At 39.9% G+C, this 288,358-nt stretch overlaps 1 protein-coding gene across 2 annotated transcripts; it reads right to left on the bottom strand.

Annotated features, from left to right (window-relative positions):
* Positions 1-91,678: 91,678 nt before the first annotated feature.
* Positions 91,679-285,740, bottom strand: NRP2 (neuropilin 2; the record flags this gene model as incomplete). 2 transcript variants are annotated; one of them, XM_083350768.1, is made up of 17 exons in its annotated part: positions 285,533-285,740; positions 241,626-241,803; positions 202,126-202,307; positions 197,596-197,826; positions 196,405-196,560; positions 194,648-194,817; positions 192,573-192,728; positions 179,331-179,475; positions 175,653-176,002; positions 170,930-171,074; positions 163,226-163,342; positions 159,813-159,965; positions 136,782-137,047; positions 133,464-133,560; positions 128,441-128,485; positions 93,404-93,472; positions 91,679-91,983 (listed from the first exon to the last, which is right to left on the bottom strand). In XM_083350768.1, the coding sequence occupies exons 1-17, from the start codon at positions 285,609-285,611 to the stop codon at positions 91,679-91,681; spliced, it is 2,844 nt and encodes a 947-aa protein (XP_083206894.1). In that variant the 5' UTR covers positions 285,612-285,740. The 2 variants fall into 2 exon arrangements, with proteins under 2 accessions (XP_083206894.1, XP_083206895.1); XM_083350769.1 differs by having other exon boundaries at positions 136,782-137,044.
* Positions 285,741-288,358: the final 2,618 nt, after the last annotated feature.

Here is a 288,358-nt window from a genome sequence, read left to right as displayed (position 1 = left end):
TCATTGTGTCTTTGTAGCTTGTCAACTTCTGTGTCATCTTCAGGGTCTTCTGCATGTTTGGCGTCCTCGTGGTGGTTGGCTTCCTCATCCTGTGTTGTTTTGGCAGGCCACATGGCTCGTATTGCCCCGCCGGTGGCTTCGTCTGCCATGATTTCTTTCAACGCATCTGGGAATGATAGAGTCTCTTTGGCAAAGAGTTTTTGCTGTAACTCTCGATTCTGGAGACTGCAGACAAGCCAGTCTTGTAGCCTCTCCTTGACGTCAGAGAACTGGCACAGTCGTGCGGCCTGCCTCAATGCCACAATGAATTCAGACGCTGTTTCACCCGGTTGTTGAACTCTCTGTTCGAATGCATGGCGCCAAGTGATTACCGACAGCTTGGGCTGGAAGTGGTCTCCAAGTCTCTTCTTCAAGTCCGTGAACGTTACGGACTCCAATGGCGTTGGTGCAAACAAGTTCTCCGCGATGTTGAATGTGGCTGGGCCACACACATACAGAAGTGTAGGGGCAACTTGATTCGTGCGTAGATAGTTCTCGACCCTAGATAGATACGAAGACCATCTTTCTGGGTGAGCTTTGTCAAATTCTTCTAGCTTTCTGACCTTTGCCATTTCTGCTGGTCTTCGCAGCTGGGGCTCATTGTCTTTTTGTCCTGCTCCTCCGTTCCCCGGGGACTGGTCCTCTGGGTGTGTGGCCACTAGCATGGCTGTGCTAGGCCGACCATAGGGGTGGGAATTGCCAGGCATGTTCGGCCTCTCCCCTAGTGACTCTTCAGCTCAGATGGAGAAGCAGGATGCAACCTTTGTCGCCAGTGTTAGATACTGGGTACATTGCTTGATTGATGAGACGAGGTGAGTGAGTTCAGCAAAGAACATTGTTTATTTGATTGCAGGAACTGAACTGAGAAACAGGGCTGCAAATGCAGCAATTTATACCCTGGCCTCTAGGCAGCGGCCAATAGGTTTAAAGCAACCTATTGCCGCCCTAGAGGCAGCCAATGGTGGCGCTGGAGATGGGTTGTTTGAGGAGCTGGGAGCCATTAGCCACCTTCCCTGCTTGAGCAACCTTCCGGCAATTAACCCCATGTGATATTCCTTTAGCAAGACAAAGCCCAATACATTACAATCACCACTACTATTTGTTACTGCACTGTTTCCTCTGTCAACAATACTGAATAATTCAGGACATAGCTATCAAACATCAAAAACATTTGCCAGACTATCTCACCTCCTTTACATGGATGACCTGAAGCTGTATGGAAAAATATCATCTGAATTGCTACTCAACACTGTCCATATATATAGCCAAGATATTGCAATAGAGTTTGGCTTGGACAAATGTGCCACACTTACTATCAAACAAGGAAAAATAGTAAAAACTGAAGAAATCAAAATGCCCCATGAAAATAACATTAAGAGTCTGGATGAGGAAGATTACTATAAATACTTGGGTATCCTTCAAACTGACAACATCAAGCACACTGAAGTCAAGTAAAAGATTAGAGGTGAATACATCAAGAGAGTGAAGAAGATCTTAAAATCCAAACTGAATGGAGGAAATACCATGAAGGCAATCATGGGCAATCATGACTGCGCAATTCTGGTCATTAGATACACAGCTGAAATAGTGGACTGGACTCAAGCAGAATTAAAAGCAATGGATAGGAAGGCCAGAAAAATACTGACAATGAATCATGCCCTTCATCCACACAGTGACATTGACAGGTTCTATCTATCAAGGCAAATAGGTGGGTGTGGAATGTTGCAAGTACATCAGATGGTTGAAGAATTAAAAATGGCTTTGGAAGAATATCTGAAGGACAATGATGAAGATGCACTGGAGTTTGTATATCAGGAAGGCTTACTGACTACTGGAGAGACCAAACTGGCCTACAAGAAAGACCAAATGAAGAACAGAATGGAGGCATGGAAAGACAAAGCACTACGTGGCCAATACATTAAAAAATAATTGGGAAAGCAGATAATAACAAGACCTGGCAATGGCTAAGAGCAGGAAAGTTGAAGAAAGAGACTGAGGGACTAATTCTGTCTGGACAAGACCAGGCCTTAAGGACAAATGCATATAAAGTCAAAATTGAGAAGATAGCAAAAGACAGTAAGTGCCACCTATGGAAAGAAGCTGAAGAAACAGTGGACCACCTGGTAAGCTGCTGCAAGAAGATCACATAGATTGACTACAAGCAGCAGCATGACAAAGTAGCAACAATGGTGCATGGGAAGATTTGCAAGAAATATCATTTGCCTGCAAGTAAGAACTGGTGGAATCATAAAATAGAGAAAGTCATAGAAAATGATAAAGTTAAATTGCTCTGGGACTTTAGAATTCAAACAGACAAGCACCTGCCACATAACATCCAAGTCTTAACAATTGTCAATAAGAAAGACAAAAAGTCTGGATAGTGGAGACAGCAGAATAGATGAGAAAGAACTGGAGAAGATAACAAAATACAAAGACCTAAAAATAGAAATATAATGACTGTGGCAAAGGCAAGCAAGGGTAATACCAATAGTAATTAGGTGCCTTGGGTGCAATCCCAAAACAACTGGAGCACCACTTGAACACCATTGGCATTGACAAATTCACCATTAGTCAATTGCAAAAGATGGCCTTACTAGGAACTGCTTCCATTCTGCAATGATATCTGTAATATAATCAAACATCCACATCTGCCTATCCCAGGTCTTTGGTAAGAACTCGATAGGTAGACAAAAACGTCGAATCCAGTCTGAACATCTGGCTGACAGTGCGATTAACAACAACAACAACAACAACAACAACAACAACAATAATATCATCTACACAGAGACAATTGGAGTAAGCATAAAGTTGCATTGTTCCTTAGCTCCTATAAAGGAGTATGCATATTTAGTAACAGAATTTTCTCTATTTTGTATTCTTTTTATATGCTACATTGTTCAAAGTCATGGGAGCTGGATGGCTTAGAAGATGGATGGATGGATAAATGATAGAAAATAGATAGATAGATAGATAGATAGATAGATAGATAGATAGATAGATAGATAGATAGATAGATGATTTGTTGTTGTTGTTGTTAGTTGCGAAGTCGTGTCCGACCCATCGCGACCCTATGGACAACGTTCCTCCAGGCTTTCCTGTTCTCTACCATCTTCTGGAGTCCATTTAAGCTCACGCCTACTGCTTCAGTGACTCCATCCAGCCACCTCATTCCTTCTTCTATTGCCCTCAATCTTTCCCAGCATTAGGCTCTTCTCCAGTGAGTCCTTCCTCCTCATTAGGTGGCCAAAGTATTTGATAGATAGATGATAGATAGATAATAAAGGGATGGATCCTCTCTCCCTTTCCTTCCTTCCTTCCTTTCTTCCTTCCTTCCTTCCTTCCTTCCTTCCTTCCTTCCTTCCTTCCTTCAAGGCAATGTACATAAGTCTCACATTTCCTATTTTTTCATAACCAAAACTCTGTGAGGTAGGTTGTACTGAGAGTTGTCTCAAAGTCACTCAAGGATCTTCCGTGGCAGAGGGTGAACTAGGAGTTTCTCTACTCCCAGTCCAATGTCTTACTCTCTATAAATAGAATTTTGTGAACTTCCAATGGTGCTTAGGAGCAGATAAGCCAGCTATTAGATTAAAAGGTGCCATCTTAAGCTAAACAGGTTTTTCAACCTCTATGAAAAATACCTGAAGAATTCCAAGTGACATGATGTTTGAGGAAATGTTCTTTTGTGCCCACATGTTATGATATCTCTGAAACTAATCTTGAATTCAGTACAAAGTCTTCACAGTTGGAGTCTTGCTTTTTCATAGACTACATCTAAGTTTTCTTCACTTATCTCCAGGCATCATGGAAACCAATCTTATCCATGTGAATAAGGGAGTTTTTAAGATATTAGTCATCATTTTTGACCTATGTGGAAATAAAGCTAAATATTTATTCTCTTGAAGATTAAACATTTGTATTAGCTTTTCGCTTAGACTATTTCCCTGACTCTAATATTTCAAGCCCATGGAATCTTGCTGAGTTTATGTGACATATTCAGCTCAGTTATAAAGCAACGTTCTAGGTTCTTGTAGAACATTGAACTACAAACAAACCAAACAGATTGACGTCATGCATAACTCAGCAAAAAAGCAAAACCAAAAATATTAAAAACAACTAAGCATTTTATGCAAATGCATCCGTTAGGACTTTCACTGACCCAAATCAAATATATTTTATAAATGCAGCCTTTGTGCGACAATCTCTTAACTATGCATCATGGTTTGGCAAAGGGACAGTGATTTTCCTGATTTTGCAGCAGATTGAAGGCTGAGAAAGCAAGTCGTTTGCTAAGTGATAATGCATGATTGGTGAACAGAGAAAGATATTCCAACACTTGATTGGAATAGAAAAGTCACTTTCCCACATAGGAAGTCAAATTAAAGCCTTGGAATGTGTGGCTGCCATAAAATACACACTGTGATTTTATTCAGCTCAGTTCTGAAAACGGCTGACATTCAAACTCAAACAATGTCTTTTGGAAGCAGTATCTGAATTTCCACTCTTCCCTTTTTTCTCTGGCCCAATCAATCCTAGGCTGATGCAGAATCTTCAGTTTGGCACACAATACTCTAACCACATTGAAAATGCACAACAGCTGGCACTGTGTCAGAAGGGACAGCGAGAGGGAAGCAAAATCTCAGACAGATGGATGAAATGCTTTGAACAATCTTATAAAAAAAGGTGCCAAACTAGCTTTCCTCAACATTATCTGGTTGTTGGGAAACATGTTTGCACCTCTTTATATGGCAAAGTGCATGGGCTGCTATGTATCTGACATGGCCTTTTGATAAGGAATTAAATGAAACAATTTTTTTTAGCTGAGGTTCTGTGAAAAAGAAAAAAAAAGAAAAAATTTACTACTACTTTTTAATTCGCTAGCTTTCTTCCTATCTCAAAAAGACTTCACAGATTGAAAACAGCCATGTCACAGGAAAAAAAAGAGTCTTAATGGCTAATCTGCTATATTACTCTTGGTAGCAAATGTTGATATGAAAAAGCACGCTAATATGAAAAGTCCCATCTGTATTTTGAATGCTTTTTCACAGCATATCTTCCTGAACATTTAAATTAGCTATAGGTATAAATTTGCAGATTATCTACTGTAGATATATAGCTGGGGCCAACTGATGTGTCTTTGAGATGTTCAGAGACAGTGATTTGTCCATCCTCAGGAGAGACTAGTTCAAATGATGAGTTTAAAGGAGGGCAATATTTTCCAGGGGAGAAAGCAACCCTGATATCTGTTTTAACAGATAAGCAAAAAATCAAATAGTGTATTAACACAGATATTCCCATATGGACAATGCTCCAAATGATATGGTATGCAGGGAAGGCTGGCTAATGTTATATAAGGACAATAACAGCATCACTTTGTGTTGTGGTATCTTTGGACTAGATCACTTTGTTCATTGCCTCATAGATGTATAAGTTAGAACTTATTCACATATACACCCCTAGACACCATTGCTTAAATGGGTTGTCCCGTTCACATTCAACATTCATTCAGATAAAATAGCACAGATTCATCAGTCTCCCTTGTTTTCCCACAGAACACTGGAGAAATCAGTGGGACCACCATTTGCAGTACATCCACCTATGAAATGTTAAAATAAAGACTGTCAGGAAAAATCATCTAAAAAACTATACTTAATTTATTAATTATTTAAAAAATCTAAGAGAAACTAAGAGAAACACCCTGATTTCTGTAATGCATAGTTTGTTGTAAAAGTCTGAGTAAGCATGCCCTATTCTGAAGGATTCAATTGAACACCCTCATGTATTCTTCAGGATCTACTGCTAGGGTAGGGTAGTAGGGTAGTAGTGGCTTAGTTCCTGCTAACCATAGACTTCATCAGGAATGGGGCTGGTGGTAATCTGAAGAAACTAGATACATTCAAAGGACCAATTAGAGAACACCCAGAGAAACATCAGTAACATTTTTAAAGGAATCCAGTTTACTAGAGAAGAAGACAACAACAACTCATTACCCTTCCTGGACATTCTGATCAGCAGAGACCACAATGACAAACTAGAAACACAAGTCTACAGAAAAACCACCAGGTGCTCCACCAACAAAACAACAACCCAACCTCCCACAAGAGAAGCTTTATTTAAATGAGCCCAAACACACTGAAGCAACCCAGAACAGCAGAAAAAGGAAATGGAGCATCTATACAACATATTCCAACAAAATGGATACCCACGCAACTTCATGAAAAAGTCCCTGACCACCCAATCCAATACAGCACAACCAATACAAACTGTAAAAAGAATTAGGTAAAGGTAAATGTTCCCCCACACATGCGTGCTAGTCGTTTCCAACTCTAGGGGCCGGTGCTCATCTCCATTTCAAAGCCGAAGAGCCAGCGCTTGTCCGAGGATGTCTCTGTGGTCATGTGGCCGGCATGACTAGACGCCAAAGGTGCACGGAACGCTGTTAACTTCCCACCGTAGTGGTCCCTATTTTTCTACTTGCATTTTTACGTGCTTTCGAACTGCTAGGTTGGCAGAAGCTGGGACGAGTAACAGGCGCTCACTCTGTTATGCGGCACTTGGGATTTGACCTGCCAAACTGCCGACCTTCTGATCGACAAGCTCAGAGTCCTAAACCACTGAGCCACCGCGTCCCTTTTGTAAAAAGAATTACATTGATATATATCAAGAATAGCTCAGAAACTGCAAATAGACTACTACAACCACATGGAATCAGCATAGCACACAAAGCCCTTCAAAATATCCTAAGCAAACCAAAAGACCTAGCAAACCCAGAAGAAAAAACAGGAATCATCTACAACATGCAATTTAAGAACTGCAACAAATAAATAAATATCTAGGACAAACAGGCAGAAGACTGGCAGAATACATCCATGAATACCAACTGGCAGTCAAAAGGCATGATGAAAATTCTTTAATTTCACAACATATAGACAAATTTAACCATAGTTTCAATTGGGAAAATGTGACAACCCTAGAACCGGCCAAATCCAAAAATGCTAGGGAATTTCTAGAAGACTGGCACTTTGAGAAATCACCTACCAATAGACACATAGATGCTAACATCTATAGATTATGGAAAAGAGACAATCAACCAACCCAAAAGAGAAGAAGACTCCACTAGTAATCAGCACTCAGATCAGCATAGATTAGCTCCAAGGTCACTTTCAGAAGCAATACCCCAATGAGGAAACTGCCAAAGAGCCATTAATAAACAGCCCAACGAAAGAATCCCTAAAACGCCCCAATCCACACAGACAGGCCACACACCTGAATATAAACTGACAGCAAACAGAACTCCTTACTAGCCCCGATGATGTTACCTAGTTAGGGTAAAGAAACTTCTGCAAGAAAACAAGCAAACTCAGAGAGCACAAAGGACCCCTCATTTCAACCTCATTTTACAAATATTCTCCTTCGTTGGTACATTCATAGCTTCTTTTAACAGAAATATTATTATGATTCAAAATTTTATCTCATGCAAGGGACAATTTTGTGTATGGCCTACTCATACAGCCCAATGTGCAAGGGGCACTTTTAGTGCATAAAGATAGTCCTTGACTTACAACAGATCATTTAGTGACCGTTCAAAGTTACAACGACACTGAAAATAGTGACTTATGACTGTTTTTCACACTTGCAACTGTTACAGCATGGGTGTCAAATTCGATTGCATCATGTGATGTATAATGTAATTGTGGCGGTTTTTTGCCTTTGCGGAGCTGGGGTGGGTGTGGCCTGCACGTGACACATCCATCCCATGGGTTGCCAGTTTGCATCATGTTACAGCATCCTCAAGTTCAACATGATCAAAACTGAGATGTTTGGCAACTGATTTCCATTTATGATGGTTGCAGTTGTTGAAGGAAAAGTCTTCATCATGGTTCAGTCCAAGCTGGGAATAAACAACATGACAACTGTTTTAGAAAGAAGGTTACAGCTCTGGAAAAAAAGAAGAGTGGGCACATGTAGGGAGTGGGTTTTTATACCCTTTGGGGCTCTTGAGGTTGTTTCCTATTCCTGTTTGAGGCTTTGTATTTCCTGTGTCATGTATTTTGACCTGTGTGCCTTACTGGTATTCTGATGGTGGTGGGTTAATCCGATTATGTCCCAAGGGTCATATCCTGCTTCCCTGGGGCTGGGGCTGATGACTCTTAGATTTTTGGTGTTGATTCTAGGGATCTTTCTTCCTAACCCCAGTTTCCTGATTCCAGTCTTTCTGACAAGATTATCATCTGCAGTTCTGCAGACTTGGTTTCTGCTTGGGACAGAGAGACCTGGGGGCAGGGTTGATTTCTGCTTTACAGAAATATATTCTACCTTTTAAATATTTCCAAAAATGTTTCTCTGGGGGGTGGAGGGGGGCTGACTTCCCACACAGTGTTCCAGGGAATGTGATCACCTTTTGCAACCTTCTGACAAGGAAAGGCAATGGGGAAGCCAGATTCCCTTAGCAACCGTGTTACCAACTTAACAACTGTGGCAAGAAAGATTGTAAACTGGGGCAAAACTCACTTAACAAATGTCTCACTTAGCACCAGAAATTTTGGGCTCAATTGTGGTTGTAAGATGAGGACTACATGTATAAGTGAGAGTGGGAAGTGCAGAAAGAGAAAGTCAAAATGACTCTATAGGCCTTCATAGATGGAAATGGAACATTTCTCCTAATTTTTTAATAAACATATTTTGTTTTCTTGAGACTCCTGTTTCTTTTCTAAGTAAGCAGTGTTGATATTGACAAATTGCAACAGATGATCAGGGATTTAGTTGATTGTGAGTAGCTGCCTATCACTTTTTTTTTAAGGATAAAGCAGATTCATGAAAGTTAGTTGTTCACTGCAGTAAATGATATGGTCCTTGACCATTGTAAAAAGGTAAAGGTAAAGGTTCCCCCGCACATGCGTGCCAGTCGTTTCCTACTCTAGGGGATGGTGCTCATCTCCATTTCAAAGCCGAAGAGCCAGCGCTTGTCCGAGGACGTCTCCGTGGTCATGTGGCCGACATTGACCATTGTAGCTGGTAGTAATTGTATCTTACAATTACACTCACATATAGTTAGATCATGTGACAAATTCTGAAATTAGGCTCAACCATTCTTTCATTCTAGCATTCATATTGACTCACCTTGTTGCACATTAGCTGGAATGTGAGACTGAAATCTGAAACCTGTCAAATTGCTATCATACGGTTTAATCAAAGTACAAATTTGATAAGTGACGAAAACACATTATAATCCGGTCTTCATTAGTAAAACAATAAATCAATAGAAAGTCCTGAAAGGAAGTTAAAGCACTTTTTATTTTTGGAAAAAAAAATCATCCCTTTAAAAGGGCAACCTCCCATCTTAGAGGGAACATGATTGCACAAGCTTCAAAAGTGATTTGAAAGAAGTGCTATAGCTCTCATGTGAACTGAGAATTTTCTGCTTTTCAGGTCGTGTTTTGTCAAGGTTTTGCATGATGACATCCAAAATGGACACGGCTGTTTGAAGATTCAGTGTCAAAAATCAGCTCCATAAAGCAACTCCTTTGTGGCAGGCTGGGTGTGGCTGCATTAACTAGGAGCAGAAAGATGTTGTGCTTGCACAAGAGCTGAAGAATGTCTTCCAAATAATTTTTCAAAACTATATAGCCTTTTAAGATCTGAGTTTAATCTACAGGTAAGAGGTGGCACCTTGTGGGAAAATTTTGTTGCAAAAATTATCCCCTGCCCCTGCACTCTATCCTACCGCTCTAGCAGGAAGTTCCAAGTGAGCAAAATTGGGGCTGGCAAGCAAGAGAATTTCCTAATCTAGTGTTCTTATCTCAGCTCTTTAACTTGCAGACACACAACGTAAACTCCAAAATAAGGGCAATGCAAGGTAATGGTCATTGGATTAATTCTGATTGCGCACAACAATAACTTGATGTAAGTGGATTGTCTCCATGGGGTTGTGGGATGTACTTGAACCTATTACAATGACACCTACCCTTCATTACAAGAAAGAAAACATGCCCTGAAAGCCAGCATTTGAAGAAGAAACAGTCTGAGAAATAAATAAAAAATACCTAAAAAAGGATTTTCCCCCCCCACAAAAATTGCAAACATGCACTCCCAGAATGTACCTTTTAATTAAGAAATGTGAACAGATGAACATTTGATACTCAATCTCTCTGTGCATAGAAGGTGGGCCAGTCAAAAGGCAAGTTAAATGAATAAGAACGATTTTGCCACAAATCAAGCAGGATCCCCTCTGCATTACACAAGAGCAAGAATGCACATTTTATCAGAAAAGATGTAGAAAGTCAGAGAACAAGTATACCGATCTCAGCATTGCACAGTGGAGCTCCACAATGGCTTTTCAGAGTATTCCCTTTCAGAGCAGTATGCCAAGCACTGAAAAGGACTTAAGTAAATAAACTAAGCCTCAAAATAAAATCTATATCAGACTATTCCTCAAAACCATCCTTGCTTCCGCTGTACACCACTCCATATACTGCCTTTTGTTCTTTCAGCTTCTCCCCTTTCTTTCGGAAATCTTTTCAGCTTCATCGGCCCATGACGCCCTTGCCCTTTCCTTCCTCTTTACCCATGCAGTCTTCCATCGTATATTTGTTTTACGATTTGATCCTGCACAGTCTTTTTTTCACTTCCCCATTCCGACAAGTGTCCTTTTTCATACTTCTGTTAGCATAATTCCGCCCCGTTCCTGTGGCATAATTCTTTCCAATCTGTTCCAACCAGCGTCCACATCCTCTGTCACCGAAGTTATTTTCCACGCATTCTGTAAGGAAATAATCTAGCTTCTAATACTTTTTCAAATGGGGCTCATCCCTACTTTTTCTGCAGTTGTTTTACTTGCATGCTAGTTTTTTATGTTTCTTTTATTTCTTCCATCTTAAGTTTTTTTTCTAACATCCACTTTTAACCCTACTAAATAAGCATCTTTCCCACATTTGGAATCTCTTGTCAGCTTTGTATTCTTGACTAACTTTCTTAATCTTTCATCACAAACGATCAAATGAAGCAAGTTTTTCAGTTTATTCATTTCCCTTGTTTATGCATAAAAACGTCCACCTAATCCACATACTTGAATCAGACTTTTTTTTTCTAATTCACCAATCACCACTCTGATTTATTCATCTCATTCCCACCTATCCATTTGTGTCACCTAACAGAATAAATTTTCCCTTGATTTGCATTGATTCAGAATGCTGAACAGTTTTTCCCAAACTCATTCCTTGCTTTTTCATTATCACCATTCACTAGAGCGTAATATGCAACCATCATCAACTTATGCATTCCTTCTTTCACACAAAAACAACAACATTCTGAGTAACACCAATTCCTATTTGGGGGCATATATTATAGTCCTGTCATTCATAATTAAATCTGCACTTTCACTTCTCTGCATGTATTTATCAGTTTCATTCCGCAAGATCAGACCTCTTTAGTTTTATTTCATTCTTTCCTTTTTGCTTAGCTTCACAGAGATAAACTATTATTTAAATTTTCTTTCTTTCATCTAATTTTTAATTCATATTCTTAAATACTTACTCCTCTTACGTTCCAAGCCATAATCTTCCATGGACATCCCCTCATTTGATCCACAGAAACTGACCTTCACTCACCTACCGTGGCTTTACAGGCAATCCTCAGATTACATTCATTTTTTCAGTGACTGTTGAAAGTCACAAGGACACTAAATGAGTAGGACTTAGAACTGGATCCTTGGAGTTCCAGCCATAACAGCATACATATGTGGTCACATAACAGAGAGCCATCTGCTTAGCGCCTGGCTTACAATTATGACATTGCAGTCAGATACAGCCATGTGCTTGTGAGTTCCAGCCTTCCTTGCTGGCTTCCCACAAACAAAGTCAATAGGAAATCTGGCAGCAATTCAGAAGTTGTGATTTAATTTTAATTTTAATTCCATTTATATCCTGCCCTTCTCCGAAGACTCAGGGCAGCTTACAAGCTTAGCAGTGATCACGAGAGAACCTCATTTAATAATCCAAATGGTCCTCATTTAACAACAGCAATTGGGATTGCTAAAACTTCTGTCATTAAACAACATCACATGAACGTCACGCTTTATCATCAATTTTTCTTTAGTGATGGCAATTCTGGTTCTAATTTCTGTCATAAGTTGAGGAACTGCCTGTAGTCAGTGGAGATTTTTGCACAATGCTTTTTAGTTAGACACAGATTGTGTAAATTATCAAACATTGCAGTGCTTCCTCCTTTTGACACACACAGTACCACTCAGTTGTGGCCTACTTGAGTAATGTATCACAGGTACAACAAAATACCAGTTGTGTGAGTTGCATGCAAGCTATGATATCTAATAAGGAGATGGATTTGCAAGCCAACTTAGTGTTGCCCTCAGGTTGCCAGCTACCATAGGACGCATGACCAGCATATCGATATGCATTCAGGTTGGTCTACCAATTCTGGTGCAATAGTCCTCATAATGTTTTCTATGTAATATCTCCACTGCTGTAATAGAGTAATCTTCTACAGTAGTTTATGCAATTTGTCAAGGCAAACAGTATTCTTTAAGATGTATCCATAATAGAGTTTTAGGACCGACGGACAATATCCTTTCATGGCTACAGAAAATGCCACCTAAAGTGGAACCTGAAGCTCTACCTTTAATGGCTGGATAGAGTTTTGAATGTGACTTCTCTGCTCATATTCCTAACTGTAAAAGAAGCAGCATCTGCTGCAGTTCACTTTCTGCCCACTTAAGCTGGCTGCCCTAGTATCAGGCAGACATTGGCCAGAAAACAAGCCTCTGAAGCACTTAACAGCAGGCATTAAGCTAATCTCCAGGTGGAGTAGCTATTAACTTTGGTGCAGACTCTTTTTGCCCCGTGCCAACTGTTGGTTAATAGAAATGCCCTATTTAGCAGCTCTCCAGGTCGGCTACAGCAGAATGGCCGAAGGAAAGCAGACGACTGGAATATTTTATTTTGCTAGCTAGAATACACTTGGGTTACTATGGTGACCAAGGGATGATGCTCCTTGGAGTTTGCTACATAATTCTTCAGAAGAAGGATTTAGGGATGCAGAACAAAACATAGCAGGGAAGCATCAGCCTAATAGGTTGTGGGTTGAAAGGAGGCCAGGTTGCTGTTTAGACTCCATGGTGTTTGTCCATGTTGGGGGCCTAAAAAATATTCCTGCACTGAACCAGGGGCCTGTTCATTATACCTTGGCTTGTTCTTTCAAAGAGCCCTTTACAAATAGGACTCTTTTCTCACCTGGGTTGAAAATGAACTTTCTGTCCTTTGAAAAGACGTATAAAAGGGGAAGATTTCGTTCTCTACCCCTCTTTAAACAACCCCGCTTTCTAGCTTCTTCATTATAACATTGATGGAAAACAGCATGAATATTGAAAAAGATGCCAGAAAGATCTTAAACTACCCCACCGTGTTTTTATTGAGCTGTCTGAATAGCCACTAAAGAGATAGGCTCGTTAATCAAAGGAACAAGTGTCCAAGGGGGGGATTGCTGAAAAAGATGTAACTTGAGGTTTTTCCCTCTCTCCCCACCACTAATATCTTCAAATAATTGTCTTCTCCCCTACATGATTGCTTAAACTTCCTTTGGATATGTGACGTTGAAGCCGGTTCTTTTCTTCTTCTTCAGCAAACCAAAGTTCTATTGATAGTAGGGGGAGTATGGGAGGAGGAGCTCCTTTAAAAACAGAAGGAGGAGGAGGAAGAGAGCAGCAATATTTGCCATTACAAGAAAGCACAGCCCATGGTTAGTGTGGAGTGCAGAAAAATATCTCATGCAGAGATTGATTACACGTGCTGCAATTGGCAGCTAGATCACATCTCCTGGCATGCAGCTGAAGTTAAGAAGGAGCAATTTATATGTGGTCCAATTTCTAGCATGTCTGAAAGCCTATCATTGACACTGAAGCCTATTTGACTATGTGATATATTTGAAATGGGTGCTGCATCCCAGAGCACATTATGTGACATCTAATGCAGAATTGGTTGAGAAGGCTGACTCTCGCACAAATTGCCTAGAAAGGATGTATTTATATTCCACACACAGAGGTCTATCAGGGTTCCAAAATCTCTGATCCATGAAAAAAATAAAAATAAAATTAGAATATCCTCATTTGGAGCCCCTCATCCACCATGTCAAAACATGCACCTTAGAGGAAATCTGCCATCACAAATGAAGGACTGGTGTGCTCAGCTAAATTTATTTACATGTAAATCAAGCAGAAAAGAATTGCTGGTTGACAAAATTAGATGCTAGCAGTGTTAACGTGTCCACTCAGGCTAAATGCAAAATGATTTTAAAAAGTGACCTGTGCTTGTAGGTTTTATTTTTTTTCTGGTACAGTGATAATCGTGTATGTGCTCTATGCACAATGTGGTTATGTTTTCAAGATGTGCTAGAAATGGGTATGGATGCAGAGAGTGTCTTTGTCTAGGAGGAAGACGACGGAGAGTTGCGTCTGTCAAGAAGCTCACAGTGCCAATTACTCTTTCACAAGGTTGTTCTGGAAACAAACAGCGGAGAGACAGAGTAGGGATTGCAGAAGTTAAAAAAAAATTAAAAGACATATTGCATCTCTGGAGGCCTAAGGAACATTTCTTGACTGAATAACAAGCCTAAGAATATTTCTATGGCCTTCAGAGCTCTGATGTTAACCTTTAAAAAGTCCTCTGCTGGGCCAGCTGAGAGGGAAAGAGACCTAGAAAACAAACCATAACCTTTTGATTGCTTTTTTTCAAACTCTTTGATTGAGAAATACAGGAAGCACTATTGTATGGAAAAGATTATGTTGTGGTTAGAATGAAATCAGTGTAAAAACAGTGAAGCCACTAAATGTGCATTAACTCTTCTTTTCAGTAGCTGTGAGAAACAAAGATCCTCCACGCATTATACCTTTGTTTAGGTTTTCATACATAGTTGCCTAACTAGCAAAAGTTAAAAACTCCCCGACATTCAGCTCAACTTCTGTGGACTACGTCGAGGTATCCATGTATTTTATAGGAAAAATATGGAAATGATTTGTCATTTTTTTTTCTTTTTAAAATTCCAGGTCTGGTTTTAGCCCAGGTTTTCCTTGTCTCCCATATAAATTTTAAGTATTATGCAACCTTCTTTAATGATTATAGAAAGGCCTTTGATTCTGTTGATTGCGTCAAGCTGTGACATGTACTTAGAAAACTGGGAGTCTCAAAACATCACTTTCGTCATGAGAAACCTACATACAGGTTAGAAAGCCACAGTATGGACAGAACTTAGCAACAGAAATGAGACAAGACTATATATTCTCCCTTTATTTATTAAACCTATATAATGAAACTGGATTGGAAGTAGATGAGTGTGGTTTTAAGGTAGATGGTAGGTAGCCAAGGTAGATGGATTCAGTTACATTGGCAATGCATGCACATATGGAAAATCTGAAAGACTAAGTTGTTATGGAGAAGATATATTATATGTCTGTGGTCACCAAAATTTGACAATGAATTGATGGCTTATTATCATTACCATCATTAATCTTCTGTAAACTTTGATGACTTCTTGGAAATTTATTATGGAATCTAACTCTGTCTGAGACAGTTTGGACTAATAAATTCTGTGAAGAATACACTATCTCAAGAATGATACACATAGCTTTATATAATGGTAGAAGTATATTGTCAGCAGTGTGTGTGGGGATGGAGTGGGGAGCAAAAGAATCAATATGATTATTGCAGAAGTATGATTAAAGTCTTGTCCCTTTTGAATATGCATTGACCCCTTTTTTATGTGCATTGACCTCATTGTCACCACTGTGTTGACCTTTTGCCCCATAGGTGTGTTGCTATAGTAGTAATAGTATTACTAGTACAGCATATGCTTTGCAGGCAGGAGGCCCCATTTTTGGTCATGGGCGCTACAAAGCACAGCTGAGAAAGCTCTTTCTTAAACTCCAGACAATTGCCTCCAACCAGCATAGGCAACTTTAAGTTCTCTGGCTCCAGAAATTTCTGGTGGAGATAGGGCAAATTGAAGACTGCTCCAGAAAATCTAAACTGATAACCACAGCAAAGACCAAATAAATAAATAAACAAGTAGACCCATTTCTTGGAACCTCTCTGGATAAGGAGAGGATGACACATCACCCACATGTGCTTTGGAAAGCTGCTTCTCACAGGTAGATCACAGGACAGTGGTTTTCTGTGGATCTGAATGACAGGAGTTGGCAAAAAAACAGTCTTCTTGCTTGTAATTGCAGCAAACCTTTTTAAAGGACACTAAGTTCGCAAACCTCACTTTCTAATCATTTTTGGAAATTGCCTAATAATCATCTCAAAGCTACTAGAGATCTTCATAACAGAAAGTTTTAAAAACTTCATTAGTTGAATTATCTTCAACTCTGGACAAAAATATTATAAGCTTAACTATTAAAGAATTTGAAATAAATATCAAAAAACTAAGCTAGATTTTTATATAAGAAAATTTTAAATGGACTAAGAATCCAGATAAATTTGGAATATGGACTTTTAATATAGGATCTTGGAATTAAATATAAACAGCATCTTATTTGAAACAAACTTGTTTAGGCTATCCTGGCTTTTGTAAATCAGAAAAAAGATAAATTAGGATTTCAGAAACTGAACTCTACAGGGGACTAAGGATTCTAAGCAAAAGATAAACATAAGCATGTTCTTTATGTCACCTAATATTGAGACTTACAGAATGACATAAAACATTATTGTCATGACAATTATAATGTCAGAAATATTAAAGGAGATCTTTGAAGACTGGAGCCAGAAATTAGTAACTACAGTATCAACACTGTCAACGATGATATCTGTTTCTATGGATAGGCAATGTCTAAAAGAAGAAATGTCAGATGTGGAACAATATTTTTTTTGACAAGACAGAGAAAATAGTGAAAGTGGAACTACAAATGACAGACCAAGAGAATGATTTGGAAAAAAGGGTGCTTTAATGGATATAAAAAAAATGCTGAAGTTTTAAAAATTTAAGGAGAAGTGCAAATAATAAGCCAAGAAAATGACTTGTAAAATGTTTTCTTTCTGAAAAATGTTGGATCTACAAAAGAGGATTATTAAATTCTTGAAAAAGTCTTTTCAATGGGATAAAGTAGATGTCAAAGCTGACTCAGATTCTATCCCTACCTGCAGTTTTCCTCACAGCTTGACAACAGAAATGGAAGAGAGGGGGTGGAATCCTTTTGGGAGAATTGAGAGGAGCTGAGGAATCAAGCAAGCCAGGTGGGCCTTATGAAAGTTCCTTCACTTCAAGGTCATGTTATGGGAACTCTTCAAATGGCACAGACTGTTTTCCAAAACACAAAGAAAGTGTTGGATTGGTGAACAATGGACAGTGGGAGGCCTAAAAGGGAAAGGGGAACTTTACCTATGTAGCCGTCTATGGAAACCTTTAGAATAGGCTTTACTTCATCTGTACCTATATGGATCTATCAGTAAAATTATACTCTTGGTAAAATCATTTCTTTTCCTACATATGCTAATAGAACAGTTGACAAGAAAATTCAAGAGAAATCAAATTCTATGACAATATTTGATTGAATTGAAGACTGTTAGAGATAAAAAGAAAGGATGTGAAGTTGGTTTATTTGATTAAGGTTAAAATACAACTTTTTCCCCCTGCAAAATTCTGGCAACCCTGTATGAACTTTTTGCAGATATCAGAACTGAAGAGCTGATGTTTCATGGATTTGCTTATAGATAAGGAATGGGATATGGGACAAAGAGATATCTGTTTGTAACTTTGTGGGGATAAAAAGTTATTAAATTTGTCTATACATGTGATGATGTTTGGAAATCATGTCTTTATATATTTCTTTTCTTTTTCTTTATTATGTTTTTTTCTTTTTCTTTGTTTCCTGCACTTTTTCTTTTTTCTTTTCTATTTTCTTTCTCTACAAAAGAAAATACTTTGCTTTGCATTTGTTTTTACCATTGTAATTAAAATTATCAACAATAATAATATTTTTTTAAAAGCTCACTGGTTCCAGATTCTCACTCAAGATGGGAGAGCTTCTGAAGTACATACAAAACAAAAAAAATAATAATCTGTCCTTGAGCCTCTCTCACAGCCTGGAAGTCTTATGGACACACGATACATGCAATTCAAAACATGGAAGAGAGCTCTGGCTATCTAAAGGCCAGTGAAGGATTCTCCTAACGTTCCCCTATTCAAGCCACACAAACCAAGATACCCTGATTGTGCAGATTAGAGTTCTTTGACCCAGGTTTAATTGCAGGCACAATCATGGTTTTTTAAAAAAACACTTTGTGCCATTTAAAGCTTTTTAGCTGAGTGTGAATGATTCACATAATTTAAATGAGCACTTCCAGTGAATCAGCCATCACAGGATGCTCTGGGGTCAGATTTTAACAAAGAGGTGCTTCCTGGGTAACTGCAAGGATGTTGTCAGGGCTGCCCCCTCGTTGAAGGACACTATCTCTCCCAGCTCCATTAAGAGACTGCACAACAGGTAGAAATGAACAGGTGCCCTCTGTGCATCGCCCCCTCACAGGAAGGGTCACCGGTTAGCTTTTATGCATGGAGTAATGAAGGCTTCGGTGCATAAAAAGTCAGACCATAAAACTTGTCATTGTGACCTTTTCAGATGGGAGATTTCCCCATTAATCAAGCCACTCATCTTTGTGACCAGACATTTCTTCTGTCGAGGTTTACTGTTGCTGTATTTAATGCCATGTTTAGATTTGGATGGTTTGCTTGTTCGGGTAGTATCTTACTTCAGAAATGATGATCACATCTTGGTACTTTGGGGGGGGAGCCATAAAGTGCCTTATAGGGATGACAACTCCCGGCATTTAATTGAGTGTGGCTGAAGACATTCCCAGCTGGCGATTGAAAACTGGAGCTAACTTCACTTTGCACTAGTCTGTTTCTTTTGCCAGTGGCCTGTAAGGCATGTCCTATATCAGTAAGATTCTTTGATTTTGTTTTGTTATTGATTTATGTAGTACGTGACTTCAGCAACAATATCCCAAGAGACCATATAATAAAATGTAGATCCCCTCAAAGAACAACAAAGTATTTATTGGTCTTGTCAATATTATCTGGGAGGAGTTTGATTCTGTGACTCTGGAGGAAGTGGACAGGATTATGGGGCAACTGAGCTCCACCACAAGTTTATTGGACCCGTGCCCTTCCTGGCTGGTTTATGCGGCCCAGGAGGGGACACGAGGCTGGTTCCAGGCGGTTATATCTGCTTCTTTGAGTGAGGGTAGTTTTCTCACCGTCTTGAAAGAGGCGGTGGTGAGACCTCTCCTCAAGAAGCCTGCCTTGGACCCAGCTGTGTTGAATAACTTTCGTCCGGTCTCCAACCTTCGCTTTCTTGTTGAGAGTGTGGTGGCGCATCAGCTCCCTCTGGTCCTGGATGAAGCGGATTATCTAGACCCATACCAATCGGGTTTCAGGCCTGGGCACAGCACGGAGACGGCATTGGTCGCTCTGGTGAATGATCTCTGGAGGGCTCGGGACAGGGGACATTCCTCTGTCCTAGTCCTATTAGACCTCTCAGCGGCGTTCGATACCATCGACCATGGTATCCTGCTGCGGCGTCTCAGAGGATTGGGAGTGGGAGGCACGGTTTTGCAGTGGTTCTCCTCCTATCTCCAGTCGGTGTTGGCAGGGGGGCAGAGGTCGACCTCGAGGTCTCTCGTTTGTGGAGTTCCTCAGGAGTTGGTCCTCTCGCCTCTCCTCTCGACCCCAAACCACCCCAGTGATGCCCTCGACGTGATGTCCCGTTGCCTGGAGGCGGTTCGGGTCTGGATGGGGAGGAACAGACTTCAACTCAACCCCGACTGAGTGGCTGTGCATACCGGCATCCCGGGATATTCAGAACATTCCATCTCTTTCCATGGGGGGTGAACTATTACCCCCCGTAGATAGGGCTCGCAACTTGGGAGTCCTTCTAGATTCACGGCTCACTTTGGAAGACCATATAGTAGCTGTGACTAGGGGGGGCCTTCACCCAGGTTCTCCTGGTGCACCAGTTGCGGCCCTATCAAGACCGGGATGCTTTATGTACGGATCACTCACGCGCTCGTGACCTCTCGTCTGGACTACTGCAACACTCTCTACATGGGGCTACCCTTGAGGACCACTCGGAGGCTCCAGCTGGTACAGAATGCAGCCGCGAGAGTTGTGTTGGGAGTCTCCCGATACTCCCATGTCACACCTCTGCTCCGTGAGCTGCATTGGTTACCAGTTGTCTTCCGGGTGAGATTCAAGGTACTGGTAATGGTGCTTAAGGCCCTACATGGCATGGGTCCAGAGTACCTTAGGGAGCACCTGCTGCCGGCATCAACTTCCCTCCACCCTGTGCGTTCCCACAGAGAGGGCCTCCTCAGGGTGCCACCGATCAGAGAATGTCGATTGGTGGCCCCCAGGGGGAGGTCCTTCTCTGTGGGCACCCCGGAGCTATGGAATCGGCTGCCGGTTGAGCTCCGGATGGCGCCTGACCTCCGCTCCTTCCGTCGCGATCTGAAGACATTCTTATTTGAACAAGCCGGCCTGGCCTGATGGGGGATGGGTTGGGTTTTATGGTTTTTCTTAATATTTGTATTTACTGTTTTTAGTCGGGCATATGTTTAATTTTCTTTTAACTTTTGTATTTTTGTATTTTTTATATATTTGCCCTGTTCACCACCCTGAGTCCTTCGGGAGAAGGGCGGTATATAAATAAAATTATTATTATTATTATTATTATTATTATTATTATTATTATTATTATTATTATTATTATTATTATTATTATTATTATTATTATTATTATTATTATTACATTTGGAATAAACATTGTTTTGAAGACCTAACATCTCTCTCTCACTCACTCACTCACACACACACACACACACATACACAACCATCTTAACAATATCCTTTACTGTAACTGTAGATTTAAAATGTCATGAATTTAGAATCACCCTGCATTAGACAGAGCTAATACACTTGAACCATGCTGTGAAACCAAAAGTTGTTTGAGCATATTGCCAAATAAGCAAACATATTAAGTAATAGTAGTACAGTTCCTGTGAATCAATACAAAAGTAAAAATGGATCTTCAGTGAATTACAATTTCTGGACTACAGATTCCAGCCAGTGACAGAACAACCTGTTAGCTCCTCTTAAACAAGGAGAACTTTGGCTTGACAACCTTGACATTCAGACAGCTAAGTGGCAGAAGGCTGGGCTGCCAGCTGGAGTAGACTCATTGACCCTTTTGTACAATCTATCAGGACAGAACAGTCTTCTCTTGAAATCTTCATATAAAAGATTATATAACTTGCCCTTTAAAAACCGAGTCTTCTCCACCACTTAAAAGACACAATACAATGCCATATGCTTTGCTGTTCAAAAAAAGTAAGCTTTACTGTTTGGGAGAAGTCACTTTTGCAGAAGCACAGAAAGAGGGAGGGATGGGTCAAAGGAGGCACATAGAAGTTTTGGGAAACTCCTTCTGTGATGGTCTCAATACTCTGTGTTCCAGAAAAAGACTGAAACAGCTTGGAAACAAAGGCTGTCAAATCAGATCTGACTTTTTTGTTCAGTGGCTCTCTTGTTAGTTAGAATTCAAGGCTGAGAATCCACACCCACCCCACCATCCCAAAAATTGTAGAAAACTTTCTCAGCATCGGAAACAGGAGCATGGAAGAAATTCTTAGCTCTGCTACTTTTCATATACTTTTGTTGAATGAGTTCATTCCTTATACTTCAAATGAGAGATTCTCCTGGGAATTTCTGTCCTAGAAGAAGAGATTCTTTTTAAACAATGGGTTTTATTAAAAGATTTTATACTGATAATTAGAAATACACTAAAAATAGTAAATGTGAAAAAGAAAAATCGAAAGGAAAAATAGAGAGTAAAGAAGATAGAAAAAAAGAAAATGAAAATAGGTAACAGAACATATTGCATGCATTTACCTGATTATAGATTGTCTACTTTGGCAGCCAACTCAAACTTAAATAGGAAAGACAGTGACATGCAAACCAGCTAGCAACTTTGTTAATAGGGTACAACTTTGTTTCATTGATAACATATTAACATTAGAAGGCGTAGGTGTCTTGTCCTCAAGAGTCTATATTGCTGCTGGAGGAAAATAGCCAACTTTGACTCAGTTGCACTTAAAATAAGTTTGAGTATGGAAAGCCAAATTCTAATCCCAACATACACTTTTGTCTTGATTTGTTTTACATTTAAAAACAATATATTGCATCACTTTTAAAAAAAATAATGTGTTACTATGGTGCAGTGATCCAGGATTAATGATCTGCTTGAAGTGTCACTAAAAGATTCTTAATGACAGTGTTCACATAATAGGAGCATGGGCACTGGTAAGTTGCTTTCAAGCTGTTTATTGTTTATCAGTACTACTGTTTATTAGAAAGAAAAATTCATTAGATGCTATTTGATGAGTACTTCAAGCTGTCCTGAAATCTCTGTTCCATACAGATTTAGTTATTACAGCTAACTGATATCATCCATATGGATGCTGCAGCCTCTCGCCACTTATTCCAGAATATCTTTCCAGAAAGCTTGGTTGTCTTGAACCCTTAATTTTATGTATGTTGAAATCAACCAGCTCATCCTGTCACGATATGATTTCCTCTGAGAAAATTAATTAAATAGGTACTTATGTAACAATTGGAAAAGGCATATACATTATCCTTCATAATCAATGTCTAGCCAAACTGAAAGCCTACATGAGCAACAGGATGCAAATGAGACATTTTAAGAGTAATACAGGAGGAAATCACTGTAATTAATTATGTTATGTGGTTGGTCTTGAGAGACCCCCAGCTGACTGCAACAGATATCACAGGCCCCTGTGAAAAATGGTAGGGGATGTTTGCATCATCTGTGTGTGCAGTTGGATTACACAACTATCGGCACTGTTACTTCTGGTCATGGCTTGGTTTGTTTGAATTTGGTCCACTTGGATCCCAGAGTGAGATACCTTTATGCTGCCTCATTGGATTATGAAGATAAAATTGTACAAGGATTGAAGTCTACAATCATCTCACACTCTATGCACCATTGCACTTGCTGTGGTACACCACTATTACACAAAATCCCGAACCCTCTGTATAAATACTGATGGACTCTAAGCTATTGGGACTGATCAGAAAAGAAACTTTAGGGGTGAGTTCATCATGACACTGCAGGGAAAATGCTAACTTCATGTTAGGGTTATTAAGAAGGAATTACAACTAACATTGCTGGTGTCATGACAGCTGTATGCAAAGCTATATAGCACTGTAACGTTTGGAATACAGTCTGCAGTATTAATCATCAGATTTCAAAATAATGAAAATATATTGCTACTCTTGAAAAGGTGTAGAAAATGATCAGATGGTGATTAAATGGTGGAACAACTCTTACATTACAAAATACAAGGTATATAAATGACAACCTCAAAGCTTACCCTCACAATCAATGAACCCTAATAATGTTTTCTATACAATTTGTCCTCATGAAATTGCCCAGCTCATGGAGTTAACAGTTAAGTGAATCTGGGTGAGTGTCAATGACATGTCATGGCTCTTGATGCCGTATCTTTCCTAATGTACCATCTGAAATATGGCTGCAGGACAATGCCCTGAAGTGATGAGAGAGGAGAAATGATGAAATAGGCCTGAATGCAGCCAATTCACTTCTCAGCTTTTTCCACTGGCATCATTCTAGGCATCCTTTCAGTCACTTCAACTGCCTCAAGCTCTCAATAAGCCAAGGAACAATCCAGAATTGGCCAACATAGGTCACTTGTGGCTGATTTTTCAAAGGCCTGGGTCATCTCACAATGCCAACAACAAGCCAGGCCCTCCACAGATTCACCTACTCGGTTGTCAGTAAACTCTGTGAAATGCCACATGGAAGCCATACAGAACCATGAATAAACTGTTCAAATAAGTCCAGCCCTAGAGAGATGCTGGGTGGCCATCAGTCCCATTTGGATTATGAAGTGAGCCAACTTGGAAAATTAATTGTGGTAATGGCCCCTACATCCAAATCACATATCAATTGCCTTGAAGCAAAGGCAAGGTTTAAAGTGTGTCTATATATATTGGGCCTGGGATCACCTGAGACAAGTCGATGGTTTCTATGAACTCTTGGGCCCAACTCAACCCATCATCCATAACTTGAAGGTTGAAGTCCTCCAACGCCAAAAGTTGGGGTGTTTTTTACCACCAATCCAGCAATCAGGTCCAGAAGCCCCTGGAGGAATCCTGCTGGAAGCAGAGCAGCCACCACATCAACAGGCGCCCTAGCTTATATCTCCAAACACAACTTAGCATACACTCACACCCTGCCACTTGCAGGAGAAGAAACGACGATCACCAAGAAGTTCTGCCAATATCACTGCCACTGCATTCTAGGATGGTTCTCTGATTATAGAATTATTGATATAGTCACAGGCTGAGATCCAGCTCCAATTAGCTACCTTAGATTGCTGTGAACAGACCCTGTACCCTCTGGTCTCTGCATTCTATCACCATTCTGGCTTTGGTTGTAGGATGGACTGTACATCTACTTTTGCCTATGTAACACTTGAATTCTGCTTTCCAAAGCACTTGCCCAGTCTTACAGGGACTCCTTATATACACAGATTTAGTGCTCTTTTGAAAGAGTGCTAGACCTGTTTTTCTAGTACTAAGGTTGGGCATTTTCCTTCACTTCAATTGATCCTTCCTTCATGACTGCTTCCTGGCAGCTGATGATTGTGTTAAAAAAATAGCCCTACTGGTCAGACACAGAACATCTTCATGCTTATGATTTGGCAATATGATTTGCGGGTAGTCTTGGCATTCATCTAGTCCTGTTACACTCTGCTTTAAGAAGACTGACTGGTGTTTCCTTCTCCTAAGAGCAGATGATGCTTAATGGGAAGGGGACAGGAAACCAGAGAATTATTTTTCCCTGAATCTGTCCTGCATTAAACCTGTAAACAGCATCACTTATTGGCCTTATTATTGAGTCAAAATAGAGCTTAGTGATTGGGGAGCAATTCTTATGCTGGCGCATTTTTCTGCCAGCTCAGGAACTTGCAGATAGCGCTTTATTGCAGCCACCTTGTTGTGCTCATATAACAACTACAGAAGCTAGGTGGCACCAAACATAACAAATTGTATTATATCTCTATGCCTTGTGGCAAACACATTTCACCAATTTTCAGTGAAACAGAATGATTGTTATGGCAATACTTTTCTTTCCCACCCCATATGTGCTTTCTATATCTGATATCTATATACTGCTACCGGTACCAGAGGAAGTATGTTTTTAACTTTATTTATATCCAACCTATATTAATTTTATAAATAATTCAAGATGGTGAACATATCTAATACTCCTTCCCCTTCCTATTTTCCCCACAACAACCCTATGAGGTGGGTTGAGCTGAAAGATAGTGACTGGGCCCAAATCATCCAGCTGACTTGATATAAAGTTATAACAAGTTATAAAGTATGTACTGTTATAGGGGTGATATGAAAACAGCTTAAGATCTATGAGGCTGCCACAAAGAAGAGGGGGTTAACCTATTCTCCAGAGCACCTGAAGACAGAACAAGAAGCAACGGATGGAAACTAATCAAGGAGAGAACCAGCCTTGGAGAAATTTCCTGCCAGTGAGAACAATTAATCAATGGAACAGCTTGCCTTTAGAAGCAGTGGTTGCTCCATCACTGGAGGCTTTTAAGAAGAGATTGGATAGCCATTTGTCTGAAATGGTATAGGATCTCTTCCTTGAATAGTGGGTTGGTCTAAAAGACCTCCAATGTCCCTTCCAACTCTGTTATTCTATTATTATAGGAATAGAAAGCTGGGATAAATCAGCCTTTGGTATGTTTCCACCATTAAAACATGTAAAAGGTATGAAGGATAACTGTTTTTATGATATATTTAGCAATCTGTGTTTGACATTTACAATTGATATGATCAAAGCATCAAACACAATTTTACTATGGATCATGCCAGAATTTGGGACCATTATGGTTTGGCCGGCACAAACTACATTAGTTGTCTCTTGCTATTTTTATAAAATGCTAATGATAGCATTGTTCTCGTGCAAGGCTTTTTTCTTTATTGATATTGCATGTTGCAAAGAAGGAGGGGGAGGAGAAAATAGTCCTATGTTATAGAGCCAAAATGCAGTCAGTCTGATATGGATTTTATAAGCAGATTTGAAGAAAACTTTTGGGCTGCTTGATTGGCCCTTCATTTTGCAATAGACATACTAGATGGCTTGCTGTTTTCTTCCAGTTCTCTGGGGTTTTCCATGGATCAGGAACCACCACCCAGAGAACACCAAAACTTTTATCCATCTTGCATTATCTTTGCATATGCTGATGGAATGCCAATTGCAGAACATCTGAATCCCTCTCTCTAAGAAATATTAATAAATTAAATTAAATTAAATTAATGGAGCATGTAAAATTTCTTGCTTGCTGTAGGAAATCCTGCTGACAGACTACTGTACACCAGATGATCCAAGTGCTTTTATTTATTCATTATCTGACCTAGATAATTGACCTGATTTAAACCCACTTTTAACTGCAGAAAGTCCTTGGCTTGCGACCTCAATTGAGCCCAACATTTTTGTTTCTAAGTGAGACATTTGTTAAGTGATTTTGCCCCATTTTATGACCTTTCTTGCCACATTTGTTAAGTGAATCACTGGAGTTGTTATATTAGTAACACGGTTGTTAAGTGAATCTGGCTTCCCCATTGACTTTGCTTGTCAGAAGATTACAAAAGGGGAGCCTGTGACCCCTGGACACTGCGTCTGTCACAAATGTGAGTCAGTTGCCAAGAATCCGAATTTTGAGCACATGACTTTGGGGATGCCACAATGGTTGTAAATGTGAAAAATGGTCATAGATGCTTTTCAATGCTGTGGTAACTTTGAACGGTCACTAAATGAACTGTTGCAAGTCAAGGATTTAAAATTATATTTTTAAGAAGCTAAAAATGAAGAAAGGAATAGCATGTTACCCAATATTCAGTCCCCCCCCTGAAAATATTAAATATTGGGAATGGTGCGGGCGGAGAAGTATTTGCCTTGAGACAAGTGGGCTACTTTTCAGTGATACAGGGGATAGCTTCAAAATAGTTATGTTAACCTATGTCCAGTTGAAAATATATATTAAAAATAGGTCAAACGACCTGTTTTTGAAGTGCAAACCCATAAATACTAAAGACTAAGCAATAGGTATAAATTGTTACAGGTTTCCAAGCAACATGGCTGCCGCTTCTTCAGCAGAAGGCAGTTGTCAGTCAGCAGCCTGATCTCCACTGTCCAGGGCTCTTATCCTGCAAAGAAATCAACCACTCTAATCCTTAGTGGAAGTGCATGGAAATTATCAATTCCATAACTGTAGTTTAGTTCTACGGCATTCCGCAGGGCACGCCTTGCTGTTCCACAAGCTGAAAACATTCACATCCCTTTGGAACCATTAAGCATGCATATGACTGGCAATCATATTATTCTAATTTGTTTAAATACTCCTCAGAAGATACAACCTTCAGTTGGCTTCTCCCTATCTATCCTGGCAGGACCCAATAGATAGTAGCACCTTCTTCTGCAATCACGGTCTGGTTGCCCAAAGAAGCTGAAAGGAAGCCTTGAATTGAAGTAGAAAAAAGGAAGGATAAAGATCTAACTTTTTTCTTCTTCTTAAAAAAGACAGTGATTTGCATCAGCCTCACAGGAACAAAGACGTTTTCTCAATGCGTACAATCTTTTCTTTTCCCAGAAGGAAGACATGCCTCCTCTCTTGAGGGTGACTAGATGCACAGGCTGTTTCTTTTTGGGATTGGAAAATGGGTTCATTTCCTCCTTATCTGTTCCTAACCTCTTCCTTTACTCTTTGCCCTCTCCTTTAAATTTGTGGCAGGGCAACAATGGCAACTGGCGGCACTCTTTTCCAAAGTTATTTCAGCCTTTGCAAAGATTCCAAATGAGGGGGAGGTGAGGTGAATTCAATTAGCATCCACACTTTTCTTTCCTCCCTCTGGCTTATCGGCTCAGTGGCTATATGGAATATACAAGCGGTCCTAGCGAAAATGAATACAACCAACGCTTCTTACTTAGATCTCTGCTACTAAACTGAAATGTTTATCTTACCACCGTGCGAAATGTATAGTGTGCTAGCCCTTTACCTGACAACATGCGTTCAGAAAATGATGCGCCAACTTGGACTGCAAGACTCATGAAGGGCAGGGCAGGGTGACCTAAGCAGCAGGCTAACCAGATACAGCAGCTCTTCTTACCGCAGCATAATTCCTAGCGGAGATGGCTGACTGAGGAGCATCTCAATGTGGTTAGATAACAACTTGAGGCCAACTACTTATCCCAGCTCTGTAACTGGAGAAGCTGGTGTTTGAAAAATACTCCCCCCCCATCTCTCCAAACCAACAGGCCATCTGTAAGAGTTCTGTCCAATGTGCAATTGAACCCTTCCTCTTGCACACACAACCAAATGTATCATGCTGGCACAAGCAGCCAGCGGCTTCCTTCAATAAGAAAGATGCTGCTTTTGGAAAGTTAATTATTTGCTCTGGACCCAGTAGCACTACCTAACTGTTGTATTTTACTCAGTGTCCCACCCCTGTGGCTTTCAGAATTAAGCTGTTGGTTAAGAGGCAGAAGACCCTCAGACTGGCCAGACCCAGCCAACAGCACAAGGTAAAGGGAGTCAAGGCTGCAAATCTTTGGTTAATAATGTCGAAGAGTTGGTGTTCAAGAGCTGTTTCCTCCCCCAAGCAATATTAAGGAAATAAATGTCCGGACAGAAAGAAGCACGAGTATGGGACACTTCTGCCAAACGGCTAGGGTGCTCTCAGCCTTGGGCAGATAGTTTTTGAGGAATAGTCACCAACTGGGCTGTTGGGAAGCTGCCTCTCAGGAATCTTACAACAGTGCCCAGGTCCAAGTTTCATCATTCGACAGGAAGAAGATACAACTAAAGATGTAAATGTTTTCCCAGGTACCTAGGAATGAACAGATAGGAAATCTAGGGTGGCTTCTCCTTTTTCTTTCTTTTCTTTTCATCATTTGCCACTGTGGAGTGACACAACTGAGCACCTGCGGGTAAAGGTATGATATTATTTATAGACCTGAGAGTCAATTTGGTCTAATGGTGAAGGCTAGAAAGCAGAAGATGGTGAGTTCTTGTCCCTCCCTAGGCATGAAAGCCGGCTAGGTGACTTTGGACCAATTCCTTTCCCTTGGGCCCACAATGTCAGGCTTGGGTGATGAGCCAGTTGGTTGGTTCTGTTGCTACCAATGGGTCAACATTCAGCTGAAAAAACAGACCCTGCACCAATGGAAAACATGCTAGGAATTAAGAATAAATTCCCTGCTCCAAGCTCAGAAAGAAGCATGATCTCTCAATACCTTCCCATTACTATATATTCACAAGGCAGCCTGATAACCTACTGAAACTGCTCAACTAGACAAAAGAAAAGAAATACTCTCCTTCTTACCAGTCTTCTTGTCTTCTTTATCTCTTCCTCTTAGGCAAGCTCTTCTGCCTCCCTTCTTTATTCCTCACTGAGATCAGCTTCAGTTTGTTCCAAAATTACATTTGAGGATCATAAATATATTAGGAGCACCCCTACACTCATTGACAGACGCAGCACATTAGAAACGAATCAGAATTTTCCCAATAAACGCCAAGGATATGCCTATGATTTATTATGCAATAGTCCATTCCAACTGGATTCTCAGTATGTTGGCAGAGCCTTGAACCCAGAGTAATGTTGCAGCATCTGCTTCATAATTAGTAATATTTGCTCAGAATTCTAGCCATGGGGTAATTAACCAGAGCCCAAAGTCTTCTTCCATGTATCACAGAAAGGGAATTGGGAGTTTTCATGTCATTTGATACCCGGCTGATGGATTAACCCTAAGGTCTACCTTGGTTTCAAGATGCATACTCTATGGATTTGCTCCTCATTTGGTTTGCAGTCGGCAGGTCTACACCAGCCAACTGGAATCTAAATCAATTAGCTTCACAGGTATACTTACATCGTTCTTTTCTCCTGCCTGCTCTGAGTGGTCCACCACAAGAACTGGCAACCTCCTGTTTTTGCATAATGTCATGGAATGCACTGCCTGATGAGTCATACCTGAACTGATTGCTTTACACAGCAGCATTTTGGCATAAGTCAAGATTTCCTATAGCATCGCAGACTCAATAGAACCATTTGACATATGGAACCTGGGAAGCAGCCAGACTTTTTTTAAAAAAAATTCAGGATGGAGGATGTGCATTCATGATCAATTATAAAGAACCTCACGGGGCTGATGCTGAGCTGGCAGGTGGGCAGGGGGTGTTCACAGGGAAGGAAGACAATTGGCTGGTCTCCAGTGCTGATGGTTCTTGTACTAATGTTTAACCTCACCAGCGTCATCAGAAGGAATTGATTATTCTGACAACAGATCCAAGCTGGAACTCCCAAGTTATTTTTCATCCATGAAACAACATTAAAATAAATACAATAAAAGTGATAATGGAAACTAATAACAGATTTTTATGTTCTGGAGAGGTTTGCAGGGGAAAGTTGTTAATTCTCTCTCTTCTGATAATAGCTGTAGCAGCAACAAAGAGTGGATTAACACTTGCACTATGTACCATCAAAAGCGGAAATTGGGGGCAGTTTCAAACCTCTGTATAATCTCTTGATTTTTTTTGTTTTGTTTCTGATGATCTGTAGCTGTCTATGGGAATGGGCTCTGACTGAAAGAAGACATGGGAATCCTATCAGCATTCATAGATCTGTATGGCATATTCACACATCTTTATTTGATTGCTACAATCAGAGCCTATCTGCACGTTATGTTTTTGAGGGGGATTTCTTTGTTGCTAATGTACCAATTTCCCTTTATTTATCAATTTCAGTCACACATTCCCCACCCCAAGCAGTTCCTACTCTTGGACTCCACAGAACCAGCTAGTTAACACAACCATGGCTGGATCTGCCTGATAGAGGAGGAGGGGCAGTCATATCAGCCCAAGGAACTGTGGCTGCTCCATTTCTGCAGCAATGTCCAGATTGATGGATGTTTTCCCCCTCAGAAAGGAAGTAGCAGTGCACAAAAGCTGGCAGTCTTCACATTGGTGGAGGAGAATATGTTGTCATTATCTCTCCCAAACTTGACTTGGACAGATATTCCTCCCCTTTGCAACTCACTTTCAAGCTAATTCTTTCTACCTGGCAAGTCTTCTTCCAATAGCAACACAATGCAGCAGATATAGTACACTAGATGGTCACCTCCCTGATAATATGCATACTGTACTTTTCCTTTCAAACTATAGTAATTACTTCCACATTTTCATCAGTCAACTAAACTGGCACTTTTAAAATTTGGTGTGAATTGCCATCTTTTTTCCTCCTCCCTGCAATGCATAAATGCATAAGTCTGACATACCTTCCCATTCGCCATACGAATTCGCCGTCCATAAGAATTTTTGTGTTCAATGGGTTCTGCTTATCCTGTGAATGTTGAAAAAAGGACAAGCCCCACTTTGGAATGCCCAGCACTGGGAGCAAGACTGACATGCAAAGAAGACGTTTAGATCATGATAGTCTTGTCTGCCCTGGCATAGAAAAGCAAGAAGATTTCTGGTGCCCAAGCTGATCAACTGCAGGACTGTGTCATGTCAGTGTATCTCTGACAGTATATTCAGATCATAAGAATTATATATACTAAGTATGTAGTATATTCCGCACCCTTGCCTTTTACCCTCTCTCTCCCCCTTAGAGCATGGCTTTTACCATCCAATGTGGCTGGCATGAACCTTTTTAAAAAGATGTCCATATTCACCGAAAGGAGTAGAGTCCTGCCTAGCTACCCACTTTATTATTATTTTTTAAACATTATTTGCATACCTGAGAGCAGTTAATTCCAGGAAATCCTCATACAAAAAAACCTCCATCTCAGCGGTGGAGATGATTTAGCCAGTGTCAATGACATGAGCACCTCATTGAGAATTAATGAAAAGTCCTTACATTTGCTCACGATGATCAGGTTTGAAGTTTTGGTGATTAGATGTGATTGTGCACTTGGCCTTTCGCTTCAGCTCTGAGAGAGAATGACACTTTTTCTAAATTATTTGAAAATTTTTCATCCGTTACTGCAAAAGCCAACCTGATTGCATTCCTTTAATTGTCTTAGATGAAACTCTTACGAATTCTAGGACTCCACTGGAATGCTATTGTGCATTCAAGCAAGCACTGAACTCTCAGAGCGAGCTCTAATCTTGCTTATGACCCAAATTGACTTGATGGCTGTGGGCAAACCACCCCTTCTTCAATCCTCTGCTGGCAGCAATTGAGGTTGTACTCTTAGACCCAGGCCCATTTTGCAGAATGATGCAAGGATTGTTAAACCGATATCCATGAACTGAAATGCTAAAAACAATTATAAATTAAGATTAAGAGGAAACCAGATAATACTGGAAGTTTTTTTAAAAAACAGATATTTCAGCTTCCCCTTTCCCAAGCCTTCTGTAACACACTCAAGATTTAAAAGGGCTGTTTTGAACATGCTCGGGTCTGTCTGGACATCAAAACGTTGCATGCATACCATATTCGCATATTCAAGAGTTTTCTAGATTCACAGACACTTTCCGCTCTGTATTCTGCATATACAAAGGGTGCTTGCTTGACAGTCCTTCTACCCACTCAGATTCATAGGCAATCGCACATACTTGTTTTCCCCCAAATAAAAAGAATATATAGCTAGATGTACCCTATATTTCTATACTTTCCTTGATAGCATCATTCTGTTCCCTTCAAAGCTCCTAATGCTAAGTGCCAGCAGTTCTGCATTTTGGCTTGTCAGTATAGCGGTAAGCCAGGAGCCAGGAATTGGAAGGCAGGGAAACCAAAATGCCTCTCTGAAAAGAGATAACCACCCTTTCAACTCAGACGGCAAAGATCTGATGTTGTTTGGTACCATTTTTCCAACTACGGATAGATATGCTATTGGCCCTGGTTACAATATCACGTAGTTGGCAAAAGACTCCGTCTTCATCTAGAAGTCAGGTTACAATGTGTTACAGATAACCTTGAGTAGGAAAAAACTGAAATAGACAGTTGTGCTTGAACTTTTCCAAATACAGCCTATATGTTGGTGACATCAGAGATCTTTAGTGTGTGGATTGTCTTTACCATATTGGTATGCATTTTCTCAGTATTGATTTTAGATGTTAGAGGTTTATGCACACAATTTATGCACACAAGTGGGATTGGAATTTCTGTTGTAAGTCATTGTGCCATAAATCAAGCCAGACTGGATTTTACAACAATTTTTACAGTCATTAAGCAAATCATGTAGCTGTTAAGCAAAGCCAGCTTCTCCAATGGGCATGTTTTGCTTTTTTTTTTTTTGACAAGAAATGTTGCAGATTGCCACTCAACTGGTCATAAATTGCAATCATATGCCTCCGGGAGTAACATAATTGCAAATACAAGTTACACATTATTTTTTTCCAAAACCACTGTAACTTTGAACCATTGTTAAACAATCATAAGATGAGGACTATCTGTATTTATTCTGTAGAGTACTCAGACCCAGCCCAGGGTATGTTTATGAAAGGTAGCCAGCAGGTCAGATTATCTTTCCACACAATGCTTACCACAGTAAGGGTAAAGGTAAAGGTTCCCCTGCACATGTGTGCTAGTCATTTCTGACTCTAGGGGCCGGTGCTCATCTCCGTTTCAAAGCCAAAGAGCCAGCGCTTGTCCGAGGACGTCTCCGTGGTCATGTGGCCGGCATGACTAGACACCAAAGGCGCACGGAACGCTGTTACCTTCCCACCGTAGTGGTCCCTATTTTTCTACTTGCATTTTTACGTGCTTTCGAACTGCTAGGTTGGCAGAAGCTAGGACGAGTAACAAGCACTCACTCTGTTACACGGCACTCAGGATTCGACCCGCCAAACTGCCGACCATCTGATTGACAAGCTCAGCGTCCTAACCCACCACAAAACACCCAATTGTAAGAAGGCTCTGGTGAGATTCCCTCTTCCCACCCACCCCCACCCCGTTGCTTTTTCTCAATCCAGCCTGCCTTGTATTGATTCTTTGTTTCTTTATCTAGACAAAGGCCTGAATTGTGAGCATGCATGAATCTTATTTTCTAAGAATGTCCACAGGGTCTGGGTGGATCCAGAGAAATTCTTTTTTTAAAATGATGCTAAGCCTGAAGCTTTGTACGGTAGCATGCCATTTATTTTCTTTTTTAAATTAAAACAATCTCATTAAAATAATCAAGCAAAGGACGGAGCTTGGTAGATGTTAAAGGACATACCATATCTATGGACACAATGGTGGCCCTGTTGGTATACTTTACTGCCTATTCTCTGAGCTTACTCTCAGCAGGCAATTTTCTGAATCGAATTCAGTATTTCTGATCCAGCAAAGCTAATCTATATTCAGCAAGAAGAAGCTTTTCCATGCAGACATTCTTCTAGATAGGGCCTGTTCGCAAGCATGCAAAAGGATTCCGCATCGCTGATTCTTGCTTTTGGGTCACAGCCGCTTCTACAACTGGAAACAGATGTCCAGCATGTTCCGCTCAGCTAGAGCCAATCAAAAGGGACTCCTTCTAGTCCAGTGCTCAGAGTGATCCCTATCTTCCGAAATATTGTGCTAAATTAGAAAGGCTGCAAAGTATGTTGGGAAAACCAGCAAGCAAAATAAGTTACCGCTAACAAAACAATGTTTTAATCCTCTAGCAGAGCCTGTTGACTGCCTGGGATTATATGAAGACCCAAATTGCCACTAGACCTTGTAAAATGAGTTATCAATATGTTACGTCTCATGGAACAAATTTTTAATCTGATTAAATGGATTTTTTAAAAAGTCCTACTTCTTTTCTCCATTACCAACATTCCAACACAGAAGAAAGTTAGAGAAGATGTGCTTTTTTTTTAAAAGCACATAGCCAAAATATATTCCTATATTCTGAAACTCTTATGGTGTAATGTAATCCATCACTTGTAGTAAGCAATTTTTTTTATCCCACCACTAATCTTTGTGTTATATTTTATCCAGATCTTGTCCTAGATCCCGATTTGCTTTTCCTATTTCTATGCTCTCAGCTCTGAGTTTTCTTATTTTGAAATGTATTTCATTTGGCAGCTTGTCATTTAATTTCATTTCTACCCTTTCTTAGTTATCAACCATTACCAACCCCTTTTAAGTAGGATCAGGGTTGGTTCAGCCTCGGCTTCTTTTTCAGAGATGAGCGGAAGCATCCAAGACATCTTTTTCCTTTCCCAAGCCTTGGTCTCAGGCACTTCCCTTGGCATTGGCTTTCCTGTGGGAGCCCTGGTGCTCTCTCACCCTGTCACAAGGACTACCCTGCCGTTTGGTAGCATATCCACATTATGCTGGCATAAGCAGTGTCGTTGGGCTCACTTGCTACATTTCCTTCAGTTGTAGGCAAAGGCCTCCACTCCAACTGGCCACTGTGGCAGGATAATTAAAAGAGAACAAAGTTCAGGGGCCTGGGTGTAATGTCTGCGGTGGGTTCCCGGTAAAGAGGACAGTAGGCTTGGGTATGATCAGCTGTTTATTACCTCCACAGGAACAAGCAAGCATGTTTTGAACCCCCTTATATAGTGGTGCCAGTGAGCCTCTGGCCAATCCCCACTTGCAGATTCTCCCGCCATTTCGGTGTTATCCAATCCTTGCAGACCACGTGCGCAGCTGTCAGTTTCAGCTGTCAGCGGTAGCCGCGTGTGGAGCTGTCAGCGGTAGCCACGTGTGGAGCTGTCAACGGTATCCGCATGTGGAGCTGTCAGCTGTCAAGAAGCTGTCACTTGCGTTTCTTTAAGTTTAAAAGTGTTTAACTCACATATATTACACTGGGCAAGCAGCCTAGAGGCTGCAACCAGTAACCAGTGAGGACCTGAACCCTCCCCCCCTCCCTCTTGTTGTTGTTGTTAGTTGTGAAGTTGTGTCCGACCCATCTCGACCCCATGGACAATGTTCCTCCAGGCCTTCCTGTCCTCTATCATCTTCTGGAGTCCATTTAAGCTCATGCCTACTGCTTCAGTGACTCCATCCAGCCACCTCATTCTCTGTCGTCCACTTCTTCTCTTGCCCTCAATCTTTCCCAGCATTAGGCTCTTCTCCAGTGACTCCTTCCTTCTCATTAGGTGGCCAAAGTATTTGAGTTTTAGCTTCAGGATCTGGCCTTCTAAAGAGCAGTCAGGGTTGATCTCCTCTAGGACTGACCGGTTTGATCGCCTTGCAGTCCAAGGGACTCACAGGAGTCTTCTCCAGCACCACAGTTCAAAGGCCTCAATTCTTTGGCGCTCGGCCTTTCTTATGGTCCAACTTTCACTGTCATACGTTGCAACTGGGAAGACCATAGCCTTGACTATACACACTTTTGTTGTCAGGGTGATGTCTCTGCTTTTTAGTGTGCTGTCTAGATTTGCCATGGCTTTCCTTCCCTCTCTCTTATTATCCCACAATTGCCCCTTCTTTGCTTGCCTCTCCCTCTCGTGTCTGCTGCCCTTGGTCACTTGCTTGCTATGTGTTTGGATCCCCTGCAATTAATAATGAAAAGGACTGAGAGGGAACAAGCTGGGCTGTGGGCTTTATAAAATCATTTTTCTTTCTACAGGTCCATCATAGAAAATAGAAATAGTGGACTTTAAATAAAAATAAAAATATGAAAGTGACAAGAGTTCTGCCAGTTTTTCTTCCTAGTCCAAGAGACAGAAATAAAGGTCCAAGATGGTGTTTACTTTTTCTTTAAAAAAGAACAGCCCATCAATGGACTCATCAGATGGGAAGATAAAGTGGCCACCAAAGCAAGTTCATACCAAAGGTCTCTCTATGGGAAATTGCATATTGTTAGAGACTCACCCCTGGAAAGGAAAACTGTTGGCGTTTTAAAGATCTAAAGTACCAAGTTCTAGATAAGACAGTTATTTACTCATGACGAACTTAGCACAGAGTTTCTCTTTCTTACTTAAAACAGCCCAGAGCCCAAAAGTGAAGTTGTATACATTTCTTAGATGCTTAGATAGATATAACCAAAGTAAAAGGGGGTGACCCATGATTATATCTCCAAAGCAAAAATAAAAGAACTGAATTTTGAGCACATTCTGAAGCAGTTTGAACTGGGAAACAAAGTAGTTTAAGAGGCTGAGGGTGCCTTCTTCCTTCAGCAGTGGAGGTACTCACAGGTACGTCATTGCCCATTAACTCTAGCAGGGAGAAAAACTTTAAAATAGTCAGGAAAGGAACAGTAATTACATGGAGCACTTTTCTTATGAAACATTGAGAAGGGATGGAGGGATAAACAGGGCTTTTTAGAAACCTCCTCCCCAAAAAGAAAGTATTCATTTTAAAACTTGTTTCATCAGCATAGGCCAAAGTGTAAATAATCAGGGAACCCACCAACTGGAGGCCATGGAAAATGTAACCACCACAACCAAAGTAGAAACAAGAGTTGAAATCCAGAAATAGATCTCTTAAGACATTTTCGTTTCCAGCCACTTTACATACAGATGTCAAACAATTTGAGGCTATTGGGCAGAAAACTTCAAATTCTGCAAGGCTGCCGCATTGCAAATGGGGGGAAAAATAGATTTGCTTCAGCGTCTAGTAAGTCAACTCACCTCTCCAGAAGAACTGCCACCATGAGATCAAACAATTGATCACAAATAATTTATGAACAGGTTGAGGCCTTCCCACAGGTGCCCTAATGTCCAGTGTTTTTTTAAAGTGATTTCCCAAGGCAAGGATCCTTTTTAAAACGCTTCCTCCATTCAAGGAAGATATGAAACTATGGGCTCGTCTTCTGATCCCTCTGACCACATCTGAAGTTGCCAAACAACAGTAAAAGAAAGCACTGTTGCAAATTCAAGGCTTGTCATAAAATAACAATAGGTAGCTTAGAATAGGTACGTAGCATATTACACACTGATCTTGTAGTGTACAAATATAGGGCGATCCATCTTTCTTATTGTACTGCAACATTTAAAACTGTTAATTTTTTAACCAATGCTAAATCTGGATCCAAACTAGTGTCATAAGATGGCACTGAGACTACAAAGAATTGAGGTTGCCAGGGAGACTGTTTCCACTCTTCATGCAAGTCAAACCAGGAAGACCTCCCTCCCTTTTGCTAAGAAGATAGCTGATTAAGTAACCCATGCATGCCTTCGCAACAGCGAGGAGGTAGCTGAAGGTCTTTGATTGCCCTGCACGAGCAATCTTTCTCTCACTGGCATATCTGAGGCTAGGGATGATCTCATTTAGATCTGAGATATGTGAGTAAATAGAGTTCTGAGCTCTTGTGCGATAAAAGAATAAGAAGATGGACAGATGCCTTTCTCTGTGGATCTGAAATAAGAAATGTATAATTTTTTTAATGGGACTATGCAAGGCTATCCTGAATGCAGTGTCCCCGAATAACATTGGCGTAGTACACACAACTACAGAGTGTCAGGTAGTACGTATCAGGGAGGAGGAGTACCTTCACTTTCACTTTTAGCAGAGAGGAGCTTTGTAGTTGACTAAGCCTGTAGTGGCAGCCATTTTGTGAATGAGTAAGCCTCCCAGGTATGAGCACATGTTCTGCAACTTCTAAACATCAGCTCCAAAAAGTGTGGCTGATTTCTCTTGCAGCATAGGTAGCTGCAAAACAAGACAGGGCTAGTGCCATTTACATAACTTTTTTGTTTAGTTTTTAACATTGTGTCCTTTTATCCATTAGCAACAAAGATTGCAGCATATAAATAGAAATTTGGAAAAAATGAAAATGCATGTCAATTAAAATATAATTAAAAACTCATTAGTTAAAGCACCCTAATTAGAATTAAAATTAAAATGCATTAAAAAGAAAGAAATAACCAGCACACATCAGATTAAACATTTTTTCCCCCAGAAATAAGTCAAATGCCCAAAGAAAGTTTGATGAAATTCAAACAAGTTTGTTCACCAACAAAGGCCAATCAAGATGGAGTCAGTTTGGCTTCTTTTGGCAGATTGTTCCAGGGGCTGAGAACAGGTATCGCTTGTTGAATTCACAGCTAATGTGCATCTGAAATGCAAACCTTTCCACCCTTTTGCTCTATTTTGAGAAAAAGACTCAGAGTTTAACTATTGAGTGTGGAGCTAAAGCTCCTGAGCCTAGGTTGGAGAGCCACAGACTCCTTCCAGTGTGGCAATGTTTGAAGGCATTGCTGCCTATTATTCAGCAGGTAGTGATGTCATCACTATTAGCAGCCAAACGATTGATTGGTACCCCATACACCAGACCAACCTTCTCAAAAAAAGCCCCATCCAAACCAGCTGACTCCTTCTACTTTATCTGAATCACCCCACATTTCCTTTCAGTGGATGATCGTGCAGATAATGGTTTCCTTGAAACCCTCTGTCCAAGTGAAAGTTGGACCTTGAAATAGTAGGATAGAAAGTTTGACACCTTTTAACTGTGATGCTGGAGAAAACCCTTGAGAATACCAGGATACCCAAGAAAACAAACAGATGGATCACAGAACAAATCAATTCAGAATTCTCACTTGCGACACAAATGACCAGGGTTAAATTGTCATATTCTGGTCCTTTCTTGAGAAGTCTATAACGATGGGAAAGGTAAACATGAGAAAGAAGATGACGAGAACCAACTGGAGGGATCCTATTACAGTCATGATGGATTCCCCAGTGAAAGATTTGAAGGACCAGCAGGGGGAACAGCTCATCCTGGAGAAGGTATATCTGTCTGGTTGCTAAAAGTTGACTCTAGCGTGAAGACGTATGATCAATAAATAATAGGAAGGAAATAAATCTATCAAATGAATAAAATAAAAATAAATGTAATTTCGCATAGGCCCTGAGCAACACAAGCTCCTTTTCCTATTTCACAGGATAGGTACTATACTTAAACAAAATTGGTATAGGTGTTTTAACATCGGTACATGAGGGTTTATTTTCTAAAACTGTTGAAAATATTAACAATCAGGTCAGATAAATTTTTTTATATATATATTTGGTGGCAATGTTGCAAAGCTGAACAATTACAGAAAATGGTTTACATTAAAATAAAAAAAATAAGTTGAATTTCCTTTTCAACTTACAATATTCTTATTACATTTGATCAAATCCCATAGTTTCATAAAACATGCTGAATTAATTTTGTGCATGTGAACTGCTTATTTCTCTTTAAAACTTTTAATATTTTTTTAAAAAAATACAAATGATAGTAAACATATGGGGCGCAAAATATCTAGTGGCTGCATCTCATTATGAAGTGATTATTAATTGTCTGCTGTGCTAATGAGATCATGGCCTGCAATAATGCCGGCTTATAAGAGTTTCAGCAGTTTGGGTTAGTAAACAATTTGGTAAGGGAGGGGAGTGCTGCGGACAGGATATGTAAAGATTCTTGACCCAGAGTTTCATTGACATCTCAGGGAGATGCATGTCTTGGAATTAAATAGAACCCACTTTTTCATATATTTTTTTCTCATCACTTCCAGGCATTTGGCCAATATGTTCTGCTTTCTATGCAGTCTCTACTTCCTGGTTCCTTCCCAGGCAATGTTTAATACTCAGTTCCTCCCCTGTTCCCAGAGGATCATTATTTCATGTATATTGCTGGGCAGACATCAAAGCTTTAAACTCTTTGGGCCCAGATTGTGACATGTCTGCTACTTCAGGTGAATGGCTGGCTTTGTAAGATCCACTAGGCCAAAAGAAAACTTAGTTCCCAAACACTACTAACATGTTGCTTCTCTTGCAGCTGCATTATATATATATATATAAGTCTGCTCTTCCTTTTGACACTTCCAACACCGATTTGATATTCTTTGATATTATACCTTTTAGCTAGTTTTGCCAGTGTCATATACCATTGATACATCATTTTCTAACATTCTCTTTTAAACTATGACAGAATGTAAATGTAACACCGGTTTCCCACAGTTTCTCCCATCGATCCATACTTATATTATAACTAAAGTTTACAGCCCATTTCACCATACAGTCTTTAAGCTACCCATTCTCTGTTTCAAACCTTAACAACTGGTATATTCGCAGGATGCATGTTTTGGAGCTTACTATCTGGTCCAAATTTGAAATGGATCCCATTTTGGATTTGCACAAACTGGCCTACACTATCCAGAAAAAAATCCTAGATTATGAAGTCTGGACTATGCAAATCCCCAACAACAGCCGTTTTTGTTTTGGATAGCAAGATAATATAGTGGGGAAATGGCATTAAGAGCTCATTAACTGAGTTTTTGGGTTTAATGTGTTATATAAACTATCTTTTGTCCTTATCTGAAACCACATTGAGAGATATCCACAGCAGATCTTGGTTTTGGTGGCTAGCCAGTAAATTTCTTTGTATATTGACAATATTTGGCCTTTTCTTTGTTGCACCCTTGCATTAAAAAATCTTTCATGTGTAGCCTTTTTGCTTGGTGGTTATCTGTTGCTGCCATAAAGTGTTTGTGTTTAAATTTTAATGTTTTTAAACCTACAAAAATAGAATAAAACAAATAAATCCATTCAAACAGATTCCTGGCTTCAGTTTTATATCTGCACACACTGTATTGCCTTGATATTATTCACAATCAGTCCAAATGTACATTACATTTTTGCTGTTTGTGATTACTTCCCACAGGGATTTAAGCACTAAAAAAGCGCATATACATTATGGGATGCAAAGAAAATATGTACACATTTTACCACTCGGCATATTCCAAAGTACCTATTCCTGAAATGTGTCTATTTCTGTTCCTGGTAGTGACTGAAGCCTTATGTGCCAGTAGCCGGACAAATCATTCTGGGCATCGGAGGGCAGCCTGGCACACAATCAGCTGTGAAGGAAGAGCTCTGAGTCAATGCTGAGTGATCTGGGGTGACCTGAATTAAGAGATTGGGAGTTACTGATCCCAAACATTATTTGGCCGATTCACAAGTCCTTTTTAGCATGACATCTTGAGCCACCTAGTGGACAATGAAGTCCTCTTGCAGCACTTGCTCTGTTGTGTATGAAGAGTGCAAAGCCAATGTGATAGACGTACTAATTAAAATTAAATAACAAACCAGAAGAAGCTGAGATGGAAATGCTCCAAGCATAAGTCAATATGAGGCCTGACTCAGCATTCTTTCCACTTAGAAATTTATAACTATAACCTTGAAAGACAACAGTTAATCTGACAGAAGCATGGGTGTTTAGGATGTCTTTTTTTTTTACCAACCATTACTGTTTCCAAGAATAACTTAGAGTTCAATCTTACACATATCTATTTGGCACTGAAGGATGGCTGCCTTAATGAGCCAAATTAGATTTCAGCCCCAGACAGTATCAGGAACAGAGCTGCAAATATGAACTTAATAATTATTGTCCAAACACACATGTATTGGGAATTCATCACATATCCTCTGCACAGGCTTGTAATTTTAAAACAGCTCACAATATACAATAACAACACATCTCAAGACTTAATTCCTGGATGTATTTAAAACTGCTTTTGTAAAATACGTGTAGAGATAAACCAGCCAGTCCAAAGTTCATGGCATAAACCCATATATGTTTTTGCAAGCTGAAAAACACTTTTGGTTGGCCAAACAATATTGGGGCCATTTCCCCAGTTGATTGCAATCTAACATCAGCTATCATTCCAGGTGATCCAATTGCTAGAAGCATTTAGTCCATGGGTGTCAAACATGCCACATCATGTGGCCTGTTGTGACGTATTGCAACTCTTTTTGCATTGCTGGCAATGGGGTAGGCACGGCTTTGGTATGATGAAACCGGCCCAAGGGACGGCAGTTTGACACCCCTGATCTAGTGGGAGGAATTACACTTATCTGTATTTGGGTCCTATTAAAAAGAGGTAAAAAGACACTGATTGTCCCTATCTCTCTCCTTAGTTAGTATGACATTAAGGGACGAGATGAGATGAAGTACCGGTTCTTGATATCAAGGAAGGAAAGCCAAATATTCCTTTCTCTTCTCTTTTTTTTTAAATTTTCTTCGATGCCTTCAAATCAGTCTTGACTACTTCTGGTAACTGTCTGGACAAGTCCTTGCAGTTTTTTTGGCAAGTTTTTTGGACGTGGTTTGCCATTGTCTCTTTCCTAGTGTGTGAGAGAGTAACTGGCACAAGGCAGGACTAGAACTAGCTGTTTCCTAGCCTCTAGCCCGATACCTTAATTATTACACCAAACTAGCTTCTTGCTATTCTGGCTTAGGATAACAGCAATAGCATCACTTAAGTTGAACAAGCACAGACTGCAATACTGATTCTCTACCATTTGGTTATGAAAAGGTAACTGGTTTAAATCATCCACAGTGCAGCTATAAACCAAAAGCATTAAATTGTCAATCTGGCGAGGAACATGATGAGGGAATTTGCATCAGGGAAATAAGAAGATGAGGAGCACTTGCATTGCAGAGCCTGATCCCCACTTTGTCAACACTTTGTATAGACTCTGTCTTTTTGGTTAACAGTTCAGTTTCAGCTATTCAAATCTATACAGCAGACCAAGATGAAATGCTGTTTACTTCGTTCTGGTGGGCTGTTGGCACAAAGGGATCAGCTCTGCAATTATCCATGGCTTTTGGTTACACATCTTGTGGGAAGGACATAAATTCAAGTCCAGGACAGACCCTGGGGAGAACCTTGTTTAAACTTGTTAAAATATTTTCCTAAGCTTCTGAATCACAGAGGCAGTTGTAAATGAATCTGTGTCTTTCCTAGGTGTGAGTTTTATCAGCATTATCTCTGCTTCCCAGGGAATCATCATTCATTCCAGAATCAGGATACTGAATCTGTTCAATTCCAGCAGCATTCATAATTTTGTCACTATCTAGAAGATGAGAGCCCAAGGTAGAGAGGTCCAGTTTTTAGGAGGTACCTTTCAAAAACCTCATGGCCTGTTCTTTTTTAAAAGCCACTCTTCAGAATATTTCTAAAAGAGTGGATCCCAGAAATTACAGATGAAGTGGTTTTAATGCTCCAGAATTTGAAACCAGCCTCTCTCCCTTCCTGTTTCCCACCCTGTTCTCTGGATGATCTTGGTCTGTTTTAATGAACTTTGTAAATTAGATCAGTGATGTGAAGTTGAATGTTTAAAAATCAGTGAGCAAGGCTAATTAATCTGGTCTGTTTACAGAGCACATTGCTGATTTTGAGTTCTTTCTGGATTAGCTTCAGTATTATTCTTGGATGTCAGTCAGGATCAGAAATTGTTAGCATTCTCCAGTACTAGATAAGACTTACATTTTTTTGGCCAGAAAAATAGGAACATAAATGACTCATGGGTTTTGGCCTCAAATATTATTTGATATATACTCCTCCCCATCCCACCTCACTCCCCATCACGCCAGATGGAGTTAGACTTTAACTTGATAATCAGGACATAAAATTAAAATTAAAGTTGAGGATCACATCTATCTTAACTTAACAATAAATCTCCCCCTGCCCTGGTTGGTGGGAGAGGGCTGCTCTTCATTTGTCTGATCTTGATCCTCAACAGCCAGAGGCACAAACTATTAATAAATTATTAAGGTCAGACTGATGGAGAATGATGAAATTGCTGGTTGCATTATTTGTTTTTTATTACTGAATGAAGCCTAAAAGGCAGGTGTAGCCTTGCAGGCTATCTAGACAGGAACCACCTGGTGGTTCATTTGTATGGTAAACTCTTCTCTTCTTTGGAGAAAGTTTAGAGTATTAATAGATGTAATAAATCAGAGCTTGAGGATGTGCCCTCAGTGATCTACCAGTGAATATATTGCTCTATCTGACCCAGCTGCAGCTTGTGAAAGAAATAAAGGGAACTGATATGCATAAAGTCAGATTTGTTTTTCAAGAAAAAAAAATGCATGGGGTCAGTACAATAATATTTTTTCATTAGGATGAATAAATTTCAGTATTCAAACTTCAGTTTCCTCAAGCTAGGTGATCAAAAAAGAAGCCTCCTTTAAAAAAAAACCCCAATCTTTGTGGAGATCTTCTATGTCTCTGTTGCTCAATTCTTTTCAGCCTTGACCTGGAAATGGAGTAAGTTCACTAATATGATATGCACTGACCTAGGGTAAATCTCATTCAATGCAGCAAGGCTGGCTTTGGATTAGATTGCCCCATAAAGGTGTCAGAGCCAGGCCATCCTTCAAATCAGGCAGGGCCATACTAGAGGGAATATTTTTTCCCCTTCCTCTCTCCAAGGACTGCTACCCTCATCAAAACATCTTGCAAATTAATTCAGGCTGAGAAAGCTCAAGGCTAACCAATTAGCTCCATTGGAAACTCCTCTCTCTGCCTGGGTGATTGCATTCTGGTTCAGGCCAAAGTATGGGTGCTTTGGGGTGGGGGGACTGACCAGAAGAACCTATAGTACAAAGCAGTCAGAGATGTAAGGCTGGTGGTTTTGCTTACTCCTCTTTGAAAGTCACCTGAAGTAAAGACTTTGAAAAGGCACAATAGTGTTTTTAATGCCTTCCCACATAAGCAGAGGATGCTTAAGTGTAGTAAAGTAAAATATATGCACACTTTAGTATGTTTTGGAGATGCTTTATGTTAAAGGCCATGTTTGATTCATCAATGTCAACAGTAGATTGATTCTCCTACCTTGGAGATGAGCCCAATCCACTAGTTTGGGTCTCTTCTAGTCAGCAGATTCCTCCAGAAGGAGACTGATCCTGTGGAATGAACTGCTGAATTTATTCATTGTACACATTTTCAGCCAGTTTCCTTCTACTGCCCTTTGTTGTTATTATTCCAGTTAGCCTTACATAGGACCAAATTGCCTGTTTCTAGTGAGCTGTGCTATGAATATCTAACATGTCCCGTTATCTTTGTAGCCTCTAAAAAATGCCAGCAAGCTGGGGAATTCCATCATGCAACATTGTTTTAAGGGAAGTACACCTAGCTAAGAAACAGGGATTTCTATATGCATGGCCATCTGGGAACTGAAGAAATGATGATTTTTTTTTGCATATCGACATCTTGGGAATCTATAGATCTATTTGGCATTCTTTCTATTAGGTGGGACTTTTACATACTGTAACATTTGAAAGTCCAGTTTAGGGACAGATCACCATGGACAATATCTATGTGATCAGTAGGCACTGAAAAATGACATGATGGCATATGATCAATTTTAAAAACCAGTTGAAACACATTTTCATCATCAATGGGGGGTTTATTGTTTATTTAAATTTTATTTTCAAATGTAAGGGAACGAAGAGATGGGTTTTAATTATTGATGTAGCAAGTAGAATAGAGAGGTCTCTAACAAATTTATCTTTGTTCCTACAGGTAGTACAATATCAAGACAGTATTTTCAAGGGAGATACTCTTCTGCAAAATATTAGCATTAGGAGGGATTAGCTGGAGGGTCAGACATTGGAAACCAGCCTGCCATAACCAAACCATAAACTTCAGCTGTGAGAATCCTGGCCAAGCATATGCATTGTATAAAAATAGTCTAATAGTCTATTTAAAGGATCATATAGCAAGTCTGATATATAAAATGGAGCAAGAAATATAGCAGTGGGAATTAAAAGAGTTGAAGATACAACTCTTGGGACTAGTGCTGTGGTAGGAAGAGCCCAGTCTGGGAGCCAAACTTTGGCTGTGGTTTGTCCCTGCAGTCTTGGCAGGTCACCTCAGACATATTTATAGGGTCAACCCTGCTGTGATCTAATTCTATGGATACAATTGTGCAGCATTTATTGGTTATTTGCTCTTTCAAAAACATCCTAGGGTGCATTGTCATGCAGAGTCGTAACATTTGTGATCTTCTGAGTGGGGTTAATAGAGCTGTAGAAGCTTTCTTCCCCCTTCTTCTCCCTAGACTTTTTTTTAAACTGATTTTCCCCTTCTAAAGTTTGTTTATGCTGCTCTATCCAAAAATTGAACAAACTTGTGGAAAAGCGGAGGTGTTTGTATATTTGAAGTTTAAAAATTCAGGATTCAGTTCTAAATGTTTTCTTTCCCAATAACCTTAATCCAGGGACTTATTCTATTTGTTTAAAATGTGGGTGTTGAAGGAAAGGTCCTTCTTTTTCAGAACATATCATACAGAAGGTTAAGTTTTCTCTTTGCTCAGTTCATAAATTCAAATGGGAAAGGACCAAACCACAGTTAGTTTTATTCCATCTGAGCTGTGGTTTTGAATGGCTTATTGTTATGTTGTTGACTGATAATTATATTGGCCTACATGCTATTGGTAACATTAAAAAAACAAAATTTAGTTTGCTAATCAGCATATTGTGGGAACTTTTTCAAATTCTTTGCTAATATCAAGATAAATTATGTCTACAACATTCCCCAAATCTATTAAGGATTTTTTAAAAAAGGAGATAGCACTAGTCTAGCAAAATTTATATTTGACAAATCCATTTTAAGTTCTGTAATTATCACATAGATCAGTACATAAATATCTGTAAAGCACTTTGGAAACAATATGCTTTACAGACATTTCTTTATGAACTGCTCTATAAACTTTTCAGGTATTGATATCAAATAAACTTGCCTGTATTTTAATAGATCTTTTTCTTTTCTCTCTTCCCCACCCATTTTTGAAGATACAAATGACATTTGTTCTCTGGCCACCTGGCACTTCACCAATTCTCCATGATTTCCCAAGAATAATATATAAAGTTTCAGCCAGTCCATTAACTGCCCACAAGACAATCTGTGCTCCTTCCAACAGACCAAAGAACATATTGTATCTGGGTCATTACATTTAATGCCCTATCCTTTGAGTTGCCCTAGGTCTTGGACAAACAAGTCTCCCCTACTCAATCAGAAAAGAAAAGAAAACAAAGAAACCACCTTCTCACATATTTATTGCTGTCCTGCAAGCTATGTAAAGGATAGTGGTTTGTAACAAAAAGAAAGGAACCACCCAAGCCTTCTTGTTCCTTCTTTATATTGCATGAAAAAGCACCTGAAGATGAAAGGATTGTCAGCCTTTTTGCAACCAGGTGCTTTCCCCAATACTGTATCTGTAACCAAGGATGCATGTTGCTATAGCAGCCGGAAGAGAGGAGAGGGAGAGAAATGCCCTAAACAGTGCAAGGGGGTTCCAGGAGGTTAACTTTAAAATGCAGCTGAAATTCAAGACTGAATGAGATGAACCTAGGAACCAAAGATAGGCAAGAGGAGTAGTCCTTTTTTCTCAATAGAAGTGTCTACTTACAACTCTAGTACTTCTAAAGAAATAAGTGGTTGTGTTTCAGGGGTTGTTTTTTTTTAAAAAAAAGATCAGTGTAATGTAAGTGCAAAGTGCTAGCAGTATTTCATCCAATAGGCCCAGCATTAATTCTGAACTAGAGTAAAATGCTCGTATAGAAATGCCCAAAGTACAAAAGTCCTGGTGAGATTTTCCTATTCATGCCTTAATATCTGTAGCCTTGTCAGCATTTTTTTTTAAATAAAGGAATTCCAGAACCACTGGTTAGGGGACAAAGCACTATTGATAGAAATTTGGGTTTGTTTGAAAACATTTTTCTGCCTTAGTCTAGTCCTTACAGAATCTTAGGGTTCCATGGAATGTAGATAAAGCCTGCCTTTAATCTCCCCCATTACATTTTTACTACTTACGTCTGATCAGCGAGAAAATGATCCATTGGTACATACCTGCAATGAGGAACTGGGAAAGAAAGTGAAATGATGAGTCCTTGGTGCCTGCTGAGCCTGGCTGTATGCTTGCAAATGTTTCATTACCTAACTATGTAAATAGCTTTTTTGTAAATTCTTTGGCTATGTTGTATATTAGGGTCTCTGGTAATAATACAATTGGTTGAAGAGGTATGTTGTGCTTGTGTACTTTGGGGGGGGGGTCCATAGAAGCATGGCAGGACAGTTCCACTGCTTTTCATCTCCTTTTGCTTGATTTTTCTTGGTTAGGTCACTGAGGATTCTTTTGATCAGGTTCTGCATTGAGTTTACTGGGATATAGGTTTGTTTGTCCTCCAGTAGTTCTTTGGCTTTTTTGCCTATATTGTGTTCTGTCCATCAAAACTGTGGTTCAGTGTTTGTCTTCTGGATGAATGGTGATGGCTCGGTCCTTCTTTAGATTTTTGAGGGCTTCTCTGTCCTTGTTTTGAGTTTACACTTCTTCTGTAGTCTTTTATTTACCATATTTACATACTATTCAAAGAGACAATAAAAAAGCTAAGAAGGAAGCCAAAAGACCAGAACACATCTCTCCAGCAGTCAACACCCAGATAAGTAGGATTAACACCAGGTAAACAAGCAGAAAACAATACCCTAATCAAGAAACTACTAAGGAGAAAACCACACCCATGTCAGGGCAATCTATTATGTAAACAGAGAGCAAACCCCACATTTACTAGCACTGATGATATTGCCTAGTTGGGTAAATGAAATGTCAGCAATCAAAAAAGCCACGTTTTGAGAGCACCAAGGACTCCACCCTAACCCTCAGCTATTAGAAAGTGAAATGTGTGCTGTCTGACTCCCATCCACTGTATTTTGGCTTAAAATGACCTTCCCACCTTTACAAGTGTTTTGCAATGACCGATCACTGAAAATCTCAATTTCTCATGATCGCACAGAGTTCCATGTCCTTTGAGGCTCAGCTTGCTCAACCCAGAACTCACTTGCTTCCTGGGCCAACCTTTGCAGATGTTTTGTCCAAATACACACTTCAATTCAATTCAGACATTTCATTTTATATTGTGGCTTTCTTTGCAAATAGCTGTCTTTTTTCTAGTAATCAAATGTACTGCCAATATTTTCTCCAGCTATGTATACCAGCAAAGAGAACCAGATGCTCTTTGTTTTCCTTCAAAATATATTTCAGTGTTGGTTTTGTTTAGTATTTCAGAGAATTGGCTAAAATACAGTTTTTAATAAACCTGGCCCACATTGCATTGGTTCTCTCAACATACTAACAGTTTTGGCTGCCGCTCCAGATCTTGATTTAAAATCTGTCCTCATCTTTCATACAAATGAGCCTCTTGAAAAATAAAAAAAACAGGCCAGTTTAATTCATCTCACGTGTTCAACTTCATCTTCATTCAAATATTGTTCCATTTTTAAACAGGAAAGGGATGTGGAAAGTTTCAGCATATTTCTCACACACATTAGCCAATCAGTGAAAGAGAAGAGAATTCTTACCCCTTATGGACTTTTTGTTATGAAACAGGAAAAAATGAACCTATAATTTATGGTTTTGATGATTAAACAGAACAGTTTATAGAAAGAAGAGAGTTACGCTGTAACTATAGAGTAAAAGGTACATTTATAATTGCACTTATAACTGCTGTAAAGAAGATTGGAACCTGGAAGTATCTTTTTCTTTCTTTAACTTCCTTCCCCAACATGATTAGTTTTTTCTTTGATTTCTTTCTTCTTTTCACTATATTTGTTTGTATTAGTTTTTAATCTTTTCTAAAGATATTTTTAATAAAATTATTCAAAAAAGTGAAAGAAGAATTGTTTTTCCTCCTTATAGAGTGAATGTTTACTTGAGAGGGCATGGAGAAGAACTACAAAATTATTTAAAGAACCTTGCAAGATACAAGATCACATATTCATCATGGGGATTAATAAATTTTATTTTACCATTTTGTCTTCATCCTAAAAAGTCCTCTCTTGAACTGATGATGTCTTTCATTCATATCCTTAATAAAAATGATGAACTGAGGCTGAGAGATCAATTAACAAGCTATGTTTTGAACTCAAGTTTATACTCCATTGAGTCTCACTTATATTATTGACTCCCAGGAATCCATGGTTATAATATATCTTGTAGTTACTTGATATTCGTCATGACTTGAGTTCATTTAATGATGAAACCTCTTGAAAATATTGGCTCATTTCCTGGATGACCAATCCCTCTTGCTTACTAGTCGTCTTCTTGCAGTCTGCCTTGCAGAAATGTTTGAAAATCTGCAATTGGTAACAAAATATGCTATTCTATGGTTGGGGGAGCAATTCCCCAAAACATTTGCATTATTGAGTTTCTTCATTCTGTGATTAGTCTCTGTTTTGCAAAATAATGTGAGTACACTCCTCTAGAACCCCAGATCCTGATTAGACATTCTCTATTCTCCTGCTGCTGTCCACTGGGCATCTCAATAAACTGCTCTCTCTTGCGTCCAAGAGGCAGGAATAAGTACTTCCTAAGTATTTCCTAATTTCTAAGGAGTACTTGCTGGAGTTAAGGATGATCAAGTCATAGGGCGTATAGTAGCCTTAACAAGGATTGTAGTACTATGTATATTCCTCAGTTTGTTTGTTACTTTTATCTCCTTAACCTTGTTATATCCCTCCTTCTAAATAAAGTTTTATTAGGAATTCTTGAGGTTTCCACATTAGTATTAGTAGTTTCCCCAGGACATTTCACTAATTCTGGGTAGATTGCTAAATTTCATGGAATTGATTCAAGGGTGCATAAATAAAATGAGAATTGGTGTTTCCTGTTGTGTAGTGGGTTCTGGAGAGCAGGAAGGATGCCAGGACGATGAGTACAGCATAGCAGCTCTTTATTAGGTGAAGGGACTGTACTGGGGAATAGGGGCTACCTGCACTCTTGTATATACCTGGCCAGTACCTGGCCAGGTACTCAACCAACCAATCGGTTTGAACCTCTACTTCCCGCAGAAATGCTTCCCGCCAAAACAGTTACAGTTCAACGCCTCCTGGTGGTGACTCTTATACACAGCTTTAGGTGTTGCAATAAAGCTTAATACATAACATTTCCTATGTCTAACATTTCAATCGTGTACTAATTTTAATGTTATACTTTTCTTGTAGGGGGAAAAAGCACTAAAGTATAGATGGTTGACCTGCTAATTTGCTGATTAACTGGCTTAAAATTATGATCTCAGTTAAGGAAGAGACAAGACTATTTAAAAAAAAACAACAGAAGCTATCTGTCCTTTTTCTGTAAAATAAAGATACAGCATACATCTTCTTGCTATACATACAACATAAGGATCTACTGCCTTTTAATTGGTTTTAGCTACTTTTTAGGCTGTGAAAGAAAGAAGTAGGACAGGAAGAGCAATTCATAACCACAAAATGTGCAAACTCCACTTTTCAAAAACCATTCTATTCTCAGAAAGCAGGAATATATTATTGACTTGTTCATAATCAAGTACATAAGAACAGTTAAGTTCAGTGCCTGATCTCTCCACTAAGACCTGGCATTTGTACCTAGCCCACCCAGAGAGAGAATAAAGAAGGAGATTAAGTAGATTAACAGCAAACTCTCTCATATTCTATGAGAAATATAGGCTATTTTCTCCCAAACGTGTCAGTTCCTATTGATTCTATATGGAGTTCTAAGCTCTATGCTTAGCTTAAGCTTGTCTGGGAGAATCATGAATTGTGGTCCATGGCTTTTACATCTAAGGGGTTTGTGAAACAGGATTCAGCTCCTGTAATATAAAACCAGTTTTCAGGGAAAGTGTTGGTGTAGCTTGCCACTTCTCAGGCCCAATGTCTTTATCAGCTGTCTTTCTCTGGCTAATGGGGATGTTGTCCAAATACACATTTACATGCCAACCCAGAATCTGAGTATGTTCCCCCCCAACTTCAATTTGTCTACAGAGCAGAGGCATACTTTCTGCTTGACCTGTACGGGCCCTATAATAGACAACACCACCTTCAGATGTCTCTGAAGCTAGCTGACAAACCATACTCAGTGAGTAGTCCTCAATGGTACTACATCCACATGGAGAGAAGTAAGCAGTGGGGTACCATAAGGCTCCATCTTAAGCCCAGTACTCTTCAATGTCTTAATTAATGACTTAGATGAGGGAATAGAAGGGGAACTCATCAAATTTGCAGATGACACCAAACTGGCAGGAATAGCCAACATCCCAGAAGACAAGCTCAGGATCCAAAAAGATTTTGACAAACTTGAACAATAGGCCCTATCCAACAAAATGAGTTTTAATGTGGAAAAAAGCAAAGTTTTACATGTAGGCAGGAAAAAAAATCAAAGGTTTAAGTACAGATTAGGCAAGACCTGGCTCAAAAACAGCAACTGTGAGAGGGATCTTGGATTCCTAGTGGATGATCACTTGACTATGAGCCACCAGTGTGCAGCAGCAGCCAAAAAAGCTAATACAATCCTGGGTTGCATAAACAGAGGCATAAGAATCATGATCACGCAAGGTATTAGTACCACTTCATAAAACCCTAGTAAGACCACACCTGGAATACTGCAGTTGGTCACCATATCACAAAAAAGATGTTGAGAGTTTGGAAATACTGTTCCATTTCAAAACAGCAGTTGTCTCTAAAGGCCTTCAAATACACTATATTGAGAATTCAATTAATCAAATGACCATAATACCAGCTACTACTTTCTACCCAACCCAGATAGAATTGGAAGAACAAAAAGATTTGACTGATCTAATGACAACTATATTATATCAACCATCAAAAACTGAATTATCAAAACAAAAATACAATGGTTACAAATGGGACATCTTCCTTGCAAAACTGACATTTGGATAAGCTCCCCGGATTCAAATAAGGGGTATAGGAAGAAAGGAAGATACATTTGAGAATTTAAAGATGCCAAGAGGGAAGCATGATTGGCACAAAGGAAGGCAAGAGTTAGATTTTAAAAAACTGAACTTGTTTCTCTTTTGGGATTCCTAAAGATAGATTATAAAAATATCTTTCTATGGATTAAGGGGAATCTCTAAAAAATATAACTGATTTTACATTTAGCTTTTAGATCTGTAAAGGAAAACAAAAGTAAGCTTTTAGAATATAACTCCGAACTATATTATAGAACTTGGAATGACATATCAAAAGATAGTATTTTAATAATTGATGTACGGTCAAGATGACTTATAGAATATTCAGTGGTTACTTTTGAACTATAGTATAGAATCTAGAATTTTATATATAAAAGATAGTATTTTTTATTATTAATTTTATTTATATACCGCCCTTCTCCAGAAGGACTCAGGGCGGTGAACAGGGCAAGCATAAAAAATACAGAGTTACAAAAGTTAAAAAAGGATTAAATATATGCCCACTAAAAACAGTAAATACAAATATTAAAATAACAATAAAAAACCCCACCTATCCCCCATCAGGCCAGGCCGGCTTGTTCAAATAAGAATGTCTTTAGATCGCGACGGAAGGAGTGAAGATCGGGCGCCATCCGGAGCTCAACCGGTAACTGATTCCATAGCTCTGGGGCGCCCACAGAGAAGGATCTCCCCCTGGGGGCCACCAATTGACATTCTCTGATCGGTGGCACCCTGAGGAGGTCCTCTCTGTGGGAACGCACAGGGCGAAGGGAAGTTGATGCCGGCAGCAGGTGTTCCCTAAGGTACTCCGGACCCATGCCATGTAGGGCCTTAAACACCATTACTAGTACTTGAATCTCAATTTTAATAATTGTTGAACGGTTAAGACAAAAAATATATTTCTAATAACTGGTGATTTGTTAAGATGAAAACTAGACTTTAATGGTAAAACATAAGAATGTTTTGTAATGAACAATGTAAGTTTTGTAGACAAAAGAATTACTCTTTATTGAAATAGGGAATTGTGGGTTACCCCCAAATTAAGCTTTTTCCTATATACCATAGGCTATTCTAGAATATCCTATTGCAATTAGATAAAATTTAAAAACAGGATATTGATATGTATTAGTGAAAATATATTTTGAATTTTATTAATTGACTAGGTTACAACTAGAAGTGTACTAACTTGCTTATTTTGACTATGGAATAACTAAAGGAATTAGAGAGGGCATCTCTTTTGATGTAACCTGAACTATTTACAACTGGTTATTTCTTATTTTAACTACCCAACCACCATATTGTTTCACAAATACATGTATATGTAAATATTTAAAAAATCAATAAAACATATATATATATAAAAAAACAGCAGTTGTCTGTCCAAAGCCACTTTTGGCCATTCTGATAAGTCTGCAGAGTTTCCTTCCAATCTTGTGACAACATAGCTGATTGGCTGTAATGCCTAGCATGCCCCTCACCTCAGGTGGCTGATTACTATCTTCAGTAGCCATTTCTTTCCCTTAGGTACTCTCAGATACTACATTCTCAGATAGTCAACAGTTATAATTTTCAGAGTTATTTTATGAACGATCCAACAATGAGCCATTAAGTCAATGAACTTTCCTTGCTTTATAGTCCCCACTCCCCACCCCAAAACTCACTACACTATTCATGCAATGTACAAAGAGGGAACTTTCTGCCTGGGTTTAATGAAGGATGCTCTCCTTGCTTTTCACCCAGAAACACATCTGCAAAGCTTCCCTTCCCTTCATGTTTTCAAAGACTGCAAGATGGGCACATTAGAAGGAAGTTGAAAAGTTTCAGGTGAATGTTACTTTACTTCTGTGAAGATGAACTATGCCTGAAGGAACAACATGTTCACTTTCCTTTAATTATTACAGCACCAAAACAATGAAGAGGGAGGGAGGGAGGGAGGGAGGGAGGGAGGGAGGAAGGAAGGAAGGAAGGAAGGAAGGAAGGAAGGAAGGAAGGAAGGAAGGAGAATTGAGTATCTAAGAGAGAAGGGGAAGGATGAATGAAGGCAATCATGGGTGCAAGCATATGGGAAAGCAAAGGGGAAAAAATGGGATCTTGTGACAAGAGAATAACTCCTAAAATAAAAAAAGGGCACAGTCAGACCCACCCATTTAGGAAGTAGCCAATAAATTTTTTCTTCCTTATCTGGATAGGAAAAGCAAAAAAAAAAAAAAAAAAGAAACAGCCAATTAAGACCTGCATGGCTGTTATCCAGGCTGAGCACCAACATGGCCTCATTGCCAACCCAAGATAGTCTTAATGTTTTTAATGTTGGCTTCAGAAACAACTTAGATTGCTGTGTGACATTGCCTTGGGATTGATTGTCACATAGAAAGCATGAGTGAAGAATATGCATTGCCTTTTTAGTGTCTCACAACTACTAGCAAGGCCACAAGTCAGTACACATAACAGAAAGAACTTAGCTATCTGGCCTTTTTTAAAAACTAGCATTAGAACTTTTTCCCACTTATTGAAGAGAATTTGATTGGACTTTATTTCAATTTGACATTTATGCATATTGTCAAGTATTCCAGTTGTTCATTTCTGTTGATGACAGGCCTCCAGTTTAGATTCATTGCAGTTCTTAAGATGATCTTAATATTTTAATGCAGAAAATGATAAATTTTGTTTTTCTAAGCTTCTCCCCCTCAGAAGACAAGTGATGCTCAACTGGCTTGCTCATCTCTTTGAATGGTGGCTACTTTTCATAAACCATTTTGCAGTGGATTTGTTCCCTGTCTGTTTGGACAAGAGCAGGAACAATAGGCTTTAAAAAAAACACCATATACCCATACTCAATATTACAAATGAATTTAATTTTCTATGACCTTAGACAGTTCTTCATAACTTGACGGGATGACATTCCTTTTTTTCAAAGCCAGAATCCTCCATGGCCTTGTTGTGCTTTCTATTAAAATACTCTCACAACTGTACTTGAAAAATCTGGCTTTGCAGATGCTAACTTCTTTTAGTGAACTGTGATTTATGCTTATAATTTTCCCTCTGATGTGTCACTTGAAAGACATGTACACATATACCACACCCTCTGTCTCTGTGTGTGTGTGTGTGTGGGTGGGTGGGCACACGTGTGTGTGTGTGTGTGCTATGTCTTGAATATTAGAGTCTTTGCTGAAATTGTCCTCATTTTTATCTGGGAGAAGAAATCACTTTACTTTTTATAAATTTTTCATGTGGTAAGTTCATAAAGCTTGCCTACTGGAAAAGGTCTAGAAAGGCATTTTATCCCACAATAGTAGATTACTGCTGAGCTGTAAAGGTCCAGTTAAGTAAGTCTGCTGTCTTTCTAAAATAGGACCTTGAAGTCTGCTTTGCTATCCCTGCCCTTGAAGAAAATGAAAGGACATCATCAACACTATTTTCTTATGTAGCTTTGCTGAGAGTACAAGGCTGGGTTTCTTTCTAGGCTCTTTTCCAGAGTCTCCAGCAACCTGAAATGTTGAATCACGTGGCAGAGATCTAGGTTTTATAGATGACTACACATAAAATTCAATCAGAATTACAGTTTCCCAAATCAACCCTCTCCAATCCTCAGCATGGCTTGTGAATAACCTAGGTTTTCTCATGGTGAGAATTGGGCCTGCTTCATGATGGAATCCATGAATGGAATGCAAAATATCTGCCTTGGCAGAATCAGTGGCATCAAAAGGAAAGTGTTATTTTATGCAATGCTTCATGCATTACATTCCACTTATACTGAGAGCAGCCTTTAAAAGACACACACACACACACACACACACACACACACACACGTTATTTGCCAGCATGACAAAAAAAAGGTGTTCCAAAGGCTGCCTTTTATTTTGAAATTGTCTTCCATGATCTCACAAAGCTTAAGCCTCTTTCACAATCAGAAGAAAAGATGGGTGCAATTGCACCCATAGATCCATATATGGGGAAACTGGAGTTAGGAAATATTAGGAGGAGCATTTTAGAGACTTGTACAAGTTATAGTGATATGTTGGAGCTGAACTGAAATCAATACTGCAGACGTTAGTATCTAAGAAAAAGTGATGAAAATGAAATCATAAATGGTGTGTGAATATTGAAATATGGTAAGGATCTTTGTAGAGATGGTGTGACTGGAGAAATGTGACTTGTTTCTTCTTCTTTTTTTAATATTTTATTAATTTTCCATTTTTACAATCAAGTGCCTAATACACAACCTGATGACTGAGTCCATTAGTAATTCTGTGGTACATGTAAACTTCTTCAAACTAAATCCAATATTACACCCTCCAATACATTCTCTCTTCTTCTGGTAATAAACATTTTTACACACTAAGCAAATACAATTCTTATTGTTGTTAGTAAATAAACAATTGCAAATCAACATTTGTAACATTTTTCTAGTAGTGTCAATAATATCAGTTTATAATATCTTTTCTAACCAAAACGTATCTTAATTGCATTTGCACTCAATATTTATTCAGTCCATACCCTATTTTTGCTTTTTTCAATTTTAATTTCCCATCCAAGTTCAAAATATCCCAATCATTTATAATTTCAGAACAAGTTATATAAGCTTCCCTTATTCAAAGTTCTTAGCGTATTCTTATTTCCATACCATATTTTTCATACCGAAATATGATATTCTGGTTACAAATCTTATCTATCTAGTTATAATAATACTTCTATTTCTAACAATCTATTCTTAACTATATGCAAACATCTAATTACGGTAGTAATATAACATCCCCTCTAATAGGTCAAAGCTTCTGTTTCCTTAAGTCTTACTCTAGCTTTCCTCCTTTGGCAATTAAGTTTCCAAGTCAGTGCATTTGGATCATCAAATAATTCTTCCTCTATTTTTGTGTATGTTGTTTGAAAAAAGAGAAACAATTTAGTTAAAGTATTTTTGGAAGAACTAGCCCATTGTTATTCATTAAACAGCCTCCCTCCTTCTCCAGTTCCCCACAGTTCTGTTAATGGCTCTATCTTCCATTCCATCAGCTCTCCTTCCTTATCTTCCAGTATGTACTGAAATCTTGGTTTGTAGAATGTCTTTTCCATTTCCAATATTATCATTGTGTTTTCTAATTCTTCATTTGTCTGAGTCTGGTCATTAGTTTCTTCCTTTAGATCCTCAAATTTTGTGTCAGCATCCTCTACCTTTCCTTCTATTTTCTGGGTTGTTAGTTCCTTCTCTGTAGTTATTTTCTAAGTTTGTAGGTTTAAATTAGAAAATTGTTCTTTTATCTCCTTTGTGTTATTTTTAATCTCATCACGAGCTAAGGCAATTCTTTCTTGTATTAATTTCAACATGGAGAGAATTTCTTTCTGTGGTTCATCAGTATTTTCTTGGTGGTATGTCAAATTGAGGCTTCTGGAGACAGATGTTAAGGATGGGGTTTTTTTTACCATTTAGAGCTAAGTATGGAACATCCATTTTATTTTTTTGTAAGTGGCCTTTATAAATTATCCAACCAACTAGTCGTTCTTAAACCTCCCCTAAGAAAATATAAGTAAAATTCAATTTTTCTGTCCAATGAGAAATATATCCTTTCTGTCCAGGGAGAAGAAAGAACCATTAAAAGTTGTTTATCAGTCAAGATTTATAATCCAAAATGTTCCATCACATCAGACAATAGTCTATGTTTCTTCTACAGGAAAATAGTTCCACAATACAGTTCTGAAAATCAGTATTTGTTTTCATAGTTCAGACAGGCCAATTTTAGAGTAGTATTATCATCTCTGCCACACAGATAACCAGCCCCCAAGTCTGTTCCTATTTCTCGGCTGCAATTCTCAAGGCCAGCCAGAGTCTTATCTAATTCTGGGCTTCAAGCCAGGTTTCTTTTAGGCATAATAAATTGTAGTGCCATAATTCATCTTCACCGCTTTTCTTTTCCTGAGAGAATGGGGTGGAAATTCCCCTTTCCTCCTCATTGATGAGAGTGCTTTGGGCAGTTTTTCGGAAGAGGTCTTAAAATCATAAAGAGAGGTGAAGGGTCTCACCCAGTTTCATCCACGTTGCTGAAAAATTGCTTATTAGTGTTTGTTGTCTTCCATTGACAGCAGCTTCTGACAGGCTACGCAAATGTAGCCAGTCTTTCCCCCACCAGTTTGGAGGGCTTCCTTGGATCAAACAGGAGGGCTGCCACCACCACCATGCAATCAATGCTTTTTGCCTCTACAGGGTGACTTTTGACCCTTTCCAGGGTCCCCCAGAGGGGTGAAATCGAACACAGAAGACAGAGTACTGTCTTCCTGCATCCGTGTCACCATGATGTCAAAACCAGAAGCCATGATTTGTTTCTGGAATGCCTGTAGAATGTATTTAATCTGTGAGTCTACAGCCTACTTTGAACAGTTGTACAAATAAAGCATGCATGAGAATAAACAGATTGCTTCATCAATAGTTCAACACTGACTAGAGAGTAGGACATGAATATAAGATGTTTAACATATTTATGGACAAGTGTATATGGATAAGGAATACCTGTGATGATATTAGAGGTGTGCTGTTTTAGGACATGCATGTGTGTGTGTTTATTTATTTATTTATTTGTTTTTATAAACCGCCCTTCTCCCGAGGGACTCGGGGCGGTGTACAGAGTAAGGTAGGCAAACATAATGAACAGTACTGAAAAACAATAAACAAAACAAAACAAACTGGGACCCCAATTAGAGCTATCAGGCCAGGCCGGACTGCTGGAATAGGAAAGTCTTCAAGTCGCGCCGGAAGGTGCGGAGGTCGGGGGCCATCCGGATTTCAGTTGGTAAGCAGTTCCAGAGGGCTGGCGCACCCACTGAGAATGCCCTCCCCCTGGGGGCCACCAACCGACATTCCTTGAGCGGTGGCACCCTGAGGAGGCCCTCTCTGTGGGAGCGCACAGGGCGGTGGGGTGTTGACATTGGCAGAAGGTGCTCCCGTAGGTAGTCCGGACCCATGCCATGTAGGGCTTTGTATGTCATTGTTAGCACCTTGAACTTCACCCGGAAGGCAACTGGAAGCCAGTGCAGCGCACGGAGGAGAGGTGTGATATGGGAGTATCGGGAGGCTCCCAAAAGTGTCCGTGCCGCTGCACTTTGCACCAGTTGAAGCTTCCGAGTGGATCTCAAGGGCAGCCCCATGTAGAGAGCGTTACAGTAGCCTAGGCGAGAGGTCACAAGGGCATGGGTGACTGTACGTAAGGCATCAAGGTCCAGATAAGGCCGTAGTTGGCACACCAGTCGAACCCGGGAGAAGGCCCCCTTGGTCACAGCTCCTATGTGATCTTCCAGGGAGAGCTGTGAGTCTAGGAGGACACCCAGGTTGCGGGCCCTATCAACAGGGGATAGTAACTCATCCCCGATGTTAAGGGATGGGATGCTCTGAGTAACCTGGCTTGCCGGTACGTACAGCCATTCAGTCTTGTCCGGGTTCAGTTGAAGCCTGTTCCTCCCCATCCATTCCCGGACCGCTTTCAGGCAGCGGGACATCACGTCGAGGGCATCACTGATGTTGTTTGGAGTTGAGATGAAAAGCTGGGTGTCATCAGCATACTGATGGTACCCTACTCCAAAGGTACAAATGATCTCACCCAGCAGTTTCATGTAGATGTTGAACAGGAGAGGCGAGAGGACCGACCCCTGAGGGACTCCGCAAACGAGAGGCCTCGGAGTCGACCTCTGTCCCCCTGCCAGCACCGACTGCGAGCGACCCTGGAGAAAGGAGGAGAACCAACGCAGAACCGTGCCTCCCACTCCCAGTCCCCTGAGGCGCCGCAGCAAGATACCATGGTCGATGGTATCGAAAGCCGCCGAAAGGTCTAATAAGACTAGGACAGAGGAATGGCCCCTGTCCCGGGCTCTCCAGAGATCATTCATCAGAGCGACCAATGCTGTGTTATGGACTGAGTGCCTATATTATTTGGAGTGAATGTAAGATAGATTGTATGATAGAACGAATATTAACATGTAAAACACCAATTAATGGACTGAACTATTATCGAAAAATGAATTGCTATATTTTGGTAGAATGAGAAAGTATGGGAAACTGGATTGGAAAAAAAAAGTGCAAACGTACTGGTAGAAAAATAGTGTCTGTTGTGAGGAATGAATGTCCATGAGATATACAAGTAGTGGTGTATAACAGCGTCCTTCTGCCCAGTTCTGCACACACTCCAGATCCCTTCCCTGGAGTACTGCCATCTAGTTGGACCTAGGAAGCATGTCTATCTTATAGAATACACTCAACCCAGCAGTTTGGCAGGGCCCTGCCCTCTTAGCCTTCTAGGTCATTAAAACCTTACTCTTTACCCAGGCACTGGGGTAGAGTGGTAGAGTCTTCAGGTGGTTATTGGGACAACTTGGTAGATTGTTCAAACACCAGGTTTTAGTTTTCTATATGTTTTATAGATTAATTGTTGTGAGCTGCCTAAAGTTGTTTTAAGATGGGCAAACATATAACTCTTTTAAAATAATAATAATTATAGGACGTCATTCAAGGAAAGTTCTTGAAAACAAGGATGAATATATAGGAAAAAAATTGAAAATTGATTTGTTAATTGGATGATCAAGCCAATTCATGATCAATACTTGAAGGAGATAGAAGTAAAAGCTGATAAAAAAAGCCACATGGATTTGGTTCCGATCAGGTGTGTTAAAAAAAGAAGTGGGAGGCTTTATTCAAATGGCTCAAGAACAAGCTTTGCCAATTAATTGCATGAAGGCAAATATTCAACGTGTAACATACAGCAAATGTTGCCTTTGTAGAAAAAGGATGAAACAATTGACCATTTGATTAGTGGCTGCAACAAAATTTTATAAACTGACTACAGGCAGCATCATAACTGAGCTGTCAGATTTATTCATTGGAAACTTTGCCAGAGATTTGGATCTGAACATAGTAAAAACTACTGAGACCATCAAGTTGAGAAGGTTTTATAAAAGGAGTGATAATAAATGAACAAAATAAGATCTTATGGGACTTTACGATCCAGACAGCCATTTTGTTCATAACATGTCTGACATAACAGTTATTAAAAAAGAAGAAAATCTGTTTCGTTAATGTTGCTATTCCACTGATGCTAGGATTGAGGAAAAACACTTGGAAAAAAACAATGGAATACTAGGACTTGCAGATCAAAGCCAAATGCTTATAGAAAAAGAAATCCATTGTTATACCAATTGTTGGAGCCATCAGATTGACACCTAAAGGACTTCTTTGATATCTGGAAATATTGAATTTATCAGACCTGAATACCCTAATTTTACAAAAAGAAAAAAGAAAAGAAAAAAGAGACACTGCTTAGAACTTTCTATATTTTTATATGCTACCTTAATAATCCTTAGGTCCTTGCTTAGGACTTAAATTATTAAGCTTCCACCACTCTTCGACTGTAAATCTAACTGTAGATTGTCCATACATAATAATAATAACAACCTCCTGCAAATAATCACATACCTTTTACCTTTTGCATATCCTTTACATGAATGACCTGAAGCGGTATGGAAAAACATCATCTGCAATAGCGATGCTACTCAACACTGTCCATGTATATAGCCAAGATATTGCAGTAGAGTTTCAATTAACCAAATTCACCCATCTTATCATCAACAGGGAAAAAATAATGAAAACTGAAGGAATAAAGATGCCTTATGGAAATTGCATGAAGAGTCTGGATGAAGATGATCACCACAAATACCTTCAAGCTGACAACATCAGGTACACTGAAGTCAAGAAGAAGGTTAAAAGAACATCATGAGAGTAAATAAAATCTCAAAATCCAAATTCAGTGGAGCAAATACTATCACAGCAATTAACATCTTGGCAATTCCAATCACTAGATACATAGCTAGAATAGTAGGATGAACTCAAGCAGAAGTGAAAGCCCTGGATAGGAAGAGCAGAAAAATAAAGTCAATGGATCATGTACTTCATCCATACAGTGATGTTGACAGATCCTAGTTACCAAGGCAAATAGATGGGCATGGAATGTTGCATTTGCATCAAACATCTAAAGAAGGAAAAAAGGCATTGGAAGAATAGTTGAATGACAGTGAAGAAGATGCACTGTCATGCAACATACCATACAATGAAAGCCTACTGAATACTGGAAAGATCAAATTGTCCTATAAGAAAGACCAAATGAAAAATACTGTAGAAAACAGGCATGGCAAGGCAAAGTATTACATAGTACATAAAAAATCTAAGCAAGCAAAGCAGATAACAAGTCCCGGTATTCCTGAGAGCAGGAAAATTGAAGAAAGAGACAGAGAGGCTCTGGCTGCACAAAACCAAGCCTTAAGAACAAATGCATGCAATGTAGAATTGAGAAGACAGCAACAGAAAGCAAGAAGAAGCTGAAGAAACAGTGGGCCATCTAGTTAGCTGCCACAGGAAGTTTTCACAAACTGACTACAAATAACATCCCAAAGATACTTTTCCACGAGGCAACTGGACTTTCTTGTTTTTCTTTGAAGACATTTCACTTCTCATCCAAGAAGCTCCTTCAGCTCTGATTGGATGGTGGGGAATGGAAAGATCTATGACTACAAACAACAGCATGATAAAATAGCAACCACGGTACATTGGAATATCTGCAAGAAACACTATTTGCCTGCAAGCAAGAACTGGTGGGACCACAAACTACACAAAGTAATAGAAAATGAAGAAGCTAAAGTACTGTGGGACCTTAGAATACAAACAGACAAGTGCCCACCACATAATACCCCAGACTTAACAATTATTGATAAGAAAGACAAAACAAGTCTGGATAGTGGACTTGGCAGTACTAGGGGTATCAATAGTAATAATGCCTTGATGCAATCCCCAAACATCTGGAGCATCACATAAACACCTTTGGCAGTGATAGAATTGTCATCAGTCAGTTACAAAAGGCTGCTTTACTTGGAACAGCTTACATCCTACAATATTGCTTATCCTACCTAGATCCTTGATATGTAGATAAAAATGCCAAATCTGGCTGGTTGTGCGGCCAACCATAATAATTAGTTTTATGGCTGTAAGAGTTTGGTATGTCAGGAACAACATCAAAGTAAATTGAGTACAGTGGAAATGGGACATGTAAGGTTTGCATATGGTGAAACAAGAGAAGATGGGGTCAAGAAGGATGAAGAAATCAGAATGAAAACAAAGGTGAATGACCACTGGATTGGCCATATAGAGAGAATTAAGGAGGATCAAATTGCAAAAGAATAGCTGAAGAAAGAAAAAGGGAAATTAATAGTTGGATATACTTGATGAGATTCTTGGGACAAAAACCGTACTTTACAGAACAAAAAGCAATATGTGAATCAGTATATTGACTTGGGAGCCAAAGATGGTTTGTAAGGACAGAAATGTCTGGAGAAAAATTTAGTGAATGGTGTTGGTGTAAATTAGATTTTGTTTTCATTTTCTTTTTTCCTATCTCTTCCATTTCTTTTGGGTACCATTTTATATTTATTCTGTTGCTCTTTGTAAAACGTGACTGTGTTTGTGTACGTATGCCTTTGTGTTTGAGTAGTTTTATGTAAACCAATGTGATGGCTCTGGGGATTCTGGGGGACATGGATGATCTGGATTTTTGCTAGTCTGATCTCAGGCCAGGGCCTGGAACAGAAATGTACTGATGGATCTTGTGGATTATTCACAATGACGCTTATATTAAAAAACTAAGATTTTTACTCATTATTTCATCAGCTGCCTAGCTGAAATGGATTCAGAATAATTTTTATAAGGTTAAATATACATATTTTCTAAGTTTGGACTATACAAGAAATATTTGGGTGAATTTGGACTAGTCCCTCTCTCTGTTCCACAGAGTTGTTGTGGGGATAAAATGTGAAACATCTGCATTTCTATCACATTGATCTCCTTAAAGAAAGGTGGGATATATACATCTAGCAGATAAAGAAGAAACAGGGTTTTTTTTACTGCAATGATTTGCACTTCTGAAACTTGCTGGGAAATCAGAAGTGCTTGATAAATCATTGGTATTAACTGTATTATATTTGGTTGTACTTAAAAGATAATTTAGTGAGAGTTTGGGGTGGGAATGGGTTGAAAACATTGAAATTCAAAATAGATCCAGAGATGGTTTTGTTACTGAATCTACAATAACAACTTGTAAGACCAGCTCACTGCTTACTAATGATAAATCTGCATACTCATAGCTGTCTAGTGCTTAATTAGTATTACAAATGTCAATGGCAGGATGAATAACGTTTTTAATTGAATCTCATTGTAGTTTCTGCAGTATTTCACACAAGGCTTAAACGGAGAAGAGAAAATATGCATCTTCAAATATCAATTCTTAAATGCTTTTAGCTAGTAATGCACCATATACATCATGTTTGTAAGAGGTGCTCCATTAATTAACACTAAAGTGGTATTAGTATGAGTTAAAATTTCAGAATCTAGGCAAATGAGAAAACGGTTTATACCCACAGCTCCCCTTATTCTTCCACAGTCTGCTGCTTTCTTCCCTCTTCTTGCTGTTGATGCATGAAAACTTTAAAACAAGAAAGAAATTGAAACAATTAGAGATCAAGGAAAACAAATGAAAACGTGGCAGATCAAGAGATGGCTGAACTAAAGCAGGCTTCCCCCACTTCACTCTAACTGAAACATTAGTAGGAATGGAAGGCATCAGATCCCATGACAAGGTGGAGAAAAGAGGAAGCCATGGAAGGGAAAGCTTGTTTTGTTCTCCAAAGCCCAGGATGCTCAACAACCGCCTCATTTGCCTCCATGGCCCTGTCAAAAAACAGCCAGATCAGAGAGGTGGGTCAAGCCACAGCACAATCCCCACAGCAGCCACCACTGTGGATGCTACGAGGGGAGCCAGTAAACATCTGAAAGGCCCATAGCACCAAGGAGCTAGGCAGCTGCTAAGCCTGTCAAACCATCAACTTTCTTTCATCTACCCTGTACTTCCTCCTGGCTACAGAATTAGGGGTATCCCAAACCAATGAAGGGGCCCCTTTACATCAAGTAGACTCTTATGGCCACAATTTGCTACTCACAAAATTATCATTCACACGAAATGCTTTTTAAATTACATGTTGTTGACGCTACTGTGTAGAAGCAGTGGCTGTTTATGAAACATCCTACACAGCAGCTGGGACTTAATTTATTCTTGTTCCACCATTCCTTGTTTCTGTACACTTATGTACTATTTATTTCTCTTCTCTATTGAACTCACTTTGATGCTATTTTTCCTCGGGCAACTTCTGTTTCCATTCCAGACTTAGTTTAGGAATCTGCCGCTATATCCCCAGATATCATAGCCCTTCAGAATTGGTGACTCTTAGAAGCTACGAATCGGAGATTTCTCCAGAGATAGGGTGCAGGCCAATGGATTTGGCTTATTTTTGGTCCTTTTAAGCTGTGACTTCCCTATTCTTAACTTTTACATTTGCAAACAAATCCTACTGTTATGAAATTCCAGAGACCTCTATTGACCTTCTTCCAAGAGAAATTAAATTTCTGTAAATATTGTATTGTGCCTCAGAACCTTCATCCTGTTCAAAAAAGTGAGACAAAGTAATAACAACCTGAACTGGAAATAAATATTACATTGTTGTTGATAGCAATTGTGCAACACATTTGTTAAGAAGTAAATAATGATCATGAGGGCATCAAAGTCCTGTTCACATCTTCCTGTCCCAAACTGTATTTAAAATAACGAACAAAATCACTTCATGAATTGCATCAGGTCCTGTCAAATTTGGCTTGTAGGGATAAGTCTTTTCTGGGCCTGTACCTTAGGAATTGTTCCACATAAAAGATTGGGGCAATCTTTACCAACACAGGATGCTTCAAAAGGATTGGGTTTCATCTCATATAATTCTCAACATGTCAACTGGATGCTTAGGAAATCAACTCAACTAGGGATACATTGAGAATAATAAAGAAGTTAGTTGCATTACAGATTCCCCCCACCTGATGCTGTCCAGATGTATTGGATATTGGTTCCCATAACTCCTAACCACTCCAAAGTTCAATGGCACAAAGCCATGGGAACTGAAATTTATTACATCTCAACAGTATCAGGTTTGAGAAGGCTGTGGATTTCATGCACTATATAAATTTAGAGTGGTTTTTTTTAAAAAAACTGCTGATGACTCTGGATAATCTTCTGCTCTGCAAGACAGCTTTCCATGTGGTGCACTAGATGGATGCAACTTGGTGCCTTAACAGGAAGATGCAAGGTCCATGCTGAATGGCATTTTCTCATATAAAACACTAGAAAGATAAATGGCTAAACCACAGTCACAAACAGGAGACCTATAGGCTTCCAAGCCAGGTTCGAGACCAGCATGGAAAGGAACGTTCATATGAAAAATAAGCATGTTTCTTTATGATAACATGAGAAGGATCCTTTGAAGGTTTGGACTTTCTGCCCCTTAAGGACAGTGGATCCAAAATGGAAAACACAAGATGGAAAACACAGCACAATGCCTCTAATTGTCAAAGAACGGTAATTTTTGGGAGCAAAAGCCAAGCTTTGACATGATTTCAATTGTTTGAATATCTGATTAGAGCCTTTGACAAGAAATTAATTAAAAATGGGTCTGTGTCTAGATCTTGGGAAAGGTGAGGACAATGGACAGCAAAAAGTCGTAGCCTAGACTATCTGTGCATCCGCAAGCCATTAATTAGTAATTCATTGAGATTTCACCCATCTTCTCGTTAGGTAGTCTTCCAGCATTTATTTGAAGTTGTTGCTGTAAGAGACAAACATGTCTCTAATTTTTCATAGCTATGCGTCTGGGCCATTAAAATGGAATAATATGTTTGTTCGGTTATAATTAGTTCTCGAAGATGCTTTGCAGGTGTTCTTGGTCTCCGAGACATCTGAATAAATGCAGAGCAATGGTGTTCATTAAAACTTTACGGCTTTAATCACTGTTGAATTGTCTCAGATCCACTCCTATCTTTTGGCAGGTCACCCTGGGAGACAAAGAAGGCCCACCCATTTACCTCCCCCCCAAGTCAATTACAGAAGGGCCCTCATATAGGTAGTTTTCCTTTTCTTCATTTTGCCTTTCCCTTGCAGGAAAATAAGAAGGTAGCTCAGGCCGTTCTATTTCCAAGCAAAAGGGAAGCTTCATGGAATGCACAACCCGAGCCACATCCCAGGTTTTAGACTCCAGTGAGGGCAGCTACTTTACCTCTTGTTTGCTGATCAGTTGCTTTGGAACTGTTTGCTACAGCAGAGGATGAATCTGGAGCTGAAATGATTTATAGACTGTTCTAGAAGGACAGGTCTAACACTGATGGAGTCACCTATCTCCTGATTGTGGCTGCCCTGGTGACAGCCTTTCCCTCAGGTATCAATCAGCCCACCTCAGTGAGGGAAAGAGCTGTCAGGAGGATCACATTGGGACTGCCATCTCCAGTGACACTGCCGGCTGCCCCTGTGCCTTCAAAAGCCTCCATTTTAGCCTCACCAGGCATGAAAGTCAGCACCAAGGGAGACATAGCACAGCTTCCCGCAACAGCCCCATTAACTTGGGTGCGTCTGGTTCCAATGTTTCCATGATGTCCCTAAGTTAACATAAATTTTCCCCTCTGCTGCATCAACTTGTCACTGCACTCTTAAAAACCCATATTACTAATTTGCACAAATTGGATGTGATGGGTGATGATATTACAGCTAGGAGAAGGGGAAAGAGAGACAGAGAGAGAGAGAAAAGGGAGAGGGAGAGAGAGATACAGGAGCCAGGGAGGGGGGAGTTCTTGTTTACAAGGAAATATCTGTAAAGCAAGCACCCAAGATGTTTAAAATATTAACAAGCCAGCATTTACTCTGGCTGATATTGAAGATGAGGCTGGAGGAGGGGAGAGAGGGGGCCATAGGAAAGGATGTGAAATGCTGAAGCCCAGACTAGATGCCATTTGCTCTTTATGCCTTGGGAAAAATGATACCAAGTATCAGTAGTAAGTCGGCCACAGGAATGGCTTTGTGACAAACTGTATTTTTAGAGACTTTAGTACTGACAACACATTACAAATTACTTCAGAACCAACGAGAGGTGATCTCAAGACAGGAAGCCTCACAGTTAGGAGAGTGTGTGTACATAGCATTTTACTGTGGGATGCTTTTGTGAGAACAAAGGCAGCCAAGACCTAGGAAGTATTAGTAAGTAGAGACATCAGTTTCTACTTTTATTATTTTATTTATTCTATGCATATAAAGCAGTGGGTGGGCTTTGACTCAAGGCACACTTTAACGGCCTTACTAACTTTGTCCTGAACATGCTTGGCTCAGACATGGTTTTGCCAATGACCCTGGGGACCCCAGAGTGATATGGAGCCTATAAAATGGTTGGTTCAACTGTTGTCACAAGGGGGGGAGGGGTTTATTGAGTTTTGTATTGAGGTTTTATTTCTGTAAGGCTCCTGCAGTCACCGAGTTGGGTGACCACATACATTTTCTAAATAAATAAATATAATAATAAACTGGTTCATTGGATACACCTATGTACAGAGACAGAACTGAAAAGGAAGCTGCAAATCTGCCACAGGCTGACTGAGCAGGATTTAGCCAAACAAGGGTCAGTTGCCTTGTGTTTGATTTCAGCACCAGAACCAGTTAAAGCAGGGAAAGGAGAGAGGATGCTCTTTGAAGGACTTTATGCTTCATCTCCCCATCTGTCAGTAGTTGGCCAGCGCTTTCTGAAGTTACCATCCAGGGCTATCGATCCTTTGAAGAATAATCTGGGGAAATGCTAATGCATGGCTACACTTAGCTTGCCTGCCATCCAGGGAACGAAGCACTTGACATTAGAAGCTAAGCTGAAATCGCAAGCTCTTCAGGCATACCCAAGATGAAGGGCTGTTTGGAGGACAGTCAGAACCTCTACAGAAGGGAGGGAGATCATGAATGGCTCTGTGCATGTGGACTGCAGTTCTAAAGGCACATTGTGGAGCAAAACAGCATTTTCGGTATTAATTTATGAACAAGTGCAAAACATAAACAGGCACACTTTTGGAACACCTGAAATTAGTTTCCTTAATGCAGACAAGCAGGGCTTTTTCTCATAGAACGCTCAGTTCCGGCACCTTTTTTGGATGGAACCTTGTACCTTTTACTAAAAAAGCACTGCAGACAAGTATTTACCAAGGAAAACATCTTGAAGCAGAACAGAAGCAACCCATATTTAACATAGGTAAAAATGCAAACAAAACCGCACACCTATGGGCCCAGGCATTATCTTCCCCTATTTGTTTATTTCATTTATAAAGCTGGGGTTTTCTATTGCTCATAGGCCATATTGTTTTCTTTGCATCATTGGATCTTAAAGGAGATTAACCAACCCTGGCCTCCTTTCCCAACTGCAGATCTGACGTTCCTCAGAAGCCTTTTTGAAAGGAGTGAAAAACCACTTCCCTTGGACATATAAGAACAGAAATTTGTTTTGTCTTACTTTGTTTTGTTGGTTTTTTTGGCTCTAGAAAACTTGCTTGACTTGACAACAAGCAGAAAGTTTTCCAACCATCAAGACTCTTAGGTGGTTTGTGAGGAAAATATGCCCTCAATCACATTTTGGGCTTCAGTCCTTGGCTCTGAAGATGACCTGAGTGGTCCTTGCTTGTGACTGATCCCCACTTAATGCTTGTTATTGCCCAGCAGCTTTTGCTGTCAGATGACCTCCTCACAGGTATGTGCCAGCACCAATTCCATTGCAAATATTCCAGAAAGCATCAGATGGTAACAAGTGACAAACTTTGTAGAAGCAGAATAGCAGCAGATACTAGTTAAACTGTTGGGAAATATGAACTGATTTTTGCTGTTGCACAGAGGGAGCGAAGGAGCATGGGAGAGATTTCTACATCTCTTATGCATTCCTATCATCAGTTTTGCCATAATAATAATAATAACAATAATAATAACAATAATAATAACAATAATAATAATAATAATAATAATAATAATAATAATAATAATAATAATAATAATAATAATAATAATAATAATAATAATAATAATACCTTGGAGGTCATCTAGTTCAACCCCCTGCTCAGGCAGGAAACCCTATACCATTTAAGACAAATGGCTGTCCAGTCTTTTCACAAAAACTTCCAGTCTTGGAGCATTCACAGCTTCTGGAGGCAAGTTGTTCCACTTATTAATTGTTCTAACTGTCAGGAAGTTTCTCCTTAGTTCTAGGTTGCTTCTCTCTTTGGTTAGTTTCCATCTGTTACTTTTTGTCCTGCCTTCAGGTGCTTTGGAGAATAGCTTGACTGCCTCTTCTTTGTGGTAGCCCCTGAAATATTGGAATAATGCTATCATGTCCCCCCTTGTCCTTCTCTTCATTAAACTAGACATACCCAATTCCAGCAGCCATTCCTTATATGTTTTAGCCTCCAGTCCCCTAATCATCTTTGTTGCTCTTCACTGTACTCTTTCTAGAGTCTCAACACCAAAGAATTGAGGCCTTTGAGCTATGGTGCTGGAGAAGACTCCTGCGAGTCCCTTGGACTGCAAGGCGATCAAACCGGTCAGTCCTAGAGGAGATCAACCCTGACTGCTCTTTAGAAGGCCAGATCGTGAAGTTGAAACTCAAATACTTTGGCCACCTAATGAGAAGGAAGGAGTCACTGGAGAAGAGCCTAATGCTGGGAAAGGTTGAGGGCAATAGAAGAAGGGAACGACAGAGAATGAGGTGGCTGGATGGAGTCACTGAAGCAGTAGGCGTGAGCTTAAATGGACTCCAGAAGATGGTAGAGGACAGGAAGGCCTGGAGGAACATTGTCCATAGGATCGCAATGGGTCAGACATGACTTCGCAGCTAACAACAACAGGGTAGACAGATGCTCACTTACCATTTTCTTGCCTATCTTGTGTTTCTAATCTGTTTTTAATGGTACTATTTTTGATAGGTTGGACTGTTTTTTCTCTTTGTGTAAAGACGGATGCAAAAAAACAAGTTAAGTAGTTCTGCTTTCTCCCTGCTGCTTGTCACCTTCTTGCCACTTTCTCCCCCTAATGGTCCAATCAGTTCCTTAATTTTGTTTTGTTTTTTATATGTTGAAAGAAGCTTTTTTTTGGTTATTTTTTACTTTTGTTGCAAGCCTTAGTTTATTTTGAGCCTTAGCTTTCCTCACTTCATCTTTGCAGACTTGAGCTATTTGATGATATTCTGCCTTAGTTATGTACCCCTCTTTCCACTTTCTATACTTGTCCTTTTTCTCTTTCAATTTATCAGAGAGTTCTTTATGCAGCCATGATGGTTTCTTTTGAGAGCTGTTATTTTTTTTCTTCGTTGGTATTGTGCTAGACTGGGCTTTTATAATCTCACTTTTCAAAATTTCCCAAGCTTCTTGAGTTGTTTTCCCCTTGAGAATTCTCATCCATGGAATCCTTCCAAAGCTCTGTCTAAGTTTGTTGAAATTAGTTCTCTTAAAGTCCAAGAATCTAGTTTGACTGTGTCTATTGCTTGTGCTTGCATAATGTTGAATTTCAATATTGCATAATCACTCCCCGCACCAAGGTTCCTCTGGCTTCAACACCTTTTATCATTTCATCTCTGTTAGTTAGAATTAAGTCCAATATGGCTGATACCCTAGTTCCCTTCTCTACTTTTTGGGAGACAAAGTTGTCTGCTAGGCTTGTCTGGAATCTGTTTGATCTTCCACTTGGTGCAGTTATTTCCCAGTTGATGTCAGGGTAATTAAAGTCCCCCATTACTATTGTGATCTGCTTCCCACATAGCTTAGTTAACTGACTAGCAAAAAGTTCATCTATTTCCTCTGTTTGGTTTGGTGGCCTATAGTATAGACCTATGGCAATGTCGATTCCCCCCATTTTATATTGACCAAATGCATTCAAGACAATTTTCATCATTGTTGTGCTCTATTTCTGTAGAGATATACAGTAGTTATTTCTTATATAGAGAGCAAATCCACCTCCTCTTTTATTTGGTCTGTTTCTTTTAAATAATTTAAATCTCTCTGTGTGTTCCATTTGTGGGTTTCATCCCACCAAGTTTCTGTAATGGCAACAATATAACCACAAAAGGAATGGTGGGAGGGAAGGGGAGACTATCCCTTTCCTAAAGTTTATCAGGCCTCCAGATGTTCCACCTTAAGTGGAATATAGGGATTTTCTCCAGTGCTGAGCTGAAGTGTTGAAGTCAGCAAGATCTCTAGTGATAAGAACTCTGCTGTCCATATTGTTGTTCCCCAACCTGCTTTATTAACACCATTCCCAATTATTGTTACTTAGCTACTTCCCTCCAAGGTAGTGGGTGACAAATATATTTTATGATCACTTGCTGCCTTTGGTTGCTGTCAGACTCAGGAGAAAATACTACTTTAATATCAAAACACCAAAAGACAGCTTAATCCCAACTAAGGCTGGAAACAAAATGAAAGCATGGGGACATGGCAGAAAATCATGTTGCCAGGGCATGTATGAGCTATGTTTAAATATAAGTGGGGATAAGATCTTTGGAAGAGATTGAACCAGTTCGTGCCTGCTTTCAAATGCATCCATCTTCTGTGGGGAGATGGCCTTGATTTTTGCATTAACTTGCTTGCTAGGGAGAACATTGAGGGCATAGCAGTCAATCTGCTTGATTTATGGCCCTTTTGGAGTTGAGGGCTGGTATCTTAACTCTACAATAATTAAATAAAAGATTCCATCAGTATTTCTTTTTCCTGGAGTGTTGCCCTCGATTGAGGGTTTTTGTTTTGAATCAATAATCCTTATTCTAATAAAAAGTCCTGACCCTGCTTAGGCTCTCCTTATGAGATGCAGAGGCTGGGACAGTTTTTGCATTTTGCAGAGGCTGGGTCAGATGTTCTTCTTTTCTTATAGCATTCTTTTTGGACTTTCCAGTCTACCTTGCAACACCAATATTTCCACAAGTGAGTGAGTTGGTTGTCTGACCAAATCCTAACCTGGCAAAGGCATCTGTTGTGTGTGTTGGGGGGGGGGGGGACACAGGAATGCTGCTGCTGCATACCTCACTCTTTATATATACGTGGATGTTATGACATCACCTCCAGGTACCAAGGAGCAGCACTTATGGATCAACAGTACAATAATCTCTCATCATTTTGATAAAATCCTCAGATTCTGCAGGTGCTTCTGTCACCAGCTCCATCCCTGATTAGCTTCTAAAGCCAGATTAGGTGAGCCACTTGATGCCATCTGCTCAGACATTTATGTGGTAAAGTAATTCCCATTACAAATGGGTGATGGCTGTTTTTCCTTGATTGAGAAAGTGTTTTTCTTGAACTGTTGAATTCGTAGCTAAACTTTCCAATAGCAATTTTTTTATGCGTTTAATTGCTACACCACACCAGCAAATTAAAGTTTAGGGGCCATAGCACAATATATCTGTCTGTGAGTGGGAGTGTTGTTGATGATGATAAGGATGATGATGATGATGATGATTTACATTAGCCTCACTTTCATATCACAATCCTGGCACAGCTACTTGCTACATTGAGCCATGGAAGAAAAGTTTCCATTTTAGTTGCAGAATTGCATTTTCTACAGTTCTGAAAACCCCATTAAAGATGTAACAGTGGAGCAGTTTGCTTGCTTGCTTCTTTGTTAGATATCAATCCTCTGGGTGCTTCAGGCAGCATACCAAATGCTCCCTCCTCCAGATTGTTCCCCATAACAACAGCTTAATGGGCTAAGCTGGGATGAGACACAACGACTGGCCTGAAGTCTTTCTGCAGACTCTTGTAGTTATTCCATAACTACATTACTGTGTTTCAGTGACTGAAGAAGGCAGTTGGTGGGCAATAAATGCTGGTAATGTCTTTACAGTGAAGTTGGAGTGGCTGGTGATGGACAAAGATGATCCATCTTTTTATTCTCAGAAGTCAAGAAGATGGGGGTGAATGAGGTACGGATGTATAGGAAAAGAACAGCTTATAGTAAAACAGGAAATGGGAAACAGGTATTTTTGGCTTTTGTAAACTGCTCTGAATTTCCAGAAATCTGATCTGATTTGGCAAGCTATTGGAATTTTAATGTTCCAAACTCTTCCATCTATACATCTATATAAATAATTTTTTGTCATTAAAAATGCTACTTTAACTTATTTTTTTCTGTGCGAAGTAGCAAAGTACTAATTTGGAAATTAATACAATAAAAACCAATGGGTATGTTAATTCACTGGTAACCAATAGGTATGCTAACTCAGTGTTGCTCATACATGCACAAATGCTATTGTTTGGGTCCTTTACATGTTTGCATTGAGTATTTAGGGTTGGTTAACATCATACCCATCATATCTACAAATGATTTTCGTGTGTGAATGGAAATCATGTTAGCCCTGTTTAGAGAATGCTGTTGTTTCTAGGTCTCAATGCATACAGAGTAGGAAAGCAGATCCAGTTGTCACAGGTCCGGCCATTCTTTCTCTCCTTGTCCCATACATTTGGCTATTTTTACTTCATTGAAATCAATAGTGCAGTAAGTAGGGATGACTGGATTGAAATAACCCATTTCAACCTAGGAGCTTTGTAGCCTTTAATTAAACCATACACATTCCTTGTATCTACCCAACAGGACTGGCAGTCCCAACCGTTGCTTCATTCTGCAAGGCCCTGCAAGATCCATAGCCATTGAAAGTAGACCATTTTGAACTATATAGCAAGCCAAACATCAGGAAATGACCATGGAAAATATTTTCTGATATTTTGTATTACTGTATGTCATAAGATGCTTTATGATCATTTTCAATGTCATAAAATGTTTTACAAAATTTGCCAAATTTCAATTCCACAGCAATCATGGGTCCTGGATTTTGGAAGCATTCTGTAAGTTATCCCATATGAAGTACCTTGGTTGAAAAGGTTTTGCCTTATGATTTACCATTTTGCCCAATTAAAGGTTACAGACATGAGACTTTAGACTAGACAACCAATGCCCATTAGGTTATCATTTCAGAGATATTTTCTTACCTAAACAAAGCAGCAGCAATCTTCCTTCCTTCCTCTCCTCTCCTCTCCTCTCCTCTCCTCTCCTCTCCTCTCCTCTCCTCTCCTCTCCTTTCCTTTCCTTTCCTTTCCTTCCTCCACCCGCCCCTCCCTCACTTCCTCCCTTCCTTCTTTCCTCTCTCCTTCCCTTCCTCCCTCCCTTCCCCTCCACTCCCCAGCAGATAGGTACATACTGGCTGCTGCTGTATGGGGGACCAAGGGAGGATTGAGAGACTGGCTGGGAAGCTGTCACAGAATGTTAAAAATACAGATCATGTGACTGCAGCAGCAGCAGCAGCCTGTATCACTGAAGCAGCCATAAATTTCATGTGAACATTTTCAAATGCGGTACCATAACATAATGCGTCCAAAAAATCAGTTTCAGCTTATTCACGGATGAACTTACCTGTGAGTATACTGTATATGGTAATACTTTTGAAAAGTACCTATATTTCCGATAAATGTCTGTGGTTAAGTCAATCCTTGACTTTTTCCAAGAAACTAGTATTTCATACATATTGTATGCCTGGACCACATTTGAATACTCGTGTTTATACCATATGGGATAAAAATGTTAATTTTCTGTGAGAGTCTTGTTAGTAAGATGGGATGATAGGCAGAGAAGGCAGAGTCTCTTGATCTGACTTGTATTTGAGATGCCTTGTCTAATGAGGCACTGATTTTATTCTGAGCATCTAGTTAATAAGGTGTTTGGGGTTTGTTTTTACTGTTTTGTTTCCATTTTAAAAAACTTGATTCCTGATGAGCTCCAAAGGGTTTCACTCACAGAGTTTTGTGCAGCTTGTTAAGGGTCTATCTCCAATCAAGAAACTGTTGATTGTTTATTCTGAATGCTCTTTAAATGTGGGAACCAGCTACCAATACTGGGAGTTCACATCTGAGTTCAAAGTATTCTCATCTGTCTGTGAGGTTGGGACTTAATTAGCCAGTCTGAGAAATATTGACCCTTTGCTTAAAGGCAGCATTCAAAGCCTACATCCAAGGCTTCTGCATGTTGGACCTAAACCAGCAGAGATGGCATCCTCCTGATTATCTTTGTTTACAATTATTTATTTATTTATTTATTTATTTATTTATTTATTTCCCACCTTTTTTATATAACTAACTCAAGGCAGCAAACATACAATACCTAATACTCCTTCCTTCTCCTATTTTCTCCATAACAATGAGGTGCTTTGGTCTGAGAGAATGACTAGCCCCAAATCACTCAGCCAGTGTCCATGCCTAAATAATATTTTTATTAATCTCATATTGATTGTTCAAAAGTCATCACTTAGTCACAGGTAACCCTACGGAAGAACTCTGATAGCCAGGCTCTCAATTGCTGTGGGCTTAATTAAATAAGTCAAGCGCCTGTGTTCCTTAGGTCAGTGTTTTTCAACCTTTTTTGGGCAAAGGCACACTTGTTTCATGAAAAAAATCACGAGGCACTCCACCATTAGAAAATGTTAAAAAATTTAACTCTGTGCCTATATTGACTATATATAAAGTAATTCTCTTGAATAGGAATCAAATAAACACAAAGAAAGTATTTTATAATTACTTTTCAATTTTTCCCACGGCACACCAGGCAACATCTCGCGGCACACTAGTGTGCCGCGGAACAGTGGTTGAAAAACACTGCCTTAGGTTACCTTCAGGCTTAAGTTATAGGATATTGTTTGTTTGTTTGGTCCCTTCAAGTCCGCCTTGGCTCTTGGCCTGAACTAGTCCCTGCAGTTTTCTTGGAAAGATTTTGGAAGTGGTGTGTCATTGCATTCCTGGTTTCTAACCTCCTATCTCAACCACTATACCAAACTGGCCCTTAAAATACTATCTCTCTTGAAATCAGTGGTGTTTACAGATGATAAATGTAAGTGCAGCTGAATTGAATGTGCCTATTCTCTCACCATAGTAGGGACGCGGTGGCTCAGTGGGTTAGGACGCTGAGCTTGTCGATCAGATGGTCGGCAGTTTGGCAGGTCGAATCCCGAGTGCCGCATAACAGAGTGAGCGCCTGTTACTTGTCCCAGCTTCTGCCAACCTAGCAGTTCGAAAGCACGTAAAAATGCAAGTAGAAAAATAGGGACCACTCCAGTGGGAAGGTAACAGCGTTCCGTGCACCTTTGGCGTCTAGTCATGCCGGCCACATGACCACGGAGACATCCTCAGACAAGCGCTGGCTCCTCGGCTTTGAATCGGAGATGAGCACCAGCCCCTAGAGTTGGAAACGACTAGCACGCATGTGTGGGGGAACCTTTACCTTTAATCTGACCATAGGCACTTCCACCCAGCAGTTTTTATTCTGTTTCAGTTCCCAATAAATCAGTGCATGCATTGCCCGCTGATGTTAAAAAGCTACGAGGAGTCAGGGCACCTCATGAGCCAGTCAGTTTCTCCTCTGGCCGATCATTTACTTTTGTTTTTAAAAGGGGATTCAAACAATGTTCCTATCTCAAGTTGCCACAGCAATGGAGTAAAAAAAAATCCTCTTAGATCCTTAGTTGATGAAGGAAAAATGCAAAAAGTATGTATGAAGGGGTGTTCACCCTGGATTCTCCAATTATATTTAATTTTGAAGATAAAACCTATTAGGGCAACATGACAAAGAAGTAAATGAAAATGTAAAATAATCTCTCTTGCTTAGCAACACCAATCAGTATTAAGTGCTTGTGCTTCCTTTCTACTTCTCTGAATTATATAGACATTTTTCTGCCTGGTAACGGTCAAGAGGGGGATTTCTAAGTGATTGTTTACAGAAATCCTGCTGAAAAGGACTTTTTGCATCAGAACTGAATCCTGAGTTTGCAAAGGGGTTCAGTAAATGAAGCCTGGGTTTAGATTAAGAACCCTGATCTAAACCTTGGCAATGAAACAAGGTCTGTAGCCCTAGCAAAGCTCCTGGGTTCCAGCACAGAGCCAAGTTAGGGTTTTATCTTCTTCTTCCGGTCCCCATTCAGATAAATTCAAACAGGCAGCTATGCATGCCAAGCAAACAAGGGATGGTTCACTCTTGCAAGAGACCAAAGAGGTTCTCACTCAAACCAGATTGTTCTGGGTGGGGATGGTGAATCTTTTAGCAATCGCGGGGCTCAAAGTTAGAATAATAATAATAGAATAGAATAATATAACTTTATTGTCACTTTGAATGTACACTAATCGGCATACATTAAAATGAGATTTTGTTGCATTCAGCTCTCAAAGGATCACCACTTCCGATATACACCACATAAAGTAAAATAAAATAAACAAACAAACAAACTAAATAAATAAATAAAGTTCAAGAAGAATATTGAACTGTCATGAGGTTTGACAATATTTTGGCTCTCTCTATCATTGGCATCCATGCATGTGTGTAAGAAGGTCCATGTGGAAAAGATCAGGACTTAGATCACAGTTGCTACCTTGTGGGTTTTTGTTTTTTTTAATCTCTCCTGCAGACACTGCTTCCATCTAGTTATATCACAGAATAATTAAATTTGAAGAAATCTATTAAAGATTTAAATAATAATCTTTCAAGCAATTCATTTAATTCAGAATTTACTCTCAGTGCTATTAGGGGTGTTGCATTTCTTTTGCAATACGTGATCTTGTTCCCTTGGTATACTTTGAACTGATTTATAGTAGAATGGCTTGAAATTCCAAAATAGGCTGCTATTTTAAAATTGGAATGTATATTCTCCAAAGGACCTGGAAGAATAGATGGCAGACTGAATACCAACAGAATCTACCAAGTGCTCCACCTGCAAAAAAGGTAAATGTAACTCTAGGCTGCCAGCTTTATATGTTTTTCAATTGCTAGGAAGAAATCTTTGGAACTCATGTATTTCATGAGCAATACTTCCTTTGTATATCCTTTTTTCTGCTTCTGCATGAGCTTGAATGAAAATATGGCTGCTTTAAGGGACCCATTAAAGATGCAGCTGTTTTAATGAAATGGTGTCAACTACCTCTTTTTTCAGATTCTGTGGAAGAAAAGAGGCAAGGGTGCTTTATTCTACGGCATAGTACTACTGCACTCATTAGAATTCCAAAGCATTCTCTTTTTGAAGCATGCATAGTCCATCAGTTAGTGCAGTGATGATCCTCCCTTTACTGGATGTGTTCCAGTAAGGTCTAGAGAAACATCTCACTGGGATTCTTTGGTTTAGATTCTGCACTAAATTGGATTCCAGGTGTAAATGACTCTTCCCAACTCTGTGATTTTATTCTGTCATTATCTTATAATGATAGTAATGGCGGAAGCTGCCATTCATGAGTAAACTTCTTATATTTGCAGATATCTTCTCCAAGCATATACTGAAATATGTGAGCTGCTTGTAAAAGTCATTATGTTCCCACAGTAGGATGTATAAGAAACAGCATGATACTGAAGTGTGACAGGGATAAAAGATGGTTCTCCAAAAGGTAGACTGAATTCAAGCATAGCAGACAAACAAGGCATATTCTGTTGCAGGACATCTCATCCCCAAAACACAGTCATCCCACTAGATTTGATTTGCTTCCAGCTATAATAAATCTGTCCAAAAGATATGAGAATGGAAAGCCAAGCATCACTTTTAAATGGAACAATAGTTTTAGTGGCCCCAGGCTCCAGATGTTTCCTCTCAGTCACTGCTGCCTCTTGACAACTTTTGCCATGGCTAAATCTGGTACCATTTTCCACAGTGTTGTGTAAACATTTGTAGAGAGAAGGAATATAAGGAAATGCCCCCTGCAAATAAGAGATTAACCGATGCTGGTAGGCACTATAAATGCATTAGAAATACCCAATATTTGCCTGAAGGATACTGAGCCAAATAAAGAATAAGGAAATAAGAGCATTTGAAGTCATTTTTTTGAATCTAATCATAGTGCTCACACTCATAACAGGGAGCAAAATGAAATGAGTCCAAATCTATAACTTTTTGAGAATTTAATCTTGGAAATTAATATATGTAACATTGAGAGGTCATTGTTCTGGAAATTCTGAACATTATGTAGAAGAAATTAAAAACTCTAAGATACCAAATATAATGCACTATTTGCTTTGGTTGATTGAACTATTGTAATGTGTCCTTCCTGGCATTGTCCTTGAAGACCACTTGGAACTTACAGTTGGTCTAGAATGCAGAGGCATTGGCGGAGCTTTGTGAGTTGCTTCTGATGCAATTTAAAACATATAGAGCGCTTCAATTTCACAGGGCCTGGTTAGTTGAGAGATTACCTGTTTCCTTATGTTTCTGCTCATTGTCCTCTTACAAGACCTAGGAAGCATGAATGATATTCCCAAGGAGAGTTATACTGCTCCCACCTTTCTGACTTTTTGCAACCTGCTTAAGATCTGATGACTTTCCCAGGATGAAAGCCCCTTTGGTTGTTTATTGGCAGCTTAGCTTGGGGGTGGGGGGAGTGTTGCTTCTGGCCAGTTCTTTTTGTCTTTTAATGTCTTTTAACTTTTATACATATGCAAGGTGCCCTGAGTCACTATGGATTCAAGTGGCCTGCCCTTCCCAAACAGACTGTGCCCTAGTGAAAATAAATGATAAGAAGGAGAAATTTAAAGTTCATAGGGAATAAATTGGTTAACAGAGAAGCTGGCTGTGCAGCACATATGTTTTACTCTGTGCACAAAAAAATACAGAATGAATGTAATCTCAGGTGCAAATGTGACCCCATGAAAATTTTCCTTTTCTGACTTCTGGGTTAGATGTCGTGTTGTTACAGGCACAGGAAAACGGGGCTCCATTTTCCATGTCTGATTTTGTTCTGCTGGGAGAGGCGACGAAGAAGAATGGGACTTTTGTCAATTGCAGAGGGGAGGTGGCCCTTCTGTTTGATCTGATGAAACCCTTCAAACCTGCAGAAGAAAGACTGGCCAGTTTGGTCCAGACTGTGGGGTTGTTAATTTAACTGGGTTTTAGATTTACTCTTGGGGCTTGAATTTAATTGTTTTAATTGTTTTTAATTTTTTGTATTCATGGTTTTAACTGCCCTGTAAACCGCCCTGAGTCCTACGGGAATAGAGCAGTATACAAATCCAATAAAATAAATAAATAAATAAATAAATAAATAAATAAATATAAGCTAGAAGCCACCAACAACCCAAGATAAGCACTAATTAGCAACCTCTGAACAACGCAGATGGAACTGGGTGAGAACGTAATCCTCTGTTTATAACTTTAAAACTTCTTCCTGGAAAAAAGAATTCCCAAAGCAAAGAATACTCCCAGATGATAGAGAGAAGGGGAATTTCTGCTCCATTCTCTCAAGAAAATAGAAGCAGCGAATAACTTTCTTTGGGGGAAAATTAGAGAAAACTACAAGATTAATTTGGATTTAATATAGAGACATAACTCTGACAAATTTGGGGACTAAAAGTATTTTTAAGATATTTTTTTTAAGATATTTGGAAAGTTGGTGAAATAAGTTTGGACTTAAAATTTGGCATTAAAATTTATTATGCTTAAAGAAAATTTGGCATGAAGCCCGGACATAGATAAGGCTCTTTGTTTTTCCTGGAAACTCATTTTTGCAAACTGCAGCTGGGAAAAGGGGAAAAAAACATCCTTGGGCTTTTATCTGTATGAAGGAGACAATAAACCATTCTGAATTGGCCAGCCTGGATTACAAATATTGACTGACTTTTAGCGTCAAGAATTATCAAGAAATATTAAGAAAGTTGCTTCTGGACTATTTCTCTTTGGAAGAAACATGGATAATCAGCAAGAAAATGTGACTTCCGGTGGCTCCGCGGCGACGGAGGGAGCCTTCCCGGGCTGCCCGCGGCTCAGCTGGTGTTTTTTCGCCCGAAACAGCGCCGATCAGCTGTTCGGGCGAATCTGAAGCCCCCTCCTCGGGAGAAGAGGAGGGGATGAGCCCCCAGGTGGGGGTTGAGTTCTCCGGGGCCGCCTGAGCTTGGAGCTTGGGCGGCTGAAGGATTGAACTCCCCCGTAGCCTGGGCTGTTCCCAGCTGGCTAGCGTCTCTGCTCCGGACTTCATGGAGCAGAGCCAGGCGTCTGCGACCATCCCTGCTTGAAGGAGAGACTATGAAAGGGAAAGAGCAGGCAGAGCAGTACAAGAGGGAAAGATGAAGAGATGAAGAAGATTTTATTTTACTCTCAAGCTTGATGGACTTTGCTTAAAACTTAAAGTGAAAGTGCGTCACAATTGTAAGTAAAAGATGGCGGCTAAACCTCCCCCTAGAACTTTTCGGAGTGCTGGAAATTCTCCGGTGCAACAACAATCATTGCTGCAGGCGTTGCATTCTCCTGATGTATTGACATCGAAGGATCTTGAAAAACATACCCAGTTAATTTTGGAGTCAATGGGTGTTAAATTTCTACAGATGGAGGAGAAATTGGAGAAATTGGAGCAGAGAATGGAAAAAAGGATGGAACAGAAACTTAGAGAAATGAAGGTAGACATTTTGTCCTCAGTGCAAAAAGTTGCTAAATGTGTGGAGGTGCTGGATGATCAAGTGCAAGATTTGATTCAAAAGAATGCTTTATTAGAAGCAAAAGTATTGGAAATTGAAGATCTAAAAGACAAAATCGACAGTGAACAGAGCTTGGCCCAATTTTACCAGATGCAGTTTGCTGTGAGAATTAGAGGCCTAAAAGAGAATATTAAGGAAGATTTAAAGCAGCTGGTTTCTGAGGCTTTTGAGGGAGTATTGAACCATCCAGCATCTGAATTAAAACAAGGTATGGACAAAGTGTTTCGTGTGAATTCGTGGATTGCTAAACAGAGAAAGTTGCCTAGAGATGTGGTGGTTTATTTTGTAAAAAGGGAAATTAGAGATGAAGTTATACAAGCTGCCTACGATACTAAAGTTGTGATTGCTGGTCAACAAGTTTTGGTTCTAAAAGAAATTCCTCCAAAGATTTTAAAGAGAAGGAAGGATTTTATATTTCTTGTGCAAGAGCTCAAGCAAAGAGATATAAGGTTCAGATGGGAGATCCCAGCTGGGTTGAGCTTCATGTATGATGGCAAAAGGTACTGTTTGAGTAATGTGAAGCAAGCGCATGATTTTTATAATAATGTCTTGAAAGTAACCCCATCAACACTTCTGGAAGCTGCAGAGGGATCTGGAGAAGGAGAACATCAAGAGGATGAAGATGCACAGATAGACGAGAAGGGTACAGGAGGAGTTCAAGCTGCAACTCTTTTGGATGATCTTAGAGAACAGAGAGTGACGCGTGCTGCCTTAAAACGCTCAAAAAAGGAAAAAAAATAAGACCAGTAGAAATCTATGGAACTTCCACAAAATATTTATAGTTAAGTGGTAGTTGTGTTTTAAAAAAAAAAAAAAAAAAAAAAAAAGTTTTGGGATGCTATGTATGGTAATAGATTTTTTTTTTTTTAATTTGGAATTAATGGACAACTTACTACAGAGGAAGAGGAAGAAAGTTTTGTGGGTTAATGTGGGTTAATTTGTGTAAGAACTATCTATGAGAATATGTTAAGGTAATAGTGAATTGTGGAAGAACATAGATGGGAATGATGCTAGTTTTCTTTTATTTTAGTTTTTTATATATATTTAGTATTATTAAGGATTGGTTTACTATATACAAGCTAGAGAGTGATGGATTTTAGAGTTTATAATTGTTAGTATATGATTGTTTATGATTGCCTTTTAGATATATACCTTGTATTTTGCTCTGGGAAGTCGGGGGGGGGGAGGGGGGAGGAGGGGAAGTGGAGGGGGGGAGGTAGGGGAGGGAGGAGGGGGAGGGGGAGGGGGGGAGATAGGGGGGAGGTAGGGAGGGGAGGAGGGAGGGGGAAGGGGGGTTTTTTTAAAGGAAAATTGTATTTTATAAAACTTTTCAATAAAATAAAAAAAAAAAATCAGCAAGAAAATGTAAATGGACTTCAGAAAGAAATTCTTTCCATGTTGAAATCAATTCAAGAGACAATTGTTTTAAATTATGAGACTAAAAATAATTTAAATAACATAAATGAACAACTCACCAACTTAAACTTACAAGCAAAAAACGTTCAGAAAATGAGTATAAAGAATGAACTAGCAACTCAGAAACCAGAAGAAAAAATAGAGGAAACTGATATAAAGATAGAGGATTCAAAAGAAGAAAACAACAGGCAAGTACAGATAAATAAAAATTTGGAAGACTCAGATATAACACTGGAAATGGGAAAGACATTTTACTTTTCAAGACTTCAGATCATATTTGAGGACAAGGAAGAAGAATTGATAGAATGGATGACAGAGCTGTTAGGAGAAATGCTGAAAACTGGGGAACAAGAAGCTAAAAGAGAAATTGAAGGAGAAAGAAAATGGAGGCTGTTTAATGAATATAAATGGATTAAACGTTTTTACAAAAACACTTTAAATAAATTGTCCTTTTTGTTCCAAATAATATATACAGAAACAGAGGAAGAAATACTTGGTGACCTAAATACACTGATTTGCAAATTTATTTGGCAAAGGAAGAAAGCTAGAATAAGATTGAAGAAAATAGAGGTCCTGACTAACTAGATGAGGTATTATACAATCTAATGAATGTTTGAATATGATTAAAAGAATAGACAATTGTTAGAAATAAAAGGACCATTATAAATTAGAAGGATGTGATTTGTAACTAGGATAACATAATTTTTTATAAGAGGGGAAATATGAAAATACTAAAAGTTGGTATAAGGGAAGATTTTAGTTACCCAAATGTAATTAATTATGAGAAAAATGATAATTAATAAAGTTATTTTGAATATTGATGGGAAATTAAAATTGAAAAAAAGAGAAAAAACAGGATATGGATTGAATAAGGGAACTTTGATTGCAAATACATTTGAGATATGTTTTGGCTAGAGAAGACATTATAAAGTGATATTATTGACACTATGTATAACATTAGAAACACGTGATGAAAATGTTTATATTTAATTGTATAGGTATTAATAGCAGTAAGAATTATATTTGCATAATGTGGAAAAATTATTATTATTGGAAGAAGAGAGAGACAAGGAAATACTGGCTGGTATAGTATTGGATATTTTGAGTGAAAGTTAATATGTACCACTGAATGATAAAGGAACCCAGACATTGAGTTGTTTATCAAGTACTTATGATTGTAAAACTTGAAATTAATGAAATATTTATAAAAAGAAAAATTTCCTTTTCCTTTCCCCTCTACCCAATAACTGTACAGGCTAGAACAAAATTTCATACTATGCCACTTTCCTTTACCATATGTTCCAATCTGTAGAGGCTGGCTGAATAAAGTATCCATGGATTTCCATAATTCCTGCTCATTATAAAATGCAGAAGAATGCAGTATGCAAAATGGCAAGAATGTTCACATTTCATGCATATGTGGAAGTCAGACAATTCAGCTCTTTGTAAATAATGTGGACTTATTTTACCACAGAATTTTTATTTGTTTCCTGGTAATTTCAGATGATATTATAAACAAGTCTAATCTAGTTAATGGTAGTGCTTGTCCAAGACCAAAACACTTGGTACATTTATTGAGAATAAACCACACGGAGCAATGTGGTAATAACTTCCAATAAAGACACCTAGCTGTGGGCTATGAATTCTGCTGAAAGCTCTGGGCACTTCAGCCATTACCAATTTGTTACTCTGATTTTAATGGGGCAGTCACAATAGCTTTCTTGGACTGTAGCCAAGACTTCACATACCAAGTGTTTTCAAAATTACAAACTGCCATGGAAATTTTAAGAAATTGCAATTATATGTAATCATACCTTAATCCACCTCTCACTGTATGTAACTTGTTAGGTAGCACAATTAGTACCCCTGGGTGAAAAAGCCCATTGCCATCTGCATAAAAGACTAATCCAGTCAGTGCCATGGACAACAAAGGCAAAGTCACACTGGCTGCAGGTGGGAGAATTGGTTTTGGCAGGGAGACCGCCCTCGAAGTATCAGAAATGTTAAAGACTCACTTTTCTTTTCCAGCTACAAAATAAGCGGACTCAGAAAAGTTATCTACTATAATGTTTATTAAATAGTACTTTTAAAAGGCTTTTATACAAATCATAGAAACACAGTTTGGGTTTTCTTTAAACACTGAAGAATCACAGTAAAAGCTTTAAAGTCCACATGATCTGGCACAGCCAGTAAAATAATCAAACTACCTTGAGCTGGTAAGATATGCAAAATCCTGTTTCCTGCATTCCCCCCCCCCCGCTCCACGCCCTTACCCCCCATGCTTTCTTGTTGACATCTCCCTAGAAAGCAAAGGCCAAGTGTACTGCAGTGCTCCTACTGGCCATGGTGAAGCTGGCCATTGGAGGCAGGAAGGCAGGCAGGCCGGCAGGCAGGGAGCGGGCAAGCAATATTTCAGCAAAGGTACTGGTAACACTAGGCTGCATTTCTCTGTCCGTTTGGAAAAGAGGGAGGTTACTAAAGAACATGGATCATCAAGCACAACATACCGGTACATTTGCAGATGACAACATACTGACATGAAAATATGCACTTTTTCTTTTCTTTTTTCTTTCACCCTATGAAAAATACAATCAAACACCATTTTCTGCATTAGAACATTAGTAAAGCACCCAGCACGGAGGTAGGTGAGGTATCAGCTATGCAGCATTATGGCCGGTTTCTGCTCACTGAGTGCACACACAACAAAGCCCCTGTACCTGCCAACATAGAATACAAAGTGTGTGGGACTCTTCAATTGCATGCCATTTGCTCTGCCCTCCTGGCTGAACCTATGCCGAGGGCCTCCATTAAAGATACAAGAAACCCCACATAGCCACTCACATATATAACACATACAGAGAACTCACAAGCACGCGCAAACACATATACATTGTAATATATGTATACACGAACTCTCACTCTCTGTATGTCTACTACAGACAGCAACACTACCTTTTAATATATCTATATCATCTCTGAGGTCTTCCTGGCTCGTGGACCTTTCTTCAACATTGGTAGCAATAATCAGGAAGGAGCCCCTTTAAAATTGGATGATTCACTCTACACTTCAGTTTAAAGTGGGCTGAAGTGTATCTGTATATGGTATACCTGGATAGATACAGTCATTATTCTGTTAGAGCAAGGCTGCTTTTAAGGCAGTGCTTTTGAAATGTCCTACTACCAGGGTACTTTCTCTATGCTGACTTCTGCAATGGAAACCCAGAAGCACATAAAACTAAACTCTTATATAGAATCGGAGGGAATATTCCAAAGTATTCTCCAGGACATGAACCACTGGCTAGCCAGCTGTTTGCTCTGTGTGAACAGTGGCTATTCCAAAACTCCTGATGCTGCTATTCATTTTAGGAATGATGGATGGCATCTTGCCCGTGCTGCTTTTCAAGGACATATATTTTTATAGGTAGTCCTCAATTTACAGCCATTCATTTATTGATTGTTCAAAGTTACAACGGCACTGAAAAAAAATGACTTCTGATCACTGCAGCATCTCCAGAGTCATGTGATCAAAATTTGGAGGCTTGGCAACTGGCATGTACTTCAGCATTGGCTGAAGAGTCCTGGGATTGCCATTTGCGACCTTCCCAGCCAGCTTTTGGCAAGCAAAGTCAATGGGAAAAGCTGGATTTGCTTAACAACCACGGCAAAAAAGGATGCAAAATCAGATGTGACTCACTTAATAATCACATTGCTTAGCACTGGAAATTCTGGTCCCAATTGTGATCAAGGACTACCAGTAATATTATTTCTTTCAATTAGTTGCTCCTGCTGGTCGTTTGCGGAACGGAGAAAATAGTGCGAAAATCAATGCTGTAACATCCTAGTCTATCACAGAATTAAATGCACCCAAATGAGCTGCACTAAGCACACCTAAACCTGTACAGAATTGTGACTTCAGTGTGTTAAAGTGAAAGTAAGTGCCTGTTCATATCCTTGCACACAGGTGGTTATTACCACACAGACCAAACATTCTAGACATTCAGCTTGGTAAGCATGCATATAAAACTGTTTAGAGGAGCATTTCATAGTTTGCATGACAGTAGATCCTGTATAAATAGGATAACCATGCAAATCCTCATTTCAATACATGTGTACATATGTGATACATGTGTACCCAAAGGTGTACCATTACATTCACAAGTAGCAGTTTAGAAATGCATTCCTGCGAAGAGTAGCCAGTGAAATGTCTTTAACAATTACTGACAATTAGGTACATTCCTAGAAAAGAGCTTTGCCAGGACAACATCACAAAGATGAAGCTATATCAGCATCATAATATTGTCATTGAATATCACACTATCATACTAAGCTATCAGGTGTCATTCCTCCAATTACCACTTTTTTTTAAAAAAAACTGCTTATCCAATCTGTTTAATTTGGAAAACTTTCCACACCTCAGTCACTATGATTTTTCCAAAAAAAAATAATAATTGTGGCTTGAAGATTGCTGCCAAGAGCTGAACAAAACGCATTGGAAACTTGGAAGTTGGTACGTAAACTGGTCTGCAACACACTTCAAGCATGGCACAGCACCCATGGAAACATTAGATATATATCTGACTATCTGAAAAGACAAAACTCTACCCAGTAGAGATCTGATGGTAATGAAGAAGTGAAGGAGGAAGAGGGACAAGGAGTAACATTGAATGCCTCAGTTATATTTTGTTACATCACACATCTCTAAGGGAAAAATATTTTTCTAAGGCACTTTATTAAAAAAAAGTCAAATACATAGTAACACAAAGCCCTCCAAAAATAAACAAGTTGCTATGCAAACCACAACAAGCAAATTGCATTTTTCTGAAGGAAGGTGGTGGTGATAGAAGATTGCTCCAGATCCATTTATTCAACATCCATACTAGAATATCAGCTTAATTTTGATACCCTGCAATGTTGCCATAACCTTAGGTTTCCAATGGCTGGGTCCTCCCGAAAGGACCTGAATCTGTGAAGGACCGATGCCTTTGCCAGACAGCACCACAATTATGAATCTGCTCAAAAGGTACATTAGTTTAGAATCCTTTGCAGAAAAATTAAGTCCTTCTTATTAACTAATGATGACATTAAATCATATCTTTCAGTTAGAGGTATCATCGCCACTCTGTGATGGACTGAATAACATCTGCATTTACTCCACGAGCCTTTGAATACTTTTTTTTTTCCTCATCAGAGCAGACACAGCATTAACAAAATATATTTATCTTTCTATCTATCTAGCAGCCCGTCTTCCTCTTTGAAGTATATAAAAAGCCATCTCCTGAGTTCTTGGGCACCTTTATAATTGTGTCTTTTGTTTGCTGCAATTTTCTTACACTAAAAAAAAAAAACAAGATTAAAAAAGAGGGTCAGAAAGAAAAAGAGAGGAAAGAGCCCTTTGTGATGAAGGCCTCTGCTGTTTCAGTCCAAGATCTGGATTTAATAAATGGCTCTTATTCACAAACCACTTTAAGGCTCTTCAGCTTCTCTGGAGGAGGTGCTTCTGTCAACTTTCACACCTCAGGCTGCCTGTTTCTTTTGTTGGTAATTCGGAAAGAAAGCGCTTTTCCTGCTGACCCATGAGCCAAATCCTCCCCCCCTCCCCCCCGTCCCCAATCCCTGCCACTCCTCTTCCGATTGGTGAAAGGGAGCCACATGGTTTTGTCGGATGGGGGGGAGATGGGGGGGCACTGGAGGCGGCTGCAGCTTCCTGCTCGTTTCACACACACACCCCAACACCGAGACAGTCCTTTTCAATCAAGCACCATTTCTGACAGGTGATCTACTGGCTGGGGCACGCGGGAACCTGTGTGCGCGAGCAAGCGTGAGATTATAATTCCTAAGACTAGAAAGGGGAAGGGGCCATTTAGCAATCTCATCCGAAGAAGGAAATGGCAAACAATTATCCACATTTTGTCCCTCGCTTCCTCAAAATCAAGTGGATCTTTTGCCTTCCTCAGATGGGATTGAGTCATAGAAGAAACAAAATGGAGAGATGGCGGCTCCTTCGTTTGAGCCTACCAAGGTCTTCCTGCAAGAGCAATTGCCCATATTTCTTACAACATCCTCTTCCAACTTTCTTCCTGCTGCTGCTTTCTTCTTCTTCTTCTTCTTCTAAACAACAGCAACCCCCACCCCCACCCCTTCAGCATTCCAGCGTGGGCTTGTGTAAAATTATGGCATTCAGTTCCCATAGAAAAAGTAATCTTCCCCAGCCACGACTGCTGGAATGAAATGTCAAATGTGATTTCAGTGCAATCAGTCATGCCTCAGAGCAACACTTTTGGTGGTTCATTTTGACCTTGTGTTTGATGCCATCATAAAGCTCAAAGTTATAATTCTCCAGAGTGGTAGAGCTCCGGGAAGAGAGGCTACTGTAGTAACAGGTGCAGTACAGTAGTAGCCCAGCACAAATTGCCCCTAGAAGGACTCCTAGAGAACTCATGGCTATGATTGTAACCAGGATGGGGTCCAGAGTATATAGCCAGTTCTTCTCTGTGTCCACCAGTGGAGTCAATGGGGAGTTTGTAGAAAGCATGGTGTGGTTTCTGTCCAGGTTTATGGCATCTGAAATGCAATGGGAAGCGAGAGGTTATCAGAAAAGCAGTCTTGGGTGGGGCTAGTGAAGAAAATGCCCTTGAGGGAGAAGGACCCCCATGAAGGGGCCAGCTTCTAGAACAGCTTTGCTGGCTGAGGAATTCTGGGAGTTGAAGTCCACAAGTCTTAAAAGTTGCCAAGGTTGAGGACCCCTGTTCTGGAATATCTGTCTTTATCTGAGTCTAGCTGGAGGACAGGCCTCACGTGTCCTTTAACCAAATTGTCACCGGGATTGTAGGAGACTTTCTGTATGAACCAGACCTTCATTTGTAAACTTATAGGAAGGTTAAAATGTCTGAAGCTAAAGGGTCTAAAATATTTTTAATTAAACACTGTTGCTTTGGTAAATACACTGTAATTCTTTTAAAACTTATCCTCACAACTTCCTTTACTAGTGGGACTCTTGCTGGCGTTCTTAACTTTCTCAAGCAGCATGCAACAGGGAGCTTCTGTCTCCTACATGGAGACATAAGGTCAATATTCACAGTTTCAGCCTGACCTCCAATTTACATCACTTTATAATATTTTCCCTTCCCATGTTTTCTGCCTGCTGTTTCAAAGAAATGCTCTGTGGTTTTACTTTAGCGAAAAAGAGCATGATTTTGTTTGCATCCCTAGTGACACAAATTGTATCTTTTAGTTGCCAAATGTTTCTGCTGCCTAATTTGTCCCCAATTCATGCTCCAGTTAAAGCTTTACATTTCTCTTCCTCTCTAGATCTATCACATCTGAAGGATGCCAATTTTGTAATGGTGAGAAAATACCAGAATGCTGGCAGGGAAGCACAGGGAGCATATATGTTTAGTAACAATTATAGAATAACTTCTCCAGGTCTTGAGGAAGGAGTATCTAGATATTAACTTGCTGTATTCCAACTTGCTTTTGTTCTATATCTGAGAAAAGATATACTAGATGTTTTTGCTAAAGTAGTGTGTGTGTGTGTGTGTGTTTGGGGGGGGGGAAGGATCCTTCCTCAATTTGCTCTTCTCCCTGATTGTCAGAATTCTCTTATCTTGCACTTGACACATGCAACTGTGCCAGCATCCGCCCACCAATTGATAGACTGAGTTCTTGCAATTAACAAGCCCTATTTTGTGTAGTGCAGATGCTAATTAGTATTATGCAATGTGAAGGTAAAACTTACCCTGAATATGGGACCAACTACTATTAAAATACTGTACTTTGTTCCTATACCCTAAACATGACTTGTATAGCTAGAGGTAAGGACTCACATACACATCCGTACCAATTCTAAAGTAAACTGATTTAATCCACTTACATCAGATTCATGAATGGCTTACTTGTGGCTAAGCAATAATTTGCTTTTCAGAGAATCATAGAAAGCAGAATTGAAACTTGAATACTGAAGCAGGGAACATCTGCTACTCACCGTCTTCAGAGTCTTCTCCAAAGTCTTCCCCATGAATTGAAACCTCATCCTCCAATGCTGGGAAATCCACTGTAATGAAAAAGATGTTGCAAAATGTCTAATTCAAAAACCAGGAACAAGATACACTTTCCCTTAAATAAATACGGTACACACTTTTTAAAAATTCAAGGCCAAAACTAGTATCCATTCATATTAATTAGCATACTATGGGAATTACATGCATCAATGTAACTTTTTATATTATAGTAAGTTCTATTTTTCTACCACTTGCAGGGAAAATGAGAATTGGGAGGAATAAAACCCGATAAGACTGATTATTACTGAAGGAAGCTTCTTTATAATTGCTATGCTTCATTAATAGCATGATCACATTTCCTTAGTGCCCATTGTTAGTCACCATCAATGAGGCATCCATGTCATCATCTGACATACATCTCAGTAGAAATAAAGAACAAATGACCACTTTCAATATGTGTATCAAATGCTGTATATGGAAGTTGTATATCATCATTACATGTATGATTGTAAAAGCCAAATTAAGTTAGTAAAACAAGAATTCAATGAATGCCTTCAGATATTCATGCAAATCATTCTTATAAGCCTAACTCTTTCTTATAGAAAAGCTTTCTTTAGATTTCTAGAAACAGGCTGAAAAATAAGTCTAGAGATGTTGTAGAGTGTGCTAAGATGCTATCACAGTATGTATTTTGTTATACCTCTCCTTGTCTGTGAAAAGCTTTGAATAAATGTTTCAATAAATAAGTGTAGTAGCTATAAAGAAATATAGTAGATACAGTTGAAAATGTACGTGCCACTTCCACAATTTTTTTCTTCTCACTGCTACTTCCTTTTCATTGTGCCCTCTGAGGGGTCCTTGGTGCTCTCTGAGCTTGCTTGTTTTCTTGCAGACGTTTCATTACCCTATCACCAGTGCTAGTAAGGAGTGCAGTTTGTTGTCAGTTTATATTGTGGTGTCTTGACTGTGTGGTGGTCTTAGGGATTCTTTGGTTGGACTGTTTACAAATGGCTCCTTGGCATTCTCCTTCATTGATGCCCTTTGTCATCCTCAAACATCACCTTCATTGTCCCACACATTCTTCTCCCTTCTTATTTTATTTATTTATTTATTTGGTCCTTCCATATCGCCCACTTCTGACTGCTTCCCTCTCTTAGCAGTTGTTTCCATGCTACCTGCTTCAGGCTATTTACTCTGAGTCTGGAAAAATCAGGATGGTGACAGTCAAAATGGATTTCTCTGGCAGTTTCCCTTTTTCCTTGGTTTCATTTTTCTGCTTCCCCGATTTCCATGCCACTTGCTCATTGTTTATGTAATCTGCTCAGATTTTTCTCACTTTCCTCTTGGAAGTAGGGACAGAGGATTTTGTATGTGCCTCTGCCCACAGGTACGTGTATGCTTGAGAGAGAAGTAATGTTTGTACATCCAGCTTCTTTTTTGGAAGGCAGAGTGTGCAAGTTAACATTTTTATATCTACCTACCTATCTAATTTGATCAGGTGACAGTCAGACATATACATATATGTAACATTAACTTAATAAATGGGGCACTATTAATTTTATAGATAGGATGAACTGTCTCAGGGGGTTTTATGGAAATTATATGATTTTTCAAACTAATTTGACATACATGTCTATTTTTAGTAATTACAGTTCCTTGGGAATTTATATATTAAAAAGAGAATTGCCCCATTTTAAAAAATAATCTTATGTCTGCAATGGGGGAGGGAGGACATTAAACATTCTAATATATTTTAAAAGTTGACTTTTATACCTGGATTGTTTGTGGGTGGGCATTAAATAAAATAAGTTGGCATGGAGGGGAAATTGAGTTATACTTCCTTATTAATTTTCTACTCTTTTGTCATTGCAGGGATTCAATAAGCATGATTTATACATTTGTATATCAATTAATTTTATTCAATTTTCTTAATAGGCCAGTTTTTGGACCTGGCATCATCCATTTTGGCAGTCAGGCCCCAAGCATTTTTAGCATAGAATATTTGGGGCCTTTGGCCCTATGAAGATGTAAGGATTAACTGTAGTCGTATAGTAGATGTTTTGTTTTGTTTTGTTTTACTTTTATATCTCACATTTTTAAGGATAACAAAGCTTAGGCATGAACATACATGTAATCATTGGCGCACTCAATACTTGATGGCTCACAACTGATGACAGCAATTCTATCTGTTTAATTACAGTCCTTTGGAACTGACCTAGGTTGCAATAATTAGTGATTATCTTCCTTCCATTCTTCTTGAAGTAGAGGGAGTGTTCTTCATCCCTGTAAGAGTTCTCTCTCAGCTAATAAAAACAGACAGCCCTCCCCTTCTTACAGAATTAGTATAACTTAAACAAATGTCAATCTATACGTGGCCAGTTAGGAGTTACATGTGAAGATTGCTGCCACCACAGTGACAGTGTTAGAAATGAGGAAGCAACTATTGTAGCATCTGATTTGTGGGCACTTTCCCCTAGATTAATCTTTGGTTGATGTTGAATCATCAGACATTGAAGTTGTGTGTGTGAACACAACTGAAGCTCAACTGCCTTCATGAATAAATCCAATCAACAAATGTGCTACATTTTTATTCTTTAGTGTCAGAAATGAAATCACGCAACACTGTCCCTATCATTTTAGGGGGAAAAGTATTCTGCTGTTCAGCATGTTTCACACAAGTTGAAACACAAACAAAAAACAATCAGCTGACAATTTGTAAGGCCAATGAAGTGAAACATGAATATGTGCTTGACAAGCATGGCACAAACAAATGCCTCCCACAGAAGGTGATGATACAACATTTGGGAATTACAAGCAATTATTAAAACTACAAATGTACTTTCCACGAGAAAACTAAACCTGAACTGCTATGCAGAAATGTGTGAGGGGCTCTGTTACTGGTACAGGCCTTGCTAAGTATGCCTGAAAAACAAAACAATCCCAAGCAGGAGCAAAACAAACAAACAAACAAAAACAGCAGTAGTACAACAACAGCTTGGAGGACGGAGTTTTCAAATCACCCTCAAGGCCATATGGAGACATTTTGCTGCCTCAAGCAGAGTTCGGAGGGCACCCTCCTTTGCCACAGCCAATGTTTGGCTGTGCTGCATCATTTAAAGTGGAGCTAGGTTGAAAATTTATTTTGCTTTCCCCCCACCCCCTTTCTTTCTACCAGTTGTCATTCAACAAAGTAAAAGAATTAGGAATTCTTTTTAAACATCAGCATGAAACAGGATCAAATTCTCTTGCATTTAGTGATGAGGTGGGTAAGGGGTGTGTGTGGTGGACAGTGTTTCACTGGATCACCATTTCTGCAATGACCCACAGCCATTTTGATTTCAAACAATTCCAGTAAGGGAGAAACTATGAGAGAACTCCCTACTGTTCTCTAGGGCTTTTTCTGAAGACTTCCCAGAGTGTGCCATTCCTCTGAGAAATATCAGTGAACAACACAAACAGCACCCTCCACATCACCAGCAATGAAGCTCAAAACAACCACCAAGTGCCATTTGAAAGAATGTCTCAAAGCCTAAAAATAGCATAGAATAAAAAAAAAGATTCCTTTGCCTCAAGGGTGGGGAGGAAACTTCTAAGACATCAAATTTTATAGAGCATTCATGTAGAACACAACTCTTGTATTACATCTCTGGGGTTGTTGGCAGCAGAATCACTTTGTCCCACTGAACAATCAGCACTGTTTCCATTGTAATATGTTCTGTCAAATGCTTGGCCCCAAGATTTTGAAACTGCAGTGCTGGTGCAGTCCCTCAGCTCCTGAGCCTCGCTCTTGCGCAGAGCCGTCTGGTGAGGGAAGTGACACTTGGCAGCCCACTAAAAGAGCCTTAGCACTGAATGGAAAATCTATAGCTGACTATGGAGCAGGATCCTAACAAAGGCACTATCCAGCTGTGAATGTTTTGTGTTCTGATTGTGTGTTTTTCCCCTCTTTCTGAATATTTATCCTTTTGTTCTGTTACAGTGTTAGAATGCCTGTTAATACTGTATGCTACCCAAGGTTGTTCAGGAGACTAGTAGCCTTCAAAATCTGGTAAAAAAACAGGCCAACAGTCAGTATTAGCAGCCACTGATCACCTGAATTTTCCATGAACCCGTCCAATCCCATTTTTAAACCAGCCAGATTGGCTCCCATTGTCACAACTGCTGGCAGCAAATTCTATCAATTACCTTTGCACTGTTTGAAAAAAAAAAACCTTCTTGTGTCTCATGAATCTTCCAGAATTTACTTTTAGGGGGCGACCTTTTGTGATGCAAAAGTTCTTTTTAATCACATTCTCCATGCCCAGCATGATCTTAAATAGAGTATTACCTCCCTTATGTCTCTCCTTTTTTCAAAGTGAACACCCCCAACATCTATGCAGATAGTCTTTGCTTAGTACCACTCTTTCAGTGACCACTCAAAACTGTGATGTTGCTGAAGTTACGACTGTTCCTTGAAGTTCTGGTGATACCACCCTGCAGTCATGTGATTGAAATTAGGGTGTTGGGTAATCAGCTCAAACTTACAATTGTTGCAGTGCTCCATAGTCACACAATTGCCATTTGTGCTTTCTTTTCTGGCTTTCCACACACAAAGCCAATGGGGAAGCAGACAAAGGATGTCACAAATTACTCAAGTAATTCCCTCCTCCCCAATCTCCCTGCACTCATGCAGTGTGCCTTCTATTCCCTGGCTCCCGTTCTCACAATGCCATGCCACAGCACCCCCTTCCACAACTTGTGTGTGTGGCCTGTGGTTAGCCCCCTAGGATCTAGCTACTTTCAGTTTGATGGACAAATATACCAACAAATCAGAGGAACACCAATGGGATCACTACTCTCAGGACCCACAGCAGAAACCATAATGCAATACCTAGAAACTGTAGCATTCATGAATACAACCCAAAGTATGGATCTGATATGTAGTTTACACTTTTGTCATAAGGAAAAAGGAACAACTAGAGAAGACACATGAAGCTATCAATAACATCTTCAATGGAATAAAATTTACAAGGTAAAAGGAAAACAACAGCACACAAAACTTTTTCTGGATATCCTTATCAGCAGAGGCAATGATGGCAAATTAAAAAGGTAAAGGTTCCCCCGCACATGCGTGCTAGTCGTTTCCGACTCTAGGGGCCGGTGCTCATCTCCGTTTCATAGCCGAAGAGCCAGTGCTTGTCCGAGGATGTCTCCGTGGTCATGTGGCCGGCATGACTAGACGTCAAAGACGCACGGAACGCTGTTACCTTCCCACCGGAGTGGTCCCTATTTTTCTACTTGCATTTTTACGTGCTTTCGAACTGCTAGGTGGGCAGAAGCTGGGACGAGTAACAGGCGCTCACTCTGCTACGCGGCACTCGGGATTCGACCCGCCAAACTGCCGACCTTCCAATCGACAAGCTCAGCGTCCTAACCCACTGAGCCACCGCGTCCCTCGATGGCAAATTAGAAACATGTTTATTGTAAAACCACCCACACTAAGTACTTCACCACAAAAGTAACAATCTAAGAGACGCTATATAAGAACATTAGATTAGCACAAACACACTGCAGCAACCCTGAACATCAGGAAAAGGAAACAGATCATCTCTACAACATCTTCCAACAAAATGAATACCCACACAACTTTATCCAAAAATGTGTGCTCACTGAACTCACTACTGCACAATCAACACAAGCTGTCATTTATTTAACATATGGTTGTTAAAAGGCTAAATTGCCATATATCAAAAACATTTCAGAAACAACCAATAGACTATTACAATCTCCGTAGCACACAAATCAATGGAAGCCCTACAAAACATCTTAAGTAAACCAAAAGACCCAATAGCCCCAGAAGAAAAAAAAAGGAGTAATCTATAACAGGGTTACCCAACCCCCAATCCATGGACTGGCACCGGGGCTGCAGCATGACAGCAACTGGGCTGCGCAAACAAGCATCTGTGGGATGCAGGCAGTACGCAAAATCACGTCCCCTCCAGTCTGTGGGAAAAACATTTTTCATGGAACCAGTCCTGGTGCCCAAAAGATTGGGGGCTGCTGATCTATAATATATAGTTTAAGGACTGTAGCAGCCACTATGTGTGACAAAGGCAGAAGACTAGCAGAGTACATCCATGAACCCATGTAGCAGTCAGAGGACATGATGAAAATTCCTTAATTACAGAACATAAGCACAGACTTCACCATAGCTTCATCAGAGAAACTGTGAGCATCTTAGAACAAGTCAAAAAATGATAGAGAATTCCTGGAAGCCTGGCTCTCGACAAATCAGCCATCAACAGGCACATAGAGATAAGCAACATTTACATAGCATTCAAAAGAGACAATAAAAAACTAAAAGACCATAACATTTCCTTGCCAGCAACCAATACCCAGATTAATATCAAGGTTAATACCAGACCAACAGTCAAGCAGTATATAATACTGCAATCAAGAAACTTACTAACTCAGACAAAGAGTAAACAACAGCTTAATCAAGGAACCACCAGTATCTTCTAGCTTCAATGTGTAAAATCAGTATATCAAAAGAAGTTTTTAATCTAGACAGAAGGGTTTTAGTTGACTTCATAAGGGCCCCTTAGCTCTAAGAACTGCAGGTCAAGGACATTTACTGGGAAACAACATCTACTGAAACTGGTGACTCTCTATATAATTTTTATTAAGAATTTTCACGTAAGTATAAAGCAAATGTAAAGAAAAATATGAAGAAAAAAGAGAAACAAGGATGAAAAAGAAAGCAGAACTGAATTGAAAGAAAGAAAAACAGTGAAACCAGAAAAAATAGGAAGCTTTTTTTTTCAACAGTTACAAACAAACTTATCATCCCCTTTCCCTCTTGGTATTACAAAAATTTCTTCCACTACTTATTTAATCTCTTTTCAGTCATTTAAATCATCAATGATCACTTCACTTTCTTCCATTTTCAGCAAGAAGTCCATATAAGGTTTTCAGTCATTTATAAAAGTACTTGTAGTTTTACCCTGGCTAAACAGGTCAATTTTGCCATTTCTGCCTGTTGTGACATTTTTACAATCCATTTTACCATTATGGGAATTTTAGTATTTCTCCATCATTGTGCATATACAGTAATAATGTTTCTGTGCTCTGCTTAGTATCCCTTTTGTCTCAAAAAGTAAAGACTAAACTTTCTTTTTCTTTTCTTTCTCAACTTATCTTACTGTTTAATCAAGTCAGGCAGCCATTTTCTTTGTAAATAACTTTTTCTCCTATGGAGGTATATTTTGATTAATTAATTCAAAAGTACTTTGTTAATAAAACAATATTCCAGATTTAACTTTTCCCTTAGTTGATATTTTTAGTTTTCATAATTGAGAGTCTCAGCAAGCTTTTTACTTTTAAATCTTCTTAGATCCCTACAGTTATTTTCTTTTTTGTATGGCAATCCTCCCAGTGGGTCGATGATACAGTTACCCAGATGGCTTTGACTGCTTTACTGTCTTGAATTTCATAAAAGGGCTTTAGAAAGTGAGTTGGACAAACCCACTATTGTTTAAGCAGGCTTTGCCTGAGGCTGTGAGCATGCTGTATCACCCTTCTCTCTCCCCCACTCCAGCTACTTGTGAATTATTGACAGATTCCCGCCAAATCCTATAGGCTTCCTAATGAGGAACCACACTATGGAGCTTATGTAGGTGATCTTGTGGTTTTCCTCTTGACTGAAGAAGCTCCATTAGCTCCAGCAAGGCATTCGGCTGTTGGTCTTTGCCTCGGTGTTATCCCTGCATTCCAGAGACTGGCGATTATGCCATGCTTGCATCCAGAAGTCAAAAACCATGGCACAATAAACTACTTCAGGTAACTGGCCTTCTTATCAATGGCCCCTCATTTATTGAACCCCCTCTTTGAAGATTTGCAGATGGCCCCATCGGTTACAATACTGACAAAAGCTCTGAATATCCAATTGTATTTTGTTGGTCATCTATTATTTTATTGATTTTTAAAATAAACTTGCTAAATTACTTATACTGGCTGCAGTTCACTATAGTGGGCTAATTCTTAAAGTTTTATTACAATGCTATGCTGCTGCAGGTTTGTTTTTATGCTTTATTTTGTTTGCTGAGAACAAATAATGTAATATTATGACAGAAACTTCCACTGTTTCACTGAAAGCACTAGATGGCACCAGTTCTTATATACTTCCGTACTCAATTACAGAAAGTCGTCACTAAACTACCAGAAATTTAATTATTACACAGCATGAAAACTTCTTTCCTTCCAATGAGTCAGAATTAGAAATCAAACATTACTGCCCCCATAAGAGGAACAACAGACAGCTGAGCCAAGAATATGGTGACATAGTGACTTTCCTTGTGACAAATGCTCTTTTTGCAAGGCTTCTCTTAGGGAAATGCCCTGTTTAGCTTTAGGGATCCCATCAGAGTTTATTATTAAATAACATGTAAGCTAAAGACTGAAAATAGAAATATGCACTTTACAATGAAATCTGTAGTAAACTTTGTAAAGTTCTTTCCAAAAATTATAGAATGCAAAGATAGTCTTTCAGAAAGTAATTCTGCTCTCCTTAGACACAGATGGAACCCGAACAGAGTGATGAAAGAAAATTATTTTTATTTTTAACCAACAAAACAAAACTCAAGCTATATAACATTTACAGGAAGTAGTTACTTGAAAAGTGAGCTCAGACTTCTCGACCTTCTACAGGACCAGCAGATTAGATCCACACATCTGGCATCAAGCTGAACAGTTGCCAAGATGCCTCTTGGAAACAGAATCAATCTATCCAGTCTTACTGATTAGGGAGAGAATTGACAAAATGGACCCATGAATATCTGATGTGCTTGTTATGCATCAAGAAATGATGGCATTGAACCCAGAAGCACCTTAAATGTTGCCTCTGACATGAACGGGAATGATGGCATTACTCTTGCAACCAAGATCTCCTGCTCACATTCCTATTACTTTGAAATGGATATATCACTGTTTTTAAAGAACGTATCTTCACAACGGGTTTTGGGTTGACCTGCATGAGAGGCTGGATACCTGGCTTGTACAGTCCTTTAATTTGACATGGGAATCTACCAGAGCTTTCCAAACAAATACCACTGCTGAAAATTGATAAACCAATGTTAAAGCCTACAGAAAACAAAACAAAAATCATGTGACAAGTTGGGAAGGTAACATTGGAAGGAATGGAAGATGCAGCCACAAGGAGATTTGTTGATTTCTCTGCTAGTTGTATTTCAACTCACAGATTGTGTTCTTGACTCCTGGAAAATTACTTCCTGGAAGATCAGTATTTATTTGTTTTACACAGGAATATGGGTCTCACATCCTCTCATTGGGCACTGCCCTCCATACCCCTTTTGGCTTGGGTGAAAAAGAGAGTGGATACTTGGCTTGCACAGAATAGTTTTTTTTAAAAAATCAAGTTTATCAGTTTCCCAAGTGATCAAGTTCTATGCAAAAAACTCCAAAGACAAGAGCCTTGGTGGAGCAGCGGGCTAATGCCTCCTTAAGTAACACCAGCTGCCTGCAATTAGTGCAGGTTCGCATCCCACCAGGCTCAAGGTTGACTCAGCCTTCCATCCTTCCGAGGTAGGTAAAAATGAGGACCCAGTTTGTTGGGGGCAATAAGCTGACTTTGTAATAATGCCGCTTGGGGTTTGTGTGAAAGCCCTAATAAGCAGTCATATACATAGAATGAAGGCTACTGCTAAGCTTGTAAGCCGCCCTGAGTCTTCGGAGAAGGGCGGGATATAAATGGAATTAAAATAAATAAAAAAGCTAGAAATATCTTCTATTTGACTGGTTGATGTGATGCAGAGGAAGACAACTGTAGCCCTGCGCCCATCTGTATTACTGAAAATGAATGGTGTTTCATTTTCCTGCTGGCTACTGGTTCTGGAGAAATATTGGTAATTGCTTTTCCTACAGTATTGGCAGGTAGGACTATAGGTATATAGGAGGGGAATGGAATTCAGGGAATCCACCAATTGCTACCCTGAAAATATTAATTTATAAGGGCAGTACCACTCTCTGCCTTGTTGCCAAAGGAACAAAATGCTTGGTTGTGGGGACAAGGCAAAATAAGTTAATGTAGTTTTATACCAACTCAAAGATCAGAGGAGTGCACATTAAGCATGGCCAAGAGGAAGTGCCTATGTGAAAGAAATTAGCAGAAAGAATAGCTTATCTCTAAAATTAACATTTTTGAGGTTTAATGGAACAGGACTTTGTATACTCAGTATTCCTCCCCCATAGGTTAATGGGGATTAAAACATGCTCATCCTTTCCCTCTTCCATCTTCTGAGGGACACTGAAGGAAAATGGAACCTAGTTTGTATGTATATATTGCCCTTCTATATATATATTTATCAGGACAGCAACTTTTCAATACATCTCTGCTATGTCTATTCCAATCAGACAAGCACAAGTCACTTGATGGCTTGACATGCCAGCAGACAAGGGTCAACTAACCGTATGGAAGGTATCAATCATGTCACTGTTAGGCTGAGCAAATGCATTCTTTCCATTGCTTACGTCTCCTTTGGTTTAGTTTTAAATGTAAACCTGTTGCCGAAATAAGACGCAATATATATCTCAGATTTCTCGGTTATTCCAAAAAGAATAACTTTTCCAGAAGGGAGGGAGGGAGGGAGGGAGGGAGGGAGGAAGGAAGGAAGGAAGGAAGGAAGGAAGGAAGGAAGGAAGGAAGGAAGGAAGGAAGGAAGGAAGGCCCAAAAGCGCAAGGGATAATTTGGAAAAAGCTTTTTGCCAAGAGACCTCTCATGCTCCCAAATGGAACTCCAGGCTTTGTTCACTGCAGAAAGAATGTTATACAGTGTTGACTTGTTGATTCACTAGAGGAGAGGAGCCCCTCTCCTGTCAGCCTAGATTTCTTCTATCCTTTGTGGTCTTTAGGTGCAGCCATGCAAAAATCTGTAGACCGGGACAGCTGATTATCATACTGTAATTTTCTTTTGTCTCTCTGATTTGTTGGGGATGCATCAAAAACTACTTTTTTAAAAAATCCCATTTATATCCCGCCCTTCTCCGAAGACTCAGGGCAGCTTACAACTTACAAATCAATGTGCTTAACAATAGCCTTCATTCTATGTATATGCCTGCTTATTAGGGCTCCCCCCCCCAGCGGCATTATTACAAAGTCAGCTTATTGCTCACAACAATCTGGGTCCTCATTTTACCTACCTCGGAAAGATGAAAGGCTGAGTCAACCTTGAACCTGGTGGGACTCGAACCTGCACTAATTGCAGGCAGCTGATGTTACTTATGGAGGCATTAGCCCACTGCTCCACCAAGAGCAGTATTGAGTATTGAATAGTCTTCAAGCCTTCTAGGAAGAAATCTGCCCTTGAATAAAGACAACATTTGTACAAGCATTTATTTACACTTGCTAGATGTTCATGCTTTACTGATACTGTTGGGGTTTTTGTTTGATCAAAATCTTTATTCTTCATATCCCTACTTCCTTTCCTGTATAGTCTATGAATCATGTAATGAGAACTTTAGAGTGCTTGGGCAAAGGCAGGAATAGAATAGAACTGGAAGGGACCTTGGAGGTCTTCTAGTCCAGTCCCACATTCAAGCAGAAGAACCTATACCATCTCAGACAAGTGAGTGAGTGCCAACCCTTTTTCCAATAAATATATGTTATAATTTAATATTGCCACTTACCATTGTTAAATATGGCATCCCTTCTTCACTGTGATAATAGTCTGCAACTTTTCATTTAAGTGTGCAAATGATAGTTATTTGACAAGAACTACAGTGGGTATTCCAAAGGTGGTGGTTGTATTTTTCACTCCAGTGGTCTTTCTGTATTAATCTTATTGACAAACCAATACCATGAACTAAACACAATGAGGAAACTGATCATTGGAGAACAAAGGCAGGGAGGGGCAGGATCAAATTCACTTCTGGTGCATGTATTTCCATTACTGCCTTACTGCATGGCTATCTTTCTAAATAAAAGAATGTCTCCTTCTCTCAGCATGATCCAGAAGCCAGAAAGGGAAGAATGCTTGACAGAAAGGCATTTTAATCTGACTGGCTTTAGAGGAGCTGGTAGGTCAGTTTGTAGTCTTGACAGGAGGAGCTACGGTATATTGCTTCCATTGGCCTCAACACAGCTACCAATATATACTGTATGTACACAGTGATTCCAAAGTGAAGGCAGGTGTTATTACATGGGTAAACATGCTACCTAGGGAAATATTTACTTACTGGCTTCTTTCAGAATTTGGAAACTATATAAAGTTGTTATAGTTTGGACAGCAATTCTATAGGCAGATACCTTCCTAAATACAGGCTGAAATCTAACTGAGAATGTAAAACCTTGGGGAAAATTAATGACATAAAAGCTATTGTAAGCAGTGTCTTAAAACTGGCAGATTGCCTATTTTATCATTTTTGCTCAGTCCATTAGAAGGATAGCACAGAGCCAGAAAAGAACTATTGGGTTTGAATCAAAAGGCATGATGACACATCTTCAGCCCTATACATCCAGCTGCTGAAGATGACTGCAAAAATTAGGAATAAGAGATAGCATCTTTTCAGTGGAAGAGTGTCTTCCAACCTGGGATCCTATAAAGGTTTTCCTCGGCTGCTCCCGTCCAAACTCTGTTCTGACTGGTCATTCTAACTGCTGCAGATTGTGGAAGGCTAGTTGCTAATTGCTCCAGTCTTTAAAAATGTTAGTGTGAGAGATGGGTTGTCCAGAGCCACTATATTGATTCTTTATGCTGCCTCCTTCCTAAATCAGAAATGAGACTGTTATTGATTGTAAAGGCAAAGTGAGTATCTCTGGGTACCATAGAGGATTGTTTCACTAAAAGAATCTGATTTTCAATCCACAGAAATGAGACAAAAAAGAATAATAAATCCTTTCTTCTACTCCCCCCCCTAAAACATCTGCAGAGAAGCTCTGCTTTTCTACATAGCAACCTTCTAAAAGAGGCAGCATATGCAGTAGTTGTCTCTATTTACATTCCATTTACAGAGCCTGCATTAGTTTTGGGGGTCATGGAGAGACAGGTACATGCAGGCATCCAGGTTTTGCCCAACACAGAGGCAAAAACGTGCTGCTCTGGAGCCCTTCTTTGCAACTCCTAGCATCTCCTCTGTGTCTTATCACTGAAAATCAGTGAAACTATTTTTAACATGTTGTGGCAGGAATCAAGATGGAAAGGGTTAATGTAACTCCCACAGTAGCCTTAATAACTTTTTTGAAAAACTAAGAAATTCCCCCCCAGCCAAGGAAAAAATAGCTCTACACCTTTTTTGTCCTTGTCCCACCTATATTGCCTCTTGGAGTCTCAAAACAATGTCAATTATGGCAGTGAGCCAGTAAAAACTGACCATCCTGCCCTACATCTAACAGCTGAAATATAGGCTGAGAAGTAAGGACAGGAGTTAAATGTGCTGTGGGCTGGCACTGGATTCAAACATAAATACAATTTGAATTCATTTGGATTCAAATAGAAACTCCTGGCAGCTGCTTTAAGTAAGAAGGAGCAAAGATTACTTCAGATTATGATTCTGTTACATTGCAACACGTCCTTACACACTATGCAGTTTCACTGAAAAGCTTTCCTTCTGGGCCCAAAGGAACTGCTTGCCCTCCTCCCCCACCATTACCAATCTGGTTTAGGGTTAAAGTAAGTCTAAGGTAGATCTAGATACCACCTATGGGCTGCCAGCAGGCCATCCTTCATTTGGAGAAACACAAAGTTGGGTTTTATATTTATTTATCAGGGCTGAGTTCTGAGCTACAGAATAACAGCTATGATAAAACACTATTTTGTAAACAATAGGTTTTATTGAAGATGATTCCAAAGAAATATAATCGTGCCAATCCGCTTTCTACTATCTCATGGAGACAGTGAATATGATTTATAGCCTGTTCACATCATAGTGGGACAGAAAACCCATAGTCAATTTCCTTTATCCAGCATGCTCCAGGATATTTGCCCTGACACAATATTTGTGCATTGCCCTGAAATGGGAGTCCAAAGCTATCAGTGCAACTGTGGCTGTGCAAGAGTTGTGACATGAACCTAATTAGTTTTGCGACCTGCTGTATTGCCAAACTGAGCAGTGATGTCACAGGATGAACATGCGCTTTGTTGACCACATGGTCTAGTGTAATGTGGTTGTGTCTTCTCTTTCTGGTTATTTGGTCAGCCTAAACTTCAGAACAAATGAGAAGTTCAAGTGAAAAGTAAAACTGAAGCAGTTAAGTTTCCTTTAGCACTTCAGTTCTGCTTGCGGAACATTCTAGTTTGAACCACATGCCTTTATAATATGACCTGTTCATTGGAGAAAAAGATTGGATTAAGCCAATATAGGTAAATACCCTTATTTATGCTTATTAAACCTTATGGTGTTTCTGATTAGCACTGTGCACTACTCAGTCTACTATTATTGGAACAGTATACAGAAACTATAAATTTAAAAAATGGTATATAAAATAAATAGCCAACAGTGTTTGTAAGAGCTGCAAAAAGTATTTTTAATGCAGAATGCTACATCTCCTAATATTTAAACTCATAATCTAAAAGCAAGCTAAGTAGTAAATATACCATTACTGGGCCAATGGGGGGGGCGGTATGTGAAAAGTGTTTAAATCTATACTATTACTTTAATAAAACATACTAAGGTTCTAGAGAAAGATTATTTGAAAGATTTACAGCAAAGCTTTAAGCAAGACAATTTTGCATTAGCAGAGGAACAAATATTTGGCAGCAGCCTTCCTTCCACTAGGAAAGCAAGGGACTCTTGTCATTTCCTAAGAGTATCTTATGGCATAAAAACCTGAAGGAAATTATCTTGCATTATGGAAGCAGAAGAAAAAAAAGCTGACACACTATCCCTATCCTCCAGAGCTGCTAATTACAGATATTTACTTTGTAGATTGCATTGGAGTTCAGAGGAACAAGGATGCACACATTTTTTAAAATACCAGGCCAACACTAGAATTTTAGCAGCATCTGCAAGTAACTTTGTTTCCCACTACCTGGTGTCAATTGATCCTGCTCCTGAAGCTTTACTATTGGTATAGCAGGTAGACATTTGAAAAGCCAAAGATTTTCCACACATCCAGATACAGAGACAACAATAACACCAATAAGCAATAATTGCCTGCAGCCTGTTTGTCTGTTATTATGGTATTAAGACTCTAACTCCATCAGGATATATGGAGAGATAGAATTCAGGGATTAGGTGCCCTCCCTTTTACCACCAATTTTTCCAAAGAATTCCAGATTTACAGATACAACTACCGTATTTTCCGGCGTATAAGACGACTGGGCGTATAAGACGACCCCCTACATTTCCTGTTAAATTATAGGGTTTGGGCTATACTTGCCGTATAAGACTACCCCTCTTCCAACGCACACCAAATAAAAATTAAAAAACATCAGATTTGATTTTAATATGGTAATTTTAATTCAAATGCTTATGACATGCAGGTACTTAGTAGGAAAACTGTCACTTATAAACATAAGGCTGTTTGTCATCAAACATGTAAACATAAAACAGTGCAAGTGGATTAAACATAATAATAATAATAATAATAATAATAATAATAATAATAATAATAATAATAATAAGAAGAAGAAGAAGAAGAAGAAGAAGTAGAAGTTGGAAGGGACCTTGGAGGTCATCTAGTCCAACCCCCTGCTAAGGCAGGAAACCCTATACCATTTCAGACAAATGGCTGTCCAGTCTCTTCTCAAAAACTTCCAGTGTTGGAGCATTCACCACTTCTGGAGGCAGGTTGTTCCACTGGTTAATTGTTCTGTCAGGAAGTTTCTCCTTAGTTCTAGGTTGCTTCTCTCCTTGACTAGTTTCCATCCATTGCTTCTTGTCCTGCTTTCAGGTGCTTTGGAGAATAGCTTGGCTCCCTCTTCTTTGTGGCAGCCCCTGAGATATTGGATCACTGCTATCATGTCACCCCTCACCCTTCTCTTCGTTAAACTACACATACCCAATTCCAGCAACCGTTTCCTATTTTCCTAATTCACTTTTTCACTTTTCCTAATTCACTCTAAAGCTTTCCCTGGCAGAGCCTTAACTAACACCAGCTGCCTGCAATTAGTGCAGGTTCGCATCCCACCAGGCTCAAGGTTGAGTCAGCCTTCCATCCTTCCGAGGTAGGTAAAATGAGGACTCAGATTGTTGGGAGCAATAAGCTGACTTTATAATAATGCTGCTTGTGGTGTGTGTGTGTGAAAGCTCTAATAAGCAGGCATATACATAGAATGAAGGCTATTGCTAAGCACATTGATTTGTGCTTTAAATTGTAAGCCGCCCTCAGTCTTCGGAGAAGGGCGGGATATAAATGGGATTAAAAAAAAAAGACCAAATGGGAGATCCGCTCCAGGTTTTCCAGCCAGCCCGCCCAGTTCCTGAGTCAAATGTGTCCTTAGAGCTAAGCAGCTGCTCTGGCTATGGCATTCCCCACCTGCCTTTCAAGTTGCTCTTGCATTCCCCACCTGCCTACAGCTGCTCTTTCAACTTTAGAAGGAAAGACGCCCAGACCCCAGCCTGTAAAAAATCACAGACTGCAGCTTCTACTCCAATTGGTCCCGCTTTCCCTGCGCAGACTAAATGGAAGATCGGCTCCAGGTTTTCCAGCCAGCCCTGTCCCTAAAGTTTCAGCACCCAGTATATAAGATGACCCCTGACTTTTGAGAAGATTTTCATGGGTTAAAAAGTCGTCTTATACACCGGAAACTACGGTATACACTTTTCTAGAAATTCAGCACATAGTATCTCCGGTGGCATCTTAAATTAGGTGGGAGACTGAAAGCTATCAACTCCAAAAATGGGAACATTTCACATACATACATACATACGTACATACATACAGTCAACTAGATTAGACAAAGAAAGCTAAATAATTTCAAGGCATGACTGAGACCCTGGTCCCAGGAAAGGGACTTAGATTTCCTAGCTTCTAAATGATCTTTTGGAGAAAAAGGAATCTGTAGAAAAAGGAATTTTTCCCCTGAATCAAAATAGAGTTAGATTACTGGCACTCAGTGTCCAAAAGTTAATAAGATGTCTTTTAAACTGAATCTTAGGAAAAGCCAACAAAATCTGGAAGGCTTCCAGAACAGGTTGAATCATTCTTGGGCAGAGAGAGTGAAAGTAGTTTTGACTGCCAAAGTGCAAGAGAAAGGAAAGAAGCCAAGAAAATATAGTAAACCAAGACAAATCAGGCAAAGAGGCAAAAATACAAGGGGAAAAGCACCAGTGGGACACACTAAGAGGAGTATATTGATTAGATGGATGTTGAGTTAGGTGTTAGATGGGTTGGAATATACAGTCTAAGCCAAGATGGAGGAACAGGACAGAATGCAGAAAGCTGTGGAATGTTAGAAACAACTAGACAACCCATGCCCCATTGGATCATTGTTTCAGAGATATTTCTTTACCTAAACAGAGAAATAGAATGACTAAGGCTAGGCAAAAAAGCAATGGGAGCAGTGTGATTTCTGACTTCCTCACTTTCCCTTCGAGGAATCAGGTAGGGAGCATAGGAAATCTCCCTTCCTTTCCCTTCCCTGCAGGCAAGTAAGCGGCTTCTGCTGGGTAGAGGAGGGAGCAAGGGATTGTGAGACTGGCTGGGAAATTGTTATGGAACATTGAAAATGAAGATCACATGACTGCAGCAGCCGCCCAGAATCAGCCTGTAGCACTGAAGCAGTAACAATTTTCCTAAATTCCATATCCCAGATTTGGAATTTGGGTCCCAGATTTTGGATGCATTCTGTAAGTTAGCCCATAGTTAGCAGCTTAGTTTAAAAACTGTTGCCCTATGATGCACCGTTTCACCCAGTTAGAGGTCATGACAACAAGAGTTTTAATAGTATATAGATAGATGAAGGATCCATAGTGCTCTCTAAGCTTGCTTGTTTTCTTGCAGATGTTTCATTACCCAAACTAGGTAACATCATCAGTGTTGGAATACAATCTTCTCCATATATTTTCTTGGTGGCCTGATTTAACACGTAATACAAAGACAATTTTTATTCAGTTGAACTTAATAGCTTGACATATGGCCAAATATACTTTATAAAGTATGGAACAACTTTATAGCTCAGACAGAATTCTAAAATATAAAAGACAGGTTTATGCATCTTGTGCCAACTCAAAAGCAAGCAAGCCACACTCTACCTTAGCCGTTTGAAGCAGGCATATAGGAGAGATTGAGGTGTTAGATTGAGGTTCAGATGGCAAAGAGCTCAATTTAAGCAAGCTAGAAATCTTAAGGTGAAAATTCCTTCACAGTATTACTGAGTAAACATATCAGACTACCAAATAAATTATAATTGTGGACAGGCTATTATTATTTTATAATCAAATGTCAAGGATGAGTTTGAGATGAGAATTCAAAGTTGAAAGATTTTCTTAAGGCTTACCATCACAATATCAATTTTATGTATAGCAGAAATGTCTGTGAGACACAAAAAGCAGGGTGACTATTCATGGCTAATTCTTGGTACTTAAGTGGTGCTATGAAAATCATGTCTGAAACTTTCAGGAGCTGCTGTCTGGTTGCCTGTGTTCTGAGTTTATGCCCAAAAGATGCAACTGGCCAATGTTGACTTCATGATTCTACTCCAGGTGCTTTACAGATGAATTGCATAACACTGCTGCTATGTTTGAGTGTATATGTGTGTATGTGTGTGCAAGCATGTATGTACATGTACATGTATATGCTAGGATTAGTATTTCAGTACTTGAATGATCAGGTCAATGACAGAAGCTTCCCCCATGGCCAGCATGATTTAGTAAGTACATCTGCCAAATGGAAATGCTTTCAACAGTCTCACACAAAACTTCTGATTTCAGCTTGCCAGCTTCTTGGTTGGACACACAAAAGTTCTGCTGCATACTGAAACAATCCACACTGAATAATCTTTTCTGATGATTAGCATTTTCATTTTGGACCCCAAAATGCCACCCACTGGCAAGGAGGTTGAGTGTCCATTAAGCACAAGGGTTGCAGATTGGAAGAAGAACCAAATCCTGGGAAGCAACTGTCTTTTATTGCCCAGGCTTCCCTATCTATCTCTATCTCTTTCAGATGGATGAGATGATAGAGCCTACCGTTTGGGAAGGCTGATTTACCCCCAAATTTGTCTTTTTAAAAAATTTCTTGCTCTCAAGCAAAGTCTTTGTCTCCAGTTCCTCTCTGCATTCAATTAACTGAAGATATTTATTGCTAATAGGCATTTATTGTGGCCAAAATGCTCATTTACATTACAAATTCTGTCCTCGTTTTCTGTTTTACACAGAAAACATAAGCTGCATTAAAATGAGCTATCTAGTGATTTAAGACTTATGTGGAAAAGTCCTCAGAATCCTGAGAGTGAGAAGACTTGGTTTATCAATTATGTTTTATATTATTATTATTATTATTATTATTATTATTATTATTATTATTATTATTATTATTATTATTATTATTATTATTATTATTATTATTCCACACTTAAAGCCAGGAGGAAGTATTAGAGCTGCTTCATGTGTGACATTTTGGATATATGCCTGTATTCTTACATGCTGAAAAAGGGAACATTTGGTGTATTAAAACATGTGTTTGGCACCACAGGGAACTCCTGATCGGTTGTGACTCCCTGCAGTGTATACCCAGTAATGTCTGCTGTTTTTGCAATAGCTTCTCCTGCCTCCCTCCTTCTTGGCTCTGGCCCATCTGCTGGAGCCAAAGTTCTTATTTTGCCTCCCAGCACAGAGGAAGGGGGTGTGAGGGAGGGGGGAGATGACATGTGGGCCTAAAGAGCGGGATGGAAGGCCTGGATACCTCCATTTTCTCATATTACAATAATATGAAGCAGGCAGGCACCAATCTAACATCCTTATATTTCAACAAGCATATTCCTTTCCTCTACGAAGCCCGCTAACTACAGATTATGTTCTTTGGGGCAGTGAACCCTCCAATCATTTCTCCTTCTATCTTACTTCAGATACGAACTGAAGCCATTGTCTGCTGAGGTTATAGTGGCATAGGCTATCAAATGGGAAACAATGCAGTTGAATGCTATAGGTGTTTTCGAACAGATGTTCTGGGAGGAAGTGAATGGAATGGGTAGTTTGAGTGCTTTCGGTACCAGCCATTGACATTTTTTATTTTGGGTTTTTTCTATTGTTTTTTTTAAATTAATATTTATGTCTGGTAGGTGAGAACCAGTGTGGTCTAGTGGTTAAAGGTGTAGGAAAACCTGAAGTACAGAAGCTCTGGGTCAGCCACTCTCTTTCAGGCCTAGGAAGAAGGCAACGGCGAACCACTTCTGAAAAAAGTTGAGTAAATGTTGTTGAGTAAACTGCAGGGGCTTGCTCAGGAACTCACTGGGAATCCAGTCTGACTTAATGGCACAATGCATCTGATTTCTCCAGTTAATCCTACTTGCTATGAAAAACCTAACATGTAGCCTACCTGGCTCAAATTTTATTTTGCTTCAGTTTCTAGAGGACTAGCCACAATCCTCTTTGAAGACAAGTCCATTTATTATTGCAGAAAGATCCTTGGCTCACAGTATGTTTAATCACAAACACAGAGGACAGTGCTGGGAAAGGCAACTACTCTGGGTGTACAGAATACTTCTTTTTCAAAGTCATATTCTGGGCATCTGACTAAGTGTTCTGTGCTCCAGGAAAGTATATCCAAAAATAATCTTTGCCATTGTGTAAAATGGAAATTGCTCACTCTTTTCCAATTACTTACCATTTCAGTGTTTGATCTTCAGTCCCCCCCTCCCTTCAGTATCTTCAACTAAAACCAGGCCATCATTTTTATCCAAATGTCACCTGGGTAGATATTTGCAGCCATGAACTTGGCTATCTAAAAACAAGAGCTATTGGGCCTCTGATCCCAGTATGGCTTAGGATGCTAATTTCTTCAAGATCCTCTATTTTCATTTGTTCCTCTGGGCTGTCTTCATCTCCAGTGTAACTAGTCATATTGTTTGGGTTAATTCTGCATGAGGTGCTTAAAGACCCACCCACCCCCAAAACCCCATGCAGATAAATACCTTCTGAAAAAGACCATTTGCATTCCCCTTTGCTACTTTATCCAGCTGAGGACAATACTAAAGATCAAACTTTCACTTTGATCACTTGATTACAATCTGAAGAATGTAAAAAAAATTTAAAAGAAGACTTTGGCGCATTGTTACGAATTATTTAGATGCATTCACGGGGTTCAGACAACACATTCAAGATAATTTTTCAGTTAGACATTTGCCAATGGAAAGATATAGCACATTTATATGAATAAAGCCTTCCTGAATTGCTACTTATGCAGTTAGTCCTGAAGTGTGAAGTTTGGAACAAAGTTATTCTTAGAAATAAAATAAAGTTTCAGAATAGTTGGGCTTTAAATAATCCTTTTTAAATTCATGGCTAAAGCTGCAAATATTTCCCAATCATGATGAATTTAAACCTCTAGGGATTATTGATAGAATATGTGATGGGTTAGCACAGTAATGCCCCTAAACTTTTTTCTTGGGATGGATCCCTTTCCTGAGCTGAGTATTTCTTGTCTGTACTAATGCTACTTGAAGCATTATCTGATTTCATATAATTGAGTTACTGTAAATAAATTAAATATTTTTCTTTAAAAAAATATCCCAATGCTTTTAATGAACTCACAACTCTATGTGAATGGCTAGCCATGTGAAATATTACTCTGAAATAATGGTACCGTACACAGTCTGACGGCCCGGAAGAGTTTACAGGTGCTCAAATGTTAAATGCTGCTCCCCTCTAAATATTCCTGCCAAGTTTTTAAAGTAACAAAAGATGTTAATAAGTACAAATGGAGTAATGATATTTTTTGTAATTAATTCATGTCAAGTTGAATTATAATTAAATTGAGTTCAGGTTTTTTTTAAAAAATATTCCATTGGGTTGAATGTGGACCCTTGGTATGATTATATTTAAATTATATTTAAGATATTTATTTATTTATTTATTTTTACTTTAATCCCATTTATATCCCGCCCTTCTCCGAAGACTCAGGGCGGCTTACACTCTAAGCACAAATCAATGTGCTTAGCAATAGCCTTCATTCTATGTATATGCCTGCTTATTAGGGCTTTCGCCCCCCCCCAAGCGGCATTATTACAAAGTCAGCTTAATTGCCCCCAACAATCTGGGTCCTCAGAAGGACGGAAGGCTGAGTCAACCTTGAGCCTGGTGGGATGCGAACCTGCACTAATTGCAGGCAGCTGGTGTTACTTAAGGAGGCATTAGCCCACTGCTCCACCAAGGATATACACCAGAGCTATTGATGCTGGAATCAAATGTTTGGCTAGAACGCATGAAGATTCTCTACTTTATCATGTAGATGTCTTTCACCAAAATAAAATTTGACTGACTATTCTATCATCCTTCTATATGAAAATATCTGAAATGGGCTAGTTCCTCAAAGAAATAGAACCAGATTTACTAAAAGTATTCTGCATTCTCTTGAAATTCCTCTGGGATTTTTTTTCTTGGCTTTGATATGGTAGCTCAGATTAACTTTAACTTAAATTTCAGTTGCAAATATCCCACCATAGTGACCTTTCTTTGAAGTGTGAGTTTTATTCCACTATTCTGAGACTGCACAGTGCATTAAATAATTTCTTAAAATTGAGACAGCACCGCATGTCTCAATATTAATCTATTTAGATCTGTGCACATTTTCAAGTGGCCAAATGCCGGATATTATAGTGAAGCTTTTATCATCATTATTATTTTTTTTTTAAAAAAAATCTTCTGATGGACAAGCTGGCCTGATACCCAACCTAATTAGCAAAGATTTTTCAAGTGTGCTTTTGGAAAGGCAGCTCCATGCCTTATTTTGAAACCGCAATCCCATGAGACAATTTGAAATGATGTGTCTCATCTCCTGGGCATCTTCTCCAGGGAAATCTAGTATAATCATAATCAGCAACTAAACACTCTTAGCAAATCCCAAATGAATCTTATGAATTGGCTCAGTTGATCAAGATGACTACATTCCTAACAAGCAATGACAGGGGAAAAAAACTACACAGGAATCTTTCATTAAAGCCTCAGTCCTCTACATAAATGGGGTGTGATCTTATTTTAAGATTATGCAGCACAAGATCCTATAAATAATGGCTCAATCTGGAATACCTCGTTTTTTCCTTTGCAGATGGTGTGATGGTGAATATAATTACTCATCAGCAATATACAATCACAGCCATGCACTTTCAGAAATTAATGTCAGTTCAGTGATCCAATATTGAAAAACAGGATCCAATCTCAATTTCAAATGAAGTCAGGCAGTTAAAAGAGTGAAGATCCAATCTCATGTCAATTTGGATTTCCTCATCCTAAGGAAGTTACAAAAGTAATAGCAATTCATGGCAGGCATTCATAATGACTAGTTATTATCAATATTCACTACATTGCATCTTAGGTTGCATAAGAAAGGAACTTGATAAAATCAAATCCTGTATTTGGGCATAAAGCTATACCATATTTTACAAATGGGAGAAGTGGTACTACTCTCCAAACAACATATTCATATACAGATCTGCAGTCTGTTCTTTCTCAGATACACTGCTCACACGAACAGCTCTTAAAAATGAGACCTAATGAAGAAACCTGCCTTAAAATGGTAATGGTGGTGGGTAATGAAAGTTCATACGGCACCAGTTTTACTAAGAGATTCACCTGCTGAAGAATTGTAGACAGAACCAAAGGCATCATTTATGCCACAATGAAATCATATCATTTAGCTTTTTGGTAGGGAGAAAATTAAACTTGAACAAAATTGAGTATAATTTCAAGCATATAAAATCAACCCGAACAATCTTTCCTTCATTTCATATCATTGGTTTTAATCTATTTAAGTCTCAGGTCTCCAAAGTAGGGCATTTGAAATCTTCCTATGGAGATAAGAGCTCTATGCTGATCCAAAAGGAGATGGAGATCTGTAGCCAGTTTTTCCTGTATTCCTGATAATCCTATGAGGCTTCCTGTCTTACTTTTCCATAAGGTCAGAGTCCATAATAACTTCAGACATGGCTGCAATAATACAGGAAATTTAAGGAGCTACAATTTCTCTTGATTTGTCTTAAACATTTGTGATACTATTTTACCTTCTGCCACTTCCTTCAAGGTGAGGGGACTACAGATAGATACATATACGTATATACATATACATCAGAAATTAGGAACATAGCTGGTTCAACTACATTATTCATAAGATTCAAAAGCGAGAAAAAGAAGAAAACAGATCTATGTATAAAAATATCATTTTATTACATTCCACACAATACATTGTCAAGAATTTCAAAATTCCACAAGATATTTTCACACACAGGCAACTGAGTGATGCTGACAGTGTCACAGCTGTAAGGGGAGGAGTGAAAGGTGATGGTAAGTATTTGGGGTGGGCAGGTGAATCTTTGGTGAAATTTTAAAATGGGGTATCTCAATCAGGTTAAATATATCCAGACTGGGCATATTTTACTCAAGGTGAAATACAGAATCCTCATGGACATATTGCACTTGATTGCTGAGGGCAGGTTGGGGGCAAAATCAAGAAAACCATTGGGATGAAACAATTTAAATAGACAATTATTCTGCATTGGAGATTTCCTATGACAAGTACCAGAGTTACAGAACGTCAAAGATACTTGCTAACATATGACTTCCATTCTGGAAGATATTTTCCTGGGTCTTACAAAACCAAAGGACTAAAAAGTAAAAAAAAAAGAGCAAGCACATCTTAAGAGGAGATACTGAATGCTTTCTGAAATATGAGCTTTCCTTGTTCCATGGCCCTCCTTGAAGACTGTCCACCCCTTCCCCATTTTGAGATATCTGATGTGTGATCACTTTTTGCTCTCATATGTCCCTCCTAATCTAGGTAAAGCTTATCAGCACACACCCTCCTTCATTTTATTTTTCACTATGCACTTTGAAGAGCAATTTCTGCATTAAAAAGCACTGTGTGGCATTAGCCCAGCTTAAGCAAGCATCTTGGCAGAATCCATCTGCTACATGCATCAGAGCATGCTACCTGAATAATGGGGTGGGAGGATACGACAAACATCTCTAGATAAAGGGTTCCTCTGACAGAGGATCCCCAGCTGCTGCTTTCATGATCTACGCTAATCCCACATAAATGTGGGGAATCTCTCCTGCACAATTCAATCGATGGGAGTTGTTCAAGGCAGCACCTGTGTTATTACACAAGTCTCACTGATTTCTTGAGGGCTTGCACAACAGGTACCCTCCCCCCCCAATGCTCCCACAGCCTTAAACCCCCAGTACAATAATATTTCTTCTATATATTTCTGTTACCATGAAGGCAAAAAGATGAATGGCAATTTGAAGAAAGATGCAGCAACTGGATGTTTTTCAAAAAAGCAAAAACCATTGGAAAGCAGGATTCCATGGAGATGTATTTTGCTTGAAAATATATCTGATGGAACAGTTCCAACCACCTTTGTGTAGTGTAACATGTTAGTCTATATAAGGCATTTCCATTGCATTATTTCAGAGCAAATCAATAAAGAGAGGCTTACTAAGAATTCCTTTATGCCTTTTTCATTAAAAGATGCAAAGATATCTGGATTTCAGCACACCCTAATTTTGGGAGCTTTAGTTGACAGGTGTTACTACCAATATTTCAAGAAGCAACATGACAACAAATACAAACTCAGCCATTAATGTGAAGTTGGAGAGAGAAAACAGGGGAAACAGTTGTCTAATATTGTGAAGCATTAGTAGATTTCAAGAAAAAATCCTTATTCTCACCAAAAAAAAAAAATAATCCCAGATGAAGTATCGCTAGGAGCGAAGTTCACTAATCAAACTAAATAAACCTCCATTTTATGGAGCTTCCAAATGCTTTGATGGGCTGATATCTATGCATTACTCTAAGACTGGGTTTGACAGATACTGAACATTCATTATGAGCTTCTCTTTTATAAGGCAACTTTAAAAAAAATGTTTTGTTGAGGGATTAATTCCACTACCAAAACAATGGCTATGTTTTCTTGATGTCTGGGAATGCAACACTGTACAATCTGAGTTTTGACCATCACCAAACCTTTCTGGGCTCTTCCCTTTCCCCCGTAGTGATTTCTCTTTTCCTTTTTTTAGCTTGCCACATTTAATTTGTCTTGGGCCAAGCCTTTCTGTTTTTCACCAGCCTGAGCTAGCTGACATTGTGAAAGGATCTCAGTCATAAACCCAGCCAGAGTTAGATAAGGCAACAAAAAACATTGCTCGCTTTGCCAAGGAAACAAATCGGCATCTTCGGCTTTAAAAAGGTATTCCAGGAAGAAAGCCAGAATGGTACACGCAAGTCCTAAGTAATCTTCCCAGGGAGCCATCCAGTCAATAGCACACACATGCACACTTACACACATATATAGATATAGATATACAAGCACACAAACCTATTCTCTTGCATACCCCTCATGACTTGCTCTTGAGTTTCCTTGCAAGGTGTCTACTGGATAAAACCCAAAATCAAGTCTTTGAAAATAGAAATGAAGGAGCATTCGCTTCCAAAGAGACAGGGGAACTGAGTCTCTTCCAAGATGCAGCATTATAGTTTAAGAGTTTGTCAAAGAACAAAAGGTCGGGGGAAGAGATATCTTGAGTTCACATATATGCTGGGCAAGGAGAAAAGTGCAAAATTGAGGCAACATATCTGAAGTCTGGTTTTGTTATGTTTAAAATGATTGTGTTCCTGTTCCATTCTCAGCAATGCGAGCTGCGATCTTGCTCTAGTTTTATTGTTAAAGTTGGCTCCACAGCCAGAGGGGCCCCGTTGGCATAGTGGGAGGTTTTGTAGGTGATGGAGTGATCACTCTTCTTGGCCGCATAGCGGAACCGGTGGTAGTGGAGCACAAGGGCCAGCGCGACGGAGACCAGCACCAGAACAGCACCTCCCGCGGCCATAACGTAATACCAGTAGGCTGGAATGGGCTGCACTGACACCGTGTCCACTGTGGGCTCGCTCCCTGGCAGAAGGGTGCCCCCTGGGGGAGAGACAGAAGAATGATGCTAGGTGGGAGGCATGCAGGTGGATTAAAAACAACAAGCACACATATACACACACATACACATGCTCTGAGAAATTCTGTGCAATTTAAACAAGGTCTTGCATGACCGAGCTATGTAGGAACATTACTTGGATTTTGACAAGCAGGCAAATTAAAGCATTTCATTAATAGGCGAAGAGGGGTATGGTGTAAATTTTGTTAATAGCCATTATACTTGATAGGAACAGACCTTCCCCCACCCCCTCTCCAATCAGTCCCGTCTAGCAGCAATATGGTATTTGTTTGTCAAGCAATGACAAAACATATCACCGTTTTAAACAAGTGACAAGAGTTTAATTGCAAAGTATGAAGAAGATTGTGACAGGATTAGAGAAAAGATACCAGAGAGGAGAAGCATGCTTCATTCCTATAGGAAAAGAAAAGGGAAAAGAAGCTGTGCTTTCACAGGCCATCATGCTCCCAGATTTCCCCAAGCCAGCTCCAGCAGAGCAGAACACAGAACATTCTACTACTACTATGATTTTTATGATCTCTCATCCGACTTTCCTAATTCATAGCTAATTAAGAGTGAACTTATGGCACAATTTAATGAATACCCACTCAGAAATAAATTCTATTGTACATTCCAAAAGGGCTTACTCCATAACAAGTGTGTCTAGGACTACACATTAAGTATTACCTAAAAATATTACCTTTCCACTGATAACTGCTTGCAAACTCTGTATTTAGACTATAGTCTTCCCTCAGAATCTTTGACTTTCTCAAGTCTCCCTTTTTTCTGGAATGCCTGAATGACCCACCGTTAGATTAATTGATTCCCCTCCATCTAAGTCCCTCTTCTCTGTCACTCCTTAGATAGATTCCCATGCTTGGATAGTTCAAAGCACTGCAATTCACACTGTTACTGCATAGCTCATACACCATCCCCATTGAACATCAGTTCTGTTCTATAGGCTAGAAATGCTACAAATGGTGACACAGTTGGGTTTTCTTCTGCCTTTTATCTATCTTGTCTTTCACAAGATCAAAAACTAAGCGTCGGCTAATTTGGGGGGCTATTATCTGTTCCACATGTCATAAATATGTGGTAAAAGGTGAATTACTGCTCAAATAAAAGATAGGTGTAAGATAATACTGTATTCATTAACTGTATATTATTAATCAAGTAATCAATTAAACTTAAATAAATGGCTATATAAACCAACTTTTTAATATAAATGCTTATGTTAGATAAAATTTATCTATATATAAGTGAAACCAAGCATTTATTAGAAGAAAAATCTTTCTTCTTCATTTCTTACAGACATAATGATATAATACATATGGAGCTGAGCAGAAATTCTCACCAATTAACATTTTCATCACTAATTAATTTCATTTCCAGTTGATCCACTCAGTTTAAATTGACTAGATATACAAATTAAACCAGTCAGAACTTACTTATGCTGGTATATCTAGATGTATTGTTCAAAAAGCTCATGTAATCAGGACTCTTTGGTATGAATCAATGTGCATATAAAAAACCCCATTTTGCTAGAATCATTGCCCAAAGTGCTGAACAGCACAATGGAACTTAGTCTAAATAAACCAATCTTAGCAGTCCCTAAGATACTATTTCAGAAATGTCAGCTAAGTTTTAGCTGACATTACCCCTTATCCCATCTGAATGGGTGACAATACTTCTCCTCAGTCAGACATTGGCATTGGAAAACCAAGCACCATCATAGTTAACAATCTGGGAGGCAACCTAGGACTGGGATCTTCAGTGTGCTACCAGTGCACATCTCTTCCTCTGTGTTCAACATCTCCCCCTCCCAGCTCATTCTATATTTTTATTAAATAATAGTTAAAACAAACAAAAAAGAAAGCAGGGACATTTTCCCTTCCTCAAAATTTTTAGCTGCCAGCTTTTTAAGCAGCCTCATAAAGGCTCTGGATACTCAGTCCTAATTTTAATACAAGGTACTTGTTAACATATTGTTTTATGGTTAGGTTGTTTCCAACCTACAGCTATACCAGGATGGGATTTAAAACAACATTCAGAAGACAGATATTTCCAGAAACAGAAAATGACCAATCATCCAGACATTTGTAATAGAAATGTATAGTCTAACACACACACACACACACACACACACACACACACACACACACACACAGAGAGAGAGAGAGAGAGAGAGAGAGAGAGAGAGAGAGAGAGAGAGAGAGAGAGAGAGAGAGATAGATCAGCATAATCATCAGCAAATGACCTTCCATCTCTGCTGAAAAGCTATTTATTGGAAGGGGTAATGAAAGGAGACCTTTCTGATTACCCTCCATCCCAACAAAGAATAGAATCAATCAGGGGAAGAACATGCAACAAAGATTCCACTGAGCCTGTTCCAGCCATTGCTAGAGAGCCCTGAAAGTCAAGACTCTCCAAAGAGGGTATCACCTTGCATGATCCTCTTCCCCAGCCCACCAAATTAAAAAAAGGTGGTTTAGGAGAGCTCCTTGCCTGGGATATCCTTCCTTTTCCCCAGCCTGGGAAAATTTAAGCTACTGCTGATCCTTGCCCAACTTCTCTAGTTCTCTCTTTCATAAACGATATATCTCCAAAGTTTCTTTACTTTTCTAATGGTTATTATGCTTTGCTTCAGATACCAAGGCGAGGTTTAGAAAGAACACCACTAAAACAAACCTAAGCAATAAAGCTGCCCATCTCTATTGGAAGGATGAACAAGGGGACACTTATTCTGCTGTGTGCTAAACAATATAAACATATCCACTCAATCTCCTTGCCTTACCATCCACGTAGCACAAGAACAAAAGTATAAATGACAGTTTCATCACTAGTCACTTGTAATCGGTTTGTTAGTACTTGACTGCTAATTTTAAGTTTAGATGCAGCAAGTTTCTGCCACCCCGAAAGTCAGAAATTCATATTCATTCAAGACAAAGCCTGCCTTTCTCTCTCAAACCTAAGCAGGGCTCTATTCTACTGGAGAGTCCATATATTCTTCTCTGTTCTACTGAAATACCTTTGATGTTTCATCTGTTTTCACCTTAGACGTGGCAAAAACCAAGGAAAGAGAAAAATGGAATCTACAGTATATTCAGTGGATTGAGGGCTGGATGTGTAATGGTCTTCTTTTGTTCAAAAGGAAGGGCATTAAAACGTCTCGTAAAAACAGAATAACAGAGGTGGAAGCGAACTTGGAAGTCTTCTAATCCAACTCCTGCCCAAGCAGGAGCCCTATACCGTTTTAGACAAATGGTTGTCCAATCTCTTCTTAAAAACCTCCCGTCATGGAGCACCTACAGCTTCTGAAGGCAAGCCATTCCAGTAATTGATCATTCTCACTGTTAGGAAATCTCTCCTTTATTTCTATGGTTGGTTCCCTTCTTGATTAGTTTCCATCCATTTCTTCTTGTCCTGCCTTTGGAGAATAGGTTTACTCCCCTCTTCCTTTTGAGTTGCATGTGCATAATTTGTACAGTGAAAACCGAGTGGAAATAAAGCTGCGTAGGGATTTTTTAAAAAATTGTCTGTTCTAGATGACAGTGCTGCTTTGGATGGTATCATTTGTATTTTTATTATGCTTCAAGTTAAATGTATCTTCTTAAAATGGGGCAATGCCGCAATCTTCTTAGATTGGATCAAGCCCCCACCCATCTTCTGTAATATACAGAAGGATAAATATACTGTAGTTTATGAACATCTGAAGCCACTATTTTTTCTTTCAATCCCTTTCTGTTCTCTAATAGAGCTAATTTGAAACAATAGGTTTTAGTCTACTTATCTTGCTGCTATTTTCAACTAAACAAGAGTAGTATGTTATGGAACATCATATTCTATTCTACCCTGAGTAAAGAAGGAACGTCTCCTCCATGGTTTTCCTTTAATTCTGCCACTTACAACTTTGAATAGGAACAAACACGATGGATTATGACTGAAAATAGCAGATCCCTGTTATAACATGAAGACTTGGTTAAGAAGACCTCACCACAAGGGTGTAAAATAGCAAGACTAGCATATAGAACAGGTGAAAGCTTGGGAATTACTACTAGTTGCATTTCTCAGCACTTGGGGTGATAAGAGTGCTGTCCTGTATCAGCAGAAAACAGTCTCTCCTTTAAGAGGGTGAGTATTTTCTCTCAGCCTAAGAGGAAAGTGGGACCCTAGCAGCAGTAGGCAGAAATAGGAAAAAAAATAGAAAATCTGTAGTGCTAAATAGAAAGCATCCATATAAGTAGCTCAAGCTGTTGGCAGGTTTCCTATGGAATGTAATTATTTACACATTATATTTTCAAGATGGGCACTTTATATTTTTCTATTTAAAGCATATACCTAAATATGTCAAAAACAGATAGGATGAGCAGGTATTTAAAAATACATGCCTCTTCTTGTGTACATATAAGAGCAAACACAGATTTGTTGTTAAGCAATGTATAAACTGAAAATGCCAGGTTTCCACTTGGAAACTCATAGTGTCAGTGGTGTGAGAAATTAGAAAACTGAGACTTTTTTTCCATTGGTTTTCCCTGTGCTCAGCTTAGTAGCAGATCTGGCAGAAAAGAATAGAATATGAAAGGCTGGGAGAAGGGAACTCCTTGCTTGCTTGTATGTGTATGAAACAACATGGTTTTGCTTCCTCTTGCACAGGCAAGTTTAAAGACATTAGGGGAAATCTTTTCCAGTCTCTCAAAAGATTTGCAAATCCTTTCTCAAAAGAGAAACAATTTGTCTAGAAGAGAGACAATCTGTAAAAGTCTTCCTATCTTCTTCCATGGGACTACATCCAGATTGTGATGCTGAAGGAGAGAACATTCTGTTTTTCGGATTAAGGGGCTTCATGTAGGAAACAAGCAATCTGTGTCCAGCTATTCTCTTAACATCTGTCCTTCAGGATTTCAATTGCAACTGCAGTATATATTTTCAACAAAATTATTTTTAGATCAGCACTATTTTCACTAAGCATAGAGGTAGTTCCCCCTGCCTCCACCCCCACCCCCCATTTTCTGGAATAGCTAGGAATTTTAACTTGGCTGAGTTTTTGCACAAAACATCTGGAGAATCCAATACGTATTTGGAAATCAGACTCACAATCATTCAAAATTTAAAAAGGCTAAATAAAGCAAGTTCACACACACACACCGAAGATTATCAAGGAAAATATAGGGTTGGACTTATTTCATAACATCCAAGCTTTTAAGCAATATGGAATAAGTGTTTACATAGAAAAGCATTTATCCATCTGAATCCTCACCTGTAGCCCAAGGAAGTACAGTCCAGACTTCTCCTAGAAAATGGGGAAGTCTTGGGAGTTAGACCTCAGGCCTCGTCTCAGTTTTTCTCCAATTGGAAAGAGAAGTTATCAATAGCTCTGGACTCCAATGTATCCCATTCAAGAAATGAAAAGCTATTCTTCCTGCCTTTACTTTAAGTATTCAAAATGAAAGTTCATCACACGTTTGTATTTCTAGCCAGATACACGGCATTCTAAACCAAGATGGATAAGTAGTTCTACTCCAACAGACTTTTAAATCAGTCCTGTTTCAAACATAGCACAATACCAAATCTTCTAATAAAATATGGAGTGGTTTGAGCCAAAATGTTAATGCTAATAAATGCCATACTACATATATGCAACCTTTTTGTAATTATCTCTCACCAATCAATAAACATGTCGATGGATCATGTCACTTCATTTTGCCTTACAGCATCTATATAGCATCTTTGCAACAGTCACAACTGCTATGCACAAAACAAAATTTGAGATTAGATGGTCTAATAGACCGCTTTCCATTGGGAAAATAATAAATAAGCCAACAAAATCCTGAGCATTGCAACAACCATGCCAAGATTGCTTAAAAAAAATCTCTTCTTTAACTTAAGACCTAAATAAAAAGTTTTGAAGGTCAATATACCTCTCATCCTTGGCTATAGCAGAATTTCTACTAAGGCTCTAAATCTTAATATACAAGGACTCTCCATACTGTTTTTTCAGAACCAAGCCAGCTTCTCCCAACTACTCAAAATACATCTCTTCTGGAAGTCACAGCCAGCAATGTCTGGCAATATGTTGCCAATAGCCTGAAATTGCTCAAGGAAGGACTATCTATCCATTAATCAATGCAACAAAAATGATTTAATCTACACTGAAAGCTTTTGGAAACGAATTCTCCTTCTTTTTGGCCACACTAGAGTTTTGCATTTAACAGGAGAAAGGCAAAAAGCCCTGTGAAACAAAACAAAATAAAAAATTTCCCCAGATTAAAAAAGAGATGTTTGGCTTCCTCCCCGCACCCTTCCCGACAGACACAGAACAGTACATGTCCACTGATTCAGAATCAAGTTTAACGAGCAGGACAATCTCCCTGCATTCCTTTCCCCTTTTGCTTCCTTCTACAAGTTTTATCAATCTAAGCCATCCCATTTTCTTTTCTTCAGGCCAGCATTAAGCTATTAAATGCACCATTTCACACTTCTTCTCTCTGACTAAAAATGTCAGCCTTCAAACTCGGGGTGACAGTTGTTCTTCTACTGCAGTTCCCTCCTCCCCTACCTGCTATGGTCCCTGCCTTGACACTTGTTGGCTAAAAACACAATGCTAAATATTCATCACTGCCACCTCACTGCACTTCTAATTCACTCTGATTTGGAGGTTAAGCCTCTCTGTGGTGGCCATTTATTCCCCCCACCGTCTTATATCTTAAAGCTTCACTGCTTCTTACTTGGTGTGCAGACAGAGAGGAGTTCATTTGCATCTTTCTGATCTCTATTATTAGATGGTCTGATTCCTAGTGCAGCTAGATGTAACTTCTGTACTAGTAGCCCTGCAATGCAGCTTTAGCACTCTTACAATTCAGGTCTGGGCAACTTTACAATGACGATCTTTAATTTTAATCCATGTTTACTAGTGGCGAGTGTAGGATTACCATATCCAGGCTGCAAAAATCTATACGGCTACTAGTTGGGAGCAAAAAGATACTGTCCTTTAATGGTCATCTGGATTTCTGTAGCCACCAGCTACCAGCTTCCCTCCCCACTTTATTATTTTGTTTTTAAAACGTGAAAAATCTACCCAAAACCTTTCCCCCCCCCACTTACTGGCAGGAAACTGAGCTCCTGCAACTTGAGCTACCCATAACTACAGTATTAGATATCCTTTTCAAGGCAGTATTCCTAGAAGATTTTCAATTAAGCTATTCACAGTATTCAGGGAAGATTTTCAATTAAGCTACCCAATGTAGTTAAACAGTTTTTGTTGTCATCACTTCTGAACCATAGATAGAAGACAGAAAATATGCCTCAACTCCCATTCCTCTATGTGACCATCTTCCAAATAACCAGTGCAAGATCTGTACTCTGTACAAGCTGTTACCTTTTTAGGTATATGAAAGAGAGAAATTCAGTAGAAGAAGCATTTGCTACCCTAATAAGCTGAACTTAAGCAGAATTCTTAAAGAGAGCGAGAGCAGTAAGTTGCAAAGTGCGGGTTGAACTTCGGAGGATCTTGTCCAAGAAAAAGCTTGCTTGCTCTTTCCCAAAGAGATATTCCAGCTGACATGAGGTGAGGATGACATAGACAGGAGGACACACACCCATTATTTTTATTTATTGAATTTACAAACTCGGAAAATGATCCATTAGGGTGCTAATACATACTAGCCAGCAGATCTGTACAACTTTAAAAACATTCTGCAAGCATTCTTATAACTGAAACTGGCCCAAGGTAATTTTTAGAATTAATTCTGCATTTTATTGGGTAAAATGTTATACTCTTTTTAAATCCTCTCACTTAGGAGCTATCATACTTAAAAACTTTTTATTTGCATAGCAACTTTGTGTTAGTTTTGTTTGGTTGCATCTCACTTTCTGCACACACATTCAATTTTAAGTATTAAAAAAAATCAGAAAATAAACCATGCAGTAAAAAAAGGCAAGAAGGAGTGCATTTTTACCTGAAATTTCAAACGTGTGTTCTCCAGGGAAAGCTGCAATGGGTTCTGTAAATAAAAAGAAGAGTGGAAAGTGAGTTAGCAAATTATAGATCCTGAAGATAGTAACCCATAAGATCTTAAAACCTCTAATTTTGAAGAACCTCTTTTTTCAATTTATACAAGTGGTAGCCAATCCTTTATCCTTTTTAGGGGGTGGGGTAAAATCTTCTGTATTCACTCTCTAAAATTGTGTTTGTGATAGCAGGCTTTCCACTAGGCCTGCCATAATAGGATGTGTTCTAGCAGTAGAAACACAATTGCAATTGTATTTTCTTTTAATTTTTGGCCTAGGAGATAGAATGCCAGGTGATAACAAAACTGATAAACTCAAGGACTGAAACAGTGTTGATTGCAAAGCACACAAAGTATCTGAGAGAATGCCTACATCTCTCATCCTCTTCCAACTCACAAGCTGGTTGGTTGAAGGATGAAATGGATTAATCCTATGGATACCACCAGGGGCTCCTCAAGAACTTGTCAAACTTGCAATTTCACGTGACGTGTTGTGATGTATCGCAACTTTTTTCCCATTGCCGGCAATGGGGTGGCCGTGTTTTTGCCATGATGCATCTGGCCTGTGGGCTGGCAGTTTGACACCCCTGCCATACAGTAAAGATTAACATGCTATATTGATTCATAACTTGGTCCCATTTGATACGGTGAACATTTGTAATAACTCCTATAACACAGTACATGCTAAATGCCACTGACAATAGTGTTGTGCCTTTTTGAGGAATAACACAAGCCATAGGCATAGAAGCAAAGAAAATCTGTCTTCCTCTCTCCATGCATCTCTCTTGTTTTGGAAACTGCAGGTAAGTGGTTCCTTCAGGTTTTAAAAATGAGGGAATAAAATTAGGTTCCCCCGCACATGTGCGCTAGTCGTTTCCGACTCTAGGGGCCGGTGCTCATCTCCGTTTCAAAGCCGAAGAGCCAGCGCTTGTCCGAGGACGTCTCCGTGGTCATGTGGCCAGCATGACTAGACGCCAAAGGCGCACGGAACGCTGTTACCTTCCCACCGTAGTGGTCCCTATTTTTCTACTTGCATTTTTTACGTGCTTTCGAACTGCTAGGTTGGCAGAAGCTGGGACGAGTAACAGGCGCTCACTCTGCTACGCGGCACTCGAGATTTCACCCGCCAAACTGCTGACCTTCTGATCGACAAGCTCAGCGTCCTAACCCACTGAGCCACCGCGTCCCTTATGGAATAAAATTACTGGAGTGGTAATTCTATTCTATTCTATTCTATTCTATTCTATTCTATTCTATTCTATTCTATTCTATTCTATTCTATTCTATTCTATTCTATTCTATTCTATCCTAAAGATAGACACCTGGGAAAGAAACTTAAGATGTCATTTATAATGGGTATCAGGAAGTAGTTTCTCAAGCACAATCTATTACTGGTATGTATGGCAATGTCTGTTTATGAAGGTTCAAATGGGGATCCTAATTATAACTTAGAGATGGTTAAAAATATTAAAGTTAAAGATATATGCAGTTTTTTTAAAAATCAGTTTAATCATTCAAGGCCATCCATCTCACTTTAGTGATTCTGGGTAGCAAACAGCAAATACGAACAATTTTTAAAAAAATATGCAACAATAAATACAATTGTTTGGCTCCAAATCCAGCATATATGGATTGAATTTAGCTTACAGATATAGACAGTAGGTTTGACAAGTTTAAAAGGGGAGGAGGGATTGCAGTTCCTTCCATCTAACCTTTCCTCAGCCTCATCCTTTCTCTTTTTTAGTTCTCCCCTATAGGATTCCACAGTCTGAAAGAATTTCACAATACTGAAACAGAAACAGATACTTAGCAAAAATAATATGTTACTAGTCCCTGGGGAGGAGAAAGTGGGCAAAAACAACCAATGTGTTTCACTGATTATTTTCCCAAAGCATAAAGAAAAGGGCTTTTTTATTATTATTTTTAGATTACTTTTGTATTACATTTGGAAATGGAGTCCCTTGGTTTAACTATGGTTTCAATGGAGTGCTATGAAATACTCAGCCAATCTAAAAAAGAAAGTGACAGGTCTCTGAAAAAAGAAAAAACAGTAATATTGTGAGCTATTAGATGCTTTCCTCAAGTTGAAAGGAATTTGATTACTTCTCTGGATTTACAATTTTAAAGCAGAAGCTTGTCAGTTCCTTTTTACAGTTCTGTGGGGTGTCTCTCTGTGTGATTATGCATGCACACGTATGCTTCAAATACTAAATGATTTAACAGAAACCTCAGTCAAACATTTGAGCTTGTTGTTGTTGTTGTGTTTTTTTTTACTACATATTGACTTTAAAAACTATTATGAGAGGAAAAGCCCTGAGACGAATGGGAGTATTAGTTGAGAAACGTTACAATTAAAAATGGTGCAAAGAAAAGGATTAAACACTCATCATCTCAGACCCAAGACCCCATCTCAAACCTTCCCACTACTTTTATTCCTTTAGAAATGCTGCAATTCGTGGAACTGCAGTCTCTTCGAGCAGCTCCCCACATTACTCAACAAATCGAACAGCGATGGGAACAGCAATCCAATGCTAAATCTCTGGGGAGCAAGCATGTCAGTAATTCTACAGAACCAGGTTCCCAAAAGCTGGCAAGGACATGCGGTTTTCCTTTTTTTTTATTATTGTAAACATGGAAATTGCACCTGGCACGTAACTGCGTAGAAGATTTCCAAGTCATTACCTGCAATGGTAACAAACATTTACTTGCATGCAATACTTAACTCCCAAGGAATACAATTGTGAACCAGTTTTGTCTATTGGTTAAGGTGCCAGGATCCAACTAAAGATCTGAAAGGTTGCTTTTTTTTAAGCTACATGTGGAATTGATTTTCTTGTCTGGTCTACCTAGTAGGGGTGTCAAACTGCTGGCCTGCGGACTGGTTTCATCATACCGCAGCCGCACCCACCCCATTGCCGGCAATGCAAAAAGAGTTGCTATATGTTGCGCTACATCACGTGACATGGCGAGTTTGACACCCATGAATGACCTAGTGGGACTGAATTAGGAAGGTATCTACTTGACCATCTCCAAATGTTATATTGTTCTGGACTTTTAAAATCTCTCAGCTCCTTTTGCTTAGGTAACAGGTCATTCAGCTGGCTATTACAATATATGCCATCTTTCCCAGGACTTCATCTACAACTACCAAACCTGGGCTGCAAACCTCCAAACAACCATTTGCCAGCAGCCAAGAAAAACACAAAAAATGAACTGGAGTTTTGCAGCCAAGATAAGATAACCTTTCTTCAACTGATGATGCCAAAGAAAGGACCTGCCACTCCTAAGGTGCTCCACTATTGTCTTACTTCAGTGGTTGATAGCACAAGTCACAATCATACCAAAGATTGCAACATGCATAGAATGTCTTACCATAAATTCTGTTATTTGTATTTGCTTTCATTAGCACTTGGGCATTTATATCTGGTACAAATATTTGTCTGATGGCATCATTAATGCAGCTGCCATTATTGCCTCCATTCAGGTGCCCATGATAGCAGTACAACTGGCATATTTTTAGGAGTTAACAATATTGCAAATTTTGTGAATGTGATTTCTCATTATTTCCTATTAATAAGGATTTCTATTGATCTCCTCAGCGCTTTCTATGTATACGGTGCTGACTGATGACTAATTTTGGCTCCTGGATATTTTTCTTTGGTAACAACCTAATTATTATTATAAGTAATCCATGCCATTGCAGAGGCATGCATTAATCTCTCAGTGTGTTGATAGGAAAACCATCAGTACCGGCCTTCCCCAGCTATTCCTTCTCCCTGACTTCCTCCAGGAGAGAGTAGGCTAAATGAATGGGTGAGGCTTGCTTTAATGCAGCCAGGGTTCTGTCTGCTTAACAACCTTAAGATAAGATTGCCTGCAAAGATGATTGCTATGTGACCTCTTGGCCACAACTGTAGAAGAATCATTTGCACATAGCTATTGAACCAAGATGCTATTTGCTGGAGGGTAACCCATTCCTATTAATTTTGCCCCACTGCTCCTTGCTAGTCTCTTTCTGGAGTTTAGTAATATCCATATTGCCAGGGGGGAGATTCAGGCTGTCCTACATGGGGCCATCATCCCACAACCACCTTTCTGCACAACAATTGGCCTTCTGACTGTTTCTGGCCTATTCCACACTGTTGGAAAGGATCATGGGATTCTTAAAGCAAAAAATAAAAAATAAAAATAAAAACTTCCTGTCATTCAGAAAAGTTTAATAAAGAAACCTTTCAGAGAGGAGTTATTCAAGCCTAGTGTTACCTTTCATACACTGATTATATGAGCAAGACTTTCTGTCCATATGATAAGATGCATTTTTTTTACCCATCTTATTCAGTTCAGAGTTTTTATAAACTAGGCCTGAGCAATTTTTCTTCGGGGAAAAACAAATGGAGATGGCACTCAGCAAAGCCGTAGCCAATGCTTCTACATCCCTACTGAAAGCCAAGATCAACTGGTTTGCTTTGGGGTTAATTGGTAGATTGAATCCATGGCTTAGGAATTATATAAAGGCTGCTTCTCATGAAATAGGCACCCTAGAAAGGCCGCTTGGAATTGGATCTGTACTAAGTTAAAATACTCACTTCCTATTTCTACACATACTTCAGCTAGCATTTGTTATAACAGTGGAAAGTGAGTATCAGTGGCTAATTTGCATACACATTATCAACTTACCATCTGGAACAGTCATCACAGAGATGCAACTACAAGCAGCCCACAAATACTACTATTTTTGTGTGAACTATAAGGTGGGGTGTGGTGGGGAACCCTACAATGTATACAGTATCATCACAGCAGAACTGCTGTGGTTCAGATGGATGGCTTTATACCCTTTATAGTTCAGTACTTGTTATGTGGGGCAAGGAGAACTGCATCAGAAATAAGAGTTCTCCCTCCTTCAACTGTCCAATTCTATTGTTTGCAGATGAGTTTTTGCTTCTTATTACAGATTAGATTTATCCTTACATACCCATGCAGTTCTCCAAAGAAGTATCAGTGCCTATTCGGACATCATCAATGGCAATGTCTCCTGAATGCCCATTGCTTATGGTGCCTTCAAATACAATCTAGGAGTGAATAAAGACAGAATAATAAATCCACAAACAGCCCTTTCATATGTCAAAGAAAGGGATTAAAGTTATCAGATTCTCTTAGTATTTAGACATTTCCAACAGACAAAAAAGGCGGTAAAGCTCAAGGGAATCCTAGAAATGTGTCCATTATACTAACTCCCCAAAAGTTAAATAGCTGCTGTTGTTTTTCTTTTACTTTAAAAGTTACTTGTAGTGGAAATAAATATTGGCTGCCCACCATTCTTTTTGATCAAGCCAGAGGCTCAGCAATCTTCAGATTCTCCTAATCCATTCTAGCTCTCCTCACCTTTCTCCGGCTTTTGACACCATACAGAAATTTAGTGCCTTATTTAAATTATTTAAATCAGTGCCTTAATTAAATTTTACATTATTTCCCTAACATAATCTTCTATTTGGTTCTAAAATTACTGTAGTTTTAACAATTTCATATCATGTATTATTTATTCACTTATAGTTTAATATCTGCAAACTGCCTAGAGTCCAGTAGATCTGAATAGTGGGTAAATGGCATTCAACAAATCAACAAATAAATTTCAGTTGTGGATTTGGAACTACCTAACTTAAGCATAAGACTCAAATATATACCAGTGGGCAAACACCAGAGAACATAATTTGCTCTTCATCTTGGCTCTCCTCTCAGGTCCACCTTGATTAATCTTCCAGTAAAGTAGCACGGGATTGGGACTGTGATGAGATGAAATCTGTGCCCAGTTTCCATTAAGTTGGTGCAGTGATAAGACTCATGGCAGGACTCTAGCAAAGAAGCAGGAACTCCCAATTGTCAACAAAGACCCCAAATTGCCTGGACTCTGGACCATAACCAAGTACTGTTTTCCTACTGACTGCGAATGAGTTGTTTGAACCCCATGCTAAATTTTGGTACAAGAAAATACAAGGAGAAGAAAGAAAACCAAGCAAGCAAACAAAGAACTTCATTCTGTATTCCAGCTAATTTTGCAATATAGGCAAATATGCCTGTCAGGTTTAATCTCCACGCTTTATTTTAAAACTGAGACTAGCATTTTCACCAAAATGCTTCAGTGTGGTGAAGGGAAACAGAACGTTGATTAGTGAAAAGCAATAGAGTGGGCAGGGAAGGCTTGTTAATTGTTGGAACCAGCAGCAAATACACATAGAAAAGAAGTTTCTGACCTCATATTCGTATCAAATTTAAACTGCTTTAATTATTATTTCTCTTCCTAAGAAATCCTGGGCTCTGCTGCATATCTGTCAAGGTTAGACTATTAATCTCTAACAAAGAATTTTAAACATCCTACAAAGCAAAAATAGTAGGAGTTTTCAGAGGGAGGGAACTCGGTGGTTAAACAGTACAGATAGTCCTCGACTTACAATCACAACCGAGTAGAATTTCCATTGTTAAGCAAGACAGGTATTAAGTGAGTCATGCCCGATTTTTTTGCCATGGTGTTAAGCCGATCACTGCAATTGTTAAGTGAATCATGTAGTCACTAAGTGAATCTGGCTTCCCTATTGACTTTGCTTGTCAGAAGTTGAATAGGAGTGTTGCAAATGGGGATCACGTGATCCTTCACCGCAGGTGTCATAAATATATTTTGTTTGCCAAGCACCCGAATTTTGATTTTTGTGCCTGTAGGGATGCTGCAATGGTTGTACATGTGGGGACCACTCATGAATCACTTTTTTCGGTGCCATCGTAACTTTAAACGGTTGTTAAATGAATGGTTGTAAGTCAAGGACTATCTGTAAAAAGAAATTTCAGTTTAAAATGCAAGCTTTCGTCATTACTAGCATTCTTCCTCAAACAAGCAATTGGGGTAAGTTTCAATGCTGGAACGCAAAATTGATTAAAGCATCAGGCTAGAAACCGGGAGACCACGTGTGCCCTTGTGCTGTTTTAGGCATGAAGCCAGCAGGGCCAGTCCCTCTCTCTCAGCCCTAGGAAGAAGGCAAGGGCAAACCTCAAAAGGCCTTGCCAAAAAGCTGCAGGGAGTCAGAAACTTACTCTCTAAGGCAGTGATTCTCAACCTGTGGTCTGTGGACCCAGTGGTGGGATTCAGCTGGTTCGCACCACTTTGGCAGAACCGGAAGCTAATTTTTTGTTGCCCAGGCCCAGAATGGACTTCCAGAAGCAGCATCCACACAGAGAACCAGTTGTTCAGATATTTGAATCCCACCACTGTGTGGAGCCCTGGGGGTGGGCTGCAATGTTGTCACAGGGGGGTCCATGAAGGCTTGATGCAGTCTAGTGCTTTAAATCTTGAGTTAAGTCTTGGTGGTCTGTGGCCACAAAAGGTATTTAACAGGGGTCTGTGATGATGAAAAGGTTGAGAATCACTTGCTCAAAGGCATTTATCTTTCTATTTATCTATCTGCCTGCCTGCCTACTGCATCTACCTATTCCAAGGGCATCTGCACGGTGCTGTTAAAGAAGCCAGCATATTGGCCATGACTACATGATGCATGTTAAAAAGGAGTGGGGCATTGATCAAATGTTTTGACTGCCATTTTGACTTTTTTGACCCATTCCTGTGGTGTATTCAGAATTTACACACAGCTGTCCTCTACTGATTAAAGTATCTGAAAACATGTGATCCACTTGGAGCTCTAGTCATAATCGCTCCCTGCCCCCTACAAGTAATGTGCAATTTCTTTCAGTGTTTCTCCAGTGTGGACTCCAGGCTCTTAAACAATTATAAGCACCAACAATCTAGGCAAACTCTTAAATTCCTGCTGCCTTCAATATGCACTCACATTCTTACATGTTTGCTTCACAAGCTACATGTTCTTCATCCAAGAGAAAATAGAGGAGGAAAAAACAGTCACAAAAGGCAGAGCTACCAGAGTTGAGTTGCAAACAACTCAATGACCTCAAAAGCAGGAAATACATAGAGAAAATTCTACTTTTTATTGCCTTCTGCCCGTGATCTTGATTGTTGCAGTCCACATTTATCAAAAGAGAATCTTTTAAGGGTGTAAATGACAATAAAATAAGCCCAAAGCTAAGCTATATATAAAATAGGCAAAATCCAAGTAGCAAATACAATGTTATTTAGTCACTATAGCAACATGGAAAACAAAATGAAAGAGGGAAAGCTCTTATGAACAGTGTTTTCTTTTTCTTTTTTTAACGATGAACAAAACATGGTCTCTTGAAATCTGGGAGATGAATGTGTAGCAATGCTCAATCTCAATCCACACTTTAACATGCTCACCTGATATTCTGTATCATAACTAGGTAGAAGAATCCGGCCTTCCCTCCACTCCTCTCCTTGGTCTTCCCTGATGCTCCACAGTGGTTTGTTCTCATGCGTTGCCTCCCGCCGTACCTGCAGCATAGTCCCACTCCCTCCAGAGAGTTGGTACCAAAACATCAGGCACACAGCACTCCTGGGCAAGAAGACAGTGGGACTGATCAGCCGAGCATGTTGTCCTTCTCTTCTTGCGCTGCTTTGCAACCTCAAATAACTCTTGCCATCTGCTGAAGAAGATTAATCCTAATTAGAATTTTCAATAGATACGGCAATCTATGGTTATTAGCTCTAGCTAATGAGAAATTCAACCATGAATAGCAAGAAAGTGCATGGTTCATAATTTCAGCACCATGTAGAAAAAGAGGTCACTCATTTCCTGTCCTGCTCCACACTGCGATAACATGAGGAGTAAACACTTAAATGTCAGATGAAGGAAGTATGCGTATTAAATAAAGCATTGGGGATGCTCCAAAAATCACTAGGGTTCAGACTACTAGAAGAAGCTGCTTCCACAGGAACCTGCTTACAATGTAAGATCTCCTAGAAAAACATATTTTTGCATCCTACTATTTAATTTATTCATTTCTTAGTGATAGCACCAATTTTTGGGAGTTCTGTTTGGCTCTTAGCTTTTTTGCAGGTCTTTAAGACCATCTTGTTTCAAAAGACATCATTTGTAAAAAAAGAGAATAGTGTTAATTTTGAAAGATCTACAACCCCTTCCCCACTCCTCCACCCCACCCTACCCCATATTTTAGTTAATATTGAACTGTCCGATATCATTTGATCTTGGCAGTACAAAAATACTTGTAACAATACAAAATGTTTATTTGTGTCCCTGAAAAGTTTAGTTTTTCTTCTATATCATTTACATATTTTTGTTAGGGTCAGAGTTAGAAAACTCTACATAATCTTGTATTTCATATTCTCTCAATGCAACACTGAAAGTTTACTACTAAAAAGTCTATCAATTAATGAAAGCATTACAAATAAAAGAGGTAACAGACAATAATTCCTCCAAAACTACCAATATATGTGATGGACTGATGCCATGTAAAGCATCTTAACTGACTTCTTGCTTGGGAAAAAGGCTGCTACAAAGCCTGCTTGATTATTCATCCCAGTCCTGCAAAGTTATTTACATTTTTGCTGAATCACAAGCATATTTTCATGGGATTTACACACTGGGAAAACTTCATTGGGTAAATATATTTGCTTCTCATATGCAAATCTTTAAAAATATATGCTATCAATCTTCTACAGAGAAAGGTTTGATCACATGTGTAGGCCTATGACAGTTATATTTGTAGAATATTGATAATGGAGTATATGCTAAAGCTTGAATCCCACACATATTTTCTTAGGAAAATGCCCCAATGTGTACAACTGGCTACACTATTTAGAACATACTTATAAGAGAAAAAATATCTGAGAAACAATAGCCCTGTACTTGAAGATTAAAGAAAAGAAAATAATATGGAGCTGTGCAGCCTTTCGGATATGAAACCGAAAAAGTACCTCAGAGCATGTGGAGATATGACTGTAACTTTCCTGAAGCAAGTCCTTCAGACAAATTTGTTGCACATCCCTACTAAACTACACACACATCATTGTTAGGAAGACTAATCTTAAGAAGAGAGGCATCCACCAGATGGATAGAAAGATAGGACATTGCCTTGACTGAGACAGAGAAATAAGGTGGCCATCTATTTCACCAACAGCCACAGGCACAAAAACCTCCTGATCAAAACACTTGAGAAGCTTAAGATAAATGATTGACATAATTAGGACAAGTGAAAGTGCTATAATTGGCAAGGAAAATTGATTCTATAATCATGACATTCTGTTTGTGCATGAGCATGCACATGTTCATATTTATTCTGTCTTTTATTTGCTACTCTGTTTTTAAGGTAGACACTAATGGACACCTGCTTGCCATTCACTAAGCTGACATTACAACCAGGGGAAAGAGTTTCGCCCCTGTCTACTATAATAAGCAATAAATACTTCACAATCTGGACTAGCAGACAATTTAACTGATGATTCTGCTCCTGCTTCCTCCTCTTCTTTATATTTGCAAAGATTAATCCCTCAACTTCAAATAGCAAGTGAAGCTGCTATTGGGTTTCTAAGCAAAATGATTCAAACATGGTAACAGATGCCAAGAGCAAAGGTGACTAATTTGAGTTGAAAGAAAAAAATCGATCTCTCGGGGCCCTTCCCAAATTCTACCTACATAAGCAGAGCAGGAACATGCCCTAGCAAAAAAAGAAATTCTTCCAAGCCCACATGACATTGCTTTCATCTTGATCCCAGACTTTGACTGTTACAAGCTTAAGATGCCCTTAGCTATATCAGTATTAAAAATAAAAAATAAAAAGTATGTTCCCCTTATTCTGTTTCCAAGGTTAGTATACTACTGGGCTTTGCTACCCATTATTTTGAAAAGAAATACAGTGACCTGAAACAGAGGCAGGTTAAGAATCAGCAGTAAGGTCTGAAAATTTAATACTGGTATCATTTTCGGTCAACTCAAGAATGGATGGACTGCACCAACTCAGTAATGGACTGCACCAACTCAGTAATGGGGAAAGAACCTCCAGTAGCATTGTGGAAATTAGTAATGTCGTGTGTTATCTGTGAGGCTACCATTGTTTTCTCCAAAAACTCTACCACCTGCTCAATAGACAGAAATTAGAGTAATGGAGAATAATTAGCTTATTTATGTTTGGTTGCCTGAGGCAAATCCTCAACCTTCTTACCCCATGTTAATAAAAGTGGGCTGCTTTGGGATTTTAGTTTTAAAATAATGGTTAGAATGCGAAGAAAAAAGAAAGAAAGCTGGGTTGGTTTGCTGATGTTTTAGAGTGAGAGTAAGCTTTCACATTACCCAGTACAAACAGCCTGGTAATAATGCTAAGCCTAAAACAAAATTAATGGAAGAGAGTAGCTTCTAGCTGTTTGCCCTGTAGAGGCAGGAGAAAGGCAATATTGTTTTCACTATAAATAGAACTCACATTTGATACACAGTACTCACTGGAACTATTTCATAATGGTTTTAAAGCTTTTCTACAATAAACCTACTTATCTGAGCTTTTGTGTTTTTGGACAGGCAGTCTTGAACTTCTGACCTTGCTGTTGAAGAAAGCCTGCCAGTTACCATATTGTGTATGAATGCTGTATCCTCCTGTGCCATGCTAATGTTTATCTCAGGATGTACTTAACAAACCAAAAAGCTATTTGTGTGAATTTTGTTTCTACTTTATAGGAAGAGTACTGACTTATGTGTTTTATTTATTTATGTAATCAATGTGTATCGTCACCCATTCACCACACTTCAGTACAGTGTACATAATTATACATTTAACTATAATAATTTAATTAAAACTTATAATAAAAGAAGGCATAAAAACACAGACAAAGCCAGAAAATACTATATAATACCTAAAGTGCCAAGAAAAAATGATCCAATGGTTAAGGGTTAAGGTCTGGGCTATTCCCAGGCCATTCCAGCAGTGGAATATGAGTATCTTGAAACTACTTTTTGCACACAACAGCAACATGACATGGAGCTAAATCCTGTTGAAATATAAATGTTTCATTGTCTTGGAAAAGATCATGTGTGGAAGGCTTCAGTTTGGGCTCAAGTATTTCATTAATGTATTTTTGGCCATTTATATTCCCATTAATCACACAAATTCTGCCCATACTTTTTGATGTCATACAACCCAGATGATAATACTGATTGGGTGTTTCACGGTACGTGAATGCAATCAGGATGCAAATCTTCTCCGATTCTTCTCCTTACGTATTTTATGCCATCACTACCAAACAGGGAGATCTTGGTCTCATCACTCCAAATGACACTGTCCCATTGTTCCTCTGTTCAGGTAACATGGGTTTTAGCCCAGTTTAGTCTTTTCAACCTTTGTTTGAGAGATAAAAGTGGCTTTTTTCGTAGAATTCTAGATTTTAGGCAAAATTTCTGCAGTCTGACCTGAACAGTCTTTGCATTCAACTTCACATTGCATTGCGCCATTTCACCTTGTATACACCCAGATGATTTTCTTCTGTCATGTAGGCACTGTCTCTTAATTCTTCTATCATCACTTGCTGTTGTGCATCTTTCCTGCCTTTACCAGTGTGGTTTTGTAGTGACTGAGTCTCCTTATACCTCTTCAAAAAATTAGAAATGCCACCTTTAAGTTTCCACCAATTTTCTTCTAATTTATTTATAACTGTAGCCTTGTTCACCTAATAATACTATTAATAATAATAATAATAAGTTGGAAGGGACCTTGGAGGTCATCTAGTCCAACCCCCTGCTAAGGCAGGAAATCCTATACCATTTCAGACAAATGGCTGTCCAGTCTCTTCTTAAAAACTTCCAGTGTTGGAGCATTCACCACTTCTGGAGGCAGGTTGTTCCACTGATTAATTGTTCTAACTGTCAGGAAATTTCTCCTTAGTTCTAGGTTGCTTCTCTCCTTGACTAGTTTCCATCCATTGCTTCTTGTCCTGCTCTCAGGTGCTCTGGAGAACAGCCTGGCTCCCTCTTCTTTGTTGCAGCCCCTGAGATATTGGAACACTGCTATCATGTCACCCCCTCACCCTTCTCTTCGTTAAACTACACATACCCAATTCCAGCAACCGTTCCCTATATGTTTTAACCTCCAGTCCCCCAATCATCTTTGTTGCTCTTCTCTGTACTCTTTCTAGAGTCTCAACATCTTTTTTACATTGTGGTGACCAAAACTGGATGCAGTATTCCAAGTGTGGTCTTACCAAGGCATTGTAAATTGGTATTAGTACTTCACGTGATCTTGATTCTATCCCTCTGTTAATGCAGCCTAGCACTGTGTTGGCTTTTTTGACAGCTGCAGCACACTGCTGGCTCATATTTAAGTGATTGTCCACTAGGATTCTGAGATCCCTCTCACAGTTACTACTATCGAGCAAGGTACCACCTATACTATACCTGTGCATTTGATTTTTCCTGCCTAAATGCAGAACCTTACTTTTTTCACAATTGAATTTCATTTTGTTAGATAGTGCCCAGTGTTCGAGTCTGTCCAGATCCTCCTGTACCTTAAGCCTATCTTCTGGAGTATTGGCTATTCCTGCCAGCTTGGTGTCATCTGCAAATTTGATGAGTTCCCCATCTATCCCCTCATCCAAATCGTTGATGAAGATGTTGAAGAGCACTGGGCCCAGAACAGAGCCCTGGGGCACCCCACTACACACTTCCTTCCATGTAGATACAGTTCCATTGAGGACCACACACTGAGTACGGCCTGTCAGCCAGCTACAAATCCATCTGGTGGTGATGCTATCTAACCCACATTTTTCTATCTTATCAAGTAGTAGGTTGTGATCTACTTTATCAAATGCCTTACTGAAATCCAAGTAAATTATATCTACACCATTCCTCTGGTCCACTAGTTTTGTCACTTGGTCAAAGAATGCAATAAGGTTTGTCTGGCACGATCTGTTTTTGACAAACCCATGTTGGCTTTTAGTGATAACTTTGTTCGCATCAAGGTGTTCGCTGAGTTGTTGTTTTACAACAAATTTTACATTGCTTTCTGGGTAACCAGTCAATTCTTTGCACCATTACTTTAATTTTATTACATTTTACAAGCTCACTAAATGAAAGAACACAAAAAACACAACCAACACAGAGCAAATTCCACATTCCTACGACTGATGATGTTAACTAGTTGGGTAATGAAATGTCTGAAAGCAAACTACCAACCTCAGAGAACACCCAGAACTACATAAAGTATCTCTGACCAACTTCAGAGAATTTCCAAGGCATTTCACAAAGGCTAAGTATTTATTTTTGTTTGTTTATATATCAAACTTCTTAACTGTCCATCTCCCTCAGAGAAGGGCTCTATTTAAAATATACAAATAGCTCAGATCTTGGGCAAAGGCAAATTCTTTGAACATAAACATTCATTTTTACTTGTCAATCAGATCATTTTAAGGTCTTGTATTTCAATGGCATTTTTGCAGCCTGTACACGATAGAGGCTCACATGACTGAATACTCTTCTAAACATACATATACCCAGGGCTTTTTTTTTGTCATAGAACGCTCAGAACAGAGTTCCGGCACCTTTTTTGGATGGAACCTTGTAGGGTAGGCAAGGTGGGTTGTATGACATGTGTGAGTTCCGGCACCTTTTTCTTTTACAAAAAAAGCACTGCATATACCAAATCACACTACAAAAAGCAAACTAAGCCTAAAAACCCACAACAAACTAGATATTAGGGAAGACAGTTCCAACACTGTTATTGTCCTTTTAGAAGCTCATTTTTCATGTACGAGGAACATTTAAATTTAAACTGCCACTGTCTATTGTACACTAATACAAAACAAAGATATTTAAAAATACATCAGAAAGGAGTGAAAATTCCTCAATTTTCCTGGGTAACTGTATTATCCAAACACTAAAAGATGCTGCCAAGGTTTACTGAACTTTACATATACCACATTAGAAACAAGACAATGCCAATATGGAAGCCTGTTGAAAACAGTAAGAGTCATTGCAGTATATACAACCAGCCATGTCCTGGATTGTAGCTATTTCCACTAACAATCAACGGCATTCTTACTAAATTAGTACTGAACCTTGGAAAGTTATTCTTCCATAAATGCAACTGCTCAATAGACATCTGATAAGGATGAGTCTGCCTACTGGGATGAGGTGGAGCGATTGCTCTTGTGGTGCAGAGACAATAATTTGGTTCTCAACACCACTAAGACCAAGCAGCTTAGTAGATTACAGGAGGAATAGATCAGACATTCAGCCCCTGATCATCAGCGGAGACCGTGTGGAGCGGGTGGCCAGCTTTAGGTTTCTGGGTGTTACCGTAAAGGAGGACCTGACCCGGAGTGCTCATGTTATAGCATTGGTTAAGAAGGCCCAGCAGAGATTATATTTCTTGAGACTTCTCAGGAAACAACAACTGAATGAAAAACTGCTGGTGACCTTCTACCTTTTCTCCCTAGAGAGCATTTTAACCTACTGCATTTGTGTGTGGTTTGCCAACTGCACAGTAGCAGATAGGAAAGCTCTCCAGAGGGTCATTACCATTGCCCAGAGGATTATTGGCTGCCGTCTCCTCCCCACCCTGGACGAACTGTACAGTTACCAGTGTCTTAGGAAAGCTCAAAACATTCTTAAAGATTCATCTCATCCCGGACATTCTTCTTTTTTTTTGAACTATTAACATCTGGCAGACAGTACAGGATAATGAAAAGAAAGATAAATAGGCTGAAAAATAGTATTTATCCCAGACCTGTAACCATAATAAATACTACTGTATAGTGCAACATTGAAGTGCAATATTAGGGGCAGCGCAATGGTGAATAGAATGTGAAGGATGTATGTATATGATCTATGTTTTTATTTGTGGTTCTTACTTATGTGAAGTGTGCACTGTGGACAACACTTAATTTTGTTGTGAGTTACACAATGACAATAAAGATATTCTATTCTATCATAAATATTTCCTTATCTTAATTGACCTGATACATGTTACAGTGGCCAAATTCAAAATGATGACAGCTATTTTTACGTAATGTTATCTTTTTAAATACCTGAAAATTATTATCCTTTCTTCTTTTATTTTCTTTATAAGACAATATTTAACTTCTTCAAATTATCCTTTACAGGAATATCCTATGTTCTAAATGCTATTGTATCTCTCCAGTTATCTCAATTATTCATTTACTTTGCTTGTCTATGGTGAATTTGGGACAAGCCTAGCAGCGAAGACTTTATATATTCCTGCAATTATTGCCTAATGTGCAGAAATGTATAGTGAAGATGCTGAAGGGTCTAGAATTTCTAAGTAGTCTACATCCATTGAGCAAATTATATTTTCAGCAAAACTCACCTGGATGGTACCACAAAAATTATGTGGAAAAATATTTATTCATCTAAATGTTCTACATTCTACTAAATGATCTATTAAATGTACAGTGCTTAAACTGGAATCATTTCAAGATGCAAGTGATACCACATAATTATACCTACTTGAGTTAGCTGGATACCTCACACTGGCCTTTCTATCACCCTGCTTTCCATAATTCCCTGCCTTCAAAAGTGAGTGACAGCCACAGTGATAAGATCTCAGTTTCTAAGAAGTACATTTTTCAAAAGCAAAATTGCTCCTGGGCACTTATCCTCTATTGAAATTAATAGATGTCAAGTTCTCAAGTGTCACTCCGGCATCAAAATCGCCACATCCACACAACCCATATAATAATGCAGACTTCTTCATTAAAAACATAGCATCACAGTGTCTCTGGATTTAAAGGAAGTATATCAAGAGCACCAAGTCAAATTTGTCCAGACAATCTGCTATTCTTCTGACTTTCCTGCCAATATGGCCAATACAAGAAAAATATTTTAAAGTATAGAGCACAACACTGAGTTGAAAGCATCACTGGAGGTGGAAATCAGCAGCCAGGGCTGGACCCATCTGACCTTGTGAACCTTTGGATATCTGTCCAACCAAAATGATCTCTGTCATCCAGGCTGTTCTAATAAAACAGGCATCCCTCTTCATTCAGAGACACATCAGAAGTGAGCTCTGGCTCGTTAAAAATCAAACACAGCTTTTAAGCATACTGGAAATTTAACATGCAACCAATAAACATATAATTAAACTGAAATATTTAAGTTTTTTTTAAAAAAAAACCTATTTAAATTAGTTTTGAGCTTGGCATTAAAAAGAAAGTGTCCCATGGAACTCATTCTTAAGGCCGGATACTTTTTATAGTTTGTAAAAAAAAAAATCTCCCATAGAAAGAACAGAGAGAAAGATCTCCTCCAGTGATTTTAATACAAGGGCAGATTATACTGGATGACCCAATTATAAAAAAAATGAAACAGGTTTTTTTTTCTTCCAATTTCCACTTTCCCAACAAAATGCATTATTTCAAAAATAGCATTTTTATGCAAAATATCCCTAAATAAGATGTTCTTTATTCACCGTAGTTTTGTTTCTCTGTACTGTTTCTAGTTCAAGAATACCATTTTGATGCTCAATGTCCAAAATTAGACATAGCTTTCAAGATTATACCCTACATTATTGTAAAGCCATAATAAACTGGCAGTTTTTATTTTGATGCCTTTCTCAACAAATTCCAGCTAATTAAGGCCTATAGAGTAAGAGAATTGAAAATGACTAGCTGCTGGGCAACCCTTCTCCTCACTTTAGGGGAGTGGGGCAGTGATTGGAACTGACATATATAGGGCAAATGGCAAAGAAGCAAGAAAGACCTCATTCAGTCTCTCTCATCATTTTCTGGATGCTGCAATGAAAGGGGGAAAAAACATGGTGATTGTATTAAAGATAGATACTATCACAGAATACTGCAAACATGGCCCCATTTTCCCCCCAAATAAAATTCTGCTCCCCTTTCATTTTTCTTGTTACAAGCCTGGAGAGAACTTCATGGAAAAAACAATGGTGAGGAGAATTGATGTCCCCGGAAAAAAACACCCACATATTAATGGTAAAGAAATAAAAGCAAGAGTGGCTGACTAGAAACCAAGGAAAAGGGGAAAGCGCCTGTGTATTCCAACACTCGGCAAATGCATTACTGATCATACCCACCGGTCACCTGACTTCAATTCCAAACTAATAAATGGCCAAATATCTCGAAACTTCGGCGAAATGGGGTCAGTTTAAGGAGGCTTTCACGTCTCATGACAACTTAAGCCTGTCTCATTCATGGGTTGGAGAGGAGATGAAGACAGGACAGCATGACCGGGAAGAGAGGCCACAATAACCATGGGCGAGTGCAAGAGGAGACAGGGCCTAAGTAAATGGTAATGGGCACACCATGTGGCTTTGGGGATAAAGAAAAGCAGCATTAGTGGGAGTTTACAAGAGCCAGACTGCTATCCATTGCTTTTCCACATGGATAGATATAATGTTAGTGCCCCTTCATGAAACCCTGACAAGGAGGTATACTAACATTTAAAAGAAAATTATCTATTGAGAGATGCTTGTTGCTTTATGTTGTTATCAAACATCCCTTCAACATATAGCAATGCAGTCCCCTCTGCATCTGAATTTCCATACTCCCCACTCTGTAGCTGTTAAATGAGGCAAGTAGAGTTTGAAACTGGCAATATATCTATCATAAGAGAGAAAAAGGGCTCTGAAATAAGCAGCCTTAATCAGAAATGTAGACAAGACCTTATACGAATGAAGGCAACTATACATGTCCCAGGATAATGACATGAGACTGAATTTGGATTGGTCACAGGGACCAGAGATAGCAGACCTTATACAATATTCTCACTAGACCATATTCCTACCCTTCTTCTGTTCACCCCTGGATCTGTGGCAGTGGTGGGATTCAAACACGTGAACAACCGGTTCTCTGTGTGGATGCCGCTTCTGGAAGTCCATTCTGGGCCTGGGCAACAAAAAATTAGCTACTGGTTCTGCTGAAGTGGTGCGAACTGGCTGAATCCCACCAATGATCTGTGGGCATATAATTATATTAACACATAATATCCAAACATATTCTTTGGGCAGAACATTAAGAGCTATCTGCACACAGCCAAATCTTGTTCCATATGCTGAGCCACAGAGTACTTTTGGAGAGATTATAAAGAAGGCAGCAGGCATTACTTGTTTCTATGTGAATTTAGAATGAGTCAGTGGCTCACTCTAATGCAGGGGTCTTCAATGCACGCTGGCTGAGGAATTCTGGGAGTTGAAGTCCACAAATCATAAAAGGGCCAGGTTTGAAGACCCCTGCTCTAATGGATGAAGGAATATAGTGAAGACCTTGGTGGCCAAATAAGCAAGATCCATTGAAAAACTGATTGGGTCTGTCAGGAATTTATATTTTTTGATGTAGTTAATCGGAAAGGAAACAATCAGTACCGAAGAAAAGGAGGCCTCTGAAGTGTATGGAAAATTAAAAATCTCTCAGGCGCTGAACCGCTTGAGGAAAGAGTTTTAGTAGAAGGTTCTAATCAATGTCTTTACTATCAGTGGCATTGTTAACTCCCTCACCAGCTCTTTGATTTTAGCAAAAGGATCTGTTCTTAGTAAAGAGACAAGAGATAAAGCTGGAGCTGAACTGGCAGCAAATGTTCAAAAGGAGGGATCAGTTCTGGCATTTCTGCTTCCTGCTGCCACCTTTGGAGTGCCTGCTTTGAATGGAGATTTATGAGAGCATCTGGATTCAACTGAGCTAGGACAATAAGAACATGCAAATCAGTGTTGCTCAGCAAACAGCAGCATAACTTAAATTTCTTGATAAATTATGAGTTGATCTTCCTAAGCAGCCTTCTGGAAAGACAAACAATTTGGCCAATACAGATATCTGTTTTCTGCCAGTGAGGTGTCCTTGGCAACATTTACCATAGCATGAGTAAGACATTTCTGTCATTCAGACAATGAACTGATATGATAACTCATCTCTCAAGGTCATAATGTGTAGATCTGCCTTCTGCAATACCCAGCAGCAGAGATGGCACCATCTCCACCTACATAAAGCAAATTGAGATGCTCTCTGTTTAATCAACCATTTTTAACAGTGGGCTAATATGGGTTTTATATCCCATCAGAAAGAAAAGGTGCAAAGGAGCACCTTTATATCTCAGCCCTTCATTTCCTCCTTCTTAACACTCAGGAAAGCTAAGGAAAGTTTCACATTCATTAATGGATGAAACCAGGGCTTTTTTTTGTCATAGAACGCCCAGAACGGAGTTCTGGCACCTTTTTTTGGATGGAATTTTGTAGGGCTGGCAAGGCAGGTTGTATGATGTGTGTGAGTTTCAGCACCTTTTTTTAACAAAAAAAGCACTGGATGAAACCACTGACTGAAGGTAAAAAGCTTATTTAGCTGGCTAACCTGAGCCAATGCTTTCAACTTGCTTCCAATCTGCTTCTATGAGATGCTCATTACTTTGCAGTAGTCTTGTTTGGATAATGCTGACTCAGTCTTTCATAAATGCAATATTTAAAGCCAGATGAGCATCTTGTCTCACAGGGAACATTCTCAATCAGATTACCTGTTAATTTACTTGCCAAGTCACTGCCATTTTATTTTCTAAATAAAAAATCTATATATCAGCCAAATCAATGGAGACTTAAAGCATTGTGGTCTGCATAAAGTCAAGCTTTTAATCGAATTTGGGGAAGCCAATAAGATGATCAGACCCTCATCTCTTTTAATTATGCCTGATTTTCATGAAAGGCACTGTAACTACAGCTACTTCCAAGTTGAGCTGGAGATAGTCTACTGAACACCTTGAACAATCTCCCTCACTGCCTGTGCCTTGAAATGCGCTAGATATGAATCTGAAATATATGCATTCTGGTGTTGCTGACAGATTTTTTCCCCCCTTCCCATAGAGTAGAAATGTTTTTATTTTGGCCAACAGAAGGTCATTAATTCTTTTAACAAACTCTCACTGCCCCCAATTGTCTTCAAACTTTGAAGGCATGCTTTGTTTGATGAAGTTTCATACAAAAACACTTAAAAGCAATCAGCCCCCTCCCTCTATAAATAGACAAAGCAGGCAATGGCCATATTGCTCCACTTTGTATTTTTCTAAGTACTTGTCTGACACCTTTAATAAGTGGATGAGGCTTTTGCATGTGCACTGCACATGCATAGACGTTTGTCCCAACTTTTGCAGTTCTAGGAACTGACTTGATATTCATGTGCCATCAAGTTAAGGGAACCAGGTATGTCTCTAGCCTAAGGAAGAGAAGGTAGAAGTGACTTGACAGCTAACTTCTGGGACTTGAGGGGCTCTCACAGAAAAGCAGGGGTCAACTTATTCTCCAAAGCACCAGAAGATAGGACAAGAAGAAATGAGTGGAAGGTCATCAAAGAGAGATCCAACCTAGAAGTTTCCTGACAGTGAGAACAATTAACCAATGGAACAGCTTGCCTACTGGAATTCAGTTCTCTGAATTCTCTGAAGTTTTTCAAGAAAAGATTGGGCAACCATTTATCTGGGATGATATAAGGTCTCCTGCCTTGGGCAGGAGGTTGGACTAGAAGGTCCAATTTGAGGTCCTTTCCAGCCCTATGATTCTCACCTCTCTTCTACCCAACCCTATCCTACCTACCCTACCCTACTCTTGTTTATTCCCAGTGATACTTTGATTTCTTTCCCTGATGACTTGTCCCTAACCTGGTTGTTCAGCTCTTCCAATGATGCATTCATTGCTACCATAACTGGTCATCGACCTACCACCTTGCTGCTGGTCATCCTTGTCTGTTTTCTTCCAAATTTCAGAGCCTTCTTCAGAAAGGGAGGTCTTCACATCATGTGTCCTAATCCTGGAACTATTGCCAAATTTATTTTGCATTGCTACTATGTTGCAAAGTGCCTCATTAAGATGAAGCATGGCCACCATGCACACCACAAGAAAGGTTTTCAGCTTTCTGGCTTCCGGTTTGCCACCGCCGCTGTTACGGATACTTGGAGGACGGCTCTCATCTTCCACATCCAGTTTTGCATCGCTGGGGGGGGGGTCCTAAAAGGGCCGAAGAGTTGCCCTGGAGGGGCGACCAGCAAGAAGGGTTTTTTGCAGAAATGCAAGGGAGCTGCAACTCTCCCATTAGTGCCTGCATTCCCTTCAAACTGGCAGATGAAAGACCAGCCATAGCAATACGGCCGGTCACTAGGCTGCAGATAGCCAAAGTCACACTTACCACCAGGCAACATTAAAGCATGGAAGAGACCGGGTAAGATCAACCTCTCTTATACTCCAACCTTCTTCTTTCCACACCTGCGGAGTGGGAGGGGGGATTTCAACCATCCCTTCGGAAACAGCGGCAATTGAACCTCCAGAGGTGATTTTAAAAGAAACATTGAAAAAATGAATTGGACCTCAACTAGAACTTTATTCCTTTAAAAAACTTGTGAGGTAAAAGCTTTTGACTATTTATTCCTTACTTCCTATCCTTATTTGAAAATTTGGCTCTGTTCTTCTAAAACAGAAGAAACAATTGAAAAGAGATTAACAGGAAGTTCCCTAAAAGAAAAGAAAAGAATTTTCTAAGCACTTGGGGGACACCTTGTGGCTAAACCTGAAATTGCAATCTGACACCCTAAAAAAGAGAGAGAGAGAGAGAGAGAGACTTGGCTGATACTTTAGAAAACAAGATAAGACTAACCTTGAACACCAGATGTGAGAGTCCACCATGGAAGAAATACAAAAACAAATTTATGCTATGATGAAAATAACTTGCCAAACGTATCAGTTCTTTTCCACAGCCAGTGACAAAATAAGAGCTTTTGGGGAAAAACTAGAAAGCGCCTTGGATAAGCAAACTCAAATTGTGACTATAACTAATAATTTATCAGGACAGAACATAACAGAAGAAACTGAACAATCAAATACTCTGACAGAAGATTTAACTACTCAACAAGCTCAGACAAGAGAAAATTCGGAGAAAAACCTGACAAAATCGATGAAGGGAAAAATTTGTTACATAAAGCAGAAGGAATTTGAAGATCAAAATGACAAACAGATGGAAGAAAAAATAGACATTCCAGGACAATTACGCCAAGAGGAGAAAATAACGAGAAGATTTGGTATCTTTATCAGACCCCTCAACCCTTCAAAAATGGAGATTAGAGGGTCACTTCAATATGATACTACAGCACAAGAACTGTTTGATGACCCTGAAGCAAAGAAATGGAAAATGACAAGGCAAAGGAAAAAAGCCATAATAATATTGAAGAAGAATGGACATATTTAAGAGGCCTGAAGTGGAAAATATCTAAATAGATTGGATTGTACTTGAATTATGAGAGACTGTTTTGATGTGCAGATAAAAATACTGGCTAATTAAAAAACTTAGATGTGTGAATATCAACAGTTAAATTGAAATATTGAACCGTTTAAATGAAATTGACTAAGATGTATTTATGTTAAGAGTGATGTAATATAACTAATATACTTGGATGTAGTGATAAGAATAAAATTATAAGCCTAAGCACGAGAGAGCAGATATAAAGGAGAAGAGAAAAGATGTATTAAATGTTGAAATGGGAGAAATTTTGGTTATTGAATTTACAGTATGTGGAAATTATAATGAAAACAATATTGTATTATTAACCTGTTGACATGAAAATGAGATAGATAGGGTGTGTATCTAGATTATTAGGCATTGGAGAGAACTGTGATAAAGGGAAGTGGGGTCACCTAGAAATATGAAAATGAGAAACTTCAAATGTTTAACTTTAATATTAATGCAAATTAAAGCTGGGAAAATTTATAAGGTGATTGATGCCTTAAAGATAAAGTTAAAATAAATAAAATATATAAAAGTATTGACAAATGCAAGGAAACCATTAAATAACTGATAGATAAAATAAGAAACATGTTAATTTAGATAAGAGACAATATGTATTAAAGGAAAAAAAAGAGGAAATATTGTCTATAACAAATTGGACATTTGTAATAACATGTGCCTGTATGAAATGGAACTATTGTAACCCAGACACCACATTGCTTTTCAAAGATATAAATGTAATTTGGAAAATCAATTAAAAAATTATAATAATAAAAAAACGGTTTTCAGCTTTCTTTTCAAACCTGAAGAAATTCTTCTATACTGTTCTTTCTCAAAGCAATGAAAACTGCCTGGGTGATAGGAACTGAGATGAGATGCAAACTTCCTGGGAGATATTAAGACTAACTAGGGCGATCATGATTTGGAAAAGGCGATATTAGCTAAATTAAAGAGGGGGAAACAACTGGACAAAATCTACACAGCAGGGAAAAACCTGGCCTGACCATGCTATGGCATTCACCAACTGATCCTAAACATTAGTTTGCAATGTTCCTAGATCAATATTAGGAATGTGAGCCAGGAAATTTGATTCCAATTCAGCTGGATATGCTAGGTGATTTTAAACAAGCCATCGAGTTCTTGATCTTATCTGCTCACATCCCATTGCAATATATACACACAGCATCTACCTTCTCAGGTTAGTATAAAGATTTGTGAAATAACGTATGCAAGACATCTTGAAGTAGGGATCTGCAGAAATTTAAATCACGAGTGGGAGAAGTTCTTAAGATCCAGTGTGGCTGGAACTGTCAATGACAGTTAGAACAATTAACCAGTGGAACAACCTGCCTCCAGAGGTGGTGAATGCTCCAACATTGGAGGTTTTTAAGAAGAGACTGGACAGCCATTTGCCTGAAATGGTATAGGGTTTCCTGCCTGAGCAGGGGGTTGGACTAGATGACTTCCAAGGTCCCTTCCAACTACTACTTCTTCTTCTTCTTCTTCTTCTTCTTCTTCTTCTTCTTCTTCTTATTATTATTATTATTATTATTATTATTATTATTATTATTATCATTATCATCATCATTATCATTATTATTACTACATCTTATAGAAGCTATCTCTTTTCTTCATCCCGTATGGTCACCATGTAGTGCAAGAATATATATTTGAATTCAGGAGCTGTTATTTCTAAAATCCACAAGGCGATCATGCAAGACCAGGAAAAGGTACAGTTTCTTTAAGATGCCAGTTTAGAAGAATAGACAACATGCCCATGCCAGATCTGAAGCATCTTTCCTGCTTTAGATCCAAATACTTGCATACTTTTACTCTGAAACCTTTCAAATGCTTTATAAAATGCCACTAATAAGAGTACATATTGTGATTGCTGTACCTGTCTTGTTGTTATGATTACCATTTCATAAAAGTATACTAAATAATCTAGCACAATCTAGCACAATGAACAGGGTTCTGTAGGATTTCAAAAAGGTTATTTCTCAAAATAACCTTGTAGATCAAAAACTTATTCTTCTACTGAAGATCAGAAATTCTGTGATCAGAAACTTATTCTTCTACTGACTAAGCAGATACTTTATCACTGATCTATGGCCCTTTCCCAAGCCACCAGAACCCTATATTTATAGTAAAACATACTTTTTCTCATCACTTTCCAATAAATTCTGTACGCATTATATGTGGTCTTATAATCCCATAATGTTTTCCCCATTCTGCTACCTCATTTCATTGGGAGAAGATCTGGATTCTGAGAAATTGGCCACATAACCCACCCTGTTAACTCAGACACAAACTCTATTTAGACTCACTACCGGATAATCTGTATAAAATTGCAGGCTAAATCCTAATTCTTGACATAGCATGAAGATCTTTCACTGTAGAAGAAATCTGTCTGCATGTGAAAATCCATGAAGGGGGGGGGGAAATCCCTCCTGGCATGAAAACTGGAGTTGTACATTCCATTACTCTGGAGAACAGCTCATGTCCTAATCAATATGGGTGTGTAATAAGAGAGAGGAATTGCTCTGCATTCACTTTTACTAAGAGAGCTCCCTGCAGTTGTAATGGAACTTTCAGAGGGATGGTTCAGAGATAAACCTTGAAGCACAAGAAATGTGGGACTGAAAAAGGAAACATGAAACTGACGGAAAGACTATCTTGGGAAAAATGGAGTGAAGAGAGTATATAACTTAGGGAGTCTTCCAGTGTAAAAAAGGGAGAAAAGAGCTGTGGAAGAAAGGAAAGAAGAGGATGCAGGGAAAAAATGGCTTCCTTGCCTTGGTGGAGCAGTGGGCTAATGCCTCCTTAAGTAACACCAGCTGCCTGCAATTAGTGCAGGTTCGAGTCCCACCAGGCTCAAGGTTGACTCAGCCTTCCATCCTTCCGAGGTAGGTAAAATGAGGACCCAGATTGTTGGGGGCAATAAGCTGACTTTGTAATAATGCCGCTTGGGGTGTGTGTGAAAGCCCTAACAAGCAGGCAGATACATAGAATAAAGGCTACTGCTAAGCTTGTAAGCTGCCCTGAGTCTTCGGAGAAGGGCGGGATATAAATGGAATTAAAATAAAAAAAATAAAAATAAATAAAAATAAAAACTTTAATGATCTGCTACTGGAATGCAAATATTTATCTTGCCTCATTTTTCTAGGACCTGTTCTTCCTTTTAATGACTTTATAATTCAGTGTCTGGGTTTCCACACGTCTTCTTACAGGTACACACCATTGCCTTTATGGGAGCATTTTACTGAGCATCCACAGACTTCACACAATTAACTTGGAAGGGCTTGAAGTACTACAAAGAAACAAATGCCCTGATCACCAACTCAAAGCAGCTTTTTTTGCTTGTTTTTTTGTTTCTCAATATCTTGGGGAGGGAGAAGGAAGGGCAACTGTCAAGAGCGCAAATCCTTGCCAACAGAAAGAACTTTTATTTTACTCTTTCTGACTTGGGGTATATTACTTTGTTTTAAAAGCTACATGATGTGTGAGCAGAAAACTATTAGGTAAAAATGGAAGAGAGACAAATAAAATGACTATTCTTCCCTGTAGTTCCAAGAGGATTTTAATGTGAAAAAAGAATGATAAAATATAATACAGGGCTAGAACATTCTAATAACAAGCATGGTAAAAATGCTTTCAAAATGTTTTGTTGTTCAGTCACTAAGTTGTGTCCTACTCTTCACTACCCCATGGACCATAGCATGCCAGCCCCCCACCCCACCCCGCCCCGGTCCTCCACTTTCTCCCTGAGTCTACTCATATTCATGCTTATTGTGTTGATGACACTATCCAAATATCTCATCCTCATCCTCCACCTTCCCATTCTTCTTTCCCAACATCAGGGTCTTTTCCAATGAGTCCTCTCTTCTAAATTGATGGCCAAAGTATTTGAGCTTCAGCTTCAAAAGTGGCCCCCTTGAAATCAATAGAGTTTACTTTTGAATAGTAAGCTTACATTGCATTTCTCTTTCCAGTGAGCATTTCATCACATTTTACCTATGCTATGTCTAGGATGCTTCTCTTTTAATTTAACAGACCAACCCCTCTTTTCTTCAAGCTGTCAGTTCTCAAGTCTACCTTGAGAAGCAGGAAGCAAGTAGTTTAAATTACTAGCAAATACAAACCCAAGAGTCACACAGGCCACCAGGTCCTACCTCTTGCTCAGCAGAGGAATGCAAATTAAAATATTCTTTCAAAAATCTCTCTACCCTGCAACATTGTTTCCGCAGTTTTCTATAGAAGGCCTCAGTCTTTAATTAGAAGAAGATTGCCTCTGAGCACATATACTTTAAGTGTATACTCATGACCTCCTCATATCATTAAGGGTGCAGCCTCAATTCATTTTTCATGGACACACTTAAGCTCAAGCACCTCTATTTAGAACCTTTGGTATCTTTCATTCCTTTATGACTCTAATATCCATGAGAAAAACAATAATGCTTTTTTTCATTGTTGTTTTTTAAGTGAATCTAATAAATAAATGTGCATTCTCCCCCCCCCCCATTCATTATCTGTTTTCATTCTGTGCAGAGTTTTATTGGAACAAGAACAAGCTACAGAACCAATTTTAATAATGAACTGAACACAGGGAGATCTTTGGTTTTCTGTCCTTAACTACTACACTACCACTTCTGGTTCTTTAGTGTTGTTATTCCCAACCATCTGTTTCTCTCCTTCTTTCATAAGATGCAGAAATCCTGATTAACCTTCTCCACCAGAAGCAGACTACAATATGAGATATAATATAGCAATTCCAATCTCATTTCCTTCAATGAAAAATGAAAGTGATGCTTTTAGGAATAACTCACTTGAGGGAAAGGTTCCCCTGCCACTGAAATAGGCTGAAGTCACATAACCTATGAAGGCTTTTTAAAAAGTTGCTGAAATGCAAATAAAGCTCTATTTCAATATGGGGAACAGTCATTTGTACATGAGTACCATACTCAAATTATTTCTTTATCAAACATACTCTGAAGGGAAAAAAGGAGACAATAATTATAAGACATAACAGGGGAGAATAAATGGAATAAAAAATTGAGTCTGGGTTATAAAAATACATAGGTTTGCTACTTGCAAAAGGCTTATTACATTAATTAAACATTATTACAGGAAATAAGCTGGAGAGGGCACTCAGTCTGAATCTTTTATATTGCTGGAGGCCGCAGTTATTCTGTGATATTAATCTTCTAAAGCATTGTAAATGTTAAAGAGGAAAACACTGGAAATAGGAAATAGTTTCTCCAACTGCACCTCTACAGAGACCCTAACTTTGGGACAACCTAAAACACACACTAGAGGTCCAGACAGCAGTCTCAATTTGTTTCTAAACATGACAGTTCAACAAAAAATGTGGTCATGGAAACTTGAAATAGAACTTAGGGTCAAAGCCAACATGTATCAGCCTAGCAAAATCAGGGCTACTCTGAAAACAAAACAAACCTACCCCCTTTCCTGCCTTACTACCACTGTTACCCTCTTTACTACTTTAATTACTTTTCCCGGGTCTGGCTTCCATTCTGAAAACAGAGGAAAGAAGAATTCCATTCCCACTTCAAAGCCAAACCTGAGCTTATCTGGCTCAGTTCTTTAGGAAGAGTGTAAACGTCTGTGCAAAATGTTGATTAAAAAATCTTGGGCCAGAATAAGATTGTTCTAGTGTGGTTAAGGCACCAGACTAGAAAGGGGGGAATCCCATGAGTTCAAGTTCTATTTTAGCCATGAGAGCTAGTTGAAAGACTTTGGGGCAGTCACTCTCTCTCACCTCACCGAGTTGTTGTTGAGGGGAAAATAGGAGGAAGAAGATGTGTTGGATATGTACATTGCCTTCAGTTATTTGTAAAAATAATAAAGACAGGAAACAAACAAACAAACCAACAAATAAATAAATAAATCTGAAACGAAATGAGGCAGTTCAAGTCTACATCAGGGGTGTCAAACTGCCAGCCCGCCGGCCAGTTGCATCATATGGAGGCTGCACCCACGCCAGCTCCGACAATGCAAAAAAAAAACAACGCTATACGTCAAGACACGTCATGTGACATGGTGAGTTTGACACCTATGGTTTACATTGATTGAATGCATGGCCTCAACATGCTGTAGAATCTGCTGCAAGGCACTGGGACCTCTATAGCAGGTGCTGAGATTATTTACAGCAGGGGTCCCCACCCCCAGTCTGTGGACTGGCACCAGGCCGCAGCACGCCAGCAACTGGGCCATGCAAATAAGCGAAGCCCCATTAGCAGGATGCAGGCAGCACACGAAACCACGCCCCCTCCGGGCCGCGGAAAAACCTTTCTCCATAGAACCGGTCACTGGTGCCCAAAAGGTTGGGGGCCTCTGATTTACAGAATACAAAAGATAAATTGTTTGGAAGCTAGTATTACAAACAAAGGCTGAAAGACAAATTAATCAGCGACACTCAATTTGTATAGGGCCATTTTTTCATCTTTTCTGTTCTGCTCAGCAGGAAACACTATCCTTCAATTCTAGAGCCTTATAAATCAGTAAATCTAGTTGTTACCACCAACATATAGCTTACCAGGGAGAATGAGTGGTTACAAAACACTTCTCTATTAGGGTTCAGACCCACTAATGGGGGAGGGGAATCAACTGGATTTATTGAATATGCATGATCCTTGGGTACAGATGTAGTGGTGATCAGGACTAATGCCTTAGCAATAAAATCGAATTGTGTGAAAGATTTCCCTCAAACAGCAGGACCTACTTCTAGATTTGTGGTATATGAAATTTTAATGCCTGTTCATGGAAATTAGGCAAACATTTCTTTGAACCTAACAAATGTCTCCTCTTCTTTCTATGTTCAATGGGGAGAAAGAAGGAAAGCACAAATCCTGGAGACTGTTGAACAAGATGAAGAATGAACAAACAGACCTTCAGCTACCGGACAAACTTAGATCCTCCACATTGCACAAGGACTCATATTGGGAAGGCTTTATTGTGTTCACAGAGTCTTTAAAAGACAGTCCTTTGTCTGACAACACAAGTCTCTAATGCAAATATCAGAGGCCCAGGCAAGTTGTATCCTCAAGGGAAAATTAACAATGTGCATAGCAGAACAGCAAACTTGATCTCCTTAGTTCCACACTGAAGGATTCACATGCAAGGGAATGCACAGAAAGCAGAAGGCAAAACAAGCATCCACACTATTCAAAGTGAGACTTTGATGTTCAAACCAATACCAACTCAGACAAAAACAAGCGCACTATTCCATTTTCTCAGCACATAAGAAGCCTGCAGATAAACTGAATGCACAGGGCCCATGGACAGTTAACACATGGTTTCAGTTTCCTCTCTGATGTGCAAGTATCCCTCTTGCAACAAGTGCTTGACTTGAATCATCATTTCACAACGTTCACAAATGAGAGATGGTACGCTACAGTTATAAGGGCTAAGGACTAAGAACAGGGAGACACAAATTCAGATTCCTGTTCTGAAGCTCATTTCATAACTTTGGGCCAGTTGTTATCCCATAGCCTACCTTATAGTGCAGTGGTGAAGACATAATAATAGGTGGTGTGTATATGTCAGACATGTCAAACACAAGGCCCGGGGGCCGGATCCGGCCCGCGAAGTGGTTTCATGTGGCCCGCGAAGCCATCCTGGAAACAGTGAGGGAACGGCCCCCACTGCCTTGGCCCTGGCCCAGAGACCCTCCTTCTGCCAGAGACCCTCAGATCCGTCCCACTCCTGCCCAGGCCCCCATAGGCACCCTTGATGCCAACGATGTAGAGCTGGCCACGCCCACCCAGTAGGCCACACCCACCCTGGCCATACCCACCCGGCCCCCTGAGGGCAACGCAATGCTGATGCGGCCCTCAATGAAATTGAGTTTGACACTCCTGGTATATGTAATGAAAACATATATTAAGTGAATCATACCACATATTGATTTATACCATGTATCTATGAATTCATATCTGTTTAAAAGCAGATAGGACTTTTTTTTTACATATCTCTTAGATTGACTTTATTGAAGCAACATAAAAACACTTGGAACTGATAAATAATTTTACAGCATTATGCCAAAAAGGCAATTTCACAGACTTTGTAATGTATTCTATAGTTCTTCAGAGATAATTTAAATACTTATTTTCCTAAGTTCACAGTTCATGGATATTTTTTCCTTTAAAATGATATGAATTGACTTACCTGGGTAGACCCCGATGCCTGGCTCTAAATGGCTAGTCCAGGTATTTCTAGAATGAAAAGCCCACGTAAATCCTGTAGACATGTCATGTGTCCAACCACAAAAATCTTCGGGAAGATCAAAGTTGCAATTAAATCCTATTGGGACCTGGAAATCTTGTAAGAAAACAGTACAACATAAAAATAAGATCAAAGGAAAGTGTGTTGCTATTTAATAACTAACATAGTTGGCAAATCATAAATGGTTATAGAAATATAAAGTCTTTGCAATGTGTGCAAGCATACAAATAGACTAAGGGTTCAGATAAATCTGAAATAAAATTTTGGAATTAATTATATAAAGAATCCTTCCTGTGTAAAAATGTTCTTGTTTTGAATTTACTTTCAGAAAACATAATAAGGCAAGACTTAAAAACTGGACACTGGAAGAAACTAAAAATTGCAATTAAATGAGAAAAATACTTAAATTTGACTTACAATTACAGATGAAGCAAAGCATTTTAACATTGGAGATGTTTAAGGTAATTTTTGAACAATGGACCCAGAAGTTAATTTTAGTAGTGTCTGTTTTTATAGAAAGATTGCATCTAATGGAATGTAATGGACTCCTGGGGGGGGCACGCTTCTCTGGCGGCCGGATACCCTCATACCAGGATGGCTGGCAGGCAGGCAGGATCACCCAGAAATTTGATGGGAAAGGGAGGCAGGAGACAAAGAGGGGTTAAGACGTTGAGTGCAAGGTGGAAAGGGAGAGAATAAAGGATGAGTGAAGAGAAGGGGAGGAGGAGGAAGGAGAATAAAGGGGAACAGGATGATGGCAGGGTGGAAGGAAAAGAGGAGCTGAAAGCAGTGGAAGAATAGCCACTGAGCCAAGTATATGTGTGTTTGTGCTTTTGTGTGTGTGTGTGTGTGTGTGAGAGAGAGAGAGAGAGAGAGAGAGAGAGAGAGGGAGAGAGAGAGAGAGAGGGAGAGAGAGAGAGAGAGAGGGAGAGAGAGAGAGAGAGAGAGAGAGAGAGAGAGAGAGAGAGAGAGAGAGAGAGAGAGAGAGAGAGAGAGCACATAGTGGATCCAGGTACAGAGGCGATAGCAGCGGAGGCAGACAAGGCAGCGCACAATGGAGCTAGGCAAGTGGGACAATAGGTGTGCATAGGCTGAGCCAGACGAACCAGAGGTGTAGGCGAGCCTGACGGCAGGTGAGCCAAGGCAAGAACAGCAAGACCAGATGAGTCCGAGGATGGTGGAGGTTTGCTAAGTGAGTGGGGCACATGTGAAACTGACTGGAAGTGAGCAGTCAGCCTGAGCAAGAGACAATAGAGACATTGGGGCACCAGGCAAAGACATGAGGCAAAGGACGGGGCTGAGGGCGAGGAAGAGCCAAATTGCCTGGAGAAGGGGACAGAGGAACCCGGACTCTAGTGGCCCTTTCAGGGGTAATGCTACAAAGATGTTATGGAAGAGAAACAAATTCTACCTCACAAGTTTGAGACAGAGTTTGTTTGTGTGGCCCAGTTGCTGGCATACTACGGCCTAGTACCAGTCCATGGACTGGGGGAGGGGACCCCTGCTTTATGGATTTCATACACACCTCATAATCAAAGCCCAGGGCAGAAGCACCTCAATCTGCACATGAAGGACAATTGTCTTTTGACAAAGTCAGACACTAAAAGCAGCACATACACAAACCACACCCCCTGAGGTCACACCAAGGACCAGTCCCCCTATAAACCCAAAATCACTGGACCCCATTTTCTCTGTAGCCTACCCCCCAAAACAAATCTCTTTGCTTCAGGAAATAAATGGATCTCGTTTCTCACAGTATGTCTAGATTTGATTTTTAATTTGTTCTTGTGCCACCCTGGCTCGTGGAACCCCCAAATTATTTATTTATTTATTTATTTATTTATTTATTTATTTATTTATTTATTTTATTTTAATTTTTAATTATTCTTCGAACAACTATATTCTTATTTTACTCTATTTCCCCTTTCATTTCCCCTTTTTTCTTTCTTTTCTGCACTTCTACTTTTTGCTTTACTTTTATTTTTTTCAATTTATATTAGGTTTTTACTGTTGTAAGTATAATTTTAATAAAATTATTATAAAAACACAAAGAAAGAAAATAATACACAAATCATATGATGGTTTATTTTGAGGTTAAAAATCACAGCTAAATCAAAATAAAAAGAACAGAGGTTATAATTAATGTAATCCATGATGAAGTAGAAATTCATCAATGCACTGTATAATGTTTAGATTACTTGAAATTCTAGGTGAATTTTCCCAAGGCTAACTGCTCATCTGAAAATCAGCATGTCTGAAAGAAGGTTAAGTTGAAACAAGCAGATGCTTCCACACTATTTGAAAAAACGACGCAGGGGAGGGAGGGACCATTTTATCTGAAGCTACTCAAGGTTATTTCTGGATACTTTAGTATGGATATTGCTTAAGTATCCATATATCAAGCAGTTCCCCTGAAACCACTCTTAACATTAAAATAAATCAATGCAATGTTTTGTGAAGTAACTTACTCCTTGCTATTAAATAAGATCAGACTTCTGATCAAGCCTCTCTAGAGTTTGGCCTGTCATTAATAATATCATTCTGCAGTCCTGAGATTTCTTGGCTAAGAATGAGGGAGAAGCAAGAACAATCACTTAGCTGCCAACTCTTTACTGACAACAATACAAACAATCCCTATAAGCAGTCTCTAACTCACTGACATCAGAGAATTATTTATTCTCTTCTAGCCAAAGAGATGGAAAGATAGGAGGGAATGCGCATACAGATAGTCCTCAACTTATGACCACGACTGAGCCCAAAATTTATATTGCTAAGTGAAACATTTGTTAAGTGGGTTTTGCACCATTTTACATCCTTTCATGCTACAGTTAAGTGAATCTGGTTTCGGCATTGACTTTGCCTACAACCTGAACGGGGACAAATGGTGTGAACTGCAATAGCAGAGAGCAGTTTGGTTGGGAAGTGAAAGGAGTTGCAGGAAAGCAGGCAGTCAGGGCCTGAATACACTGCACAGGTTTAATGACATAATGACCCTTAGGGTCCAGAAGAGAAGTAACTCTCTCTTGAACTCAGCATGGTCAGACCATTTGTGAAGATAATCAAGAAATGGTTCACTTAAAGAAACTCTGATATAACCTTCGACTCTCAACAAATCCCCACCAGCCTTCCTAATTATAAAAACATCTGGAAAGCCCTAGATTTTCTACTCCTGACATAAAGGTTCTGAGCTGAGGCCTGCTATGTTTTTTCCTCCTCTTGCTGAATAGAGTTTGAAAACTTCAAAGCGGCAATTAAGGCACTTGATTACACAAATTTTTATGTGTGCAGCTCTACAACTCACACACTTTGCACAACTTCTGTGAAATTTGATATGTTTTGACTGGCTAAGGAAATACCTCCATTCTCCACACAACCATCACCACAATCTGTTGCCTCTTCATCAGTGGAAAACTGAGTGGTCATCTCCTCACTCTTCAACGTGGGCTTCAGTGTCTCCGCAGTGGACTTAACATCTGCAATTTAAAGAAAAGAGAAAAGAAAGGACAAACGAATGATCTCACCAGATTCTAGATCAAAGTGAGATAGCAATCATATGTGATAGGAAAGAGAATTTTAGTTCTCTTCACTTCCTATTTGTCCTCAGCTTGCCTGGGTAAATAATACTAGGCCAGTTCGTTATTGCACAACCATTTACCACTCTTTGAATGATAATCTGGCAGATCCGAAAAGGCTTCAACAAAAAGATCCAGTCCTTAGGAAAACAAGTGACTACAAGTAGCCCCTGACTTATGACCACAATTGAAATTTCCATTGCTAAACAAGACAATTGTTAAGTGCGTTTTGTCCCATTTTATGACATTTCTCACCTTAGTTATTAAATGAATCTCTGTCATTAAGTTAGTAACATGGTTGTTAAGTGAATCTGGCTTCCCCATTGGTTTTGCCTGTCAGAAGGTTGCAAAAGGTGATCACATGACCTGGGACACTGCAACCATCATAAATAAGTCACTTTGCTGTTGTAACTTTAAACAGTCACTATACAAATAGTTGTGAGTTGAGGAATACCTGTATTATACATATTTACATGCCTCCAGCCCCCATTCAGAATACAACCCCAAACTTATTTCATATGACCAAGGCCAATGATGCAACCACAATTATTGAGGTCATTAACAGTGGTACACAATTAAGGGCTTTAAAACAGGTCTTCCTCAAACAATAGCACTTAGCCAATGAATAGTTCAAAAAAGATGAACAGTGCTATACTGATTCCCAGAAATAATCATTACAAGACAGACCCAGGAAAGAAACAGGTATGAACATAGAATGACATAAGAACAAGAATTAATGCCTATGGTAGCCCAGGCACCAACTCTACTCTCACATCTTCTCTTAAAAACAACCCCTAGGTTTTGACTTAATAATGTCAGTCCCCCAAATAAAGAGAAGTTGTTTGTCTTCCACTTTTAATACATGCCATTGTCTATCAGCAATATACACCACTTTCTGTCCCCTTTACATAGGACAAGCTACCCAAACTCCATACAACAGAAGACATGGATACATCAGAAATGGCAATATTCTTAAAGCAATAAGAAAATGCTTCTATATCTTACACCTCAAGAACTTTCAAAAGAGAAAAAAATGCAATTGATGATAAATTCATTAATAAATTCGACACCATTTTTACAGATTATGAATAGATCAAAGCTTTTCCCCAACGACATGTTAACTGCCAAAAATGTTATATCAAACCTGCGATATTATGCTGTTTCACACTTCTCTCTTTTCATTTCACCCTGTTCCCTTTTGTACTCTCTTTCACCAAAACATAAACCTACTATTTATGGGTTTAAACTATTATTTTTCAAACTAATAAGCTCCTATGATAATGGATTAGTGGTCTTTTGTGCTGCCAAAGGCCTCTTGGTTGTTTTTATTACAATAGACTATTCACAGCTAGAAACAAGTCTATTTATTTTTTGTTGTAAATCTGAGGTCACCAGCATATACAAAGGTAAAATATGTAATGCTAACTGTCAATTTCCAGCTCACTTTTGCTTTCTGATGGATCCTATGCTCTCTTCAAAAATAAAAATGAGCATCTACAGTACACCTCAGTGTTTTATTTGAACTGTACCCACTGCATGAAATGAAGCAGAAGGGATGAGAGGCAGGATCATGAGGAATCAGTGGTTTTTAACCACTTTAACTGCTCCCCATGGATGACATTTTGTGAGTGAGCAAACCTTTTTCCCACCAGCTGTTTAGCAACAGCCCTCAGCACAACCTCAAAATCTCAGGGATGCCAACTAACACAAAAAGAACTGCCCTGTATAAATAATTAAATCTTGCATATTTAAAATGTCTCTTTTTCAAAGATTTCTTTCTCTCTGTGACTGTAAAAATACAGTCCATTTCTACCTGTTTATTTTTCTTTTCTCCTCTCCAAAACATTCTGTGTATATAAATATTCTTATTTCAAGATTATACACTGATGGTGTAGATTGTTTCCTATGGTAATAAAATCAGATAATCTGTAGATGCCATAAAACATTACTGGTTTAATGCTTCGAGGAATGTATTCAAACCCTCATAAAAGTCCCCTTTTTTGCAATGAATATTCTTATTTTGTAACTTCTTATTCTGAAACTTTCAGTAAACGGTTCTGCTAAACTGTTTCTTACAAACAACTAGCATAGGGAACAAAGGGATACCCAGCAATCAAGAGAAGGCAGATTATGTGGCCAAAAGTGTGGATTAACAGAATTCCTGGTATATGCTAAGTGGGCTATATGCATGGATCAACACAACTAGCTGGCAGCTGCCTCTAATTTGCTGTCCAATTTTGAAGGCTGAAATTATTCTACTTTGGATCCCTTGTGTTCATGTGCCTGGTGCTCTTGAAGACTGCCTGTGCTCTTCTAAGCTTTCATGTTTTAGAACAGCACTTTGCATCTGATGCAACATAAGGTCATGGTAACAAAGACCATTAAAACCACAGCTGCATATGATCCATAAGGCAATGGGAAAAGAGGAAAGCAAATTATTCATAGATGAGTAATTATGCTGTCTCTCTGAAAACACCATGCGGACAAATACCTTTGCAAATATGAACCAAGCATAGGAAGTCTGTACTGGAAATCAAGTAGAACTAAAAAAAAGGAGGGAAAAAACCTTCCAGATGAATTTTAATCCAAGTAGTGAATTCAAACTCTTAGCAACCAAGTCATAAAATTAATAGAAAGGTCTCCTTTTATGTGCAGGATAATAAAGTAATGGACGAAAGGCAATTAGGTTTCCCACATGCCACAGATATCAACATAGCTTCAAGTCCCTTCTAGAGACTGATTTATGGATCCAAAGGAAATAAAGAATTCTTTCATCTTTGGGCTTGGTGGTCAAGAATCTTTTTTAGGCTTGTCGTCTTACCGGTTTTTATTTGAACTGGCAAAGAGATTTACTGCAGCCCTAGGAAAACTGAGGTCAGGAATAATACTTTTTTCTTTCATAAAAGGATTAGGACACAGAGAAAGCACACACATACATTCAAATGAGCCAGTGCATAAGAACAAATCACACAACACTTCAAATGTGGCTTTTTGTAGACAAGCACATGATTACATTTGGCTGTACAGCTCACCACTCCAGGAAACTCCCTAAGAGTGTCAAAATCAGGTTAAGTCACAAATGAATAAGATCTGCAATAACTTACATTATAAGTACTTGCCCCTTCAATTTAAAAAAAGAAAACAATGAGGTTGAACCATTTTATCCTCTTAAGAAACTTTCTGTGCAATATCATATGCTAGACTCTATAAGACCAGTGTTATCATGAAGCTCACAGATATGATATACCAATACAAATTCTAAATGAGGAATATCAAATTCTGTTCAAGTAAATAAACAATTAAAAATCAGTTTCATTGGCAGGAGTGTTATTATTTGGCAGAAATTTGCTCAATCTGTTGAGATCAATTTAGTAAGGTGCTATGTGGGCATATTAGGGAAAGAGAGAGGGGAAGACAGACAGAGAGGAAGGGAGGGAGATTTCATGAGGGTGAAGGTTCATTCTCCAAGCTTGTAGACTGGTTTACAAACATTTTGTTACCAGGCTATGTAACATCTTCAACGGACTTTAGGGGAGAGTTTCATGTTGTAGTCCTCTCTTAGCAATAGAAGTTGGCTGGGCAATTTGGGCCAGTCTCTTTCTTATCCCTAGACTGAGAAATCTAAAAGTATCTATCTACCAATTGGAGCAGCATGATAGATTACAGTTCATAATCTTCACTGAAGAGGACTTCATCATGCAGTGGATTTATTTAGACCGATAACACACACACATTCTGACACCTTGGTCGAGCTGTGAGTACGGGAGTTTGCTACTTGGCAAACCTCATCTGATTACTTCATGCCCTGTCTAAACAGCTGTTCAGCATGTGACTCAGTACAAAATAATTCTCAGGCTTTCAACAAAATACTACACAACCTCTGAGCTGTATGATTTATAAGTTAAAATCTGTTATACAGCCATACATCTTCAAGGGTATTAACAGCAGCTTACATGAAAAGAAATTGAACAAAATGGTTATTAAAAATATCTGGGGAATCAAGAAATCCAAAGCTGAACATCAGATGCATTAAGCCCTTTTGTTTTGTACTCAGATGATTTACAGCAGGAACATAACTTTGAGAGAGATCTTTGAACATGAAAGCCCCATAGTGCGTCTGCATCCTCTGCTGGAGTAATTTAGAAGCTTTGCAGTGTCATATATGGTCAATCAGAGTTGTGCAGATTTCATAGCAGAATAAAGCAAACTTACCACAACAGCAGGGGAGACAACATGTGTTAAGAATGGAACGTATGCAAAAGATAGTCTCCCTCCTGCCGGGCAGTTTATGTACTGCAAGTGGTAGTTGTGGATCCTGTTACAAAGCTGTCAAGCAATTGAAACCAGATGTTTGCAAGTTCAAAGGAGAGAGAACCAGTCACGAGCTAATATTTGTCAATCTTCAGAAGGGAAAAAATGTTGGCAGGCCCTTGAAACAAGCCAGCTGTTGACCTAATGTTTCAATTTTTCTTCCTACCAAGTAGCTAGAATGCCAAATGCTCCTGGCCCAAGTTTCTATAAGAGGTACTTCAGGTCTTATTACTGAAGGGCTCCAGAAACGGATCACTTAAAGGTCAAACATACAAGTCACACCATAAGTGGTCATTTACTGCACATTTAAATAATTTAACAAGATGTTTCTAAGGCAACAAAGAGAAATAAGTGCCACCATAACTCACAGTCCTTGAGAGTTAAAAAAAACAATCTAGCACCAAGTTGCAAAGAAGAATGTTCTTCAAAGAGGTATCCAAAATTGGTTTAAATGCAATCAAGTAATGGTTTTATGAAGTGAGGCACAGTAAGGGCAACCGGCAGATAAATGTGAAGACCCTAGACTAGTGTTGTCTAGTCTAGTCTTGTCTAGTCTATTCTGGATCTAGCTTTGTTTTGTCTTTCTTTCAACAACAACAAAAAATCCTAACCTGAAACTGATGATCAGCCTAAGGCTTTATGTAAAGGTTCTAACGGTAGATTGAAAGGCATTCAGTCAAGTGCTTCCCAGCAAAAGCATGTCTTATGAATAACATTAATGGGCGTACAATTAGGCTATAGTCTTTCTTCTAGACACCTAACATTTAGATGAAAGACCATTTAATTCAGGGGTGTCAAATTGCCAGCCCGTGGACTGGATGCATCGTGCCGAAACTGTGCTCTCCCTATTGCCAGCAATGGAAAAAAAAAGTCATGAAACGTCGTGACACGTCATGATACATCATGTGACATTGCGAGTTTGATTTAATCATATAAGTCTCCAATTTGCAGCCTGAAATGATATTAAGTGAGACATACATTGGCTATCCTAGTGAATAAGAAGCCACAGTCCTTGCTGCTTGTATTTCTAAAATAGACATTTTTGCCAATTGGGAGTTTATTATACCAGCATATTTCTTCCATTCCAAAAATGTGTATTTATTTATTTTATTAAAAATCTCATTTATTTATTTGTTGGTTGGTTGGTTGGTTGGTTAGTTTATTGGCTATCTCAAGGTAGCATAGATATTTAATGCTGCCAGCTCCCATTTTCCCCTCAATGACAATCCTGTAAGATGGTCTGAGAGATTTTTATATTCTGATTCCTGGAGAAAGACAAATGTAATAATGTCGGGCAGGATATCCAAGTTATATATCAATATTTTATGCGAACTTTAAAAAATTCTTTCTCCAAGTGTAGCTTTCCCTTGCCTGAGCAATCTATGCTCATATATGGATACTCAGGCAGTATCATGCCTCTGACAGAGCAGCATGGAAGTTCCCACAATATCTTCCACATTGAGGCTACAATTTTTAGATTTGTGGTTCAAACATTCCCTGTCAAATAAATAAAAACACTCTGTATTGCAACACCTGACCATAACAAAAAGGGTCAGTTTATCAATTTTAACTTAAAATTGTAGATGTGTTATTATTTACATATATATTTCATAATGCATGCCGAAGTATCATACAGTTTATTTACTGAAAGGTAGTAACAATCCATTGAGGGAACTGCTTCTTTGGAAGTTTGTACAGACCAAGCCAATCTATACAAACAAGCTTTTTACAGATGTGGTTTCCAAACAGAAATCAAATCTTTTTTACCAGTGACATCTGGAAAACAGACTGACCGCTAGATGCATCTTAACAAAATAAAAGAGAAAGTATAATTTTCTAGGTCTAACAGTCAGCAGTAAAAGGATTTAGTTGGTAGTGGTAGCTTGTGCTCTATTTTTTGTCATTTCAGTTAAGCCTGGAAGCTAGAGGGCTAAATCCAGCTGACGGTTTTCATATTTTATGACTACACATCAAAAGAAAGAATAAGCAGTTTCTTTATAAAATCATATGTGTAACATTTTGATTCCTTAGATTGACAGATAATTGGTCTCTCTCTCTCTCAAGAATCCTGAAATATAAGAGTTTTTGTACCTTGTGGTACAAATATCTCAAGCTGAGTCTTCCTAGTTCTTGAGATGTTCCTGTTAATTACACTGAACTTCCCTCTAATGTATGCTGCTGGGCATAGTAATTAACATAAGGGTTATCACAAAACATAGCATAAAATCAGAGCAAGGCAATAATTAAAACAGACATACAGAGTTATCAGTTTTGAGAATTACATAAAAATGCAACTCATTTGCCCAGGACAGGTGCAGGCATTAGAATATTATCCCCCACCATTACATACTATTCTTCTCATACACTTTTCATAAACATTCTTTCCCCTTCCTCCCTCCATTTTAAACCCTGATAATATGTATGTTTGCTCATATAGATTATTCTACACATGCACCCTCTTGCTCCTCTTATTTCATTGGTAGAAATGGGGAACCTCAAAGTTTTCTTTGTGTGCTGAGATTCAGAATGCCCTCCTCTCCACAAATAGGAAAGTCCTGACATCAAGCAGTCAGAAGGTGGATATAAATGAGAAGGAGAAACTTAAGAAAACTTATCTTCCTTTTTTAATCTGCACTCTGAATGCCATTTGGAAAGATTTTTCTTTTTGCTTTGAGGAAGGTGCTACAGGGCTATAGACGGTGAAGTTATGTCCCCACAGCCTGATAAGCTGTGAAGTTAGGCATAAGTTTACAAGGGAAAGGGGTTTGAACATCCATAGCCAGCCATATACAAAACTTGAAGATTCTCCAGAAAGGAGAGTATAAAACAACTTATGAACTTTTAATAGGCTGAGAATAAGCAATGAAAATAGTCAATGTTATCAAAGCCATCTTCTATTAAGGATTTTCACAGTCAATATTGCCATCCTGAAAACATAAAACTGAAAGAGAGGTTCGCTATCATCACTATCATCACAGGAATACATACAGAAAACATTTCTACTCATTCTAGGCGGGGCAAGAATTATTCATCAGGAAGAGTGGGGAAAGGAAAATATTTGGGGTTCAATGTCATCAGTTTGGATTCCCACGTAGAAACTTAAAATTTATGCAAATGTTCCCAGGACCAAAATGGCTGAAGGATTCATGACATGAAATAGATTCATAGAGCTCTTACCAGTCCAATCACACCCAAGGACTTCTAAGCGCATCCCGATCCCTGCTGGAGACCATCTTTCTGGGTAAACTCTGATGAACTGTGCAGGAACAGGATCAAACCTTCTGACTTCAGGGGTGTCGTAGTGCATATTCCCTTCAAATATCTTTTGAGAAACAGAGGTTAAATAGGACTTTCCTTGCTTTAGAGCCATAAAGAATAAACAGATAGTAAAAGAAGGCAGCAACTCTCTGGGAAAATTAGTTATTTTTTAAAATTTACTTGAACTTTTTTTTTCTACTAAGCAACTACCGGGTCCAGTGTAATAAATTTGGGCAACCTAAAGAATGTAACAAGTTACAAAATGACCATTGGAAAGACAGAATAGAGAAATGCTGGAAAATAATAATAATAATAATAATAATAATAATAATAATAATAATAATAATAATAATAATAATAATGGTTTAAACTTGGTCTATTTGAAAAAGGACCTTTTTGTTAGCTTTCAGATAAGGATGTGCTGTTCTCTTCATCCAAATTCAAAAAGATATTCCAGAGAAGGTTTAGGGGTCAGCAACCTCCTGAAGGAAGTTGTATCTTTCTCTGAGCTTAAAAGCCACCTGTGCAATCTATGGGAAACATGTGTTTGAATTAAGAAAGCACCACAGGGAGCAACAAGGTGCTCCAGAGTATGCATGGCCATTAGCATCTCCTTATCCCACAAGCAGATTTTCTTGGGATTGTATGGCTGCTGCGTGAGCCCAGAAAGCACCAACATAAGTATATATTACTCCAGGGCACCTTTTCAGTTTGAATTCAAAGGGTAGCATTTTCATTAATAGCTTTTCATCAATTGCTGACATATTAGACCAAACCACAGAAGCTTGTAATATTTAAGAATGCACGCTGTCAGTATCATCTTGTCAGCAGATTGCTTTTTATTGAGGTGAAGCAATAACCGAAGCTGCTTTTTCAAGAATAAATGACAATACATTTATTGAATTTTACCTCTACTAGAGAAGGTGAAAGGAAAAATACCCAATAAATGTTATACCAAAATTGGCCAAGAGTGTCAAAAACCACTTTCTATCTTAAATGCACTAGTGGTTGAACTATCTAGAGAAATTCTACAGTCTTTTTCCTGGAAACCTGAAAGATAAAATTTTGTTGTCGTAAGAGACAAAGTAAACAGTAAACATTTGTGTAAACAGTATCATCTGCAAAACTAATGGTGAGCCTAGGTTACTTCGATTATAATTCAGTTACGTTAGCCAGGAGCAGAAATTTCCTTTATCTTGGATTTTAAGAAATGCAGTGCGATATGGATTTTCTTTGGAGATCCTCGGGGAATGTATGTCCAATTTTAGCCTATATAAACCAGGGTGTAACAGTGGCTAAGGTTTGAACTAGGCATGGGGAGACAGAGGTTCATGTGCCTCCTCAGCCTGGGAAGCTCCCTGGGTGACTCTGAGCCAGGCCCTCTTTTTCAACCCAACCTATTTCACAAAGCTGCTGTAGGAATAAATTGGAGGGTGGAGTTCTACAATACCGCCTTGAGCTTCTGGAGGAAAGGCGTGTTATAAATTAAAGCAAACAAGCTGACGGGCGAAGATCTGGTCAAATCTTGGTTATATCATTTCTCACTACTATGTGACATTACCTGTGAAAAATGGAAGCTGTAAGTTGAGCAAAAAAATGACACTTAGGACTGCTAACCACTGCAAGATACAGAGATCATATGACCTCTCTACTGAAAGATCTGCACTGGTTGCCAATTGCTTATGAGCAATTTCACATGTTTCAAAACTTGTATAGCTTTGGGCTATGATCTACAGCAGGGGTCTTCAAACTCGGCGCTTTTATGACTTATGGACTTCAACTCCCAGAATTCCTCAGCCAGCGTGCCTGAGAGTTGAAGTCCATGAGTCATGAAATGGCCGAGTTTGAAGACCCCTGATCTACAAGATAAGTCCTATGGAAGATGCCCCCATGTCATAGGTCCATTTTCCTGCCCCATGGGAAAGAATTTGAAATGCAGTCTCCTAGGGGGTTGTGTTCTGTACTCATTCTCCTAGCATTCAGAAAATCTACGAAGTTACATCTCTTTTACCAGACTTAATTCCAGTTTGCTATATGTTGTGGTTATTTCTTAAGTTTTGTTAACCACTATAAGTAGAAATATGGTGTAAACCAAATAATAAGTGCAAACAAAAAAGTATATTAGGAGTAGGGTATAGCCTAATCTCTATCCTGTTTCAAATCCTTATGTGTGTATAAATCCTTCTAATGTAGCTTCAGGCTACATACATTCACATCATATTTATATGGTTTACTAAAATCCTAAACTCTCTGCAGATGTTTCAATTACAGTATCTAGTTAAAGTAAGAGCAAGATGGGCACATAATCCCACTTTCATAATTCTCAACTCTTTTATGGATCTTCATACGTGGAACACTTAGATCTCCAAGTAGTAAAGGTAAGAGCTGAGAGATCATTCTGATGAACATAATTAAAGATCTCTTTGCAACTAGGGCTTCTGAAAATGGGGGTCTTCTGTGCATGCAAAACATGCAGCCTTGATTTGATGATCATGACTCACATTCAGTTCAAGGTGCAACAAAAATCCATGAAAAGCTCAACAAATCTCAATCACCCTGTATTAACTCTGGTGGCATGCTATATAAACACATCAGCTAAAGCATACTTTTTGGTAGATGACTATAGCAAATAAGATGATAGGGCTTTTTTACCTTTGGTACAAGCTAAGGCAGTTATTTTCAAATAGATTTTATCTGAAAAGTAATTGAGAGGCAGGATATGGTGCTTCAGTTTCAAAATTACCCTTCTTCCCTCTGTCTCCCTCATTCCTTCCTCTGTTAGGCAGAGTTTGTGGCCAACTGAAAAGTTCCATGTCTAAGAGCAGAATGCTGCTGCCAAGCAGGATGCAGTCCATCAGACAAACCACACAGAGTGCTTTGGCACAGGACTTGCCTCCTCTTAGCTAGATGTTGATCCCAGATATACTGACTCAAATCTGGTACAACTCTACTGACTTCTTGTGTAAACACTACTGTTAATGGTCTTCTTCTCCTTATCCGTCCCACACATTTTTCCATCAAGTTCTAAAAGACACCTCTCTATGATGCCATATGTATTAATTCAAAGAATTGGCTAGCAGAAACTCAGACTTTGTGTTTGTCTATGATTTAGAGCCTTGGGCCTCTTGAATTAAGGCTTTTACAGTGGTGCAAAAGTTCATCTCTTAAATCCTTAACAAGTAAGAATGTCATTGGAAAACTTGGAAAAATGAAGCAGGACTTTCAGTAAGAACAATCCAAATATGGGCTCTAAAGCAGGATATTTTTTATCACAAATGGTTTCTACCCTCACCTTCCTCTGAATCATATGGAGAACAATACCCTACTACTCACTGTGGAGATAAAACTGAGACAAGGCAGGATACAGTGAACACCAGGGCTGTGCCAAACATTTTTTGCAGAAAGGGTGGGGGTGGGGAGAAGTAAGCAACACTAAGCCATCCTCTTGCTAAATCAGTAAAGGAAAAAAAGCAAAGGTTTCTCCTGTCCAGTCATGTCCGGCTCTAGGGGGCAGCGCTCATCTCAGTTTCTTCTCTGTATTGGTTCATTAAAAAAAGACAAAGCACAACTGCCATCATTTCTAACTGGACGTTACTTTCCTGTCTGTCTTGTTCTGTCTATCCAAGCCACTAAGACATCCCAATTTCACTTCCTACAATAGCATGATAGAATTATTGGTGAGGCGTAGGGAGCACTGGATATGGATGTAATCTCAGGCCTACATTTTCCATTTTCCCAGTCAACCAGAAACACACTTGTGGGCCAGGGGGAAAAAGGGCGACACCACCCCCACCCTATGAGTTACTGAGTTGAAAGACAAGATTTTGTTACCCAGCAACTTTGTCGCACAGACCTCCCCAAAAAGCAAACCCTGGACCAGCAATAAAACCCTATTTCAAGACTGACGATTAGGCAGCCTCGTGCACTTTTTGGAAAAGCAACCGAAGACCCCAGGGAAGCAGAAGACCCTGCCTTCTACAGGCATTGTGTCTTCTAATCTCTCAACAGAGCATTCCCCAACATCTGCTGCTCTGCTCTGCTCCGCTGGTACTTATTTCTAACATCTATGCACAGTAAGGGGTCAATGGTTGCTGTTGGGCGTTTAAAGACGTATTCAGCCACGTGTGCCTTCACGTGCAATCTGAAATGAAAAGGCCCAAGTGTAAATTTGCCATGTGAGGGAAAAGAGAAAGAAGTGAAAAACAGATGTCACTTTCCAGCTTCTAAGGGTTCCAGCTTTTCCACTACAGGAAGAAAGGAAGGGATGAAAGGAGGAGGAAGTACATTCGTAGATAAGAGCCTTCCTCCTTCCCACATCCTATTGAAACATGCATTCATCTTAAATGTTTTTATGCTCCTTCAATCATTTCAGCTTTAAGCAGCTCACAAGACCTATTGCATAACCACTAATCACCAGAATAGAATAAGTTTATTTTGACTCTGAGACAAGTGTGAAACATATGACTTTGCAGGTAGGATTAAGGTTTGCACAAGGACCCTTCAAAGTGGATAGACTCCTTTGTGTCTCCAGAAGCAAGCAGCCATAATAAATTTCACCAGAAAGGAAGAAGAAGAAGAAGAAAAAGGAAAAAAGTACACGTGTCCTGTAGCTCACTGTTACATTCCAGCTAAGAAGTCTTACCTTTGGCTGCATGGTCCGGGGATCTTGAATTGAATGCCAGTCTTTCCCATCCATGCTGTACGCCACTTTAAACTTCTTCACAAAAGCTCGCGCCTCTGCCACATTGATGCTGTCCCCACCTCGGGCCCCTTGGATAATCACTCCTTTCACGTTCTTAGGGAGGCCCAGGTCTACCTGCAGCCACTCCTCACCAGGCTGGGCTTGAGGGATGCGGGGGAACCATCCTGAGCGGCTGCTGACTAGGCGTGCCACACTAGGAACCCAGTGATATTCTCTGGTAGAAGAAGCTGAGATCTGAGAGTCTGGGATAAGTCCTGAAAGCATCCCCAACATACTGGAACAGGGTGAATCTGTATGAAAAGGAGCAGCAGTAAGCATAGAAATGGGTACTATGGGTATTATGTAAAATCAGTTGAGGGATAAAAATTTTGCAGTGACATAGGAAGAATAATGCCTCATTGCAATCAACGTCTAGGTCAGACCTGTCAAACTCACGACGTCACATGATGTTGCGCAACATATCGGGATGGTTTTGCCATTGCCGGCAATGGGGTGGGCGCATTTTCCACAACGCATTCGGCCCGCAAGCCGGCAGTTTGACACCCCTGTTCTAGGTACTGAAGTTGAGTGCAAAAGCCAGCTTTGCTTTGCTTTGCAACAGCTTTCATAGGTAGCAGTGATGATGTTACCTAGTTTGGGTAATGAAATGTCTGCAAGAAAACAGCCAAGCTCAGAGAATACCAAGGACACCAGCTTTCATAGGCTACAGGGGCCCCTCAGTGGTTGCTTAAAGTACACCCTACCCCCAAATCCTTAATCCAAACTAGCCTCTGCTTCCAGCTAAACTTTCATCCACTAGTAGCATCCTGATTGCTGTTCCAGCTCTTTTAAAAAATAAATATCATTAAATTCAAACAAACGAGAGATCAACCACAACTGGAGGCCATCATATTAAACAATTCAAATGATGGTGAGGCTCAATGTTCTCTTTTTACATGTAAATTTACTTGTGGCATGTGAAGCCACAACTAATGGGGGGGGGGCAGAAGGAAAAGCAATTAAATAAGCATCCCAGTGAGACTGCAACATTACTTATGACCCAAAATTTCCAGATTTCAAAATGTTAGTTGAACTAAGAAGTCATGTGAAATCTCTTTGCTATGTAAAAAAAGAAAAGAAAAAAGAATCAAGATGCAGTGGCTCTACATTCCCAAATCAGGTAAAAATGTGTGGGAAGTCAGCTCCCCAGAGATGGAAATATTAAAAGGGCAGGAAAATATATTTCCTAAAAGGATATTAAAGGTAAAGGTAAAGGTTCCCCCGCACATGCATGCTAGTCGTTTCCGACTCTAGGGGCCGGTGCTCATCTCCGTTTCAAAGCTGAAGAGCCAGCGCTTGTCCAAGGACGTCTCTGTGGTCATGTGGCCGGCATGAATAAACGCCAAAGGCGCACGGAACGCTGTTACCTTCCCACCGCAGTGGTCCCTATTTTTATACTTGCATTTTTACGTGCTTTCGAACTGCTAGGTTGGCAGAAGCTGGGACGAGTAACAGGCGCTCACTCTGCTACGCGGCACTCGGGATTCAACCCGCCAAACTGCCGACCTTCTGATCGACAAGCTCAGCGTCCTAACCCACTGAGCCACCGGGTCCCTTAAAAGGATCTTAAAGAGGCAGAAAAGCATGCCCAGGTTTTCTTAATAGCCCCAAGTCTCCCTCCCCCAAGCGGAAACCAACTCTATAGAAATGCAGATGTAAAGCATTCAGGAAGGTTGAAGCTAAGACGACTTCTAAAATCTACATACCCCTGCCCCAGGGAGGTGGGCTGGGACAGACAACCAGCAAGAATCCTAGAGTGGCACACCTAGGCTCAGGACAGAATACGTGACAAAGGAAATACAAAGCTTGAAACAGGAAATAGCTCCAGACAAAAGAGTCCAAGGGGTATAAAAACCCACTACCCACATGTGCTCAGCCCTTCTTTTCCTGTTGGATCCATCTTTCTGTCTGCCTTTCCTCTGCAATAAACTACAGCCTTCTTCCCAAAGCAGTTGCCATGTTTATTCCCCGCTTGGAGGAACCATGATGAAGACTTTTCTTCCTACAATTGTTAAAGGGAAGGATCATTGAATCCCTGATCATTTCGTGACTGCAGCCTCAATTCAACATTTGTACTGGACAATCACAGTGTGCAAAACCCAGTATCAACTCTGGGCATTTTCCAAACCTCACTTAGTCAGTCCTCCAAGAAAAAGATTAGGAAATGCAAGGGCACTGATAAAAAGCAAGACTTTGAGTGCTGTCAGTGCTGGGCAGCAAAAAACCCAAGTACTCCCAAATACTGATTAGCAGCAATGCTTAGTATGATTGCATGTCTGCTTGGAGAGCCCCAATGATGCAATAAAGCCTTGTTGATATTCTCCTGGTACAAAGGCCAAAGGGATACAAAACAGCATTGGAGAACTTGAATACAAATTTTGTATTCCCTGAAATGGTAGCTTTTGAACCAATTAGGATGATTGTGAGCTGCTTGGTAAAGGAGTGCCTGATGGGGCTAAGATTGTTCTCTTTGTAATGTGGGCCATTTAAGAAGAGAATAAACCCAGTATGCATGTATGTATTGATGGGCTGACTCAGACACAAACTTGTGCATCACCCTAATGAATCTTCAGATTTTTTTTTAAAGAAAATACAATAGCAGCCACTGGTATGAGAATTTTCCCATAGAAAATAAAGCTTTGATGTAGCAATTTGCACTAGGACCATGGCGGATAAAGAAAGCTTTAATACCTCTCTCCCTGATTACCATATGAAATATCATTTCCTTTCTCAGCAGCTGCATTTGCATTTTTTAAAGTATGCAGGTTGAAGAAAAATGCTTTTCAAGATAATTTAAGGAGACAAACCCTTGCATGCACAGCCTTTGGAAACTGCAGGAAATCCTTGAGGGAAAAAAAAAAGACTTGTAAATTGGGTCCGTATTATGATCCTTTTGGTAAGTCTTTCATGCCACACTAGTCAAGTTTCAAGGAGAACCTCCCTCCAGAGACAAGGTCTTAGTACAGATAGTCCTCAACTTACAATCAGTCACTTAGTGACCATTCAAGTTATGATGGACTTCCCCAGGTACTACTTATGACCCAAATTCAATCTGATGGCTTTCCCACCCCCACCCCATCCCGTGGTTGTGTGATTGCAAGTTCCAATGGTTTTTTGTGGGGGGGGGGGGGTTTGTGCCAGAAAGTGATTATTTACTTCTGGTTTCAGGCACCAAATGCTCATTATGGACAATGGATTTGCTTAATAACTGCTGCAAAAAAAGGTCATAAATTTGGGTGCGGTCACATGCAGACCTTCTTAACAACCAACATAACTTACTGTCATTCTGGCATCTATTATGGTCAAAGGGTGAGGACTACCTGTAAAGGCAATGTAGTCAGTGGACTAGGCTGGTTTGTTTATTGGGGTTTGGGGGCTAAGTGATACCTGTCCCCTCCCCAAAACTGTAATTCTATAGCATCATGAGATAATCTGAAGTGCCCATCTCAGAACATTCCCCATTTCTCTGCACAAGAAGCTGCCACGGCTGTGACACCAACAGCAACTAGGCTACAATTTGTAGGGTCAAGCACAGAGAGAAAATGGTCAGTCTTTCTTAGCGACAGAAAGGATACACACCTGTAATTCGGCAGCCATATAGCTCCAGTCGAAGGGCAATCCCACTATGCCAAACCTGGGGACGGATCCGCACAAACCGAGTCAGCACTGGAGCATGGATTTTGTTGAGAACCACTTCAGAAGCATCGGTGTTTGCCTGAAATACCTGAGAAAGAGACATTCTTAACATTATACGTACTTCCTTCATTGCATAAAACTGAGCAAAACAGAAAAGAACAGATAGGGAACATAAGCACCTGGCTATGTAATAAAACAAAACAGGAGTAATTACTTTTCCCTTTGAATTCTTTGCCTTGGATAAGAATAATTTTCAATTCTGCACCATGTTTAGAAAAAGATTTTTTACTCCTGTGCAATTGACAGTGCTAAACTCAATGGGTGAAACTCTTCAGTCCTACTATATTGCAACAGCAACATAAAAATACAATTCTAGACAAATCAATTAAATAAGAACTAGTTCTGGTTTTGAACAGACAAGTCTGAAAGCACATTGGCTTAATTCCCAGAAGTGCAAGATGTTCAAAAGCCTCCTAAAATCTAGATCTCATTTGCCTAAAATAGAGCATACAAACAAAAATAACTTGAACTACAGATTTTGCCCATTCATATTTGAGTTTCAATATTTAGAGTGGGCGTAAGCAGTAATGATTATTGTCTCCAGCAAATTTTGGCAATGCCAGTTCAAATCAACAAATTAATAAGTGAAGACTGTTGTTAGTGTACAATGTTTGGTTTCTCCCATGGAATTATAATCCCTCCAAGAAAAGATGACAGTCACTTCTTTTCTATGTCCACGTGCAGACATTTTAATAAGATTTTCACTTGATGCAACGTATGTTGCAGAATTATTCAAACAAACTCCTGTCTTACCAGATGGTCATAATCCTTAATTACCATATGGACCATTTCTTCCCTTTTTCTTCTACTTTTTATTAGCTCGGGAAAGTTGCAGCAATTTTGCTTTATCCTTTGTTCAATACAAAGCCCCCCAAAAATTCTACAAGAAATTGTTCCCATATTGTCTTTTACTACTTCAGTTTATATGCTGCTCCATTTCTAAAGAGTCCAGCAATTTACAATTAACAGCATAGCATTAAAATACAGAAAATTGATGGCATAACCATAAAAGCAAGACCTCCCTGATGTGTTGCCTTTTGGAGAGGAAAATTCCTAAGTAGCCACGTTCAGGAAGGAGCAGTTCAAACCTCTAAGAGGTGAGGAGAGAATATCACTGAGAGCCATGGGGCCCTTCTAGATCTGATTTGGGACTCCTAAACTGGTGGCTTCTAATAGATCTCGCCAGACAACAAGAGAGCTTTTACTGTTGTTGTTGTTGCTGCTGCTGGTGGTGTTTGTAATATTGTCTCTGTGTTCCAAACAATCAACTTTTTACATAGTGTTCTCTTATACTTTTGTTTGTTTGTTTGTTTTGGATACAGCAATCACTAAATTTGTATGCACCTTCAGATGGGCTTAAGGAAAATGCAGCCTAAACAAACGCTGACTGTAAAGTAAAAATTAAACAATTTAGAGATTAAGAATCCTGGGATTTCAGGCAAGGCATTGTTTGGAGATCTTATGACATCTCCCTCAGATTCCAGGGGAACTAGGATTAAAGAAATAATGCAGATGTTTCCTCCGTTTGAAACAATTTAGTCATCTTGGGGCCAAAACTGATTGCCAGAACCGATGTATCACGACCGCTGTGGCCGCTGTATGAACCTGTGCTCTGCATGAAAGGCAGGGGAGAGCCGTCCTTCTAACTAAACACAGAGCGTTGAGAAGAAAGGCGCTGATGCAAAGCCTTGGGCAAAAGGCTAGCCCAGTGTAGAGCTAATGCCTCTAACCATATACAAGGGCCTCCTTTGGTCACTCGTGAGCACGTGCCCTGGCAAGCACCTCAGCTGAGAGGGGAGTGACAAAGGTGATGGTGGTGGCATTCTCTCCCCACCATCAGGTCATGCAGCTTGTGGCGGGTGGGGGCTGGGGGAGAAGAACAGTGCTACTGAGAAGACTCCCTGTTAACTTCATGCTAGAGTCACAGCAAGCAGGCAAGGTAGTTAGCATAATTAGCACTTCCTTGCCCTCAGGGTAGCAAAATAGTGACACGGTAGCAAAGAATATATGCTTGTAAATCTGTGCTGATAATTGAGGTTTCGAGTAGAGCAGAAATGCAAAGCCAAAAGAGATACACCGTAGATCACACTGGCAGCATGACTGATGTGTTTTGAATACGCTATTTTATCCCAACAGACCACCCTTTCCCCGATCTTTCCCTTACTCAGCAGTCACCAGATATCCTTTTCCGCAGGAAGTCTGGAAGTATCGGTGTCTGCCGTGAGTGGCTTTCACCTCTGCCAATATCCATATGTATGTGCGTGCAGATGTATTTTGATACTGCGGTAAAGCATTCCACGTTGAGTCAACCCACACAAGGTGGCATTGCCGCATGTCATCTAAGAAGCCGAGGCAAGGGAGACCCATTAGCCTTATTCCTGTACCCTTATTCCTTGTCCTCTTCTAATCCTTCTTCAGCATTTTTGCAACCCTAGCTTCGGCTCTTTCTTTCTACAAAGTTGTTCCTCTGGAATAGATTTTAATTCCTTGCCCTTCAGCCACCTTTTCTGCTGACTTATTCCATATGGTGACTTCTCTTTTTCTCTGTCTTGCTTCCTTAGTTTTCACACGGATTTTGATTCAAGCCTGCTTTGTGGTGTGAAAGTTAGGGGGTTGCTCTTATTTGAAATTGTGTCGTGTGCCAATCATTTTAGCAACTTGCATTTTCTCATTTACAAGGGTGGAACAGGATCAGGAAGAATTTTGTGATGGCATCATCTTTTTAAATCCTTTCTGTATAGCTGATAAATAATCCAAACACTATTTTTTCAAAGATAAATGTTAACAACCTTCCAGCTCATCACAACTTTAGGCTCAATTCATTAGACACAGTATGATTCAGCCAGGTGCCTAATTCCAAACAGATGTGCAAAGCCTGAAGATTCCTCCAGAAACAGCAGGATTTAGGTATGTGTAACTGGCAACAAAAATCAAACCAAATGTTCTTAGACAGATTATGCTATTTCAAAGACCATGGAGTTACCTAGGGCTCCAGTCACTTTGGAAAAAAGAGCATTTTCCTTGCTACTGTACTGAGTGTGTAAGATCCAAACTGAATTACTTGCTGTATTTCTTCCACGTAAAATTATTACGTCTTAAATCCTATACAGCATAAGTATTTTTATTGTTCTTCCTTTGCCATCGATTATTGCTCCTAAAGGTCCCCAAAACAATGGTACTTTCCCCCCACCCCCAAGCTGAAGCTACAAATTGCTTCACATATCACTGTCCTTGATGCAGTCCTCAACTAAGGACACTTTTAGGCAGAAGGTTTCCCTTAAGTGTTGGAAATTACAGATTTAACCTGCCTGACACCTGCTCTCCATGCCTCAAAAGACTTGTATCAAGTCTTATGGTTAGTAATCCAATCTGCTCACAAGGGACTCGGGTATCAGAGTTGATAGCAAAGTCCACAACTATAATGAAACCACAAACTCCCTTTTTGGTTAAGAATAAACCTGATACACCCAGGTCCACACTACTTGTAATTGTGGAGCAAAATACAGAACATGAACAACTGCTGATTTTTGCTTTTTAATGTCTCACATAAGATGCTTAATCAGGCAACTTCCTCCTCTTCCTCCCCCCTCATGTCCCTATTCCCTTATAGTTGCGCACAATATTTGTTGGCAGTTTTTCTGGCCCTATGTGAAACTTTGGGGGGAAGGGAGGGAGGGAGGGAGGGAGGGAGGGAGGGAGGGAGAGAGAGAGAGAGAGAGAGAGAGAGAGAGAGAGAGAGAGAGAGAGAGAGAGAGAGAGAGAGAGAGACTGGTGAATTAAATCTTTTTTTTTTTCAAAAAAAATCACAGATTAATGAGGAGGTAGGTAGAACATAGATGAGCCCCTCCAATAAAGAGATTGATCCTTGCTCCCCAAATGCAGCCACAGGCAGGTAAAAATAACCTAGAAATGATATGAATCAACGGGGTGTTTCCCCATCACTTCCTCTCCAGCTCACCTTTTCAAAATCAGACACATTTGATTAATCAGATGCCACACTGATCAGCATAAATTAATGTGCCAATCAATGTAAGAACTGAAGGCTTCCCTGTAGTACTATAAACTCTTTGTTACCTAACAACCACAGGATGGCAGTCAAATTGTAATTCAGAAGCAAATTCATAGTGATCCTCCCCTAGTCCTAGCAGCCATCTTTTCTCCAAGAATGTGATTTATAAGAGCAGCACAGAAGAAATGAGGCAGCCGAGCCCAGGGTGGTCTCCTTTTACACAGCACTGGGGAATCTGAAAATGAGACATGAATGGCCAGATTGTAATGTGGCAATATTGTCACCTCCAGACTTTTTCATCTTCAGTCTGGTATGAAATATGAATGACTATCATCCAACTCTGCTTGATTGGAATGAGCCTTTCTGAAGGAGAATGTATGAATAACCACAAAGATGTCATCAGCTACTTTGGGCTGCTAAATCTGATCATCACAGCCTTTGTGTTCAAAGCATAAAATATTCGGATTAGCTTCAGGTTTCTATACACCAGTTGCAAAAATGCAAATAATCTGAAGAAATCAAGCTGTGGTTCTTCCTTCTGAAATCCTTGCACTTGATCTACTGCAGAGAATATTCTGCACAGGCTTTCATTTTTATTGGAACTAAATGCAAACAGCAAGTTTTTAAAGTCTTATTTAGCACAAAGGAAGATATGCTTTAAAAGGGAAAAAGGCATCATTAAAAGCTTTTAAGAGGTGGCTTTCTTTTTTTGTCATCACAAACTAGCATAGAATACTTGAACTTCATATTCTTCACAGATATGAACTATTTCACGTCAACAATTCTTTATTTATTTAGCCAGGGCTTTTTTTGTCATAGAACACCCAGAACGGAGTTCCGGCACCTTTTTTGGATGGAACCTTGTAGGGTAGGCAAGGCGGATTGTATGACATGTGTGAGTTCCGGCACCTTTTCCCCCCCCCCCCAAAAAGCACTGTATTTAGCTAATGCAAACTTACTTTAAATAGGATCTCACTATATGCCAATAGGGATGGTAATTTATATTGGCATATAAACTAGACTATACTCTAGTCTATCAGATTTTCTGTACAGGATCAGTCTTAGTATATATACTAAGGCAGAAAGTGTAAATGTAAATGAAAGAAATTTATAAGACAGGACTAGTCAGCTTCAACCTATTAAGCTAGGTCTAACCCACTAACCCACTACTGTGATATGGCAGATCTTTTACTAAGTCCTCTCACTGTAGCTCAAGCGTCAAGCAGTCTTCAAAAATAGCCTTTAATGAGCTACTTTTAATTCAACGGAGCACAAGATGTTTTTGTGAAACAATAGATATGTGAGTTTCTAAGTCTTTTCTCTCAGGCACAATACAATCAAGAAAAATCAAAGAAGGAAAGGGGGCCACACAGCAGAATGTCTTAGGGATTACAGGTTAGATTTAGAACAGGGGTAGGCAACCTTGGCTCTTTTTATGACTCATGGACTTCAATTCCCAGAATTCCTGAGCCAGCATGGCTGGTTCAGGAATTCTGGGAGTTGAAGTCTACAAGTCGTAAAAGAGCCAAGGTTGCCTACCCCTGGTTTAGAATAACTGAAAGGAATCCAGCTCATATCTAACTTTTCTTTCAATTGCAACTTTCAATTGCAAAAGCATTAGAGATACACATTCTGCTTATCTTACCCCACACATAATTTTTTTCACTAATTCAGATCACCTGATGTGTCTAGATACAGAAATATACCAGTAATCAAGAAATGCTGATCTGCATTGTTAATTTCTTTAGAGACACCACAAGAGTGTGGAAAACAATATGGCTGGATGTTTTTCTTTCCCTGTTATGCCCTCTGAGCCCCCACATGTTTCCAATTGTCCTCAACTCTAAATCAAATTCATGCTTCTCTTGGTGTAAAAGTGTTCCCTTGTCATTTCATTTTTAAAAGCTACATTAGTTCCAGTGAGCGTAGAAACCCTTCCAGTTCCAGTATCAGAAGTAAAGACAGAGGGAAGGGAGACAGAGGCTGGTTATGATCCCCCAGAACTTTTACCTTATTTATTTTTGGTGCTGGCTTTGTTGTCAAGAATTTGTAAGGGCATGAAAGAGAAAAAGTGACTGTGTTTCTTTGGAAGGGATGATAGCTTGAAAGACACTTCTGTGTGTGTGTGTGTGTGTGTGTGTGTGTGTGTGTGTGTCTATCTGCCTTCTTGGACTCTTAGATTTAGGGCAGGATTATATTACCCTATGGAGTCAGAAAACATTAAGAGGATTAGGAGTTCAGGACTTTTTGAAGGCAAAAAGAAGGAAAAGCTGTGAGATTATCTTTTGACAGAGAGAGAGAGAGAGAGGAGGGGAGAGGGAGAGAGAGAGAGACTTTCAAATAAGAAGCAGAAAAATTTCAGGCGCACACCATCATTCAGTACAAAAGACAATGAAACACTAAGCTCAACTTCAGGATTAATTACTATATTACATTAGCCTTCCCAACCTATTACCCTCAAGAGGTGATAGATTACATCTCCCAAAGTTTTCAACCAACATTATCAGTGAGAATGCCAGAAAACCTTCCTTTTGATACATTATTGGGGAAGTTCTGGAAGCTGATTATATTTGTGTCAACTCAGCAATTCATGCAACTAATTTACTTACATGAACAGAAGTGTAGTTCAATTTATATGCTTATGGCAGCCTTCCCAATCTAGTCACCTCCCTAAACATTGGACTGCAATTTCTGCCCTAGTGGTGTGTTCGCTGACCATGTTATTATCTAGGGGCAGGGGTAGGCAACCTCGGCTCTTTTATGACTCATGGACTTCAACTCCCAGAATTCCTGAGCCAGTCCATGAGTCATAAAAGAGCCGAGGTTGCCTACCCCTGATCTAGGGTAACATATCTGGGAAGGAGGTTGACTAATTCCAATCTACCAGTTGATTAGAGCTGATCAGCAAACTGGCACTCATGTTATACAGTTTAGCAGATACTACATTGAGAATAACCTACAAATCATTAAAACAAACCCCCAACTTGAGTTTTCTTTTGCTAACCTAGAACCTGGACATCCTGACCAGTGCTGAAGAATGTGACTAAAGTTGTATTTAGATCTACATGTGTAAAGAATTTGATCTGCACCCAATTTAAATAGCCGGATTTTATTTCCACTTCTATTCTTACTGGGCTAGATAATGGAAAGAGGAACGCAGCTCTCATTATTTAATGTCCACCTTATTCACATGTATAAAAAATATTAAATTCCAATTTTAAAATAAAAAGATAAAATTAAGTTATCTTTTCTCATTCACCCCTGTGTTCCTTTGTTCCAGATACTTTCCCCTGATTTTTACCTTGCAGGATCATTTTAGGGAATTCCACAGAAGAGTTGGTGCACCCCTACACATAGCCTTAAATTAACACAGCAGAGGGATTCCTACCAAATGGAATAGCCTTAGAACTTAAGCAAAAAAAGAAAAAAGAAAAAGTTAAAGATCTGTCTAGAAGAAAGACATGGATTATAAAAGACACCCTGCATTAAAATCCTGCTTGGGAAAATGGCCACACTGGCCTGAGCTACATGTTTTATCCTCAAGCCCTCATCAGCCAGAGATCTCATGGGTTAAATGATAGGACCCAATTTGCTTTTGCACCTTTGGTTTCCTAGAGCTTGCTTCATCCTGCTACTCTTCTTCTTCCCAGTTTTTCTGGGATTTGACAGAGATGTACATGCTGAGACTCTTAAACTAAGAAAACAAAATGTGATGTAATTTACTTGGATTTCAGTAAGGCGTTTGATAAAGTAGACTACAACTTACTATTTGATAAGATAGAAAAATGTGGGATAGGCAGCATCACCACTAGATGGATTCGTAACTGGCTGACCAACCACACTCAATGTGTAGTCCTTAATGAAAGTGCTTCTACAAGGAGAGAAGCATGCAGGGGATATCCCAAGGCTCTGTCTTAGGCCCAGTATTTTTCAATTACTGATTGAAATTACTCCAACACTCCAGAAGATAGGCTTTAGATACAGACGACCTTGATAGGCTTGAACATTGGGCCCTATCAAACAAAATGAAATTCATTGGTGAGAAAAGTAAAGTTCTACATTTAGGCAAGAAAAACCAAATGCACAGCTGTAGAATAGGTGATATCTGGCTCAATAGTAGTAACTGTGAGAGGGATATTGGAGTCCTAATGGACAACCACTAAAATATGAGCTAGGAATGGGTGGCAGCAGCCAAAAAGCCAATGCAATCCTAGGGTGCATTTACAGAGGGACAGAATTCAGAAATGGCTCATTCCTTTTCATATTCATATCATAGCAAATGATCAACAATATCACAGTTTATAAATGTTTTAGTCTCATAACAATAGTGATAAGATACCATCTTTAACACAATGTAGTCCCAGTGCTGCTATATAGCTCTTTCCTACCATCCATATCCCCCTCACAGGTCCATGTGAGGTCCCCTCACAGGTCCATGGGACCTCCAAACTAAAAGCAGCCCTCCTGCCATATACTGTGAGCCAACCAGGCACTGAGCTCCACAGTTCTGTATTCCAAAGCAAGTAGCAAAAACAACTAGAGTGTTGTTAATGTTGCAGGCAACCTTTTCTTGTTCCTATGCATTACCAAATCAAGAAGCAGTGCAATGTGTGCAGCTTATATGGAAGGAGGAAGAGGTTGGGGCTTGGGAATCTCAGTTCAAAGTCACACCATCTATCAACCCCCCCCCTCTCCCAGTCTTCCAGCCCATCACAGTGCTGCTGTGACGATAAGGAGGATAAGTAGCATACAAGAGGAATCAAGAAGCTATTCACAACCGTTTTAAGTGTTAAAAAACACTTATCATTCAATTGCCTATCAACATCGCTATTATGTGCAGTTCTGTCTATTCTTTACTCCAAAACATTTCAAAGCATGCAAGGGCAAGTCTTGCTTCCCCTCTTGGACCACAGAATTGACATCGAGACTCAGAGTGAACTAATTTAACCTAATCTTCTGGAAATATGAAAGGAGCTTCTGGCCTTGAAAATGTCATTGTGTTCTTTGTACATCACACAGTTCTCACATCACACAGCGCTTTCTAAATCCCAGAATGTTAATATGCACATAAAGGTTTGAGTCTGTGAAAAAAAAATCCGTGTATGTACATGCGTTGATCTACATTTCCTTCCCTGCAGATTAAACTCTGACAGGTGCTTTGCATGTCCAAAGACAGTGCAAGTGGGTACAGGAAATGGATGGCATGTGAGGATTCTTGGACTGCCCTTCTCTGCTTTGTGCTCTAAGTCCAAGTAGTGACCGTAGTTGATATGGGCCATGGAATTCTGTCAGGAAATTGACACTGCCAAATGTTCTTTCTCTGCTAGTCCCCTTCCCTCAAACATGTTTGGCACCCTAAAGCCTGTCTCCATTTCTGATAGATTGTCCCAGTGCTGGCTGGGTGATGCTGTCAATTGCTCTGGGCCTGAGAGACTTATCCACTACCCTGCAGCTTCTTTGTCAAATTCTTGCAAGAAAGAATTTATATTTTTTTCTAATTCCTGCAAGAAAGGTAAAAACCATGATGGTGATGGGGCATCACTGGAGATATTTAGGAGGGCTCCCTCACTTGGCAGGTGTTGGATACGGTAATCCCTTTTAACTCTTTCCCCCTCTTCTGCCCTCAAATCCAGTACTAGTTGGGGAAGGATATATCTGTCCTCAACTGCTATATACTCTCATTTATTTTGTTTCCTCTTCCTAAAACCTTATTCACATTCCCTTGCCTTGGGTGCACTTTCAACCCTGACAGCAGCCAGAGACTTAAAAATATGCTAGCCTTCAAATTCTCTTTGCTTTTTCCCTTCTCTTTTCTCTCTCTCAGTAAAAACTGCAAGTAAGGATGGTGAACTACTTGATTTTCTGGGAAAAATATCATTTTTCTTCTCAAATTCTCTCACAAGTTATTTAGCCTGACTCTCTTATCTTCTTTCTTAGATTCCTGGACATGTGGGCCGTAGCCAACCTGTTGATAGAACCATTAACTTTGGATCCCATCCACCTTACTAAAGGATCTAACAGTCTTCTTCATCTTCTCATCTTCCCCTGTACTCTCTAGCATAAAATCAAGCTGCAGCAAAATTGACAAATTTATTTGGCAAAGCATAATTATTTCAGCCTGAGCCATGGAGGTTTTGCAGGAAACCAGTTTTGAAATACTAAGGATGCAGCATCAGTTTCTAACAGGAATTTGTACACACCTGGCACTTGCCCAAGGGAAAATTTCCTGCACAATCTATGGAATATAAAACCTGCATTGACATAAAATGAATGTCTGAGGCAACTTTCACACTGTAGCCTTCATTATTCATACAGAATCTAACTTTCTGAGTTTATTTGCTAATTTATTTATTCATTAGATAGATTTATATTGAGTCTTTCCAACGCACTCAGAAAATTCAAGGTAATTTAAATAATTTAAAATTGGTAACATCTAGCAACCATTAAATGCTGAAAGCATCTAAAGCGATGGAACCAGAGATTATAAAATACATAAAAGTAATTTTAAAAACTAGGCGTAATGTCACTGGCCTATTATAATTTTACCAAGACATAAGGCAAACCAATTGAGACAATATATGTGGAGTGAGCGTGACAATGCCAGTTTTGTCACCGCAATCCTTTCCCCACAAGCTCTGCTACAAGTGCTAGGGAAAATCCAAAAGGGACACGCTCACAGGTTTGGCTGAGCATACTTAGAAATCCTTCCTGCTGCTCATAATCCCTATCATGCAGGCTTCCCGAACGTGAATGCATGGCAGGTGGAAGGAGGACAGGAAGCAATCCTAGTTGTATTCGACCAAATACAAAAAGATTCCACCTTTCCCTGGGCAAGGCTATCAAGTGTGGAATCACAGGGATACACATGAGGACATGAACACCACTGGTATCCCTGCCTTTCCATGCCACACTTCATGATACAAATCATGATACACTTCAGGTGATACAAAAGTCTTTTCAAAAATAGCCTCACATCTCAATTTGTTGTGAATGTCATTTTTTTTTAATTCTATTTATATCCCGCCCTTCTCCGAAGACTCAGGGCGGCTTACAAGCTTAGCATATTGCCAAGTTCAAATTCAGGGAACTTATTGCTTTCTTTTTTTTCTTTCTTCCTGAACACAGTTTAATTGTTCTCCATATACTTGACCACTGCAGATACATGAAATATCTCTCTCTCTCTCTCTCTCTCTCTCTCTCTCTCTCTCTCTCTCTCTCTCTCTCTCTCTCTCTCTCTCTCTCTCTCTCTCTCTCTCTCTCTCTCTCTCTCTCTCTCTCTCTCTGAATCCTGCTTGAAAGTTGGCTCAGGTTCAGCAAAAACCATTTGGGCATTGTTAAGTATAAGGAAGCCATAGCAAGGCAGAGAGGCTTAGGTTCAACGGGATTAAAGGAACTCTGATCCGCCCCTCCCCACTCCAAGCTTCCCAGGTTCTCAAGAGATCCACCAACCAAAGGATCACATTAAATCAAAACACAAGAAACTGGAACATCAATGGACCATACAGAGAGAAAGGCAGTCTTGAGGAACATGAACTGAACATGGACATGAAATGTCCTCAACTGCTATCTGGGCTCTTTTGGATGGGGGCTAACACCTCGACTAGAAGATAATAACCTTCTGTGGCTTCCTTTGTTGTACTGGCCGCAAGAACAGTTTTGGCCAGGCCTAGCACTGTGTCTCTTGGAGAAATAGGAGAAACCGTGGCACCATTCCCTTCAGACAACTGACAAAAGACCACCCTCTTACCTGAAAACAAGAGTTTAAATGAGCTTCTTTGTCATTTCCCTGACAATAACAGAGAACAGGGGGAACAGATAAGCACCTGTCTCTCCTGGGGGAAGCTGCTGCTTTAGTGAGGGTTTCAGGGGGGGGAGGAGGGGGGGTCCCCTTTGACCTAAGATAGCTCACTCTTTTGCTCTGTTCAGCAGTACAACACTGAGGATTAATTTAAAAGTGTCTCCAAAGAAAAATACAAAATACAAAATCCCTATCCCTCCTGCCCTGCAGTTACAGCTTTATTAGACACAGCTGTGCTCTTCACTAATGTCCCTCTGGCACACCTTCCCAGGGCACAAAAGAAGGGACTTCCCTCCCTCCCTCCCCTGGCCCAAATCCCCATTGAACACAGACCAGGCATTCAGAGGTGGGAAGATCAGGGAGGGTCAATGCAGCTGTATTTACAGGCAGGCCAAATATGGACTCAGAGCACCCCATGCATCTCTGCCAGCCAGCACTGTCGCTATAGTTCCCTTATCCCTGACAAACCAGATTGCTTCTTATTATTTATGGTTGGGCTTTATTCTCTAGGACATCATGATCCTCTCTCAGGATTTGTGCCCTTTCATTTTCCAGGCTTCAATAATTCCTGAAGTGCAGTTTCATGTGGTTTTGTGATTGTTAACCCAGCATGTGCATGAGGCTCAGGCCATAAATGCTCAATGAATCTTATGTAGCAAAACATAAGTCTTGCAAGACCATTTTCTCCTTCATTGGCAGTCAGAAAGCACACTGCAAGGTATAAGCTCAACAGAGTGTGTTTTCCAAAAACACACTTGGTATCACACCACAACTGCACCTATTCAAGCTCCATCTCCCAGCATTCTCTGTTTTATTTCTGGGTCTTCTCTGGTCTACTACAAAAGTACAATTTTCCTTGGGATTGCTGTAGCTATACTTGTAGATGGACTCAACTGGTCCTTCCTTGCCTTCATTCCAATGGATGTTCAAGCACAGGGAGGGTTCATGGCCCCGATCTCCTCAGAACGTCTCCCCCCTCCCTCAATCCGGCCACCCTAGCAACCAGCAACTACAGTCACGCTACTGAGAAGAACGGATGCATATCAGCCTTTTTCCCTTCCCAATTCATAAAAGCTTTCCAAGTCAACAGAAGACGGGCAATCATATTACTGGAACATTTCAAGATTTGTCCACAACTTCAACATTTTTCAAGAGAAAAGAAAAATGACTCGGGAAGAGGACTTCATTTTTTGCATCTTTTGATGTAAGCTGAATGAAATACCAAAGATGCCTTACAGATCTGAGTTCTTCTATTCCACTATCAAGATAATTTTTTTGAAATTTGGAATTGTTTAAAGAAAGGAGGAGAAACACTTACTTTTTGATTTTTGCCATGCCGGTACATCATCCAGTCTTCTCCATTTGTGCTGACCTCCAGTTTGTATGAGCGAACATAGTATCCATTTTGTGTTTCTCTGGAAATGGCACCCTGAGTAGCAATGGCTGTCAGCACTGTCAGAAAGCGAAGATCCACCTATTGTGGGAGCAGGGGGCGATGACAGGGTGAGATTAGCAGGAAAAAAGGCTTACTCCCATTACTTGAAACATTTGAGGTTCTTTCAGATATAATATACTTGTGATACTTCAATAGCCATAAAACTAAATGAAAATGCAGACCAAGATGAGAGAGAATTAGTAAATTACTGTCATAAAAATGCAATGAGCCCATCATTCTATTGTGGGATGCCTTCCAGTTGAACCCCATAGTGTCTCAGAGATATATCAACAATATACACAAGAAGCCTATAGTGCTAAGAAGGTTCCTCAGAATAACCCATGCTGGGCTGCAGTTGCTTCAAGAGCATGTGTCTGATAATCAGTTTGGTGTTCAGCTAATATAAATTAGCATAACAATAACTCAATATTAATAGATCCCTCTGATGCAGCTTCAGCATTTGCCACTGGCCATGTCTGGAGTTCCTATTCTATCTAAATGCTGTCCCAGTATAAGAAGTTAATAGGATCAATTTTCAGCTGAGTTAACATTCCTAGATGCAGCAACATGTGAGCCATAGAAGGAAATGTTTTCAGTCTGTGGTTTTGTTACAGCTTCCAAAATTGAACAAGAATAGCACATTTTGGAATTGCCTCCCCCGCTTGTCTCTTTCTTGTTGGATTGGACTGTAAACATTTCTAGGATAAAATCTCACTAGGATTTTCACAAAATGTTTGGCATAACTGTGTCACAGCCTCAGTTGCAAGCAAAAATAATCATAATAATGTACTGCAGCATTAGAGTGCAAACATTTTTGAGCATAAGCAGGCTGAATGCTCCTTTAGCAGCATATCATTAGTCTTACAGAGTAGAACCACCCAACGTTTTGCTATGTCAGTTACAGATTTCAGTAGTGAGAAAAGAATTTTTCTGCTTCAGGAAGGATATGCTGAGCTTGGCAAAGGGTTTTAAAACTTTGATTCTCCTGTTACTGAAGTCAAATAAATCCAGACTTAAACCACAGACTATTTATCAACTGCATTTATCAACTGTAGAAGCCAATTTATATTGGGGAGGGATGCTTTTCACTCATAAGATGAAGTTATGATGTTCACTTCATGCTTGTCAGAGATGTTCAGTGGGTCTAATTCATACAAGATCAATATGACAGCCCAGTAACTTGGAATTGGGCAGCAAATGAGAACCTCTTTTTTCCCCTCTAATGGCAAGTGCCATCTAATACTTCCTACTGCAATCACCAACTTTGCCACCATCTGTTGTTTTGATGTAGGCCTTGTTAAAGCATTTTTTTCATGCACTCTTACTGAAGTTTCCATTTGTTGAACACTGCAATCCCCCAGAAGAATAATATTATTCTAGTTATACTGGCTCAACACACATGAGAAAGTCTCCCTCTTTTAGAATCAACAAGGCTATAAGTGGCAACGTGCGTTCTCCTGCTCTCTGCCTCTCCCTCTCTGGCCTCTGGGAAGCCCATTAAAGTTCAGGGGGCACCAGGTCAAGCCAAGAACTTCTGCAGGAATGTTAACAGCCCTAAAAGTTCATGAAGACAGAGAGACATACATCCTTTCCCAAATAGCAGTTCAAGCCTCTTTCGCAGCTCTCAGCTTGCGGTAAGAGCAACAAACACCCTACAAGGCTCATGTTCTAAGGTTGATTTAGCAGCAGGAGAATCCATTTGGTTCAAGAATAAAGTACACAAATGAGCTATGGGGAGGGGAAAGAACGTAAAGGTCTAGGGGACAGTCCTAGCCATGACATGCTATGGGGGTCTAAGCAAATGGACAAATAAAATCCAAACTTTTTAGAGAAAAGAATGCCAGCTGAGGACTCCATTTTTGGCAAATTTGACTTAAGCCTCCTACCACAGCTTCCCAATCTTTCTAAATGATACAGGTGTCGTTACTGCAGGCTATTATGTAAGAAACTGAAAATACCTGCAGGAACTCTTTGTTGCTATCCACATTAGGAGTCCACCCATTATCATCACTATTGAGTCGGCTCTGTTGCGGAGTCCACCTGCCATCAGAGTATGTAGACGAAGCTGTGATTTGCTCATTGGAGATCCGGCCAGATTCCATTCCCAATGGACTGTTGCACTGGAAGTCTAGAACAGGTAGAGTATGAAACTGAAGAGAACCTCTTCTACAGAATGGTGGGTTCCGCTCCTAAATGAATCCCTGACACCAACATCCTATCAAATCAAATTGTTTACGGCTACTGAAGTACGGAATTACCTCTACGGATCTGTAAGTTAAATATCAGCATTCAGAAGAAAGAATGCAGGGCCCAGTGAAATCCATTTTCAGTTGTGGTGCAACTACTGCAGAGAGAAAACTATAGAATTTTGCACTAAAGGCTGGGAAATTTGCACTTGGCAAGTGAAATAAATATTGTGAAATTTTTCATAGCTGATTATCAAGTCATCTCTAATAAAGAGCTTTTCTGCAGCATATATACTTGTCCATTTTTATTGATTTTGGAATTTGTTTGACATTGTTTCTGTTCTTATAGTAAAGAAAGAAAATTAGATTAAAACATCTGTAGGCAGACTGACTTTGTATTGATTATAGGAGCTTACTTTTAATCATAAGTCCCAAACAAGAAGAGATGGAGGAGGAACAAACAGGCAATGTGGAACGCTCCTCTCCTTGAGGATATTATAGGTAGGCTGGTGCTTTTCTTTCTTTCTCTCTCTCTTTCTCTCTCTCTCTCAAAATTAAGGCTGACAATGGAACTAAAGAGGCTCTGAAATCTGCTTGGGGCTCATTTCAGCATTTTTTTTCTTCCTCCACTGCAAACTGATTTTCCTGTATCTATGTGGAAGGAGGGCGCTAAGGACAGGAATGAAAGCTGTAGGCCTCCCAGATGCCCATTCTTAACACTTCCAATAGGTTGAATTTCTCACCCTTTCTGGCCCGCAGATGATCTGTCCAAGAAGAGCAGGAGTGAATTTGCTCCTGTTCTGCTTGGACAAGCTAATAGTTGTTGTCCAAACAGTGAAAAAAAAATGCAATTTGACAGGGTTCTGATACAGACACACAGCTGCAATCCATCAACCAGCTTGTTCGGGCACAGCAAGAATCCCACCAGACTAGGCTTCCACTTGGCTTAGACAAACCAGGCGCTGGCCTGTCCAGGGAGAACAGGAGTGAGTTCTGAGAATAGCCCTCCTTTGAGTGTGTAAGACCCTCTCAATATTTATTCACGATGTCTGGTGATTGCAACCACAGTTTGAGAGCCTACGCTATTGCGTAGATCTTACAAAAGACAAAGAAACAACAGGTAACACTGTAAGCCTTCGAATTCCTGAATTCTAAACATAGCTTCAAGTGCCTTCCTATACAAAACAGTTATAACTAAGTCTACACTTCTTCTTTTTTTAAAGAAAAAATTGAGATTTTACGTTGTATTTAGAATTTCTACAGCACTTTCAAATACTGGCACTGAAGCTTGGATCTTAAGCATCAATATCTCACTTTTTGGGGTGGGGGGACAAAATGTAACAGAAAAACAAACTTAAGGGGTGTAATGAAATTCAAATTCCAAATCTCAGCTATCAGTGCCAAAATTGTTGAAATGTTATTTCTCCCTTCTAAATGTAAGGATCAGAAAAGATATCCTAAAATAGATATATTCTAACTACACTATAGGTCTAGAACAGTGCTTGAAAATACACAACCTGCCAACTTACTCTCTGGCGCCTCCTGCTGGACCAAATAATAGCGAGCAGAAAACCCATCTTTAGCCACAGCCAAATCTGTGTGGAATGTGAGGGATAAGATGCCGGTAGTTGAGTGGATCTCTGAAAGAGTTTTAGTGCCACAGTACCTGCCAATCAAGGGCCCAACTGCAAAAGAGATGAAAGAAAAACACTGTTTACCATCTCATAGGGATGTTTTCTCTTTGGCTGGAAAAAATGAAGAGATAGACAGTTGAAGGAATAAATATGCCAACCAGATAAAATGAAACATTGTAAATCTTTTTAAATAACACCCTTAATATGTATTATGCCACAAATTTGCAGAAGCTTCTCTTTATAGACAAGTATTGAAATAAATAAACCTTTGCATTCCGTACAAGTTGCCTAAAGTGCCTACCTTCGACTTGGGTCCACAAAACTTAATAGGACAGCTTTTAATATTTCAAACTGCATCCTAATAGATGAATGATTTAAGATAAATAACTATAGAAGTTATCTGGAAGTAAATCCTACTTATCACAATTTGACATCTGAGAAGAAAAGGCATATGACTACAAAGTAACATATCTATTGTACATCTGTTCAGTTCCCCACACCCACACCCTCAGAGATATTCACAGAAAACAAACAGGAATTTATGTACTTGTGAAAAGACTCATTTAGTGCTATTTATATTTTTAATACATGCATTGTTTCCCTGACATGTAAAATCACAAATGATGTGTGAATAGAGAATATTTTTCAGCCCCCCATCCACAAAAATTGTTATTATATTATATGCAGAACTTTGTCGCAAGCAACTAAGTGTAGGATTTTTTAAAAAAATATTGTCCTTTTTTTCTAATTAGAAGTTCAGGATACTTCAGGAGTTCAAAGATTTCAATTTCTCATCTAATTATATAAATCAGATTACTCTTCTCTAAAATGATTTCACTGTCACCTAAAATTGCACTAACTCACAAAGGCAGAGATTCAAGAGTAAGAGACAAAGACGAGATTTAATTTTCCTTCAGAGTTAATTCCTTTCTAAGAACAAAGCAACAATAAATGAGATTGCACAAAACAGTGACAATATTTGCAATTTATGACCGTCACGGAATTCTTCAGTCTCAAAGTGAATTATTCGCTTGACATTGGCCATCCCGAGAAGTAAACACAGGCAGTGCATCCTTTAGTCCTTACCTTGAGGAATACCATCCCAGATGTCCAGCCAATCATATTTACAATCTCCCTCCCCAACTTGCAGAGGGTCATGCTCTAGGTCAAACGTTAAAAACTGAAGGACAATCTCCATTTTCGGCTTGGCCATGATGGTGAAGGCACAGTCCAAATTGTGTGGATACTTATCAGGGAAGCCTGGGGATTCAATGGTGCCATTTGAACTGGTAAAGTTTCTAGAACAATCTTCAGAGCCTACAGAAAGAGACAAGAAGGCCAAGGCCCAGCATTAACCTCATCATCAACCACTTCCTTTACCGTAACCAGACTGTGCTATGTTATTCATCGGCATTCTTTCTAAGCACTTAATTCCCTCATGCAGAAAATTGCTCCCGCCTTGCAAAAATATTAATTATTAATATCACTGTCCCCATTTCATTTTCCATCCAAGTGGCAATTCTCAGGAAACAACACCTGCAGACTAGCAGCTTAAGCCTTGGAAAAACAGCACCTCTTCAACAATGGCTAAGTTAAGACTGCTTGGGAAAGGAAGGACATGTGTGAAGGGTTCTGGTGGAAAGAGAAACAGAGCTGCCTTTCTCCCTTCATCCATGGTAATCATCGAAACTGAAATGCCAGTTATTTCTATCCTTAAGGAATGCCTTTCTAACTGCCAGCCATGGGGACAATATTACCATTTATTTAGGGATGACCCCAACACTGGCCCTCATTGTGCCTCAGCAGCTAAGTGCCTTCTATTTTTTGCAGAGCCAAGGTGCCTTAGGGAGAAGGAGGCTGCATTCTCTTTAGGCCATGATTGCATTAAGGCCATTGCTCTGGAGAGAACAGACAATAGGCAATTGAATTCTCTAGGCTACGGGTCACTAAGATGAGGGAAATGGGAAGAGAAGGTTACAAGCCCCTCTGATTCCACAACTATAGCAGAAGATACCTTTCACCACTCTTGTGCCCCTGGCTGGTTTTTCCAAGGAAAAGTTAACACAATTCCCACAACCATTCTAACAATTTGCACAGACTTCTGCTTCTCTTGAAGAAGCAGGACTGGACTTAAACACACAGAAGCTATGGAAATCTATTTAAATCAAACATCATGCAAAACAAGTGAGATTTAACTGAACAGCTAATTCAATAGCATCTGAAAACAAATCATCAAATCTGTTAACATCACTGACCAACAACATTTGAGAGTGTGTTTTGAACATTATACTTATGTATTATATTGGGGGGGAGTTAATTTTAAAGGGTTGTACTCTACAGTACAAAACACATACAGAACTTTCAGAAATACGTTAAAATTTTCCCCACTACTGACCGATATCCTCATCACTGAATGATGCTATGATTCTAATAATTACTTTTTTAATAATAATTTTATCAGAGTTTACAAAGATAAAAGATAATAAAAACTAAGAAAAATATAAAAAGAGAAGTGCAAAGAGATAGAAAAAAGAAAAGAAAAAAGAAAAATATATAAAACATGACTCCTCCTCCCTCCAGACAAGTAGAAATAACTTCAGTAACTTAATACTGTCTCTAATATTTCAATTAATATATTTTTCTCACACCTGATTCCTTATCAATAATTAAATTGTAAAAAAACTCATAATTCAATTGTAATCAGCAAAAATTCTATTAATGAAGAGCTACCAGAAAGTGATATTTTAATCTTAAACTAATAAATCCATTTTACATTCCAACTTTGCACTTTCTCTAAGAAATATCTCCCCATTTATAAACAGATCTTTGAAGTGTTGTCATGCCGGGTAAAAATATTCTAATTCTATTTAGTTTTCTTGATCTTTAAGCCAATCAAATAATGTCCCACAAACTGATTTCTTATCTTAGTCTTTTTGTCTCCTGTCAGGAACTTTATTAGCTGAATATGGCCCCTTTTGAAAATCAAACATAACAAGGTTCCATGTCATTCTTCTGATTTATTATTCATATGTCCTCTTTAATTCATCTTAAATGAATTAAATTTACAATTAATTTTTGTTAAATTTAAAGAGAGATGTTAAATTAAACGTTAAAACCATTTATGACCTAGTGCTTTACTGACAAATAAACCAAATAAAGATGACCCACCAGAAACAAACGAAAGAAAGAAAGAAAGAAAGAAAGAAAGAAAGAAAGAAAGAAAGAAAGAAAGAAAGAAAGAGGACAAGTAAAACTAAAACCAGTTAAGTCAAAAATACAAGAATAAAAGTGCATTTTACCTCCCACTTCAAATATAATGAGGAATTTGCAGATTGAAATTCAAAGTTCAGACATGGACAATTGATGCAAAGGTCTTGTTTTTCCAGAGCAGTCCACATTTTACACAGAAAGGGAATTCAGAGTGAAGAAAATTACAAGGAGCATGCAGGAATTTGATACAGGATCTAACCCTTCCAGAACTTCACAAGAGCACACTTTTACTGAACCCCTAAATTAAACTGGTCTGATAACTCAGAACTGAATTCTAACATTGTTCGCTGAGCAACTTTTCATCAGTTAATATCTTCAAAACTGGATAGTATTTATTCTCTACATTTTGGAAATCTAATAGCCTATGTGCTCCACCAGAACAAAATCACTGAAGTTCAGATCTAGAAGTCATGTCAACTTCTTTCCTAACCTGATATAGGCAGCTTAAGAAAAAAAATGTATGAAATGTGCTGCCATAGATTAATCTAGTTGAAGAAGTGCATAATCTAGTTGAAGAAGAGTCTCTCAAATCTGTATAATCCCTACATGCTTCCAGGCTTCATTAAGATTTCTGGGCATGATAAGAAATGTTGTTTGCCTCATGCCCTTTTCAGTTCCTCATAGCTTTTTTTTCTTTTTTTTCTTTTTTGGCCAGTGATATAATTCTGTGCATTTCCATTGAAAATATGAGCAAGACTCAGATCCTATGACCACAAACCTTCTCTTGTTTGTTCAAGACCCACTGAATCTGCAATGAGGAACAAAAATTGTTTTTACACTCTAGAATTTTCACCTCCAAACTCTCTAATCTGGCAAATACATAAACAGAGCCAATGTAAGGAGGCACTGATTTACTTTCTCCAAAACTAGGAATTTTAAAAAATATATATTATTAAAAGAGCATTCTGAATACTGGAGCTCAAGAGGTTCCCCTGATGGCAATGCCAACAGCAGCCCACTTAAGCCAGCATTATACCAGTTACAAAATCCTTGGCCTTTTGAAAAAAGAAAACATAAGGCTATTGATCAGTGCTGGAATTGCATATTCATGAGGTGGCAGGATGGGTAGAGAGGGCCATTCTTGCTTAGTCTTGACTTTAATAAGCTTTCTCTAAATGACACTTTAAAAAATATGTTCTTTGTAATTCTAGAATAAATTAGATCACTTAATGAAGAAGCTACTTTCTCTTAGAAACCAAAATACCTTGTCAATATGCCATGAGATACTTCACTTTTTGAAAATGTTGATGAAATAGATTCGGTAAGGGGAGCAGAACTAAGGCAAGATGAATGTAAGGTTTAATAAGGACATTCTCATATGAGAAGACTGTCAAGTCCAAGAACAGTCTCCCAAGCCTGCCAAACGAAAAAGTCATCAACACCTTCCTGAAGAAACTCAGTCATTACCTCTTCCTCAGAACAGTGAAACCTGGAAATAGTTTAATAATCAACTAGACAGGATTTCTGAATTTCCAAGAAGGAGCTGAACAAAGGCAGTCCACTGTCCTGCCAACAATAAGTCTATTGACAACTTTTCCCTTGCTTTACTGGTGAGTAGAAGTGCAAATTTGCAAAGCTGTTTCATGAACAAGAACAGCTCAGCTCATCAAAAGCAAACAACAACTTTGAGTTAAGGTGAATTTCTCATTTCAATGTGCATACAGCACACATTTAGCGTTTTCCAGGACACTAGAGAAACAATGATTCAGTTTTAATTTCTGATAGAATTGGCTTTCTTTTTCAGAGAAGCCATACACCAGACATGTCAAACACAAGGCCCGGGGGCCGGATGCGGCCCGCGAAGTGGTTTCATGTGGCCCGCGAAGCCATCCTGGAAACAGTGAGGGAATGGTCCCCACTGCCTTGGCCCTGGCCCAGAGACCCTCCTTCTGCCAGAGACCCCCAGATCTTTCCCACTCCTGCCCAGGCCCCCATAGGCATCCTTGATGCGTACAATGTAGAGCTGGCCATGCCCACCCAGTAGGCCATACGCTCTCTAGCCACGCCCACCCAGTAGGCCACGCCCACCCTGGCCATACCAATCCGGCCCCCTGAGGGCAACCGCAATGCTGATGCGGCCCTCAATGAAATTGAGTTTGACACCCCTGCCATACACTCTCGAAAATGATTTGGTTATAGTTAACATTAAAATGTTCCTTTTGCTCTATCAGAAACTCAAAATGAGAGGGGAGGGAGAGAAGGCCTGCCTCATCACATATTTTCAGTTCAGACCATGACTGTGGAATTCTTGCGAAGGACATTCATATTGCCTATTAATATATTCAAAAGATTGCCCCAACTGAAAGAGGCCTAAGGAGTTGGTTGGGGGAGCAGATGAACACTAACCAGTCTTGTAGATCTCATAACGCAGAGAGAAGCCAGCACCTTGACGCGCATAGTCTGAGGTGAATTTGATATACAGAGAAGGGCCCGATGAAGTGATAGTAGGTGGAGCAATGTTTCCACAGTGCTTTCCCAGAAGATCTGCATTTTCATTATCCCCGTCCCGTATTTCAATAAAATCATACCTGCCAATGGAAGGAGAGAAAAAAGAGTAACATTAAGACAAAGACATCCAGGAAAAAGTGAAATTCTTTTGCAGGCATTTTATACTTAACACATAGCAACTGTGTGACAAAGCCAGTTTCCTGTGGCCCTGATCCTTGATGCAACAAACACACTACATTTTAATCATATACCGGTAATCTACTTTTGTAGCATTCCATCATCAATACTGTTCTATTGTCAGATTATTCTCTTGAACAGAAGTCCCTGCATACCCTCCAAATAGCTTGACAGCAAGAACGTTCAGAAAAGCTGCATTTCTGATCATTAGATAATATGTTTGATTATCACTGTGATAATCAAATGTATGGCATCCCTAGTATATGAAACACAGAAAGCTCAAGACTGGTCCTCATTTTCTGAGCCTTTCATTTACTTATATAAAAAATTGTTTTACTTATGTTTTTGTATATTCTGAGCTTCTATCTTTGCTGATTTGAATTGTGTGAAAATAATAATAGGAAACTCATTTTAGGTGCAACTTGTTTTATGCATTTGTTAATAATGGACAAACATGGCTATACCTCTTATAATTAGGCAGGCAGGAAGTCTTTCAAATGTCATGTTATGAGAATCCTACCTGGAATATTGAGCCAGGTGGGCTCAATAAGCCAGGTAGGCTCAATATTCCTTATTTAATTAAATTTGTACACTGCCCAACAGCCAGTGACTTTGGTCCCTTGCTGGCACCTTAAAGCACACTGAACAATATATGCGTTCGTAGGGAATGAATAAAAGGGAAAATGACTGTTAAAATGTAGCCCATTCTTAGTGTTATGTTTGGATGACCAGTTTTAGGGCAGTTTGCCAATGGCTTTTCCTGTTTTTCTACCTTTCCCAAAATTGTTAGTGTCTGCCCACCCCTGCCTCCACTTCATACTTTGCTTTCATCAGTTAAGTTGTCTACCTACAAAACAAAGAAAAAAGAAGGGCAATGTGGGTGAAAAATTGGGAGATGATTTGTGCCCCATGTATTCATCAAAGAACCTGCCCCATAAATCTAGCCACCAACCACAGACTTAAACTGAGACTAACCCTCCTCTGGTTGTCTTGGGGAATGACCTGTGCTTGGAAATGGTCCTAAGAATAAGCCATGTTTCTTTTGGACTTCTTCTGGATACATACCACTGACCACAGCATCTTTTTTGCTGGGATGCTGGCATGATTGGGCTTTGGTAATTCTGTTTAACTGCAATTTTGCCCAGAAGATAATGCTAGAGAACCAAACAGCTCCAACCTCTCCAAATGCCATTCAGTATCTAAACAAAACCACTAGGACAGTCATGCTGCAGTCATTGCAAGGAGATATCAAGAGGACATTTTGACACCTAGTTCTTTGAATAATGCCTAAGTTTAATAATGGAGAGCAAGGGAATGAACAAATCCAAAGAAGTTTTCAGATAATTCTGTTGTTAAAGAAAGAGAAAGATGGGGCTGCAGCACTTGTGGCTTGCTTTAAGAGTAGAATGAGTTAGTCTGAAGAGGAACTTAGCAGCTCATAGCTTATTCATTGTGTAAGACCTTTTCCCACTCCATTTTCTTTCTCTTCCTGTAGATGTTTTTTCACAATTCTTTCCCTGTTTTGCCCTTGAATGCATCGCTTTCCCTATGTGTCTCTCCCTTGGCTATGTCCAAGCTGATCACATTTAATATACACTTTTCAAAAAGATTAAAAAATCAAGGCAAAATTTGATTGCGAAGTATGAAATGGCTCCCTTGTTTTTCAGCATTATGATTACGATTCACAGGTATACTATATTTTGGTTACTTTGTCTGAACAGACGATTCCTGGCTCTCCCCTTAATTTGTAGCACCATGTAGATGCATATTCAGAATACATTTTTCAGGAAACTGCCTATCCCCTTCTTTTTATTTATTTGCACGGGGTTAACTTATTTTTTAAAAAACACCAGCATGTTACCATCCCCCCCCTCTCCTTTGAAGAGGAGGAAGACGAGGAAAGAAAAGTGATACATTGCCAGGCTTCTGACTTTGTCACAAGATCCCTTTATTTGTGAATCAGGAGCTGAAAGGAAAAATAGCACGTTCGACATGAAATGACTCTCATGTGACTCATTCCTTCCCCTTGAGGCACAAATTGCCAAACAACTACCCTACACAAACTTATAGGAACTCAATGTGCTACCAGCTTAGACTATAACCGAGTAGTCTTTCATATCACTCCTTTCTAGGAGTCAATCAGGCTTCACTCCAAAAACAAATGCCTGAAGCTGTGATACCTTCTATCTATAGGCTCAAGCTATACACTCTGCTAAGAAAGATAGCTGCAGCCAAGTCTTGCAATCCTGTGCCTTATAGTAAGAACCAGATCTCAGCCTGTCAAAAGAAAAGGGCAAGAAGTGTCCTTCAAGTAGCAAGGGGAAAGGCAGGAATGAATACCAGCCTTAAATAGCCAGACTTTACCTACCTAGCAAGGGAGCCAAAGATAGATGTGTTTGAAGGACAAACAATAAGGCAACTAGGAAGAACTCTTGATATGAATAGTGCTATTTGAAAAGCAGAAAGCAGAGGGGCACTGGAAAGGGCACAAGCTGTGGTACTGGTACAAATCTGCTTCCTCAACCACCATAGGAGAAAGAAAGGGATTTATTTTCCCAGATAGAGTGTCTTTTCACATCTGAGAACCACTGTAGAACAATGATGCTACAATGAAAATCTTTGAAAAGGCATACGCCAGTTAAAGAAACAATAAGCTTCCCAAAACTCCTTCCAAACTTGGTCCCCTCCATTTTGAGGCATTTACCTACCAACCCCAGTTAAGTCCAGCACTTAGTCAACAAGATTGCCTTTCTTATCACAGTTATAGGATAGGTATAATACAATTATGTATCACATCTGAATATTACTTAGCTCTAAATTATTGGGATTGTAGCTAGCATGCTCTCTCTCTCTCTCTCTCTCCTCTCTCTCTCTCTCTCTCTCTCTCTCTCTCTCTCTCTCTCTCTCTCTCTCTCTCTCTCTCTCTCACACACACACACACACACACACACACACACCTACCTCAAATCAGCCTACTACAGCAATCTAGATCCTGCTTATGCATAGATGAAGCTTTGCTTGCCCGCCCGCCATGTGTGTGGCCCGGTTTTTAACAAGCCAGGGACTGTACCGCTCCACAGCCTGGGAGTAGGGGACCCCTGTACAGGATAAAGGCCTGAACTACTATGCTGGTCCAGTGTACATCAGTAGACAAATGTTTCTCTGCTTCCCAGTCTAGGGGTTCATCATTCAGCCAGCTTCCTGCTTCCTAACTGTCCCCATTCCTAGAGTAGCACTTGACCATTATACCATTGTTTCTTATATATCTTAATTTCTCCCTAGAGATAGTTTCACTGACTGAAAGCTGAGTATAGCAATGCAGTAATGCTTTTTCTATCTTTATACTTCTGAAACATTATTTTTTCAGAAATTATGTTTTCGAACAATGCTAGAATTAGTTTGAAACTGTGGTTGATTATATAAAAGGAGGTTGTGGGGCTTTCAGGCTCATAGCTATATAAGAGCAATAGCTTTTTTTAGAAAGAGTCCAATGGTACACCCCCGCATGAACAACTTCTACGTAAAACCAGTAGGGTGTCCTTTGTTAGATCAAGTTCTACACTTGGCTACAACTATGCTGTATGCACCACCCAGTGTTTCATCTGCTAGCGTATAAAATTTGTTTGAAATTAGTATTCATAAAATCACCATTTTCCCTGTGGTGACTATTGTAAATTATTCTCAGGTAGATATGATACAGTATGAGGTTTCCTGGAAAGGGGAGACGAAACACACAACTGTCTTTTCTTTAGAAATTATTTAAAACAGCAATATAGGTAGTCCTTGTCTTACCACCACTCATTCAGCAACCATTCAAAGTTATGGTGGTGCTGAATGAAGGGACTTACAACTTGTGCCCAAGGTTATGGTCACTGCAGCACCCACAGGGTCATGAAATCAAAATTCAGGTGCTTGGCAGCCCTTCCACACTTGCAACCAGGGGGCTCTGTCCTCAGCAGCCTATCACTTCCCATCCATGCCCTTTTGGCACCCTGCCACCCTACACTCTGCTGCCCCAGCTGCTCTTAGCTGTCTTGGTCTTGGTTCTGACAAGGCATGCCAAGCGTAGCGGCTGAGCTGGGCTGCCTCTGGCTTTGTGCTTTAAGAGAGAGAGAAAGAGAAAAGCAGTCCCTGAGCTACAATGTGCCCCTTTGCAGTATGAACTTGGGTCACGCTGCTTTTGGCTTTTTTTCTCCCTTTTTGCAACACAAAACCAGGCCCGTAAATCCCAGGAGCCTGACCAAGGGGCATTTTGGCATGTTGTGGCTCAGGGAGCTTTTTGTTTTGTTTTTTTTTCTTTTACTCACAGCAGCCCCAGCCCCAGCCAGGCAGGGCATGCCTCATCAATAGCAGAAGAAAGAAGATGACAGAGGTCAGCTGTGGCAGTAAAGTGCAAGGCAGCAGGGGTCTCAGAATGCCAGGTGGTGATGGAGACTGTGGCTGGGATGGGGCTGAGGTGGCTGGGGCTTTTCAAGGCATGGCAAGCAAACCCAGAGCCATCTATTTCTGTGGCTGCTTGCCATCCTGAAAAGCAAACTACATGGCAGCCAAAAGGAAAGAGATGCCGGGGAGGGGGGGGAAGAGATAGGTGCGGTGGGGGAAGTTGAAGAGGAAGATGTTCCTTATTTTAATGAGGCTTGAGTTGGAATGGACCAAGCCAGGAATGATTTGGATTGATGTGGTTTTAAATATTATATTTGCTTTTCTGGGACTAAACTATACTGATTTCTCCAAATCCTGTAAACCTACCTCATCATGAAGTGATAGGTCAGACATGTCAAACACAAGGCCCGGGGGCCGGATCCAGCCCACAAAGTGGTTTCATGTGGACCGCGAAGCCATCCTGGAAACAGTGAGGGAACAGCCCCCAATGCCTTGGTCCTGGCCCAGAGACCCTCCTTCTGCCAGAGATCCTCAGATCTGTCCCACTCCAGCCCAGGCCCCCATAGGCACCCTTGATGTGAACGATGTAGAGCTGGCCATGCCCACCCAGTAGGCCATACGTACTCTAGCCACGCCCACCCTAGCCATACCCACCCGGCTCCTTGAGGGCAATGGCAATGCTGATGCGGCCCTCAATGAAATTGAGTTTGCATGCACCCCTGTGATAGGTTGTTCTGGGAGACGAATGAAGAGTGAGCCAAATTATGCTGTATCAGGCACATAATGCAAAGACCTAGCTCTCCGGAGCAGGATTTAATACTGGGAAAGGTGGAAGGAAAGAGAATGACGACCATCAACAAGCTGGGTGATTTAGTTATAGTGCTGAAAAGTGCACCATTGGAAGACTTGAAAGTTCAGGACAGATCATCATGGAGAAAATCAATCTGTGTGTTGGCTAATAGTCAAAATTGACTTGGTGACACATAATCAATTGGACTGCTGAATTCAAAGAAACATAATTCTAATTTGGCAAGTAGAAAATATTTGGAGCGAATAGTTTGCAGTGTGTTATTAGATATGAAAATTGGTTTTAGGACACTGGGAACACTTGAAGAATTTTCCATTTTTATTGTCACTGCTAATAACACTAATAAAAATGAATCACCATCTGCTTGATCTTCTGAGTAAGTGAATTAATTGCATATGTTTGTGCTTCCCCACAATGTGGAAGCTGAATCTTATTTATTTATAAATCCACAATTATTTGAGATGTTACCAATTTCAAAAGCTTAGTGATGATGAACTTACCTGTTGAACAAAACCCAACATTTACAACTGACTTGTTACACAGATGGATTATGCATCAGCTGTCTCCACATTCCTTTGGGCATTTTCTCTTATTACAAACTATGCTTAATAGCAAAAATTCTATGAAGGCTGACTTTGAGGCAGAGTTTCAGAGCCTTTTATTAATGCCACAAATCATTTTGGTAACTCAAGAATATTATTTCACCATAAAGTCAATGTATCTAAAGCCATACAGGTAGTCCTTTACTTTAGGGCCGGTTGCTATAGAGGAAGGAGTATCAGAACCTGAGGCAGAGTTAAAAGAGGGATCAGCTTAGAATCTCTACATAGCCACAAGTGAATTAAGTCCAACCCCCTCCCCCTTTAATTCAGTTGGCCTTTATCTAACTATTAGTTGAGAATATTTCTGTATGATAGCATTCCTGTGCATAAATATGAGTAGAAATAAATCAGTTTAATTGGATCATCACTCGTGGGCCTGAACTTTCATGCCCAACAGTTGCTTAGCAAACAGATCTCCCAAAATCTCCAAAGTTCCAACATCCAGCCCCACTCTCCATGGTCATAGGACCATATATGGATGTTTGGCAATGGAATGGGCTCGGATTTACGGCCATTTGCAGTGCTCCATGACAATTTACAGTATTTTTTTTCCTGGACTCCAAAGTTTACTTCCAGTTTTTGGAAAAAATGTCTCCGCATTTCCTTAATGATCACCATTAATGACCACCACAAAAAATGTCATAAAATTGGATTCAGTCATGCACTGACCTGCTTTACAGTTATTACAATTGTAACTATCAGACTCAATGTACAGTCATTAAGTTAAGGATTACCTATATAGATCAGCTACACTAAGACCTACTCACATCAAAAAGTTTTAAACTACCGGTAATGAAAATTAGTTTTCTTAGATATTTACATACACAAAATTGAAATGCAATTAATTTGCAGAGGGATTTCATAAAAATTTAGGCCAAGTTATTTTTAAGGCAAGCTGTGTTTTCCAGTACTTTTTTTTCTTTTGCAAAATAATTCATGTGAAAATGGTAGAAAAACACAAACAGCAACAAAAATGCCAAACAAAGCAAACAGATTAACAGAAATAATTAGTATGATTTTGCTTTTTCAACAGCTCCTGCAGTTTTCACTCATGCAAAATTTTCCATTTATGTTCTTCTACTGCATGGCTAAAGATGACTGCACAGTGAGAGACAACCCACTGTAGATCATATTACTGATGCTAGTGAATACTGGACATTTGACTAGAGATTATGCATTTTCCTTTAAAGAAAAAAAGTGGGGGGAGGGAGGAGAAAACCATTTTATTCCAGAACTGTGCTTCAGGAGTTTTTTTGGGGGGAGGGGTTGGATTGCAAAAGGAAAAAAAAACACCTATTTCAGTAAATTTGTAATTTTGCTTTCAAAAAAGTATGATTCAGTTACATAGGGTGGGAACATTTCATGGTGTGATAGCATACAAAATGACTCAGCCAATCACTGGACAGCTGTTCCCTTAAAAAAAAGACAAAAATAGATTGAGTGACCCATTGGCTGAAATATTTTGAAATAAGTACAGTTAATTAGAGTTTCCATATTACACATGCTAGCTGTGTTTTTGAAACAGTGAGAACAAACTTCCTTAAAAGTGGGATTTCCCAAACCTAAACTAAAAACCAAACTAAACATCCCAGAATCACAATTAATATGCAATAGGCAGTCTTCGATTTACCACTAACTTAAAAAAATATGTCCTACTTTATGATATCTTTACCCTGGGTCCAGCTCAAATCTAGAGTGAGTGAGTGAGTGAGTGAGTGAGTGTGAAAGTGTGTGTGTGTGTGTGTGTGTGTGTGTGTGTGTGTGTATAGAACAGAAATGTTTCTTCAGTGCCCTACCCTGCAATTTTCTACAGACACCTTATTAGACATATTTGAAAAGTGACTCTCCCCTTTATCACACATTGTACATTTTATTCTTTTTTTCCCATACCACTTATTCTGGAAGTGAAAGCCAGCTGGATATCCTTGGGCCAGTCATTCTCTCAGCCCTGGGAAGGAGGCAAGGCCAAGAAACTTCTAAAAAGCCTTGCCAAGAAAACCGAAGGGATTTGTCCAGGCAGTTGCATGCATGTGTACACACACACAATCTAATTTTGGAGCAGCTTCATTTTACAAACGCCTTGGTGAATAGGGGCTGGAAAGCTAATGGAGGCATTAACGGAACTTTCTCCAGGACAGAGTTGATCCCTGGGGTGCTCCTGCTGCCCCTTCCCTGGAAGCCAAGCTAACTGGTGGGACTCTTAATGGGATCCCCCCATCTGATCTCACTCCATGGCTTGCATGGCATTGGGGGAGGGGAGTTGTCTTCAGTACTTGGGTCCTAAAGTTATTTCTAGTTACCCAGAGAAATGCTGGGGTCCCCTTCTCTGGAGGTGTTCAAATAGAGGCTGGAAAACCATCTGTCAGGGAAGCTTTAATTGGATTCTCCCCACTGAGCAAAGGGCCGGACATAAAGGCTTAAATAGCTGCTCCAACTCTTTGATTCTAACATATGAATAGTTGCCTTTTATGAAAAACAGATTCAACATATGAAGAGCACTTCACTAGGAAATCATGTATAAAAGTCCTTTTTCTCAAACAGGTATTTTTTTTTTTAGAGAAAATTCTTCCTATGTTCTTTTTGCTGTTATTCAGAATAATTCACTCTTAATGTCTCTTCAATCTCCTGTGGCCAGCACTTATCCCTTTCCCAGAAATTCATTCCTCTGTTTTCTCCATTAACCACAAAAACAAAAATAAAGAAACCTACAGACAACAAAGGGCTCTGTTTGGTGCTTCAGTTTATAACACTCAGGAGAAATCCTGTCATTTCATTCAGGTCCCTCAGCTTGGTTCTCGCACACTGCCGGAGGAAAAAAAATTAAAAAGAAATATTCTTTTGCAAATGAATGAACTGAATTTGTTCCCACACATTAAAAGCTATAGGCAAGATCACTGAGCCAAATGCAATACTGAGATAAAAGCCCATGGCTAATAAAGATTTCTTTCTCATCTCAATTCCAGTTCAGGGTAAATAACACACAGAAGGTCCCAAGAAGCTTGACAAAGATTGGGTTTCCACAAGACCTTACAGGAGGATCAATATCATTCTTTCAATCTTGCAAGAACGCTCTTTAAGGATTCAGGCCACATATGACTATTCTTCAGAAGTGCTATATCTAACTATGATTAATGAAATGCTGAAAGTAATCATGCACACTTGCAACAGTTGGTATTTTCCTAAACACTGCAAAATAGAGGAGTTTTGGAAATTAAGGAAAGGGAAGGATGGGACCTGTTATATATGTCAAACTATGAAGATCCCTTGCTTTTGAACTGCCATGATGCTTCTAGCCTGCCTTCAGTCCGGAGAGAGGGGAAGGGAAATTTTACTCTTCTAATTAACTTTTTCCAGCCATATTGCCAGAGCTGGTGTACCTTCTACCGTGGTGGTATGCTATGCCAAAGAAAGTTTTACATTAGAGATCGCAATGTCTCTGGTGTATTTACTTCACTGGGCTTGTCAATCGGAACCTTTATATATCTTGACTATGTATGTATGTATATATGTGTGTGTGTGTGTGTGTGTGTAAATGTTTTAAATGTTTAAGCATTCAGAATACACTTGCTTAGTCCCAGACACAGGACAAATCTTATTTCCTATTTTAGCCTAGCCCAAGGCCATCCACAAGCTGTAGTCACAACTGTGACAACTCATTATTTGTGTAATTTTTTTTTGATTGCTAACAAAGAATTAAAGGGAGACTGATTATATATATATATATATATATATATATATATATATATATATATGTATGTATACATATATATATATATATATATATATATATATATATGTATACATATATATATATACATATATACATATATATATATATATATACATATATATATATATACATATATATATATATATACATACATACATATATATATATATATATACATACATACATATATATATACATATACATATACATATATACATATATACATATATACATATATACATACATATATATATATATATATATATATATATATATATATATATATATATATATATATATAATTATTTTCAGCATCTCATTATCTTTGATTGCTAATGGTCATCTCTCTTCTCTTCTCCCTATCCCCATTTTAAAACAGCTTCCCTTCTTGTTTTTCTTGTGTGACCCAACATGACATAACTTTCTTCACCAAAATAATGACCATGACAGACACTCCAGTATTTAGGCCATGCAAAGGGGTCGAAAAATGAAGCATCATTCATTTGTCTTTAACAAAACCCAAAATTACCTTTGGGACCTTTTGTTGGATTACCATTATCAGAATATTGTTTTTCAACCATAATTCTTCCCAGAAAAGACTTGTAAAAATAAAATAAAATATGTGGTAAGCTGGAATGTTAGATGGTAAAGGTGATATCAGAAATATGGAATCATGGGGATCTTTTTTTCTGCTCCTTTTAAATGTGTCTTCCCTGATGCAGGGAGATTGCAGAAAACTCAAAAGCCTCATACTCTGCTCGGCAACTGCTCTTATTGCCAATGTTGCTGGAGAATACACACACACAGAGAGAGAAACAGAGAGGGGGGGGTGGCAGGGAAAGGAGGCAGGGAGACAGCCTGCAAAATGTATATGTTGCTCCAGGCAGTTTATTTAGCCTTTAGAAGGGGATTCTTCATTCCTTGGTTCCCTTCCAAATGGAATCTGGATGGTTAGGACTTGATTAAATCAAATTCCCTTAAGTCTAGTCCAACTTTCTTACTACCATCCTTTTTTCACAGCAAAGATTGAACACGGCATCAGTTTCAAAAGATTATCCATGAAATAAGCCTTTTCACAGTTTTCTGCTCAGATGCAGAAGGGAAAATGAGATAAGATGTGCCCTATTATTTTAGTTAGCCTGCCTTCACAAAGTACATTGTCATGTCATCTCCAAGAAGGAAGCAAGCCAAACACAAATCGAGTTCTAAATTTTTCTAGACATTTATTATTATGACTTTTTATCAGCAAGCACTTATTCTGTGACATTTGTCACTGCCTTAACTGAGGCCTTGGCAAACATGTAGAAATTTATCCTCACAAGACCCTGTCAAGGGAAGAAAGAAAAAGGGGTCAATATTTTGCCCAAGGTCACACAGGAAGTTTGCAGGAGTAACTAAAATAGAACGGAGACTGACTCTGACATATAGTCTAGGAAACTAAGCTTATATCAGATAAGCAACACAAAACAGAAAGATTAGGTAGAGTTAAATCCATAATCTGGCAAGCTTCCGATAACCACTGAGACTGTTGAATCCTGCATTCAGGTTAAAAGTCATGATATATCAAATCACAGGTCAGTGCAAAACAGTGTGCTCTCATGTTTCTCCAGTGCTACATGGATTCTTATTTTTGTACGATGCAAGCAAAGAATTAAGTACCAAATGACTAATAAAAATTGGCTTCTCATAGTTTTCCTTTCTTGTCCCCAAAATTTTCTAAGCTGACCTGGAGATCAGGTTAGCCTTCAGCTTTAGTTTGCTTAGGTTTGTTGGTTTAGATAGACTATATATACTCAAACCGATTAGACAAAACAGAACAAATTACAGAGATTAAACCAATATAAGCCAAGACCTACAATGCATCCAGATGTTGTAATCTGACTGATCTTATCAAAGCCAATTCTTATAGGTCAGTATACAACATCTGTGCAAAGAAGTGGTCCAGGCCTTTAGGTCAGGATAAGCAGAGTCCCAAATGTGAGGAGTTACATCATATTCAGTTTTAGTGGAGTTACATCATATTCAGTTTTAATTTTTAGTTGGTTTTAATGATATGTATTGAAAGCAAGTTTGGTGTACAAGTTAAGGCATCAAGCTAGAAACTGGGACACCATGACTTTAAGTCCCACCTTTGGCCCAAAGCCAGCTGGATGACCCTTGGTCAGTCACTCTCTTTCAGCCCTAAGGAGGAAGTGGCCAGCCACTTCTGAAAAACCTTGCCAAGCAAACTACAGGGACTTGTCCAAGCAGTTTCTGAAACTTAGAGAATGGAATTAAAAATGGGTATGTGTTGCTTTTGCTTTGTATTTGTCAGTATGATATTTCTGTTTTATACAACACTCAGTCATTTTACCTGGCTGGGCAGCCATAAAAATGCAATGAATGAATTTTATTTTGTCTTCTACTTGTTTGCGCGTTACTTAATGTCAAAATGTTTTGAAGGTGGATGCAAGATTCTTTTTTAATTTCTTTATACCTCCCATATTCTCATTTACCCCATCCGCTGACAATTAAGAACTACATCTCCGTCAGGATACAGGAAATGGACACACTTATATTTCAAGATGGAAAAGAGGTTCGCAACAGCCTGCTGTGAGATAAAGTTAAACATAAAGTTGGAAATAATTTACTAAAATCACACCATAGTTGAAATGCTCCTTAGTACACAAGAGATCTATGTTCATCTTCTGATCTCTGGGTACAGGAAGAGAGAGAGAGTTGGCAATGTCTATATTACAGTTGTCCTCAAATAGTAAGATGGAAAGTAGTCCTAATCTGGTTGAGATCCTGTTCTTCCATGCTTCTAGACATAATTACAACATGTGGTCTGAATGACTCTTTAATCCAATGTAGTTCACAAAATTTTTCATGCATGCCCATCAGCTGTTTTTTCCTATATGGAGGGACACAAGACTCTGTTTCATACTCTTAACTTCTTAAAAGTGACTCCCACCATCCAGTGACCTCAGACTCGCGCCCCTGTCCACCCTGTAGAGAGTCTCTGGGTGGTTGCAGAAGGCGGTAAAAAGAGAGGCAGAGAGAAAAGTTACGTTCTGTAAAATTCTTTAGCTTGTCTTAGGCTCCAATTCTCTGTTTCCATTCTGTAGCACAAAACTCTATTATCACTCAAGGGTTTTGTGACATTTAGGTGCCTAAACTGGATTCACCTTTTACCCCCTCCAGAAGTACAGGCAAACCCCATATATACAAATACAAACAAACAAACGAGGAGTCAGATTTCTGCTTGAACTCTGCTCTGGAGTTTCTGCTATGGGTTCCAAGCACCTCTGCCTCTAAGCAACACTTCCAGCACCACCACCACCACCCACACACACACATACATAGCTACACAGACAATTTAAAAGGCAATTCACTAAATTAAGACTGAGAAAATCAATTCAGTTCTAATGGGTGTCAGCTGACTTTTGATCCTTAGAGAAACGGGAAAGAGAAGGACAGAATAAATCCCATTATTTCAGGGTGAGTAGAAAGGCAGCCAAGGCCAGGGCCCTTTTCTTTCTTCAAGAGAGGATTTTCCTAATCCTCGCTGCACTAGGTTCTGATCCCAAGGCTAAGCACTCTCAGTGAAGTTGACCAAACAAAGACACCACTAAGGCTTCTTCTCTGTACTCTCATGTCTCCTGGATACCTAAGAGACAGAGGTGATCTCGTTAAGCTGAATAAGGTTAATCAGATAAAGTACTCTTCAAAAATACCAAGAAGTAAATGATTCTAAGAGCAATGATTCATGATTATTCCTCTTGCATGCTGTGGGATAAGCATAAAATAACTTCAGATCCTGAAGCACCACCTGGTAAATGCAGTGAGCTATTTACTTTGGCATCCCTGACTATCAGGGCCTCAGCATTATTTCAGAGATACAGAGGGAAGAGAACTACCTCTGACGGTCCTCCCAGCAGAATGAACTGCCTACCAGAAGATTGCACTAGGACAGGGGTAGGCAACCTCAGCTCTTTTATGACTCGTGGACTTCAACTCCCAGAATTCCTGAGCTAGCTAGCTAGCTATGCTGGCTCAGGAATTCTGGGAGTTGAAGTCCACGAGTCATAAAAGAGCTGAGGTTGCCTACCGCTGCACTAGGAAGTGCCGCTACTGAGGGCCCATGAACTGATGCACGTTTTTGAAAAGGTGGCTGTGCATTTTGGGGATTAAAAGGGGCTTCTTAAAATACAGTATAAATTACATTTCATGAAAGTTCATTTTCAATTTAATATAGGACAAAGGCAGATCTGTACTTTCTCCTTCATAATAACCACTGCAGGCCTTTCACTGCTTTCTGTGGGCAAGAATGGATGTTTTTGCCTCCTTTTGCTCCTGGTGATAGCAAATTCATCCCATTCCCATTTTCCCAGCTTTGATTCAAAAGTGGTTGTTTTATTTTTAGATGCAAGTCATCTTCAAGCCCTTAAAGTAGAGGATCTCCAGAGTTTTCTAGTAGCATCTGCAGTGGTGGACTCAGCCAGTTCACACCAGCTCAGCAGAACCGGTAGCTAATTTTTTGTTGTCCAGGCCCAGAATGGACTTCCAGAAGTGGCATCCACACAGAGAACCAGTTGTTCACATATTTGAATCCCACCGTTGAGCATCCCCAACTCTGATTGGCTACAGTGCCTGGCAGGCCCTTTTTCCTCTAGTGACTAGCCATTGACCTGAGCAGATATTTTTCCTGGGCTGCCAGGCTGTTTTGTTTTGTGTTGGTCAGCAATTTGCTATGTTTTATAACCTTGTGGCTGATCTAAATATGGGACATTAAGTCAATGATCTACTACCAGCCCCAAAAGTTCATGCTGCATTCCACCTTTACATCTGTCAGTGGGCACCCTTTCCATTTTTGTCCGGCCTGGGTAAAACATGATCTTGTTGTTTTCCCGCCCTCCACAGTATTGCAAAGTTTTCCTTCCATTTACTTAATTTTCAAAACTTTTCTATGTGGCCGTATAGGAACATTCTTTCAATGAATCTGAACTATTGTTTTTTCTACAGAGGATAAGGTACAAAAGAACGACCTGTTCCCTATTGTTCTGAGAGGGAGGGAGGGAGGGAGGGAGGAAGGGAGGAAGGAAGGAAGGAAGGAAGGAAGGAAGGAAGGAAGGAAGGAAGGAAGGAAGGAAGGAAGGAAGGAAGGTGATGGGGGAAATAGATGATTATATTAGCATCAAAGGAATTGTTTGGGAAAGGGAAGCATAAAGACATCATATGTGCAGACTTCTGGGAAAGCAAAGGAAAGGTATATAAAAATCTGACAAAATGAGACTTTTTCCTTTATTCTATTATGTTATTGTATAAAAAACACCAAAGAGCAGCAGTAACCCCCCCCCTCTTCCAATCATGTAGGAAAATGCAATTCTCAAGGATGCCAGTGCTCTTGAGAAACTATATTTACATCTTCCTAATGCTACAACAATCCATTTTTAGAGAAAATTGGATTTTGTTTTCCATTTCATTGCTTTCTGAACCTTTGTTGGCACCTGATCCCTAAAAGAAAGAAAATGCAAACAATAAAAAATGTTCTGAACTACACTGAACAATGGAACAATGGTAGGTCCATCCAAAATTTCATGTCAAAGAATCTTCAAAAAACAAACAAACAGAAATTTGGAGTCAGAAAAGAATTTTATAGCAGGAAGGAGCTTTACCAACTGAGCCTCTTTCAAAGTAAACTTAGACATATTGACATTTAAAAAATAAAAATTAATCACAACTAATTTAAATCTCTCCAATTTCCCTGAGTCTACATACCATATGAGTACCTTTGGATCCAATCCAGTCTGTTTATATTAAAAATTAATTATTCATTACAGAATTGGTCACACAAATTTTGATACCAAATGTGGGGTTTCAGGCTCTTATTTTATATATTGAAAATATTATGAAAGAGATGGAATCAGGAGAAAAAATAAATTACACGCAAGATCGAAGCAACCATATACAAGCTAAAGTTGCTGACTTCTCTGTCTGTCTTGAAATATATCAAGCTGTTTTAATATATAGCTATATTCCACAAACAAAAAATCCATCTCTATTTATTGATTGCTTTTACCTAGTAGAAATAAATGAGGTGTTTTTTCTAAAAACAAGGCAGTAGGAATTACTGTTGTTTAGAGAGTGAAAATCTACTCATTTGGGGCCACATCCCTTCTCAGGGATACTGTAACATTAATATCAGAAAAGACATACATGCCATCTCATCTTCTTTACCAATAAAGTGCAACATAGGCATAATAAATTTAGAAAAGAACATCATGTTATAACAAAAGAATGGTAAACTGTAACAATTAGTGGAGTGAAAAAGTCTGTTTTAATAAAGGCCTGTTATGTATTATCTATAAAAATTAAAATACTGCGTGTATGTATGTATGTATGTATGTATGCATGTGTGTATGTATGTATGTATGTATGTATGTATGTATGTATCTAGCATATGGTGCTGTTACATTAGCCAGGAGATTACAAGGCTAATGCAGAGTAGTAGTTTGGCTGCCTGTTTACCCATTCTGTTGGTACCCTCTTGTGCGCTTGCCACGGTGTACCACAAGAGAGTGAGCTAGCTTCACACTAAAAAGAAAGCTGAGCAGTTTTTCCTTCAACGTCATCCAAGGCCCTTTCCCCCTCTAACAAAGGAATGGGCATTGCAATCGGGAAGGTTCAGTGACAGCAGGATTCTAACTGCCACATGAAGTGCTGGCTCATCTCTCCATCAAAGTACTACCTATTTATCTACTCGCATAGAACATGCTCTCAAACTGCCCGGTGGCAGAAGCTGAGGCAAGTGATGAGAGCTCACCCCGCCACACAGAGCTAGGGCTTGAACCGCTGGAGCAGAGTCTCCAGCATCATTAAGCCACTGAGCCACCGTGCCTCTTCGCTATATGCAGTATCTTCTTGCAAGTGTTGCATGCTATGTTACAATCTCAATTTCTATTACCTTGGTCACCAACATTCTGCTTAATGTATAGAACCTCTCTTAGTTTTTGTAGAATTTAAGTCCCCTTGTTAAACAATGGTTCAGAGAAATATGATCCACTAAGTGGGAACAAGGAACTAATAATTGTTCACTAATGTTTAGAGCATTTTATTTTTCCCCATTTAATTAAAGGCAGGGGAATAGGGATGGCACAAGAGTTCTTCTAATGTCTGGCTTGCTGAAACAGTTTGCTTCGTTCAGTGACTTCTCAACTCTCTTTCAGTTCACAATCGGACACCTCCCGTCAGATGAATTCCAGTCATTTTTTCTGGCTGGGTTTTAAAGGCAGCTCTGACAAAATGAGGCTGGATTGGAGATTTGAGTTTTTCTTGCCATGCCCCAAGGATAGGGTCTGGTTGTATTTTCTGTACTTACGTGATGAGAAGATCTAAACAACAGAAGGCTATTTGTTGCATTCCTCTTTTAAAAATTAAAGTAAAATAATTTTGTGGGGAATTAGGCTAATCAAAGAACACTGGATAGTTAGAACAAGCACTGCTAATCTGCCCACTGAAAGCATTTGTCCACGCAGTCATTTTTTTCCGAAATAGGCACAGTCTATTGTAGTCACATATAGTATACCACCTAGAAGCACAGGCCACTAGCCAGAGTATAAGGAAGGATCAAGTAATTTCATAAGGCTGAATAAATTCCAGCCCCAAGGTACAAAAGGAGTCTCGGTTTTCCGAATTGCTGGGTATATTTCCTGCCCAAATTGTTACTGACAGATTCTGGAAAAAGCACCATAAAAATGTCAGTCATCTGTGACAAAACCTCAATATTGTTGCAAGGCAGAGAAATTCTTATCAGGTACAGTTTCAGCTGCCTGGCAGAACCTCTTTCAATTACCATCACTATTTTGTAAGATTAATAATACTTCTGAATAATGTCATCATTATAATCTATACTGCTAAATATCTTTATCAACAGCTTTTCAAACATAACTTTATCTCAGTTTACCGCACAAGAGTCTTGCTCACTGGCAAAGTTTCCTTTTTATTATTAATTTAAAATGTTTATGTCTCAGTTAGCCTTCACCAGTACTAAGCAGCTTAAAATACTCAAATATTGACAGCAAAAAAGTATTGCCCTAAAATCTTAAGGCAGCTTTGTTTTTCCATATTGTGCAGCAGCCTTTGAGCCAAGATTTCGAAAATCTCAGCAAATATGAAACAAGCATTGCTTTTACATTGAAGCAGACAGATCCTACTTAGATGATCCATGCCATCAATAGTTTAAATTATACTTGGCAATAGATGTCAAGAAAGGACAGCAGAGGAGGATACAGTAAATATAATATTAGACAAGATGATGATCTAACTCAATGCAAGCTAGCTTACTATTTTTTCCATATATGTTTTTTTAAATGAAGGCTATAATGAACATGTGGCATGCTACATGATAACTCTTGCAGTATCTGTCAACTTCATCTTCTCTCATCACAGGGTTATAGAACCAAACAGGATAGAATCAATGTTGCCTTTAAGTTAATGGGAATGGCCCGTGGCACCAAAGTTTAGGGAATGCCAATGCCACCTCTCATTCCAAATCATTTAAAAAATGCAAATCTTTGAATTGGCAGGAGGTGCTCCATCAGTCAAAGTAACATATTCTTCAACCATCACTGGAAATGAGGTTAAAATGATAAGAAAAAGCACAATGGTACAGAATGGTTTACAAGGATCATTATGGCCACACTATTTCAAGTCTCCTGGCAAACTTGCCTACAACAGCCTTGGAGTTTTTGCCTTGAAAATATGTACGAAAGTAGACTGAAATGGGTAACTGGTTTCATCTAAAAAGAACCTCCAAGTTTCATTAAAGCCCATAATAAAGCTAGGATTTACTCTCTTGCAACCTGGGGCCATCACGCTTTAGCTAGCTAGTCACTCTATATAAGACAGGAAATAAAAGACCAAATAATTCCCAGGACCTTTAGGCTGAAAACAACTAAAATCCAACCAAAACAACTAGATAAGAGGAGAGCAAGCAAGAATTGTATTTAAAGTGGTGCTTATAAATGAACGGATGTGAGCAATTTTATCAGTGAAGTGCTTTGCAAATATGTCAAGCAAACATTCCATCTTTTCTTCTTGAGCTAAGAACAAAGCCCAATATTATTCATTAAAGAAAAATAAGAACATAAGAATGTCATCATTGATGAAAAGCATGGTTTTGTCTATATTTAAGCAACTTCTTGGCTTAGAAATCACCTCTAGAATTAAGTATTTGCAGCTTGGAATGTCATCCACTCCCCATTTAGCTTTTTACTCCACAATTCAAACACTTTATATTTTGCACCTACACTATCCAGCTCAGTAAAAAGGGTCCCTAATAATCACTGATTTGGAGAAACATTCAATTTTCAGCTTAGCTTCCATGCTTCCTTTTTCTGATCCTTATTCTAAATTTGGTTAAAGGCAAATCTCACAATATTTTTTTCATTCTCCCTATAGTGTGGTGGGTAGCATGTAAATGTATAGGAGAGAAGAGATCAATGATTCCCTCTCACTCTCTGTGTCTAGTCAACACACTACTGCTAATCTTGCTCTAAGATTTGAAATAAAAGCCGAGACAAAGAAGTCATCTTTGGTGGAAGGACTTATTGTTGAGCTGTTGGTTTTCAATAGACACCTATTAATTCCTGACTTGAAAGTTCTAAACTCAGTCTCTGTCAAACTGTCCACTACTTGTTACAGACGAAACACACATTCATGAATCCAAACTGGATTACTGTTATCTTTTGTATGTCTAGAAAATGTTTAAAATTCAGTTTATTTCTGGACAAAAAAGTGCTTATCTCTGTCTTGATTAAAAGTTGCAGCCTGATTAAAAGTTTCAGTTACATTATTTATATTGTATTTCATACATCCATCCAGGTTTTTTCCTCTGCAACCTCTGCACTATTTTATAGACTCCCATGAGTTGCAAATTGCAAAAGGCCCAGTCATTAGAAGGATAATCTTAGTGTCAATATTTACAAATCTTCTTGAGTTAAAACACCTTAATCCTCAAGAAGCCAGAATGTGCAATGATTAGATGGAAGAATTCTATACAACAATGTGTTAAAAGCTCCCTTTATAGGTATTAGATAATAAGTACTAACAATTGCCTATGTGATTACCAATAGATTTCTCCAGTGGCAGATTAAGTAATATAAGTTATTGGCCAGGTATAAATGTGACAGAGTTACAATATCTAAAACTAAATTTGTTTTACAATGCAGTATCTGAATTGTTTACTTACCAGGGAATCCCATCTTGAACATTTGTTCTTTTAAAAAGTTTGTTTGCTGTATGATAAATTACAAAACATTTATTTGCTTATTCAGTTTATATGGCCATCCATTCACCATGTGACAATGGGTGGCTAACAACCAGTTAAAAAGCAACCACAAAATAATCAAGAACAATTTAAAACAATTTGTTGAACTCAGGGTGATTCATAATCTGCACTGTCTTTCTTGAAGACTGGCTCATTCAGCATTGCTGGCACTCTGCCTGAAGTAAACTCAAATTGTCAACACCTCACAAAAGACCAGCAGGGTCAGGGACATCCAAATCTAGAGTATACTGTTGGGTAGGGTAAGGCATGACAAAAAAGCATGCTTCTTGGGTTCCATCAAACACCATCATATAATAGAAGGGGCCTGGAGCCTGCCCACACTGTCAGATTTAGTAGAATGACTAGAAATTAATGGAGACAGGCAGTCCTGCAGATAACCTAGCTTTCTACCATGAAAATCTCATAAGTACACCCAGAAGCCCAGGGGCATACAACAGAGCTCATGAGGGAGAAGGGTTACATGAGAGTACTGTGCCTAAAAAGCCACAGTCACTTAATCTTGCTAGAGTTATGTCTATGCAGAACTGCACTTTTAATAAAAAAAAAACCTTTGATGGCATCACTTAGTCAATCTGGAATACAGATGCATGCTACCTGCACTGCCTCATTACACTCATATAGGCATGTTAAGCCAGAGCTATACCTTGTATATTATTTCCCATACAAAAAATGTAAACTTATGAAGTAATTAGTTATCTACTTCAGTCAGTCACATATACATTTTACTAAGTCATAACTCCAATTATAGAAAATGAATCTCACTCCCAGAGGCTGGCTAGTTCTTCCAAAAATATCTTAACTACCGGTAAATTGTTTCTCTTGTTTCAAATAATATATACAAAAATAGAGGAAGAATTATATGATGGCCCAAATGCACTGACTTGGAAAGTTAGTTGGCAAAGGAAGAAAGCTAGAGTAAGATTGAAGGAAACAGAAGCTTTCACCTATTAAAGGGGATACTATATTACTAATTAGATGTTTGAATATGGTTAAGAATAGATTGTTAGAAACAGAAGTATTATTATAACTAGATAGATAGGATCTGTAATCAGAATATCATATCTTGGTATGAAAAGGGAAATAAGAAGAATATGCTAAGAACTTTGAATAAGGGATGCTTTTGGTTACCCAAATATAACTTGTTTTGAGATTATAAATGATTGGGATACTTTGAACATGGATGGGAAATTAGAAATTGAAAAAAGCGAAAATAGGATATGGACTAAATAAATGGAAATTGAGTGCCAATGCAATTAGGATATGCTTTGGTTAGAAAACATAATTTAAACTGATATTATTGACATTATTAGAAAAAAATTAACAAATGTTGATGTACAATTGTATATTTAATAGCAACAATAAGAATTGTATTTGCTTAGTGTGGAAAAATGGTTACTACCAAAGGAATTATATATATATATATATACATACATACATACATACATACATACATACATATATATATATATATATATATATATATATATATATATATATACACACACACACACACACACACACACATATGTGTTTGTATATGTATGTATATATGTGTGCAGTTTAAAAAAAAAGAAAAAAGAGCCACTACCACACACTTCTCCCAGAAGAACGAAGCTGAAGTCACCAGCCTGAGGATGAAGGATGAGATTTCGTCGAAACGTTGCCCTGATACCTCCAATTCTACGTGGGGAAAAACCCGAATGACCATACACACACTTCAAAAATCAGACACAATAGAACAGAGGGGAAAAACCAGCAAATATAAAATAAACCAAAGATGATGCTTGAAATAGGAATTTATTTCAGAATCTAAAATTGGGGCAGGAAAACTATTAAAGCTATTACTCCCACCATGACTGATATAAATGATATGCTTTATATTTCATGTAATATTATTATATGAAAGCAAAGAAAACCAATTGATCATTGAACCTTTGTGTTGAACCAAAGTCAACATAAACCCATCAGTTATAGTTCAACCTGAATCAAATAAATGAATGGTTTAATTCATTTGTAATTTCATATTATTTATAATGAAAGAATATTCATATTTTACATAGTTGAATACAGATGAAAAATAGCAAAAAGACACTTGCAGTCAGAACTATCTTATCCTTAGTTTATATAAATATTTGAGGAAAGTATGGCTGTGTTATGTACCTTAATGTGTAACCAAGATATTAGATAGCACTTCACCTCAATAATGTCATTTTTTTAAGTTTCTATCATAATAGTTGTGCTTCCTCGGTCTCTAGATTTTACAAGGTTATATCTCTTGATTTTTTTCTCCTTTCACATGCACACACCATTTTGTGCCAGAATTTAAATATCAAGTATGTTCAAGACTGAAATTTCTACAGTTCTAACAAACAAATTCAAACTTAATGAAATACATTTATTTTAATAATGGCACCTCAAACGTAACCAACATAAAGTAGAATTCAGTGATTTTTAAATCATTGAACAATATGATCAAAAGATAACCTTGATCAATGCCACTTTGAAGTAAAAGATTTTTCCTAAGAAACTAATTTTAGAAAAGTTTATTCCCAAACTCTGCACATTAAAATGAACTGTACAGAAAACTCTTTCCTGCCTAAACAAACATCAATCCAACATTTTTCTTTGTCTTGTTTTCTTGTTAACTGTGGAGAAGACCCTTTTAATACTGCCTCGATACTGCCAGGTTGGTCATAATGAATATTATCAATTATGTTAATCAAGATTTTGCCCTAAAGCATCACACATTAAAATCCTAATTTAAAAGTGAAATAGCTTTACACATGCTTCCTAGAAAAATCTTTATCCATTGTATATAAACTCATCTTTTTTGTATAATTACTAGAGTCCAGTATACGTCAGATCTTTAAACATTGGCTGAAAATATGGTAGTTGAATCAAAATATTACAAATAGTTATGGCATTCTGCTACCAAGCCAACAGGACCAAGAGTTACATATTCTTTGAGCTTAGAGATTTTGAAGGATTTATTGTTGGACAGAATAAATATTTGATATAATTTGATCTATTCAGGTATTCCTTTTGTAAACATAAGATTTAAAAACATATAAAAACAAAGAATTTTGGTGGTGGTTATTTTTTGCATTACCTTATTTTCTTGCATAATATTTTTCACAGAGTTTATCCCGTCTTTTTTTTTTACATTCTTTGGTATTACAGTGCGTAATAATTTGCAATGTTTTTCTTTCTTTTTCTAGTAATAGTGCCAACTGCGTATCTGTCAATGAAGTTTAAGTGCTTTCTACACTTATTTAATTCATTGAAAGGCTGAGGTTCAACTGCCTCTTTATGCATAAATTATTTTCACTTTATACATTAAGTTCTAAATGTTCTTTATTCAACAGGCTATTAATAAAAATCTTTTCAATTTATGTTTCATCTCCATCCAAAATTACATTGTGGCAGAACTGTGGGGTAATTTTTAACAAATAGTTTCATATTGTTACTTGATTCCTGAATAAAACTACACTTTCCAGTTTCTTATTATAGTATACTAAAAAGTTACCCCTTTTAATACTGATTTTTTTCAGTGGGGAAAGGTGGAGAGATAGAGTAGGGACGAGAAGCACGCTGATTGCTACCCGTATTATAAAACAAGAAGTTGGATCTCATACAAGATACTATAGATCTTGGTTTAAAAGGGAAAACAGTTGCTTTGCTTATATGTCTACCAGTTGTCCAATTTATAGAGATGCATTTATTTTTAAAAGTATTTATGCAAGCATTGTTTATTTGTCAATCTTTATAATGCTATTTGCATTATATTAAAACACAATGACAGCTGTCATAGGCCGCTTTTACGCGGCCGCACTGACAGCTGTCAAAAGACTACATGTGCGCAGCCGCCCACGCGGCCTACAAGCACACGCGGCCGTTTGACAGCTGTCAAACGGCGCGCATGCGCATTTCCATCTGAACTGTCAAAACCGCGGCAGGCCCCGGCGGCCGCCGCAAGCTGTCAAAGTTAGCGCATGCGCAGTAGCGGCGGCGAGCTGTCAAAACGCCGGCCATGCGCCAAAACCAGCTGACGGGATTCCCCTGCCTAACTAACGTGCTAGCACTGTCTCTGGGGAGATTCTGCCCTAACAGCTGACCGATTGGCCCCCTGTTCTTGGCGGGAAAACGCGCCCTGCTGATTTGCTGTCCCGTTTGACAGCTGCCTATATAAGGCATGTTTGTTCCCTGTTTTCTTGTCCGGGCTAACAATAAACAACCTGTTAAGAAAGACGCGTCTCCCTTGTCCTTCCTGCCGATAATCTACCTGGCGACGAGGATGGGATCCCGGTACTAGCTGAAGTCACGGGCCAGGAGCGTTGCTGTCCGGTCAAACCGCTGAAGTCACTAGCTAAGTCACCGACCGGACAAGCCAACCTTCCAGGTGCCGAAGTACCGCGGACCCGGGATGGCAACCCTAGGACACATAAGGGAGTTCGACGTCCGGCACCCCGAAGGATGGGAGTCGCATTTGGGCCAGGTCGAGGGGTACCTCCTTGTGAATAAAATCACGGAGGACCGCCACAAGGCCGCCGCGCTCCTATGCCTGAGCGGGCCAGCGGTGTACGATGTCGCCGTTGGCCTCTGCAGCCCGGACCCGGTCACCACCATTCCGTATGCCGAGCTCACGGACCGCCTCAGCAAACACTTCATGCCAAGGCGGTCAGAACTGTATTGGCGGCTCTCTTTCGCCCGACGGAAGCAGCAGCCGGGTGAAACCTCCACTGCTTTCATCGCGACCGTCAGGCACGCCGCCCGCAAATGCCATTTCCCCGACCTGGAGGACCGGATCCGCGATCAAGTTATCGCCGGTCTCCAGAACCCGCGTCTGCAGAGGAAGCTTGTGGCAAAGCCCACAATGGACCTCGCAGAGCTCACGCTGGAGATAATGGCGTACGAAGACAGCCATCGCGACAAAATCGAGTCGTTTGGCGAAAACTCGGGCAACTCTGTCCATCAGGCCAGGGAGCTCGACCAGGGGCCGCCGGAGCCCGAATCCGGGGTCGATGCGATCCTCTCCCGCTTCAACCGGATGACCGCCGGCCGGGAAAGGAGCCGCAACCAAGACCGACAATCGGGCCCCAACACAAAGAAGCCGCAGACCAACGCCAGACCAAAGTGTGCCAGTTGTGGCGGAAGCCATGCCCGAGCCACCTGCAGGTTTAGGAACGCGAAGTGCCACGGCTGTGGCAAGACCGGCCACATCCGATCAGCATGTCGCAGCCTAAACCGGGAGACCCTCCACGACCTTGACGAGATCCCCGCAGGTAGGACAGTCCCTCCCCGCCCTCAACCAAGGGTTATAGGGTCCGTATGCTCCCTAACAAAAACTCCCGCTAACAACATCCCCAGAGCCAAAGTTAGAACGTGGGTCAAAATACAGGGAATCCCCTGTGAAATGGAGGTCGACTCAGGATCCTCCGTTTCCATCCTGTCAGGGGACACCCTCCAAAAGATAGCAAACAAAACAAATCACCGCATTCCAATACAACCCTCCAGGGTCTTGCTGGCAGATTTTCAAGGGGCGCAAATAGATTTAAAGGGACAAGCCGTCCTGAAAGTCGATTTTAAAAAATTCTCAGGCCACTTAACAGCCCAAATAACCAAGCAACCAAGAACTAGCTTAATAGGACTAGATTGGTTTGAGGCATTAGGCATTCGCCTCGAAGGGACACACCGCATCCAAACCGATTCTTTGGAAAATATCTGCAAAAAATTTGCGGATGTATTTGACGGCTCACTGGGCAAATACAATGGCCCCCCCATCGACCTCAAGTTCAAACCAGAGGTCGGACCAATTAGAATAAAAGCCAGGAAAGTTCCCTTCGCCCTAAAACCAAAAATAGACAGGGAACTAGACCGCTTGCTCAAACTAGGAGTCCTAGAACCCACTGACAGCGGAACTTGGGAAACCCCCATAGTGACACCTGTCAAACCCAATGGTGATGTCAGAATCTGCGCAGACTATAAAGCGACCCTCAACCGCGCACTCAACCCGCATGCGTACCCAGTCCCGTCAGTAAGAGATGTTCTATCAGAAATAGGGTCCGGCTCCATTTTCGCCAAATTAGACTTGGCACATGCCTTCCTGCAACTCCCTGTAACCAGGGAAACCGCAGAAGCCCAAACCATAGTAACGCACAGAGGGGCGTTCAAAGTGAACCGCCTCCAATTTGGCATCTCCGTGGCACCTGGAATATTCCAGGAAGTCATGGAGCGCACTCTCAAAGGCATCCCCGGAGTCTGCCCGTATTTTGATGACGTCCTCATCGCGGGCGACTCCTCCCACTCCCTAGCAACCAGGCTGCACGAAGTCCTTTCAAGATTCCGCGCAGCTGGCTTAAAATTAAAACGTGAGAAGTGCTCAATCGGAGTAACCTCCGCAGAGTTCCTGGGGTACAAAATAGACAGCAAAGGCATTCACCCCACCAACGCAAAAATTCAAGCAATACAAGCCGCACCCCCCCCTAAAAATAAAACGGAGCTCCAGGCATTCCTAGGGCTCCTAAATTTTTACCATTCATTTCTACCCGGAAAAGCCACAATAGCAGAACCCCTTCACAGACTCCTGGACAAAGGGGCCCCCTGGAAGTGGACCCCACTTCACAATGACAGCTTCAAACAGCTAAAACAATTACTTTCCAGCGATACAACCATATCGCACTACAACGAAACCAAACCTCTATGCATCGCCTGCGATGCTTCACCTTATGGCATCGGGGCAGTCCTCAGCCACTCCCTTAATGATGGCACGCAAGCCCCAATCGCATACTACTCGAGGACACTTTCAAAAACCGAGCGCAATTACGCGCAAATAGATAAGGAAGCCCTGGCTATTGTAGCTGGAATTAAAAAATTCCACGATTACCTCTACGGCAGACCTTTTACAATCTATACAGATCACAAACCTCTCCTGGGCATATTCACATGGGACCGCCAGACCCCGCAAATTTTATCCCCGCGAATGCTTCGCTGGACGACATTCCTCTCTGCCTACTCTTATCAGTTAATCTACAAGCCTGGGAAGGAAATGTCCCACGCAGACGGCCTTAGCAGGCTCCCACTGCCCCAAATAGACCCTGATCCAGCTCCAGCCGGCCAAGTCCTGGCCATACAAGAACTCACAGAATGCCCAGTAACAGCTAAAGACATCGCACTTGCCACAACCAGGGACCCCACCCTCAGCAGGGTACTCTCATGGGTCACATCAGGTTGGCAATCAACCTGCCCCTCACCCCCCATCCAACCTTATTTTGCAAAAAGACAAGAGCTTTCAACACATTTAGGCTGCATCCTTTGGGGCTGCAGGGTAATCATCCCCTCATGCCACAGAGCAAGAGTTCTCCAAACACTACATGAGGGCCACCCTGGCATCTCAAAAATGAAGGCTCTGGCACGCAGCTATATCTGGTGGCCATCTTTAGACAGGGACATTGAGCAGCATGTAGCCGGCTGCTATCTCTGCCAGCAAACCAGACCCTCCCCTCCACACGCCCCAGTCCACAAATGGGAAACCACTTCCAATCCATGGTCCCGCATCCACCTCGATTACGCAGGACCGTTCCAGGGACAAACCTTTTTAATTATTGTAGATAGTTACTCTAAATGGCTGGAGGTTCTCCCGGTTTCAAGCACCACATCAGAGGCCACCATTCAAGCATTAAGGGGAGTTTTTGCCACCCACGGTCTACCAGATGTCATAATCACTGACAACGGACCTCAATTTACCTCCCGTGATTTCCAGATCTTCACGAGGAGGAACTGTATTAGACACGCAACATCGGCTCCGTTCCACCCGTCCAGTAATGGCCTCGCAGAGGTCATGGTAAAGACCACCAAAGACTCTCTGCGCAGAATGATCGTCGGAAACTGGCACCGTCGACTCGCCCGCTTCCTCCTCGCTCACCACTCCACTCCCGTGTCCACCACCGGCAAATCTCCGGCAGAACTAAGATGGGGTCGCCGACTAGTCACTTGACTCGATAGACTACACCCAGACAGGCCAGCGGCCGAAAGAACCAACAACTTGCCACACAAAACATTTTCAAAAGGACAAAATGTCTGGGCCCGGAATTATGGGGGAAGGGATAAATGGACCCAGGGGGTGGTTCTTGATCAAACCGGCCCCCTGTCTTACACCATTAACGCGGGCGGGGGACTCACATTTAGGAGGCACGCAGACCAGCTTCGCCCCCGGTCACCCCTCAACTCCTACACGCCAGAAGCGGCGGGCGGAAATCGGGAACCCCCCAGCATCGACTCCCCGGAAGAAATCCCGAGCCACCCAGACCCTCCGCCCATTCCCCCCGTAGAAGCTCCCAAAACCATTGAAGCACCTGCACCCCGCAGATCCACTCGTCAGAAGAGGCCGCCAGCATACTTAGCGGATTTCGAATGGGCCGGAAGTTCGCCGAACAGTTCCAACACCAGTTGAAAGTTACTCCAAGTTGTGTGTTCAGTTCAGGGGGGGGAAAGGGGTGCATTATATTAAAACACAATGACAGCTGTCATAGGCCGCTTTTACGCGGCCGCACTGACAGCTGTCAAAAGACTACATGTGCGCAGCCGCCCACGCGGCCTACAAGCACACGCGGCCGTTTGACAGCTGTCAAACGGCGCGCATGCGCATTTCCATCTGAACTGTCAAAACCGCGGCAGGCCCCGGCGGCCGCCGCAAGCTGTCAAAGTTAGCGCATGCGCAGTAGCGGCGGCGAGCTGTCAAAACGCCGGCCGCGCGCCAAAACCAGCTGACGGGATTCCCCTGCCTAACTAACGCGCTAGCACTGTCTCTGGGGAGATTCTGCCCTAACAGCTGACCGATTGGCCCCCTGTTCTTGGCAGGAAAACGCGCCCCGCTGATTTGCTGTCCCGTTTGACAGCTGCCTATATAAGGCATGTTTGTTCCCTGTTTTCTTGTCCGGGCTAACAATAAACAACCTGTTAAGAAAGACGCGTCTCCCTTGTCCTTCCTGCCGATAATCTACTATTAATTATCCAAAAGTAATGGCTGCCTCAGTTGCTCTTTGACCATGGCTGATAGAAAGAAGCCTGGTTGCAAGACTCTGTTCCTATGAAAAAAAAGTACAGCTAACACTCTTGCGCTAGATCTATTGTTATAATTATCAGCTGATATTTTGGTGAGCATATAACCAAGTCAGGACTGTATTTCAGTGATTCATAATTTTAACTTCTGCTTCCCTCCACTGAGGCAATATCAAAACAGGCAGGAAAAAAAATCAAAATTTATGTTCTTTCCCTGTAAATTTCTATATAAAATTGGCAAGCAACAATGTAGTGTTTGTTTGCATAACATCACTGTTCATTTTCACCAAAAGTCCTGCAAATGTATTACTGTTCCAATTTCATAAATGTTGGCTCAGACATTCTTGCTTATCTGAGATAGATATCTTAGTGATTCAATTCCTAAGCGGAGATATAAGATTGGGATCAGAAACATAATAGTTCCAAGTCTTCCTACCAACAACCCTATGAAGCATGGCATTTTTTCCCCATAAACCCATACTCCAGAACAATTTTTGAAAACAAAAAAGGTAAATTATTGACTCGCATTTAGAATCTGCATGCTTTGGGTCCCCCCCCCCTTACAATCTCTCCTAATTCAAAACCCAAAATATTTCTTGCTGTTTGTTCCCCTTAGAGCAGCTTATTCACCTTGCATTCCCAAAGATAGCCCTGCAGTGATGAAATGATTTGTTTCCTATTCTATACATATGCTATGCTACTTGGAACTCAGTTCTGTTCTCACAAGAAATTTACTTTGAATTTTTGAGAATCATATTTCACGCTCCCTATTGTGTATGTCCAGCTTGATTCTTTGCTTGGAGCTTGGCTTTGCCTCTGTGGAAGCCTAAATGAGAATTTCCTGTCTGAAATTTTGGCTACTGAGTCTTCTTAATGGCTGGTTGTCTGGCTCAGTCCACCCTTGATAGTACCAAAAGGGACAGACAATGATCTAATCTATTGTGGTATCTCACCTCCATCTTTTATAATGCTTGACCCTGGAAGCTTTTCTAAAGATCAGCCTAAGAGTTGGTCATGTATTGTTTTATATCATGTGGAACCCTGAGCTAAGTACCCTCCATCCTGACTAAATGCCTGGGTAGCCTTATGGGGTAGGCTAATTTGTAATAGCAGATCAGTCCTCTCTATTCTCAGTGAAAGTAGCTGAATGCTAATTAAATTGTGATCACAATCAGGAAATAATGCGTTTGGTGTTAGCCTTTGGTCTTTTTATGAATCTTGTTTTATTGTTATTTTTTTTATTCTGGATTATTCAGCTATAAAGTTATGGCACTCCCAAAGATACCCCATTCTATGAGGAAACCTAGTGAATTAAATAAATAAATAAAATAATAAATAAACCTTTATTGTCAAAGTACACATATATACATTGAGATTAGCTGCCCCCCCTGCTCTCTCCCCCCAACACACAGTGACAACAAACCCTCCATCCTACCACACCATGTGAACCAACTACACCACACACCGGCCTCCCAAGTCAATTCTGCATAAATTCACAGAGATTATATCCCATTTAAAAGCCTAACAGCCCACAGATAAAAGCTATTTTTCAGCCTGTTGGTACGGCTGGCTATACTCCTATATCTCCTACTGGATGGTAGGAGAGTAAAGAGATACCGTCCAGGGTGTGAGTCATCCCTGAGAATGCGTTTGGTGTTGGCCTTTTGGTCTTTTTATGAATCTTGTTTTATTGTTATTTTTTTATTCTGGATTATTCAGCTATAAAGTTATGGCACTCCCAAAGATAACCCATTCTATGAGGAAACCTAGTGAATTAAATTCAATTAATCACTATAAAGAAAATAGATCCAGGAGATAACCAAGAAACTCTTGTAAAGCATCAGCAAAATCTGCAGGTTGTACATTGTAATATTAAACAAACCTACTTAGAACTAACTCTAATGTGAAAGAACATTTTTTTCTAAGCAAAAATGCTAAGAAGCACTGGTTACTTCATTTTCATTCAATTCTCTCCTGAAAGAGAATCTGAGGTAGTTAGATAGATAACAATATGATGCTTTTCTAAGATGAAAAAGAAATCTAGTAGGCAGAATCTTAGATTGGGAAAATAGCCTAAATCCCTCATATGACTTCATTAATTTATTATTATCATTAATTCAGTTTTGCTGATATTCCATTTGATTATCTTTAGGATGCAGAATACCTTCTTTAGTAAAATTCTGCCCTTCCCTTATAAAACTAAAAGTGTTACGCTTTTGGAGTAATTAACGAATAATGTTAGCGCAATGAGAGAACAAGAGTTTGGATTTTAAATCAATCCTTTAGTAAACTCTGGAGGCATTTGATCTATTTTTTAGGATCAAGAGAGCAATTTTAAGGAACAATGCATAATACATCTAGAGTTGATTACATTTAAAACCAGTTTTCTGAAGCCTCACAGTCCTGGCCCTTTAAGGTGGGCTCGTCATATTCTGCAATGATTTGTGTGATTTCCCTGTGTGAATTCTTCACACAGCATTCTATTTTTGTTAGCCAAGAGCAAAAGAGGAAGTTCAGTTCAAGGTGAAGACATTTAAGAATTTAAAAACCTGGTGACAACTCCACAGTGTCTCTATCAAGTTCAGCCTCTCAGCCTCTCTCTTCCCCCTTCCCCCCCTCTCCCCCCCTTGCAGGTGGCCAAGGTCTCACAAAACTGCATGCCCTCCCTGACATGTCCCCACCAGAGGGGGCTGCAAGCTATCATTGATGAAGCCACAGGAGCTACCCACACCAGGATGTCCCTTGGGTTACTCACAATTGAACAGAATTGAATAATGACGGAGAAAACTCTCTGGGCTGATTTTAATGAATCTTCCTTTGAAATACGGTAATATCTTTGCAGTGGAGAAAGACTGCCCACATTCATGATACCAACTTGAAACAAAAAGCCATCTGAATGCCCTATGATCCTTTTGCATGACGGGTAGCCCAGTGTGGAGCAGAAACTGGAGGGCTACGGGACTGGGGAAGAGAATTACCATGCATATGGATTCCAAACTGAAACCTGAACTTGAAAGATGCTGTTGGGAGGGAGCGGGCGAACGAAAAAGGAAGGCCTTTCGTGCAGCGATTCACATACTGATGAGGTTTCAGAGTCAAATTTTCCAACCTAGGCAGCGTCAAAGAAATGAGAAGCAGCCATTATGGATAATCTAAGGCAGACCAGCTACGTGACCAAGGGGATGGGGTGGGGGTGTTCAGCCTCAGCAAGTTCAAGTCTTCCTTCCAGATCAAAAATGAACTTTGGCACAGGCAAGGCCGCGGAGCTTTGTTTAATCTAATATAACAGAAGAGCACAACGCTCTGTTCTTTTTGAACAAGATGCAACTTCTCAACAAGCAGATACCTACCCTACCCCCCACCCACCCCCAGCATGGATACTTGAAGAAGAGCAAGAGGGAAAACAGCAAGCTGACTTGGGCTACTACCATTATTTCCAAATAGTTTGGCATGCCTCTATAATCAGTGCTTCTGTTTCCATTTCCCCTTTTGCTTTCACTTGGCTGCTGTGTCAATGCTTCTAAAGAGAAGCAGGGCAGATGATGGCTCAGCCTCCAACCTTCATTTTAGACAAGTGCCCATCCTGCAAGTATTTAACATCCTGGCTGTGCCTATTGCAGCACACACAGGGCATTGATAACGGAAAGAGGCCAATTTCCTTGGGGTTGGAAATACTTTCCAAACTGAAGTGCTTTTTCCTCAAGCAGAAACAAAGCTGGGGGGTGGGGGAGGGGGAGAGAGAGACAGGCAAAGATGCTTTCATAGTGCCAAATGATTCCTTTCACGATAAGGAAGGCAAAAAGGTAAAGGGGCTTCTTCCTAATTTTCCTAAGTCCCCTCTTCCAAATGGACTTTTGGGATGAATGAATGGGTCTCCATATAAATAAGCAAAAGAGGGTTCATATGGGAAACAGAGTAGTACATTTGGTTTAATTCTGTTTTGCTTTTAATTCTTAAGCCCATGATTGCATCAGTACTAAATCTGAAGATAAGGAAGGCAGAATGTGTCAGATCCTGGGTTTGATTTTTCACTAGTCATTGGCATTGGGAAGACATATCTTCTGCAAAATGCCTTTGAACATATTCCTTTTTATATACTACTTTTCCAGTATCATCTGGCTGTTGTTGCTGCTGCTATTAATTCATAATTCCTGAAGCAGTCACATGGATGACCCCAGCCAGCCATGGATCATGGGAAAGGACTATATCATCATAAAGTTACCAAGCTATGTTTTGATGTTTCCCTAGCATCAATTTACCAGGGGACTGAAAACTACAGGGTGACGTTACACCAACTCCCTACAAAGAACATCATGACAAGACAGAGAATAACCAAATCCTTTATAGCAGCACAGAAAAGCTTACAGGGATCCATGCTCAGCAGAATTCTTGGCAGCAACTGGAAAGTCCAAAAAAAAATACACCATGGCCTCATTGATTATTATAGAAACAAAGAATTCTGGGTTATCACAGACTCCTAAAGTCCACATCTCTGACAGATGACTATCCTGTCTCTGTTTGAAGACCTCTAGGAAGGTGAATTCATTCTTTAATGTGGCAGGCTGTTCCACTTCTACACATCTTCTAGACATGTAGCTTAAATCAGCTTCTTTTTTCTGTTTTAACCCACTGGTTGTGTGTGGGCCAGCAGAGTATGATTCCATTCCTTTTTCTCCATGAACATCTTACAGACCACTACCATACGTTATGGCTTTATTCATCTTTTCTGTAAGTTAAAGGTATCCAGATCTATTAATAGACCCTTTCAACAGTGGGTTCCCAGACCTTTCATCATCTTGGTAAATCTCCCTTCCCCAGAATCCTGGATCAAGACCCAGCACTGAAATGCTTTTTAGTGAACCTTTCTTTTTTGCCTGAAGTCTGTCTAGTTCTCATGAAACTCTAAGGTTCTCTGGACAACACTTTGATAAACTCTAGAGAATAAAGGATTGCTTTGATTAAAAGCTATGATATAAACTGAGGACTCTGGAGATTTGGAGCACTCCCACAATTTTTCTCAAATTCTATTCATGTGATCAAAAGAAGAAAATATTCAGAAACAGACATATGAACCACTTAAACTAACTTAATTAGAATTAAATTAAAACAGTTTTACTTCTGTTCTGACTACTTGCTTTTTCATGTTTTTCATTTACATACTTTGAGAAGTGCAGGTGCTAGAAGGCCATTCCAAGGCAAAGATTAACCAAGAACTGGAAAGAGCAGTACAGCCCTATTTTGCATTGATCATCTATCCATGGCATCACTGGGGGCGTAATGACGTTTCAATGCATGAAGGCAAAGGGAAAGAAATAGCAGGCACTTTCAGGAAAAGTGCCTGAAATATGTTTTAAAAATTAATTGAAATCATGGAGGGCTTTTAAAAGGCCTAATCACAACAAATTTGTGATTTATTTATTTGTGAAAGGTTAAGTTGACTATGTTGGGACATTATACAAATTACACAGAATTATATGACAGCCCTAATGCAGGACATCCTATTATTAATGTATAAGCAAAATTTCAACCAACTATATGATAAATTAGCAGCTGCTGTTAGGCAGTAAGAATGTTGTTTAAATTATTTTGCACAAGTGAGTGTTGTACTTTCCAAGATCAGAATTTATCACTGCAAGCCTGCTTAGAAGTAGAGAGGCTCTATAAAGTTTGGTGTGGATTTAATCCTCCCAATAAGTGGATTAAAGAGCCTTAGTGAAAATCTGGCCACTGATAAATTATACACTCCTACTGTACCTTTTGTTATCACACCTGCTTCAATTCTCTTATAAAGTTTATTTTGAAAGACTAAGAAGTTCTCAAATAACAATAAAAATGTCGTTTTCCAAAATATTTATCTACTATTTCATGCACTCAGAGCTGCTTCTTTTTTTCTTCTCCTTTGCATGCTGATTAGTATTTAGGTTGTGTGTTTCCTTTCTCCAATGCTGGACTACGCCTCTCCCATGATTAATTATTTTAAAATGGCTAATGGGTTATTGCCTTGGCAGCAATGTGTCTTCCTGTCTCCGTCTCTCTCACACACATACAGACATTATGAGAAGAAGTGACATTGCAAGAATAATAAATTGGAGGATTGCCTCCCAGGATAAAAAGTTATTGATATAAAATAGATATGTGATTCTCCCCATGAATACAATGCTGCAAATTCTTTTATTCTAAGCATTTTAGCCAACTCTCCTGTAGGACAAGCATATATTTTCCTTTAAATATGGAACAAGGCATCTGGCTGATTCTAACTCAACTGCTATTACAGTTCCTGGATTCCCACGGAATGCTTTATTTTGAACCCTAAATTTTATATTAAACTTTATTTTTTCTAAGGGAGAACCCGGACAGTGAGTTAGCAGTTAGCAGAAACGAAAGCAGAGGAAAGACCTGTTCCTTTAGCTCTCCAACCTCTTCTCTATTCAGCTGAAGGGTTGAATGGAAGGAACAGTCATATTAATTTGACCAGGACCAAACCTCTCCGGGTGATACTAATCTGCTGGATTAGGAGTCACACAGGGAGGTTTCCTGTTATTCAAGCCAATGGAAATGCAACCCCCCTTCAAAGTTGCCCTTACTATTTGGATGTTTCATACATTCAGCTTAGAATACAAGGCGGCCATAATTTGAGACCAGCCAATAAACCAGAAGATGTAGTTGCAGGTAAAAATGAGTTTTTTTGTTCAACTGGACTGTCACTTGGTGAGATAAATAAATTAGCAAGGTAGTCATAAGCCATTACTCTTATCTCCAGAAGCCTCTAGCTCAGAACTGCCACATAGAGTTGCTCCCATTCTATACTGCACAATTGGCCTTCACATAGTTGATGATTTGCAAAAGAATCAGTGACACTTCCCTTTCTGGGCAAAGTAATAGTAATTAACTGGTTCACCAGGAGACAGGAGGGCACTTGGGGGGGGGATCAGCAAACAGACATGATGACCTTATCCCCAAGGAGGGTGAATACAGCAGCATGCATACACCTCCATTTCTTCCAACTTAAAAAAAATCTTGAAGAAGTAACACTATTTTCTAATTCACAAGAAGCTGCAATATGGGATAGTGGTGGCCCCACTGCACTCTACCAAAATACAGCTAACCAGGTAGACAGCAAAAACAGAAAACAGTTCTAAATCTTTGCAGCTTAGCTTGAAAGCTATACTTAGAACAAACCATGATAAAGTCTGAACTAAGCTTGTTATTTCCTTCATGCAGAGTGATCCCTAGCTGTTTTCAGTTAAGATGATGGCAGATGCCCTTGTAAGTCGCTCCAAGTCCTAGAGAAAGCAAGGACTATAAAATTATCAATATTAAAAAAATATTAAAAGATATGGTGAGGTCCAACAAAAACAACCTTGGATATCCACCAAGATGATAAAAACAATTTCATTACAAAATGAACTGACCAGTTTAAACTGTACCAACGAGGATATAAACAAGCAATTTCAAGCTATGTCAATTATATGAATTTACACTTTTTTTTCTTAGGGATAAATTTAATTTTTCTCTGTTTTTATTTTTCCAGTTTCTTATTTTAAACGTAAAACTTTACAAAGATTAGGCACATTATATGTGTTTCACAAGAAATGTCCCTAATCAGAAAGCATTTTGTGCACAGATGAGTGAATTTTCATTAGATATATGAATGTCATAGAATAATTACATTTTAACACAATTAAAATAGTACAGAAGCATCAATTAACTAGGTTTACATTAAAATGTGAAGACCAGCATTTATCCCCACCTACAGGGGAAATTATTTATTGTTTAGGAAAAATCAAATGGCTGTATCAACCAACTCATCAACTGCCTCAATTTACCCACCCTTCAGAAATAAGTAGGACTTAAAACCACAGGAAAAGACTGCAGGATCAGATCTAGACATTCAAGAAAAGCAAAATATTTTAGACAGCCTTTAGGCCACAGACATTCAAACAGAGCTATAAAACCCAAGGGGCTACCTCATTAATTCATGCTTTTAATGGTGCTCACTGAAGCAGTTAATTATTTCTTACTAGCTGCTAATTGTTTTTCTTGGACATCGAGCTTCCTGGCTTTGCAATTTACCGCTGTAGAATCTGTCTGATTTTTGAAGGCAGGGAGTAAACACTTCTCTACTTATCAAGAACATATAGCACACAAATAGCCAAACCTGGGCTACAAGCTGCCGAACGATAGTTCTTTTTGCTAACCAGACGGGAGAGGAAAGATTAGGAAAGCTGCTTTTTTCACCACTGTAAGAGAAGTGGCACTTGCCATCATTATATTTTTTTAAAAGATTTGTAACTGGCCAATTACTAGAAATCCAATTGTTGCCTTTTTGAATAAACATAAAAAATGCCATCATCATGCTATGAAAAATAATCCATTTTTTCCTTAGTCTTTTTATTATACAAACCCACCTAAGTATCCACCAATGGGAATTGGCTGTACTGGAACAACAGAACCAATTATGCTAAATGCTATCAAACATGTAAATGCAAGACTTGCTCATGACCAAAAACTGCATTACCCAAGCTTCAATTGCTGTGCTTTACTGTCTTATGAATTGGATGCCAGCACACTGTTATGTCGCAGGTTCTTCGCAGGAAGAAAGAGGCAAGTGAGTTCAGGAAAGCTCACAATTTATTGCTTGCAGAATCTGAACTGAGAATTGGGCTGCAACTAACAGCAATTTTTTAGCCTAGCCCACGGGTCGGCAACCCGCGGCTCCGCCCGGTGCCCACGCACCTCTTCGAACGGGCAGTGGTGCGCGCGCACCTCTCCAAATGGAAAGTGGCAGCTTTGCAGACGGGCCGCGGCAGCTTTCCCAAGAAGCGGCGCCACTGCCCATTCCGAGAGGTGCGCGAGCACCTCTCCGAACGACCGGAGGTGCGCATGCACCTCCCCAAACCTTTGGAGAGGTGCGCGCGTACCTCCGTGCGAACGGGCAGCGGCGCCGCTCTTTGAGAAAGCTGCCGCAGCACGTTTGCAGGCTGCCAAAAGCGGCAGCTTTGCAGACAGGCCGTCACCGTCGGGCAACCGGGAACCGGTTCCATCTCACTTAAAAAAATGGCAACTGTGTGCGTCCGCGCATGCGCAAGAAAAAACTATTTTGCGCATGCGCAAAATGTTGTTTTGCGCATGCGCGTGCATGGATGCACGCACACGGCTCCCACTTTTTTTAATGTGTGATGGAACTGGTTCCCAGTGGCTCTTTTCCTTTTTCAGGTTGCCGACCCCTGGCCTAGCCCCTAGGCGGCAGCCAATAGGTTTAAAGCAACCATTGCTGCCTAGGGACAGCCAATAGCAGCACTGGCGACCTGGAGTCTAGGTTGCTGGAGAGCCGTTACAATTGAGCCCAAAACATCAAAACACACCTTGCAATTTTCAAAACTGATCTCTAAATTAGCTTTCCTTGCAGTCTGTCTCTCTCTTTGTTTCCCCTCCCCCCAGCAAAGTGGCAAGCAGTTCCACCGGTCAGCTGAAGAGGAGGAGGAGTGATTTTGATGTTCCCTGCCAGCTTCCCACATTGGGAAAGGTGGCAGGAATTCAGCAGTTGCCCTGCTCCCACTGCTTTTTTGCCCACCTGGGGTCATTCTGTTTCTCTGTTTAGGTAACAGAATATCTCTTGAAATGGTGACCTAATGGGGCATGGATTGTCTAGTATGATTCTAAATATGTTACCAATAGATTTGCTCCTCCTTTAAAAAAAACCAAGACTCCTAACCAAACCATGACCCTGATTGTGATTGAACTCTTATTCCTGCATCTTAAAAAAAAGTACCTTTTCCTTTCCTACCTCTGATGGATGACCAAATATAAGGAAACTGAAAATACTGACAATTTAGATCTGTTTAAGCCATTACCAAATGTTCAGTAAGGCAGAAAAAAAGACCTTGAGAGCCATGGCCATGTCAGGCACCAGAATATGATTCCACACATTCCCCATCTCCCTGATTCTGTGCTTTATTGCAATGTTGCAAAGAATAGAAATAGAAATAAGAGCTTTAATGTGTGCTCAGGCATGCAGTATAAGATATACTAATGGCTTATCAGAAATTTTGGCTTAATAGCTACATTCCAAGTGTGATACATTACATGCAACTTTGCAGAATGGCACCATCAATTTCAGCTTCAGAGTTTCAACCTCCCATTCATCTATACTATCTAAATTCCTCCAATCACAGTATCAGTTTTTATAAATATATTACACTAATCATACAGTAGGAGTAAAGAGAGGCCAAGAATCGTGAGGAACAGACAAGATTTCTTTCCTTAAGTCAAAGACAAGGGCAGTAGGAAACAAACAAAAAAACTTCTTACTTGCAATCATGTTTCTCGATTTCAAAGTGAGGGTTGAAGTTGAGAGTGATCTTCTGGTTGGGTTCTGGGGCGTAAATGATCCACTCACAGTTCTGATGGGAAGGGTAGTCTTGTGGATAGCCAGGTGAAGTGATGTAGCCAGCATCTTTGGAATTCAAGCGGCCCCCGCATGGCTGAGCTACAAACAAACAGATAAAAATATCCAAAATCTAAAATAAAGTCAGCAAGTGACACTGGTGATAGTCTTAAAACACTTTCATATATTTTTCTGGTAAATGATGATTGAATTATGTTGTTGTGGTTTTGTGTTTTCCAATTGTTTTACTATAGTCAACTGATTGTGGATATTTAGACTTACTATGCACAATAACACCAATCTCAAATAGCAATGCATTCACATCTTAGACAGTCCAGGAAAACAGAGCAGCTATAAATGGGTCCTTCTACAACATTTCTTTTTTCTGAACACTTAAAACAGAAATCAGATTATCTGGAAATAAATGGGGGTGCCTCCAATTTCTTCCTTTCTTCCATATGGTTAGTCTAGCAGGAATCACAGGGAGATTCCAATTTAATAATCCTGCCTTTGATAAAAAAGGAAAATACGTAATTTGAAACCGGAATGACTATAGTCCAACAGACTATCATACATTCAATATACAATTAAGTGTCATCTTCTTTTCCTTCCTTGTCCCTGGTAATGCCTTTCCTCAGCAATAGGTCCTCTATTTCTGAATTACACAATTCAGTACAATTGGATAAATCTCGCATAATAGCGATCACTATGCTTCAGTGCCTGGGTGTCATTTATCATGAGAAAGTCTTCATAGGATGGTTTTTAGCAGAGAACAGCCAACTGTTCCCCCTCCCTTCATAATTACCATGTCAGATAGGAGTGAGGAAAGGCATTTCAGGGGATATCTGGCAAGATTCAATAAGATCAAAACATCTTGGCTTTTGAATGTGCCCAGAGTTTAAAACCTGTCTTGAAATTCACAATAGTTATTCTTTTTGGGTTTTTTAAAACAATGGTGTTTATTTTATTTATTACATGTTTGTCCCACCTTTCCTGCCCAGGACATTTTTCAAGGTCTCTTTCAACTACTCTTAATTTAGCTGGAACCAAAAAGAGAATAAAATCTGGCCGAAGATCATACAACATGGGAATTTCACCAAGAAGAAATTCCAACCAGACTTCTCCAGTCCTACTTTAACATTTTAACATAACGATAGCAATCTAATGCAAGTAGACTATCAAATCTGATTTTAACCGGGTTTTCTTTTCAATCTAGGAGCAGCAGAAGCACCGAAGCCCTTTCTGAGGAATAAATCACCTGTAATCTAAAGTAGATGATCTGCCTAAATGTTGACTCTCCAACCTAAAGTGAGGGAGAAGCAATAAAACAATTACTAAGCCATCTTTGGCCTTTCACTAAGCCATCTTTGGCCTTTTACAAGGTAGTTAGATAGCCATAAGATCTCATGAGCACGCCCTTTTACAAGATAGCACCCTAGAAAAATATCCACCCCGCCCAACAGCAATGCCTGGCATTCAAAAATGTCTACGTGTCCCACGTTAGGCCCACACATAAAGTCTCTGGCATAGCAAGGAATAGCTTTCAGATTACATCTTAGCATTTCTTCTTTCCGTTACAACCACAAAACCGCACAGCCACACCCTACTTCGCATCCTTTCTGCATGTCTTTCTTCCCTGGCTTTGCCTTCATCTCCTCCCTGTCTCCTTCAACTTTTCAGGGCAGCCTAAGCAATTGGAATTAAAGACTGCAATAATCAGCAGTGGAGGTTTTTGTGGTACTGGCCCACAAATAGCCTGGTAACAATTATATCTTCAGCGAGGAAAACACTTTCAACCCTTAGTTATGTAACAATGGACCCAGGAGGGTGATTTAATCTTCAAGAAAACATTTCATCTTACAAATGCCACAAATCTGATTTATTATTTCATTACTGCTTAGGGGGGAAATCTGCATCGTACACACAACTAAATGCATACTAAAGAATCTCAACAATGCCATTCCAGTATGGCTGTACAGCACACACCGTTTTTATTTTTACTGTGTCCATCAAAAGGGACAAAACTGCACAGCGGTTCATTGCCACTCACAGATGATGTCCCCTCAGGGCAGCCTAAGGGGACTATCCCTCTCTGCATGCCTCGAGCAATTTCCTAGAAGGAACTGGGAAATGATAAAAGCAGGAAAAGTGCAGACACACCCAAGAATTACATGAAATAGCTCTCTCTTTGCATTACAGCTTTGGTTCAGATATGACCACAGTTGGAAACAGATAATAAAACAAATACTTTTGAGCAGTGTGATTGCACGTGTATTGTTTCTAGCAGCTGCCCCTACACATATTTGGAAATATCCAATGACAGCAGAACATTTTAATCTCAGAAAATATAGTGGGCAGGACAGCCATGTGCTCCTAAACAATATGTCCTTGCCCTACAATTAGGCTTAGCCAAGCCAAGCAAGCAAGCAGCTTTAGTTTCTCCTTCTTGTGCTGCACCCATTCTAGTCCTCTGCCTATTTTCCTAACCTGCTTTACGGAACAAAATGTTAGCCATCAAGATCCAAAGCGATGTGAGTTCGCTGGACTCAAGTTAATAGCAGCCAACACTTGGCAAGAGGTTTTCTACTGGTGCAGTGCTAACAGTTACTAATTTAACTGGGACATGCGTGGACAACCTGAAGAATTCTGCCTGCTTTACCATGCTGCTTCACAGTGTTTTTGTTTTTTTTTTGTAAAAGAAAAAGGTGCCGGAAATCACACATGTCATACAACCCGCCTTGCCTACCCTACAAGGTTCCATCCAAAACAGGTGCTGGAACTCCGTTCTGAGCGTTCGGTGACAAAAAAAGCCCTGCTGCTTCATGTTGGGAGTGGGACTCTAGGGGTATCCAGCCTAAATAGCATGGAGAGGGGCACACAAACAGTATTAAAAGGAGGTCCTTTGGTGCTGTTGAAAACCTTGAGGCAAACAGGAGGCCTTTCATAATAAAGAGGGCTCCTGAACACAGGCTCTGTCCCCTGCCTCCCCCTTCTTCTAGCCTCTGGGGATGCTTTTATTCTACAGACACATGAAGCAGAGGAGTAAGAAAACTCTTTAAATCAAGGAATACCAAAAAGCTACTGGTGTATTCCCCACACTCCACCCTGTGAATGTAATCCAGTGAAAATAATACTCTTGCTTATACAAACTTCTGATTACTGAAATGCACTGGATGACCTCATGGTCCTTCAGATAAATTGGGGAAGAAAAAGACAGGGGAAATGTTGCCTCAGCTGCATAGATACATAAGCAAAAGGCTGAAATTAGAAACTACTACAAACACTACATAAAATTATACAGTGCCTGTAGTTTTCCATTCTGGAAAATTGTGAATGTTTAGAATTTCAGGACACCACAGGAAAGAGAACAGAATGAAGTAAGTTAAATAGGCTTCAGAGATTTTACTTCTGTCAGTCATGCTTGAATGTCACCATCTGCATGAAACAGCATGGCCTTGTGAATTATATATTACTTTTCAGCAGCTACCTCTGGGTAGAAGGACAGGGGCCTTCTTCCCAAGAGGTATGCATTTCCCTCTATCTCCCACTCTGGTTGAATGATTACCACTGAAGGTCCAAACACAGGAGGCCAAGCAAAGAACTTGCTCACCACAAACTGTTTTGTGTGCTTGCCCTTTTCAGTTTGTTGTGTTTCTGAATCTAGTTAAGAGTTCAGACATGATAACTGAATCGCCTAAGAAAATCAGGCCACAGTCTGTAATGGGTATGCGTAATCCTACCTATGGTGCCAATACACAGGAAAAGCCTGGTGCTCTCCAGCAGGGATTAACAATAACACCATTTCTACCATGCTGGTTGTATTAGCAGAGATAATGAGCTTCTCACAAATAATCCCATTTCTGCCCAAGAGCTACCGAATCTTCCCAGGGTTCCAAATAAGCAAACTGTATTTTCTGTTACCACTCTGCACTGTCCAATGAGTACAAGGAGGTCACTTTTTTGCAAAAGGTGGGAAGCATCATTGGCTTTCCTTCATCAATTCCCTCCAGTTTAGCTCCTCCAACCCTGGGGATGGCACCCAGAGCACAGAGACTTATTGAGAGAAAGCAGAGATAAAGACCAAACCCCTCCACTTGATCTCATTAAAAAAAAAACACCTCCTCACCTAGCCATGAAAAACTATTCTCTGCAAGTATGGTTTTCCCCTTCCCAAGAAGGATAGGACTATCTGCTTTGTCCAAAACCAGCAAAGAGGACTGGTGACAACAGGAAACGATTTCTCCACAGGTTATCTCTGTCTCCTAAACAAGCAACTTGCCACCTCCTGTTCCACAAACAACTATTTTCCTCTTTCACAATATCCCTCTCAGTGTGCTGGAGGAGACTCACACAAGTTAAATTTCTGGTATTATCTGAGCTAAGAAAAAAATTATAATGTTTGACAAAACCTTTTAATCATGGGTCATGACCCAGAACCAAAATTCTCAAAATTTGTCATCTAGGCCTTTTTTTTACACTCTTAGATAGCAAGTCTTCTGTAAAGACAATAGTCTTGCTTACTAATCCCTGGCAGATTCTTTTAAAGTCCTGTAGAACCATAGAATGTATTTTATCAGAACCAATGCTATGCTCAGCTAGCAGTTAGCTACGTAGCAGTGCAGGTTTTAAGTTTTAATTTGCTAAGTAATCCCGCTTTGTAGTCTGAACTTTTTCACCTTTCCATAGGTTGCATCCAGATCCTAGCTGTGAACAGAATCTTCTAGTGTAGGAATCTACTTTTTTACTTTTTATATTTCATTTTCTTGAAAATCTTCCTTTCGTAGTATTTTTTAAAACTTATTTAAAAATTCATATCAGAGAATACAAGTTCCACAAAAGCACACCATACATGTATTTCAAAATGTAATTGTTCCTATTTTCTAATTTTGCATAAAATTATTTTGTGAGATTACTTTTCTAGTGAACGTTCATTGTATTGATTATTATTATTATTATTATTATTATTATTATTATTATTATTATTATTATTATGAAATACTTTATAGAGAAACCTACAATATTTTTCAAGCAAAGCCCTTGTTAACAAATTGGCAGAACATTCTTGACTTGTGTGTTTGCATGCACATGCACACATACGCCCACATATGTGAACTGCTTTGTTCTGAAACATGCTGATTGTTTCAATACGTTTCCTTCTACAAACCTCATCCAAATAATTCTATGTGACTTTCCACTTTTGGAAGAAAAAAAAACAGTATCCAGAAAAAAAAATCACAAAAAACCATTTAAGAGGTAAGGATATCTAAAAACATCTGGTTTTGCTCCATGGAGATAATTTTGTCAACACAAAAACATTTATATAAACCCACAGCTTATTTTAAAATTTCTTCTCTTTTCTTGGAATCTAGGCACATATATGTATGCCATATAGATTTTATGCATACAAACTACAGTTATTTTTCAGTTAACTTGATAGATGCACATGTGTACAGAATTTATTCTGCCTGTCCTCTGCACACTTTTACACCCTCCTCATAAAAACAGCCATGCATCATTTGCACAAGTTCAAACTCTTCCAACAAAAGCATTCAAGGGACACATTTTATTTTGCCTGGAACACAGACAAAATCAGCAAAGAAAACTTTTATGACTTCCATATCTCATCAACCCTTCACATTCAAGCACATGAATTGCATTCAAGATTCCCACATGCCGTTAAACAATTTTTAAAAATGGAAAAGTAACAGAATTTCATGTGCAGTTTTATAGTTCCCTTTGCATGTTAACTTGAAATGTGAAGCCACTTTATTTGACAGAATATGGAAAGAAAAGAAACCTAATAGTCATTTTTCAAACTATGTACCTATGTAAAAAAAGTAAACAGAGGTTGCCAGAAATTAGGAGGAAACTGCATGAAACCTGGATCTTAGAAAACTTTGTCTGATAGTTATATTTACAAACACAATGCACTCTTAAAATAATTTTGTTCGAAAAGCCTTTATCTGGAGTAATCATGCACATTAAAAGCAAAAGTGGGGGAGAGAGGGATAAAACAACGTATTGCATTTATCAAGAAAAAACCCTGAAATATTGCATTTATCAAGTCTAAATAAGGGACAAAAGAGGAAATGATGGAACAAGGAAGGGCATTCTCAAAAGCAAGCATAATTACCCCCACATTCTGCCTATTCACCGTGCTTCATAAACATGTCATCTGTTCATGAAGGGGGAAATCTGCATATTTTCCATGCAACTTATACATGCACAACTGGAGAATACAAGTATCTGAACAACATTTTGTATGTTTTCTAATCAATATGCATATTCCCAAGCAGATGTTGGGGTGTATAGGTAAAACACATTTGTATAAACTCTGGTCAATATGCATAAACTCCAATGAACCCTCAGACAAACAAAAAACATTTTAGATATCATAAAACACAGACACAAAAACACACACATTGAGTAGTTTGTTACCATTCTGAAAGAAATATCTAAAAAAAATTCCTCCAGGTATAGCAATCTCCAAAGTTATAACACTATTGTTACAACACTAAGTTTTTAGAATTACATAAGCAAACTCTAGTTCATATTAACATCACAGGAGATCTTGCACATCCTTAGTATATTCCTTAATTAAACATATTAGCTGGGGCCAGGGTGGGGGGAAAGAGAGAACAGACCTATACTGGTGAAAATATGCTACTAATGTACGTAAGCAAAATATTTCTGCACAGAATCTATTATTAAATATTCAAACAGAATTTTCTCTTGGGTCTTGCAGTTTTACTTTAAATAGTAATTGGAGATGTAAAGTGACTCGATTAAAGTGGAATTGTTATTATTGCAAAGGAAGGCAGACTGTACAAAAACCAAGTGGGATTTAAGGTTCAATGCGTCTAACACTGTTGCCATTGAAGACTGACGGTGGGTAATGCTGAAGCTGAAAACCACAGGTGCTTCCTTGCTCAGCCTCGTAAAATTGCACAGATCACCCACAGATCACCAAAGGAGCAGAGTGTGCCTCTCACCAGGTCTCCCTCTCTTTCTAGAAATTATCTGAGGAGCTCCTGGTACTTCAACAATAAACTCAACATTGGGTTGCAAAAAAGGGAAAAGCCAGACAGCTATCTTCCTAAGCTGCCCGAGCTCCAATCCTTTAAGCTGAATGCCTTATTTACCTTTTTTTCCAAATGCCATGCTCACTCAGGTTCACACTCAGCTCCTGCTTTTTTCTTTGAAGAAAAAAGATTTTCTGCTCATCACAATTCAGTCAAGAGGGAAGATTTCCCGAAGGCAGCTTTCCACCTCAGCGCATGTGTCCATTTATAGTATACTAAGGACTCTGTTCGGTGAAGGTTGAGCATCTTTTGAAAAAGTGCTGAACAATCTCAATCCTCAGTGAAGCTGAAAAATAATCAGCACCATCCCATTAAGGCACTCTTCCACTCCCTCTCCATGAATCATAAATGTCTTTAGCAAAGCCCCGAAGCCATGCATGCATAAAAGTGTGCTCCATGTAGGATTCCTCTGATCCATCTGAAACCTGCAAGGTTCTAAGCATTCTTCTGCCAAGCACAGAGGCGTCCACCTGCCCGTCACACGTCTTAACAAACAGACATCAGACCACAATCGGTGGCATATCTAGATAGTATGTATAGGCAGAAATCCATTGCAACAATCAATGAAAGTGCACTGAAGCCATGGTTGGTTAAATATTCTGGGTATATATTTATTCCATATTTTTAGATTAATAATAGCCACTCTAGAGGGTTACACAAAGCCTAACATAGAAACAAACTCTATTCTACAAAAACACATACTGTATCACAATGATTATGTTTAAGATGCTGCATTGAGTCACGTAAGAAGCTTCTTTGCTGAAGCTACCCTGTTCTGCTTCTTTTTGAGGCCCATGGTGGGGAAAAAAGCAAAATATGAATGTATCAAATAAACAAAGATGAATTTTGAAAGAGGTTGATTTCAATAACCAGCATTTGTTCATACTACAGAAACCTCGTGGTGATTGAATCTCACCCTGATTCTGACTACAACATAACCAAACATTTATCTTGTTTCTAAGAAAGCTCGCACTATGACATGATTTGGGAATTGAGGGTCTATGCTTCTACACTGTCCTTTAGATGTATCAGAGCCAGAAATAGTCTAAAGATCAGAAGACAAAATCCCAGTAAAGAATTGTAGCCTAGAGGCACGAACAAGGATTGAATAATGTAAATTTGACACCTTCTGATTTAACAACAGTGCTTATGAAAGTAATCTATCAAAGAATGACATCTAAGACAGAATCCACTCATTAGGTAGAAAAAATTGACCTTTCAGCTTGATGGCAAAGGTTATTTGTAAGAGATGCATCTTGCTGGTTTAATTTATATGCAGAGTAGATTATAAGAGATTCCAAATCCAATCAACAATAACACCACAAACATTTGTAAACGTGCTACATCTGTAGGCCATGGGCTTTTTGCACGCACATCACAATGCAAATAAATACATCTAAGAATTCAATTTTTCATTACCAACTGGAAATCCTACCCACATTGCTAATAAAGCATTCAGTATTCCCCCAGACAGATGTTTAACTAAATTTCATGCTAGAGATGTAGTCACGCTCATGATAGAAGTTTTTCTTTCTCTGCAAACTGAACTAGGATTCTGTTTTTATTCAAAACGACTTCCCCTTGTCATGAGACCACCTCATAAATGCCACATCTGGGCTTAAGCAAAGGAGAAGAACAATCCATCAGCCCAAGAATGTGGTCATTTGACCACTTCCTAAGGCCAAGAGGGTTGGGTTATAATATATCCACTTTATACTGCAAGACAGCCGTGAGTAATGAACTCCTGAAATCTCAGCATATGGCTCTATTTTTCCTGTGAACATTCATGAGAAAGAAACAAGATTCAATCTCTCTTTCTTAAACAAAGATAAAAAGGAGGACCATTTTAAAACATTCACATTCTTATGTATTTCAGGTCTCAATCTTGCAAAGATTTGATGGATGTTTTCTTCCACTGTGTTTGGAAGGATTAATTTATAACACAGATGTCCTAACCTTCCTCCAAGTACTTAAGAGTGGTAGAAATGCTATCTTCTCTCCACCTTATCATCATCACCTTTTGTTTTGTCATAACAACTCAGTAAAGCAAGCTAAGCAAAAAGACTGGCCATCATCACCTATGACCTTCATAGAGACAATGTGAACAATATGAACCATTTGCACAATTTGAATTTGTATGCTACAGCTGTTACAGGAGACAAGACATTCTCTCCAAATGGAGAGAAGTAAGCAGTGGGGTACCACAAGGCTCCGTCCTAGGCCCAGTACTCTTCAACATATTCATCAACGACTTAGATGAGGGAATTGAAGGAGATCTCATCAAATTTGCAGATGACACCAAACTGACAAGAGTAGCCATCACCCCAGAAAACAAACTCAGGATCCAAAAAGATCTTGACAAACTTGAACAATTGGCGCTTATCCAATAAAATGAGTTTCAATGTGGAGAAAAACAAAGTCTTACACTTAGGCAGGAAAAATCAAAGGTACAAGTACAGATTGGGCAAGACCTGGCCTAAAAACAGCAACTGTTTGAGGGACCTTGGAGTCCTAGAGGATGATCACTTGACTATGAGCCAGCAGTATGCAGCCGCCGCCAAAAAAGCTAATATAATCCTGGGTTGTATAAACAGAGGCATAAAATCAAGATCACATGAAATATTAGTACCACTTTATAAAACCCTAGTTAAGACCACACCTGGAATACTGCAGCCAATTTTGGTCACCATATCACAAGAAAGATGTTGAGAGTTTGGAAAAAATTCAGAAAAGAGCAACTAAGATGATCAAAGGCCTGGAGACTAAAACATATGAAGAATGGCTGCAGGATTTGGGTTTGGCTAGTCTAAAGAAAAGAAGAAACAGGAGAGACATTATAGCAGTATTCCAGTATCTGAGGGGCTGCCACAAGGAATAGAGGGTCACTTTGTTCACCAGAGCACCAGAGGGAAGGATGAGAAACAATGGTTGGAAGCTGATCAAAGAGAGAAGCAACCTGGAATTAAGGAGAAACTTCCTAACAGTGAGGACAATCAACCAGTGGAACAGCTTGCCTCTAGAAATCGTGGGCGTTCCATCACTGGAGATTTTTAAGAAGAGACTAGACAATCACCTGTCTGAGATGGTATAGGTTCTCCTGCTTGACCAGGGGGCTGGACTAGAAGACCTCCAAGGTTCCTTCCAGCTCTATTCTATTCTATTCTATTCTATTCTATTCTATTCTATTCTATTCTATTCTATTCTATTCTATTCTATTCTATTCTATTCTATTCTATTCTAGCAGTTCTTGCCCTGATACACAAGTATCTTGAAAAAAAATCAAATAGGCAAATATGGTTTTAAGAGCACAACTGCATGTCTTTCTTTCAGTCCTAGTATCTTTAAGAAATAAAATGATAGAACTCTTCAATCAATCGGACTTGCACATAAGCACATATGTACACAACTGCTTCACCCGCAAGCTTGCAACTTGGAAACTGCAGTTTCTTGTTTGTTCATGGTTTACCACATCATTAGAAGAACTTGCCCAAAGTTTTCCAGCAGTAATAACCTTAAAAGTATTTTATATGTTATTTGGGGCTGCCTACAGGGACTTTCAGACAAAGGTCCATTGTGTGCATAACACAGTAAGCCATAAAAATGCTCTGGCAATTTTCTCCAAACCAAAAACTCTTCATTTTATTTTCAGGATTACATCTGCATGGTTATGCATAGAAGCCTTCCTCTGTCAGCCTACTTAGAACAGGGGTGTCAAATTTGATTTCATTGAGGGCTGCATCAGCATTGTAGTTGCCCTCAGGGGGGTCAGGTGGGCATGGTGACTGTGGCTAAGCGGTCACAGCCGACTGGATGGGTGTGACTGGGGTAGGCATAGCCAGCTCAACGTTGTTCACTTTGGGGGAGGGACCTGGGGGGAGCAGGGTGGGCTAGGGAGGATCCAGGGGTCTCCGTGGAGGAGTTGGGTTCAAGGTGGGTGCCAAAGCCTGATCCACCGGAGGAGCCTTGCCAACCCTCTTGGGCCGCGTGTGTCATAGTTCTGACAAATGAAGCTCTTCAAAAACTTCGAGGCATTGTTTACCTTAAAGAATCTTTATTTGAGTAGCATAGCATTGGCATTAACATAGTCGAAGCCAAAAACCGAATTCCCATCCCCTGAGCACATAGTATCAAAGCACAATTCCCTCCTCCAGTTAACAGTCATAAATCACATTCCCCAATTAGTTTAAAGAGCGGGCTTCCCCTCAAGCTCTCCAGTCCAGCTCTCCAGTCCGCCAATTCTTTATCATCTCTTATTTCAATAACCTTGGTTCTCACACTAGGTTCAGTGTTATGTCTAGCTAGACTCTCATGTACATTCCCTTCCCCCCCCCCAGCATCATCTAACTCTAAAAGCAAAAGGAAGAAAATGGCTGCATCTCCATCTGTTGTCAATGCAAAAACTTCTGATGTTAGCAGCGTTGACAGTGTGGGCACCTCTGGATGGCAGCACAGGCTGCTAGGGCCTTGGGCTGCGGGCACCCAGCCCAGCCCTTGAGCTCCCAGGGGATCACCCAGCTGGGCTGGGCTGGGCCGGGGCCAGGGCAGTGGGGGACGGTCCCTTGCTGTCTCCAGGACAGCCCCGCAGGCTAAATCTGGGCCCTTCACGGGCAGGATCTGACCTGTGGGCCTTATGTTTGACATGTCTGGCTTAGAACATATTATTCAAACAAGCATGAATGAATGTATGGCTTGAAGGGGTGGCTTCAAGTTAGTTTTTGACTCTTGGCAACTACATGGACCAACCACTTGGACTAATCCCTGCCATTTTCTTGGCAAGGGTTTTGGAAATGGTTTGCCATGGCCTGCTTCTGAGGGCTGAGAGAGATGAACTGGCACAAGGTCACCCAGCTGGCTTCATGCCTAAGGTGGAACTAGAACTTTCTTAGATTTTAATTTTGGCTACAGACTCTTCAAGCAGAATATCTAGAAATAGAGGGAGTACAGAAATCTCTTCTCAGCAAGATCAGCATTGATATAGATGTTAGACTCAAAATTCTATGCAAATTTATTTAATGAAGAGGTCACAGCGATTATTTGTAGTATTTAATTAATGAGCCATTTGGGAAGATGGCATTCAAAGTGATGAAGTGTTACCTCAGCTAAACATTTCTTCTGTACAGATAACTTGGAATTTGGAGGTTTTCTCTTCCAAAGCCCTATATTAGAAATCACACGTGTATCTGATGCAGTTTGTCTTTTCACTGCCAGTGAGGAAGACAATGGAGAGAAGCCATTTACAGAGGGCCTAAGGGTAGCCCACAATTTATCTTTTAATATTCACATTTTCCTTTTTAAAAAACACAGCTGATGAGATTTTACATCCTGCTTAGCCATAATACCACCTACGCTTAATATCATTATCTGTCATCTTAGATCATAAACAAATGTAATTCCAATAGAGCGGATGATTTAACTTTGTTAATTGATATTTATGTCCATTATTGTCCGTGTATTCCTGCAAATGCAGTTCCGGGGCCCTTGATGATAGTTCTGGAATTACAGTTCCTAGTATTATCATCAATCATTGAGTCTCCCTCATACACCGCCACTCTGGTGCCTTCCATGATGCCATCGTCTCTTAGAAGAATCCATGTGGGGCTGCCCCGTGCAAACTCTGCTCTATCCAGGCTATGTGGAAAGGTAGTGTCATATTAAAATGGTGCAGTAAAAATGGATAGCTTCAAGGTGAAAAATATTTTTATAGGGTTTCCAAAAGATTTTACTGAAACAGTACCAGATTTAGTAGCAACATGTTAATCATTATTTCTTCCTTCCATGTGGAGATATGCTCCTCGGTGACCAGCATTATGGCTATTCATTATCAGTAATATCCCTAAACTTGAGGTTGCAACAATAAACCCCATTAAACAATATCTAACAATATTTAGACTAATTTCTGAGAAAATATGCATACTATAGTAATATACATACAAATTAAATTTGCATTCAGAACACAGTTTTGTTTGCATTTCAAATGTTGCATTTTTTACTCATGTTGTTCTGAAAAACATATGTAAGCCAGCACATGTGGAAGAACTCAATGCTCTAAAGAGAATATGGTGAGAAATATTGCTATAAAACTGCTACATGCTTTTAAAATGCAGGTGTGCATTCTGCAATATTAAGCAAAATGCTTCTGTAAAAAATGGAGTGGACACTTCAACTGGATGATAAGGGACACTCCCCATACTTTATGATATCAGACAATTAAATACTAATAGCACTTTTTACAGTTCATAGAGTGACTTATAGCAAGGACTTGGGTTTCTGGAATTTCTCACTGAAAAGAAGGTCATATCAATGTTTGCTTGTTTTTCCTGGCCACAATCATAACATTTGGACAAGTAATGTCAACAATGGGGGTCAACAATGTATCTTTAATGTAAGAAAAGTGTGAATTCTCCCAAATCATCTCTTTTGTTCAGCTTGTAACGTAGGAAATTGAGACATATGTTTTAGGTTTGTACCTAATCAGGATTTGCAAGAATAAGACAAAGGCTGTGTTGTGCACCAGGATAAAGTGAACTATATTGTATTCATGTCTGATCTGACAAAAGATATTTACATTTTCTTTCAGAATCTGGAATTCTGTGCTTGCAACGAATTTCATAAATCTGAGAAATGTATGCAAATATAGCTTCTTTCCATTCATTTTCTCTCATCTGTGGAAATAGGTCACTGGCCTTTTGCTCATCGCTACTCATATATATTGAGGAAGCCCTACCAGTTAGACTGGAATTACACTCTGCATACTTGATTGCTGCCTAAAGCAGTGGCTGTTTCCTTCCACATCTATTGTCTGTAACATTTAATAATGTAAAATATGAGGTAGGGTATCATCCTTTTAGAATTTCCCTCAACTACAGAGGCTCATGGGGGCAGAAAACCTCAGTCACAATAAGGCACTACCCCATCACACAGGAACAGAAGACAAAAAAAAGAAAAGAGTGCCAGATTTTACATTATGTTGCATCTCTGACTAATAGGCCAATCACATTTTATATACTGACATGTCCGCATATTTAGAAAACACCGTAAAGTCTGCATCAGCTCCATATGAAAAGCAGTAAAGTAGAGAGATGGGCAAAGTTCTTTGAAGAAGCTATATTTCATCTTTTTCAATTTTTATTTGAAGAAATTGTATGTGATTGCTGGTATCGTTATGCCACTGGAGTAGGAAGGGCATTTTGAGTTTGAGAAGTTTTAAGGAGTGAAAAAGTGGTTCTTAAATCTTGCAGACTTCGTACCTGTTTTGGTACCAAACACATAAGCAGACAATCTGAGAAAAGTTTGTTGTTACCTTCTTATGGAATAGTTTGAGCTCTGAAGAAAGGAAGATTATCAACCTTTCAGATTTTGGAAAGTTGTAAAGACCTGCCTTTTCTGGAGATTCTGGAGACATCAATGGAAGCTTTCATTTTACTATAGTGATATATTGTTTCTGTTTTATATTATTGAATCATCCTGACTGCATTATATTATATACTGTTATGTGGCAGATCACTTAGAGTCCAGATGGACTGAAGGAGCAATATACATTTTGTAACTAAAAATATAATTCAAAAATGAGTAACAATGCCAATAAGCATGCAGGACTCAGAAGCTAAATTCAGTACCACAAGTATTAGAGTAGCACATAATAACATAGAATAACAGGAAGAAGAGGAGGAGGAAGAGGAGGAGGTGCTGGAGGAGGAGGAAGAAAAAGGAGGAAGGAGGAGGTGGTGGCTGGAAAGGACCTGGGAGGATTTCTAGTCCAACCTCATGCTCAAGCAGGACACCTATATGATTCCAGACAAATGGTTCTCCAATCACTTCTTGAAAACCTCCACTTTTGGAGCACCCACAAGCTCTGGAAGTAAGCTGTTCCACTGATCAACTGTTCTCATTATCACAAAATTTCTCCTTAGGTCTAGGTTGTATCTTTCTTTAATGATCTTCTACTCATTACTTCTTGCCTTAAGGTGCTTTGGAGAACAGGTTGAGCCCCTCTTCTCTAAGAGAGACCCTCAATCCTTGAAGACTGCTATCATGTCACCCCTATTCCTTCTCTTCATTAGACTATGCATACCTAGTTTCCTTAACCGTTCATTGTATGGTTTAGCCTTTAGACCAGGGGTCCCCAACCTGTGGGCTGCACCCCACTACCGGGCCGTGGCCACTTGGTCACCAGGCCACATGAAGGGATGGCCAGGGCACACACACACGCGTGTGTCAAGGTTCCAATAGATGAAACCCAATAAAGAACTTCAAGGCAAGGATTCTTCCTTAAAAAACTAACACACCTCACACTCGTGCTAGTGGTGAGCATCCCGCCGGCGCTAGCACCGCCCTGCCCCAGAGCATCCTGCCGGCCCTAGCACCACCCCACCCCCGAAGCGTCCTGCTGGCGCTAGCATCACTCCACCCCTGAGCGTGGCAGTACATGAAACCACGTCCCCTCTGGTCTGCAGAAATAACACACTCCATGGAACTGGTCCCTGGTGCTCAAAATGTTGGGGACCTCTGCTTTAGACCCCTTGTTGCTCTCCTCTGTATTCTTTCTCGACCATCTTTTTTCTATTGTGATGCGATGTTCCAAGTGTGGCCTCACTAGTCCAGTATAAAGGTCGCTTCTTGTGATCTTGATGCTAACCCCGTTTATGCAATTATATGACTGCCATTTATTTTTTTGTTTTGGCAGCTGCAGCACACTGCTGGCTCATACTCAGTGGTGCTCCACTAGGACACCTAGATGCTACTTACAGTTACTACTGTTGATCCAGGTACCACCTATTCTGTACCTGGTTTTAATTAATTACTTGGTTTTAATTTAATTAATATTTGTATTAATTTAATTAGCATTACTATTTAATTTAATTAGTCTTTGGTCTTAATTAGCATGAGAAACTAATACTGGACAGTCCTTCAGATTTGATTAAGGAGAGCAATCTGAACCCATGGAAATGCAAATGCAACCCTTGCCTACCACTTATTGAAGTTCTCAGGGTGGCAGGGCTCTAGCAGAAGCCACCCTCCAGCAACCAGCCAGTCCAAAAAGTGACAGGCTGTTCCAGTGACACTACATTTCGGCTTCCCTGTGTTCCAAGGCCTGTCTTCCCACCTGAATTCAAAGCAATGTTATAGCCTTAATATGCATAAAAAATATGATTGTGAAATAGATGCTTCAGTTTTCATCCAATTAATTCCTCTGAATCCTGATTGGTGACAATAATAATAAAGGTTTAGCTTGATTATATCCACTAGCTGTATTAAACAATTAGATAATGCTAGAAGTATTCCACTTCATCTATGCTCAATCCACAAATAGATCATCAAATGTGCTTCATGTCTGTTTATGAATAAAACTCTCAAAGCCCATTTGCACTACTGCATTCTCAGAAAGCTTGCCTGTTAAATGCAACCTCATCTTCCTCATATGTGACCTACATAGTCGATTCTTTCTCCACAGCTCCCAGGAGGTTTAATGGATTCACTTTTCACTTTTTCTGTTCAGAGCAACTCACCAAAATTCACGCCTGGGTATCAGTTAGAATCAAGATCCAGGTCTGCTCAAGGCTCAGATGTGTTTGCACTTGCAGTAGACAGACTTTTCATAATACAAGTGAATAATAATAATAATAATAATAATAATAATAATAATAATAATAATAATACCACCATATATAATATAAAAAGTATAATATCTTTAACACCCTCAAGAACACCATCTACAATCCCAGTTTGTTCAATAGGTGGATAAAAAAGCCAAATCCAAACTAAACATCTAGGTGAGTGTGTGATGAACCCTAACATCATATGGTATTACTAAGAGTAGGAATTATTTGAAGGAACTGCATATGAAGGCTAACACCAGGTAAAGAACCAGAAGCTGTGATTTCACACTGTTGTATATATAATAATACCATATGAATTCCCATAATCAGCAGATAGCCAAAGCTATTTACTTTTCACTAAGTCCAGGGCAAACTGCTGTCCAGTCATCATTTCAGCCCTGGGCTAACAGGCCCTTGGAGGAATCCAGATAACTTCCCTGCAGTTATCCTCCCCATTCTGCTCCTCCCCATTGAGCCAGTCTGTTGAGCTAGTGGAGGGTTTCCTATGGAGACTCTTGGGGATTCGATGAAGCACCCTAAGCTTGCTGCATCTCACAGACCAAATTCAGGGGGAAAAATAAGGAAGACGCAAAAAGAGGGACACCATATTCCAGCATCCAGTCCTTATTTTTCTGAAGTTAGCCTTCTGCCCACAATCCTATATATGTCTTCTCAGGGTTGCACCTGTAGTGCCTCAGGCTGCAAACATCAGCCTATAAGTAAGGAGTCATTTTAATTTATGGCCAGGAGTAGAGGTGGGGAGGAAATCAGCTTAAAACTCTCTCCCTTTCCCTCCATTCTTCTATCAACATGGTACATTAGTCCCAGGCTCATGGGGTGATGTTTGAATAGAATTCAGATGTCCTCACTTTCCTTTTCTTACTAAATTAAGACACCAGTTTATATTTGGGGCCGGGATGTATTTGCTAGAATTATTTTATTGCTCTTCCCCCCAACCCCCATCCTTTCTTCCCACAAAACCCCTGCGAAATAGCCTGGCCTGAAAGAGACTGACTACCATGGCTGAGCTTTGAGAAACTCAATTTTCATCAACTGATGCAATACTTTCACCACTCTTCTCCTTATTTAGTGAGTTTGCAGAAATAAATAACCCCCCTCCCCACTATCTAGTGAAAGAATCTCAAGCAGGATGTGTTGAATCGTTTCTCTGACTGACGGCAAATGTATCTCCCTTCCTCCCGATTGGTATTTTCTACAAGCAACTCCCTCCCTTAAGTTGTTAGTAGTTCACATAGGGGAGAAACTACTGTATCTTTTTTAAATAGCAGTAGCACCTAGTCTTATATACTACCCCACAGTGCTTTGCAGCACTTTCTGGGTGGTTTACAATGTCAGCATATTGCCTCAATAATCTGGGTTCTTATTTTAACGACCTCAGAAGGATGGAAGGCTGAGTCAACTTTGAGCCACATCAGGATCAAACTCCAGGCTGTGAGCAGAGTTTGCTGGCAATACTGTGTGGGAAGAATTCAGAGAAAGAAATATTTGAGGAAATATTAAAAAGGCAGAATGTATTTCCCAAAGGAATAATGGAGAAGATCTTTTAAAAGACAGAAACCAGCCCCCAGAAATCAGTCCCAGCCCCTAGACAGAGGCCAGCTTTTAGAAATGCAAATTCAATAATCCATTCAGGAAGGTTGGGGCCAGGAAGCTAGAAGCTATGAGATTAGGAAGACCTCTAAAAACTACATACCCCACCCAAACTCTAAAAGACATGACCTTTGGGCAGATAAAAGGTTTAACTCACCAATACCAAAAGGGCACATTTAGACTCATGTCAAAGTACATGACACAGGAAATACAAAGGCTCAGACAGGAACAGGAAACAACCTCAAGAGCCCCAGAAGATATAAAAACCTATCACTCCCAGCAACATGTGGTCAGCTTTCCCAGAGCCATGCTTCTGTCTAGCTTTGCTCTTCAATAAACTACAACTTTCTTTCTAAAGCAGTCTCCGTTTTATTTATTCCCAGCTTGGACTGGACCCTGATGAAGATTTTACCTTCAACAAGTGCATTCTAACCACTGTACTACTAGGACTCAGTGGTTACATCCCTATTTAAAAGGTACTACATAAATTTAGAAAAGGTCCCCAACCTTTCTTCTCTTCTCCATTACTTGATCATACTCTTTTTAATCATGATATCAATTTGTTCAATGCATGAGGAAGCTAGAGGACTTTACAGGACCAGACTTAGCTATTGATGGAAACCATGAATAAAATTTGCAAGAAGAATAATTACAAGTACCATCTTGGTTTCAAATGACTTAACTTCAATCATTTTTTCATAAAATATGTAAATCTCATCAATTGATACCATTAACATTTGAAGAATATCTTCTTTATAGGAGGAGAATCTCATTAATGTTATATAAGACTTTTGTATTAAGCATGGTAGATTTTCTTGAAAGTCTTTTAAAAACTCCAGGGGAATGATTGAAGATCTGAACTTGATGAATCCCACTGGAACGCTCGGTGGCCCACAGTTTCTTCAAAATTCATTTTAGCAAATCATCAGGAATTGATAGCCCACAGGCAGCTGTGGGTTATATAAATTGCATAATATAAATTGCAACATTTTCAGACTGAATTGGCAGAATTCAAGACTGGATTTAGGTCAACTGATGCCCTAAGCAGAGCCTAAAAATGTTGTCCCTCCACAGAAGTAAAACTCCCATAACATGAGATGGAATCAAATGTGATATCTGACATTTTCCAATCAGACTTTCAAACTTTAGTCACTCACCATGCCCAAGAAAACATTTTTTTAACAATGACAGATAAACACAATTTTAAAAAATGACTAGATTATCACAGTGAAACAACTGAGGGAAAAAAACCTGTGTGGTAAACCCCTTTCCCTTGGTGTCCGAAGCATGGGTTTACTTTGCTTAAAGTTTAATCCAGGGCTAGCAGAATTGTAAGCAAATTGGTACATATCACTGTCTATAATTGCAGTGCCCAATTATTATTGAGCCTTTCTAGTTTAAAATTTTGAAGAAATTGTGAAATAACATTTTATATATTTTCATAACAATTTCTGCTACTGGTTCATTGACCAGTTTTTCCAGGAAATAAAATGATTCAATATTAGCTCCTAGTTTTTAATTGTAAAACATGGAAAGTTAATATACATCTGTAATTGGATGAGTGGTATTTCTTCAAAACAGAACTGAAACTTCAACCAAACAGTAGTTGTAGAGAGCTCTGAGTGCCCTGCAGTGAATAATAATTAGTGGCCAGATTTGAGAAAATGTCTTAACTATATCAACTTTTTTAAAAAAAAATACAACAACCTTTGGCTGTATAAATATAGTTCTGGATAAAAATATTTAATATGGGTTATATAAGCAGTTTCAAATGGCCATATTTTATTTTTAAGGTCCTTTTTTCTCCTTTTTTTAACTTTTGAATTGTCTGTTATTTGCTCTATGGTAGAAACCAAATTTTGTATATATAAGCATCACTGTTCTTAGACTTGCCTCAAGGTCCATATCCTTTATCAAACATTAAAAACAAGGCACTTTAGAATCAGAGTCACCAGGAGTGGAGATGGTACATGGAAAGACTATGAATGTTGGCACTGGAAATAAATTCCTACATAGAATGCTTTCATTTTAAGGGGGTGTTCTTTGTACTGAATTCCAAGTAATGGGTCTTTTGATTTTCATGTCTATGTGGAATGCCTTCATGCCATCTTGGTAATTTTACTCAAAACTGCAGGAACATATAAAACGTCATAAAATTATAAAGCATCAAAACATGTCATGACAAGTGGGAGCAGTTCCTAGTGCCAGTGTCCTCATTCATCTCAGATATACATACCCAACTCCTTATTCCTTAGTTCTAGGAGATGGGTCTTCCAGATTCCTAAGCATCCTGAATGAAAGCATAGAATCTATTTCTGGCCGAAGCCTATTCTGCAGAAGGGATGCTCCTAGAGCGAATTCATTCTTCTGAGTCACCTCCCACAGCTCTTCACACTGAGGGGAGGGATAAAGCCTCTTAGCATGTACTCTTTGCAGATTCTATTTGTAGTAAGTGGTCTTGTAAATAACTGAAGACCTGATAACTTCTTTCTTCTAAATGTAACCCCACACCTAGGGCAGAACTACCCAGTGGCCAATTACAGGGCATTTCTTTGCAGTTGGGAACAGTCGTCCCACTTTTTCCATAAATGGGACAAACACTTCTTAATTGACCTTTCAAACGTCAGTTTTATTAATCAGGAAAAGCATTCAATAACTTGATCATGAGAAGCCATAATTCAAAGGAAAATGTCATTCTCAGTGCAATAAGAGAACAAACAGAAGAGGACTGGAACCACATATTGGAAAGTACACACTGCACCAGCAAACAGCAAATTCCAGAAGGCTTTATTAAGGCAAACTTCCACCTTAGGCAACAGAGGGATTTTTCTTTTCCTGTAATTACAAGGAAAGAAATACAAGGACATCAGAGACTAGCCTTTGAGTTTTGATTTGACGTTGACTTCAAAGAGGCTTACCCTGTGTCAGGAGCAGCCATGGTTTACAATACAGACTTCAAGTCTAGTAGGAATTTTTGTAGCTTGATAGAAGGAGTTGGGGTTTTTGACGTTTTTTTTGCAAAGAAACTAATTCTCCTTTTTCTTGCGTATGTATTAATTAGAAGTGTCAAAAGGCTGCTATTAGGATGTAGGTAAAGCTGGAATTGTTGACACTCCCTCATTCCCTTGGGTATGACGTTGCTGTCACTTGTCCCAGGTTCTGGATTAGAGAACTGTAATCTGTGGCCTCGTGGGAAACACAATTCTTGCATCTACAACCATCCAATGCTAAACAGAGGGCAGTATCAAAAAAGAGAAATATTTTTATTTTGGCACCACAAAACTGTACTCCTCCCTCCTCCATCATAAATAAATTCTGTAGTTTAATGTGTGGTAGGATTCCCTCCCCTTTGTTCTTAGATACCTACAATTTGTTTTTCCAGCACAGCTGAGCTACCAAAAGGTCGTAGGATTTGGCAGCCATCCCAGAGGTTAAAAATTAATTTTTCCTTATTAATACAACCGAGGGTCCCACAGGAGAGGATCCGAGCCTTATCTGAACTTGACAGCTTCCTAATGTTCTCCTCTAGGGCTATTGATGGTACAAGGCCACTGTATCCTGGAATGCAACCATGCTGGAAGCCTGCTAAACAGCCTAATTTTTGTTTGCTTTCCTTGTTCAAGGGCTGGGGGGGTTGCTCTATTGCAGAGAAATAGGGCTTAAAAACCAGGAATCTTCACGCATATATTCAAGGACATCATGGTAGAACATCTGGATTTGTCTTTAACTAGTATCCTGCCTTTGAAGTTCAAGATAGAACAGACTGGTGTTTTCACACCTTGAGAGATACAATTATCTTTGAACAAGCAAAACCCAAGGTAAGAGCCCTCAAAGTAGACTCGTAACATATTGAAAGAAAAGTGAAGAGAGGAATAGATTTGAATGAGTCAGAAGGAAGAGAGAGAAGTGTCACAGGTACAAAATATGCAGAGAATAATTCTTGTGCTTTCTTTGGGGGCCCATAATTTAAAATGGCTCCAGGATGAGAAATTATTCATTCTAATAAGTAAAACAAAAAACAAAAATCCAAGACGTTTATATTGCAAGTATTTGGGTATCAGTGGGGCTAATACCCCAAAAGAAAAGTCCAAAACATAGTGAAGAGAACAGTTCTCTTTTCAAATGTCAATGCAATCTTTTAAAACTTCTGACAATGTATAGTCCAAGTTATTTTCCACAGTATAAGCCTGGGTGAATTGCAGCTATGGTAGAGTTGGTTATAATGCTTTCACAGTATAATTCATACTGCACTGAATACTATTGGCAAGTTCAGTAGTTATAGTATTTTTTAATTCAAGCGCTTTTTGAGATTTAGTATTGACCATCAATCTTTGGCAAGTTCTACTTCAATTAAATGATGGTAAGATACATTCCTCCATCTGAGATCCTTGCCATTTCCACAGCCAAACGTACAGAAAGCAACACTTAGTAAAATATGGAGATCAATTGCTACATGTTTCTGTCGCTCAAGTAAACTCTACCTCCCTTATAGGATTCTGGTACTTGAAAAAAAAAATCATGCAGTATTGGTGATGCATTAGAATTACTGAATAACTCATACATTTGTCGGGGGGGGGGAAATCACTCAACAATAAAACTCCTTAAACTGAAGAAACTAACATATATTCAAGAATTATACAATGCCCAAGCAACATTCCAAACACAGATTCAATTCACCTGTATCCAGTAGTATCAAAACTTTAAAGAGGACAAGGTTAAGGAAACACAATCTATGGAAGTGAGGAAAATGCTTGAGAATTGGTGACAGAGAACTTTTAGTGGAGAAGAGAGAATATATGCTAAAGGGATTTTTAAAAGGTACTAGCATTGTGCTACAATGTGCTTTGGAAAAAATGACTGAAGGGAACTAAGAAATACTCAGATACCCTGAAAACCAGATTAGTTGATTTTAAAAGTGATTTATTACATGCCATTAAGATGTTCTCTACTCTTAGCAACCACATCGATTCTTTCCATGATGACCTTCCCCTAACCTGGTCCTTCAGCATTTCCAACAGTGCACTCATTGCTATGTAACTAAGTCTATCCACCTTGCTGCTGATCTCCTCCTAATTTTCTTTCCTTCCACCTCTCCCAGCAATGGAGCTTTTGCATAATGTGCCCAAAATAGGATAATTTGAGTTGGACATTTGTGCCTTGAGTGAAAATTCTGGGTTGATTTGCTCAATAATTCAGCAATTTGCTTTCATGGCTGTCCATGCATTTTTCAGAAGTCATCTCCAACACCAAAAGTTCAAAAGCTTAATACTCTTCCTATCTTGTTTCTTCAAAGTCCATGTTTTACTTCCATAATCACAGGGAATACCATGGCTTGCATGATGCTGATCTTTGTAGGTATAGACACCTCACAGCATCTGAATAAGTTTTTTTAAATCAATTTAAACATTAAACATTTAAACATTCTATTCTTTGCTCATTAGTCATTAATAAATAAAAAACATTCCACTTGTTTTGAAATTTTATAATCCTTTTTTAAATGTTCCACTACATCCATCTATGAGACCATGTCATATTTTTGGTCAAAATTATCATTTATATTTTCATTTCTTCCATTTCAGTTCAATCCACCTCTAACCACACCAAAAGACTTAGCCATTCATTTGCAGACTAGAGTTTGCAAAACTGAGTCATATTTACAAACAAAGAGGCCACTGGGAAGTGTGATAGAAGCTTTGTATTCTTCCCACAAATTTATAGCCAGTATTACAAATGGAAAAAGACAAATGAAATATGAGATAGCTGTTTTATATTGCCTACCACACAATTACTGATATTTTGGAACTGTTTCTTTTTCCTTACATTTGTGCTTCTATATATATTGATCTAAAAACAATAGACGTTCCCCACTGAGTTTGCCAGTGAGAGTTAGTCTAAATTCATATATACTGTTTTAGAGCAATATTTCTAAATACTTCCTCCATTTGAAAACTTTATCAAATAAGAAACCAACAATCTATTTAATAGAGGAAGCTGCCTTATATCCAATCTCTTTTTTTTTAAAAAAAAAGTCACCCATTTGTCAAATTTGAAAAAGGTTCAGTGTTGGCAGGAGGGCAGAGATCAACCCCAAGGCCCCTTAGTTGTGGGGTGCCTCAGGGGTCGGTCCTCTCACCCCTCCTGTTCAACGTCTATATGAAGCCACTGGGTGAGATCATCCGTGGTTTCGGGGTGAGGTATCATCAATATGCTGATGATACCCAGCTTTTCATCTCCACCCCGAACCAACCCAGTGATGCCCTTGACGTGATGTCCCGTTGCCTGGAAGCGGTACGGATCTGGATGGGGAAGAACAGGCTCCAGCTCAACCCGGCCAAGACTGAGTGGCTTTACATACCGGCATCTCGTTTAGTCCAAGAGGTTCCATCTTTGGTTATGGGAGGAGAGGTGTTACCTCCCGTTGATAGGGCGCACAACTTAGGCGTCCGCCTGGATACACGACTCAGTTTTGAAGATCATATAGGAGTTGTGGCCAGGGGGGCATTTGCCCAGGTTCGGCTGGCATGCCAGTTGCGCTCCTATCTGGACCGAGATGCCCTACGTACAGTCACTCACGCACTCGTTACCTCCCATATAGATTACTGCAATGCTCTCTACATGGGGCTGCCCTTGAAGACCACCCGGAGGCTCCAGCTGGTGCAGAATGCGGCCGCGTGGGTAGTGATGGGAGCATCCCGATACTCCCATATTACACCCCTCCTGTGTGAGCTGCATTGGTTACCGGTTGCCCTCTGGGTGAGATTTAAGGTGAGATTTAAAGCCCTACATGGCCTAGGCCCGGGATATTTGCAGGACCGTCTGCTGCCGGCAATGACTTCCCATCACCCAGTGTGCTCACACAGGGAGGGCCTCCTCAGGGTGCCGTCAGCTAGACAATGTCAGCTGGCAACCCCCAGGGGGAGGGCCTTCTCTGTGGGAGCACCAGCTCTGTGGAACCAACTTCCCCTTGAGCTCCGAATGGCCCCGGATCTCCGGTCCTTTCGCCGCGGCCTTAAAACATTCTTTTTCCATCAGGCTGACCTGGACTGATGACAGGGATTTTTAAAATGTTTTTAATTTTAGTATTGGGGCTGCTAGTTTAATTCTTTTCTTAACTTTTGTATTATTGTATTTTTTATTGTTGTTAGCTGCCCTGAGTCCTTTGGGAGATAGGGCGGCATATAAGTCCCAAAAATAAATAAATAAACAAACTTCCTTAGAAACATGTAGATAAACCTCTTCCTCCACAACTTTCACTTATGTAAACCCAGCTTTTTTAAATTCACTGGTTTCAATTGGAGCAGTTTAAATAGTGTAGTGAACTCTCTTGCTGAAATCAATGAATTTTACAAGTGTTTAGCTGGCTGAATTATATCTTATTGTAGAATAGACACGAATCTTGTTAAAGGCAACATTGCAAATACTAGTTAAATGGAGCTACTCCAACTCACCCAGTTCTTTAGAAGCTGCTCTAGTCAGGCTTCCTGGAGTAAGGAGGACAATGAGCCCAAACATAAAACACAACTAAGCCTTTCCAAAACATGGCATAGATAATTTCTCTTAGGAAGCAATATATACCTGCTATAGCCAATCTAAGGGCTCTAGGCTTTAAAAGTTACCAGTAAACTGTATCAATGACCAAATAAGGCAAAATAGCACTCTTAATTAAAGGCAAGCATACATGTTTCAAAGATGCTTTTGACAACCATCCAGTTCCTTTTCAAAGCCCTCATTTCCAAGAAAAACTTTAACTCAGCCAAAGAAACCAGTTAGTAGCTACCAAATATTTGCTGCAGGCTTGCCTTTCCCCATTGCAATATTTTTTTGCTAGATTTACTGAAGTCATTTCTGCAAATGTTAGCTTTTAGCAAAGCATTTCAAGGTCTTTATGAGCACATATTGCTCCAAGTTGCACAAACAATATTTGAATTGCTATGCGGCATGGCCATCCAAAACTGGATTTATTTGTTTTGGCTCCCTTTTATAGCTAGTCAAGGGAGATTAAAATAGCTGGTAGTCCAAGCATCTGATTTATCCTTGGTCTCCCATTCACTGCCCAAAACTGTCCTCTCGACACCGCACAGCTACATATATGCTGGCAACCGCTCTGTTCACCCCTTCCAGTTTTAGGAAATGTATCTGAACTACAGAAGGCTTTTTCACTCTTCATAGAGTACCAGACTATTTTCTATTTAAAACTCTTCCCTTTTCACATTTGACATCCCTTTGGGGAACTGAAGCAGGCTTTCATTATGGATGAACACACCAGATCCTGGCATAAATTTATCTACATCTAACATGTGTTTTTACCCTGCTTTGTTAATTACCAAAGCCATCTGTGGGGAAGTCAGGGCTTCCTCCTTGTCACGATTTATCTTTATCTCTTGCTAGATTAGGTACTGAAGTCACATTAGTGGATCTCAGGTATCACACTCATTTCTCTGAAGATAGAGCCTGACCGATACAAATACAATTACAGGTGAATTAACCAAATCCACCATTAAGTCTGTATCTTTGTCAAACAAGAGGTGATTGGCATGGACTTAAAGTGGCATATTTGGGAAGAAAGACAAAGAGCCATTTGCACATGCCAGGAATCATAGATTATTCAACACTGGATGTCTCGCAGCTAAGGATTTGAATTGCTTATCCTGATAAATATTTGTATAAGAAAAGAGCAGCAAGCCAGCCAGATATTTCCCCCCCTCCCCCACCTCCTTTTATTTTTCCGGACTGCTTTATTATTGTCTTGCAAGGCGGCACCCATCACCTACGCAAAAGTTTCCTTTTCCTTTTATAAGAAAACAGGCTAGCCAGTGAAAATCTATGAGCCCTGTAAGCTTTGCTTTTTCACACAACCAACTACGCCACCATGCCTTTATAGAGGTTCAAAGCAACACCTCGTATAAGCTAAACACAGAACATTGCCACATTTGAAGGCAGTTGCCCCTCTCTCTTATAGAACTGAATCTTCCAATGGGGAAAGATGGACTCAGTTCTGATACATTCAGAACCAAACAGATAGCTTTGATTCAAATATGCCATTCAAACATAGCACAGGGAAAAAAAAGAACAACCAGTAGTTCTTCAAAAATCATGACACAACAGTGACAAAAAAAACTAGAAGCATTATTGTTTAGAATGTCTACACAACTCAAAAAAAATTAAGACTGGACATAAAAGTGCTACTAGAAGTGTTAGATACACCTTGGTTCTTGAATGTATCCGGAAGATACTGTACATGCCTTACTATCACAGCCATAACTTGAATTAGCTTCACCCTTAGAGGAACTCTGGGAGGTCTCTGCACTCAGGTTACGCTCAGTAGCTGAATGAAGATTATCCTAACCCAAGTCTACTTTGTTGGACTACATTGACTGGACTACAGCAGCGACCGTGAAATACTTTATTACAAACATGTAAAGCTCTCAACCTGTACATCATGGCAACACATTTTTCCCCACATATCGTTTGGACTTCAGTTGCATTTGAGAAACGGTTACTAGAATGAACTCAGTTGAACTAACTGAAATCTGTTTCTGAATAACAGTACTTGGATTCATGCTGTGAAACTGCCATGGTTTCATCAAAATACTTTTTTACAAGGAGGTCACAAAATACTAATCACACAGAGTAAGTCATAATGTGACTTCTCCTGTTTTGGTTTAAAAAAAGTTCTTTGAACCCAAGCCGTGTGGTTTCTGGCTAAGTGTTATTTGGCAATTCAACCCCTCTAGCTTTTTCAATTCAGAGTCAGATGCTGCGTAGAACTGGAGAATCTCTCTTCCACAGGGCATATTGGCTGACTTTAGATCAATCACAGTTTCTCAACCAATTTCAAAGACGTTGCAAGGGTAAAATCTGGGGAGATCAACATGGACATTGAGCAATCTCTCAGAGATATAAGGCAGGATATAAATAGTAATAAAAAAACTCAACCAGCCATGCCTTTGTACAATACTGAAACCCAGCCTTTTGTTTCCACAGTATTTTCTAATAAATAAATTGCTCTTCCAATTTCCTGTTACAAGAAATGTGTTGACAGTAAAGAAAACAAGAACTTTTTCCTTTTGGTTTCCTATTTGTTTAAATGACCCTATTTTCTTACTGCCATAATGAGGGAGTGGTACATGGCAAAGAAAGCTACTTAAGGTAGATTGGTTGGGAATGCTTACATTTGCTCTGCTAAAATATACTGAGCCTTTCATGCAATAAAGTGTTATGCTTATAAGTGTTTCTTAACTATAACACATCAGGTTGGGAGGGAGAAGAGACTCCAGCTGAGTAAGCCAGTAGAAGGTTTACTTCTGTATACACATTATTTGATCTTTCAGGTTTGTTTATTAACAGCTTCTCAACTTTAGCTCCTCCTTTTGTCAACATCTTCTCAATTTCTTGAACTATTCTCTGGAAACCCCATTTGTTATCTGTAGAAAAAAAGCTACCCTGATTATTTCTGCATTATTGGGGACCAGAACAACAAACTTTGCTGAAACATCTATTTAAATAGGAGGTAAAAGGTAAAGCCTCTTCCCAGTCAAATTCAACTCTTGATGACCACTAGAGCAGTGAAAGGACTTTGGATTCAAAGCCAAAAAGTGCTTTGATGCAAGCATGGGCACCCATGTGTCTGCAACTCCTTAAAACAAATGTGTGTGCGATCCCAGGAAAGGACACAGATGCTTTAAGGAATTGCAGACTGGGGCTATGTGTTCCCTAAGCACATTTTCTCTTTGAATCTAAAGAGATGCTCACCTCTCCAGCTCGATCAGGGGGCTGGACTAGAAGACCTCCAAGGTCCCTTCCTATTCTATTCTATTCTATTCTATTCTATTCTATTCTATTCTATTCTATTCTATTCTATTCTATTCTATTCTATTCTATTCTATTCTATATTCTCTAGTGACTATATGAATGCTGTCATGCAGATTTCTTGGCATAATAATAATTTGTCATTCTTTACTTTTGGATTTTTTTTCCACTTTATGATAATCTACAGTCTGGGGATTTCTTGGTAGACTCCCATCCAGGTCTGGGATAATCAGGTCTGACCCCACTTCATTTTTTCAGATTAGACAGTCAACTAGCTAGTGCCATCTGCTAAGGCAAAAGGAACTCATAGCCTAGTTATAGGCCTTATAGGGAAGCTTTGGCAGTGTGCTCTTTGTAAAATGTTATCATCACAATCTATTTTTAACCTTTGAATATCTCAGGAGATAAAGCAACAAAAATAGCTAAGAAATGCAGATTGTATTTCAAAGAGAAATATGTATATTAAGGAGAATGCACTTTGCATAAAATGAATTATTTTTGCAAATAAGAAGAGCTTGGTGGTACAATTGCTGGTGGATTCTCCCCAAAATATGGCCCTGGACATATACACATTTTACGTATAATGGAGGCAATGGATTTACAGAAATTATAAGTATCCTACTTTACATTCCATTATTTATTTTTATTTATATCCCACATTTTTTAATAAACAACTTAAGGCAGCAAACATATCTAATACTCCTTCTTCCTCCTGTTTTCCCCAGAACAACAACCCTGTGAGGTGAGTTGGCTGAGGGTGGGTGACTGGCCCAAGGTCACTCAGCTTGCTTTCATGCCTAAGGAGGAACTAGAACTCAGGTCCTCTCAGATTTTAGCCTGGTGCCTTAACCACGAAACTAAGCTGGCTCTCTCATTAGATGTACATTTATAGGCCCAATGCAGATGGATAGGTTTATAGATCTAAAATCAACACAGTTGTTTCAGCACTTTAAAAATAATAATAAAGGCCTCATTTACTTTTGAAACAACAGGAGAAAAAGTGGACAGTGACAAAAGGAGATCTGGGGGGAGGCAGAAGACCCAGACTAAAAATGTGATAGGTAATAAATTAAATAATTCCAAATAAGTCCTCCAGATGTCTCCAAGTCTTCTGGAAAAAAACAAATCAGAGAGCACCCATGTCTACATATTTGTGTCATGGTGTCTGGTATTCCAAAGCAGTTGTACATATTGACAAAAGAAAACAAACACTCAGCCCATTCCATGATCCAGGAGAAAAGTTGAACATAGTGCAATTTAAAAAGCAAACAGACCAATTCCATTAGATTTTTTAACTTTAAGGTTATAGATAGTTCATCCATAAGTCTTAACTAACACCATGGTGTTAGTTTTTAGTTGAAACTTTTTTTATATAGCTCAAACCTTTTCAGATAAGTAGTTCCAAATGGGAGAGAGGGAGAGAATCCAGGAGCAGTGGAAAAGAGCTGGCAAATGAAGAGGGGGATGGGGACAATAAATAAAAAAAATCTTCTAAGAACCACATATAATCTATCTCAGGTAATTCCTATGCTGGAAAATGCTGGAAAAGTCTACTCAATCTCATGGAGAAATATTAACACAAATTGCCCATGTCTCACCCTATCTTAAGCACAACTTCTCTTTCTTACCATTAGTTTACAGCAAACTCATTCTTGATTCCTGTTGTCCATAGTGATTCACAGGAATCCTGGCTACTCATTACCGGTTTCCTTCCTTCCTTCCTTCACCCAGAGACCAAGACCAGCTCAGGACTCCTGAGAAAGGGCTGTGTAGGAACAGTCATCTATCAGTCAACAGAGACACTAATCAAGCTTCCAAATTCCCACAGTTACATTTACTGTAACTAGCTCTTTGGGAAAATCCCTGCACTTCTAGATCTTGAATCTAGAAGACCCACAAAACAAACCACTGAACAGGCACTTACTATTGCAGCACTATTGAAGCTACATGCCTGTGGACTTAGACAGTGCTACTGCCAGGTGCTACTGCCAGCAGGGACAAGAAGCACATTTTTAAGATAGTCAAGAATGCCAGCAAGGAGTGTGATGTGGATGCTATTGTACATCTTGGCACTAACGATCTGTCCCAAACAGATGCACTCTCTGTGCAGAATGATTTCCAGAGCTTGGGGCAAGAACTTAGCAGGATAAGCTCTAGGCTTACTTTTTCAGAGGTTTTACCAGTGTATAAAGAGCAAAATGGAAAAGGCCAGCGTATAGCAGAATTCAATATGTGGCTAAAGGAGTGGTGTAAAGAGGAAGGCTTTGGTTATATTAGTCATGATGTCTGCAGCTGGTCCAATGAAAAAATGTATAAAAGAGACGGTTTGCATCCATCAAAGAAAGGGACTGTTACTTGGCAATAAATTCACAGAAATATTTAAACTAAACAATGGGGACAGTGCATTAATTGATACAGAACATCCCTGTCCCCGGCAATCTAAAAATTATAGGGTTATCAGTGCATGTAACATAGATGTGTGTGTGGACAAGAATATCAACTTTGCTGCCAAGCAAAATCAAGCTTACAATAGCGAGTGCCACACAAAGTGCACTAATCAAACAGGTGGTAAGAAAATAAGGGGAACTCAGGCACCACACAGGTTATGTAGAAAGTAAACACAGGGTCAGTCATAAAGGACTCAAATGTCTATACACCAAAGCACAGAGCATGAGCAACAAACAGGGTGAATTAGAAATTCAGGAAAATGAGGGCAGATATGATATTATTGCCATCTTGGTGGGATGAAACCCACAAAAGGAACACACAGCTAGAGGGATTTAAATTATTGAAAAGAAACAGACCAAATAAAAGAGGAGGTGGAGTTGCTCTCTCTATAAGAAATAACTACATCTCTACAGAAATAGAGCACAACAATAATGAAAACTGTCTTGAATGCATTTGGGTCAATATAAAAGGGGGAAAAATGACATTGCCATAGGTGTATACTATAGGCCAGGGGTCCCCAACCCCCAGTCCGTGGACCAGTACCAGGCCGCGGCATGCCAGCAACCAGTCTGCACAAACAAGGAAAGCCCCATACAAAGGATGCAGGCAGCACACAAAGTCACGTCCCCTCCGGTTCATGGAAAAATCTCTCTCCACATAACCGGTCCCTGGTGCTCAAAAGGTTTGGGACCTCTGCTATAGGCCACCTAACCAAACAGAGGCAATAGACAAACTTTTTGCTAGTCAGTTAACTAAGGTATGTAGGAAGCACATCACAATAGTAATGGGGGACTTTAATTACCCTGACATCAACTGGGAGACAAACTCTGCACCAAGTGGAAGATCAAACAGATTCCTGACAAACCTAGCAGACAACTTTGTCTCCCAAAAGTAGAGAAGGGAACTAGAGGATCAGCCATATTGGATTTAATTCTCACTAACAGAGATGAAATGATAAAAGATATTGAAGCCACAGGAACCTTGGGGGTTAGGGTGATCATGCAATATTGGAATTCAACATTATGTAAGCACAAACAATTGAACACAGTCAAACTAGAGTCTTGGACTTTAAGAGAGCTAATTTCAACAAACTTAGAGAGAGCTTGGGAAGGATTCCATGGATGAGAATCCTCAAGGGGAAAACAGCTCAAGAAGCTTGGCAAATTTTGAAAATTGAAATTATAAAAGCCCAGTCTAGCACAATACCAACAAAGAAGAAAAATAACAGCTCTCAAAAGAAACCAGCATGGCTGCATAAAGAACTCTCTGATAAATTGAAAGACAAAAAGAACAAGTATAAAAAGTGGAAAGAGGGGCACATAACTAAGGCAGAATATCAGCAAATAGCTGGAGCCTGCAAAGATGAACTGAGGAAAGCTAACACTCAAAATGAATTAAGGCTTGCAACAAAAGTAAAAAATAACAAAAAAAGGTTCTTTCTACATGTAAAAAAAAGAAAAAAGTTAAGAAAATGATTGGTCCATTAGTGGGAGAAAGTGGCAAGAAGGTGACAAGCAACAGGGAGAAAGCAGAACTACTCAACTGGTTTTTTGCATCCATATTTACACAAAGGGAAAAAACAGCCCAACCTATCAAAAACAGTACCGTAAACAACAGATTAGAAACACAAGTTAAGATAGGCAAGAAAATGATAAGTGAGCACCTGACCACCCTAGATGAGTTCAAATCACCAGGACCAGATGGATTACACCCCAAGGTTCTCAAGGAACTGGCAGATGTGATCTCAGAACCACTGAACTATATCTTTCAAAGATCCTGGAGCATTGGGGAACTACCAGAGGACTGATGTATTCCCCATCTTCAAAAAAGGGGAAAAATAGATCCAGGAAACTACAGACCTATCAGCCTGACCTCAATAACTGGGAAGATCTTGGAAAAAATAATCAAGCAACAAATCAGCAAACACCTAGAGGCAAAACAAAGTCATTACCAAAAGTCAACATGGGTTTGTCAAAAACAGATCATGCCAGACAAATCTTATTGCATTCTTTGACCAGGTGACAAAATTAGTGGACCAGAGGAATGTTGTGGATATAATTTACTTGGACTTCAGTAAGGCATCTGATAAAGTAGACCACAACCTACTATTTGATAAGATAGAAAAATGTGGGTTAGATAGCATCAGCCCCAGATGGATTCATAGCTGACTGACTGGCCATAACCAGCATGTGGTCCTCAATGGAACAGCATCTACATGGAGGGAAGTGTGTAGTGGGGTTCCCCAGGGCTCTGTTCTGGGCCCAGTGCTCTTCAACATCTTCATCAACGATTTGGATGAGGGGATAGATGGGGAACTCATCAAATTTGCAGATAATACCAAGCTAGCAGGAATAACCAACACTCCAGAATATAGGCTTAAGATACAGAAGGATCTTGACAGACTTGAATATTGGGCGCTATCTAACAAAATGAAATTCAATGTTGAAAAAAGTAAGGTTCTGCATTTAGACAAGAAAAATCAAATGCACAGGTATAGTATAGGTGGTACATTGCTCAATAGTAGCAACTGTGAGAGGGATCTTGGAGTCCTAGTGGACAATCACTTAAATATGAGCCAGCAGTGTGCTGCAGCTGTCAAAAAAGCCAACACAGTACTAGGCTGCATTAACAGATGGATAGAATCAAGATCACGTGAAGTGTTAATACCACTTTACAATGCCTTGGTAAGGCCACATTTGGAATACTGCATCCAGTTTTGGTCACCACAATGTAAAAAAGATGTTGAGACTCTAGAAAGAGTACAGAGAAGAGCAACAAAGATGATCAGGGGACTGGAGGCTAAAACATATAAGGAACGGTTGCTGGAATTGGGTATTTAATGAAGAAAAGGATGAGGGGGGACATGATAGCAGTGTTCCAATATCTCAGGGGCTGCCACAAAGAAGAGGGAGCCAAGCTATTCTCCAAAGCGCCTGAAGGCAGGACAAGAAGCAATGGATGGAAACTAACCAGAGAGAGAAGCCACCTAGAACTAAGGAGAAACTTCCTGACAGTTAGAACAATTAACCAGTGGAACAACCTGCCTCCAGAAGCTGTGAAGGCTCCAACACTGGAAGTTTTTAAGAAGAGACTGGACAGCCATTTGTCTGAAATGGTATAGGGTTTCCTGCCTGAGAAGGAGGTTGGCCTAGATGACCTCCAAGGTACCTTCCAACTTCATATTGTTGTTGTTGTTGTTATTGCCTGGTTGAAAAATTACTGTGAAGTATGCTCTCTGAACTTCCTTTAACAACAACAAAAAAGAAGCTGCCTTTCATTTCATAACTCTTCTTTCCTCCAAGGAACTTTATGTAGGTGAGGGTGGATGCTAGAAGAGAATGCATGTTATCAGAGCCATGATGGCACAATGGTTAGAATGCAGCATTTCAGGCTAACTCCAGGAGTTTGATTCTGACCGGATCAAGGTTGACTCAGCCTTCCTTCATTCTGAGGTGGGTAAAATGAGGACCCAGGTTGTTGGGGACAATATGCTGGCTCTGCAAACTGCTTAGAGAGGGCTGTAAAGCACTGTGAAGTGGTATAGAAGTCTAAGTGCCATTGCTATTGCTATGACTCCATTCCTTGTCCAGTAACTGTGTTTCCACGGGGCTGCAGAGGAAGAGAAGTCGGCACGTCCCTCCCCTAGTAGTCTTTTTGGTCAGAGGCTTCTTTGAAAAAAAGCAGCAGCATGCCCAAATTCATGTATCCTGAATTTCTTGCTGACTGGAAGAGAGGAGAGTCTCAGCCAGAATGGAAATGTATAAAGGTAAAGGTAAAGGTTCCCCCGCACATGCGTGCTAGTCGTTTCCGACTCTAGGGGCCGGTGCTCATCTCCGTTTCATAGCCGAAGAGCCAGCGCTTGTCCGAGGACGTCTCCGTGGTCATGTGGCCGGCATGACTAGACGCCAGAGGCGCACGGAACGCTGTTACCTTCCCACCGTAGTGGTTCCTATTTTTCTACTTGCATTTTTACGTGCTTTCGAACTGCTAGGTTGGCAGAAGCTGGGACGAGTAACAGGCGCTCACTCTGCTACGCGGCACTCGGGATTCGACCCACCAAACTGCCGACCTTCCAATCAACAAGTTCAGCGTCCTAACCCACTGAGCCACCGCGTATGGAAATGTATATTGAAGATGAATAATTAATGTGTTTTTTAAAAAAAAACAGGAAGGAAGGAAGGAAGGAAGGAAGGAAGGAAGGAAGGAAGGAAGGAAGGAAGGAAGGAAGGAATTTTCCTAGATAGCATCTAGTAACTACAGTATAGAGCTTTTTCAAGTGAGGAATTCTGTTTGCCTTCATACACATAGAGCCTGGCTTCTTGATTTGAATCACTAAGCCATTTTGCTTTCCTGGGCAGCATTCTGCAGACACTATTTCTTAACTCACTTTGAGATAATGTATTTATTAGGTCAGGGGATGATTGACAGAAAGTTGCAAGCTTTCAAATTTCCAAGAAGCCCTCACCAGAAAAGATGATATAAATCTTCAATTGTTCTAGTGAAAAGGGTCTCAGTATGGATTTTTTTTTCTCCCTTGTGAGTCAACATGACTGCTTTTGTGCTTCAACGTGACTAATAAAATACTGAACATAATCAATTAACAGAAAAAGCCTATATAGAAGAAAAGGGGCTGTATCTTTGATGCTGAGATTGCATTTTCAGAAATGGCATCATCTCCCACTATTAGATAATCCTACCAAATCTGGCCTTGACTGACCTCTTTTACTTACTAAAACAGCTCAAGCTTTAAATATATAAATACCATCTGGTTAGTTGCACTTTTACTATTTTCAAACCAAAGGACGTGTAGGTCTCAAGCATGGATACCAGTTTCACTTTAATGGCTAAATATTTTACATTTCCATAATGACAAAAACTGATTATTTGCTTGTTTTTCCTCATTGCAAATTTTGGAACAGTCCCTGGTACCATGTATCTTCTCTTGTCCCCCCCAATCCTGTGCCTGCCTGGGGAATCTTCATCAGTGCACTTAAAACTCTAAGCTATTACAAATCAAATCACTTTTTCTAAGAGAAAAGAGGTGGGGTGAGGGAGTATTGTCACCTGGGTCTTCCCTATGACTAGATGGTTAACCTCCCTGGTTTAGAAACTCTCAAGCCTGAACCTCATTAGGGGAAGATTCTTGGTGAATCTCGACTTGGAATTGCATAGACACTTACTTGGCCACCAGATGAGAGTGGTTCATCAATACTTTCTTTTGGAGACATTTTAATATATAAAAACACAGTTTAGTAGAGTCCAGAAATTTTCTAGTAGCATCCCATCCAAATATTAACCAGCCCCAATCCTATTTAGCCTTTTTCAAGATCAGCTGCCTTACTGTGTGGATTTTTGGCCAATATGGTTATAGGGCAGGAATTCAGAAAAGCAAATAAACAAAATGAAATAAAGGAATATATTTGGACAAAGGAAGTCGTATTAGAATCAAACAAGACAGAACCTGAATATTTCATCCAGCAGTCCTGCTTCTATTGTTTGTTTGGGTTTCCACCATCAATTTTATCATATATAGTAATTGTGTTGATTAAATAATGTTTTGGAATTGGCATGTTTTTATTGCATTTTATTAAAGCTGGTTGATTCTTAACTTTCTCTAAAATTGATTTAATGGGCTTCTTTTACTGACAGCAAAGTGCATGAATCCTACCCGTAAACTGCTTTGAAAGGCATTTTAAACATTCATTTTCTAAGTAAATAAAAGCAAGGGTTATGTGGCATTTTGATCTTCAAGAGGCTTGGCAGTCCCCTCTCAAGTTTAGAAACTAAGCTGTCACCCCATAAGTCCTGCCAGCAAAGTACCCTATTGAGTGCAGCACAGGAGTTCCTCATAGCTTGTACCTGATGCCCTAAACCAGCAGATGTCCTCCCTTATTACAAGAACTGGAGGAATGAGCCCAAAGGGCAAGGATTAAATGGCTCTGGAGAGAAGATTCACTCACCCTTACCTCTCTCTGAGAAGTAGTCTGGGCTAAGAGATTAGGGCATGAAACAGCTATGGACTGACTACTTGTGTAAGAGACAGAATACAAAACTCAAATCTTGCTCCTATTTCTTCCGGGTAAGGAAGTTACAATATTTTAAGTACCCAACTTTACTTAGGCAGATAAGCTGACTATGTTCTTGCTATGCCTTCTTTTGCACTAACTGTAGACGAAGTCTAACCTGTAGCAGTTACCACTCTCACACCCAATTCTGTATGCACAACTAGCATTTCATATTGCTAGGAAATCAACCTTTGAATCCTTACTTCAGTCCCATTCATGAAAGTACTGAGGAGTGATTACAGAGTATTAAGCAATGATTCTTACCCATGTTGAATTATTTTGACTGTGCCCCTTAGGCCTAGCTCATCTACATTGATGTGGATGTATCAAAGTCTGTAGAATTAAAACCAGCTTGGCCTGCAAGTTGCCCTCTCATCCTCCTCTTTACCATTAAACAGCTTTGTTCTTCCAAAAGAAGCATCAGATTTATTTGATTATATTTGTAAAGAAAAGAGATTCAATCAAACTAAGTCAAGCAATTGGGGCTATATAGCTTAATCACAGCTCTGCTCTCCTCTATTAACTTTATGTCGGTATTAAGGAGAAATCAATCAGCTGAAATGAAGCATTAGCCACAATTTCCTCCTCTTTGGGAAAAGCAACAACAGGCAGAGAGGTTCATTTGCAACTGAAATTGTTCCTAAGGGTGACAAGAGCTGAGAGTGGTTCAACTCTCCAAATGAGAGAAGCTCCTTCTACATTCCCCAACTCCTTTGCCCCCACAAATATAGAGTATATACCAAAGTTCCTGTGTATCTCTTACATTTATCCTTAAATCAGGGGGCTTACAATTTATTTAACATCACAGAAGCCCATAATGGAAAGGAATGCATCATAAATGCTACAGCTACCTTGCATTCCATGGTTACCCATAATTAATGACACTTGTGTATCATTTTCTTGAAAAACAGCAAATGCTAAACTGCAGCTGGACATGCTAAACACGTTTTACAGTATTCTTAATCTTACAGCAGCAACAAAGCAAACACAAGTCCTTGAAAAATCCTTGTACGTTTTTAAGATTTACAAAGTAGAAAGCTAATAAGCATGAGGAAGACGTTCTTCTTTCTACCTAATTATCAGTTTTTTGGTAATTTTTTAAACTCTCCGAAAACTAAACACTTGCCAAGTTCAAATTTCATAGTAAACTTGTTTAACCATAGCCTGCTGGAACTAGCTTCAAAGACTGTTTTGTTTACTTATCAAATTTATTTGCCATCCATCTCACAGTTCAAAGTGAGATTCCACAATGGTTAGATTCCTACCCCAATATACTGCTAGATGGCTAGCATAACATGCAACATGGTCCTTCACTTTGGTCCTATCAGAAAGCTTTCCAATATTCTAAAAATGTCCAAGGGCTAGGCAAGCAACCCAAAATGCCTCTTGTTCCCTACAATGCTTCTTACTCAAAATGTTAAACTCTGCTAAAAAAAACATTAATGAGAAAATTGCATCTCAAACTGTCATTAGGTACCCATTTCTGCATTTTGTCAGCCTTTCTCCGACCATTCTCCAGAACCACAGTAAACCTCACATTCAGATGGAAAGGCATTAAAGGGACAGGCTTGTTCTATCTTCCCTATACATTGTATGGAGCTGCACTGTATCCAGGTAGTTCAGCTTTGCTTAAATAGAATGTTTATGGATTGCCCAATTTGCTTTCTGCTTCAGTGGCCTAAGAAAATCAATGGCAAGGTGCAAAAGAGATGATTCCCCCTACAAGCAGGGACAACCTCCTGCCTGCTTCCCAGTTTGCAAAAGGATGCCCATCACGATTGGGCAAAGGGGAGCCTCCAATACATGGACCTCCTGAGCTGCCATGTTTTAACCCACAAGCAGCACTAAAAATGAGCCTTAGTGACTGTTTCACCAGTCCCATTGGCAAAAGTCCAAGGCTTCTACTTCTTCTAAACCTGTTAACAATGCCATTTGGTTTCTATCAAGCTCTGATTGGGATTTAACAATATAGACAACTTCTCCTAGTCTCCAGGAAATTTAGATCATCAAATTGCAGGGGGGACAGAATTCCTACATCTGCAGTTCTTCCAGCAAATCCTGCAAATGCACAAGCAGGGACTTTCAGAAGACAACAGCTGCGGAGGAAAATGGAAGAGCTCCTTATTCACAGAATCCTAACAGCTGAGAGGACCAAAAAGCTACTTTTGCCAATCCCCACCTGCTAAATCTCCACTCCTTCCCCATCCACAGTACTCCCTATGCAGTTTGCTATGGGGGAAGGGAAAAAGGGCTGTTGGAATAAATTCTTTCTGATAAGACCAGTAAACAAGCCTACCCACCCTTCTTACCCCCCCCCCAAGAGAAACTTATGGTGGTTAGGACATTTTGTTTTCATTTAGCAATATGGATTCAAATTGAAAATCCACCCTTCCCCTTCACACCCACTATGTACACACCAGCACACTCATTTGTTCTTAAATTAATTGGGGCATGTTTTTTTTCCAATGAGGCCATACGTATTCTTTTGCAAAATTTCAGTTCTTCCTGCCCAAATGGCTGCCAGAATGGCCCAGCCCTGGAATTGAAAAGGGTTCTTGGTTGTTCAGCCTCCACAGATGCCCAGGGCTTACAGAAGGGCAGAGATGAGAGGGATATTCTCTGCAAATCTACACCAGCCACACACATCTGTCAGTGCCCAAATCCTATGGCCTCAACCTCGGGCAAGATGAGATTTTAAAAACCCAGCCTGCTGTCAACACAGGGCTACTGCAGCCTTCAAGGCAGCCACCCTCTGCAGCAAGGCACCAGTGCCAAGAATTCGGAAACAAGCCAGTATTTACGACACATTCACCATCCTTTCTCCCCCTTATTCCCTCTATGACTTCAATCACATTTCTGATTTCCCTGAAATCACCGGGCTGGGCTGGGCTGGGCAGACGAGGGGAAAGTGCTTCCTCTGGGGAGATCCCTCAACCACTGCTGCTGAGGTAGCTGCAATCCACTCAGGGCTGCCAGGGTCCCTTCCACGCTCCTCTAGCAGGCAAAGGGCTCTCAGGCACTTTAACCCCCACCACAGGACTTCCAACCTTTTCAACCTTTTCAAGGGCTCCCCTAACAGAGAAGAATGCTCCACTTGCATTTTTTTTTCTTATTCAAAGCATAACTTAGCAGAGCCCCCTGAAAACTCAGGGGCTATTTTCTTGTTCCTTCATTTGAGGCTCTTGATTTTTATCGTAGGCGAGATAAAAAATGAGCAGCACCCCCGGAAGAACTGAAAGGGCCTGCCTTTCATCTCACCGGCCACTTTGGATTTTCCCAAGCTGGGGCCGGAGGGGGGGGAGTTTAGAGCGGGGTATTTCCATCAGCTGCAGCTTCCAGGATGGGGGGGGGCGGGTAGCAAATGGAGTCAGACAGCGAAACCTGGGCCAGCATTAGCGCCCTTCAGCAGCCTTTGCCCCACACCCGCCTTGCCTACTAGTTGTGGGTCTTGTGATCCGCCCAGCCCATCATCCTTGGCTTCTTTCCCCCAAGGAGCTCCGCGGCGTCCAACAGCCAGGTGCACCAGGGCGGGAGAGACTCGTTCGAGAAAACATGGCAGACCAGGCCGGGCGACAGGATGGCCTCTCGGCAGCCCCTCTCGGTCAGACTTTAGCGGGAAGCTCGGGCGCAAACCTCAAGCCGCACCAAGCCAAGGCACCGCCTGGCCCGGCTGACCTCGAGGAACTTGGCTTGAGAAGACTGCTGGAGGACGGGATGCCGCGCGGACTCCCAAAGGGGATTTCTAGCCGGCTGTTTGAATAGAGGAGAGGGAGAGAGGGGGAGAGAGAGGGGGGGGGAGAGAGAGGGGGAGAGAGGGGGAGGGAGAGAGGGGGAGAGAGAGAGAGGGGGGAGAGAGAGGGGGAGAGAGGGGGAGAGAGAGAGGGGGGGAGAGAGAGGGGGAGAGAGAGAGAGAGAGGGGGGAGAGAGAGAGGGAGAGAGAAAGAGGGGGAGAGAGGGGGAGAGAGAGAGGGGGAGAGAGGGGGGGAGAGAGAGGGAGAGAGAGAGGGAGGGAGAGAGAGAGAGGGGGGGACAGAGAGAGAGAGGGAGGGAGGGAGAGAGAGAGGGGGAGGGAGAGAGAGAGGGGAGAGAGGGAGAGAGGGGAGAGAGAGAGAGAGAGAGAGAGAGAGAGAGAGAGAAACGCCGAAGGTCCGCAAACGTGGGCGAGACTGGCGGAGGCGCGGCAGGGCAAGCCCGCTTCGCCTGGTGGGACTTGAGGCATTTCTCTGGCGGGGCGATGGGCGCTGCCGCATGACTCGCCGTCGCCAAAAGCGAGAGCAGCGGCGGTGGCGGCGCGCAGCAAGCCCTGGACTCTGCGGGAAGCGCCGCCCCGGCGAGACCCGGGGAATGTAGCTAATGCCGCCTTTTGCAGTGGGGCTCGCGAAGGGTCGCAGACTCTGCCTCCTCCCGGCGAACAGGCTCGAGAAGGACTGTACTGCTCTTCTTTCGACTGAGGAGGAGGGTCGGGAGGGAGCGAAATAATCTGATTTTTTTTTAAAAAAAAAAGGCCACCCTCCCGCCCATCATTCGTACGTTCCTTATTTCACTGCTCTTCGCTGCATATTAGCGATCCTTTCTCCGGCAGGCAGGTCAGGCGAAAATTCACCAGTTCGTTAGGATCAGCACTCGCCTGCCACCCTACCTCGCAGCCTGCCCGAAGTTGATCCTCACTCACCCGCTGCGTCCCTCCAACCTTTCGTTGCTGGAGGGAAAAGAGCCGGGTTTCAAAACCACTTAGGGATCCCAGATCCCTTTGATGCGGGAACTTTTGGGGGGTGGCTTGGCTGTTTTTCTGGGCTGTGGCAAAAGCGCTCTGCTTACGCTCAAGCCACCCTTGGGTAAAGCTTTCGTGCCAAAGGAACCCTGGCGCTCGGCTAAGGCCTAGCGAGTGGCGGATTTCTTTCACCGGTAAAATGAAGCCACCTTCGTGGGAAACCTATCATAACCCGATTCTAGCTTGACTGTTGGAGCCATCCTGAAGGCTGGGCGACAAACTCTCGGAGACTTTTTAGTGCAGGAACCGTGCGCAGGATTGCGCGGCGCTCCAGCAGACCTCGAATTGAATCAGACTCTCTTTGGAACAGACTTGGAACCGCGCCGCGAACAATTTGTATTCCCTTCGCGCTAGGGGCTCAGGACCTCCCCCCCCCCCCCGTTATTTCGAAACTATCTTAAGGTGCTCCACTTCGCCGGATAAAGCTGGTGTTTCCTGGCTCTTTTTCCCCTCCCCCAACCCTACTGTTTGGGGTCTGATCTGCCTTATCAGAGTTTTCACTAACCGCTCAGTAACCAATTTAGAGGAAAGGAGCGTCTGATGTCTCAGAAGGAGTAATTAAGGCGGATGGGTTTAGCGCGCCCTCTTCGCCAGTAAACAGAGATTAGTTGCAGCCTCCTTTTTTCTTTCAACGAGGCTGGCAGAGTTTCAAAGAAGCAACAATTCACTGCGCTTTGAAATTGACTGGGAGACTTGAAATGCACCATATGGATTGCCTCAATTCTTCCTTGCACCCTTTTTTTCGGCCAGTAAGTTTCATTCAGAAAAGTTCCTAACCGTTTTGCAAGAGGTTTCAGCCAATATTGTTGGCATCTCCCCACGGAAGAAAGTACACCTGTACGCGCGTGCGTGCACGTGCAGGAACATATGCAAAGAACATCCTCGGATACTGTATTTCTTGGGATATTAAGCAGAAAAGATGCGGTCGGCTGTTCTTTCCCGAGTCCAAGCCACGCACTCACTTTTGAAAATGCAAACTTTTCTATTTCTAGAAGGGAATCTCCCTTCCAGCACCACGACAGTCGGAATTTTCTTATTTTAGAAATGTAAATCTGAAACGTATCTCACATTTAGAACTGATTTACGTCTTTTTGTTAAAGACGGGACAGATTTGGAGAAGTTCTATTTTCTCTCCGCCTCCACAAAAATTACATAGCAAGGGGGACTTTGTGGTATGTTTAGATCTTTGATTTATTCCATATGTGACATAGCTAAAAACAACCCCAGACTTTTCAGTTTGTTACAAAGTCATCATCCATTTTGCAACCAACTCAAGTAGGGGATTAAGTTGTTTTTCAGTAAAGGAGCAGAGTTACGGCCGTAGATAAAAGCAGAATCTGGCTGAGTAACCCGGGTTGGTCGCTTCCCCCTCTCTCTTGAAGGAAATTGGTCGACAGAGGCAGGTTGGAGGTGTCGTTTAAAATAGGAGTGGTGATCCTTAGTTCTTACCTGCTGCTTGCCCCAAGACTCCCGATCCGGCCAAACGAAGAAGAAGGAGAAATCCCCAGAGCAGAAGAACTGTATCCATTTCGGGGAGGATGGAGAAATCCTTGATGGCCAAAGAGCGATTCCTCCTTAGGCGCGCTGGAGAGCTGGATTTTCTTTCGCAACTCTCCGGATTCCGTCCCAGAATTTCCTCTGCCGAAGAATCCGTTCCGGTGGCTTCCTCCTCTCGGTTCCGCAATAAACCCACTCTCCCCCCCCCACCAAAAGATCGGCGAGCTGGAGGGAACTCCTGACGTTCAGCACGAACGAGAGGCACCGAGCAGCCCTACGGAGGCGCGCTCAGCCGGCGAGAGACACGGGAGCAGAAGAACCGCACGCCCACCCCCGCCCAGGAGCACGCGAGAGACCCCCCCCCTCCGTTCTTCAGAGCGGCGTCGCCTTTAGCACGGCATCCCCGGCAAGGTCCTTCGCAAAGCCGGCGGCAAAAGAAAGCAAAGGCCAAAAAACGGGCCGCCTTGACATCGCCCCCAGCCAGCCAGCCAGCCAGCCGCGCACCCTCAGTCCTCGCCCTAGCCCGGCGGCGGAGAGCCAGACCGCAGCTAACGGCGCTCCCGGCGAAGGGGGATCTCCTCAGCCCGCGGCGCCCGGCTGCTTCCCCGGCGCGCTGCCACTTGGCGCTCTCAGGCGGCCGCCGGTCAAGCTTCACGCCCGAGGCGTTTTCCGGATGCGGCGCCGCGAACGGCCACTCAAGTGCTGCTCTGTCGCCGCCGCCGCCGCCGCCGCCTTCTTCCTCCGACGCGTGGGGTCTTGACTGAAGCCGCGCGGACGCCGGCGCGGGCTTTGCTGCTCTTCCCTTTCTCTGCCTCCTCCTCGGCTTCCTCGCCGCCTTTTCAGGCAGAGCGGCATGTGGATGTCAGACAGAAAGGCAGAGCTATCCGATTACACGCTCGCCCAGGGCCCGCCCCTTCTATGTTTCTCATTTAAACAAAACACACCGAGAAGGGAGGGGAGGGGAGGGAGGGGGAGAGCCCGCGAAGCGCCGCGCAGTCCACGTTCAGAACTCGGCCGGGATCCAGCGGCCGAGCGAAGGCAGAGGCGGTCGGCAAAGGAGGCGGTGAAGAAGCCTTCTCCGTCCCTTCCTGCTGCACCAAGATTGAAAGTCTTCCCCGGACCGGCTCCGACTTTCTCGGCTGCAGCCCACGCCCGGCTCTTGGCAGAAGCAACAAGTCCGGCGCGGAGGCTTTCTCCCCCTCTTCCTCCTCCTCCTCCTCCTCGCTGGGCGTCTTGGCTGGGGCTGTCGGTGGGGCGCTTCTCCCCGCTCTCGGGAGGTCGCGTGAACGTGCTACATATTGCATCCCTCCATAAAGTGATAGGTATTTAAAATTATACACGCAGACTGCCGGCGGAAGGTGATAGCTTCAATGCTTAACAGCTTTCTCCAACTAGAAACCGGGGTTCTGCGCTCCAAACACCCACCCACACAAAGAGAGAGACGCAAATAACACTTAAAAGGCTGGCAGGAGATACCTTATGTACAGTGGAAGGATCTTTTTTTTTTTTGCATAAATCTTGCCAGCAGCATAGTAAATTAATTTACCCCTGGGAAAATGATAACGATTCAGCCTCAGACCGAGAGATCGGCTTAAATAACTTGTGGTAATTGAAAAAAGAATGGACCTGTTTTTGCTTGGGTAAGAGAAAGCAGGCTGGCCAGTTAATACAAAACCCTACCTTTGGCAGCATGAAATCAGATGTAAGCCATGGCATAATATGGGCATTATGCGTTTTTTTATCCAAAGTCTAGATCGAAATAATTTTACTTACTCTGTCATCATACACTGCTGTGGCAATATACACATGGCATCTAGCTGACCCCACTGGGACTGGAAGAAAAGCAAGATCAGCTAATATTCGTATGGGAAGCCTTGTGGGAGATTTTGTAGGCTGGACCGGGAGACTTTTTTTTCTCTTTCAAATCCCAGAAGAAATAGTTGGCAAATTTTGTTGGATGCAAGTTCTTGGAGGTGCTCATGAAGTCACCCAAAGGGACCTTAGAATATTTTGGTCCTGGAACAGAAGCAGGTGCAGCCTATTCCCCTCCTTCCCCCCCCCCACACACACATACATGCACATACTCTTCTACCTGGTTCCTGGGAAGCAGGCAGGACACATGCAACAAAACCACAGCATCTGATTCTTATGTCAAGGTCTGGCATGGTACCCTGTGGATATGCCAAGATGCTGCTGCTAGTTATGGAAACAGTCATGAGAAGCCTATTAGCAGACTGGCTTTTCTGATAAGAGCTGCTTTGGAAGCACTCCCAAGGCATCTGCTGAAAACCCACATGTCGTCCATACATGGGCTTCCCTGGGCCCAATTGGTAAGAATAGTAAGAAAGAGCCCTTTGGCACCATTCCTATAAGACTGGGCTGCTTCGTTTCCACCAGTATTCAGTATGTTGTTACAGAGAAATCATCAGATGGGCCAGTGGAGCATAGGCTCTGAAAAAATTCCTAACAAACGATGTGCCGGTCATGGTCTGTAGTTGCGCCAGGTACAAGACTAATCATTATGAACTGGCACATAGGGACAAGTCAGTCAGGACAGTCAATCAAGTTGTAATGCTGGTCGTTATATAAATTGTTGGAAGTCAATGCCATTGAACTGAGGCATATTTCTGATGACACATGGAGATAGCTGGTATTCAAGTGTACTTGAATGCCAAGAACAAAAAAAATACCGTGACTTCAGTTAAAGCCTAGAACTGGGTTGCTTGCACCCACACAGATCAAATCTTTTCTATCCAAAGAGAGGGGGAAACCAGGCGC

This window comes from Vipera ursinii, assembly GCF_947247035.1.
Source record: "Vipera ursinii genome assembly, chromosome: 1".
In the NCBI taxonomy this organism is placed as follows: Eukaryota; Metazoa; Chordata; class Lepidosauria; order Squamata; family Viperidae; genus Vipera; species Vipera ursinii.
Note: the sequence above shows the minus strand (reverse complement) of the source record. Positions and strands in the feature narration are given on the sequence as shown.